Source organism: Lutjanus erythropterus, chromosome 13, assembly GCF_056507025.1.
Source record: "Lutjanus erythropterus isolate fLutEry1 chromosome 13, fLutEry1.hap2, whole genome shotgun sequence".
Lineage (NCBI taxonomy): Eukaryota > Metazoa > Chordata > Actinopteri > Lutjaniformes > Lutjanidae > Lutjanus > Lutjanus erythropterus.
In genome coordinates, this window is record NC_139329.1 from 33,986,763 (window position 1) to 34,212,898 (window position 226,136).

The 226,136-nt window shown below is 38.9% G+C and overlaps 17 protein-coding genes and 1 long non-coding RNA gene across 24 annotated transcripts; 15 read left to right on the top strand and 3 right to left on the bottom strand.

The window, feature by feature from the left end:
- Positions 1-3,385: 3,385 nt before the first annotated feature.
- Positions 3,386-6,091, bottom strand: LOC146316952 (uncharacterized). The gene is made up of 3 exons (XR_014771795.1): positions 5,979-6,091; positions 4,676-5,137; positions 3,386-3,601 (listed from the first exon to the last, which is right to left on the bottom strand). It is a non-coding gene; the product is annotated as an uncharacterized LOC146316952 (long non-coding RNA).
- Positions 6,092-9,364: 3,273 nt separating this feature from the next.
- LOC146316953 (neuroplastin-like) lies at positions 9,365-32,657 on the top strand. Of its 4 annotated transcripts, XM_084734197.1 has the most exons (9): positions 9,367-9,760; positions 18,588-18,935; positions 20,688-20,856; positions 22,983-23,077; positions 24,079-24,212; positions 25,188-25,461; positions 28,451-28,472; positions 31,393-31,469; positions 31,628-32,657. In XM_084734197.1, exons 1-8 carry the CDS (start codon positions 9,670-9,672, stop codon positions 31,451-31,453), a joined length of 1,194 nt encoding a protein of 397 aa, XP_084590323.1. In that variant the 5' UTR covers positions 9,367-9,669; the 3' UTR covers positions 31,454-31,469; positions 31,628-32,657. The 4 variants fall into 4 exon arrangements, with proteins under 4 accessions (XP_084590325.1, XP_084590324.1, XP_084590323.1 ...); XM_084734200.1 differs by lacking the exon at positions 18,588-18,935 and having other exon boundaries at positions 9,375-9,760; XM_084734199.1 differs by lacking the exons at positions 28,451-28,472; positions 31,393-31,469; positions 31,628-32,657 and adding an exon at positions 27,026-27,516 and having other exon boundaries at positions 9,365-9,760.
- A 6,577-nt stretch (positions 32,658-39,234) lies between these two features.
- On the top strand, positions 39,235-64,779 carry LOC146316954 (potassium/sodium hyperpolarization-activated cyclic nucleotide-gated channel 4-like). The gene is made up of 8 exons (XM_084734366.1): positions 39,235-40,425; positions 49,700-50,123; positions 52,067-52,228; positions 54,660-54,878; positions 56,637-56,783; positions 57,935-58,175; positions 60,359-60,523; positions 61,862-64,779. Exons 1-8 carry the CDS (start codon positions 39,770-39,772, stop codon positions 63,355-63,357), a joined length of 3,510 nt encoding a protein of 1,169 aa, XP_084590492.1. The 5' UTR covers positions 39,235-39,769; the 3' UTR covers positions 63,358-64,779.
- Positions 64,780-69,047: 4,268 nt separating this feature from the next.
- LOC146316955 (pyruvate kinase PKM-like) lies at positions 69,048-77,941 on the bottom strand. The gene is made up of 11 exons (XM_084733271.1): positions 77,790-77,941; positions 76,339-76,517; positions 76,128-76,219; positions 73,735-73,866; positions 73,444-73,630; positions 73,086-73,356; positions 72,852-73,002; positions 72,623-72,775; positions 71,507-71,673; positions 69,726-69,907; positions 69,048-69,600 (listed from the first exon to the last, which is right to left on the bottom strand). Exons 2-11 carry the CDS (start codon positions 76,487-76,489, stop codon positions 69,494-69,496), a joined length of 1,593 nt encoding a protein of 530 aa, XP_084589397.1. The 5' UTR covers positions 76,490-76,517; positions 77,790-77,941; the 3' UTR covers positions 69,048-69,493.
- A 5,614-nt stretch (positions 77,942-83,555) lies between these two features.
- On the top strand, positions 83,556-95,609 carry LOC146316956 (protein mono-ADP-ribosyltransferase PARP6-like). Its single transcript, XM_084734859.1, has 24 exons — positions 83,556-83,801; positions 84,001-84,041; positions 84,518-84,595; positions 85,716-85,810; positions 85,904-85,964; positions 86,072-86,162; positions 86,264-86,330; positions 87,042-87,191; positions 87,276-87,411; positions 87,544-87,675; positions 88,551-88,646; positions 88,755-88,847; positions 88,936-89,061; positions 89,147-89,212; positions 89,322-89,389; positions 89,505-89,553; positions 91,060-91,172; positions 91,276-91,348; positions 91,638-91,707; positions 91,799-91,878; positions 91,982-92,045; positions 92,130-92,214; positions 92,321-92,393; positions 95,553-95,609. The coding sequence occupies exons 2-24, from the start codon at positions 84,039-84,041 to the stop codon at positions 95,607-95,609; spliced, it is 1,926 nt and encodes a 641-aa protein (XP_084590985.1). The 5' UTR covers positions 83,556-83,801; positions 84,001-84,038.
- Positions 95,610-95,840: 231 nt separating this feature from the next.
- On the top strand, positions 95,841-97,959 carry LOC146316957 (ribonuclease P protein subunit p25-like protein). The gene has a single exon (XM_084734858.1). It carries the CDS (start codon positions 95,842-95,844, stop codon positions 96,499-96,501), a length of 660 nt encoding a protein of 219 aa, XP_084590984.1. The 5' UTR covers position 95,841; the 3' UTR covers positions 96,502-97,959.
- A 282-nt stretch (positions 97,960-98,241) lies between these two features.
- On the top strand, positions 98,242-103,027 carry LOC146316958 (cytochrome c oxidase subunit 5A, mitochondrial-like). The gene is made up of 5 exons (XM_084734698.1): positions 98,242-98,399; positions 99,308-99,424; positions 102,127-102,248; positions 102,380-102,497; positions 102,596-103,027. Exons 1-4 carry the CDS (start codon positions 98,327-98,329, stop codon positions 102,491-102,493), a joined length of 426 nt encoding a protein of 141 aa, XP_084590824.1. The 5' UTR covers positions 98,242-98,326; the 3' UTR covers positions 102,494-102,497; positions 102,596-103,027.
- A 2,388-nt stretch (positions 103,028-105,415) lies between these two features.
- On the top strand, positions 105,416-118,968 carry LOC146316959 (AT-rich interactive domain-containing protein 3B-like). 2 transcript variants are annotated; one of them, XM_084734055.1, is made up of 9 exons: positions 105,416-105,690; positions 106,751-107,374; positions 112,449-112,523; positions 112,624-112,696; positions 114,601-114,784; positions 115,655-115,917; positions 116,012-116,305; positions 116,392-116,481; positions 117,614-118,968. In XM_084734055.1, exons 1-9 carry the CDS (start codon positions 105,667-105,669, stop codon positions 117,754-117,756), a joined length of 1,770 nt encoding a protein of 589 aa, XP_084590181.1. In that variant the 5' UTR covers positions 105,416-105,666; the 3' UTR covers positions 117,757-118,968. The 2 variants fall into 2 exon arrangements, with proteins under 2 accessions (XP_084590181.1, XP_084590182.1); XM_084734056.1 differs by having other exon boundaries at positions 105,417-105,690; positions 115,655-115,905.
- A 2,441-nt stretch (positions 118,969-121,409) lies between these two features.
- On the top strand, positions 121,410-127,626 carry LOC146316960 (uncharacterized). Its single transcript, XM_084734057.1, has 5 exons — positions 121,410-122,122; positions 123,112-124,133; positions 125,385-125,541; positions 126,853-127,013; positions 127,158-127,626. The coding sequence occupies exons 1-5, from the start codon at positions 121,978-121,980 to the stop codon at positions 127,302-127,304; spliced, it is 1,632 nt and encodes a 543-aa protein (XP_084590183.1). The 5' UTR covers positions 121,410-121,977; the 3' UTR covers positions 127,305-127,626.
- A 608-nt stretch (positions 127,627-128,234) lies between these two features.
- On the bottom strand, positions 128,235-139,224 carry LOC146316961 (uncharacterized). 2 transcript variants are annotated; one of them, XM_084735039.1, is made up of 23 exons: positions 138,253-139,224; positions 138,095-138,159; positions 137,243-137,528; positions 136,990-137,084; positions 136,769-136,904; positions 136,544-136,669; positions 136,312-136,437; positions 135,589-135,687; positions 135,372-135,494; positions 135,058-135,287; positions 134,692-134,956; positions 134,433-134,538; positions 133,105-133,150; positions 132,925-132,997; positions 132,698-132,771; positions 131,816-131,900; positions 131,646-131,709; positions 131,465-131,547; positions 131,281-131,379; positions 130,795-130,920; positions 130,526-130,666; positions 129,527-129,587; positions 128,235-129,193 (listed from the first exon to the last, which is right to left on the bottom strand). In XM_084735039.1, exons 1-23 carry the CDS (start codon positions 138,412-138,414, stop codon positions 128,979-128,981), a joined length of 2,886 nt encoding a protein of 961 aa, XP_084591165.1. In that variant the 5' UTR covers positions 138,415-139,224; the 3' UTR covers positions 128,235-128,978. The 2 variants fall into 2 exon arrangements, with proteins under 2 accessions (XP_084591165.1, XP_084591164.1); XM_084735038.1 differs by having other exon boundaries at positions 136,990-137,087.
- An 807-nt stretch (positions 139,225-140,031) lies between these two features.
- Positions 140,032-144,417, top strand: edc3 (enhancer of mRNA decapping 3 homolog (S. cerevisiae)). The gene is made up of 7 exons (XM_084735003.1): positions 140,032-140,180; positions 140,440-140,605; positions 140,734-140,960; positions 141,045-141,383; positions 141,476-141,629; positions 143,273-143,490; positions 143,613-144,417. The coding sequence occupies exons 2-7, from the start codon at positions 140,442-140,444 to the stop codon at positions 143,945-143,947; spliced, it is 1,437 nt and encodes a 478-aa protein (XP_084591129.1). The 5' UTR covers positions 140,032-140,180; positions 140,440-140,441; the 3' UTR covers positions 143,948-144,417.
- A 3,033-nt stretch (positions 144,418-147,450) lies between these two features.
- On the top strand, positions 147,451-164,563 carry LOC146316963 (tyrosine-protein kinase CSK-like). Its single transcript, XM_084733749.1, has 13 exons — positions 147,451-147,715; positions 154,548-154,645; positions 154,769-154,882; positions 156,188-156,300; positions 159,154-159,373; positions 161,149-161,242; positions 161,346-161,411; positions 161,543-161,642; positions 161,741-161,831; positions 161,930-162,003; positions 162,141-162,336; positions 162,440-162,526; positions 163,530-164,563. The coding sequence occupies exons 2-13, from the start codon at positions 154,631-154,633 to the stop codon at positions 163,713-163,715; spliced, it is 1,356 nt and encodes a 451-aa protein (XP_084589875.1). The 5' UTR covers positions 147,451-147,715; positions 154,548-154,630; the 3' UTR covers positions 163,716-164,563.
- A 1,303-nt stretch (positions 164,564-165,866) lies between these two features.
- Positions 165,867-167,668, top strand: uqcc6 (ubiquinol-cytochrome c reductase complex assembly factor 6). Its single transcript, XM_084734280.1, has 3 exons — positions 165,867-166,012; positions 166,529-166,655; positions 167,135-167,668. The coding sequence occupies exons 2-3, from the start codon at positions 166,548-166,550 to the stop codon at positions 167,252-167,254; spliced, it is 228 nt and encodes a 75-aa protein (XP_084590406.1). The 5' UTR covers positions 165,867-166,012; positions 166,529-166,547; the 3' UTR covers positions 167,255-167,668.
- Positions 167,669-168,118: 450 nt separating this feature from the next.
- efcab10 (EF-hand calcium binding domain 10) lies at positions 168,119-169,687 on the top strand. Its single transcript, XM_084734279.1, has 4 exons — positions 168,119-168,236; positions 168,893-169,057; positions 169,314-169,404; positions 169,513-169,687. Exons 1-4 carry the CDS (start codon positions 168,134-168,136, stop codon positions 169,556-169,558), a joined length of 405 nt encoding a protein of 134 aa, XP_084590405.1. The 5' UTR covers positions 168,119-168,133; the 3' UTR covers positions 169,559-169,687.
- Positions 169,688-170,364: 677 nt separating this feature from the next.
- On the top strand, positions 170,365-184,477 carry LOC146316966 (dynein axonemal intermediate chain 4-like). The gene is made up of 15 exons (XM_084734141.1): positions 170,365-170,421; positions 171,340-171,436; positions 172,970-173,126; positions 173,340-173,476; positions 173,945-174,088; positions 174,303-174,488; positions 175,068-175,222; positions 175,492-175,578; positions 176,994-177,139; positions 177,214-177,374; positions 177,855-177,970; positions 178,191-178,289; positions 179,472-179,698; positions 179,815-179,968; positions 184,421-184,477. Exons 1-15 carry the CDS (start codon positions 170,365-170,367, stop codon positions 184,475-184,477), a joined length of 1,980 nt encoding a protein of 659 aa, XP_084590267.1.
- Positions 184,478-185,705: 1,228 nt separating this feature from the next.
- On the top strand, positions 185,706-195,903 carry snx22 (sorting nexin 22). The gene is made up of 7 exons (XM_084734296.1): positions 185,706-185,938; positions 189,401-189,484; positions 190,749-190,853; positions 192,172-192,266; positions 193,714-193,746; positions 194,318-194,385; positions 195,129-195,903. The coding sequence occupies exons 1-7, from the start codon at positions 185,852-185,854 to the stop codon at positions 195,245-195,247; spliced, it is 591 nt and encodes a 196-aa protein (XP_084590422.1). The 5' UTR covers positions 185,706-185,851; the 3' UTR covers positions 195,248-195,903.
- A 1,288-nt stretch (positions 195,904-197,191) lies between these two features.
- adpgk (ADP-dependent glucokinase) lies at positions 197,192-206,360 on the top strand. 2 transcript variants are annotated; one of them, XM_084734293.1, is made up of 8 exons: positions 197,192-197,411; positions 199,670-199,907; positions 201,484-201,709; positions 201,844-201,906; positions 204,187-204,307; positions 204,407-204,603; positions 205,363-205,461; positions 205,608-206,360. In XM_084734293.1, exons 2-8 carry the CDS (start codon positions 199,687-199,689, stop codon positions 206,169-206,171), a joined length of 1,491 nt encoding a protein of 496 aa, XP_084590419.1. In that variant the 5' UTR covers positions 197,192-197,411; positions 199,670-199,686; the 3' UTR covers positions 206,172-206,360. The 2 variants fall into 2 exon arrangements, with proteins under 2 accessions (XP_084590419.1, XP_084590421.1); XM_084734295.1 differs by having other exon boundaries at positions 197,193-197,411; positions 205,611-206,360.
- A 4,999-nt stretch (positions 206,361-211,359) lies between these two features.
- ppib (peptidylprolyl isomerase B (cyclophilin B)) lies at positions 211,360-217,153 on the top strand. The gene is made up of 5 exons (XM_084733441.1): positions 211,360-211,602; positions 213,457-213,570; positions 213,954-214,047; positions 215,545-215,729; positions 216,720-217,153. Exons 1-5 carry the CDS (start codon positions 211,468-211,470, stop codon positions 216,840-216,842), a joined length of 651 nt encoding a protein of 216 aa, XP_084589567.1. The 5' UTR covers positions 211,360-211,467; the 3' UTR covers positions 216,843-217,153.
- Positions 217,154-226,136: the final 8,983 nt, after the last annotated feature.

Sequence of the window (226,136 nt, forward strand, 5' to 3'; positions counted from 1 at the left end):
GAGAGACTTTGACTTCACTTGTGCAGAGCTCTCTCATGTTGTCCATTTCTAATATACAGTCAATAATAAACATTAGGATATTTTTTGTTGGTGGAGCTTAAGTGGAGGTAAAAAAAATCCCCACACATTAACTACTGGGACAATTATTAAGTATCTGGGACTAAATTACATCATGAAATTAACTCAAAAACATTATTGCAGCAGAAAAGAACTATTAAATGGATTTTATACACATTAATGGGCATTAAGTAAAAAGCAAGACTCATCTTAGAACTTAAGTTCCACTTTAACCCTACAGTTTCTAAATTATGAAAAATACTGTATGAACATTTTTAATACAAGTTGACAAGATTAATGCTGATAACCACAATGTATAAACAGTATTTTATTTCTAAAACACAAAAACATACAATAGTGATTGGCAGAGATTTAAAATATATTTGAAATGCAGCCTTTTTTCTACCTCTATTTAATTTAATATTTTTGGGACTTACTAAATGGGATCATCCATTCAGTATAAGTGCACATTTTTATGGTATTAGAAATAAAAAATATGCTTGAATTTAAGAAAGTAAATTAGGAATGTATGTGTTAACTAATACTGTATATGACTTATGGATGTTGATGCTGAAAACTTGATCTAAATATGTTGATTGAAATCTTTCTTGATAAGTCTACTGTTTAATTTTGATCTAAATAAAGCTAAATAATTGTCTTTTAACATGCTTTTATTTAATAATGATACAGTAGATACATACAGAAAATGGAAATACATATTGCATATTGTTATTTCACTTTATTTCAACGTTTTAAATCTTCCAAACACAAGAACCAAATTGTATAAATGTAAAAGATCCTGACATGTTGCAATAAAAAGAATTCCTTATTTCATTCTTAAGCGCGTGAAAGAACATGAAAACAAGATATTTACTTATTTAAAGGGACAGTTCACTCCCAAATTAGCAACCAGAAAGCAACAGAAAGCTTTATCTTGACCATTTTACCTGAAATTATGTAAGATTTCATCAACTAAAACAGTTTATCACAGTTAACATATGTTACAGCAAAAAAATTCATGACAGTGAAGTGCCCTATTGTTGCCCCAACAGAAAACCAAAGATCATTGTCTTGCTTTGAAAGCCATTTTTGATGAATGATGAGTGCGAAGGCAGCTTGGGTCATAAAGTGACTTTAAAAATGTATTTTGATAGTTACTAATTACCTGTTTGAAAAAGAAATCAGTAACCTAATCCAAGTATCACAATATTAAAGTAATGTAATCTGTTACTTTTGCATTACCTCAGTACCAAATATGTTCAAATTGCTTATCCTAATATGTTTTATGTTCATTTTTGAATTTATGAATTGCTTGTCCAGGTATTTTTTTTTTTTATTTTTTTTTTATCTTGGCTATATTTTAATTTAGTCAATATTATCTGAAACAGATGGTTAAACTGAAAGTAAATCAAAAATAAAATGGTGAAAGGCTGATCATGATGCCTCTGTGTAACCCACATAAGCTGTAAACTCTGTGACTGTCAAATTAAAGGAAGAAGCAACTAAAGAAAATACATTACATTTTACAAGTGAATATTTTTGTAAAAAAGCAGTTTACAAAATATATAAGATATATGATCCTGATAAATTCAAGTGAAACACAATTTCAATCTACTTATTTCACAAGAAAGTCACGTTTTATTTCCAAAAATTATATACTGAAGCTACACATCCATAAAACAGTAACAATAAAATTAGGGCTGCAACTAATGATTATATACAGTATTCAGTTAATCTGTTCATTATTTTCTCAATTGATTGGTTAGTTGTTTGGCCTATAACACGTCAGACAATCATTGATCAGCATTCAAAACCCAAGATGATGTCCTCAAATGTCTTGTTTTGTCTCAAGCCCCCAAAAATTCTGTTTACATTCATAGTAGAGTAAAAACCCCAAATTTACATTTACATTAAATTTACATTTAAGAGGCTGGAAATGGAAAAGTTTGACTTAATTTTCTGCCCAAAATTACTCAAACTGTTTAACTGATTATCAAAAATAGTTGGCCATTATTTTCATATTTGATAAATAATCAATTGATTGTTGCAGCTCTGAATAAAACATCCCTGTAGGGGTAAAAAAAAAAAGTACACAATGTAATTTCAAAGCCAGCTGTCTTCCAGTATATATTTATATAGTTGGAATAAAGTTTTACAGACATTAAGATTGTCCTGAGAACTCTTTAAGAAATGTTCTTATCGTGGGAACTGCTTTGACAAAGTGAAAAAATTGAAAAAAGTGAAAGAGAAACTTTCAAACTGAACTCTGTAATGGGAAGTACCTTTTCTTGCTTTTTTTGCTGTCGTCATAAAGTCGGTATATTGTTCTGTTTATATCATTCCAATCCATACAAAGATCTAAAGTTTAGAGGCAGCAGTGTGGCATAATTGTGGTCGGCCCTGGTGCAAATATATTTTTGCGCCACACCTTTGCCCCAAAACCAAGTGCACGCTCATAAAGACACATATGCATGAACCGCAATATCACATCTCATGCAGGACGTGGCAAAAGATAGAATGTGGGTAACACAGCCGCTTTATGTGTTCTGTTTCCCACGACTAAACCAACCACAGTGAAGATTCAAGATTTTTATAGATGACAAACATATTATAGAGGTTGATACAGGAACAGGACGATTTTCAAAGTGATAAATATGCATGCAAATCTATTTTTGAACCAAGAGCAGGTTTGTACCTCAAACAACTCATTGGTAAAACAATGCAGCACAAAAATGAAACAGATAACTAAAAGCTTTATCTCTGCAGTTTTTGCTTGACATTATGCAATATATAAATAAGACAACATCAGGTCAGACAGTTTATCACATATAATATAATCTTTGTTTAAATACAATGCATGACCATGGAAGGGGGTAAGATGAGAGAATAATAAAATATACATTCCACAATAATGAATTTAAATTAAAATGAAAAAAACATTTTCAATCCTGGTTCATATAGTGAACACAACTGATTCGGGTGATTACAAATATGAACAAAACAAACAGAACATTATGAATAATTAAACTAGACATGATTCATTAAGAAAGAAACAAAAAATTAACCTACTATATTTTTTTATTTCTTCCATTTGATGTGGACTGGGAAGATTTTTTATAGTTACAGAAGCAAGTTGTGGAAAAATGAAATATATATTCAAAAAAATAAGATGTTATATAAGATGCAAGAGAAGCAGAAAGCAAAGACACCCAGATCTACCCAGAATGTGGTGGGGAGGTGTGAAAAAGGAAGATAGCTTATTGACTGTCCACAACTCCTGTATACACTAGATACATTTCATATATGCTGTATAAAAAACAACATTTTATTACAATCTGCTTGCACATTTGAAGTATACTGAATATTCACATGAAACAGTTCATTCACTTGCCCCCTGAAGTGGAATGGATTGAGCACCAGGAGCTTCTTCTCCAGCTCGACAACCTTGTTGGGTGTTTTCTTTCTCTTGTCTGCAGCATCTTGTACACCTAATATATACAATGAGTACTATGAGTAAAAATGTGATGATGGCATTTCCGAACCCCTGAAAAGTGGACACAGATTTCATTAAGACACAGAAACAAAACGCTCATCAGCACTGTTACATAAACAGCAGGATTTCATAGGAAGCTGTGCTCCCATCATACTTTACTGTAAAAAAATCACACAGGAGTTTGGTGGAATCAGCTGGTCTTTTCTCATTGACTTAAGGTAAATATGCAAGTTTTACTTATTCAAATTAAAGGAGTGATATGTTGTAATTGCAGTCCTACTTAATATATGATCTGTGGTTGAAGCAAGTTGTTTACCCCTGCCCCCTCCTCCTCAGACTCGGGGAAGCTCGGGCTGGCTGCATGAATCGCTGCAGGAGCTTAGGGTGTGTGCAACGTCACAAAGTGACAATAGCAAGTTGTTACTGTACGTTGATCAGCTGTTTATAACTGTCAGTTGTCTTGTCGCTTGTTAATGTAAAGTTAAGCCTGTTATCCTGAAAAGGAAAGGCCACTGCTCCAAAAATACACACCCTGGACTTTACGTTTTAGTGACTGCCTCCATTCACATATTGCTTAATTTAACCGTTATAAAGATCTTCTCCTTCTGCAAGATTATTCATGATTTCTTATGACTCATAAACAGACACTGACTCATTCAACAAACATTCAGCATTAAACTGAACTCTAAATGATATGAATTGGTCAAACAAAAACAGTAATTCTGGCCAAGAATATAAATTTCAGGTGGACACTGTGGCTGCTACACTGATGTCAGAGAAGGAAGTATTTCAACTTAGCATATTATGGTAATTTTATGATTTTTTTCAGTGAATATTTTACACATTTCTCCTTTAATTAAAATAGAAATTTCAAGTAATTATTTTCTGAACACTTCAACACTTAAGAACATGAGTTGTTTTGAAATAATGAGTTGAATGAATGTGCTGTACAAAGTTCAATCAACTCATTTAATTAAGTTTCTAAAGAAAGCTTTTTGAACACATTTTCTCAAGTAGAACTGATTTAGTATCGTTTATTTGACTAGAAAAGTATTTTTGTTTTGAATTGTTACAAAACTACCTCAACTTATTATTTTTTAGTTTATATTAACAGTGTTTTCTCACCTGAGACAAAATGTAAAACCTGTGTGAACGGTCCAGTAGCTCTTCTGCAGAGTAAACTGTTGTGTTGATTGGTTCGCACCACTTCAGATATGTTTTCTGCGTAGTTACAAATGTGCCTTGCCAGTCTGTCTTTGCACAGACCATGTACTGACCATCAAGCAGCATCAGGGCCAGCCACACCACGGGAGGGAGACAGCAACACAAAAAGTTTTTATACCCTGTGTGTCCATGGATCAGCAACATCAGCAGTGAAGATGTGATGGCAGGAATCAGAAAAAATGGAAATACAAATGCGGCGTTCCATGTAGGATTACATGGACATGCAAATTCCACCTCCAGCATCTTCTCCACACCAGCCAGGAGGAAACCAAAAAACACATTTGACACAACAGGGCTTTGTCCAAACTCGTTCTTGAGTCTCCCAAACAGGCCTGTCTCTGCCGCCATCACGATGATGATAATCTACACAAAACAAAAAGATGAGAATAAAAATCTGATGAAAGTTTCAGATTCACACGTGATGTCTTATGTTGGTCATACAGTACTTGTTTGCACAAACCCATATCTCCACTCTGAGAGGTGACTGGGGAAGAAAGTGGAGACTCAGAAACAAAGGAGAGTGTAATTAGAGCAGATTCTACTGTTCCCACAAAACAAAGATGAACTGTGATAGTATGGGGCTCCACTGAGTGCTTTTAATGTGCATTCATTGGGACTGGAAGTGGTCAAAAAGTTTTCAGCTTCTATTTTTTGTGAGTTTTAATTGGAATAAGCGTAGTGGCAAAACATTATCAAAACATCATTAAGTAAAAACATCATTAAGTAAATGCATATTCAATACAATAACAGAACAGAACAACTGCTAAACTGCGCAGTTAACCCAAACAGTGAACGCAGTTGGTGCAGAAAGTTTGTGTCAAACAAGTGATTTGGATTAATTTTGAGCATCATTTCCTGTGAATATTGATGATTTTATGTTGTCATATTGTTAGGAACTTATTATACAATTCTCTGCCAGATTTTTCTTTTCTTTTTTGGTGCTTTGAGTGCAAAAAGCTGAGTGACGTTTAATCCCATTATATTGGAGAGAAGCGAGGAATCGCATTTTTCTTTTTCTTGCATTGCAGCAATATGCTGCTGGAACTCACAGAACTCGATTTAATCTTTACATATATATATATATATATATATATATATATATATACATATTTTTACTATGTTAATTGTTATGCACCAATATGCCAAAGCAAATTCCTTGTATGCAACTGTCTCCCAGTGTAAGTAAGATTAAAGTTTCACTTACCTGACGATAGCCCTGATAATTTCTATAGAAAGGTTTTCCTCTAGAAGACTCCTTTGAAGATGTGAAAGTCTTTCAGGTATTCTCTCTCTCAGCCACGCACTTTATCTCTGCCCGCCTGTTATTATAGTACAGTTTCCGTTTCATGACCTTTTGTGCATCAGTCACGTTTGCTGTCCTCATCAAGTTTTTGTGTCTTCCTGTTTACATCAAATGAGTTCTAAAACAAGCATACAAGGGTGTTAAAACTGAAAGTTTCGAACACCAGGAGCTGAAACATAGAAACAACTGGGGGATGGTATCTTGTTGATCTTTCTTTCTTTGATCTGCCCCTCAAACTTTATGGAAGTTCAATATTAAGTTTTGTGTGTAAAAACTTGAGCTTTACCAAACATTAATGCAATAGTGTGATGTTGTTAAAGTAGACCGTTAGAACCACTGACACCAACTGACCACACTGACACTGTCAGCATTTAACTGTAAAAATGTTTGGATGTAACACAACAAAAGGTTATAATGACAGTTTACCCATAGAATTGTACTTTTGTATGTTGTGTTGTGTGATAAATACTTACATTTTTAGGATCAATGCAAGTGCAGAATAAGAAGTGGGTGTAGATGTTTTGTCCTTTTGGTCTATTTGGTCTGCCATTTATGCGATGCAATAAATGACATCAGCAGCAGTGGCGTGAATGACTTTATCTACATATAAGACCTTTAATTACATAGGTGAGTGTCAAAGAGGAGAATTTGATCGCTTTGATCACAGTTATCTAGCAACGGCTGAATGAGTGTGATCACATCTGCAGGCTCTGCTTAGAGCTCTGCACGAAAAGCTAAAGTGAAAACCGTGGAGTATTGCTTATGTCATTCTCATGAAATATAAACCAGGTATGTGATCCTGGCATTATAATGCACCATTTATAACAAATAGTCCTGCTGGACTGTGTAAGGCAGTAATTGTCTGAGATGTGCAGGCTGTGTGTGGTGAGGCATTTCCTGTCATCTCTACACCAGAACAAGAGACCATTATGTGATGATGAAACACTGCAGTGCAAAACTTTCCCACTGGATGGTTACAGCATGTACTGTGTACTGAACAGTATGTGATTAGTTAATATCATGTATTGCATATAGTATATCTCACTAATGAATGGCTTATCAGTTATTTCTGAAAAAGATTAAAAAGATATGATCAGTTGGACTTATGTTAAAAAAAAGTTTTAAAATTATATATATTTTCTAATATCCAGAAGGGACTAAAGGAAAGAGCCAGAGACCTACAGTATTTCTCAGTCAAATGCTATTTTTGAACATTTTATCAGACATTTCCAAGTTGCTACTAGAGTCATAATGATCAGATCAATGGTCAAAATTCATACGCTATTTTTAAGACTTTTCATGTTTTAATTTTTTCCTATTAGTGCTATTACTTTTAGGAAATTGGGAGCAGAACCGCATCCCCAGAAGCCCCACTTGTGTCCTGGTTTGGTGCCACAGAATGGCTGCTGGCCTATTATTAAGCCAGAGGTGGATTCAGGCTGTCTGAGAGGCCGCACAAAAAAAAAAAGAAGACAAGGGCACCAGCTCATATGTGGGGCAGAAGTTGTGATGCATTTATGTTGGTGGATGGTGAAACAGGTCCAAACCCTGGTTAAGATTCTCATTGTTTCTGCATGTGATGCAGATTTAATGTATAATTAGAAGACCTACACCTCTGTAATAAAACATAAAGGGAATAATTGACTATTTAACTATTTAGAAACACAGAGAAGCAAATGAGCTTTCACATCAAGTCAAGTTGCGTTTTATTAGTATAGCCTAATATCATAAATCACAATTTTCCTCAGAGGGCTTTACACTCTGCACACTGTACAGTGTGCAACACTCTCTGACTTTCAGACTCTTCCACTTCAGGAGACGCCAGTGGAGCCAGAGCCATGCAAACACACTCTCCATCATGGACACCTAGAAGAGGACAGGCCACGCAAATTATAAGGAATGAAAGAGGGCGAGAGGGAGGGAAGAGAAACAGCTTGGAGGCATGTGGGAGCAACAAAATATATTTGAGCATGTAAGGCACCCTGGAGGGCACTGTGTCCTGTTCTCTTCACTGGAAGGACACCCTATGGGGCATCTTCCACGTCTTCTTGCACATTGGCCCATCAGCAAGGACACTTTATCATGTTTTATCTCTCAAGCGGACCGGCACAATGTTTTCCTATGTAGGCAAAGTATAGGGCACCAGAAAACAACAGGCTTGTTAAGTTTAGGTTTTCCAAGTTCAGTTTAGGAAGGAGGTTACACTGTGTTGTAGGCGTGAGGCTGCCATTAGCCTACATTAGTTCAAAGAGAATTAGGATTAAAAGTCTACTTAAAGCCCCAGGTCCTGTTGAGGTCAGGGCTTAGTCAGCCTGAGCAACTGCTCAGCCCACGGCACAATTTAAAGCCCAGTAGTTGTTTGTTAAGGCCTGGACACCTTTGGTTTACAGTTGGATAATTCTGCATCAATAGTGGCACTGGGGAAGCTACTTTCAAACTTTGCACACTGGAAGCAGTTGAACTAAAGCAAAGCCACCCTATGGAGAAATCTATTTCGCAAAAGCAGTTCCACACTACTAAAATACAAAAATAGTCACATGATAACAAAATTAAAAAAATCTTCAAAATGCAACTCACATCAGAACAATCCAGATGGATAAAAAGCAGAGGGCAGAGTCTCTGCAGATTCAGTTACAGTGTTCTAGTTGTTTTGTTTTTTTTTTACTTGAACTATTATTATCTTATTTTATTCATTCTATGTATTCTATTTTCATCTTTATCTTATTTTTACCACTATTATCAGGTGGATTTTATATTCCACTTTATTTTCCAATAATTATAACATTCCTTTCAAGTTTTTATGTTCATTCTAAGTCTTTTTGGTGCATGCAAATTCTTTGATGTGAAGCACTTTATTGGGCTGCGTTTGCACTTCTTATATGAAAGGTCCCATCAAAATAAAGTTTCTTCTTCTTCTCCTTCTTCTAATTCTTTTTATTATGAGATGTCTTGTTAATTTCACCACAGGATCAATAAAGCCTTACGTCTTCCAGCAGACTGCAGAGTATTTATCGACTTAAGTTATCGATTAAGTGTAGTGGAGTAAAAAGAACAATATTTACCTCTGGAATGGAGCAGAAGTATAAAGTAGCACAAAATGGAAATTACAAGTACAGCAAATTACTTAAGTATATGTACTCAGTTACCAACATAAATAAGGACAAGAATAGGATAAGAAAATAATAGCGACCATCTTGTTCATTGTTTTCATTATTGATTTCTGCTCCACTTTATGACGGGACGTCGTTCCTCTGCGCTCCTCCAAGATCTCGCGGGATTTAAGATGATTCGGCTGCTTTAAAAAAAAAGGTGGTTCCTTCCCCTCTGTTGCTGCACCGGGCTGACAGACAGACGGCAGAGAGCTGCTCAGGTACAAACCAAGCAGCAGCGAGGAGGCTGACGGCTCCTGTCAAAGTCTACCTAGCGATACTTCTCCTCCTCCTCTGTGCGTGACTCGATTGGAGAGCGTGGAGGTGCGAGCCCGGATCCACCCCGCACCACCACCACCACCACCACCGCCGCCGCCGCCACCATCACACCCCGCTCCTCAGGTCACCTTACCGGCATTTTCCATCTTCTCCAGGCTGCGAAGATGATACCTGGCAAACGAAGAGCTGCAGTCATGTCCTTCTCGGCGGTGATACTTGGAGCCCTGATGCTGCAGTCCGTCTCCTCGCAGAACGGTAGGAAATAAACGCTCTCCTTATGGAAAATGCACGACAATAACCTCACATCATGGCGAGAGAAAATGCGGCTTTTTAAGGGGGGTGGTTGCGGGATGTCGCCTGCGTTTCTGCATTGGGGCATTTTTAATGAATCATTAGAAGATGTGTCTGTTTTTAAGAGCGCTGTCCATCACGATTATCTCTCCAGCAGCCAAGTCTCATTAGATAATCTCTTAAAGCAACACTAAAATGCACATATTAACTGAATAAAAAGCGCAGTTTTTGGCTTTGCATTGGCGAAAGAGGGGTCAATAAATGATTAACAGGCTACAATCTGTATTGCTGAAGTGGGCCATGCGCAGGAGGCCTGTGCGATGTCCCTAAAATGTCCTTTGAAGTGTGGAGCTGCATACATGAGCCAACAAGGACAAGTTCTGCTCAGGAAAAAAAAGGTGCATTTAGGGAAATGGTGTCACACTGAAGTTCAAAATCATGCTCAACATGCTGTCACGCCCGGGTCTGCAGGAATTCAGCCTTTGGTATCTTCTAACTCTCCCGCTGGGTGATTTCTCTGCACCAGCTCCTTGTACCAGAGCAGATCATGTATGTAATTAGATGTTAGAAGAAGGGCTCCTCTGTACTGTAAATAGCATCAGTCCATTTTGCTGCATCCTTCTATTTTTAGAGCAGAGATGCTGCTGCTGCTGCTGCTGCTGCTGCACTGGGAACCATGGCTTTAATGTCCTCTTCTTGCAACAGTGGATCTGTTAACTCTTTGCTGAGGTGCACTGCACTGCATCACAGAATGGCATTGATTTCTCAGCACCTTGTTCAAATGAACCCTCGACTCATAAATCTCATCCCCGCCACCGTTACAGCGGTTCAGAGCTGTGTCTCCGACGAGCATTTGGGAGGTGTGTTTTGTTAAGTGTCCAAGTGTAGCTGGTTGTGTCCCTGTGCAGGCTTTGTGTGAGAGTGAGTGAGAATTTATTCAGCCTCGGCCCTCCCTGGAGTTGACCATGTGTAGGAATGCATTACACATCCATCTCCTCCTATACTGCACACCCACTCGTAACATCTCCTCTTCAATCAGCGCTCCAGTGGATAAAGCTCACAATGCTGCTGAAATCTGATGGATTTTTAAATCGCTAGCTACAAAGTGTGATGTTTCCTTATCTTCTTCACTTGTCTTCAAAGAGTCCAGAGAGGATGAATGGTTCATAGATCAGATATGATTAATATAGGGCTACAACTAATGATTATTTTCATTATCAGTTAATCTGTCAGTCATTTTCTCAATTAATCGATCAATTGTTTGGTCCAGAAAATGTCAGAAAACGGTGAAACATATCAGTCACTGTTTCCAAGATGACATCCTGAAATGTCTGCTTTTGTCCACAAGCCACAGATATTAAGTTTACAGTCATAGACGAGTAAAGAATGTAAAAAAAAGTGTCAAAATTCTTAATTCATTATCAAAATAGTTGGCGACTAATAGCTGATAACTAATCAATCAATTAGCTATTCCTTACAGCTCTAGATTAGTATATATATTACACCATTAGTGGGGGGACATCATGATTCCCAGAATCTAGGATTATTTAAAGGTCAGGATTCAATTAGATTTTTCATATAAACATATTTTAGCACTGATGGCTCTGCTATTAAGATCAATAGATCATTGATTATTTATATTGTCGAATTCTTCTGTAAAAATATAGAAAAGTGCAGCTGCAGGTTACTGGTGAGCTTCACAACATCGTCATTGAAGCGTTATGTTGCACTGTTGTTGTTTTTTTTCTTTGAACACATGCCATAAAAAAACAGAAAAATCAATACAGATCCTGAGTTTGATTTTCATCCATTTTCGATGAGGCTCATTTTGATTGATTGTCAATTTATCATTGAAATCATTACACCTGGTATTAGTGTGTCTTGTTTTTCTTGATTCTTCATACAACTCAGTCACATAATGGTAAAATATTACCTGCAGGGCTCCCTAAGGATTTGTATTTCATCTAAAGTAGAGAGTTTTGGGTAATTTCTCACAGAGAAAGGATTTACCAAGTGTGTTGCGAATTTTAAAGGACCAGTGTGTAGGATTTAGTAGTATCTAGCAGTGAGCTTGCAAATTGTAAAGACCCTCCTCTTCCGAGCGTGTAGAACCAAAACTTACACAAATGTGCATACAAAAGGCTGAATCTAGAGCCAGTGTTTGGTTTGTTTGTCCTTTCTGGGCCGCTGTAGAAACATGGACACACTGGACCTTTGATATTTTCTCCAGCTCAGTCTGGTAATGCAGGATATTCTATGTAAGGTTCCCCAAAGACGTGTTTCATCTAAGACAAGGAAATTTTATTTATATAGCATTATTCAGACACAAAGCAATTCAAAGTGGTTTACAGGGGGATAGAAATACATCAGAAATAAGACATAAAAAGCATTAAAAATGCATTTTAAATACAATAAAAACAAAAAGTGAGCAAGTAAAGCAGATAAATAGTAAAATAGAGAAATTGCACTCTAAAGTGAAGTGGCTTTTCACCAAGAAGGCTCTTTAATCGTGCACTGAAACCATGTCTCTCATACAGAAGCCACAAAAACAGCCGATAGTGAAGGTCTTGACTAATGAAGCGATCAGTGGAAACGGAGGATTTTCTTGCTCCATTAATAAATAGAGTGCAGTCAATGAATACGTGGGAATTATCAGTCTTGACCCAACCGGAAATGTGCAAATAGTGAAGGATTTACCTAAGTTGTGAATTTTTTTAAAGTAATTAACATAGAGCTCATCATTGAAATGATCTGTACAATTTACAGCAGGGCTACAAATATTGATTACCTTCATTATTGATTAATCCGATTGACCATAATGTCTGAAAACAGTAAAAACCAACAGCTGAGACCAGTAGATGTTTGCCATTTTTGCTTGAAAGTGACTCAAATGATTCTCATGAAAACTGGTGCTGATTGTTTTTCTCTCAACCAGAGGCCCTTCTACGCGTATGACGTGAATCTTTTTGGGTCTCCTCTTGTTTACCTGTAGTTGTTGTGCAAACGCTCGCCGCGGTTGCCTCACCCTGTGCACTTCCGCCTGTGGTTTCTGAGGTGGAGGGTTTGACAGCAGATGTCTCGATAGTAATTTAGGAGGTTAGAGGTCATGTTATTGTTGCACGAAGTATCATGGGAAGCCTTTTGTTAATATTGTGTAAATTAAATGTTTTGTGGGTTTTTTTTATAAATAGTTTTCATTTCTGTCGTATTTAACATCAGCTGTCATAACTCAGCTCTCAGCTCATTCAGAGCTGCAACGATTCATTCACTGTTAAATGAATTCTCATCAATTTTGACAACCAATCAATCGTTTTGTGTCATTTTAAGAAAAAGAGTCAAATTTTTCTGATTTCAGCTTCCTAAATGTGAATATTTTCTGGTTTCCGTAGTTCTTTGTGACAGTAAACTCAAGACATTTGAAGACATCTTTTTGGACAACATTTTACAACATTTTCTGACATTTTATGGAAATAATTGTTAGACTGTGGAGACAGACCCGTACGTCCGTGTGCTCCACATGTTTGGACCTATTTTTCAACAAGATCGTGACAAGATTGATTAATTGATTAATCAAGAAAATCATTGTCTGATTAATCAACCATGAAAATAATCATTAGTTGCATTATTTAAAAAAGTCAAAAAACAGGTAAAATTCAGTTTGTAGTAGAGATTTGTTATGTAAAGATATGAGGTCAGCTTCTGGATGGTATTAAACTACATTAATCTTAGTATTTTAGGCTAAAATCATGTTTATATCTCTTTAAACAATCACTCTTGCTGGTCAAAATAATGTCAGTCACTCAAGGAAAATTTCTCTACATCCATCATTCAACCTTTTGGCTGTCAAAATGATGAAACCATTTTCAATATTGAAGTCGCCTGTACTTTTAATTCTCCTGAGCAGCATGTGTGTATTTGCAGTATGTGCTTTCTGCTGCTGTTCTGCCCTGATCTCTTGTTGTCTCTGTCCATCATCAGGACTGTTTTCTGTTCTGATAGAATATTCATTTAGCCTCCAATTAGCTGCTCGATATGTGTTGCAACAGTTTTTTTGGTACATTAACTGGGCCAGCGGCCAGGACTGCTTCGTATTCCACTGGTTTAAGTGGATTCGTCGGAAGAGACCTGAGAAAATATCTGCAAGGAAACACTCATGACTAGTCGAGGCCATCTGTTGTCAGGTTGTGCTGTTAGGTTTGAATAATGATTCAGAAATTATTTAGCATCAGTTTAAACTCAAGTCAGACTCCAGGGATGATAAAAAAGTGGTGTGATGAGGATGATCCTGTTTTCCTCTTTTCTGGTTTAAATACCAGATTTTGACAGATTTTTATCGATCTGATTGAAGGGAAGTACGATACGGCATTATAAACTGTGAGCTTTATTTCTCACTAAATGCAGTATGCAACTCTAAAACTTTATGAAAATAAGACTACACCATAAGGTTATATTTAGAGCTGAAACAATTAGCAGATTAATTGATCAGTAGATTAACAGAAAATTGATTATAAATTATTTGGATGATTGTCAGAGTTAGTTATCAAGCTCAAACTCTGCCTCTTCTCTGGTACCTGCTTCTCAAATGTTAGGATTTATGGCTTTCGTCTGTTTCATAACTATTTTTTTTTTTTGAGTTTTGGACCGCTGGTTGATCAAAACAAAACATTTAAAGATGTCACCTCGGGTTTTTCCATCATTTTTTGGACCAACCAATCTAATGGATTTGAAGTCTGGTATAAAACCTCCTACACATAAACACACTTTTATCACCAAGAAAACAAACACGGATTCAAAGCAACACGAAACACAGAGACAAAATGAAAACGGTGAAACAAACAAGTGCTTTAGCAGATATTTAAACTTTAAAATTGGGATTGGAAACCAATAGATTTAAATAAATAAATAAATGTGTGCACAAATTTGGAGTCAACACTGATGGGAATGAAAACAACAAAGTGAAAGCGATAAACGGCACGAGGAGGCAGCAGAAAATTATAGGTTTTTGAGCCTGCTCATTAACTGAAAAAAGAACTGACTTTATCAATAATAAATAATGATCCGTTGGTTGCAGCCCTGAAATGAAATATCTTTTTTTAATATGGGCAACACAAGCAACCTTAAGGTGCTGTTGTCTTTAAAGAATTGCGATGAACATTTCTCATAATTTCCAGACAGTGTAAAGACTATCAAAAAGATAATTGATAGATTAATTAATAATCAAAATACTTAGTTGGTGGTTTGCTCCATGCATATAAAATTATTATTATGGTTTTATATTTCTTTGTAATGTAGCACAGTGTTTACAGTGCCACCGTCTGGCTCATTCCTCGAAATCAAACCACTTTATGATCCCCCAGAAATACATATTTAAATAATTAAATCAATATCATAAGCATGCAATGATTAGTCAACTGACGGCTTGAACTAATGACGACTGGTCGACTTGGAAAATCTTTTGTCGCCCCAGTTGCAGCCTGAAGGTTAAGAATACGTGAATAACTTTAGATCGATCTGAAGTGATCATGAAACAAGACTGAAAAAGTACAGGACGCAGCCTGTGTAGTTCTAATGCCACCCGCACATAACCACACGCCAAAACTGAGCGAACATCGACCTGACATGAGCGACGTCATTCACACATATACAGCACAGTGGCGTGCGGGGACAGCGCGACTGGCTCAGCACTTTTTACACATCGGAGTCTATCGGAGGTGGCAGGATCTGTCTCTCAGCAGTTCTATGTTAAGAGCTGAGGTGTTGGCTTTAGTTTGCAGTCCCAGTCATGTTATTTCCTTGTACTGACTGTGTATATGTGTATATATATATATATATATATATGTGTATATATATATATATATATATGTATGTATGTATGTATGTATACACACTCGGCTGGTGGTTTCTTAGGTCCTGTTGCTCAAACTGATGCAACAGCCCTGCAGTAAATCATAACTTCATGAAGGTTAGAATCTCCTGTTTTAGAGACATTTTTATTCAACTGTATCATCATTTTGGAGGCTTTGTGTTGCTATTATTTTGTCCACTCCATTTCTATCAGTTCTCAATTCTCAGATTCTGGCTTCTTAAACGTGAATATTTTCTGGTTTCTTTACTCCTCTATGACAGTGAACTGAATATCTTTGGGTTGTGGGCAAAACAAGACATTTGAGGTCTTCATCATCTTGTGATGTGGGAAACACTGATTGACATTTTTCACAATTTTCTGACACCTTATAGACGAAACAACTAATCGATTAATTGGGAAAATAAGCGACAGATCAATCAACACTGAAAATAATCTTAAATTGCTGCCCTGCACACTGCCCCTCTGAAAATAATCCAAACTGTCCCTTTAACATTGAACACAGCCTCCGTATTTCATTTGTTCAACCACTTCCTTGTAAAGGTCGCCATTGTGATATTTGGGAATATCCAAAAACTTGATGTCCAAGTCTGTCGTTTCTCCTTTCAATCAGAAGTGTGTGCTTTTCTTTCGTACACGCGTCTCTACCCCAGCCTTGCAAACTGGTTTGTTTACAACGCACAGAGCTTACCATAAGGCAAATCGGCAAATCCCATATCTGTTAATTGGAAAAATCTCCACTCAGGATAAGACCTAATTCTGAGTATCCGTATGCTGCTTGCATGACCTGTCTCAACTTTGGAATATTTGCAGTAATATTGGAAAAGTGCATGTAAACTGAGTAATTTTTTAGCTAGGTGTACCTAATAAACTGGCAGCAGAGTGTGCACAGGATTCTGTACGTTCCTATAGTAAATGTGCTGGTCTTGTGGGCTGTGCAGCATGGTTATGATGTCGGCTCGACAAAAACACGTGATCGTCTGTCCTGCGATCATCTGCCCGGTCTGGTTGGCTGTCTCTTCCTCTTCCTACTTTGTTGCCGTAGCGTGCTTCTATGGAAACGGAGGGGGTCTATCACCACGCGCCCACACGCTCCCCAGAGACCCAGAGCTGCCGCTTCTATAAATCTCCTCTCAATCTCATGTGCTCTCCACAGTGCCTATAGACTGTACTTATGACTACAGCCCCCCTCCTCCTCCTCTTCCTCCTCCTCCTCTTCCTCCTCTCTGTGCAGCCATGATCAATTGTTTCACTTTTATTGCAGTCAGTTCAGAGAGGAACACGTTTCAGTGCAGTGAGATTACCAGCGCTGTTTGTGTTCTTTTCTGAAGTACTTATTATACACCCGAGATGTACTGGAAATGACAAGGTCACTTGGAGGACTTTTTGGATGTTAGCTCTGCGCGAGCCAGACGCAAATTTATATGATATCATTAATTGGACAAAACCAAGTGAGAGCAGCCCTGCAAGGACGTCCCAGCAGAATTGAATTAAAGCTTCCCAGGAATAGCAGCAATAATGGCTCAGGCAGATCTGAGGTCGCCTCACTCTCCGTCTTTCCGTCTCTTACCAAAATGAGACGACAGTTGATTTCGCTGCTTTGTCTTTGACGATTTTATGTTGTGTATTAGAGCAAATTAATATGATCTAATTAGCTTTAGAGCATTTGAAACAACAAGTCTTGTGTGTCCACCTTTTCATTTCGTAATATTTGCCTGAAGTCGTCAGCCAGCATCGATTTTTCGAGAGCAGCAGATATAATGCTGCGAAGAAAAGTCATGTAGAATTCCATCATTCCATGCATATTACAATCTAATACATCTTTATCTTGGCCAGTAATGTGTTGTCTTTGGTTGGAATTTTTATTAATTAATGAGAGAGAAAAAAAACCATTGGGTTATGCTGTAGATTTCATAATCTGACTGGTATTAAAGAGAGCGCGGGGTGCAGTATGTTGGCAGCAAAAAACGACCAGATGTCGCAAACAATAGTAGTGTTTAAAAGGGAAAAAAAGAAGAAAAATGATATATTCGAACACTTGGGACTAAGATATGTAAGCCTAATGTAGGCAGGATATAAACAAATATAAAATAAAAAAACACAAATAGAACAATTAATTAACATTATTCTGTACATTATAACACAATGTGTATTTAACTCTAGTCAGTAGTGATTTTAGATCAGGTTTACCGTCATTTAGGAGGAAGGAAATGTGCTAACATGTAGAAAAAAATGCGGAAATTTACACAAATGTTTACAGGAGGATGCATGAGTTTATAGTCCAGGGCTCGAAACTAACTTTTTCACCTGCTTCCCAAAACTCTCAGGGGTAACATACGATAACATCGCTGACGAGGCTGCCTGCAGATGTGTCTGCAGACATTTTTTGTGTATCAGTCTCATATGTGCAGGCATCGGTCAGTGAAAATGACAAATTCTTAAAATTACAGACAATCAGCCCGATAATCACCTGACTGACCGGTCAGTCACTATGTCTCAGTCTTCTATGTTAGTAAATTGAATATTTTTGGGTTTTGGACTGTTGTTTGTCAAAATAAAGCAATCTGAGTACGTCAGCTCTGGCTCTGAAAAATTGTGATGGACATTTTTCATTCATATACCTGCCAGTGAATCAGTGTATCAAGAAAATTATCATCAGATTAATCAATAATGAAGATAGTTAGCTTCAGCTGCAAAATTTAATTTTCTCCTTTTTCAGTTTAAATTTTGTTTGTTGTCTTTTGTTTTATTTCATTTGTTGTTTAATTTGTCTGTCCATGTCTTTTTCATTATTCAATATGATCTTTTTTTTCTTTGTTCCCTTTTCATTGATCCTGTTATTTTCTTGTCTTTCCATCCTGCACCTGTTTTCCTTTTTTCGGCGTATTCTTCACCACGTAAACCTCTTCCTCCTCCGCCGACCGCCAGCGGGTTTTGTGAAATCTCCTCTCTCTGAGACTAAGCTCACGGGCGACACCTTTGAGCTGTACTGTGACGTGGTGGGAAACCCCACCCCAGAAATCCAGTGGTGGTACTCGGAGATCAACCGAGGCGATTCCTTCAGGCAGCTGTGGGACGGCGCCCGTAAGCGGCGGGTGGCCATCAGCACGGCCTACGGCGTCAACGCCGTCAGCGTGCTGGGCGTCTCTCGCCTCATGATGGACGATGCCGGGACCTACGAGTGCAGAGCCAGCAACGACCCGCGACGTAACGACCTGCACCAAAATCCAGCCACCACCTGGATCCGCGCTCAGGCCACTATAACGGTGCTGCAGAGTGAGTGGTCAGTTTAGAAGAAACATCCCTCCCACCCCCACATTAACAACCAAATTTAACAGCTCCTGTGTGATTCAGCCTCCTTCAAACCTCTCCAGAGGACTGCTAGCTTCCTCCGTAGGTGCCATCCTCCCCTACAGACTTGGAAAATGAAGAAAAACACCATCAGCTAGTCAAGTAGTATTTTACATTCATCCCTCGGTTCAGTGCATCCTTCAGCCTGCAGCCTGTAGAGCCAAACCTCCTCCAGACTTCAGTTTCCTCTATACTTCATGTTTCTTTCCCTTTAATCCTCATTTTCTCATTATATTCAGTTTATTTTGATTATTATTGTCAAAACTGGTTTTATTTCTGTGTTTTAATGTTTCAAATTTTGCAGACTGACTAAATTTACACACAAAGTGGTCCATCCTTTGCAGATGCGTCTTTTCCTGTGAGACTTTTTTTCCAGAATCTGAAATGCAAAGAGTCTAAATGCAAAACATGTGGATCCTGAATTTGGGTGTCGAATCTTAATAACTTTTTTGGTCCAACTATATACAAAAATGTTTCTGTAGCGCAGAAAAATACCAAAAGCTGCTACCAAACATCTGATCAAATTAGTAATCATGTTTACTTAGTCTTTGATCAGATCGTTCCAGGTTTATTTGCGAAATTTTGCAAATTTTAGATAATTTCATGCAGGCAACGTATATGCTTATATTCCTCACGCTAAGGTACCAATTCTCAGGTGCTGTTTTGGTGGTTCAAAAAATTAAAAAAATAAATACAGTTAACACTTCTGAATACTCAGATTGAGAGATTCACCATTGTTTACATGTACAAACAAGATGTAGATAATCAGGATTAAGCTGAATACAACACTCCAATTAAGGTCTTCGAGGTTTAAATGCTAATCCAAGTGAGGATTTTCTGCAGGTTTAGTTTCAACCGGATACAAATTTTGAGTCCTTAAAAGCTTTTTAATCTCATGTCTGAATTAACCGAGTTGTTGGATGGACCTTCACCTTGAATTATTAAGTTAAAATCACCGTCTCCCAGGAGAATCGATTGTTGTAATCTTAGCTGTAAGATTTCTCTCTTTAGGATGGTGGCCACTCTGAGTAAGGTGGGTGCCGTCACAGGTGGCTAGCCACTTCATTCGGCCCCCTCGGCCCCACAGTCTTCGCCCGTTTTTAGATTAGGTGTGAGTTAGGCGGAGTTTGTCACTGCCAAGACGGTGATGGCCAGAACCACCTCACTGTGAGCTGCATAACGGTTCTTCAGAAACCTGTGGGTGACGTCATGGAGGCTCCATCCAATATTTACTTTAGAGTCTGCATGTAACAAAAAAATTTAAGCTCATTGATTGGATACTGAAATGCACCTTGGGAGCTGTAGTTGACTTCTCTACTTACATTTCTATGTACGGAGGCTTGCACATTTTTGGTTTTTAAGAAACAAATAAGCTTTTTTTTTTTTTTTTTTTACTGATGATTCAACCGAAAGTGTTTCATGTCCAGCCGAACCTCAGAAGAGCTCCCACACTCCCACCTTCAGCTAACAGTACAGAAAATCACTTCTACTTAAGGAGCTCTGGATGCCCAAAATAATTCCTCCCACTTCACGGCTCTATTCCTGTGCTGTATTGTATACAGTTTGGTTGGTTGAGGTGTCCGTCTGAGTTACTTATTTACATCTCCCAACACACCGTCACCCACCAGTCCGAACACGCATCACTTCTGTCGTGGCTGATCTGTGCCTCTCTTACAGAGCCGTCAATCACCTCCTCTGAACACACCACACTTCCTGTGGAGGGCGACGCGTTCACACTGCAGTGCAACCTAACCTTCGCCCACAGCACCCACCAGGAGAGCTTCTGGATGAAGAACGGAGAGGAAATCCCAGAAACGCGCACCCAAAACAAGAACACCGAGTACAGGTTGGAGACGCGGCAAAAACCTTGTGCAGCTTGTGTGTGTGTGTGTGTGTGTGTGCGCCAGCGACAAATAAGGTTCGGCATGATGAGCATCTCAAAAAGCTTTTAAAAACTTGTTTTAACAGCATGTGTCAGGTTTGTTAAAATGCACACTTTGTATTTATGTTGGTTGTAACATAATTTGAATGACATTTGCACCATTTTTTTTTACAAAAACTAAGACTGAATGCACCTAAAAATGTCAAGTGGTGTAAGCACAAAAGAATTACTATTCTCTCCACCCACAGGGTATGTAGGTGTACTCATGAAAGTAATAACTTCATTTTAATATTTCACATGAAAATAGAATTATATGAAGCATATCTCTGAACTTAAATTGTGTGCATTTGCTTTACACATGCTGAAAAGCTGAAAACACCTCTGCTTTCCAAATAATCTTTGACAAATTAGGTTAAAAAATGTTAAAAAATCATGTTATTGCACCACAATAGAGGATTGCATTTTATCCCACATTCATTTTACTGTTTATTATCATATTTTTATGAAAGATATGGTCATGCCACTTAGAAATGGACACTGAAAATCAGTGTTGCATGGTGTGAAAGGTTACACTATTTGACATTTCAATTTAAAATCAAATTTTACAGGCATTATCATGGACACATATGCACATGCACATGACCTTGGTATGAATATTTCCAACATAATTTTTTATAGTAAATGCTCCTTCTTGTAATTAAGAGAAATTATTAAAGGAAAAGTCTGTAATATATTTGCTGTAATTTATTATAAAATGACCATGACATGCCATCGGGGATCAAGGAAAGGTGCTAAATTGACTTTCTTCTTTGGCAACAACACTAAAGGTTCAGTGTTTCTCTTTTGAAATTTCTATTCAGGCCCAGAATAACTATTTTCGTTTGCCTGTTTCATGTTAATTTGATTTTAAATTAATGCAAAATGTTCGCTGAATGAGTTCATGTCTGTTTATGAGTCATAAGAAATCATTAATAATCTTATTGAAGGTGTTAACGGTTAATTTGAGCGACGCAATCACAGAACTCAGCAGAGCAGTGGGCTTTTGTTTTTGGGATAACTTAGCTTTACAACTTTACAGACCGACAACTGACAGTTATAAGCAGCTGATCAACTTGCAGTGTAAGACTCGTTGTCGCTTCCTCGACTCCGTGGCAGAGGGGACCGGGGGAAACGACTCGCTTCAACCATAGATCATATATTAAATAGGGATTCGACCTATTTAATATACCATTTGTGGCTCCAGCTCACTGTTTGGACTACAGGAGTCACTTTTGGATGCACATTTGTTACATATTGCTCCTTTAATGTTTTCCTGTTCCGTGTAAATCAAAGCATTCCTGACCATAAAATGTCAAATTATATTTTAAAGTTTTCCTGACCTTGGCATGCAGCAGTTAGGATCCTCAGGGGTCCCTCTGTGTGAGATCATTTTCTGTCACATGGTCTGCAAGACTTTTAATAACTGATGGTTACACCACCTGACACTTTAGGAAGGCTGACATGAGTGACAGTTGACTCCCCAAAATTAAAATTACATATTTTTCCTCTGGCCTGTAGTGCTATTTATCCATCTAGATTGTTTTGGTGAGAGTCGCTGAGTTTGCCTTCTATTCAGTATAATAGAATTAGATTGCACTCGCCTTGTGGAGCTCAAAGTGGAAAAAAGAAAACAAAAAATCTTCTGTCTAGTGGAAAGAAAGTACATGAAGCTGCTCACCACAAAGTCTGTGGATTGTCTTGAGTAACCGGGTCATGATTTCTGGAAGAAGACATTTGTGTTGAGTTTTTCAAATGTGTTTTTTGGCGCTTTGAGATTATATTCAAGAGATGGTTAATCTCCAAAACTCTGCAACTCAAAGCAGCGTCTTTATGGTTACACTTCCCAAAATATTCTCTCTGAATTGATTAAAACAAAAATTTTAGATTGTATGACAGTAATTTGCACATTTATTTCAGAACTTAATTTTAATTTAAATTTAACCATGGGGACACAAAGTTATCTGGATGTTATTGACTTGTGTGTGAGAGTGTTAAACACAGAGTTTAGCAGCCTGATGTGGGTTCACGCGAGGTGTTTTTCTACCCTGCAGGCTGAACAAACCACGAGGAGACGACGCGGGAGTGTACATGTGTGTCTACACCTTCGATCTGGCTCCTCCGGCCAACGCCACCATCGAGGTTAAATGTAGGTGTTGATTTGTGAGCTGCAGGCGTCACTTTGTCCGTTTCGAGGCCACATTAGAGATGTCGCCAATAAAAAATAAAAAAAACTGGCCCGAGTGGCCTTGAGCACGAGCAGCCCTGTCATGCGAGGACCTGTGATTTCAAACAGCTCTGCTGGCTGCTCAGGGGCAGCCGGCGCCCTTGACACCTCCATCTAACCAATGCCCGGCTCAGTGGCAGCAGATGGTGTCTTGTTTGTCTGATGGCGAGGGATTATGTCTCAACGGTAAAATCTGGTCAGCCTTTTCTGCCGTCCCATGCAACACTATGGAGGCAAATTGGATTTCGGGACGGTTCGCTTTTATTTTATGGGGCAGAAAAAACGATTTACAGACAGGGAGGTTTATAATATCCAAAATACATAGAATAATGTTCACACGTTCCTGATAGATTAGATTAAATGTTAAATGAATGAAATATTCGATTTGACCTCTATTCAAATAGAGGTCAGTCTGACTTCCCTGTATTTTACTCTGATTATGGCTAAAACACCTGGAATTACAGTAACATGTCCTTGTATTTTAGGTTTTATTATTTAACATTCATTCTATTTAAAATTAAATTAATTGCCAGCTATTCTGGTAATTGATTAATCTTTTTGAGTAATTTTTTTAGGAGAAAATGTCCAAATTCTCAAAAATGTGATGATTTTATGGGCTCTTTTGTCCTCTATGACAGTAAACTGAATATATTTGACCATTTTTGATCAACATTTTTCACCTTTTTCCAACTTTTTATAAACCAAACAACATTTTTTACAGGAATTTCTCTCCTTGCTGTCTTGTGTGCTGCATTATTTACCACCGACACCTGTTTTAACACCAGTTACATTTTTTTTTAAATCTTCCTGACTCTGCAAAGTGCTTTGTGCATCTTGTTTGAAAAACACTCAATAAATAATTATTTAATAATAATTATTAATAATTTTATTTTTAACGACTGGTATTTGTTATTTTGTTTTAGCCGCTCCAGAGATCACAGGCCACAAGCGTAGTGAGAATAAGAACGAGGGCCAGCGTGCGGTTCTCTACTGTAAGTCTGTCGGATACCCTCACCCTGTGTGGACCTGGCGCAAGTTTGACAACGGCATTTACAGGGTACGTGATACGAACCAACGCTCCCCGGCCACTTTATTAGGTACACCATTACCATTTAATGCAACAGATCTGCCACAAACAGTTCCTGTTGACACTGTCAGAGAGGTGTTATCTCAGTTATATATTTATAATTCAGGTCGTGTAGTTGAACTGCTATGAACACTGTTGTCTTTATAAAGGCAGAATTTATGGCTGGGTTATTGTGTTTTATTTCATTAGATTTTACAGGTGTATCTCATAAAGTGGCCACTGATTGTACATTATACTGATATGTTTCCATAATTGTGAATGATTTGCTGCAGTTTGTTTTACTGGGATGCCGTCACAGACATCGAGGTGCATGGATGATGAGGCTTATCTTTGTGGAATACCTCAAAAGCCTAAACAAACAAACAAATATATATATATATATATATTTTATATATATATATAAATATATAAACTATTTTACTATTAATTTGGTGATTTAAATATCCTGGTTTGTATTGACAAAATTGTAAACATGTCTGAGTTAAAATAACTGGGGTAAGATGATGCTGTAATTATGAGAAACAACATTAAAAGGCCCAATAAACTCTGGCATGTTAACTGGAGTGCATTAGAAGAAGATAACTCAGTTATTAGCTACCTAAGTGGAGGAGAAACGCAGAGTTAAGAGGTTACAATCCACTTTGGCTTAAGCCAACATTTTTTCTACACCAGCGCTCTCCTCTGCTTGTCTCAAAGATTCTCTGCAGGACTACTACTACTACGACTACTACTGTTAAATGGAAAGTCGTGCATGTATTGTACATTAATTCATAACAATAATGATGACTGATAATAATGAATGACTATTTATAAAACACCTCTCAAAAAACAAAGTTACAAAGTGGGGAAAATTCGATACACCGAGCCAAACAAATAAACAGATTTGTTCTGGTGCTGGAAATCCTGGAAATCTTTGTACATTTCTTTCATTTCATTCCTCCACAGGAGATTGACAACTCGACCGGACGCTTCTTCATCAGCAGCAGAGACAACTACACCGAGCTCCACATTTCCAACCTGGACATCGGCTTAGACCCGGGCGAGTACCACTGCAACGCCACCAACATGATCGGCAGCCGCGAGGAGAAGTCCGTGCTGAGGGTCCGCAGCCACTTGGCCCCGTTGTGGCCTCTACTGGGGGTTTTGGCCGAGATCATCATCCTGGTCATCATCATCGTTGTTTATGAGAAGCGCAAGAAGCCAGAGGATTTACAAGACGGTGAGTCACCAGCCCCGGTGCTGAGGGTTGTTTTATTATTCCTCTGTTTTTAATATATCTGAGGAGAAACGGGTCTCAGTTTTGACGCAGATGAGTCTTTTTTTTTTTTTTTCTTTTTGTCCAGGTCAGTGAACTTTTGGTCACTGGATTTTTCAGAAGCAGGTACTCACAAAACAACTAAAAGTGACTTTTGTTTTAAAATACAAAAATTACAATTTAAATACAAACACCAGTGGGAGCAGCCGTACCTCCAGAGCATAACCCTCACTGCTTTATCAAGATTTATACATTATGCATTTATTAACACTTAACTATACATTTTAATGCGCCCAGATCTAAGGTTTAAGCACTGATACTTAATAAATTATTTTATTATTCACTTAAAAGCAGTAAATCATATTTCTTTTTTTTAAATTTTATATTATTTTCAGGCTTCGTTCCTTTATTGGACAGTGACAGCTGAAGAGAGTCAGGAGATGAGGGAGAGTAAGAGGAAATATAACATTAATAATAAAGGATTTATTATATTAGATTTATTACTTAATGAGTGTTGTTCACACTTTAGATCCAATAGCCTCAAAATGCATCATTAACTGTTGACTGTAAACTGTTGCATAATAAAGAATGTAGAATTTTTTATATTCTGAGACCAGATGTTGTCATTTACAAGATGAGAGCAGCAAATGTGCCAGTGTTGCTTCAGTTCAGGTTAAATGTCTCTGATATGAAGTAGACATGGTAAAAGGATAACGAAAGGATAATTCAATGACCAAGAGATACGCCGACCCTAAAAACCCCCGTCAGGGTGGCGTTGGACTGTGAAAGGTGGCGCACTTTCTTCTGGGGCGGCCGCTGAAGTCATTCCTTCACCAGAGTTCTCTGCCAGAGTCGCCTGACACTGATCTGCGCCGCCCCTGCGTTCAATAATTCAGTCTGGCGAGGTTGACCCGATAGGCGGACACTGTTGCAGGAGGTCGCACCTTGTCAGGACATTTTCATGTATTTAATATTCATGAGAAATATGATACTGCAGTGTTGCGGAGGTGGACGGTTTCAATTATTAATGGCCTCCCAGGGACCTTGCGCTGTCCCCGAGCTGCTGCAAGCTTCACCACGAGACACTCATTTAGCTACACGACCCGCATGTGTCGTCCTGGGATCGTCAAATACTACTGAGTACTTTAAGAGCATTTTTATATCATAAATTATGCATTAATGGTATTTGGGCGACCTTTTCCTCTCAAACAGAATTTTGATGTTGTCACATGCTGATTAGATGCAACGTGCAGCGAATGACTGACAGCTCAGAGCAGTGACACTGTGCAGGAATATACTGTCAGTGCTGTTGGGTTTAAGTCACGGTGAGAATCCTCACCCTCTTACAAAATGGATGTAGACTGCGTGAGTCATGCAGCAAAATCCTGGCATGAAATGTTAATAATTCTTATTTTACTTGCATTTCTTTAAATTAGGTTAGCCTCGGCTGTATTTTAACAGATTGTTGTAATATCTCCCATCCCCCCCTTTTCCCTAATTGCATAACCTAAACCGTGTTTGTGGTAAGTGTGAGACTTTGCATGCTTCATGAATTTCAATAAGCATTCAGCCTCATCTTCTTCCACTTCACAGCACAGCACACAGCTCTGTTTAGCTTCCTCATTAGTGTCAAGTGCGGTTTTAATTTTTAAAGGGACAGTTTGGATTATTGGACGTGCTGTTGTACTGTATAGGATACTTATTGATAGTCAGTGTGTTACCTACAGTAGATGGTGGTCAGAGTGCCACCAGTCAGAAGAAGCAGAGAGGAGCACCGGCACACGTACACTATATTTAGAATATTTTTTACAGCTTTACCTTACTATCAGGCAGCTTAGAAAGAGCAATATTTGCTCTCTCCTAATGCACCAAACTCCATAAGCAAAATCACTCATTCCACCTTGCAGAACACGGGAGATGCTGCTGATGCCGCTGGACTGATCTGTTAGTTTGTGTGTGTTATTGTGTGACTTTAGAGAATCTGAACTATCCTTCACAAACACAGACGTCACACAATAACACAAACAAACTAATCGGTGGGGGCAGTGATCGACCAGCAGCTCCCATGTTCTGTGAGGTAAAATGAGTGATTTTGCCTCTGGGGTTTGGTGGTTTAGGAAACCTTTTTTAAGTGGCTAAAATACCTTTTGTCGCTGACCCTGTCTACAGCAGTACGTCGTTTAGCTTCGGTGCTGGCACCTCACTCTGCTTCTGCAAGCTGGGGGCGTGCAGACCACCATCTACTGACACCGACTGATCGATAAGCATCTCATGCAACTCCAATAATCTGAACTATTTTTTTTTATGACTGTATTTTACAACCAGAAACTTCAGATCTTTGCACCAAACTTGTAATCACTGCAGCAGTGAAATGGCATGTAAGTCACTGCAGAGAGGTGAAAATAATTTGTGTGTGTGAATCATTTCTACTGTCACTGTTTCACACTGTGGCAGTGACTTCAGTCGAGTGCTGATATTGATGGAGCCGCTTCTCACTAATCTCTTTTAGAGTGAACAGCTGCTCTTTGCGAGCGCTGCCTGTCCGTGCATGACAACAGTATTATTTTTAAATGTGACTTTTGCCTGTATGTAATTGTTCTCACTTGCTCATGCGTTTAAATGTGGTGTGTTGTTTGTGAGTGACCTCATGAGGTGGTTTCCTTGCGGCATGACAGCATATTGTTCGCTATTTTGTTACTCCATCTAGTCTACGTTTTCATCCCATGTCACAGTCTGCACACACAGTATAACTGAAACATGAAAAATTCTCAGAAACCTCAGGACCAGATGCATCATTTGTCAGCCATGATGCCATTTTTTATGCTCTCTGAACAAAAAACAGCAAAAAAAACCAAAAAAAAAAACACTTGTCACTTCATCAACGTGTGCAACTTCCTTGCGATTCTTTTATTTTTTGGTCTTCATTTCTCCATATTTTCCTTTGTTGCCACAGATGATGACCCAGCTGGACCAGTGTGAGTATTTAACATTTTACTTTTCCTCTGTTTAGCCTGGTTATGAGTGTTTAGTTGTAGCTTATCTTGATGTGTCCACTCCTGACTGTCTTTAGAGCTCAGTGTGCAGTTCTCCCCAAATCTGGGTCACAAATAACTTAGAGCTTCCTATGATGCTGATTTGCTGCGTTCAAATAAATCACAGGGAATTATTTAAAGTCAAGTAAGGACATTTCATTGACAAGTTACAATCTGAGCTGTCCTGATTAGGGAGGCTCTGCCCGTGATGCTCTTAAGACTGAAAAAGGCCACACGTTAAAGGTCCAGTGTGGAAGATTTGTGGGATTTATTAGCAGAATGTGGAAGAAATGGTATAATCACCTGAAAATTTAAATCATTGTGTTTTTGTCACCTTATAATGAGCCGTTTATATCTACAGATGGTGCAGGTCCTCCTCCACGGAGGCCGCCATGTTGCAAACACTCGCTCTGTAGTTACAGCCTTTAGCGTTTTTCATGAGTTTGTTTCCACTGTGGGTTTTCTTCCACGCTTGAAAAGGGAGGCGGAGGTTAGTTGGGTTCAGTCTGCAACTTCACTGTAAGATGCAATTAAATCCTACACACTGGTCCTTTAAGTCGCCATGTAACCAGTCAAAAGCAGTATATAAACATTTAATAAATTGTTTATAACACACTATAATGCACTTGTAAACAGATATTAGTGTTTATTCAATTCAGTTAAATTCAGAAAACTGTATTCATCCCCAAGCGCAATTCAAGAGGCAGACATAGTTAAAAAAAGAACATACATACAGGACAAGACAATATAAATACATTATAATACAGTACATTATAATATAAAATATACCTATGCTTTTTGTTTTTATAGTCTTTAACATGCAACTTCTTTAATCTTTAACTGTCTATCTGCTTGTATTCACTTTATGTTTTTATTGTCTCTTAAATATATATTTTTAAGTTTTCTTAAAGTCTTATTTTTGATGTTTTTCTTCCCTGAATGGCCTTGGGTCTGAATAATGCTATGTAATTAAACTTGCCTTCAGTGGAGAATTTATAATTGTTGATAAGTACTGTATATTAATTAATTAACACTTAAAATGCCCTTATAGCTGCTTACAACTAAATTATAATGTGTTATAAATATTTAATAAATGTTCATATACTTCTTATAAATGCTACATAGGGGTCTTAAAATGTGTTACATTTTCAGACAAAATAAGCCTGTATTGATCCCCAGAGGGGAAATTCAGGCATTTCAGCAGGACAAGGACAGAATTTAAATACAGACAAATAGAGAATTTTTTTAAAAAAAAGTATATAAAATAAAACAGAAGCCATACTAGAGAAAGTTTCTATTCTTATTTTTATTTTGTAGGTTTTTTTTTTTTTAATTATAAACTATACTAAGAATTGACCATCTTCACAGCAGCCAATTTGACCAGTTTCCAATGATTCTAATTAAGGTTCAGTTCCATTTGGCTCAGAGTCGAGGTGTGGCTCTTGCTTATGTTGACTCATTGTAAGGCTCTGTTACACTAAATGTAGCGTAACCTTGATTAATTTTAATAATTAAATGTGTGTTTACCTGCTTTTTGATGTCAACATCACAGGTGTGAAAAAATATCTATTGTTTAACAACTGTTGCTGGACCAACATCTGGTTCACTGCTCCACTGTGAAGAATAGAGTTTGTGTTCATCAGATGTTCAGTGTTCACTGATGCTGAAATCAAGTATTATTTTCATTATTGATTAAAGGGGCATTTCACCAGTATTCCTCATGACATCATCAGGGCAATTTTGTCAGACTTCTGGACTCGGAACTAAATTTCAACAGTCACATAAAGACGGTTACTAAATCAGCCTGCTGTCACCTTAAAAACATAGCACGAATTAAAGGTTTCTCTGTCTAATCAAGATACAAAAAAAACTTGTTCATGCTTTCATTTTCAGCAGGCTGGCTCGGGCCTGAATACATCTCTGATTTACTTGTATGTTATGAAGCACCCAGACCCCTCAGATCACCTGGTGCAGGTTCACTCAGTGTCCCAGGATCAAAATGAAGGGAGGTGAAGCAGCCTTTAGTTTCTCTGCTCCCCACCTGTGGAACAAACCTCCTGAATGCCTGAGATCAGCTGAAACTGTTGGCTCGTTTAAATCAGAGCTTAAAACATGAAGGTTTACTGAAGCTTTCCACTGAAGTAGATACATAACATTGTTTTATGTTAATGTGTTTCTCTGCTCCTGTAAAGCATCTTGAAGTGCCTTGTGTCTGGCCTTGCCTTGCGTTGCTTTGCCTCCTATCACAGCCACATCATACACGTTATACAACTGTTTTCACTGGCTGAGCAGGACCAAAGGGGAACATTTGTGAAGCCAGCCAGAATGCATTGAGCTGCAGAACCTCGAATGCCTACTGGCCGGCTTCAAAAATGGGTCAGTCCCCACAGACCGCCATGTTAAAATGTCCAACTTTAAAGCAGAAATAAACATGTTCACAGCCTGGTGCAAAAAACGGTTTTGGTCTCTTTAGCTAATTCCCTCGTTCATGACGACAGGGGGTGAATTTTTATTTAACTCACCTGTTTAAATTATATTAAACAGTTCTACATGATTAGCCAGGAATTAGACTGAGTCAGACGCTGCGGTCGTCATGCAGATCATGTCCATGTGTTACAGTCTATGAGTAGGACTGACCGTGCATAATCTGTGAAGTGCCCCTTTAATCCACTGTTGTTTTGTTCTTTTCTAAATGAAACCAGTCAGAAATTGTGTTGACAGATGACTTCAAATTAGTTATTCTAATAATATAAATGATTTAACAGATATTTTAATTGTAATGAAATGTTTATCTGTCCCTCACGATCATTTCTTTCATTTGAGGTCTGACCTGATTGTGTTTTTTTTTTGCTTCCTGTTAAAGGAAAACTAATTCAACCAACAACCACAAAGACAAGAACCTCCGCCAGAGGAACACAAACTGAGCAGCCCGTCTGCTGAGTGAGTATTGAATTATTAAGAGGAGGCCTGATTAATAATGTGCATTACACGCTCGTGGCTACAAATTACAGGATGAGCCTCCGTGTGAAACTATCACCGAAAGCTCTCGTCAACAAAAAACACAACTAATGAGCTGAATTTTCTCTCTTTGCTCGCAGGTTTCATTTCACATGTATTGACCATATGAAGGTAAACCAGGAGGGAATCCATACCAGTTGTTAATAGGATTTATCTGCCATTAAAAGTATGGTTGTGGGGGGAGTTATAAGTGAGGCATGCCTTATGATTTTGTTGTGTGAGTGTGCGAGGTCAGGAGGTACTCGAATCATTATGGGATTGTTAACATTATAACCACTGTTGCTGCATGCAGTTGTTGACGTTTATGATTTATTCCCTCTTATCCACTAATTTTAATATTTTTACTACTTCTAAAATAATGCATGCAAGATTTTGACCTTCTGTTTGAAGGCAGAAATGTTTTCTTTCTTTTTCTTTCTTTTTTTTTCTGTCGTTCTTTTTCTCTGAGAGTGGCTTCATGTAGATAATCTGTGTATTCTAGAGGAAAAACAAGCCGGGCAGCGTAAAAGAAAATGCCACCATAATCCGGTATGACAGTTGTGTATAGTTTTATCATTCTGCTGCATACCATTTTCTAAGTTTAATCATTTTATCAGATAATATCTATTACATTTTAAGGGCTTTGCAATGTCCCTATAAATTTGATTAAGGTTTAATTTACTGTATGTATGTACTGTATGTGTTCAATCACTATAACTATGTATCAGATCAGCATTATTATAAAGACTATTCATATTATGATGCACTTAAATGTTGAGAATTATGAAAAACTGTATAAACCTACTTTAGGAGATCTGTACTAATCATTCTAACATATTGTTTTATAATTATGTGTATTGTACAGCATGGCTATTATCCTATGCAATTATTATCCATATCAATATATTGAAAAATCATTGCAGCTTTTGATTTCTCTGTGACAAAGCTTTAAACTAGTAGGATCACCGTAGAGCGTTGATGGCATACTACTGTACACAGCTGCATGAGTTCTCTACAGCTGGCGTGGGTAGGCGGCGACAGAAAAAAAAAAGCCCACGTCAGGACTGACACATGTGAAGCAAACTGCAAGATCCCGACTCATTTTTAAGAATAAATATCTTAAAAAAGAAAGCGTGTCTGTTGAGTGGGTCTCTTTGTGAAATTGTGCCAGACGTGAAGTTGTTCCATCAGGCCCCCCTCCCCCCCGTGGGACTGCAGAGAGGTAAAAGCGTGTGGGGAGCAGCACCATCTAGTGAGGATCTGAATGACTCACAGCAGAGACGTTCAGCATGATGGTGATGAACTGCACAGGAACAAGGACTAACAAACTTTGATTAAGAAAATCACAGCAGCTGGCAGATGAAAAACATCGGTTAAGACTCAAGACATCTTTTGTGATCAGTTAATAATTGATGCAATGCAAAAGCAAAATTGTAGATCAAACATGAAGGAAACTCCTTTCTGGGAGCAGCGGGATTTTTCTTTGAAAAGTTAAAATTTAGAGAGGGAGAGAAAACAAGGAAGAAATACAAAGATAAAAAATACAAAAAGGGGAAAAGACAGAGTGATAATACACAAAAAAGAGAAAAGTGGCCCAAATAAAGGAAGACGTGGATGTAAATGCAGTACACAACAAACATAAGCACAAAACAGCGTACAATACATATAATATACAACAATAAATCCTTAAAATGTTATTTTATTGTTCTTTTTGTGTCATCTTGCCTGGAATAACAGATGAAACAAAGCAAACTTGACCTCATTTACAGACTTTTCTTCTTTTGATCCATGAGCCTCGTCTCTGTCAAATAAACTCATGAAATAAAAACATGTAATACTCAGTATATCTGAGCATTTTTTTTCTTCAGTCTGCCCACACTGTCCACACTTTCTCCTTCCAGTGATTTTGATGTGTAAGATTCAGATTAGATGTGAAAAGATGGAAAATGTGACACTGCAGACACCCAAGGATGAAGCCGTGCAGTGTGTGCGCAATATTTAACAAAGTAGGGTGAGTTAGTTTGGTTAATAAACAGGCTTGGGGAGTAACAGATTACATGTAATGAGATTACAAAATCTGGATACAAAGAAAAGGTAACTATTGCGTGCAGTTACAGATAAAAAAAAAGATGTAATCAGATTACAGATACATGTGGTAAAAAAGGAGGTTATTAGTGGCATTACAATTTTAAAATCAAAAATGAAACACTGCGATGCATATTTTTTTGTCTTTAAATCAATCAATTAAACAATTTATTGCACACAGTAAAGGAAGGAACAGCTGGACAAGCTAATTAACCTAACAACAGCCATAAAACCCTTAGGGCTGCAATGTTTAATCTATTATTAATCAACTGTTAAATTAATCTGCGTTTATTTTAATAATCAATTAATCGTTTTTAGTCTATTCTTCTAAGGAAAAACTGCCAAATTCTCTGATTTCAGCTTCTTAAATGTGAATATTTTCTGGTTTCTTCACTTAAATCTGACAGTAAACTGAATATTTTTGAGTTGTGACATCACCTTGAGCTTTGATCAACATTTTTTACAGTTTTCTGACATTTCATGGACCAAACAGCTCATCAGTAAATTGAAAAAACAATCAATGATGCGCATAATCATTAGTTGCTTCCCTAAAAACACTACATTAGGCTGAGTGTAATCCAGTTACATGGCTTTAATATTATGATTCTTGGATTATATACTGACTACATTTTTTAGACAATACTGCTAATAAACAGGTGTATTTTTCTGTTGTGTTACTGTCAGACAGTAGTCGGCAGCACATCCAACATTTTATCTGAGAAACTGCAGCCATACAGCACATACAGGGGGCGCTCTCTTAGTGCTCCTGCTGGCTGGCAGCACCGGTGAACAGGTTTTATAGTTATGCTTATGGAAACATTTCCTTAAATACTACCAGCTGGAGAGTATTTGAATGAATTATAATGTGATTTATACCTTTTAAACTGGTCTCTTAATTGTCCGGACCTGGTTCCCACGAGGTAATGACGCCGTGTCCTGGATTAACATTTCACTGGGAATCAAACTGTAACAAGAACAGCCCATTCCTAGAGCAAAGAGACATCTGTGACTTTGTGAACCCTAAAAAAAAAAAGGAACACAACTTTTGACAAAAATGATTTGTAGTTCTGTCTGTGTGGGTTAATCTCTCGTTCAGGCAGTGAGATGTCAGGTGAAATTTAAATAATAATCTGATAATCTGACTGGGCTGTGTTTAATAACAAATTTAGTTTTATAGTTTTATTTTTGAATAAAGTCACACCGTAGCCTTCCTTTGAACACGTGACCGTCTCTGTTTCATGTTCTCATCGGAAACAACTATTCATGTGTCATATGTGACCAGACTGGATCTACTTAAAAAGATCCTCTCCAGACATGTTTTACAACATATAACAGTAATCTGCTTTGTATTGGTGGATGACTGATGGGTTCCTGTGAAGTAACAACTGTGTGACCCAGTATCCAACACTGCAGACTGCAGACTCACAATGTTCCCCATTTGATATTATGGGAATTATTCCCCCAAAGGGTGTTAAAGTCATTTAAGTAGAGAGTGTGCACATGGGTTTTACATGTTTTTTTGTTTCTTTTGTTTCCACCAGTGATTACATTTGATTTGGACAGAAAGTGACATTTCTACATGTTGCTGAGCAGGCATGAAATCTTCCAAGAGTCAACTGCGGCCTCATATTTAGAGGAATTTAGTTTTTTGTGACTTTGTTGTTCTGTTTGTAGAAGTCTATCCGGGAAGGGGGAGTTTTTTCTCTCACCCTTTCGAGGGTTTAAAGCAGTCATTCCCAAAGACTGGTTCGTGACCCACAGGTGGGTCGCAGGAAATTTTATTTGAAATAAAAGACTATGGAAGAAATTTTTTGAAAAGTTAAGACATATATCTGCAGTACACCTTTTATTAAACATTTAAAATGTGAATATTGTTTTACTGATAAGCGGAAGAAAACAAGAGTCTGCTAATTCTGCCTAAATGCACTTAATTTATAGAGTGGCAAAAAAAATATTTTATTTCAAAACTTTGATTCAAAACTCAAAAATGTATTACAGTAAGTTGCTGTGAAATTTTGGGTTGTCTCGATTTTTTTAAAGTTTTTTTCTTAATGAGAGGAAATAAAACCGATGAGACATTAACTCAGCCCAAATGCCAGTCAGATCAAACAGTTGCTGAAGCCGGTCTGAAGAAGAGTGAAAACATCTTTCTCGTTTCTCTCCAGTTCTGATGTAACTGATGCTACTGCAGTATCTATGCTAACCTCTTCAAGAGACGACATTGTTTGTTTGAGAGTTGCATCCATGGATGCTTTATGCTGTCATCACATCTAAAACCACGCCCGTAGCTGTAGTAGGATGCTGATTGGCCGGCAAGATGGATTCTCACATGATCTTGTGAATCCGTCTTAACCAGACCAATATGGCGACGATGTTTACATACGATCCAAAGACCAGCACATCATCCTCATAAATACATCTATGGTTCAAGTTTGCATTTAGAGATCCCCAGACGATCGGTAGGCAGAAAGAACTCTCATTGTCTGATATTGCAGAATTATTCTTTGGCATTCAATGCAAATACTAAATACAGCCTCTATTGTATAGCCAACACCTGTTGATTATCCACCATCAGTGGGATCATCGACAAATTACAAGGATTCACCTGATTTCATCACAATCAATGAACAAACATTTTTATTTATATACATTTTTTGACACCAAGTTGTGTAATTGAGACATCTGAGCATTTTTGGGAACTGCAGCAGGCACTGTGTGTCCCGTTTATGATTTGCCTTGAAAAAAATACCAAATGTGGTAAGTGCCAATAATAAAATCCTCAGAGCTCAGTATGTGTTCATTTTCTCCACTTTAAATTCAGCTAAACCTACGTATTACAGTATGTCTCTACAGGGGATACAGACACCGAGAATAGATGCTCAACCTACAAGGTTTTACTGCCTCCAAACAGACTGGAGAGTGATGACATGGAGTGAAGAGTGAACTAAAATAAGGCGCAGAGTGTGAAATCCTAATCTGGGCAGTTCATGATCAGAAGACTCCAAACTTCAAGTACTGCTGACGCCAAGACACAGATTGTTTTGGTCTCTGGATGATTACTGACGGAAAGAGACACAAATAACCAGCAGCAATAAAAGAAACAGGACATTCTAGTCGGTTCCATTTTACGACGGCTGATTGGAAAATTAAGAGAAATAAATTAGGACAAAGAAGAACAGACTGTTCCAGAGAGCAGCAGACTTTCAGTGTTGTGAGAAATCTTGAACTCTCATTGTTATCTATGAGTGCATGATGTTCTGTTACATCAGTTTATCACTGCATCATGAGGAGATATTTTGGCAGAAATAATCTTCACTTCTCCTTGTCAGATAGTGTGACTCCATATGAAATTGCCAGGGATGAAAGTAGCTAATTCCAAATGCTTAAATTACTGTAGTTAAGGAGTTTTTGGGGTGCTTGTACTTTTATGAGTATTTAAAGTCTGAAATTTGAAATGAGGATGTTAATGGTTCATGATTAATCATTAATCGATTCCACTGATCATCACTGCAAATCAGGGTTGGGAGGTTCACTTTAAAAATGTATTCTGATACAGCTACTAATTACCTGCTAAAAAATGTAGTCAGTAACATTATCCAAGTATCACAATGTTAAAGTAATGTAACTTGATTACTTTCTGTACTTTTGGATTATCTCAATATAAAATAAGATGAAACTGTTCAGCCTACTGTAATGTTTTTAGGGCTGCAACTCAATTAATCAATTAGTTGTTAGGTCCATAAAATGTTGTGAAATATTGAAAAATGTTGATCAAGGCACAAGATGATATCCAAATTTAAAAAAAAACAGAAAACATTCACATTTAAGAAGTTTTTGAATTAAAAAATCACTCAAAGAGATTAATCGATTAATTAATCCTGTCATAGTCTTGTCAGTTCATGTATGTCTATGTGCTCCACGTTTGAAGTCTTTCCTGTCACGATTATTTTCATCGTCGATTAATCTGTTGACTCTTTTCTCCATTGATCAATTTGTTGCTTGGTCCATAAAATGTCAGAAAATGCTGAAAAATGTTTATCAGTGTTTCCCAGAGTCCAAAAAAGTCTTGTTTTGTCGAAAACAAGTTCCTTCCTTTGTTTTGTGCAATTTATTTATTGATTGATTGATTTAAATACAAAAATGGACAAGATTTCCACCCAATGAGGTGTTTTTTTCTCTAGAGACCATGCTGTATCTGTAATCTGATTACGTCTTTTTTATCTGTAACTGTAATGGAATACAGTTACCTATTTTTGTATCCAGATTATGTAATCTTGTTACTCCCCAAGCCTGCTGGAAATGTCTTCTTCAGTGAATAAAAATGGAGCACACTGAGAGCATTAATGGATCTGCCATATGGTTCAAACAAATCCACCATTAACAAGGAGAAGCATCATTCACACTGGCTTCTCTCCGGTGCTCAAGCTGTAGATTCAGAGGTTGATCAGAAGATGTGGGGATGCAAAATTGAAAATGATCAATTCCTTGGTTGATTTTAGATGTTTTGGCCCCTGCATCATACTGGTGAGACTGTAAGGTAACAGGAGGGAGGCAGTCTGTCAGCTGGGAGGGGGTGACAGATCACAGGCATCACTGCAAAGATGTTGCCCTCGTTTGTTTAGTGCTCGTAGTGCTGTAAGTAATGTTATAAAGAGTACAGTCTTGAGCTGCTCTGTATGAAAAATGCCCTTCTGTTATGATTTGGTGCTACATAAATATTGCCTTTAGTCTTTTGTTTTAAAAATTATGTTGCAGCTTAAATGATTGAACTGCAGTTAGTGCAAGTATTTGTTTATATGCATTTCATAGCAAAATTTGGCACAGTCCTTGTATAAAACCCATATCTCTAATGCAGTATCCTGCATACTGTGAATGCACGGTCTTTGAGGCGTTCACTGAGCTGTCATAAGACCTTGAGGATGACAGTTTTTATACATTGTGCATAACTGAAAAAAACAGTGATGTCATAAGACTTCAGCACCTTTTTATAACAAATGTACTGTCCGATCGTTGTTGTTTTAATATAATAAAAGTGGAAAAGAACTCTTATAAGCCATTACACATGCTTTCCATCGCGAGGGTATCAATGAAGACTGCAACTGAGGATTATTTTCACCATTTTCTCCAGAAAATGTCATTTTCAAATGTTTAGTTTTGTCCACAACCCAAATGTATTCAGTTTACTGTCACAGAAGAGTAAATAAAGCAGAAAATATTCACATTTAAAAAGCTGAAATCAAAGAATTTTGGACATTTTTAGACAAATAAAAGACTCAAAACGTTTATTTGATTATCAAAATAGTTGGTGATCAATTTAATACTTGGCAACTAATCGATTAATTGACTAATCGTTGCAGTTCTTAACTGAATGTAGCCTGAGCTTCACAGAAAGAGTCATTTTAGCACAGACTGTAACATGAATTATCTGTCAGACCGTGACACAATATTTTCTGGCCTGTTGACAGATGATGCACAAAAACAAGACTCTCTGTCATCCCGTCGCTTCCTCTCAACTAGTAAACTACCAACTCCTCGGCTGGATCGCATCCTTGAATCATCCTCTCCAGTTTGTCCTGACTGGGCGGGGTGAGCGCATGTGCCATCCTCTGGCTCCTATGGCAACCCGATAGATTAGCACCATCAATATTCCCGTTATTAGAGAGCCGGACTGGAGCCGGCTGATGGATCAGTGATGTCAGCACTGTTTGGATGCAGCTGCTGCCAGCTGCGTGCATGTGTGTCATCACCTTGCACTGACAGATATTTTGGGGAGGTGGAGATGATGCTTTGTCATTGAGGAGCTCAGCAGCAGCAGCAGCAGCAGTATTATTCTCCCACTCCGGCACGTCCGACGCTCAGCATGCTGCATCCTGATGCGCTCTCGTCTGCACGCTCTGGACTCACCTGGATTTACACGCATTTCCCGTTTAGCGCCTTTACATGACCGTCGGATTGAAGCGGCCACGTATTGTTGACGCATCTCAATGTTTGGACCGGGGGGCAGAGGCACGTCCCAAGTGTCAGATAAGATACAACCTGTCCTGCGGATGCGCCGTCACTGTTTTGCCTCCAGTGGCACCCCAAGTGTCTGAGCTTCATGATTCATCCCTGTGTTTTCACGGGCTGTCCTTAGAGCGCACATCTTCTCCTGCTTCAACATGGAAAGATTCCAGTCCTCCATGCGCAAACGGCTCTACAGCCTGCCGCAAAACATTGGGCAAAAACCCTTCGTGATTGACGAAGGAGACAGCGGCGACAAGGACACAAAGAGGAAAAGTATTCGACTAAAACATTTGTCCTCTCCGTCTCCTGCGAGCAGTTGCAAGAGCATTGAGGAGGCCAGGAGCGAGGACTTGGACAGGGACGTTATTGTGAAGACCAACTTGAATGGGGACTGTCGCTTATTCAGGGGCAGCATCTCCTCCATCACCGGGCGCCATCCTCCCGGGTCAGACCCGGCGGAGCAGAGGCGCCTCATCCCCGAGGCTGATGCGGGAGTCAGCGAGAGTTTCCCCGGTGAGCCCGGCCCCGGGGCCCAGCAGCGGGCAGCGGGGGGGCTGAGTGGCGCAGCCGGGCAAGCATCTGTGTTTGACCAGTCAAGTTTCATCAAGTTGGAGGGCAGCGAGCAGATAATACCCGAGGATGACCGGCTGTACCAAGCTGGCTTCATGCACCGGCAGTTTGGAGCGATGCTCCAGCCGGGAGTCAACAAGTTCTCCCTGCGGATGTTGGGCAGTGAGAGGGCCGTGGAGCATGAGAGGGAGCGGGTAAAGTCTGCTGGATTCTGGATTATCCACCCCTACAGTGATTTTAGGTAAATTGTCTGCAGATTTTTTTTTTTTTTTTGGAACAAGCAGTGGTGTCTTGCAGGATAGATAGATACTTTATTGATCCTGAGGGAAATTTAGACATCCAATAGCTCATATGACACAAAACCCCCTGCAAAAATGAAACAGAAAATGCAGCAGTCATTTTGTCACACATTTCAGGCTTGTCTGATCATTTCAGAATGGCCTAATCTTGACATGAAAAACCATCAGGTATGATAATTAGGGTTGCAACTAACAATTATTTCCATGATTAATGGATTAGTCATTTAGCTGACAAAAGGTCAAAGGATTTGTGAAAAATTCTGCCCAGAGCCTAAAGAGAGATGTCTTGAAATTGCCTATTTTGTCCAACCAACAGTCCAAAACCCAAAGACTCTTAATTTACTGTTGTAAATCTCAAAGAAAAGCAGCAAATCTTCACATTTAAAAAGCTGGAACCAGCAAATGTTTGACATTTTTGCTTGAAATATGGCTGTGACGATTAATCGATTATCAAAATGGTTGACAGATGGTTTTCTTTTGATCGACTAGTTGATTAATTGATTAATTGCAATTTAGTCGCAAAAAGTGTCAAAGATATCACAATTTCTCAGAGCCCAAAGTGACATCTTCAAATCGCTTCTTTTGTCCAAACAACAGTATAAAAACAGAAGACTCTTAGTTTATTGTCATAAATGGGCAGCAAATCCTTACATTCAACAAGCTGGAACCGGTAAATATGGAACATGTTTGTTTGGAAAACAACAGAAACTATTTATCGCTTGTCAAAATGGTTGACAACAAAATTTCTTTTGATTGACTAATCGATTAATCATTTAGTTTACAAAATGTCAGAAAATTGTGAAAAATGCTTCCCAGAATCCAAAGTGATGTCTACAAGTTATTTTCGAATTCCAACCAACAGTCAAAACCCCAAATACTCTTCATTTGCTGTCATAAATGACAAAGAAATGCAGCAAATCCTCACATTTAAGAAGCTGGAACCAGCGATTATTTGCTTGAAAATTAACTGAAATGATTATCAAAATAGTTGCAGACTAATTTTCTTTCAATCAACTAATCAATTAATTGACTGATTGTTGCAGCTCTGATCTTAAAGCCACTATAAACTTAATATCATCTACACACACTAATCCCCTACAGTATATAAGATGAGTGTGTGTTCTTTGATCATTGTGATGATATCATGATAACAGCATGATCATCAGGACTGTGTGCAGAATATCATATCAGTAATCTATACACACCTTGAAATGATAACTGGCTTCATGTCTGAATTTTTTCTAAATTCACCCACTCACACTGTAGAGGCCTTTCTTACTGGGAAACATTTGATGCATCATAAAGGAGTTGGCTGGCACACAAAATCCTCTTATAAGGACAATGACAGCCAAATTATATCATACATGTGTAGGCTGTAAGCGCCTCTTTTGTTTGGCCTGGAGAAGTGTGTGTGGGTTTCATTCACACAAGGATAGGCTATATGATAATCTAACCTACCAATTTTCTGCACAATTTTATAAATTAAATGTGTGCACCCAAACTAAGCCAACCTGTAATTCCCTAATTTACCTGTGCCACGCATACGTGCATGCTCTACATTTCATTGCATGCTGCACACAGAACCAGCATTCTGTTCATCACCGCCATCAAAGGATTTTCATGACATTTAACCTTGAGGCTCACTGTCATCATATTTTCACCGGCCAGTTGTACGCCCGATGTGTGTCACTGCAGGTTTTTTCCACTCATCTGAATTACACTTTTTTTTTTTTTTTATCATTTAGCGAGGGCAATGGATTACAGAGAGTGCAGCAGGGGCTTGGAAATGGGGTAATCAAAATAGGGTAACATGACCATTCAAGATATTAGAAGCACACATCAGTGGAGATTATTACAGTACAATTAGTCTAATGGAGCAGAGATGGTGTGGACAGGGAGGGGACACACCACAAAACACCGAACAGACAGAGAGAGAGAGAGAGAATGAGAGAGATTGAAATGAAAATGATGTTGTGAGGAATCAGGACATCCAGATGTTAACTCTGTGTACATGTGAGCTTTGAGGTGTCATTACTTCATGCATGGTTTGGGTCGCACTCCGAGCGGGAGTGGTTACCTGCGGCACGGCGCGGGCCTCTTAAAGTGAACACTTTATCCTGCAGATCTCATTTCAAGTTACAGGTGTAAACCTTTGCACCATTAACGGGTATTTGGGTCATTTTTGGCTTACCGATGAATCCAATCCTAATCCTGCAAACAGTCAACTTCACCCTCTGATGTCTGCAACAGTTGTGTGCTGACATGCTGTGTGTGTTTCCATGACCACTGTGCATCCACGCATGGATCCTCTCCTGGTATCTCTCTGTTGTTTACACCACTGGTTTGTAACCTTTTCCAGTCACGATCCCCAAGAATATTTGTTTATTTGTTAGGATCCCCAGTGGCCATGCCCTAAATTTAAAGCAAGTCCTCTTGGGGTCCATATTAAAAAAATCTACAAACATTAACCAGTCCACACAAATCAACATGTGGAAAAACTTACATTAAAGTTGTCAAGTAAAAACTTGCACTTTTGCTTGGATATCCATCAAGAGATTTCTCTGTAGAGTGCCCAGCAAAAACTACAAATCCCATATACATAGCATCCTTCCAAAATGATTCTTCAAGACGTTTCCTTATTTGCTTTTTAAACATTAATTTCTGTGTTTAATTTAGTCAATGACAATGGCAAAGAATTCCATGTTTTCATTGCTTTGTATACAACTGTGCATTTAAGAAAATTGGTGCTTGTCTTGGGTCGAGAAAACCAGACTTCTGTTGCTTTTCTGCTGGCGAATTGTGTTTTAGTTGACTGTACTGTTAGGATGGAGTTTTGGACTTTAAAACTTTCCATGCTGAAGAATATTCAAGAATAATCAAGTTGGTTCGTGACCGCCACAGAAATTCCATATTGCAGAAAGTCAGGGTGATATTTCTGAAGCTTGGTGGGAGCTCGGTGTTCTGTTGGAAACACTGGCGCTAGAACTGCAACTATTAGTTAATTAATCAATTAGTTGTCAACTATTAAATTAATTACCAGCTGCCTTGATAATTGATTAGTCATTTGGAGTCATTTAAAAAAAAAAAAATCTAAATTCTCTGATTTCAGCTTCTCAAATGTGAATATTTTCATTTTTCTTTAGTCCTTTATGACAGTAAACTGAGTATCTGTGGGAAGTGGATGAAACAAGACATTTGAGGACGTCATCTTGGGCTTTTTGAAACACTGTTGAACATTTTTCACCATTTTGTGCTATTTTATGGACCAAACATCTATTCGATTATTCGAGGAAATGTCCAACAGATCACTGGATAATGAAAATAGTTGAACCCTAGTCGGCACCTTGTGTGTCTCTGTTGATGGAGCTGAAGCCATCGTTCCACATTAGTCTTTCCATGTGATAGCTAGCAAAATTGGCTATAGCTGCATATTTAACGATGGCACCTCACTAAATGAAAGCTTTTTGCGTGTGTAATATATGGCTCGTTTCCCATCATGAATGCTGGACTGAGTACTTTAAGTTTGCTGTTTTATGATGTGTGTGTTCAGAAAATGGTGCTTTATGTTGGTAATTGTCGTTTTCTAACTGCGATACAAGTATTATCTTTTGATACCACAGCAAAAAGGCACACAAAACACTTTTTTCTTTTTTTTTTCTTTTTTTATTAACAACTTGCACACCTTTTTTTTTTTATGTCGCAAGCGAAATTTCAGTCTGGACAATAAATACTAAACTGAAACAAGTTGTTAAATGTGCACTTGTAGATTCTTTTCTTTTCTTTTTTTATAGCTTTGGCTGCTTTAAAAATATGGTATTGAAAAAGTGCTGAAGAATCAACATTTTTGACAATTTTAGTTTATATTTCTAACTATTAGTAAGGTGGCTGTTACATTTCTTTTTTACATTTCTTATTTATACATTAGTCTTACAACCATCTGGTGACCTCCAGGAATTATCTCATGACCTCCTTGTTTGATAACCACTGGTTTATACCATAAGTAACTGCTGCTGTGAATCCAGCAGCAGACATACTGAACTGGCACGCTGAGTAAATATGGTTAATATGATTGCTGGTGGGACTGAGCCACAGTACAGGTGTGTGTTAAGCCACTGAGCTGCATGCAGGCTGTTGTGCTTCAGCTGCGCCCTGGCAGCAAGAGATAAGTATCTCTAGTACAAATGTGATCCCTTTTTCAGCTGTCCTGATTGATCTAAGCTCCTTTCACCATTTTAAGCCTTTTTGTGTTCACTTTGCTTGTAACTCCCCTCTCTTTGTGCTCTCATGCTCTTTAACGTAGCTGCACTCTGACCCAAATAGTGCAAGACTCCACCACGGGACCAGTCGAGGTCCAGAGACCCCACAACTGTCAGATGGATTTTGATGGTAACACCAGATTTACTTCAGCAAGTTGTCTGCGTGCACAGTCAGCTGATGATCATGCAGGATGGTCTGCAGGGGGACGGCAGTAATGCACTGTCCCCTGCAGACCTTCTTTTTTTTTTTTTTTTTGGTCCAGCTGTTCCAGTGTTCGTTCTGCAGCACAGTGACGTGTGCAGAGCAGTAATGCTAACTACTCAACATCTGGCTGATGGGAGCTGACTTCTGGAGATGACATGGATTCCCAGGAGATAACGGTGGATTTAGCTAGAGAGGGGAAGTGCAATTAGGACCAGTGTGTCACCGCAGAGACACCAGGCAGATGAAGAGAGGAATGCAAATGCTTTGTTTGGCAGAGAACAACAGAAAGCTGATTAGAACAAATGGCCAACCTGCCCTCGCTGGTTCCCTTTTTTTGTGATGTTCTCCCGTGGAGGTTTGCTGTAAGTAAGCTCGTAGGTTGTGTCACATCTAGGGATGTCACAGTACCAGAAATTTAGTGGTCGATACCAATACCAGTGACAATTTGAGACCTAATTTGATACCACGGTAACAAACAAAATCAATAATAAAATTCAGCCAATTTTATTTTTGTTTGCCACAACAAAAGACTGAGGGAATATTTACTAAGACTGACGCAAATCACAGCCAGGGAACCATGTTGTCCATGTCTGAAGGCAGTGGAGTGAAAAGTTATTTCTGCTGCAGAACTTTGAATTTGGGATTGGACGCCAATTGTTATTGGATGATATTATGTAAAAAAAAAAATATGAGATTAGGATTGATGCTTTCTAGATGCCGATGGTGACACAAAAAAACTTGAGCCACTTCTCAGCTGACTTGGTGTCATTGTCACATGCTAACTAACCAAAAGCAGCGCTTCACCCTCAACATGATTTGTGTACCAGTTACTCACCCTGTGTTTCCTCCATGTGAACATGTTGATGGTGCTCCTTACATTTAAAAACTCTTACACAGCTCATGCAGTATAATTCAAGTCTTACTTATCTAGTCGTATGCTCGATACTTAAAAAAAAAACATGCTAATGAAATTATTCAGACAAGCCCTGAAAGTAAGAACTGCATCAGTACACTTTTGTGCAAGCTGTGTCTTCACACAGAAGTAAAAAAGGTATGAAACCTTGTTCTTGTTTCCAGACCGCTCAGCACTTCCTGTATCTGTTTCAAATTAAAAGCCCTGCAGCATTTCAGTTAAGAGAAATTCTTCTTTTCTTAGCAAGGCTTTTACTGTGAAACATTTGCAGTAATGTGTTGTGAGAACTCACAGACTTGAAACTCCACTAATTCTCTCTTATGGGCGCTCATGTTCCACTGGAACGTCTTAATGACTCACAACACCCAGTGCTAAAATTTGGCGTTATTGGACAGGCTTAGTTTAATTTCAAAAACTGACCACCAAATACTACTATAGCAAAAAACAAAAGAATATAAGTTCAATTCAGAGTGCAAGCAGTAGTTTAAATTTACTGACATGGTGACAAAATGCTAATGTTACATTTTTTATAGTTACATTATGTTAGCTTTAAGACATTGCAGATTGTTAGCTTAACAACAATGCAGCCTTCTCAAACAAAAATAATGATAATGTGTATTTCAGGATAAGATTAAGAAGGATAACACTTTAGATATGTTGTTAAAGCCAAATTAACATGAACTGAAAGTTGGATGTTTCCTCCTTTCATCTGAATAGTTCAAAGGCACCTTTTGCATACAGTTTTTGCTAATTTATTATTAATCTCTGATGAAAAATTGTCCAGATATATTACGAGTGATATTGCATTGGTGCCGCTTGTAACTTCTCTCTCTGCAGTGGAGTAAGTTAAGTATCTAAATTAATTATTCATGACTAATTTTCTTAAGTCAGGTTGGGGACAGTTTTACACGTATCTCCCAGCAGCTCCCTGTTTTCTGTACAAAACCTCATTTTTTTGTGGATATTCTCATATAAAAGGTGCCACTTCTCAGTCTCATTAATTAGTCTCTTGCTGTCTCTCCTGAAGGGAAACAGAAACATCAAGGATGTCAGCCTTGAGTTTGACCAAAGAAAATTGGTCGGAGAATAAGCAAGCGTGTGAGACTTCTCAAAAATAGAGCCAGGGCAAGCATTCATGTTACATAACCTGTTTGCTGATGCACAGTGCAGAAAAGAACATCCTCATTTGGAAAAACAAAAACAATCTGATGTTCTCTCACTCATTTGTTTGCATTTTTCCAGTTAGGAAGTGGTGTTACTGTTTTTCTTTTCGACAAGTTGACCAGCACACTTGCTGCATCCATCGGGTGCTGGAGAATTGCACTCCTGGTACCTACAGTATGGTACTGTAGAAAAACAAATACTGTCACATTTTCAGAATTTCAACTATAGTATCGCTTTCATGTGACATCTCGGTTGGTCACCTCTTTCATGGACCCTCATCTGTCCAGTCAGCGCTTTTGTTACATTACCTCTGCTTGAATTATCCTTTCTTGAATGCAACAATCATTTGGCTCATACAGTGTGGTTACTATATGCTGCCTCACATGCCACGAGTACCCGAAAGTGGTGTAATGCATGCGCCATCGTAGACGCCCTCGACACCCCTCCTCCCTGTGCAGTTTGCACCGGCCCTGTAGGTGTGTCAGGCTCCTGTCGGATCGATCTGTGGTTAATTAGGTCTCTGAAATGGATCGGACATGCAATCACATGCATGCATGCTTTCTCATCTCATAAACACTCAAGACGGTAATTGGTGAGCGACACTCTCTATACCTCAGCTGGCCTTTGTACATGTGTAACTGTAGTCTACATGTTTCCTGTTAAAATTGCTCTGATATTCTCCTTTTTTATGCATCAATACTGCAGAATCAAGGGAATTAAGAAAACCAACAATAGTAATAGTAAACAGAGTGAAACAACGTGGTGTGGTGTCATATTACGTGATGATTTTATATTTAGTTTTGACTATAACTTGCCACATTTGTTATTGAAGCTTTGAAATTTAATCAAACAATTTTAAAGTACTTTGAAATGCAATTTGGTGACTGCACTGTAAACAACAACTAAAAGCAGCTACTTTTTTCATGCAATTATAGGAGAAATTGAACCCTCTGCCACTGATACTTGAGGATTTAGTTAGTTGTGAAAATCAATATTTCCTCATGAGTAATTCAGATGAATTCCAATAAGCCATTTTCGTCTCCGTCCCTGTGGCCAGCAGCCCAGTATTGAGCTGAATTAAAGAACCATTGTAGTTTCATCGTTCATTGTGTTGCTTTGGTTATTTCGAGCAGTTTGTTTGCCTTGTCTCTGCCCACTTGAACATAAATCTACTGGACTTTGATTTACAGTGTGCAACTGCAAGATGCAGTGAGATTAATTTCTATTTGAAGTTTCTGCACGTCCAGAAGTACTTTGAATAAGCAGCACATATTCAGTATGCACATGGACACACACACACTCAGACTCTTGCTTTGAGTCTTATCTGTAAACCAAACAGCAACCATTGATAAAACTGGTGTCTATTTATAACCTGTTTCTGTGTCTCTCAGGTTTTATTTGAGCATTTTGATGAAAGAAAACAGGCCAAGAAGTTCAAACTGTTAATCAGACCTTACTTATACTGGGGCTGCAATTAGTGATCATTTTTGTTATTGGTTAAAGCTCTAGTTTAAAAGATCTAATGCCAGAATATGGCAGAAATGGAGTGTTATACTCATATTAGATTCATCAAGATTCTGTCATGAAAGATTATGAACTGATGCAGAAAAGTCAATAATTAGAAATTTAAAACACTGCTTCCTGCATTATGATTGCGGTTAATTAATAATTTTTAATTGATTGAAGACCAGATACATTCCTTACAGCTGCCTATTTTTTCCATGTGATGCACAAAATTCTTATCAAAATCTCTCATTGTTGTCATCAACATTATACCAGTAACATGACACCTCTCAGTTTCAAACACTTTATCTGTAGAATATGCCTCATACATGAAAATATCAGGGGCAGTGCGTTTATTTTCCAGTGTCCTCTCTTTGTCTTTTCTCTTTTTCTCTCCATCACTTCCTCTCTCTCTCTTTTCCCTTCTTCGATTCTCTTTTGCAAACTTAATGCAGAAAGCTAGGGCTGGAAGGAGCGGCGCTGCAACAGAAACACTGCCTGCGTGGACACCACAGGAGTGCGAGCTGCAGCAGTTCCTACATATTTGAAAGGCCAGGGTGAAGCGTGTGATACTCAGTTGGCTGCATTCTACAACCTCACCACTAGATGCCACTAAATCCTACACACTGGTCCTTTAATCTGCAGATTATCTTGATTATTTTATTTATCGTTTGGTCTGTAAAATGTAACAGAAGGGTGAAAAATGCCCATTATAACACTCCAGATCCCAGCATAACATATTCAAGTAGATTTTTACCAAAACTCCTTGATATTCACTTTACTGTCATCTATGACAAAGAAAAGCATTAAAACCTCGTAGTGGAGAAGACTGCACTTTTGCTGTAAAAGTGGCTGAAAAGATTAATTAAAAATAGTTGCTGATGGGATGCTCTGGTCACTAATGTGCCCCTGGTTCGGGTCCAGCTGGAACTTTGTTGCATTCCCCATTATTCTCTCCTCTCCTTTTCTGTCAGCTCTGCACAGATCTCTAATAAACACATAAAAATACAAAAAAAAACCCTACTAAAAATTATTTATACACCCTGACATAAAATTTTCAGCACAGTTGTGCCTCAGGTCTGGCTGAAGTTTATGATGATTTATCTAAATGCAGTTTCTGCGCCTAAATGACTTTGTCCTGCTGTTAATTACAGCGTGAGTTATGTGTGTTTCAGGTTCTACTGGGATCTGACCATGCTGCTGCTGATGGTGGGAAACCTCATCATCATCCCTGTGGGCATCACCTTCTTCAAGGACGAGCACACCCCGCCCTGGATCGTCTTCAACGTGGTCTCGGACACCTTCTTCCTCATGGACCTGGTCCTCAACTTCCGCACGGGCATCGTCAAGGAGGACAACACGGAGATCATCCTGGACCCGCAGCAGATCAAGATCAAGTACCTGAAGAGCTGGTTCGTGGTGGATTTCATCTCCTCCATCCCCGTGGACTACATCTTTCTCATCGTAGAGACACGCATCGACTCAGACTTTTACAAGACGGCACGAGCCCTGAGGATCGTCCGCTTCACCAAGATCCTCAGCCTGCTGCGGCTGCTGCGCCTCTCCAGACTCATTCGCTACATCCACCAGTGGGAAGAGGTAGATTCTGCAGGGAGAGGTTTCATATAAGACTCCACACAAACTAATAGAGTGCTGTGGCAATGACGTATTTTTATAGGCCAGCATCCCTCTGGTTCCCTCCTAGTGATGCGTGGACCATAGTTATACCCTTTAGCACTGTGGATTGGGTGGGCTAGATCATAAAACTTTCTGATTAATAGTGGATGGACTGTAGGTGGAGACTAGGGTGAAGCATCTCCCTTGAGAGTATGTGCATTTACACACAAGGCACAGCAGCACAGCTTCTTTGGTTATTGAATCTGTTCCCTCTGTCCTGTCAAGATTAGAACTACAGGTTTTGGTTTCCTGTTTATTTGCTGCAGTGACACTACTGCACGCATGGAAATGACACTAAAAGCAGCCTCTTTAATTATTAATGTAAATTGTTAAAGAAAACACTCACACATCAAGTAAAACTCACAATACAGAAATCACCTGGAAAGCTCAACTAAAAAGGTAATATGGCCTACAGGGCGCACTAGAGGTCGGGGTGGGTCTCCTCAATAAGAGAGACGCTGCCTGGGCATTCACACACAAGGCACAGCAGTGCAACTTAAATGTTGCACAGTACATTTCTGCACGCATGGAGTCGTTTAAAATGACTGAAAGCAGCCTCTATAATCATTAACGTAAATCACTGAAGAAAACACTCATACATTAGATAATTTAGAAATCACCTGGAATGCTTTCGCTGCTCAACATGATGTAAAGGTTAATGTAGCCTGGAGGGACCAGTAGAGGTGCGGGTCTCTACATATGGGGGCGGATAAATGATCTGTGTACATGCCGATTTTGATTAAATCCAGGCCTCACTATCTTTCCATTGGATTTCGAATTTGTGCAGTTTATCAGCAATGTGGCGAGTTTATGATTTTTGAAGCATAAATGCTAACATTGGCTATAAAAGACCTGCACCACGGTCACATGACCTCACTGTCACCACCACTAAGTGACTAGGGTTTGGCTTGGATTTTTCCACTTGTTAGCAACTTTTTAAAGACATGTAAAAGCCTCAAAGTTCTCAAGTGGAGTACTTACTGACATATATTGTAGAACAAAATTTGAAAACCTCTTAAGCTTGTGTTACGCACATAGTAACCAAAAACCCAGTGACTTAAAGACAAGGGAACCAGATTTGGGTTATCATTCCTGCAGCACTCTATAGAGCTGTAACAGTCAATTACTCTTCAGTTACTTAGAAAATTATTCTGCAGCAATTTTGAGAATTTAGTTATTTTTTTAGTTCCAAAAGTTCCCAACTTTTTAAATGTGAATATTTTATTTTAAATCTTTGCATTTTGCTCCGACAGATGTATAAAACACGTCATGTAAAGATACTGCCTTGCTTTGAGATCATGTGATGGACATTTCTCACAGCATTCTGGCAGATTAATCAATTATGAAATTGTTAGTTGCAGCCCTGCTCTCAAATGTTCATCTGACTAAAGTGCTGAACGTTGTGAGATTTGCTTTGCATTAGCAGATTTCTCCTAACATGTAACGTTGTCTGGATTTTTTTTATACTATAAGTATACTATACTGCTCATTGTGAAAAAGCCGTGGAGTTAATTTGTCGGTTCCTCTCCAACGCTCACACACAATCAACTCACTTAACAACAGATTTTTTCCTGCATTATCTTATTTCTATAATACCAACTGAGGCTGCACTCCCCGTAGGCCATTAATGTTGCTTGCAGATGGTTATGCAACCCTGAAACAGCCTCTGGCGTTCTATAGAAGATTAAGAACAATGTGGTCTGGTATAGGTCCCCAGTGTCCATCGGCCCACACAGGACCTGCTGTACGTTTCAAATCCTCTGATTGCATGAGAGAGAATTGAAATTGTATAGATTTATTTACGAAGAGATGTGTGTTTGTTTATTTCACTTCCACTTCACTAAAGCTGATAATCTGTGCCACAGGTTTTCCATATGACCTATGACCTGGCCAGTGCCATGGTGCGCATCATGAACCTGATTGGTATGATGCTGCTGCTGTGTCACTGGGATGGCTGTCTGCAGTTCCTGGTTCCCATGCTGCAGGACTTCCCCCCTGACTGCTGGGTCACCAGAAACAAGATGGTGGTAAGTGGAGGATTTATGATTCAGACAGCAGCCAAACGTGTTTTTTTTTTCACGTCTGACTACAAGTGATGTGGTCTTGCATGAATTCGTTGGGCAACATGTTAAAGCTTTCTAACCAGCCACTGTCAGCCCATCAACCAGCAACTGCCGATATATTCATCCCCTCTCATGCATCCTCCCGTCCTCCCGAGTCTCAGCTGGGAGATGAGTGCAAGCAGGGAGTTTGCTATGTTTCGTATGTTACATACGTTTGCTACGTCCAGTAAACAAAGCAAACACACAAACTGCCAATAAATGAAACACGCTCACTCCTGTTTTCCTCCTTAAACAGAAAAATACAACCGTAGGCCATCTGAATCCAAGTTTCTTTCATTTACTGAACTAAGATGAGTGTAACTGCCTCATTAACTCATCGTAAAACCCTCTTCTTTTAAGCTGGACATGAAAATAAGGTAAAACTTGCTAAAACTGCCTTCGTTAGATTTTCCACTGTTCCAGCTATCACCAACTGAGGGTTTATTAAAATAAAACCTTAATTCGCTGTTAAATTAGTGAAACAAAATGACAAAACTGCCCAGAAACCCTCAGCCCGTTAGCTGTAGCCGATGTATTTGTCCAGTCGCCCAACGCTGGCAGGAACACAACATTTTCAGCCAAAGTTGGTGACAGTAGCCGATCCATACCTCCGGCCTGATCAGTGCTGCACGTGTGTAAATCTCAACAGAGGCGAGACGGGAGCGAGGTGGCTCACTCGTTCTTCAGAAAAAACAATGTGTTCCCAAACTGTGGCCAGGTGTGCCGTGGGTTTTTGTGACTACCTTATATTATTATTGCAGTATACAACTATACAAAAAGTTATGATTGAATGTTTTTTTAATCAGTAGTTTGTATGCACTTATTTCCCGATGCAGAAGCAAATTCTGTACCCTAAAAGAAAAAATTCCCAGTTTTTGCTATTTGAGCAGTTTCTGGATGGTGGGAATTATTATACTGTGACACCTCAAAAGCACTGATTTTTTCATTTCATCATGAAAACTCACTATTTATCAGTATTTTGTCGTATTGTTAAGAATATTGTCATTGCAGATTATCCTAAAACATCATGATATTATTTCAAGCTACCATTTACTCTACATTAAATGGAGCTTCACTACACTGAAGCTGTCCACCAGAGAAATGCAAGCAAGCTAAGCTACCGCAGCATGGCAAAAGTAGTTCGCTCAGTTTTTTTAAACCATATATATTTTAATCACATTTTTTAATGATGGATTAGCTGACGACTGAGCTTTCTCGCTTCCTTCTCATCTCTACTGAGAGTTGCGCAGATCAGGTACTGACAGTTAAAACAGTTTTTGTTGCCTCACATCAGAGATTTTTCTGTATTTTATGTTTTGTCTGTCCTGTTTTCACTGGTTTGAAAAAGGTGATGTCACATGCTTGTGTGCACCAATCAGGATTTAGCAACATTTGACCCAAAATCTGATGACAGCTGTGAGGTTGTTTGGTTGCAGTCAGTCAAATCAGATCCAAAAAAAAAAACCACCCACTCTGTCCCGATGAAGCAGACCAGCTGAGTTTATAAATGTTGAACTCTCAACAAATAATACTTACTTTTTTGACTTTGACTGACTTATTTAGTACTGCAGTTTTCAAATCGTTGTAAGTACCATATTCGGTAAAATCGAAATGTGTGTCAAAATATAATTTCTAAATTAAATATTATTGTGCTGCAGAGATGTCCTGGCCTACATTACACTCTATAGACTTAAGAAAAGTTTTATTTTGTGGTACAGATCCTCACAAAATTCACATCATAATTCATGAAAATGAGAATAATGATGATGAATGATCGCAAATCATGTCACAATCGCAAAATCAGTCAAAATAATTGCAATTAATATATTCTTTTTAAATCACTCAGCCTTAATGCTGCCACAGACACCCAGTTTGTAATAGTGCAAATATATAAAATTTGCATTACTTTTATCAGTGGGCCCCGGGCCACTGATGATAGTGAACTAAATATCTCTGTATTCTGGACTATTGGTCAAATAAAAGCTTTTTGACTTTTTATCAACCAAAGATTTTCATGGATCAGTGAGAAAATTGCATATTAAATGATAATGGAAATAATTGTTAGTCACATCCCTAATCATGGTTAAGTATTTATAGATAAGCGTTATTAATTATCAGTCTGAGTGCAGAGTATATTAGTCTTACACCACAGTAATGCAGAGGTCAGAGGTCAGCGTGTGGATGTTTTATGACAGTCTGAGCCTCTCGGTCAGGTGCTTCAAAGCCAACAAACTGAGTAAATAAAGGCGTCATCACCTGTGGTCTTGATCAATAACCCTGAATGGGCTCATACAGATGTGCTCCACCACTGTGGATATTGATAAACTTTCTCTTTTCTCCTCTCCGTGCCTTTCAGAACGACACTTGGGGTCAGCAGTACTCCTACGCCCTGTTCAAGGCCATGAGTCACATGCTGTGCATCGGGTACGGCCTGTACCCCCCCATCGGCATGGCTGACGTGTGGCTCACCATCCTCAGCATGATCGTGGGCGCTACCTGCTTCGCCATGTTTGTGGGTCATGCGACTGCACTCATTCAGTCTCTGGACTCCTCCAGGAGGCAGTACCAAGAAAAGGTGGGTGTTTGTTCTCTGCTTGGCTGAAAATCAACTTTCTTTACACCCGAGAGAGTTGAACGCAGTGGTGGGATGTAAATAAGTACAATTTTGAGGTGCTTGCACTTTTCTGGAGTATTTCCATTTTATGCTACTTTATATTTCTGTGCTACTACATTTATTTAACAGCTTTAGCCACTTTTCAGATTACAATTTTAAATTAAAACATACAATCAGTTTACAAAGTACAATGTGCTGTTAGAGATTAAACTTCTCAACAGTAGAGCTGCAGGGAGCAGTCGATTAAGAAAATTAATCACCAGTTATTTTTATAATTGTTTCAGTCAGTTTTCAAGTTAAAATGTCAAACACTTGCAGGTTTCAGCTTCTTAAATGTGAAGATCTGCTGCTTTTCTATGTCATTTATGACAGTAAATAAAGGATGTTTAGGTTTTGGACTGTTGAGTGGATGAAAAAGTAATCTTAAGTTACTTTTGGCTCTGCGGAATCGTGATGAGCATTTTTCAAAATTCTTTGACATTTTATAGACTGAACGATCAATCAACTAATCGATTAATTGTGAAAATAATCGGCAGATTAATCAATGAAAATGACTGTTAGTTGCAGCCCTATCCAACAGTATAAACTACATTGTAACAGTGCAATGCTATTTACATTAATGCATCAGTAGTGATAATCCAGTAATATAATACATAATAATAAAAGACTCATAGGGGCCATTTCTGCATAATGAGTACTTTTAATACTTTAAGTACAATTATAGTCTAACAATGGCTTAGTGCACAGTGATGAAGAAAATGTCTGAATCAAAAATCGAAAATTGAATAGAATCACAACCTTAACATCGCAAGTCAAATCGAATAACCCCTAATAATCGCAATATGTAACGTAAAGAACAAAATAATCCAGAGAAAAATAACCTCCTGCTTCTATTTAACTAGCGAGCTGTACTTCGCCTGTGAAAATGTAAATGTGGGCCCTTCCGGTCCACATGCCGACCCACTTACAGGCATCAAGCATAAATAAAATAGCCTCCTTCTTGCTGTTTTTCTTGTTTGCTTATGTAGGTCAGATAGATGCATTAGTGTTAGATTGATAATCAGTTACAAAGTCCTTGTTGTAAGTTAAGGTAAAGAATTTGAATAACGTTCCACGACTGATTGAAATGCAGGTCAAATGTTGATGATGATAAAGTGAGAAAATATTTCACCCAAGACTGATGCGAGGACTTTCACCTGCCTGCCATAAATCTGTATGCAACTGAGTGAGAAAATGCGCCACAGAGGAAAACCATGACTAGATGAGAAGGGTTAGAGCTGTTTGAGTTACTGTTATAGATTTTTAACAGAAAAAAAAAGAGAGGGACATTATCGAGGGGTGACTTACAGCAGGACATAACATACATAGAGATCGGGTTCATATGTGCTCTGCTGGTAGAGAACACGGCTGAAGGACACGCCAGTTAATGTTATTAGCCGCCGCCTGCAGAGCACAACTGTATCTGTCAGATGGGACAGAGGCGCAGGTTTCACAGATGGCCTGACAGTTGACTGTTAACATAATGAGACACATTATAGTCCACCTCTGAGCCAACACATCAATCACTTTAATATATTCATTTTGACATGACTTTGCATTTTGTCTTGGACAAAAATGTGCTTATATTACAGTTACAGACAAAATACTTTTATTGAATTTATCATTACGATAACTGGAGATGTGTTTACGTCGTTGTTGTTGTTGTTGTTGTTGTTACAGTATAAACAGGTGGAGCAGTACATGTCCTTCCACAAGCTTCCTGCAGACATGCGCCAGAGGATCCACGACTACTACGAGCACCGTTACCAGGGCAAGATGTTTGACGAGGAGAGCATTCTGGAGGAGCTGAATGAGCCGCTGCGAGAGGTCGGACGTCATCCGCCTTGTTGTTGTTGTTGTCTTGATGATAATACTGCTGAGTCATCATAAAGTTGGCCTCAGCGTCTGTCACAGCTGAAAGAAACACACTAACTCCACCTTTTTAGCATTTACAAGAAATAAAAAGCAATATAAGCCTCAACAGGCCATCGAGTTAAATGCCCTCGTCATTTTAGGCAAATTTAAAAAATTTTAAAATGAACTTTAGGTCTGTGAATGCTTCAAAGAGCAATACCATGGCATCTTTCAATTTGAATTATTGATGTTTTGTGTTTTTGCATTTGTTTGTGACTTTAAAACACTGTGTAGGACATGCAGACCTTAAAAAAAGATATGTGTAGAAAAAAACATATTAACTAAACAAATTAAATATTCAACAGACTTTCAATAAGCAACATAAATTACACATTCATTCATTCATGATGCAACATGCTTGTCTAGTCCTACCCCTGCTTTATACAAATCCATCAGTAATCAATCAATCACATAATTGATTAACCAATCAATCAATCAATATGGCTATTGATGGTTGATATACGATATGCGATTTGCTTAAAACTACATAATTGTGTGTTATAACTCATTTATTTATGTTTATATACTACTTTTCTATGCTAAATTGTGGGGTTAAACTAAACTAGTAGTAGTATTTTTGTTCAGTCATTACTCATAAAAAAAATAAATATGCATTTCATGCAATATGCAATACAATAAATAAATATGTATTAACAGCAGGGACAGTAGAAAGGTATAGTATAATAGGTATATGTATTAAGAAGTAAAGTGTTCATGTATTCCTGTCCTACATAAACAGAAATGTTTTAAATGTATGTTTTCTCAGCATCAAATATGTGAATTAATGAAGTGAGCATCCTCGTCCTAAATGGTTTACAGTTAATTATTTGTGTAATCTAATACAGCTCTCTTACTCTGCACGATAATGTTAATAGTGGTGTAATCTGATTAGTAATGACTGGAGACTGTATGAGGACAGAGAGCCTCATTAACAGAGCACTAAGCCACCGCTAACCGCCCTGCTTTTATAATGATTGAAATGTACACATATAAGTGACACACTGACATCTCTGTTGCGTCAGCTGAAATCTAAAACACAGTTTTTTTTGGTGTGTCTTCTGCAGGAGATCATCAACTTTAACTGTCGTAAACTGGTGGCATCCATGCCTCTGTTTGCCAACGCTGATCCAAACTTTGTCACCTCCATGTTGACCAAACTGCGCTTTGAGGTCTTCCAGCCGGGTGACTACATCATCAGGGAGGGGACCATCGGCAAGAAGATGTACTTCATCCAACATGGCGTCGTCAGCGTCCTGACCAAGAGCAGCAAAGACACCAAGCTGTCTGACGGCTCTTATTTTGGAGGTAGCGTCTGCACGCAGCCTGCTGTGTGCTGCATGATAATGTATTCTGTGGCTGGCAGCGAGTCACTTTCAATGTATGTGAAGGAGTGGTGATAGTATGATTTGTTTTGATTTATTTTGCTCCGGCACTCAGCAGATTAACTTCCCCGACTATTACAGCTGGGAGAAATTGTCCACATCATCTCCTTAAAAGGGCTCGGGGGCTAAGAGGAGCAAAGCTTTGTGATCTTTGATTCCATCTGTGGGGTTTTCCCTTTTGTTAACGCCATATTTAAAGCTGAAAGCCAGAACTTTTCCATTTGTCGCCGCCATTGTTACGGCGTCTCAACCCTGTCGGTGTCCAGCTGTGCAGCAAAATGAAATGTCATCATCAAATGTCAATCAGGAAACACTGATATGTTAATTTACTTCACTTGCATTTTCAGCTGAAAGCAGACTTTTTTAAAAAAAAAACAAAGAATGGTGATTATTTATGAGCATATTTGAGCAAAATGTTTTTTATACTGCACATTTGAATTATACACAGCTGCTTTGTCAGAAAGCCTGACTAACACTGTATTTTTGGGGGAAGAATATAGAATATATGCCTAAACATTTTTTTCAATGACCCTTCAGAAGTGGTTAACACTTAAGACAAAGAGGATATTTCACAATTTAGCAATAAACTTTATTGTCCAAAATGATGTCAGGGCACTGACACAGTAAACTTTCACCTGTATTGTAAATGATGACATAAAATGTTATTATTATTACATAAAATGCTGCCTATAAAGCCAACAAATAAAAACAATCTGCATTATATTCTGTTGGACAATATAGACCACTACAGCTAAGATTAGGCCGATATCAGGTCGATAATATTGGTCGGCCGATATATCAGTATCAGTCAAATTCACACCGAAGTCAGTACATCACCTTGTCAGCACAAAATAATAAATTACAGGAGCCTATTGGTTTAAAAACAAGTCTGTCTTAGAAGGAGGTTAGTTATCTTTTTCCTTTAAGTACACCTTCTTTAACACGTCTTACCTTTGATGTAAGGTGGGCATCTTTCATACAACAAATACCCAAAGCGCCTTACAGCAAAGAAGTGACATTCATTACGTGCTTTACATAAGAAAGTCACAGAACGAACACATAAAAATGGGGTTGAACGTAATAATTAATGTAAAACAAGATGAAAAATAAAACCCACAAGTAAAAATAAGATTCAAAAACAAGAAGAGAAAACATAGAATGCCCCTTTACATGGATGAAACCCACTTGATAAAACTGCCATAAAAAACAAGGATGAAATAAGATGAACCCACTGCATAATAATAATAAAATTAAAGGTAAAGAAGAAGTAAGCATTTCTTTTATCTGTAGCTCCATCAGGGATTGTTCCTATAATATAAAACAACAGATCTAATGTAAAATCAAAATGGCAAATATCTCTGTATGAATCTCTTCCCAATATCACTTAAATGTGTGTGTGCACAAATTTGTTCTACTTCTGTCATATTTTCAGACAGTGGAAGGAGTCATAAAATACCTCCATCTGATATTTTAATCACAAAACATTCTATATATTTTTGCATAAAGCCTCTCAGCACACATTAAATGAGGACAGAAAGTGTTTGTTTAAAACCAACACATGGTGAAATAAATATGTCAGAAATCCCATGTCGTCATGTGTAATAATAGATTAAATTGATAAGCAGGACAGGGTAGAGGGAGACAGAGCGTGTGAGTCTGTGTTTGTGTGTTTGTATATCCTCAATATGTCTGCCCTGAAAAATATGTCTACTCTTTTTTTTTTTTTTTAAATGGCGCATTATTTTATTTTTCTGATCTGGCACGACAGATGAGGTCAGGACAAACTGTAAGCTGCAGAAATTGCATTAAGTGCTCCATCTGTGGGGTTCAGAGGCACTGGTCTTTTCATGTTTTATCGTCTCGCACTAATAAAACTATTTTTGCCTTTGCTTTAATGAATGGATCTAAAAAAGACAGAAATGTATTTATAATGTAACACACAACTTGTATGCATGAGAAAAATGGACAGTCATCATTAAACATTTCATGTTAATTACCCTTTTTTTTAATCCCGGTTGTTAATCTCTGACTTTCACTCAGCAGGACATGTTTTAGAGAAGTAGTACAAATTATTTTCCTTTTTTTTTCTCCTGCTCCTACCTGCAGAGATCTGCCTGCTGACTCGAGGCAGGAGGACAGCCAGCGTGCGAGCAGATAACTACTGTCGTCTCTACTCTCTGTCTGTGGACAACTTCAACGAGGTGCTGGAGGAGTATCCCATGATGAGGAGGGCCTTTGAGACGGTGGCTCTCGACCGCCTGGACCGCATCGGTGAGTCCAACAGATAAAAGGAGGCAGAGTTTACATTTTAAACATGTACATATTTATTTTCCATTTTGTTTGCTTCTGTTATTCATACATTCGTTTAATGCTGGTCTTGTATGAATAATGGAAATTATATTTTTTTGCGTGTGTTACTGGTATTGCACTGCAGTGATGCTGGTGGCACTGGTTGACAGAACAATTGAACGATCAATTGTCATGTTTTAAGAAAAAAATCTCTGGTTTCAGCCTCTCGAATGTGAATATTTTCTGGTGTCTTTAGTCCTCTCTGACAGTAAACTGAATATCTTTGGGTTGTGGACAAAAGAGACATTTGAGGACGTCGCCTTGGGCTTTGTCAAACGCTGATCAACATTTTTCACCATTTTCAGACATTCTATGGACGGAGCAGCAATCGAAAAAAATGATTAACACCACCAGATTAAACGATAATGAATATAATCATTAGCTGCTGCTCTATTTCCGTGGAGTGAGAGTCTGTGTAGGGAGGTCAGTGTGGTGTTTTAAAGTAAAACAAGAAATGGAGGCCTAATACGTGCACGCTGTTTGAAACTGAGTGCTTTGGTCCTTCGCTCAACTTTCTCCTCTTCCTGTAAAAGCAACGGTCACATCTTAATGGTGTGTTTCATTTACCTTGGAGGTTGGAAGTTGGAGCTGGAAATGACGTCACACCCAAGTTTACCGTTTTCCAGTACGACAAGTCGGAAAAATACTTTCTGTGCATGGTAGTTTATACATGCAACCACCATAGCACACATGAACTAGGACAGTATTGTGTGAATGACAGACAGAAGTGCTAATAAACCACTTTCACTACTGTTGGTGCAGAGCAGCGGTTGTTGAGATTGCTCTGACTTTCTAAGTTAGAAATCACACTTCAGGGGCATTCCAGTTGAAATTTCCCACTTTGGTCTCAAAAACATTTTGGTTCAAAGTTAACTAAAGTTAGCGAAATGCAAGTCAACCAGCTAGCTAATGATCGATGTAGATTAGATAGCTAGTGGCTAGCGTTTTGCTAAGAATAGCTAAGGCTTTTATAGGACCCTTAGCAATGTGTTTCAACAGTCTTCAACTGATTTGGTTTTCTTTTAAACATAGATGAGCCTAACATAAAATATAAGTACAAAAAACGGGAAAGGAGAAAGTTGACTGAGGTACCAAGATTGTCCAACTGTCATTTGAGCACAGACCAGAAATGGGTGGGAAGGAAGGTCAGTTGACTGTTTGTAGCACAATCTGAATGGTGATCTAAAAGCATTTTTTAATTTCATCTCAACTTTAATGACAACAAAAGAAAGCATGGCCTTACTTGTACTTTCTCAACAGGGAAGAGGAGCTCTGTTCTTCAGAATAAAGTCCAGCATCACCAAAGTTCTGGTACTCTAAACTTCCAAGAGACTGAGATCATCCAAAGAATAGTGCAACATGACCGTGACATGGCCCAGTGCACGCAGCTAATCCAGACCAGCCTAAACCCTCCTGTTGCTCCCCCATCACCCACCCCGGTCATCTGGGCCCCGCTGGTTCAGGCCCCACTCCAGGCTGCTGCTGCCACCACCCCTCTGGCTTTGGCCTTGGCCCACCAATCTCAGCTGCCTCCTATCCTCTTCCACCACCCCTTGGGCCCAGGCGCCCTGAAGGACCCCGTCAGCCATCCAAAGAGAGTCCATGTCGGGGCGAACGCGTCCAGCAGTGGTGGTTCGGGGTCCGCTTCTCCTGCCAGCTCCGCCAAATTCAGACCTGGGCTTGAGACTCCCACACTGGCGTCGCTCAGGACACAACACCTCTCCACTGGGCCCGTCTCCCCCACGCTGATGTCCCAGCCCATCTTCACCAGCAGCCTGCAGCCTCTGGGCCCTCTGCCGCCTCACCAGCCTCCGCTCCACCCTCCACACTCCGGCATGGCCTCCGTCTTCCCCATCAGCCAGGCCACCGTCTCCTACACCTGCTCTGCACAGCTCCACTCTCAGCCCTTCCACGGTGCTATGACCACCCCACCACACCCACCGATAGGTTTACTCCAGCAGGGGGTGCCAGGGAGGTTAGTTGGGAGATTCCCAGCCCCCTCTGCCTCCGCCATAAGCCCTCTGATCACCAGCTCAGTCGGGCCCTTACTAAGCCAGCTGCAGCAGACCTCTCATGCAACCACGCAGCAGATGGGGTACAGTCATGACAGAGCAGGCAGGACATCCAGCGGTCTGAGCCTCCCACATTTTCCCTTCATCACCAGCAGCACCCAGTCCTCCAGTGGATTAATTCAGCCGGGGCCTGCAGCAGTTGGAGGGGCCGCAGCCTCCCTGGCACAGCACAGCTTCGCAGGTCTCCAGTCTGTTTTCCTCCCCCAGGTCCTCCCCGAGCACTCCGCCCTCGCCTCCCTGGCACAGTACGGCTCCGCCGAGGCCTCGCCCTGCTACACGCCTCCAGTCCACAGTCCCAGCATACAGAGCCCTGTGAGGGGAAGGACAGTTTCTCACAGCCCTCTAAACCCCCAGACCTCATGCCCTGCCCGGGTGGCCTGCGAGTCCTCGGTGGATCTCTTTACCCAGGAAATAAAGACTATCTCAGGCTCTCACAGCTCTATACACCAGGAAAGGCCTTTGGGGGAGGGGTTGGCGGGGGCATCATCGAGCCTCTTCTCCTCCCCCATGGCTGTCAGTAAACCCTACAGCCCGATCCCGGGCCAAGCCACTCCTGTCAGTCGGACACATTCAGGGCCCGAACCTCAGAACCAATCGCTTGGCGTTCACTCCCCCCGCGCTAGATCTCCCGCTAAGATGTTAGAGACCGAACACAAACAGTCCAAACTCCCATCCAACTTGTGAGGTTCAGACACACCCTCCTCTAATGCCTGAACAAAAGGGAGATCATCTCCACCTTGGCATTGTTTTAACCACTATTTTGTCAAATTTCAAAGTGGGAGGGTGTGTTACTCTAATCAGATCGGAAATGAGTGGTTTCATTTTTAATCAGAGTGAATGGATCGTGGATAATAACGGACAATGATGGATATTTTTTTCTACAGGATATTGCATCTTTGAATATAGTAATAAAATCCAAAACCTATTGATGGGTATATATAGCACCTCATGAAAATATCAATTGTTCTGTGTATTGTATTATAACCACACTCTGTGATTTGTTCTAAGTATTTGTTTAAACCCCATCGTCCAGGCGATTTTGTGTCACCTTTTAGCTACACCCATTTAGTTGGAACTTTGTCCACACTTACTGTATCCAGTTATGATTGAAACCAAAAATTATCGTCCTTTTTTAAAACCCTTTCCCACCACTTGAGTGTGTCGTGTGAATGCAAGGTTACCCCTTAAGAGATTAGAGGAGAGGACAGACTGTGCACTTTGCTCGTTTCAGAGATCACCTAATGGTTTGATGACGGCATGTCTTCCAAGATAGCGTTTCAGCAATATTGCACACCCAAAATGGGTCACACAAATCAGATCACATTATAAAAAAAAACTGAAGTAATGAATGTAATGTAATGTTTGTCTGTCTTGAGTGGAAGAAGTGGGATTAATTTTTGAATGTGCTGAACTTGAGGGCGATAATGGTTTTCTGTAGAGTACTGGAGAGTGTAACCAGTTTCAGAGACAACGCACATACTTCCCTCCACAACTGCTCTGGTGCATGGCAAGGCGAGGCGCACAACCTGATGCCAATTCATTTCAGTCCGACAATAACTCTGGTAACAGAACATACACCTGAGCCAAGGTTTGTGTGCCATCAGCATAGTATGCAATAATCTGTGTGTTGTTGTTTTTTTTTATGGGTATACAAAGGTACTGTGAATCGAAGCACTTCAGTGATATTCTGTTTTTAGTTAGAACCATTGACTCTAAGTGAAGATGGATGCCGGGTCTCCTCTTCGTCCTACAGTACAAAAATGAAGCCAAAATATCCTGGATATGAGCGCTGTCATCTTGCGCTAGTGACGTCATTTGGAGCCACAGTATCGTGGTCCGGCTCTTACACCGAGCCGTCTCAATCACGAGCAGGGCTCAGCTGATAATCATGACATAAAACCCCCTTTTTTATAGCATCAACAACTAATTAAAGGTGCTGTATACAACATTTATTTCCCCTTGAGGCTGCTGGGTGTTGTTGTCCGATCAAATTGTTAAACTAGGCAGTGCTGATCAAATGTGGATCAAGATCATGTTTCTACATTGCCTATTTCTTGCTTAAAATGTGTTCAGAAACATATTTTAATGCACTGTTTAGCTGTAATACGAGATTGTGACCAGATGGCTGCCATTTTGGCTCTGGTTTCCAACAGAGACTCCAAAAACTCAAATGAAGCTGTGAAACTAGGCAGTGTTGATTAAATATGATATAATTCAGATGAGATAAAAACATATTTTACTGTACTGTTTAGTTGTAATATGAGATATATTGTCAGTGCATTAAAATCGAGTTACGTTTACTGTGTTTACGCCCTGTCATGCTGTGTTCACGACATTGTAAAGTTTTCTGTTAGCTCTGAGTTCACTACGTATTATTCATGACTTCTGTCATAATTACGAGTTCACAAGTTTCACTTAAACGCAGCAGGTGACCAGGCAGCCGCCATTTTGGCTCTGGTGTCTGACAGAGACTCCTGAAACTCAGATTAAACCATCATCATAGGCAGTGTTGATCAAAGAGGGTTCCAGATTATGATACTGTGTCGTCAGTTTTCAGTAGTTTTCAGAGACCTATTTTAGAGCGGTGTTTACCTGTAATATGAGAACGCTCCTCACCTGGCAGCCATGTTGAAAACAGATACAGGGAAGACAGAGAGTGACTTTCATTAATGCACAAACATGCCCGGATAAACAGAGCAGCTTGGATAACAATATGCACACAGGGAGCTTAACTTCATTCTAGCAAATAGTTGTTTGCTGACATCTTGTGAGGTTGACTGTTGTATATTGCACCTTTAAAACCAAATGGATGAGAAAAATTAACATTTGAATGTACATCAGTGTGATGATAACTACCTAAAATGAGAGAAAACATCTGTCGGAAACATTTATTTGACTTGTCTTTTGGACCCAGTCCGATCTCCAAAACATGGAGAGGGTGGGGCTTATGACCTGTACCACAGCCAGCCACCAGGTGGCGAGCCTGATGTTCTGGCTCCACTTTTCTGGAGAGAGGCAATGTCGTCCATCTTTATGGATGCCAATGGTTAGAACAGATTAAAACAAGGGAATTTAAATGGAATAACAAAAAGCAACTGTGGATAATCAAACATCCTGAAACCAGCAATGCACTAAGACTGATCTGAATGTTTCTTGCACCAGTCAAAGGGCTAAAAGCAGTTACTTGGACACACGGTTAACAAGAAACCCTGATGGGTCATATTGCTGCATATTTACCTCTTTCATTTTACATCATTTGATTGTAAAATTTGACATCTGTTGTTGAACAATTGCTGCTTTGTGATGCTATGCTGAATCAATAAGACGTGTATCACTGACTGCTTTTTTTTAAAAACCAGACTCTTGAATCCTTCTACTTGTTAATAAGTTCACGTGTTTAGATGATACTTCTCTTTCTCTCTGTGGACCTGTGGCCCGGCGAGGAACTGTGAGCTGCGAGCCGGTCAGCAGGTCAAACCATCGGCGGATCCTGTCCAGTGGCTTTAACTGCCTGGTTACTGAACCCGAGGTTTGCTGTGACTCTGAACCCCCATCCTCCTCCTCCTCCTCCTCCTCCATCGAGGGAAGGGAGATACAATCAGTCACTAGCCAGTCACTGCCAATGGGCTCGATCAATCGCTCATTACTATTCTCCTCCAACCCCGCACCACCACACCACCTGCCAGAGGCGTCAGCTCGGATTGAGAGTGAGGTTACTTTGAGTTAAGGTGTGTGCAGGAGAGGAGGTGTCAGTCATTCATGTATTTATATATTTATATTTCATTTTGCTGCCTTTTAACCGACAAATCTGAGGATTATTCCATCACCTATGTATGTTAGGCATATTTTATTTTAGCTACTGAATTCAATGCAATAAAATAACATATGGTCAACGATGCTCGTCCTAGCTGTTGATTTCTTTTTCGAGAGCAGAGCGCGGAGGAGGAGAATCTGATAAAACGCTGGTGAAGTTTCAGGCTTTAATCCGGATTATAAATTGAGAACTGCATGGTGTTGTTTGATGCCAGCATTCAAAATAGCCAGGATTATAATCTGCCAAATATTCAACTCATCAGTACAAAAGAAAATTATCTGCCATGTTCATGCAGTGATGACTGTTGGATTATAGGTATTTAATTCAATGCTACAGCCAGATCTGATTAAAATAAGCTTTTTTTTTTTACTTTGGGATGAAGCTGCCAAGTCGATACAGAGCAGACAAAACTAGATGAGCTAGATTTACGAAGATTGCATCATTATAAAATAGTCTTTCATTGAGTTTTTACTGCTTTTACCTAAAATTCTAGATATTTCTCCAACAGTTTACAGTACATACACATGATCAAAGACAATAAACTGGGACATTCTGGAGGTCTGATTTTTATGGAGACCCAATAATCATGACTAAATACAGAAAAAACATAAATCATTTTACAATAAAAGACTACAGGTTATTAATCAGGTTGTAAACACGTTATAAATATTAATAAACAAATATAACCAAGTTATAACAGTTTTTATATATTGATGTGGGATCAATATTTGTCAAGACCAAATTACTGCTCACTACTAATTAATCTCAATAAAGAGTTACTACCATTTAGATAATTTGATATGCCAACTAAATGTTTAAGGTATTAAAATATGGTGACAGCGGCTAAATGCTAGCAACAGGTTACTCTTTTTCAGGGGTGGAAGTAACTAATTACAAATACACAAATTACTGTAGTTTTAAGTAGTAGTAGTAGATTTTCAAGTCTGTACTTATACTCGTACTTAAGAGTGCATTCCAAGCTATAATATACTTCGTTACTTTTAAAATCATAGTTGAGTACAATTTGATTTAATATCCAAACCTTTCATCTGCATTTCAGCAGCCAATCAGGTGATCTGATTCGATCTGATTAAAATTTTGTTCATGGATATTTAATCAATAGATGTGGCAGCAATTTGGACCGAGCCATTTACTGAATACAGACAATTAAACTTTGACTTAAAACAAGAAAAAATACAATGTGTCTAATGTATCTAATAAATTATCAATGACTTATCAATTATTAGCGTTTTCAGTTATTGAAGGAAAACACAAAATTTGCATAAAACTTTGCACGCAAATTTGGCATCAGCAGGTAACAAATACTCTGAGTAGTTTTTGCAATGAATACTTTGTATTTTTATTTTAGTACATTTCTGACAGCAGTACTTTTACTTGTAATTGAGTTATATTTTAGCAATGTAAAGTACTTGTACTTGAGTGCAGATTTTCAGTACTCTTTCCACCACTGCTCTTTTTATCCAGTGTGTCCTAACAGCTTATTAATGATTTCTAAGGTGTTGACGACCTAATTAATAACTATTCCAAACCATTTATAAAGGCAGTCTCATTGTAGCATGTTATCAAAATATCTATTATTACATCCAATGTAAAATAATCCTCTAAAAGTCATTATTGTGAAATATTATTTTTATTTTACCTTTTTTTGTTGCTTATATTCAGATTCACTACTGCAGTTTATTCAATATTTATTTGCAGCCTTTTCTATTCCAAAATATATTTTTTTCCAGAACGTACAGAGCAGAACCAGTTATGTGATCGGCTGTCCGTTCATTTTCTCTCCGCGTCCGTTTGTCTTGATTAATAGACGACTGATGGAAAGCAGCTTTATTAAATATTGGGAGAAATTAGGATATTTTGAATGAAATAAAAATATCTTTTGATAAATTTAATGTGAAAACAAACATAGTGATGAATTAAGTTTTTAAAATGAGCTGTGCAATTTTGTCTGTATTTACTCACTGGCTTGTTTATTGCCCAGTGTCCTATGTATTTATTGTATATACTTATTTACTGAATTTACTGTTGGAGCTTTTAGCTTCTTACTCAAAGCATTGTGTATTGATTGTCCTTGGATTTGAGCGGGCTTGTCTTGACTGAGTGTAGTGGACTCCAGCAGTAATCTTATTAAGAATTAATCTAAACCAGCAACTTCAGGAACTTTTTCTTTGCAAATTCATCTTGTCCAAGGTTGTAATAACTTTTCATTGTCTCCTTTCCCACATTAGATAATATAGTGGTTTTAATAACTGATCCTTTTTGAAACACTGATTCAACTGAATAGACACATCACCATTCAAACTAATGATTTTTTACTTTTATAATATGGACTAAAACAAATTCTTTAACATGTACTGTGTCCTGTATATTGTACTACACACATACATTTAGTCAGAGATGCATGTGTTTGGGCGCCCTCTGGAGACACAGCTGACCATGAATTCTTCCTTGTATCTCCCTAAAATACTTGGAAAGTACAGATTAAAAAATGACTCTTGTCTCAGTTTATAGTGTGAAAACCAGAAGAAGACAAACACAGTTGACCCCAGAATTCCTTTTAATGGATGGAAACATAGTCATGCCAGATTACTTCACAACCAACTGGTGAAGACAACAGCAGTACATATTTATGTTTATCCAAAAACCAAGGAAAAGACATAACGTGTACTTGCAGAGGAACACTGGTTTCCGCTCTGTTCACCATGCAAACGCAGTCGGCACACACATGACAGGAGAGTTTCCACTAAAAGGTTTTGAGTTCAGTCTCTGACAGCAGGATTTAGACAATAAATTACACATATGAATGAGAGGAATTGGGAGTTACTGTCTGTGAACGACACTATCAAAAGTCCTTTGAAGGAGCGGCCTGTTTTTTTTGAGTTTCTGTTGGTTGTGAAGGAAAAAGTCCGACACCGGGGGGGGAGGGAGGGGGGCAGGTTACAACAGAGGGGAGGAGAGGTGGTTACTAATGTCCTTTGAAGAAGTTCAAGGCACCAGCACAACTCTCATGGTGTTGGTGTAACCGGCACCGGGGCGCCAGCCAGTGACGACGATGGCCACATCACCGGACTTGAAGAATTTGCGGTGCTTGCCTACGGATAGAGAAAAGAGAGGTGTTAGCGATTCAATTCATTACTACACCTCTTGGCTTTTCATTCCCTCCTGATACTTTACTGTTTGAAGTCGGCTTTGTGACGTAGTTTAACACAACTCTCACCGTATTCCAGGGCAAAGTTCACGCGCAGATCAACGTCCTCGGCCCAGACATCGTTGGCGGGTTTGGTGTAGAGCACGGGGTAGATGCCGCGGTACAGGTGGGCCTGGCGGGCAGTCTGGCCACAGCGGGTCACAGCAATGATGGGGGCACGGGGCCTGTATCTTGACAGCATGTGAGCAGACCTGCAGGAAACAGGGACAAATTATTAGACTATGAGAGAAAATATTTCACTTTAAAATATAAATTGTGCCAAACCGTAGACCTCCGATAACAAGTCATAAAACACAACACTGAAATATATATGAAAGCAAACAGTTGGCTTTCTGCACATCTAGCAGTTACTGAGCAACATTATCATTCATTTGAAGTTGTGTTTGTGAAAACCTGGGGGATCTAAGTCCAGATCCACTCTCTTTTAGCTCTGTTTTTGGTCTCTACCAAATCCTGAGGGAAACATCTTGCTTTATAGTTGCTAAATGCTCCACTATATTCACCAGCTAGTCGATAACTGTGTCTGTCTGTTGTTTGGCCCTTGAGTAATCAGTGCACAGTGGGTTTTTAGAGCTTTTTCACTGCTCAGAACAGAACATTTGCACATTTACTAAACAATGACAAATAAAGCTTAAAGTGGGGCTTGTGGGCGAAAGTTGGCCTGCAATAAGGTTCGATTTGACCTGCCAGACGTGTTTTGCAAAAAAAGAAAATTAATAATTTGAAAAGATCCTAACATAAATGTTTATGTGGTTTTATTTGTATGAGGTGAACAACTTTACATATGTAGGATCCCTAATCATTAATTATAATCTGAGCAAAGTGGGCAGAGTGACATTTTGATTTGGAGGGCAGTGTCATGGTTTGGTGTTTTGTTTTGTTAGTTATTTCCTGTTTTATTTTGTAGTCCTTCTCTTCCCTCTTGTTTCTGTGACTTTGTCCCCCCCCCCCCCCCCTTTTTGATAATCATTTGTTTCACCTGTGCCTGATTAGTTCCTTGAGTATTTAGTCCTGGAGTTTGTATCTGTGTCAGTTTGACAATGCCCTTCTGTTCCCTAGAGTCCCTGTTTTACTCCTGGTTTCCTTTTGGACTATTCTCTCTCATTTTGATTGATCTTTACTGGATCTGATTTAACCTGAACTTCTCAGCTGCCCTTTTGTGTTTTGTTTCTATCATGTTTTTGTCCCTTCAGTCCGGTGACTTTGATAGTCAGTTAGTTAAGAACCCTTGAAATCTTATTATCCTTTTTCTTCTGTACAAAAGAATATAAACCAACAAGTGTTTCTGTCTTGACTATCCACGGAAAACCTTTGCCCCCTCACCCCCCGCTCCATTGAGTAGATTCCGGAGATAATACTCCATGAAACTCCTTTCACGCACAAGTAGTCATGTGATCCATTGTTAACATAGAAATATCATATAGCTGCTTTAATTATGTAATTATCATGAGGAAATCTGTCCAGCTGTCAGTAGTATGTCCTCTATCTCATGTGCTGTGAGGATGAACACCCAAACGGGGAGGAATGAACAGGGAGTTAAAATTAACTCGTAAAATGTCAGGGTTCAGATCTCAAAAGGTCACAAGTGGAGCACAGATTGTGAGCACCGTGAAAGTTGGCACACTTCATCTGAGCCAAGGGCTTCTGTCAGGGAGGGAGTGGAGGCGGAGGGATAGAGAGACATTATAATGCACCAGTTTCTTTGCTCGCTGTGGGAGCTGTGCAGGATATTATGACTCAGAGCACTGCAGAGGAGATTTACTGGATGGAACTTCTTCTAGGAGCCTCACCTGCCAGTTTTGGTGAGCACGATGATGGCGCTGGCGCAGCACTTGAAGGAAGCCTCGACGGCACCGATGGCGACGGACTCTGTGGGGTCACGGGTCAGATGAGAGGTGCGACGCAGCTCCTCAAACATCTGCCTGTGGAACATGGCTGCCTCGGCCTCACGGGCGATCTGCACATGTCAAAAAGGCAATAAAAATAAAAAACAGATTGAAGAAGTGTCAGGCTGCAGTCACACAGCCAGATTTAACTGCAGGAGTTAGTTTGTATTTTAAAGGACAAAACAAAGGGTCAGTGCAGAGGTCTTCATACCTGAAAGCACACTGAGACATGAAGCTAAACAACAGCGGCGGTCATGATGTCCTGGGACTGTTGCTGTGCACTGCAGATCCTTAGACACATGCTATCTGAGTGATATGATCACACAGTTAAAGCACAATGCAAGAAGACAACAAGGCATGTTTGGTAGCAGATGGACGGAGGGAAGGGCGGGTGCAACAGGGATACACAGAGCAAGTCAAACAAATACAGAACAAGCTGTTAGTAAAAACCCACGCTGATACCAGCGATGTGCTCTGAACGTCAAAGCTGCTTTTCCCTTTATTCTAAATGATTTATATAACTTACACCACAAAGCGTTACCAATGTTTTCTTGATGCTGCCACGAGTAGCATATTTTAAAGTTAATTTTAGCAATGTGTTGGTTACTAGTTCATTATTCATGACCTTGACTGTCACTGAACCGGGTATGTACCGTCATGGGACTGATCAGATGTCGAAACAGAGTTTAAATTTTTTTGCAATTAAATTTAATCTTGGTTTAGAGTAAAAGACTAAACTGGGGTTTAATTTATTCCCTTCCTTCTTTATTTTAAACTAGTTTTAAAGTTTGGGGCAAGATCATTTGAAATTAAACCATGATTTAATCAGGTTTAAAAATTTATCCTAGACAAAGAGTACAAAATCACCAGAACCACTGTGTTGCATCATCATGTATATCTGTTAGCTTTTGTCATTAAAAACCAGTGGCACAGCTGTCACATCAAATTTTAGAAACATGACCAAAACATGCACAAACACTGGTCTGGTCTTGGGATGGGACCAGTCAGGTCCACTCTTACCCTGTGCTGTGTGCGCACGGCCTCCAGGGGGTAGTCTCCCTTGGCAGTCTCACCACTCAGCATGATGCAGTCGTTGCCATCCAGAACGGCGTTGGCGACATCGCTGGCCTCAGCGCGAGTTGGGCGAGGCTTCTTGGTCATGCTCTCCAGCATCTGAGGAGAAACAACAAGACTGTCTGCTACATTTTTCTTTTTAAAAAGTTTTCCACATCCTGCTGATGTCACAGACCTGTGTGGCACAGATGATGGGCTTGCCGATCCTGTTGCACCTGCCAGTCATCATCTTCTGGGCGATGAAGACCTTCTCTGTTGGGATTTCAATGCCCAGGTCACCACGGGCAACCATGATGCCGTCACTGGCCTCCAGGATCTCATCGAATCTATCAGTCAAAAAGGGAAGACAATCAATTGAACAATTCTCCGAAGGTTCAGATCTGTGCAGATTCAGCGCTCATCCACCCACCTGCGCACACCCTCGTGGTTCTCCAGCTTGCTGATGATCTTGATGTCCTTGCCCTTCTCGCCAAGCACCTTCCTGACAGCGTGAACGTCAGCGGCTTTACGGATGAAGGAGGCGAACACCATGTCGACTCCCTGCTCCACGCCAAACTGCAGGTCCTTAATGTCCTTCTCAGACACAGCGGGCAGGTCGACAGCAGCTCCAGGCAGGTTGACACCCTTCTTGCTGCCCAGCATACCGCCATTTTCAATGTCACACATCAGGTAGTCGTTGCCTTAAGACACAAGAATAAAGAGAAACTTTATTTACACCAGTCAGCAGAAATTTGAGAGCTGCATGAAAGACAGACAAGCCGGCTTACCAATTTCTTTAACCTTGAGGGAAATCAGACCATCATCAACGTAGATGTGGCTGCCGTTCTGCACAACCTTGGTGATGTTCTTGTAGTCGAGCCACAGAATTTTCTCGTCACACTTTTCCATGTACTGGTCATCCAGGGTGAGCTTGATGGTTTCACCCTTCTTCAGCTCAACCTCAGCGGTGCCACTCTACACAACACCAGGGAGAGAAGATGAACATTTCTGCAGGAAACCTTCATATAACTATTTGTGCAGTAAATCAAGAAATGCCTGGTAATTTGGCAGAAACTCACGCCCTTGATGAGTCCGGTCCTGATTTCTGGTCCCTTGGTGTCCAGAGCGATGGCCACTGGTCTGTATTCAAAAGTTCCAGGGCCAAAGCTCTCAGTTGCATCACGGACGTTCTTGATGGTCTCGGCATGATACTGTATGACATGAAAGAGTGAAAGAATTTTGAGTTTTGTTTTAAAGAACCAAGGTGATACATGCGAACTAGACACAAAACCAACACTTTAAAAAGAATAAATTACAAAATTTATTTAAATAACAAATATTAGAAAATATAAGCAACAACAGGAAGAACCCATCTCTGAAATAACAACCGAATCTACATGTATATACACATATAAACACACACATTATCAACCAATAATGATTCTGCCCTTGGAGTAAAATGCCATGTTGTTCAAGTAAATCTGGCAGCTCACTATTTACTAATCACTAAACTATTGATAATTGATTACTTGTTGGTAGTTTTCCAAGCAAAATGGCAGAAAATGCTGTTTTCATCCTAGTTTCCTGGTTTCTAGTCATATTAAACTCTTTTGGATTTTAGCCTGACAAAATGAGACATTTAAAGTGATCACCTTTGACTTTGAGAAAACTGGGATGGATATTTTTCACTATTTTTTAAATTTATTATAGATATATAGATTCTGCAGCCAACACGACAATTTGCTTTAGTCTGTGAGATTTCTGACCCATGAGCCCAACTGAGCAAGTGAAAAAAACATTAATGAGGAACCCTGACATGGATAAGCCATTTTGACAAATTTTCATCAAAGATAGTAATGTGAGTTCTTAGTTTAAATGTGATTCTCTCATTGTACATATATTGTAAACTACGTTGATCTACTCTTTTATGGTTAGTATGTCTTTCACATGTAAGTTCTTCTAGATAGCCGAGGAACATGATTTTAAAATTTCAAATCATCTTTCAGCTTAAAAACTTTAAGCCGAAATCATTTAATTTAAATTTATTAAAGATTATCTCTAATTCTTAAAAAGTAAAATGAAGTTGGTACAACAAGAGGTGGAAAACTTTTACACAGTCACGCAGTCACAAGGACGTCACAGCACTGGTTGTATAAGTATATGTGGTACATCCTGTATGACAGCTGCAACACATTTTAGCACATGACATTGTTCACTCTGACTGCACAAAAACAGCTGCTTACAGACCATCACGTCTTATGTGAACAGTTTCCAAAATGTTTGACCTACAGGCTTTAAAGCAAAGAGTTTGACAAATTAAATTAAAAATAAAATACTTAATACAAAAACCAGAATAGTTTGTAAGTCCGATCTGTACACTGTCTACTGTCCTCAGTCAAATTATGAGCGTTGGTTTCACTGCGTGACTTCTCCTCATACTGTTGCTGCCAGGCGGACTCTCAGAAAAGTCCTATTTATAGCTGTACTGGCAACTGACACACCAACGAGACAGAGGTCAGATCTATTCTGCCCTTCTCATAACAAATCATATATCCACTTTGTTGTTATTTGCTCGAGTCATCATGACCAGTTTTATTACTTTTTGTGGTTAAAATCCTGGTTACAGTGCAGACTTTACTTTGATTTCACAGTGCTGAGTGATCACACCCTCCACACCGACGGCACAAAAGTCACTCTGAGAGTTGAGTTACATTGAAAAAAAAGCACTGCTGTTAACCTTTAAAGATCCAAATATCAGCTGTGTGTGGTCACACTACAGCGATGATATATCTGATGGCTCATCCACTCAGGTGACAGTGAAAAAGGTAAAAAGGCATGACTTTTAAAGGCGAAGGGTCAGTAGTATAAGGTGGGCCAAAGAGTTGGCTGTGATGCAGCTTGCTCGCCAAATCACAAGCTACAACACAGACCCAGCGGAGGGGCAAGTATGAGCTCGTAGATCACGTTACAGCCGCAGACGGTTCCCGGGCCACAAGAGTAATGTCACACTGATGGCTGCAGCTGCAGGGTAAATCCACACAGCCGCTCGCAGAGGGTAAAGAAACGACTGCTGTGCTGCTCCGTCTGGGTTCAAACGTGCTCCACTTCTGCACACACTTAGATCGGTGAGGTCACAGCAGGTGTTTTGGCTTCGACAACCACTGAATCACCTGTTGTGTCATCACCATTTGGGATTGTGTAATGCAAAAGGCTGTAAATGTTAAAGTTAAAGGCATAATATGCAGCATTTTCCTAAAAAATGTATAAACTCTTACGAACATAAGGCCTTTCAGCCATCACTTATGACCCACTAGAAGTGTGTGGTGGTGCCCTCTGCCTGTACTTCCCCGTTTTCTGATTATTTTGCTGTGCTTGGGACGCTTTACCAACCCAAAACGTCAGCATTTGAGACTGGGAATGAGACTCAACGATCAGTTATCGTTCTGGTGCATTTATGAACAGCTTGGCTCACCTCATGTGTGCCATGAGAGAAGTTCATTCTTGCAACGTTCATCCCAGACTTGATCATTTCCTTGGCCATGTCCACAGATCGGGAAGCAGGTCCTGCATGGAGACAGGTGAATGATGAGCCACTGAGATATATATAGAGACTGTATAGATGTTTTAAACAAATACACAAGAGAATAATCTTTGGATGAAGTGTGTATCGACATGAGTCTGACCGATTGTGCAGACGATGCCAGTGTTGCGAGACACGGCAGGCTCAGAGTCGATGTCCAGCAGGCACATGTGCTCGATGAAGGTGTCTGCCATGGCAGCGTGCAGCTGCTGGGTGTGAATGATGGAAGAACCCATATCCTTTGTCTTCGACATGGCTGTATCCGTGTCTGCAGGAAATGTCCTGTGGAAACAGCGAAGGAAACAAGAACCATGATTGATTAGCACCTGACAACCGATGTATTATGGGTTATATTGGAGATTCATGGGCCACGGTTGCAGCCTAAATGGTTACAACCAAGAACTTGTAATAGAAGCTACAATAAAATAAAAAACTTATCACATAAACGTGAGTGCATACAATTGCAAAGAATGTGGAAAGTAAATCCGAAACTAAAGAAAATCTCTATCAATGGAGAAGTGCACATTTATAGAAAGGAGTGACCTCTCAGTGGATTCATTTTTAGTCTCCAGCAGTGGTGAGTGACTGTGCAGGCTGACCGAACAGCCTGTGCATAAAGCAACAACGACAGTGTGTGCCTGCCTGACTGCACTCTCCCACATTCCAGCGGGAGTTTACATGCAGCTGAAGAAGAAGAGCTGCTGGTCACTTCTGACAGAGGCTGAAGATTTTTCGAATAACTCCAGCTCTCCAGGAGGACGCTGACATTATTTATGTTGCATGAAGTGCAGAATACAAACAAACAATGTACGTTAAAATGACAAATCTATTGAAGCTATTAAAAGTTATCAGGATTCAGTTTACAGTCGAATCCTAGAGGTGCGCAACATGCATGACAGATGTGTGTCGTCAGCATGGAAACATGGCATGTATGCTGGGACACCATTCCTGCACACCCAAAATACCACTGAGAGTATTTATGGACGGCAGAAACATATGAGAAAAACCATTGTGTTTGCATGATAAAATGTCTGTTAGTGAAATATTCCTAGTCTACAAAAGCTCATTTTAATTAATGCACCAGATAATTACTAAAATGAAAAAATCTGTAATTATAGAGTAACAAGGCATACATTAGGCTGTTATTTAGTTTTCTTTATGCTTATTTTATTATTCACTGTCCACCAAATTATCAGCTTCTGAGGACATCTAGATTGTCAATACTCAGATAGGAAAAAAAATAAAATAAAACTTTAGATGTGTAGTATGAGAACAGGGTACAGATAAATAGATAAAATACAGACAACTAATAAATAAATCAAAGTTAGAGAGCTACATGAAACCTGCTGCTCCTGATAGTTTGGATCAAAGTGATATTATGCACAATCATTATTATAAAACTGAAAATATTATATTCATAAATTATATTTTTCAAATTGTTTGTTAAGTTAAATAACTTTGTAAAAAAAAACATGAGAATTTCATTTAAACTAGGAGACTGTCCTCTTCACTCTCTATGTCACACAGGAGGCAAATCTACTCGCTGTTACTCACCTACTGGGAAAACTTTGCAGGGACGAAGGCGCCACTGGTTCTGCTGGTGCGACAGTTTTTATTCCCCTCACTAACCGGAACTACTTTCCTGGGTGAAGAGCACCCGGTGACACCCCGTGACACAGGATATAGGGCGCGGCAGTCAGGGACGAAATTCACCTTTTTGACAACGAGTTGAACGTAGATTTTTCACAGGGAATATATTTAATGTTTTATTTAGGTGAATATCAAATATAATTTCATGTTTTTTTCTGTCAAAAAAGCACAGAAGTTGGGCAATATTGTGGGAGGATACAGCGCAGGTGCGATGTTGTTCGCCTGACCAATCACAGAGCTCTCCGCTGATGCTTCGTCACCAACTTGGACCTGAGCCTTAAATTACAAGACAGAGGAGACGACCTCTGACGGCTTTACTGCACTTTCTGCTGTATTTTATGTTTTTTATGACTGTTACTGATATTTAAAGTACAAACCTTAAAGGGGAAGAAACATACTGCGTTATATATTATTATTATTATTATTATTATTATTATTATTATTATTATTATTATTATTATCATGCAGTGGCTCAAATTGCTGTGAGCTGAAATGAGCTAGAAACATGAAACAGGGTCTGGGAAATTTTGTGCAGATGCTTCACAAGAAACATGAGGAGCCAAATCAGTCCGATGATGGCGACGAAATTAAAGACCAAAAATGCAATTTTGGAAAGGGCACGCCCCTCGCACTGACTTGACATTGGAGCATGGACGTACTTGAGGAAAGGTCCATCTGCAGACTCACAGACCGGCTACACTACACGACACACCCGTTTCAATTTAGCGCAAGACATGTCCCTCCAATATCTTTTCCGAGCCCTTCCCAAGTCGGTTTGGTCATAGATACTATAGTGAAATAGATACACCGTGCAAAGATGGCGTCCGTTCAGTCCAGTGTGAATTGCTCACCTAGGTGCAGTAGTGTTTTCCGCCTTGCCCCCACCCACGATTTCCCGCCTGCATTTGTGATGATGTCACTGATTCTTAAATAGTTTTTCTTGGCCTGAGCAAAGTTTTAAAAACATAAAATATCAATGGATCAACATTGTGTGCACTCCGAGGTTTCCTGTCAACAGTTTTGTCTTTTATAATGGTGACTTATCGGGGAAAATACTTTTTGGGCTGCCGGGGAAATTTATTTGCTGCAATACCGCAAGTGGCCACTGGGAAAAATTGAAGGCAGGGCTGAGCAGCAATACCCTATCTAGATCTCTATAACACATGTATGGGTTTGATGCCTAAATTACCCATTTTTAAAAGTGTTAAATGTAGAAGGTGTATCTTGTAGCTACTGTGTGTCTGCAGATTACTCAGTCTTGGTTCCCAGTTGCCACTTGCAGCACTGCAACAAAAAAACATTTCCCCCGTGCCTCAGTCACTGGCTGACTCTCTGGCTCATCAGCTAGTGTTTTGTTAAAATAAGCTAACTTGAGATGTGAATATATGTCGTTTTTTACTCATCCCCAGCAATGTCTTTTAAATATCTTCCAAAGTTTGGTTTTATTTTTAATATAGGACAGCCTAGCGTAGCATATAAGACCAGGAATCAGAAAAGGAGAACTTAGGATGGATCAAATACTGAAAGGTGGCAGACGTTGTGATGATGATACGAGAGTGTGATTGGTCTCACTCCTTCAAAGCAGAATTAAACCAGCTGGAATGACATTGCTCAGCTTTGTGAAGCCTGGTATTGGCTCGTTGCTGCTCATGGCTTTAATTTTGGCAGAATGAGATGCTTCCTTTTGTTGAGCACCAAAAAGTTTGAATCAGGGCTCTATTACCTGTTTTTTTTTCTCTTTTTCTCTTTATCTCAAGGACCAAGCAGTTGGATGTGTTATGGCTATCTTCACTTATACCATGATGACCCTCTTCTTTCTGAAAATGACAAGAAAAACAAACCTCTGACCCTAAACATGATTTGCCCCATGCTCAAACACAATTCTCACACCACCCTATTGTCCTAATTTGTGCTTGAACTCACAAACTATAAATCTGTTAAAGTTCTTTAAATGAGTGTATTGGAAAATGTAACCCACTGAGTCTGAAAGCTCTCACTTCTCTGTTTTGTGAGGAGATTTGTACAGAAATACAAAAACTCATTCTTTTCATTTGGTCTCCTTACTTTCCTTTCCAGAATACATTATTATCCACATCTAATCTAATAAGAAATTCATTTGTTGATCCCACGTCGCTTCAGGTGCACACGTTTTCTCTTCCTGCTTGCACTATGATCTCTCATTTCGAAGCTGATTTACACATGAGGCTTCATGTCATACCGTCAGACAGACGGTGGTGCATAATTTTATCTTGTTTTATGAGCGCAACAGGGGTGGAACTGTCTCTGCATTCTTGCAGCATGATATGACGATCCAAATGCACTTATGCGGAGCTTGATGTACAGTAATGGACTTTCAAAATGAGAAGAAAGGTGCAGCCAAGCTGAAAATTACACGCACTTGAGGATATGACAGCTGAGGAATCAGATTCAGAAACAGGTTTATTGCCATGTAGTTTTTCAAACAAAAGGAATTTGCTTTGATACTTGATGCATAACACAATAAACATAGAAAGAGAAAATAAAGAAGCAAGTACTGCAAAAGTCAAGAAACAAAAATAGAAATCAGAAACACTGATATTAAAAATGTCTGCAATTTATATAAAAATATGCACAAAATCCATGCACAATATATTTCACAGTATGAAGTATAAAGAATATGTGAAATATGTGGGGATCATTTTCCCAAAGATGTGCATTAACGTCTGAAGCAACAGTAAACCTGCTAACATATACAAATGCATGCATTCAGGTAGTAACATATGACACACTTTTACCAAAAATAGGTGTGAAACCCCACCATATATCTGGTTGTCATTCTCTTATGGTATATGTATATATAGTAGAGCTATGTTGAACCATGTTTGGCTCCATGCATGAGGATCATATTGGGAACATGCTGTACCACACCATAAAATTAGATCCACCCAGTGCCATGTTCAACATATGTGCACACTCCTCAATGTTATTCAATACAAACTACAGTAAATAGATCGGATGGGAGAGCTTGGGTTTGCTCATCTCTGTAGCTGCTGAAAACAAAGCTGGAGTCTTCATTTGCTGATCAGGCTGCTAATTAATACGACCTCATAAATGCTTTAATGAAGGTAGCCTTATAGAACAATTGGAAATATGTAGTGAGCCTGATTAGCTATTATGAGCTTATTGTAAATGTTTTTGCCTTACAAAACCGTACCAGAAAAAAAATCAATAACTTATACAGTATTTCATCTGGATGTATATGACATTTATGGCACGTGTGGATGCTGTCACTCATCAACAGACAGAAATCTGATTCCAAACTGACGTTCACCCAGCTCGAGTCCATTTAAGGATAAATGTACTACCTAAAGTGTGAAAGCTGGATGGAAGCCAGTGGTGCATCAGGCTGCAGATAAATGTCTGTCAAACTGACTTCCAGTTTAAGATTGGTTAAACAATAAATCATTTCATTGCATGCATTCAAAACATCAAACAGAAGTAATCAAAATTTATGGACTGTCTGATCTTACACATTCTAAAACAGTGCAACAGGTCACACAGGTAAAAGAAATCCCTCTTATTTCATATCATTTTCAGAAAAATATTTGTAGCATTTATCTAAGTTTGCACTTTGTCAGTACTTTGCCATGTTAGTAATTATACACCCTTGCTGTGTGCAAAATCCATACTAGCCTACATACTAATAAGGTTTTGAGTCTGCAGTGTTTTCACAAAGCATGCATACTAAATCTGCTTCATTTTTGAGTGTGCTAACGATGGACACTGTCCCACGACAAAGCAGAAGACGTAGGAAGGCATACTTTATTAAGCCCTCAAGGGGAAATTGAGTTTTCGCACTATGTTGCAGTTTTACTCACACACACGCCTGAAATACACACATATGGTCAAACAGGATCCGTACACATGCATCAGAGTGTGGAGAGATGTCAGAGGGAGGTGGCTGACACATACCGGGAGTCAGGCACCCAGAGCAGTTAGGGGTTCGGTTCCTTGCTCAAGGGCACATTGCCAGTGGCACCTCTCCCATGATGCACTGCACAAAGGAAAAGGCACCGTTACTCCCTGCTGCAGCAAAACATTAAAGCAAATTGTAGCTTTGTATCAAATCTATGGGAAAATGATATGATATCTGGTTGTTTATTAAGTTAAATTTAACTTGTTAAATTAAATTCTCCAGCAACTGGTACATCGTGTGAACTGGGACACACTGTCCATCTGTGGGTCTCTCTCTCTCTGTCTCTCTCTCTCTCTCTCTCTCTCTCTCTCTCTCTCTCTCTGTCTCAACAACAGCGCTCTCTTGTGGATGACAGGTTGAAGTGTCTTGAGCTGCTGGGTGAGACTGTCAACCTGCAAAACGACTAAAATGTGATGAAATGTGGAATTATTATAGTGATCCATGTTCAGTGCAGATGTTTATATGCAGACGATTCGCTGTCTTACTCAATCTGAGCTTCAGTGCTGAAAAATAAAATGAGAATGTCACAAAAGCAAAAACAACTTAAGCTGCACCACATGTTCAAACTGGTTTTAAGTTCAATGGGGTTTTTTTTACACGCTTTCTCTTCTAGAGATGCAAAACTAATTTGGATGATGCATATGACTGTTGGCGTCATGTTTGTCTATTTGACTTTAAGCAGCGTATGTAAATCCTGATAGTTAAGATTCAAATATCAAATGTCCCTTTGTTGTTTTTTATAAACCGTCTTTCTCTCTTCTAATTTCCTGTCTTTATCTGTATTAAAAAGAGAGCAATCTTGATTTCCATTAGACTGACGGTTTAAAACTTGTATTCATCAGTTTCCCTCCTGATCATTCTCAGTATCGACTGTTTGGTGTCTACGACGGAGGCAGCAGATATTCTATAAATCTGATCCACTGTGAACCTGTTGCTCATTTATCTTGTGGGTGTGACAGACACATAGTTATGACATAACAGTAGGTGTATAAAATGAGGAGGCGGGCACAAAAACTGCTATAAATCAATATCCTGCAACAAATACTGGCTTTGTGACACTCATCATGTTGCTCACTGTGACTGAGACATGTTGACTCACCTCAGCAGAAACTCCAGTTGCTTTTGTGTTCTTACAGTTCATGCAGGGCATTGAAAATGGCAGTATAAAGCACAGGGGTTTGTGATATTGTGCCCACCCACTATAAATAAACACCACAGCCACATTACAAACACCCACTCATGTCTAAGTGGATTACTGTGAAGAAAGCACTTGTTGAGAGAGGACTTGCACAGATGTATGCAGTCCTAGAAGTGCCTAATCTGGCCAGACTGCAGAGCAGCAGGCGACGGCTAACAAGGGTAACTGCCGATTAAGGTCAGTCTGCAGCACAGCGAGGCACAGAGGAAGACTAATAAACGCCAAACATCACCCAGATCACCATCCTTCAACTGTGCCACCAGGGAACTCTGTTGTCGTCACAGTCTTAAAGCTGATTCATGAAGCTGACTGCTCAGAAGACAGTGATGCATGAGTTTGTTTAGTTTTTCTCCTGTTTCACTGAGGAGTGCAGTGGAAAGGATGGCACTCATATCACACAAACAGGATTTTTTTAAAAAGTAGAGAGTTTAAAGCCCTGGAGCTGCAGGTCTCATCCTCAGCCTCTTCTCATCTGTCTGGACCAGGTTCAGCTGATCAGACTGTTAGTATCTGCAGCCAGTCACGTGACTCCGAGGTCCAAGACTGAACATGTGGGACTTCCTGCTGTTCACAACCAGAGGGGGAAGAGGACAGCCGAGCACACAACAGCCAGCCAAGCCAACAAACAGGAATATTCACTTACGTTTTTGTTGTTTCGGGGTCACGTGTGGACATGAGATTCTCCTGTTTGTTGTTGTTTTTGCATCATTACATTGTTTGTTCAACGGGAAAAATGTGGAAAAGTTTTTCTCAGGAAGGAAAGGTAAGGATTTTTATCGCTTTGTGACACTGACATCATAAACACATCATCACTACACATGTTCCTGTGTTTTAAATAACTTTATTAGCATTTTCAACATCACAGAAGACACTGAGCTAAAGGGAGAGAAATACAAGTAACATTGTAATGGGATTACTGCCAGTAATATGTTTATTTATAATATGTTTAATGTTTAACACAGACTGCTGACTGTTGAAGAAGTGCCAAACAACTGAACACATGGTGAGTTTATAAATCCAGATTTCCTTCACCCGTTCATATTTCATTTATAATTTTTTCTTAATATCTGATAGTCTGGATGTGATTTTAGGGCAGGGAGTTGCTTGTATTGACAGGTAATGAGCCTCTCTTTTTTAAGAAATAAAATCAAAATTGAGTTCAGAATTTATCTGCAACAATTTTGATAATGGATCAAGTCCTTTTTTAAAAAAGAAATACCAGAAATTCACTCGTTCAAGCTTCAATTTGGGTTCTGAATGTGAATATTTGCTGTTTTTTGCTGTCTATGATAATAAATTCTTTGGGTTTTAACAAAGCAAGACATTTAACATTTTATAGAACAAATAATTTGATTAATCAAGAACTGTTACCACTGATGCAGCATCTAAGTAGTTGACTTGTTTGGTGACAGAAGGAACAAATTAGCTGCGTAAATAAGAGGATCTTTTGATTGACAAATCTCCCCTTGAACCTCACAGGAGACGGACAGTCAGGAGTGGACAGAGAGCCAAACTGATGAGGACAGTGACACAGAGGACTTCCTGTGTGAATTCCATGTAAGAAATCCCTATTATCATCACACACATACAGACATTGTTGCACGTGAAGTTTTGATCAGAGCACAAGTTACCGGATGTTGGAATAGCAGTGCCGTACAGTAAAGTTTTGCTTTAATATAAAAAAATGAATAAATGTTAAATAACACTATAAGCTGTAAGCCAACCTAAGGACATAACAAAAAAAAATAAAAGTTTCTTTAATGTATTTAATATAGTTGCTCCTCTGAAGCCTCCATAACACATGCATGAAGAGGAAGTAAATGATTGATTAGACAAGATGTATTATATATGATTACACACATGATTACCACGTGTGCAGATCATACACAAGCAGGTTTAAAAATTTTTATAAATGTGTTCCAAATTCATGAAGACACACTGAGTTTTAAGTTCGTTCTCAACCCCAGAAACAGTTTGACAAAAATTTCTTAGCTCGAGGTCCATTTAGATTTCTTCAGCAACTTCTCATGGCCTTCATCAGCAAACACGTTTTTTGAGAGAAGACATAATGCATAATTTGTTAATATAATGAACATAATTATATAAACCGCTCTGTAAACTCTTTACATTAAGGTCCCTGTAATAAGTTTTAATTAATGGGTAATAAGGCCCTTATAACTTCTTTTAAGAGCTTAGTAAATGTTTAACAACAACATAAAAGTCAAGTTATTAAAACTGCATTACTCATAAGACTTATATTAATGTTCTTAAGCAGTCTGCAAACTGTTTTAATAAGTGTTAATAAATGTATTATAATCTAATAATGAGCATGCTTCTGATGTGATTAGTCACAATAGTCTTATTAACACATAAGTACACATAATTATGTTAATAAACATCTTATATGAACTCACAAGGGCTTGATTAACTCCTTTTATCTGCTTACAACTAACTTAAGCTGAGTTATAGTAAGTTATAAATCATTTAGTTGTTGTTGAGGTCAATAAGATAAAATGTTATGCACATTCATATCTTGAAAAACTTTGTTGTCACAAAGGGAATAACAGCCTCCTTCTCAGTCATTGTAGTAAAAAGCTGAGTGGTTTAATCTCTCGGCCCCCTGTGGTGCTGAGCTGTTTGGACCATAAGGTGAGTGTGTCGGTGTTTGTCTCTGCAGGAGAGCTGTGCCACTGACCTGTATCACCATCCTCAGCTGGACACGGACATAGACGCAGTCAGGACTTTGTATTCAGACTCTGCCATCTCTGTCAGGTCAGAGCATATTTTCTTATTCGTGGACTTGAAATTAAAGCATTGTTGCTGCTTTTATACACCAGACTTCTCCTTTCTTCTCCTCTGAAATAGTGAATATGGGTCAATCGATTATGTGGATGTTGACTTAAACATAAATCCAAACTTTTTGGACGTAAGTAAAAATTACAGTACAGTCAATACAGGTCCAATATATCAACATGTTTGCTTTTGTGGCACCTGTGTGTGTTTTAAGATGATTACACTGTTTGGTGTCAACAGGCGGACGTCGCCAAGGCCTGGAGGATTAATCCATCAGAGCCCATCATTATCCGTCTGCACTTCTCTCTGTCTCAGTATCTGAACGGACCTGGTGAGCATCAGCAACACCGCTGTTAATCAAATTCATGAATTTGAACTTAAATTTACTATAAGTCAACATGACGCCTGATCGGATGATGTTTCTCACCACAGCTCCTTCAGTTGAAGTCTTTCAACCATCCAACAGAGATCATTTCAGCCTGGGGAAACAACTTCAGAAGTGAGTGCTCATGCTATAATTTTTATGGAAGGGATAATTAGATTTCTTAAAGGTCCAGTGTGTAAGATTTAGGTGGATCTGTCGGCAGGATATGTTGGAAATGGAATATAATAGTAGGGTGCAAGTTATCCGCTTGAGACCCATCAGCAAAATGAGGTTCTTCCAGCAGAGCAGTCGTTTTTTATTCCTCTGTCAGTCACTGTGGATTATAATAACAGGATAAATCAGATAGAAGTTTGCAAGAATGCACAGAGATCACATTTCAAAAGGAATTATAAATAAGACGAAAAATATATTTTACCCTGAGAGAGGATGAAAGAGCTGCTTGGTAAGTTTCTCCTCTTGTTTTTTTTAGCTGATTCACTGTACAGTGCAACAACATGACAGACTGTAACCTTTACAAACCAAGTATCAAAATCAACACAAATGAAAAAACTAATTGTGATGGAAGAGGGGAAGAGTGATAGAAACAGAGCCTCTTCTTGCAGGGCAGGTGACGCCTGCTTGTTTGCTTGTGCATGTTTTTGCCACTGACAGGCTCAGATTGTTATGGTTTTTGTCTGATAGTAAGCAGGTAAGTAAGAAAAAGCTGTTTTATTGCTCTTGCCAAACTAACCAGACTCCCTTTGAAAATTTTAAACATCATCATTAGCTTCGTTCAAACTCAATGGAAACAAAATGTACTGACAAACTGTTGGTTCTGTTCCTCAGTATTCTCACAGTCTTCTCATCTCGGGAGTGGAAACACCTGACCAATGAGGGCATCAGGGTTCGACAGAAGAGCAGACAAAGCTGGTTCAGACCGAGTGGAACCATCAAGAAAGTTCGCGCAAGACTTAGCATCTGGCTTCCGCTGTCAAAGTAAGTTTCGATCCAACGGTTTTATCACCGATTCGGTCCGTTCTCGAGCCTTTGTTCACTGCTCCCCTCGCTCACTGTGAACAGGTCCGATGAGGAACCTGCTGTGAAACAAAGGATCATTTTACCTGCAATGAAACTGAACCGTTTCACCAATCACACAACTTCCTACACCATCAAGAATCCTGCAGGAGAGCTCTTCGCCTACACACCCAGCGGAAAGGTGAAGCACAAATAATTCAGAATACGCTTCTATGATGTTCACTTAAGTATTTCACGGTTGCTGCCGTCTATTTCCAAGTTTTTGTCTCCCCTGTAACTTACAAAGTAAATAAAAGTGTTTGTTCTTCCACAGAGGGTGGTGGTGTCAGCGGTCAAGTCATCAGCACAGCTCAGCACCAAACAGCTGATAGAGCTGCTTTTCTCCTCCCAGGCCATCGGTCACTGTAAGACCACCCCAACTCTGCAGCACGGCTTCTTGGTGCAGGTAAAGCATATTAAGTCAAGAAATATTTCTGTCAGAAAGTGAATTTCAAGAGTAACTGTACCCGGTCTCATAATCCAGTGACAACCAGTGGTAACCACGTCCTTTTTACACATCCTGTACAGCAGTGATTTAGAGTGGTGCCCTCGTGCAAAGGTTTTTCATAGTTTAAAAAGAGGCAAACACAATCTCACTGGGATGACAACAATTCACTCAAACATTTTTACATATCCACCTTGCGTAACCATGGAAATTACCAAAAATAACTGAAATACAGACAAAACAATCTCACCACAAGCTCTACTCAACAACTGTTCTTTTCCTTAGACTTAACTTTGAGCACTTTTTGTGCACTTGTGAGTGCCAAGTTGTCTTAAAAGTTTACATTTACATTTATTTATTTGGAAGATGCATTTGTAGATTAGTGACTAATGGGAGATGAGAGAGAGAGAGGTGGTTGCAGAGAAAAAGTGTAAGATCCTTTTTGTTTTACTGAAAACAGCTGTTCAACTCTGGTTTGGTTGAAATAGATCCCTAATTCATAGAGTCAGATATGAAAATATTCTGGCTATAGATGCTCTTTCTCCCCCAGTATTTTAAGGGTGATAATGTTGACTGATATTATCACAATGGGTTACACAAAATGACATGATTACACTACTGAAACCCTCACAACCTTCAGAAATGTAGATTTCTTAGATAAAGTCACAACAAAGAAGCCACCAATTTTAAAATAATTTGACTGGAATTTATATTGAAATTGATAGTAAAATGTTCTAAAATGGCTTAAAAATGCAAACACTATTTTAATTTTAGTTTTGGCTCATCTGGAGCAGACAGTAGGACAGAAAGCAACATGTTTTCCATTGTGTCCACAGATAATGAGGTACGCTGAGCAGAGAATCCCCACGCTGAATGAATACTGTGTTGTCTGTGATGAGCGTCATGTGTTTCAGAACGGCCCCATGCTAAAGGTACACTCCTACAGATAAATTTACTGGTGGTTTAGCGGATGATCTACTGAAGCAAAACTAGGAATTCAGGCATAGATACTCACTATTGTGCTTTGTGTGTGATTGTAGCCTGCAGTTTGCACCAGGGAGCTCTGTGTGTTTTCCTTTTATACGCTGGGTGTGATGTCTGGAGCTACTGAAGAGGTTGCCACTGGTGCAGAGGTTGGTAACACACACATTCATATTCTTATAGGCACTCTGGATGGTCTTAATATAAGATTATTGTGTTGAAGTTGTGTCTGTTCTACAGGTAGTTGACCTGCTGGTGGCCATGTGCAGAGCTGCCCTCCAGTCTTCACGCAAGAGCATCATATTTGAGCCGTACCCTTCCGTTATTGATCCATGCAACCCCAAAACCCTGGCCTTTAGTCCGAAGGTATCCTACTGCAATTTATGATGTAATGGGGAAATCATTTCTCAGTTCTTTTCTTCTGCATTCATATATTCTTTTGGTTTGGCAGAGAAAGAGCTACGACAGGCTGCAAAAAGCTCTGGACAGTGTTTTATTAATCAGGAGGATGGCACAGGTAATCTTAAAATAAATCCCTCGTCTGAGAATAATCTGAAATCTGGTGAACGTTTCCTTGACAGCTGCATTAATGTCAGATGGATTAAATTGTCTTTTATCATATCCAGGGTCCATATTCTGAAATAAAGAAGCAGATGGACAAGATAGACCCTCTCGCTCATCCTTTACTACAATGGTGAGTGACACAATCTAAACGAGCCTTTCACTCAGATTTTTATTCTGTTTTATGAACTCGATGCGTCATTAAATTTCTCAGATTCACATCCAGGTGTGTGTCTGTATGTTTGTAGGATTTTAGCGAGCAACAGATCGCACATTGTCAAGCTTCCGCTGAACAGGGTATGATAGAGTAGTTCATAGATATAATCTGATGTCTTAAAGGGACATGTCACCCCAAAATCAAATGTACTTATTTTTCCCCTAATCAGTAGTGCTATTTATGCCTCTAGATTGTTTTGGAGATGTCTGCTTTCACTCAAATACAAAAACTCAACATCAGTGTCTCTTTCCAGACATCATGACTTGATTGCTCAAGATAATCGACAGACCTTGTTGTGAGCAGTTTCATGTCGGAAGTGTTTGCTTTCTACCGAACTACAACCCAGGATGTTCTAATTACCAACTTGTCAAATGCAGATGTTTTGTCGTCAGCGCTTGGCAACTCATACAGATGCATATGGTATCCATTACTGGCAGAAAGACGCGCCAGACTTTCAAATGACTTGAATGCAAACCTATCAGAGACATATTGAGCTTCTAGCGTAGTGTAAAGAGGGAGAGAGTCTGCATTTGGACAGGTGAGGTGGACGCCCGGCTCAAACAAACACAGGAATTTCATCCATATGAAACCAATGTAATTGTTTTATGTGCCCCATGTGACATAACTTACTTATTGTAACCCCATCCTAAACCTACCAAAGTAGTTTTGTAGCCTAAGCCCACCCAAACTGATGCAGTTCACAAAATTAACAATGGGTTAAAAAGTCTTGCTGGCAGCGTGTCATACAGCTGTGAAAGGGTACTTTCTGCATCAGTATGAAACGCTGAGGTACGGTGACAAATCATGGGTATGTAGTGAGTTCGGATGAGAATGCATTGGCCAACGCTATCACCAAGCAGAATGAAGCGTGCATCTACTCATGGACGAGAGACTTGTGCGCACGACGACACTGGATGTAAATAAAAGGTCACATATTATGCAAAATATAGTTTTTCATGATTTTTCAACACACATATGAGTCTCTGTTGTGTCTAAAGGGGACATTCCTCTCTCTTTATAGTTTGCGCCACCTTTCAGAAAATGTGCTCCAAAACACCAGTCAGATTTGCCTCCTCTTATGATGTCATACCACCTCCAGCTGGGTGACTGTCTTGCTCATTTTCAGTCTAAAAAAAGTGTGCACTGTTTTGCGTTTTTTGGATATGCAGAGGAAAGATGGATTATGATCACAGGTGTGCAGAGTGACGGACGAGTGGAGACCAGTGAAAGATTTGTTTGAGTGTGGCGACGCCGTGGAGGAAAGAAAGAAGATATTTAGGTTTTTGAAATCTGCAGGATTAATTATAAGATGGTAATGGAGGAGGAAACGTGTACGGTTAAAGCCAGAAGGAGGCAGTAATGCAACATAACTGAAGCCAACTGCTGTAAGAGTGTAGAAAATAATTCCTACATGAAACTTCTCACAACAGAATAATTTTGATTTTGGGGTGAACTGTTCACTTAACACAATAGTTGCAAGTTTTACAGCAGTAGTAGTTAATAGTTGGCCTTTATTGAATTGTAAACTTTTTTTTTCTTATTGTTTGCATCATCTGTTTTCTTTTTTCTCACTTTGCGCACAAAAGCAACTGAAGTTCATGCACACGCCCCATCAGTTCCTGTTGATCAGCAGCCCTCCATCCAAAGAGGCTCGTTTTCAAACTGCCAGGAAGCTTTATGGCAGCACCTTCGCTTTCCAGTGAGTAAAATCAAAGCTGTGCCACTGATAGAAAACCTGCATATCAACACTCACAGAAAATGATTCCTGCTTCACACACTTTCTCTATTTTCTCTTCTTTCAGTGGTTCCCACATAGAAAACTGGCACTCTATTTTGAGAAATGGGCTGGTTAATGCCTCTTATACAAAATTACAGGTATGAAAATACAAGTATGACAAAAAAGTTTTGTATTATTTGAGCTAAATTAACACAATCCCTTAAATCAGGGATGCACAACATTGATTTTTGTCAATACTCAATATTTTCCAACTAATTTTGTCTGATCAGAGATTCTGATATATATACAGACTTTTTTTCGTATAATTGCTGAGAACATCAAGTCTCTCCTGTAGTATAATGAACTCCTTCCTTGTGGATATTTCAACAGACTTTTGAGTTTTCTTTTTTCTTTTTTCGCTACAATCTCTCTCTTTTCCTTTTTAAGCTTCATGGAGCTGCATATGGGAAAGGCATCTATCTGAGTCCCATCTCCAGCATATCATTTGGATATTCTGGTATGAATAAATGCACATTTTTGATGATAAAAAATTACCAATTTACACAAAAATGAATTCTAATATTTTTTAATCCTTCTGCCGTGTTCAGAGATGGGTAAAGGGCGACACCAAATACCAACCAAAGAAGAACTCATAAAGAAATACAACCAAATAAATAAAATCAGTCAGGTAGAGAATCATTCAAGTTGTCCAAAATTTGCAGATGCAAACAGTGCAAGAGCATCTTCTCTTGTTCTTTGTATCTCACTCTGTATCCTCTCCTTGTTTTTAGGAACAGCCGGGGCAAGCCAGATTTCTGCAAAACAGGAACCTAAACTGCATCGCTCTGTGTGAAGGTAAATTGAGATAATATGTGCGTGTTACAAGCAGCCTTGATTTTGTGGCATTGTTTCATACAAGCTGTTTGTGTGTCTTGACAGTGATAACTTCAAAGGATCTTCAGAAACATGGGAACATTTGGGTGTGTCCGATATCTGACCACGTGTGCACACGTTTCCTCTTCGTGTGAGTACAGCATGGAGCAGCAGCAGCCTTTCCACCACTCGGTGTAATTAGAAATTTCAAGGCCGTATTTCGGATCTCTACAACGCTCTGCTTTTCTTTCTCTCAGGTACGAGAACGGCCAGGTGGGAGACGTCCACATCAACACTCAGGAAGCCAGGATCCACAGGGAAATTTTACAAGTAATTGCTTCAAGGGCGTGCTGAGGCTTTGAAGCAAGAAAAAACACTGACTGAGAATATGTCTTGGTTTCTTTGTGTTTAAATTCATTATGTGTGGCTTTTATCAGTTTGACAAGTGAATATAAAACAACGAGCTGCTTGATATTACATTTTTCAGCTTTTGTTTGAGGAAAGAACTCAAAGGAAGAAAAAATACCACAACAAAACTGAAGATAATCTCTTCTTTATGCTATCAATTGCACTAATATTAGATGGATGAAACTCAGTAGTTTGTTGTTATCGCACACCTGTAAAAGCTTTGTTTGCCTTATTTTTTAATTTGTCATAACTGTATACTATAAACATGGATGGATCACTGAATGGGCTCAGACCCGGGGGCCTAAATGGTCAGGGGGTCACTGGGCCAGTGACCAGGGGTAACATTTCTTGCTGGAAAGTCAATCAGACAACCACAAAGCTATGCAAAGCAAAGAGACACAAAATGACTATAAAGAGACACAAAATGACTACAAAGAGACTGAAATTGACCACAAAAGGCCACAAGATGGCCACAAAGAAATGCAAATTGACTTCAACTGAAAACTTTTTATCTGGATCTCTTGCTCTTGCTCCCGGTGGAGAGCAGGAGGCTTTATATCTCTGTGTCCAGGAGCCCATTGTCTCATACTGTAAACAAATATTTTATACATTTTTATAACAATGCTTTTCTAAATAAAGGCTTACAATGTTTGCTAATTTTGTTAAATAATTTTGGTCTTTTCCCTTTACTTGTTAATGCAGATTGCCCATAGCTCAGAGGTTCTGTTTTTTGTGTAATACATGTTTTGTACCACTAGGTGGAAGTGTAACCAATGGCAACCACAGGGCCAATAACACCCCATAACTGCCATGCTGTAATTCTAAATGCATGTAAGTGGAGACTGCTGGGGATTAGATCACACAGTGAGCACATTTAAATTTTGGGTGTTGACATGAGCCTGTGTTTTTTACAGCTCTCTTTATCATGCTTTTTTTTTCAGAGTGAACAATGACTGAGTATAAATATAGAGAAAATTACCTAAGAATATACAAACAGTCAGACATGAAAACAGAGGAAAACACAGATCCTGTAGAATTTGTCCTCATACTCTTCCAGTGAGAATTCAGCTTTTTAGATGCAGATGCTGCAGTACATCTGCATGAGGGCAGAGTGAGTTGGAGCCTGTGGTTACATCCAGTTTAATAATATCAGTCTGCATACTGGAAGTAGATACAAGTGTTATCATGTTATATTGAAACCTGGTATGGTATCAGATCCTCTTACTCTGAAGACTATTCAAATTACTATAGATAAGTCATTTATTTGAGTAATTGTACTTTTGAGTATTTTTAAGGCTGTAATTTTACTTGTACTTAAGAATAGATTACACTATGCAATTTACTTAGTTACTTTCAACATCATAATTGAGCACTGTTTAGGTCCACAATTTAAATTTTAATATCCAAACCTTTCAACTGTATTTTATAGCTAATAAGACTATCCAGTTGCAAATAGGCCAATGCAAGTCATTAATAATAACAACAAAAAACAACCAGCAGCTGGGAGTAATTTAGGCTGAGGATTTAGAGAAACAGAAACTCCTTTTGACTTTTCTTTTTAACAGAATATTAACACCAGTAGTTTTGCACGTAGTTGAGAAATATTTCAGTACCAGTAGCTCTCCTTGAGTACAGATTTTCAGCGCTCTTTCCACCACTGGTTATATTCTACAACACTGGTCAACTGCGCATAACACACCAGATGTGTCATATGAGTCACACACAAAATATTCATGTGCTTATACTGAAAAAAAGGTCATACAAAGAAGAAACTGAGAGATTTTTTGGCACATGCAGCAACGCACCACAGTCATTATCCAGATGTTTAACCATGATGGCAATATATTCACTGATGGATTCTCCTGGGAATCAGTTGTGATTTGCTCTGAGCTACATATCTTGACAGCACCAAGAACCACATATTTGTGCTTGGGTCAAACAAGTAATCAAAATTAATTGAAAATATAATGTGACCTACTGCCACACAGGAAGCGCAATATTTGTTAAAGGCAAAATGTGTGTCAAAATACCACTTTTAATTTAAATATTGTTGTCCTGGCCTACGCTATATTCTACAGACTTAACAAAAAATCTTTATTTGATGTATATCCCTCCAAAAATCACACCATAACCATGTTAATGATAATGTTTTTCAATAAGAATTATAATAATGACGTAAACTTTGTCACAATCAGATTTGTTTTCAAAATCGTTCAACTGTAATTTGTGCTGATTGTTCAAGTCAGTGAATATCATGGAGTGCATACCATCCTGTGAGGCAGAAATGCACCATTATAACAGTATACTGGTTCCATATGAGCCACACAGCTGCCCCCCCCTCCCCCCCCCCCGACCTCCTCACTTGGCTCAGCTCCTTTAAAGAAAAAAAAAAATATAGGAAAACACCTGTGTTTGCATCTGGATGCAGATATTTTCCTGTAAGTTCTGTTTTTTTGTTTTTTTTTTATGGTTCCATGCAAGTTTGCCAGCAGCTCCAAGGTATGATTGTCCTCAAATGTCATTGATTCAAAGGAGGCAAAAATGATGTAGCAGGCATTTTCTGGGTCAGCCCAGCAGGCTGCAGGACTGAGGGGAGGAGAACTGCGAAGTAGCTGTAATAGCCCAAAGGAAGACACTTCTCGAAGACCATATGGCTCTCTGATGATAGTGCAGAGGGGAAGTTGTCTTGAAAAACGTGATATCTTGTATGTCGTTGCCATAATTATTATATTGTTTCTAATCTTTTATCTTTACCCCGGTGAGATTGTAGTTTGGTGTGATATCTGCAAAAAGGTGCATCAAGAATGTCAACAATCAAAACCAGTTCAGCTGAAACAAAAGATTGTTTCGACTGCATGCCTTGTTAAATCTCATTAACTCTCGTTTATTCATCCATATAATTCAAGCAACCACATGGACAAATAACAACTCCGAGCCCTCAAGGGTTTAACAAAAGCTCCCCTCCAAAACCCACAAACTAGAATGTGACAGACATTATTAAATGTTGCATGTGCCTTTAAGAGCACTATGTCCCACTCTACATGTCTCTCTCTGAGCCTCATATGTGTTTGTTGGCATCAGCTGTCCTCAGTGCTGAATAGAGCAAGGACATCTTTTCCTTCACGTCAATGGGATTAGAGGAAGAAATACCCTCTTCACACTGCTGGCTGTCATCTCAGTGCTCTGAAGACAAAAAGGAAATGCAGTATGGATAGAGAGGACAGAGGGAAGATCACGATAAGTCACAAGTTTGGATTACAAAGATGATCAGTTTTTAGTTTCTTATACTAAATGGACAAGAAATGTGATTGTCAAGGGAGATATGTGCAAATAATCCGGCTGCAGCATCCTGAACTGTAATTTCAAAACCATGACTGAACCCAGGGGTCAGATGAAGAGTTCAAATGGTGCAAGCAGCACTGTGATGGAGCAGCAGTCTGATGTCCTGTCTTCGTCTTTGTCTCCAAAACTTGGCAACTTCAGGAGAGTCAGCCGCACAGAGGACACCGGTCCCTATCCGATCCCCGGCCTGGCAGCAGACATCCTGCACATGAGAGTCAAAGAGGGAAGCAAGATCCGCAATCTGCTGCGGTTTGCAACAGCCCGCATGCAAGGGGAGAGCAGCGGGACATCCCTGAGACAGGTGGTCTTCACCGGCTCAGGTAGAGGAGTCACCAAGACCATCACCTGTGTGGAGATCCTGAAACGTAAAGTGGGAGGGCTCCACCAGGTGTCCAAGCTATACTACAAGACAGTGAATGAGGTGTGGGAGAGTCCACAGCAGGGAGCGGCGGGTGTAACCGTGCAGAGGACAGTCCCTGCTATCTGTATCCTGCTCTCTAAAGACCCTCTGGATCCCCAGGAGCCGGGATACCAACCTCCCCAAACCCTGATTGTCCCCACAGAGGACGCAGAGAGACGCAGACCAGCTCTGCACAGGCCGGCATATAGTCCCTCCTCACAGCACACAGCCAAGAGAGTTCGCCTGGATGACTGGAGTGTTTGTTCTCCACCAGCGTCCAAAGTCTGAAGGCATCATGTGAAATAAGAGACAATTAACTGCTATATAAGCTTGGTCAGAGGGTTGTTTTATCATGTCTTTTTAGCTGCATTAAGTTTGTCTAAAATATGAAATACCTCTGAATTTTAACTTTTGTATTTTTCGTCACTAAAGTGAACAGTTGCCTCTGCCTCCAATGGCCAAACTAAAGACCTCTCAAATCCTGAGCTACAATTTTGCATAAGTATACAGCTTCACTGAGAATTAATAAAAGTGACAATACTCTGAATGATTTGTAGCAATGCTAGTGCATGTTGAAGTTTAAAACTGTCTTTTGCAACACTTGTAAGCACACTTGTAGTAATGTATGGCAGTAACATAAATAGTCACATTAATATTATTCTGATGCAAAAGGTTAACAAAGCACTGCAAAAGTCAAGTCAGTCACAGTCACTGTAAATACAAAACATCAAAGTTTGCATCAATAATCTTCAATCTGTTTTTTACTTTTGGAGGAAATTCGTGTAAATTATCAAGATCTTAGGAACAGAACATTTTGATTAGGGGTTGATTTTCATAATGACGCTGTCCTTTTTTTTTTTTATTTTTATGTAACCTCAACAGAATAAATAAATAAATGAGTTGCATCTCAATTTTAAAGTTTTAGGCTGTGTTGGAGAGTTTATGTGCAACTTTTATGTGCACAAAAGTAAAAACTTAGAAAAGAATAATAGAAGCAGACTAAACCTTTAAACCTGGGATTTTACAGAGAGAAAATATATTTTGATCAAAGTTAGTTAGTGTTTGTACTCAAAACATGTCATCTGGCATGTCATTTTGTGTTATAGAGAAATACAACCCTTATCTAAAATCTTGTGGTATTTATAAGTGAGTCATAACTGAGAAAAGGAAGTATCTACAACAGTGAAACTCAACTTGTGGCCTGTTGTCCAAGTCTATTTGTTAGACTCACAATGAAAAAATGGATTCACACTGTGTATGGATTCACACAGGAAGGATGGATTGATATACCAGTTTTGTATGATGGGATGAATTAGGCTGTCAGTAACAGATAAGACTGATCTTTGTGCGATGGCCTTTCAGGCTGTGCAAAGTGCAGTGGGTTCGGACAGTGAGCAATGCAGGGGAAGACAACCATTGACTGATAAGGAGCAAAAGTAACACAGAAATTAGGATAATTCTGATCTGAGCAATTTATGTTTATGACTTACGAAACATTCCAACATTTCAATGATAGATAAAGTTCCAGCTATGTTTAATGTTATATAAAGTCTTTCAAAAGTTACTTAAACATTTACAAATAAAAGGCAGTTATTAAATGCATATGAATATCTGATTAATCTGTCAGTCCTTGCACCAAGTTCATGAAGTTAATAAGTAAAGTTAATAAGTCAGTTAATTTGAAAACAAAGAATTTTAAAGAAAGATGAGTTATCTTCCTTTTAATGTTAATTTATTTGATCTAATACATAGTGGAGTTTATTTTTAAATTGCATTTTACTGAAAATAAATCCCATCATTATTGAGCATTTATATGAGAATGATAATAATGATGATAATGAAGATGTTGGTCTGTTTTACATGGGAAACTATTGCTCAAAATAAAGACAATAAAAATCATGAAAATGTTGGGTACTTTACAGTATTATTTCTAGGTCAAAGTTAGATCCAGTAGGTCAACAACAGAAAAAAAAACATCAATGAGCTGCATTTGCGCATGCGCAGGAGAGGATCACGACGCGTACGTGACTAGAGAAGCCAGTTATTAGCGCTAGCTTAGCTTCCGTCTGAGAAGAGAAATCTCACCGGTTCGTGTAGCTGGCTGTCCCGCATCATGTTCAGAGCCGCCGTCCGACTCTCGGTCTCCGGTGTCCGGAGTTTAACCCGTACGCAACCACGGTGCCAAGGTATTTATTCTTTCGGCTATCGCCTCTGAGTGTTAATTTGTCTTTCGGTGTCTTATGAACCTGTAAGAGCGAAGTTCTCATGGAAATCATGCGTTGCTGTCTCCACATTGACGGCTATGCTAGCGCGCTGATTTTAGCTTAGCTAGTGTAACTCGGTTATAATACATGCCGCACTGTTGATGTTAACGTGTCAGTGAAATTATGTTAACTCTCGTTCAGTACTCCTATTGCCTGCATAATTTGGGTGTGTACTGGTCTAAAAATGTCCCGGCGCTTAGCTCCGTGGTGTCTGTGTCCTTGCCGTGACCCACTTGGGAGGCTGAGTGTGGGGCCTGTAGCTGTGCTGCTGATGCTAGTTGCTGACATGCTAACTAGTTAGGTTAGTTGAGGTTAGGGTTAGCTAGCTTGTGTTCAACCAGCTAGATTTGGGTGCTCTTGACAGGAAGTTATGGTTTGGTACAGATAATAACAACAAGAAGACACATTGTCCTGATTTTTTTCAGTGGTGTTACCCTAAATCTTTGCTACATTAACTTTATTTACAAGGAAAGCTAAATTGGACAAATGTAGATGAATGATAAGTGTATTTGACGTTAACTAAATGCACATTGTCAGATTCTCACATCATCTTAAACACATCAAAAAATCATAACGCATGTATAAATAGAAATTTTCTGTTTGTCAGTATGTATCCAGCCGTGTAGGTGCAGTAGATAGGTCATGTCAGGCCGTTGGATATGATCCAGCAGCATTGCATTACTAGACAGCGTTTGCCCTCTTTCCATTTCACTCAATGTAGACAGCCTTTACTGTGTTTGCCCTTGTACATGACTTGAGTCTAATCTAGATGCCACTGTTGGTGCCTTATTTTACCAGTGCCCAGTTAATGAAATACTTTCATTGTGCAGCTGTTTTGGCCTCAAGGTGTTACTCACATGGGAAGCAAGAGACAGATGAGGAGTTTGATGCCCGCTGGGTCACCTATTTCAACAAGCCAGACATTGACGCATGGGAGCTGAGAAAAGGTACAGTTACAGATGATGTAATGGATATTGCTTTTATCCTATTTTACTGTTGTTATCACGTTGTTTTTATTTTCCATCTTATTTAACATTGATTATGGAGATTTGTTTAATGATCATTCTATGTCTGTTTTCATGTGAAACACTTGGTGCATATCATTTTTTTCTTGTTCGGCACATTAAGCTGTATTTCTTGTATGCCAGGTGCTATACAAGCAAAGTTATTATTATATTGTCTTACAGTTATTGCAGGGTCTATCATGAGGAAGTTGTTTTCACTAGTTTAGTAAGTCGAAGCTAAGATTTGGCGATAATGCATTATGAGTCAACACATGCCAGAAGAACATTTGTATCTGTATTATTTAGTGCAAATAACAAATCAACACAAGGGCCAGGTGGCATTACAAAGTTTTCAGTGTAGAGTTTTAGAACAAATATCACAACAATACTTTTTCAATACTTAGTTTGAAGAGTGTACACTTGTTTTTGTACAAACCCCCTGTTTTCATTAAACAATAGAATCCCAACTCAAATGTTAACTGATAGACAAATAGCAGTACAAGAACTTTTCCTAATTAAATCACATTCAGATCAGCAGAATCAGGATTCAAATGCTGTGCTGTTAATTTTTTTTAAGAGAAGACATTGTGTTGGCTGTGCCGAACAAGAGGCAAAAGACTGACAAGTAGAAGGAAAATTAGCTTTTCAGTGGTGTTTAAACCCACGCACATAAAAACCAGGCAAGTGCATTTGATACAACCATACAGAATAATATCCGCAAGTGGAAAAGCATCCACAAAAGGGAGCATTTCTGTTTCCTGTGCACAAATGCAGTGTTATGACCACTGGCCTGTGATGAACATGAGCTTGACTCCCTCTTTGTGCTCTCAACTGCTCATTGCTCAGTCATCAGCTTGACTTTTGAGACTTTGGAGGTGGGAATGTAATAGCCAGTGGCTGATGTCTCCACAAGTTTGTGATAAAGTATAGCCTGTTGTCCCACCACTGAAGCCTCAAAGCCCCAGAAATAGTATTTAGAACGGCCCTTGTCGGTACCTTAAGTTATTGAGAATTTGTAGCCAACCATAGTTGATGCAACTCTCTCAGTTAAGACAGAGGCCCCTGGCAAAAAAACAAAACATGCTGCTCAACTTTGCTGCATCATCCACCAAGATGCTGCATTGGCTGCTTAAATATGTGTAACACGGGCACTGTACTTTTGCTGTTGACCTCACTGTTGTAAAGACAAATAATAAAATGATAGTCATTGTGATCATTGTCCAAGGTAATGAAATCCTTTATCAAACTGTTTCAAATGGCAGTGTAGTGTTTGGGTGTCGGATTAGCCAACACACACATAAATCACTCAGACTGGATTTCCTGGATCATATTTCATCAATACTTGCAGCATTACGCATTCTTTTAATGCGTTCTTTCTGTTTTCGGTTGAAGTTCCCAGAAAAAGAAAAAAGGGCAACAGATGGCAGTCCTAATGGTTGATCATTACACTGAAACGTTAGCAGGAAGTGGTGTTGCAAATGTGGTTGATAAGAAAAAATGTCTGCTCATCTAGTATATTGATACAGTATTTAAGGATGGGGTAGGGAATATTTAATATTTTTTAATGTCCCCAAATACCAAAAAAACAACGAAACTGGCAACTTGTTAGTCTCTTGCAGTATCTCAACATTCCTATCATTCACACTCAGCTGCACGCCCATTGGCTTCTTCTGAAGTTGTAAACCTTTGAAAAAAAAAAAGGGTCAAAAATATCAAGTTACATTGTTAAAAAAAAACAGGCTCAGCAATTTCCTAGAACAGCTGGACTAGCTTTTACCAAACATTGCTCAAGTAAATAGTTCAGTTATTAGAGACTACTTTCAGCCTTGGATTAATACACATTTTCACACACACACTAGTGAGTATTTTTGGCTCCAGGGTGTGTGTGTGTGTGTGTGTGTGTGTGTGTGTGTGTGTGTGTGTGTGTGTGTGTGTGTGTGTGTGTGTGTGTGTGTGTGTGTGTGTGTGTGTGTGTGTGTGTGTGTGTGTGTGTGTGTGTGTGATAAACCCAAAATAAACTGCTGCAGTCTCCATGTTTTATTCCAGTGAAGGAATGAAGCTGTCAAGAGGTCAAATACAGATGGTACTTTTTGTAGTTTGGTCTTTTTGTGGGATTTATTCACAGAGGGGAAAAAAAGTTGCCTCCTTTATCCTTTTAAAGGGACAGCTCATCCCATAAACAAAAATACATTTTTTTTTGGCCTCTGGCCTGTAATGCTGTTCATCCATTAGGGTTGTCATGACTCTGCAAATCCATGATTCAATTTGATATTTTAAGGTTACAATATTTTGATTTAAACATTTCTGAGTGCTGAGACTAGACTGTCAATCTATTTTGTCATTTACTTTTTTTAATTGTATTTCAGTTATTGAAATTGTGACACTCCTGTTATCCATCTACATTGTTTTGGTGTGAGTTGACTGAAATGTTTGGCTCTATAATATATTGGAAGTAGATGGCACTCTGTGATGCAGAAAAATTAGCTCGCAGCAAAACCGTCTAGATGGATAAACGGCAGTACAAGCCAGAGATAAAATATGTAAATTTATCTCTGTTTCTGGGGTGAACTGTCCCTTGAAAGCAACACATGAAATGAAAGAAATGTCGCTGATAGTAGTTTTGTATCTGTACTTCCTTCTTCCAGGGATGAACACACTGATTGGTTACGATCTCGTACCCGAGCCAAAGATTCTTGAGGCAGCACTGAGAGCCTGTCGGAGGTTAAATGACATAGCCAGTGCTATCCGAATTTTGGAAGCTGTGAAGGTGAGAGGGGGGGAAAAAACACAGTGTCTGAGTTTGGTTATAATTCAGGGAATATCGCCAAGCAGCATCTTTACAGTTGGTTGTCAGAAGTTAATGATTAATTGAGGTTTTGCCGTTTATTGTTTCCTCAGGACAAAGCCGGCCCTCATAAAGACATCTACCCGTATGTGATCCAAGAGCTGAGGCCTACATTAGACGAGCTCGGCATCTCTACACCTGAAGAGCTCGGCATTGACAAAGTGTAGACGAGTAGGTATCAAAATTCTCACTGGGTCATGTGTGCTTTGACCCCAACCGACTTTTGTCATAAGATGGCAGTCTAACAGAAATTTGTTTGTCTGTTTCAGATCTAACAACGGTGGATATCCCCCGGACACAGAAACCTTGTACTTAAATGTTTGCCTCATATAATACGTGTGATATTTAATTTGGCCTTTATTAAGTTCTTTTGCTTGTAAAATATTGATGAACCTAATAAAGGAAAGTGTGTCTTTATTGAGTGTCACAAGTATGTTTGGGAAATATTAAATAGTTTGAGTAGTTATTGAAGCAATACATTCAATACAAGTTACTTTAATGAGAGAGCCGAGCGTCACTTTACGGTGCATGTTGTCTGAGTGTGTCTGGACATTTATTTTTGTGAGTCACATTTTGCCACCAGGGAGCAGCGTTTTCATATGAATGTAAAAATCATTCTACTGTATTCAGTCTATATTACATCTGTTTTCATTTCAGGAAAAATTTACATGCTGGTAAAATAAACTTGTTCAAATGGCAAATTGTGCAGTTTTATTATCAATACATCACTGGAATATTGGAATAAGGTACACTAAATATGACAGGTTCAATTATTTTTTACATTTTTTTTAAAGAGTAGGACAGTAAACAGTCCTTGGATTTAACTATAAATGTTTTTATGTGGACTGTATTATGGATAGTATTGGATTAGTTAGATGTTTGCATATTATGCTTATAATGACCATGAACACCCACATGGTTGGGGTGAGCAGAAAAGGTGTATTGGTAAAAATGTGAAGTCAGTGGGCCTGTGTTGTTCAACTAATTTGTAGTCAAACCATTCTGAAATAAGTGTTCTCATTAAACTCTCGTTATTTTGAGGTGAGACATTACAGGGAAAACTCAATCTTCAGACTAGTGGATTGAAAACATCCACAGTACATGTTCAGGGGTTTATTCTGCTATATTTTATGTCTGTATGTTTCTCCTAAATTCACCAAAGGTTAGTGTCAAACAACCCCTCCTCTGCATATTAAAACAAAATTTCAGGAAACTTATAAAACAACAGATAATTGTCTAAATGTATGCAATCAACTGAAAGTGTCATGGTGATATTTTTTTTTGTCCTACTCACCTGTAGTGTCTTGCAAAATGTATAGAAATTTCACAATGCACATCTTTTAAGGTTGTTTTCTCAAAGTGTGTTTTTTTTTCTTATAGTCTGATCCAGAAATCTCCACTTCAGTAGCACTTACATTCACCAAACCTTTAAAGTTTTATTCTTATCTATTTGAATTGAATTTGAATTTGTATACACACACACACACACACACACACACACACACACACACACACAGTATATAACATTTTATTCCTAAAAACATGGTGAAAGTGTTTGTTTTTTCAGTTACTGTTGACAGTATTGTATGATTAGTGCAGTGATAAATGGAGAGATCCAAATTTCCCTTAGTTGATCCAGTGTTCATATTTCTAGTCTGGAAATATATGCAAATTAACACATTTTTCACTTGAAGTGTCACTGTAAGGAAGTAAATCACTGGTTTACAAGGTACTGACTTTATATGAGAGGAACAGATATGAGAGAAGTTTAAGATATGTAAGAGTAATGACTGAATTTAAGTCTTGTATAGCTCCAGTTGCTCTTTTCAAGTCCATGAATGCACCATTTCATTGCTAAATTCTGTAAATCAATGATGTGATTTCAGCTTAAGTAATGTTTCTGCCCGATGCTCTCTCAGAAAAAGACATCCTGAACCTAAAGGTCCATCTGTGTAAGATTTACAAGGATGCACTGGAAGACTATGGCAGAATATAAAATTTATTAGTATGTTTTCATGTGTGTATACTCACCTAAAAGTAAAAATCATTGTGCTTCTGTGACCTTAGAATGAGCTGTTATATCTACTGCCGGCTGGGAATCACTATAACCACCGATTCCCATGAAGGCGAGAGTTATTGTCACATATGTTTAAATGTTCAAAATAAATAAATCAAATCAAATATGTTTTTTATTGGGCTTTTCAAAATAGAAACGCATTAGATGTTCAACAAGATGTTGAACAGTTAAAGGGACAGTTCATCCCCAAATCAAAAATACATACTTTTCCACAGGCCTGCAGTGCTATTTATCCATCTAGATTTTTCTGATGCGAACTGCTGAGTTTTGAATCGATGGATGTAATACGCTAGAAAGAAAATACTTCCTAAATGAAGGCCTATGGTTTATCCTGAGTAACTGGCTCATGATTTCTGGAAAGAGACATGGCCGTTGAGTGTTTTAAATGTTTTTTGTTGTTGTTGCTTTGAGTTCCATTATATTTAAGAGAAGACAGACATCTCTGCACCAAAACTGTCTATATGGATAGATAACGCTACAGGTGAGAGAAAAAATATGTATTCTTGATTCCTGAGTGAAGTATCCCTTTAAAATTATCTTTGTTTTGCAACCAACCAGCTGTAGAAAGAGCCCTCTTTCTTCTGTTTGGGCTCAAATTAGTTAATCAGACAACAAAACGCACATTTGTTTCTTTATGGCACTACAAATATAAGAATTAAAAGATGGAGAACAGATGACCTCCTGTGACATTTTCCTTGAACACTTTAACACACTTTTCTGATGAGTATTCTCAATCCTGTGCAAAGGAAACTAGAGGGAAAATGACTAATGAATTACGTTAGAATCATAATGAATGTCCACGCATATTTCTGCTATGAGTGTAGTGTCCTGTGGGTGAAGGGGCCACACTAAAATATCTTTAGTTATGTTTTTAGTGGAGGTCGTGTAGCCTTAAATGTGCACGGGATAATAGCGGTGGGTGGGATTTCCTTGTGAAGTGGGTGGATGCAGGAAAGAAAAACCCACTTTACGAGCTTTACGCACGGGGCGGGCCTTTCATTCATCCAAGTTGGGGGGTGTAGGCCACTCAGTCAAAGACAATCAAAGATGTTTGAGTTTCCATGCGCAGTGACCAGGGAGGTAAAGCGCAGAGCATTATTACCCCTCCTCCAGCCTCCGCACTACAGGGGCTTTTAAAACACGTCTGATCAGAAGAATCTTCTTTGCTTAAAAAAGAAAGAAAAAAAAAAAAACTGGTCATGCGATGCGATTTGTTTCTGCCGGAGGAAAGAAGGGAAAACTAGATACGACCTGTTGGCGGTGATGGATTACTCAAAGGCGCAAATGGTGAGTGTCGACGACCGTTTGGTTTGTAACGCTCCCACTCCGCTCGTGTTTGTTACAGTAACAAAGCAAATGCTGTTTCATGCAAACATTTTCTGCAACACTTCCTGTTTTTTTAAACAAGTTTTCGTTTTAGTTATCAATAAGGTTGCGTGTTTTTTTTTTTCGTAATTATTAACTTAGGCCCTTTATTAGCGTTCATCTGCGCCGGGAAATAAAGTTAATTTTCCATCGCAAAAACTGATGAAACATGAGAAAAGTTCTGATGTTTAAGTGGCTTTTAGTACAGCGGGGGCGCAGAAAAGCTTCGTGGAAATCATTTGCACCCTGATACTAATTATTCGTGACTGAATTAATGTAGTTTCTGTTAATAATTGTCTCAAGCCATCAAGCTTTGTTTCAGTTTAATCCACCAATGTGCTCTCTGAGGGGCCTCTTTGAAAATGTTTCACTTTAACCAGGACATTTGTTTGCATCCAAACACTGTGATTTCGTTCAAACATCACACTTAGTATTTAAACACCAGTTGGGTCAAAGTTAGTTTGTTTTCTTTTTTGTTTCCCTTTTATAACTACTTGTTGAATGCAGTTTGCATTATTTATAGGGATGGTTATATCTCAAAAAAATTCAACAACTGTTCAGATCCCTTGGCTTTGATACTGGTGCCTGAGAGATACTTTTTTGATACCAAATCCATTTTAACAAAAGGACTATTACATCACACATTACAGTACAATTACTCACTTTAAAGGAAGAAGCTGTGAAATGACCTGGGAGCAGCTGGAGAGACTGTCTTTACTCCAGGATAACTGTAAAACTTAAATGAAGGAACATGTAATATTTTCCCAGTATTTGACTATATAGAAAAATAAATATCTGTCAGGTATTAAGAGTTAAATGAAAGTCTGGTTGTGCCAGTATCAGAGTTTGGTACCCGGCTCAAATTATAACTTTGAATAGTTTGCTGCGGCGTATAAAAGCAAAACACCCAATCAAACTGTACAGTGAAATAAGATATGAAATTTCCTCAGTGGAGTCAATGATTTGTATTTTTTGTCAATAGTCAAGCTTATCCGAGGAGAGCAGTTCAGCCGGGGGTCCACAGTTCAATCCCGCTGGGGTGAAGTTGGAGGCGGTGATGGAGCATCTGCAGAGACAACAAGAAGCCAAACTGGACATGAACCTGCAGGAGAAACATCTTCTTCAAGCCCAGCTCCTGTTCGCTCAACATGCCGCTGCAGCGGCGGCAGCCAGAGCCTCAGGCTCCAGACTGGACTCTGCACTGTTTGGCAAAGCAGATGGACAGACTTATCAAGCGGCTCAGCAGGCTTTGAACAGCCATCTCAGCAGAATAGATCCAGATGAGGAGGATGAAGACTCGGACGAGGAGGAGCAGGAAATGGTTGAGCCTGAGGAGAATGATGAGATGGAGGAGAACAAGGCGGAGGAGGAAGAGGAGGAGGAGGATCAGCGGGTGAAGAAGCCTCGACTCCAGCAGGTTGAGGGTTTCCCCTTCGCTCCTTATTCCACATCTCATTCATCTGCTGTGAAGCAAATGTCCGCATCTCCACCTTCAGCAATAAAACAGGAGCATGAGGAGAAGGAGCTGCTGTCTCCTGCAGGCCAACAAGCCTTCACATCACCCAACGGCTTCGCTGACTGGGGCTACGATGAGCCATTCAAACAAGTAAGTTATCCTTGATTTGACTTGTTTATCATCTTTTTACAGTGAGATTTGGAGCTTTGTCTCTCATAAATTACAGATGCATCACATACATTGTCAACTCTGTCCTCTCTTGGATGTATTGCAGTGATTATAGCTCCATTTTAAAGTATAAAGAGTCTCATCTTCACAGAGAGGATTTTAACATCTTTACGTCCCCCTTTTTAGCTGGTGTTTAATTGTTGACTTCTTCCTGCTGGGAGTCGGGCTCACGGCGGCCTGCTCTGCCTCCTGTTCTCTCACATGTGGAGGGAACAAGCGTGTCCCTTTTGGCAAGATGCCCCAACTTGATAGTGTTTAATGACTGACCAGGCCAGAGATCTTCTGTTATACTTCACCCCGTGTCCGACACTTTTGAGAGCACATTCTGACCACCAGCTGAGCTAATTGGTTTTGGCTGAGGTCCAGTCGCAACAGTTTACAGCGGCCGGATCGGGCCTGACAGAGATGGAGTTAAAATGAGAGCAGAGGATTAATGAAATAGCCTTAAGCTTGTTTTTATAAACACGGGTGGCTTTAATGGTTAACTAATGTAAGGGATTGTTGGGTAGGGGGTGGACTTTCTCCTTTGAACATGAAAAAATATGGAAATATGGTACTAAATATGAAATCCAAAGGTACTATTTATTAACTATGAATTTCAACAGATATGTTTGACTAGACATAGGAAACAGAAGTTTCCCTCATACAGTTTTTTCTTCTTTACAGAGTCCAATCTGATTGGCTCTTCTGTGTGTAGCTTCCCTTGAAAAGGCCCCACTTCAATACAATACATTATGATTAATGAGGCCTGTAGGCAGAGGGACAGCTGGGTTACAGCATACCAGCAAGCAACTACCCATAAAGTTTACTTACAGTAGTTTCGGTGGAGCAGAATGGGCTTTTTATTTTTGTTATCAGAGGTTTTACATGTTTCCTGTACACTGTTTAGAGATATTTAACATTTTCTCATGCTTTTTCTTCCCTCTTTTTTGCAGTGTGTAGGTAAACGTTACATGTTTGCTAAAAGTTACTACCAATAAAGTTTACTTACAGGAGTTTTGGTGGAGCAGAATGGGCTTTGGGTATTTGTTATCAGAGGTTTTACATGCCTCTTGTTCATTATTTAGAGATATTTAATATTTTCTTATGCTTTTCGTCCCTCTTTGTTGCATGCCTCATGTTCATCATTTAAAAGAGACTTAATAATTTCCTGTGCTTATCTTCCCCCTCAGTTGCTGCATTTTGGTGAATGTTAGACCTACATGTGAACTGAGAAATGACTGGCTCACTTTATGAGCCCCTTTTAAACCTGGACACGCTCAGTCAGAAAACTCGGTGCTGACGTAGCTGTAGCTCAGTGGATAGCTTTGCATAATTTAGCTGTCGCTTGGCAACACTAAATGGCAGCTTAATTCAGCTGCAAGTAATCAATACATTATATGGCAACTGCAGTGAGAATGCATCTGCTTTTCTCAGGCCAGCACACAACAGCCAGAGCCATGAAGAACATTTCTTTTGTTTCGGTTAAAGCAAAATATTGAGCTGTGAGAGACTTGACTTAATTGTGTGCATTTGAAATGTTTTGGATTTTGTTTTTCCATTCCTTAAAGCACAAGAAACATCTCTGAGAACATTAGAACAAATGTTAGTGAGACATTTGCTTTTGTGTCAAAATTTGTAAAAAAATCTTTGTATGTGGTCAGATTAACTTTGGATGATGTTTAAATAACTTACAACTTAGATGATTACATCATGTTTAGCAGCTTTCTTATGGCTGACTGTTTTAACTGAGCATTCCTTGAGCTTAGCAAACTACAGTAAAATGGTATGCAGCCTATAATCAAACAGAGAGTAGAAGATGGCTTTATCCACTATTACTGATTAACTGAAATTCAAAACTCCCTTTCAGTAGTTTGCAATGAAGCTGTCTTTAACTGACATGCATGCAAATAAGTTTGAAATGTTGTCTTTTGCGAGTTAATTGGTCGCTGCTTGAAATGAGTCACTCTCTTTACCCTAAAATCTTATCCGAGTCGACCGCTTCTTTAGCCTTTTCTTTGATTCATTTCATTATTCAGGCATCTTTGAAGGCCACGACAAAGCTGTACAGGCCTCACCATGCTGGGCAGCCATTGTTCGCCACTTGTGTGCAGTCTCACTGTACGGCCTTAAATGAAGCATGGGGCAGGGATTAAAAAAAAAAAAAAAACACCCCGTCGCTCCCAGCCTCCACTCACAGCGCAGCAAGGGGCCAGATAAATGATTTTGACTTGTTCGGGTGACTAAATGCCCAATAATTTGATCTGGATTAAAAATTTGTTCCCCCCTGCAGTTGCATTGAAATTTGGAGAGGGATACACTTTCACTGTTGCTCTGTCGGAGCAGCTGAATCATTTTAATGAAGCTGATTATAAGCGGTAGTTACGATTAGTGTCGATGTTTAATGGTTTTAATGAGACATTGTGCCTTTTTTTTTAAATATCTTGACAAGTTGGGCATATTTTATTTTGAATATAGTACTATGCATTACCCTGATGATTTGTAATTTAAATATATAAATGAAACTAGCCAACAAAAGGAACCTTTTCCTGACCTAGATACTGAACTACTATCAGCTTTCCCAGGGCTGGATGTGTGAAAACTCTGTGAGCAATTAACTGAAAGCTCTTTGTTAATGGATCCACAGTAGGTCTCACTCAGTCATCAATAAGGGGGGAAGGGTTTTATTTCCATTTGATGGTGAAAAGACTGGGATGTTTATCTACCTTCACATCAATAAGCCTTCTGGTGGGGGGAGTAGAAGTCCTTTATTAGAAATTCTAAGCTGTGAAGCCATTAGACGTCAACGGCTCTGCCACCACAGGGGCTGAGTTTTATGTGTAAAGTGGATACATACAGTTAAAACTGTTTAACCACTTTAACTAGAAAAAAGGGAGGAATAGAAAATAATTTTCAGGAGAAGTTGGTGTTTACAGGGGTCCATCTCAGCAGTGATTCCAACCCAGGTACTCCAGGGGTTAACTTACTTCTGCACTTAAGATAAAGATCCTGGAGTTAAGTAAATAAAAAAAAAAAAAAAAGAAAATTACAGCTTGATTTAAACATATATCCTCTTTGAGTCAGTTGAATCGCCTGTGTTGCAATTCCAAGTGTGTGGAAAATTTCAGGTGAGCAGAGAGTTTAAACACATCAGCTTAAAGTCGGACAGACCTAATGCTTGTAATAGTTATCTAAAATCAGTGGATAAATTGTTGAAATAGTCAGCTAAAAGTAAAGGATAAACCCTTAAAATAATTAGTTTAAAGCAATGGATTAATAGTTGAGAGTTCCCTAAAGTAATGGATAAGAAGTTCAAATAGTTAGCGAAATGTAGGATAAATAATTCAGAAAGTAATGGATGAATAGTTGAAATAGTCAGCTAAAAGTAAAGGATAAACCCTTAAAATAATTAGTTTAAAGTGATGGATTAATAGTTGAGAGTTCCCTAAAGTAATGGATAAGAAGTTCAAATAGTTAGCGAAATGTAGGATAAATAATTCAGAAAGTAATGGATGAATAGTTGAAATAGTTAGCTAAAGGTAATGGCTAAACATTTGATAAAGTTTGCTGAAAGTAATGGAACTTGAAATTATAGGTTGAAAAGGATAATGTTAGATAAAAGTAATGGATGAATAGTTGGAACGGCTAAAAGTAATGGAAATATGCTTGAAAATGTAAAAAGTTGAAATAGATAGCTAAAAGTAATGGGTACACATTTGAAGCTTCTGTTTCTTAAGAGTTAAAGTGTATAAAAGATTTCTGTCACAATATCCACTTTTCTGCAGTTATTAGTGTCAACATCCAGTTTAAAGTCACTGAATAAAATGAACTCTGGTAGGGCTGTGGGGATACATCTGACAGCGAGGGTTGGGAACCACTGCCTCGCAGTATAATGCAGCCGTTTGTGTGTCAGCATTTGCAGTTTGAATGGTGTTTTTACTGTAAACACGAGGAAAGACAGAATATTGGTTCTCATGTGTTTTATAGCTCAGGGTGAAATGTTATGGTCATCAACCCCAGCTGGGATCAGACTCCCACACCAAACATTTAGTGAACGGGATAATGTGTTTAAAGCCTAAAATGACACATTTAAATTCAAGTATCAAGTAAAATCATTATCCGGGAAGACAAGGAAAACCGAAAACAGTCCTTAATTCTGATAAACCACAAGCTTTTGATCCTATCAAATACAAAAAGCTTGAAGTGAATGGCATGTGAGCAAAGCCTGGCATAAGTCTATGTAAAGCAAACCAATAACAGAAACCAGTGTGACATTTCATGTGCTGCAGCTAAATCTACAATAATCCTCAAATAAATTAATGGTAATGACAGCTTTGAATAAAGATAGGAGGTATAATACAGAAAAAAAAATCACCCAGCCTACTTTATGTAATTGTAATGACATACCGCTCTTATGACGGGCATCATAAAGCAGCTCTGTGTGCATGTTCGCAGGACAATAACCTCTCAGCAGGCTTTTCCACACAGTTGCACACACACTGCCCTCAGCTCACATTTTTAACCTTTAACTGTCATGTTAAGGGGGGAGGTGAAGGAGGAATAACGTGTCATATCAAACTACCTAACGAGCATGGGGCCTTTTCATTAATCTCCCTTTTGCCGTGCCCAGCTTTGAGCGGACACTCCCGGCGAAAAAATATGCATTAATGTATACACAGAGGAGCGGTAGGGGCAGCCAGATGTTTACAGTGACCAGCTGTGTACTGTCTGGACTGTCCCACAGTGAATGAGCCCTTGAGGAAAAGTGGCAAATGAATAGAAGCTTTAAATAGGAAGAGGATATTGCATGTCTGGTGGTCGGTATATAAAGAAACACATTCCATAACATTTTGTGGATCATTTTTTAGTCTGGAATAAACAATTGGAAATGAACTTCTACTCGTTCTGGTGTTTTTTCAAGTGCTTTCCTCATTAATTTCAGCATACAAAGAGGACGAACTGTTCACTGATTTTTTTTTTGTTTTTTGTTTTTTTTCTATGTTGGGTGTTTTTACAGAGAGGAAATGCCATCTGGGCTGAGGAGAATGACGGAGGAAAAATAAGAGGAGAACCATCCAGGGACTTTGCCAAGGTCAGTAGATCTGTTGATGCATGTAAACAAGAAATGCCAGAAATGATCGGAGTAACAGTTGACTTTCTTGTTGCTAATGTTTTTTCCCTCCAACTTACAGCTTTATGAACTGGATAACGATCCACAGCGGAAGGAGTTTCTTGATGAACTCTTTGTATTCATGCAAAAACGAGGTAAGATTCGGAGTTGGAGCCTTTGTGTGTTTTTGTGTGCAGCTAAAGGGGCTTTCTTACTTCATCAGCTCAAATCTTTATGGACTCTTTTGAGCATCAAATAAAGAACCACAAAAAGTGCTTATGCATTTCAGCTCATAACCTTTTTACACATTGCAGCTGTTCACCCTGAAGTTTTTCCTTCCACATGTTTCTGCATTTACTTTTCTCAGACCCTAGAGGTGTGTAATATAGCCATACCTTTGAATGTTTTGGTAGCAAACCCAAACACATTGCCATTCTTTTTTAGATCTGGTGACAAAAATGATGAATTGCAGATATTATTTGACAGGAGAGGTTTCGATTCTACTTGGTACTGGGTTATTTCAGTCGATTGATTAGCGATACCCAGCTCTAGTCATAAACTTATGGTCAAAGTTGAGGATCTTTGGATTCAATTCACTATTTTGATAGATTTGCAGGTGAAATAAAGGCTGATGATTTTAAACACCCCAAAAGTTAAAAAAAAAAATCTGAGAAACAAGTCGAAGTAGAATCAAAGGTATAATATGCAACAAGAAAAAATACCAAATGCTCACGGTTGCAAAGTAGTAACCTCCAGGTACAAGGCAATTTTAAAGTCAAACTGGTTAACTATGGAAAAAGGAAAGCGCCTGTACTTTATGTACTTAAAATCTCTTTATTAAGTAGGGAATATTGGAGGGAAAAAATCACAAAAGGAGGACATGGATCTTCCTCAGGCCGTGGCTGCAAAGAGCAGTCAAACTTTGCCTTATAAAGATCTGGATACACCAAAGCATTAAATTTAACAATCCAAGTGAAGTAATTTATTTAGACAATCACCTCTGATAGACTCACACAAACTCAGTGTCTTCCACTATCAAAAGGCTGTTGTTGCCATCGGCTTCCTGGCCGCTAACTCTGGTTGACTCCTCTGTCCAGCCAGAAGACCCAGTGAAGGTTGAAATCAGTTGGCGTCCTCCTTCTGTGATCTTGTATATGGCCTAACTAATAAAGGCGTTTTAAGTATATTCTTGGGTCGGTGCAAGTGTGCCTGAAGTAAATCCAAGAGTTCTCCTTTTTATAAAATGTGGCCTAAAATGCATAAAACAACTAGATCTATCTTACGTTTTTGTAGTTGTGTAGTTAGATTATCTTCAAAAATCTTCAATGTTCATTTTGTTGCCTGTCAGTGGCATCATATTCCCTTTAAACCTGTGATACTTCAGAGAGCGAGGAAGGAGGTTGGTGAACAAATGTTTTGCAGCATACTTTTGTTTAAACCTTCAACACTATCGCCGTCTAGCACGGTAAAGTCCTGTATGTTAAAGACGGTTCTGTGGATTAATTTGGACCAATTGGAACAAATCCAGGTCCCACCAAAAATAGATGCAGCGGGACACTATCACAGCCTTTACTCCACAAGTGAAAAGGTCATGGCGGTGGCAAATGTGCATGTGTGTCCCAGAGGCATTTGTTCATTCTAAGCGCAAAGTAATCTTATTTCTACGACTGCTTCTCGGCCTCCTTCATTAATTGGCTTTGGTCCAAATCAGGATTGGAAGGGTTGGCGGTCAACCCTGTGATTGGCAGGCACTGCTGCCTCTAAAATCACCCCTCCCCCCCGCCCTCAAATCAATGCAGCAAGAGAGCTGCTGTTGTGGAATTATCCCCACCCCCATCCATCTGAAATAAGCTTCATTAGAGAAGTCTGTCCACACAGATTATACATGTTAAGCCATATTACCTAACATTAACCTCAGGACCTCTGGTGTTGAAGTTAGAATATATGTTCTCCTCCTCCCTGTACCCGCCCTTCATGGTATTCTCTTGTTTTAGGCCGACTATTCAGGAGTAGATTTGAAAGAAAACATTTCATTGTGTTTCTCCTCCCATTAACTCAGGAACTCCTGTGAACCGCATTCCCATCATGGCGAAGCAGGTGCTGGACCTGTACAGGCTTTATAAGCTTGTGACAGAGAAGGGAGGCCTGGTGGAGGTAATTAACAAGAAGATCTGGAGGGAGATCACCAAAGGTCTCAACCTCCCCACATCCATCACCAGCGCAGCCTTCACCCTCCGCACCCAGTAGGTGTCATTTGTCTCATTTGCAACAGAAAAACATGCACAAAATATTCCTGTTTTTGCCTCTTATTCCAAAAAAGGCAATATTCCTACTAAGCTGTTTGAAAATGGATATTCCTGTTTATATGCAGCTGTGCATACTCCGATTAACATAATGTTGCACGTCCTACTCATATTCTCTATCATATCTGAAGCGTAACCAAAAACCTGTTGATATCCAAGTCTTTCATAATGTTTAAAAGTAGGTGTGTTTCTCCATCTGACCAGAAATGTTGGCTTTTCTTTTGTGCATGCACCTCTGCTCCAGCCTTGAAATCAGTTGGCTCACTGGTTTGTTTGCCACACAGAGGCCTGACTGTAAACAGACAAGAGGACAAGTGTCACAAACCCACAAGTCATGATCAGAAAATGATACAGTGAGAATATTGTCATATTCTGAATAATAGTGGAAACATTTTGGGTGTAAAATTGACAGGCAATTTCTTAAGGAACAATCTGAGGAAGTGCTGCAAGAATAAATCCACCAGCAGTCATCACTTACTTTCAAAATGATTTATTGGTTTCATGCTGTTTGTAAATCCAATTAAAGAAGGTGAAAGGCTTAACCTCTTGATTAGCTTAATCATGCATGTTTCAGTAATACTTAGCACAAATCCCTCAGTATTATCATCTGTAGGTGACATTTAAAGCCAGACTTTTAAGTAAAACACATTTTTAACACTGAAATGTTAAAATAAAGTGTGACAGACATTGACTTAAACAGGAACCCATTTAATGAATGCATTATTTGATATATTGCACCCAGATAATCTGTATTTTAAAATTTAGTTTTCATTTGCACCACACTGTGACTCATGAAGCTTCTCCTTGCAGGTATATGAAGTATCTGTACCCGTTTGAGTGTGAGAAGAAGGGTCTGAGCTCTCCAGGTGAGCTGCAGGCTGCCATCGACAGTAATCGCAGGGAAGGTCGGCGTCCCAGCTACACCAACAGCCTCTACCGCTACTCCCCCTCCCCGAGCTCTGCTCCGCACGCCCTCCTCTCCTCGCCCACGATGCAAACTCCCCCAACAGGACACAATGGCCTCAGTGCATCCGCCAGCCCAAATCTTAAGAGAAAGACAGGTATAGCAGAATGTACGCTGCGTTTTATTTGTAATACTTCCTTTTTTCATTGACACACTGATTTCATGACATGTTTAAAATATATCTTTCATTTTTTTCCAATCAGATGAAATGTCAACCCCTGTAATACCCAGCCGGCTGCCCATGGCTCTGGCACTGGGGCAGCAGCAGCAGCAGCAGCTGGCACAAGCCGCCACATTCGAGCATTTGAGAGAGCGGCTGGAGCGAGGAGCAGCAGCAGCAGCAGCAGGAGGAGGAGCTGCAGCCGACGGCCCAGAGAAAAAGATGATGCAGCTGGCGGAGGAGCAGCAGCGCCTCATGCAGCAGGCCCTCCAACAAAACCTCCTGGCCATTGCCTCTCACTTCAACCCCATGAACCTCAAACTTAACAATGGACACGGTGAGTTACCTGCCGTTAGGATACAAACAGCATATTATTATTTAACATAAGTCAATTAATTGCAATCTTTTCTTTTTCCCCCACAGAAAAGAAACAGGATTTGTCTGTGAATATCTCCACAAATGGAGCAGCCAGTATCAGTGTATCTGTGGAGGTCAATGGCACAATTTACTCAGGTGAGTACTGAGGTTTTATATGACAGCACAGTTTTAGCCTTTCGATCAGCATTTTATTATTTTAATCCTTGAAACAGAAAAGAAGCAGTAGAGTTGTATTAAATTTAAATTTAAACTTGTTAAAATTGTTATATTGTTTGCATTTGTTTTTCTATTAGCCTTTTAGTCAGCTGTATTGTATATTGTTAAAATGATATGCTGATGCAATATCTTACACTGAATATGAGACTGCACATTAATGTACATTGCACTTTATATAATAAGCACAACTCCATTTACTCAGTTACACTACTTACGAGAATAGTTGAATATTTTTATATTTGGAAATATACATAATTGCTTTCTTATCAAGATTTAGATTAGAAAATAGGTATCCATCTCATATCAGTATGTTAAGCGTGCAGCTAGAACCACCAGGCGTTAGCTTGATTTAGCATAAATATTGGAAACAGCTAGCCTGGCCCCATCTGGAAGTTAAAAATCCAGATGCCTTATATCACCTTTAAAGTTCAGTAGTGAACATGTTTTATTTCAACAGTTGTTTTACACAGTATTACAGCTTGTCAGTGTTACGCCTCAGTTTTATACAGATTAAATGCGCAATATGTAAGTTCTGCCAGTAGGGGTCTCTCGCACATTAAAACAATAACAAAAGACATACTTTCATGGGAGTTGGTTTTTTTCATTGCCAAACAACTACCATTGCAGATGCAAATCTATCTGATGAGGCATTGTATGAAAGTTTTGTTCACGTCGCGCCGAGACGCCTTTGCCGTCTTCCTTCCTCACTCTCTGACGTATCCCGTGTTTTCCTGGAAGTTATAGCAACTAGCGGCTAGCAGGAAACGCACCATTACCTTGAATAAATCAGATTTCTCTGGGGTGGACATTGTTGGAAACATTTGGGACAATGAAAGTACACAACTCAACAAAATATATAACACATGTCAAGGGTTTTTAGACATTTTAGTGCAGAAATGTTCCTTTTTAAAGGATTTAATTCCTATACAAAGTACTTAATGACACTAAATTCTCCCATGAAGTTGATCTTGAAATTTGTAACTTCTGCAATACGTGTTTTGTATGTGTATTATTTTTAGTTTTAATCTTCTGTCTGATCTCTGTATTGCAGGAATGCTTTTTGCCCAGAAGTCAGCTGCCTCTGTGGCATCGCAGGCCGTAACAATGGCAGGAACAAGTGGGTTCAGTGCCCTGTCCTCCTCCTCACACAGTCCCTCCTCTGCATCTTCCACCTCCTCAAAGGGACCAAATTAAGGCTTCTCTGGCTCACTGTCAAATCTCTTCTGGGAAAAATTATTACACAATATACCTCTCTTGTCAGACAAGAACTGTGTGGACTCGAGGGGAAATCAGCCGCAACATATGAAGCGATTCATTTTTTTTGTCCTAGAATTGTTTTTGTTCCATTACTTTGACAGTGTAACGTGCTTTAAATTAGTCTTGTCGAGAGGACATCGTTGTTTGACCTCAGAAGCTTCCAAACGGACTAGATTCAGGTCAGTTTACCTTAGTGCCTGTTAGAAGCAATGTAAATATAGTGGGATTCACGTCTAAAGGGCTTTACGAGGTTTGTTCAGAAGTGTCTTTAGAGCAGAGACGTGCATGGCGAGAACAAATGCCGAGCCTCTTTATGTGTCGCTAATTATCAAACAGTTCTGTAGCTGCCTTTTTTCCAAGAGTAGAACAGTGATGTGCTGCTGATAAAGACCAAAAAGCCTTAGCTCAGTGTCGTAGCTCCCGTCTGTAACCGTTTTGCTGAAGCTTATAGTTTATACTTTAAACAGCAGCTTTCAGGGATTATTTACATCATCATTTTCCACAAAAGAATCAAATGGAATATAAAAGAAATTGGTGGCATGTTGGTTGGATTTTTTTATGTTTTACTTTGTGTTTTATTTTAATTTTTTTATTTTTTATTTAATCATTTGATTCAGCGCCAAAATTAAAAAAAACAAACAAAAAAAACATTTATTTCAGCCAGCTGTGAATCAAAGGCAAAATGTGAGAGCAAAGGTTTATGCAGGATGGAAGTGAAACAAGTTTACCTCAACTGACTACCCTTGTTGGTAAGTTTCTCTGGAATTTTTTTTTTTCTGGACTCAGGAACGTCCTCTGGACTCGTCGCTGTTATCTCATGAAATATAGCTGTGTTGTATTTGTGCAAACGCAGAGAATGTATCGCTAATGACTTCAAGCTTTTGACAAGTGAACACTGAAACGGTGCTACCTCACTATTTTAGGAGAAATATGCAATACTTCGTGCAGCATGCGTTGATTTGGCCATCTGCTGAAATCTTCTGCATGTGGACAATCAAGTGGACATATCATTGCAGACAAATGTCACTGTGAAGTTGACAGCTGTAAACGAATCAAGCTTCATGTTTAACTCCAAGTTTTTGGTCTTTGATTACATATTCCTTGGACGTGTGGCCGTGAGGAATAAAACAATCTTGTGTGCTGTAGAAAGACTGTTGTTGTTGTTGTTTTTGTTGTTTTACACAGAGCCAGTGTTTCGTCAGTGCTTCTGCCTTTCTGGAGATCATTCAAAAAGGCATAATGTTTCTCAAAATGTTAGCTATTCTAATATTTCATGCTGTGCTATTTTAGTTCAAGAAATAGTGTTGTGTAGAATTTTTATAGTTGGTTTGGTTTGTACAAATCTTAAATTAAAGGTCTGGTGTGTAAGGTGCATGGGCAGTTATAAGCAGAATATGATAAATATAGAATATAATTTAAAAAAAAGTGTTTTCATTAGCGTATAATCACCTAAAAATACCTGGAATAATTGTGCTTCTTTAAACTTAGAATGGCCTGTTTGTATCTACAGAGTAGGGCTGAAACTAATGATTATTTTCGTTGTCAGTTAATCTGTCAGTTATTTTATCAATTAACTGATTAGTTTTTTGTTCTATAAAATGTCTGAAAGTGGTGAAAAATGTCAATCAGTGTTTCCCAGAACCCGAGATGACGTCCTCAAATGTCTTGCTTTGCCCACAACCCACAGATATTCAGCTCACTGTCATGGAGGACCAGGAAATACTCACATGTTAGAAGCTGGAATCGGATATTTTTTTCTCTAAAAAATGAGAAAAAAAAAAAACCTTTATCGATTATCAAAATAGTTGGTCATCAATTCATTAGCTGATATTTAATCGATAAATGGTTGCAGCTCTCCTGCAGAGGGTGTGGTTCCTCTTCCCTGGAGGCCAGCATGTTTCACTGCCATCTTCCTACCAGAACAAACAAATCAGTCACTGTCTCCAGATGTGGCCTCACAACCATCATAGATTCTCCTACTCATTTGGAAGGGGAGAGCGAGGCATGATGTTTGCAATCTGTTGCCCTTACCACTAGATGCTACTAGATCCTATGCACTGGTCCTTTGACTTTACACACGTCACACTGTATTTGACATTTTACTAGTTTCTGAAAGGACTAAGATTTGACATAGAAACACATGATCAGTTCATTAATATGATTCATTAATAGAAGAAAAAGAAGATTAATTAGTTTTGAAAGCTTTTTTGATGTACATTTAGCTAATGATCCCTACACACTTCTTTTATTAACATTTGCAGGACTAATATTTGTAAGTATTTTTATATTGTAGTATTAAGTGGTGGAAAGAGAACTGAAAATCTGCACTTAAATACAAGTACTGTTACATTACTAGTACTCAATTACAAAGTAAAGTACTGCTGTTAGAAATACACTCTAAGTAAAAGTACAAAGTATTCATCTCAAAAAATACTCAGAGTATTAGTTACTTTTAACCACTGATGTCACTGTCACTTCTCCAGACTAGGGATGCAAATTTTGTGTATTTTCCTGAATCAATAGTTCAAAATGCTAACAAACCATTAATTATTAGTAATTTATAAACTACAAAACATGTTTATTTCCACATTTTCTCCTGTTTTTCACCATTTAAGTCTTAAGTCATAGTTTCCTTATTCAAATGGCTCCACCTGACAAAACAAAGTCAAATGCCAAAACTATTGATTAAATATCCATCAATTAATCATTTTTAATTGAATAAAGTCCTGACAGCAATTAATCAATCAATGATTAATCATAAATGTCCTTACTGCAAATTTGTGCTGTTTTGTTTTCTTTTTTCATTCGTATGTCATTGTTTTCATTTGTGATCAGATCACCTGATTGGCTACTTAAATGTAGATTAAAGGTTTGGATATTAATTCAAATGGCATTGATTTTAAAAGTAATTAAGTAGATTACAGTCTGTAATGAATTCTTAAGTATGAGTAAAAGTGCAGACTTGAAAATCTACTCATAAAAGTACAAATACCCCCACAAAAAACAAACTAGTTAATTACAGTAATTTGAGTATTTGTAATTAGTTGCTTCCACCTGTGGCAGCATTACTACTTTTACTTAACTAAGTAAAGGATCTGAATTTTTCCTCTGCGTCATAGCAAAAAGAGTAAAATACATAAGTGTGTGGCCAGATGGGGGTAGTATATCCTCCTCTGTACAACACACGCACGCACGCACACACACACACACACACACACACACACACACACACACACACACACACACACCATGTCAAGTTCAGCTGTATCATGCATTGATTGACACACACATTTGTCAGTATTTCTACTTAATCATCATCATTTTCAGTTTTGCAGTTTTGCTAAATGCTGCCTTGGTGACAAAAAATGTGTGCATTTGTTTTCACAACATGTATTTCACATCATATTATGTTCATGAAGTAAAAATCTACACATAGAGTATATGGAAGAGTACATACAGAGAGAGCCTGTATGTAATTCCTGAACCCTGCAGCAGACCAATGACAGAGGTTATACTAATGGAGATAAGAGCTCGTGGGTCAGAGGGTGAGGGTGGGGGTGGTGGGGGGGTGGGCTGCAGGATTTACTGCTGGGAGAGTTATTCTATAGTGACACTGCTGGACTGGCATCTGGAGCACTGTGGAAGAAACATACCACAGGCACAATTCAGGGGTATTATGAGATGGATATCCCCGCCCACGGCCCCCGCCCGCCAGGCAGGAATAATAACGGTCAAGTCACTCTGCTGATGAGGAGATCAGTGTCCTGGGATGAAGACTGGAATATACTGAATGAAGCGAGTCAGGACGGCAGCTGGATTTTCCAACTTTGACGAGGGGAGAGACACCTGAAGCTGCAGTTGAGTATAACATCTGAAAGGTGGTCGGTCCTCCACCTGTCCATCCTTTTTATGAAATATGGGGACACCATGTGAGGTGTAGGTCGTTGTCACTCTTCCCAAGATGTTTTTGTGCCTTTGTGACAATGGCTTTGATTGATCCTCTGGAGCAGATTTACATGGGGAGATATCTCCAGGACTGAACGCCAGAATGTGTTTTCATGAGTCAAGCAAATCATCATCTTCACTGGGACGTCTGGACTTCTTCTTGTGAATGTTTTGAAGTAGTTTCTGACAGACCTTCAGCACTCTGTTGGCACCATGCCTTACCATGATGAGGAGTACCCCGGTCAGCCTCTGTGGCAGTCTGTGCTGCTCTTCTGCTGTAAGGGCATGATTGAGGGCATCATGGTCATACTCTTCTTCTGGCTCCTGGTGCAGGTCCTTTTCACCAAACAACTAGAAGGTATGCAAGGAGTTCAAGACTAAAACAATACTCACATGCTCATATTTAGTTATTGGTCGTTGCAGTTCATCCTGGTCGTGCGGGGGTCTCCCCCTAATGTGATTCCAGTGTATATGATGAGGGACAAAATGTACAGTTCTTATGGATCTGTGCAAAAATGCATGAAGCCAAAGTTAATATGAGGCATAATCGGCCTGATTTAATCAAATCAGGTGGGTATCTTCAAAGTTACAGTGTTTTTTAGTACAGTATTCCTTCTTTCTGTTACTATCCCTCCTCCAGCTCAACAAAGAAACTGTCTAAAAAAGAAGCAATTTTGTAATAAAAAGCTGTAATTTTGGAAGATAATGTCTTGTAATGACAAATTCAGACTGCTGAAGTCTCACTATAATGCATTTTTGGAGTTTGAGTCTCTTCTATTGGAATCACACCAGGAAGAGACAGGATTTCAATATACATATCAAAGTAAAAATCAACTTTTTCGTCAATTCTGCCATATATACAGGACATGTAGAGGACTGAAATTAAATTTCTCTCAGACTGGTGTGAGACAGTAATAATAAGTAAAAAAGAAAAAAATACTGAAAAAAGTAAGAAAGAAAAAATAAAAATAAATATTAACAAGTTAAGCAAGGAGGTCAGGGGATGATAACAAGGCACAGATTAAAAAAAATACACAAAAACTGTAAATGTAATGAGGCACAGATAAAGAATGAGAACTGTAATGATAGTATAATCTGCAGTAAATAATTATAGTGCAAAAAGAATAAATAGTGTAGAGCATTATTGTATGTAGGCATGTGAATATTGTTTCAGATAGACTTGACAAAATGTGAACTAATACTTAAACACTTCTTTTATATAAAGCATGGGGTCTGTGCTATAATAGTCTGGTGTCATTTAATCCAGGGGTTGCATAAGGGTGAATGAAAATAGTTTCTAAGCTGCTGCCTTCTGATTAATCTTATTATTCTCTCTTCTGTCTACAGTTCACCTCCAGATTCTTTTGTTAGTTGGACTGATCGTCTTTTGTCTGTGTTTGTTCCTGGGATGTATTCTGTGCTGGAGGAACAGTCAGATTTGTCCAGGGAAAGACAAAGATCCAGTGACGTCAGCACCGGCCCCCGCTGAACCTGTGACCTTTGCCCAGGCTCCGCCTCCCTCGGCTGCGACGACGGCATCCAGGCAGCAGTACGAGGAGCTGGACGGAGATATGCTCGATGAGTACCCCTCCGCTTTCACCAGCCCTGCTCCTTCGGAGGGAGAATTCACCTCTCTGCCATTATCTAACCGAGCTACGGCTGCCTCTGAGCGGAGGGAGCAGCCAAAGTCTTATTTCTCCTTGCGGCGCCTCAGCACGCCACCACTAACGTCACCCCTTTATAAACCCATAGATCCCAGTCACGCTTCCCTGCCAACATTTCCCAAACTGGGACTGTTGGCCAAAACATGTAAGGCTCTGCAGAGGCGCGGCACGGTGACTGGAGGGACTATATCTTACAATGAACACAGCAGGCTCACCAGCCCCAGTGCTGCGTGTCCTTTAATGCCTGAAGAACCAATCCCGCTGGCTCCACTGAGCTATGGCTCCAGTGCCAGCTGCCAACAGCCAATATCACCAAAACCATGCCTCCATTTCACTATGGCCTTCTCCCCAGAGCAGCAGACCCTGGCAGTCACGGTCCTCGGCCTCACGGGGACGCCCCACAGACTGGAGGATGTGTCTGTGCTGGGCAGCCTGCCGCCTCTGTACCCCTGTCCCGTACAGGCCTCTGGCCAAAGCAGCCTGAGCCCTGAGACCCACAGGCTGGTGCTGCTTCTGAAGGTGAGCTCTGTGAAGGAGCTCCAAAGGTGTGTGCTGAGAATAACTGTATACACACGGGAACCTCCCAGCCTGAGAGGCACCGTACTGGGAGAACTGGAGGCTGAATGTGGAGGAAGAGACTGGAGAGCAGAGCATCCTTTTCACTTCACGAAAGAGCTCAGCCCAAACAAGTTGAAGCCAAAAAAGGTATTATCTGTGAGCAGGTGTTGACTTATTTTGAAGCCAGGTATAATCCGAAGTCCCAGGGCAATAATCTTCTTAAATTAAGATAGGAAATAGAAAAAGACTTTGAGTCTTTTTTCCCCATTTTGGTATTACAGATGCAAATCCTAACTAACTTTAGGAATCCTATCATCCTGTCTCATTTCAGGTTAGGAAATCTTAAATATTCAGTCAAACGTTGCTCATTAAATTTGCGTTGCATTTGAACTGACAAGTCAGAACTTCCGAGTTACCACCTGGAAACTGAAACACCACCTGAAGCTGGCTGTCTGACTCGGAATCTCAAAATCCAATATGGCTGCTCCGCGTAGCAACAGTAGAGAAAGCTGTTTCTTAACACTTGTGTCTCATTGAATCAGTCGTACATACTGTTGGTGGACATGTTGCTATGGTGTATGCACTTATCACAGAAGAATGTGTTGCACATTCTGACTTGTGCTGAAACATCATGGTGTGACATCATTCCAAACTTCGACCTCTGACCTCAGGGGCAAATGGAACGCACCATAACTTTTAAGTCCATTACCTTGGAACCACCACTACTTTTGTCATTTTGCTAAGCTAAACAACACCAACAGTATCTCTTGCGCAAAAGCAATAAACACAGCTCCCATTAGCTAGTTAATAATTTAGCAACTCCTACAGGTGGGCAAGTTAGGATGTTTGTGTAATACACTTTTTGTATCTTAAGTTTGGGAAGGAACATTGACATAGGAACTTTTTATTGATAATGGTAAGGTTGTAAGTAATAATATAGTAAATAAAGGGTCTGTAAGTTAGGTAGTTTCTGTAATACGGCCCCAGGATCTTTCTGAGCATTTTTAGGATGACAGACTGTGGTTTCCAAGGTCAAGAATGAACATTCAAGCACTGCCTTCAAACTATGTTATATTGACGTGCAGTGAACCTGGGAGTTTTGGGGCCCTTGTGGGTCTGGGGGCCCATCGCAGATTGTTGCCTGCAGTGCCTGGCTGGTAATGCAGCCTTGCATTGGGAATACCAGTTGAAATTATCTGCTGAAAAAAGCTAAAAGGGGAGCCAAAAATCTGCATATTGTGTTGTCTGATGTTTTGTGTTGCATATATAGATGTAATCTCTGTGGCTGGAACAATTCTATGTGATTTGTGTTTACTACAAATCAAAAGCCTCATGTTGTATTTCCTTCTGATTGAGGTTTCCCTCTCTGCTCGGTGAACTTTTGCCCTTTGACTGCAGATGTCACAGGATGCAGCGAAGTGTAAGGGGCTTAGCTGCCCTCCACAGATCTTCATTTTGCTTCAGTATCAGACTCTGGCTCACCGCATCAAAGCCACAGTCCTCAGAGCCGATAACCTGGACCACCTCATTCACACGTTGGCGGCGGCAGCAGCAGGTAAAACCAGCTTTTAATGTCACTTGAATTTGACAAAATGTGTATTTGACTTAGAGATCCCATAAGGACATCATGCATAGACACATTATGTAAGCATGCGTGGACAGAGGTAACTTGTGCCTGACAGGGGCAGAGGTAAAATAATTCCCTATGTTTGCTTTTAATGTTTAGGGGATTAATGAGGTCTTACAGGAGTCGAATGCAGCAGGAGATCATCCCTTTTTTTAATGACATTGTGCTTTAATCCTTCACTATTCACAATCCTCAGAAAAAAATGTTTCAATCTCCTCTGGATCTCTGATCTGACAGATGTAATCTTTGTTTGCATTAGCCTGTCAAGGCATTTTTTTTTATTGCACATGAGCACATCCTGTATTCAGGGCCATTAGACTTTATGATATCTGTTTCATGCACAGTATGTCACGTAAATCTGACCATGATAATCTGTTTTTGATGCCTGAAAATATTTGTTCATGAATGTTTAGACAGCAGAGAGTAGACAGGACTGCACTACTATGGATAAAGACGAGGGAACATATATTTATGTTATGAATTTTAGCTCCATGTTTTATTTGACCAAACGTTATACTGTAAATAGTGTTTGGTTTTATTGTGTTTTTAAGTCTTTTATCCAGTTTTTGTTCCTGGACAGTGCACATAAATGTTCTTCAGTGATTTTTCAAACTTGGCAACTTTTGATAAGAGTTTTAGATTTGACACTGGTGGATTAGAAAACGTGTTTCTCTGCAACTGTGGGGTTGGTGTGTGTGGTGGATCACGGAAAAAGTGCTATTGTAAGTTTTCCTACATGCTTAGAAGGGGAGGGTGAGACAAGGTGCAAGTGCAGTATGCAAGCTCAGCACTAAATGCCACAAAATTATACACTGGTTCTTTAATTTATTTTTGTAAATCCCTTTTCCCTCCGATTCCTCTTTTTATTGCCCATCAAATTATTAATTATTGTTAATATTACAGATTAATAAATTACTTTGTTTATTAATGTTGTTTTTTATGTTTCATATTTCCATGACACTTGGATAGGAAGGAAACTGCTAATAAAGTATGAAAAGAAAGATTTCATACATATTTTTGGCTTTGTATGCCATCTCAAGTCAGGACTACGTTTGAATTTGATGCCTGTCTTATGATTATACAGTGTAGTGTTGTCTTACTATTTAGAAATTTAGTTACTTGTAAACAGCAGGAAAGAAAGTCAAGTCTTCCCTTCCATTTAAATCTCAGTTTTCATGTTTGATGCTTATTCTATTGACTGTTTTTTACATTTTATAATATTTTTGCACGTGTGCGCAGAATACCAGGTGGTGATCAATCTGCATCATGAGGGAGCTGTGATCAGCAGCAGAGAAACTAAAGGAGGCTCCTGCACTGTGTGGAACACTTCTTTCCTGTTTGACCTGCCTCCAGGAGACATCGGTCAGCTGCCCCTCATGCTTGAGTTCATAATCATGCAGGTAAACTCACTATTTTTGCTTCTATCCACATAACAACACAGAAACAGATAATTCTGTTGGTTGAACAGATGCAGATACAAATAATGATGTCTCATGTGCACCTCGACTGTCATTCTGCACCCCTGCTTCTTTCCCATGTGACAGAGTCAGGTCCTTTCAGAAGGTAAAGTTCTCGGCCGAGTCCGAATCGGTGCAGAAGCCGCAGATGCGGGACGTGCTCACTGGAGGGACGTGTGCAGCCTGCAGGTGGAGCAGGCACGCTGGCACACTGTACAACCAGAGCCTCTGTAGAGCTCTGTGGACCTGACAGACTCCATGAACCCAAACAACATCCAAAATAAGCCTTTGTCATGAGAGTGCACACAGCTAATGTTTAACTTTGTACGTCAAACGATGTGTTCACTGACACTGCTGTTCTAACGGATGGATATATGGGCACTCAACAGTACAATCTTTACAATGGCCTTATTTCAGTATATCAACTTGTTAATAATCCCGTGAGAAAGTATTGTAAGAGCACAAAATGACACACCAGACCGGGTTAAAAATTGAACAAGTGTGGAGTTAATATATCACTGACACAGTACTGGGTTAACTTGACCCAGTACCAATGGGACGCAGTGTTAGTGTAATTTTTACAGAACAGTTGGATTAAACCCAGTACATTTTAGTGTGACCTTTTGGAACAGCACAGGTCTGTTGGCTTATAGCAGAACTATTTATTTGTGAAACATTACTTAGAACAGATACTGTACTGTACTGTTTGGAGAACCTGTCAGTGATCTCCTCCACCCATTCAGCCTCTTTCCCAGCAAACAGAGCTAAAACATGAAGGCAATTGAACTGAGCAATGTGGTTGTTATCTAGAAATATTGACTACTGTTATCTAGTATTCACTTCCTGTGACTAAAATACACGTTGTCATTCATTTGATGTATGTAACACACATGTACCTTCTATATATGCACATATACACCTGTAATTTATCAGTTCTTTTGAAATAAGTTTGATCTTGTTGGCTGTGGGATCTTCTGAATGTAAATATGATGTGAGGAACATGTCATGTCATATAAATAAAACACACTTTTGCCTGCAGGTAGCTCGGTGACTTTTATTAACACTATTGTCTGAGGTATAAATATTCATATTTCAATTGTTTCAATTGTTTTTCTGTTGGATTTACATACAAAAATATCACAAGGCCTTTTGTTTCCTGCAAGTATCACCTTTGCAGAATCTTGTTTTTAAAATTTTGACGTGAGTATGTCTTCACATCTCATGCAAGTAAAAAACATACAGCATGAGCTACAAGGCACAATGCTGGTGGGTGCAGCACCCTGTAATGACTGGTCTATGTATAGATCTGTACTGTAAAAAAAGAAAAGTTGAGAAAGCTTATTAAAGTTAAGCAACCAGCTGAAAAACCTTTTTGAGTTTACTCATACCAGGGCCTATTTGGCGTGTCGACTTAGGTTAAGAAGTTCACTCAAAGTCCTATCTTAAGTTTGCCAAACTTAACATTACTATTCAGATCTGCTCAAGTTGAGAAAAGTTAAATTATTACATTTAATGAACTGGAAACTGTGTGTTATAATTTGACTTATACTGTATACTACAATATAAGTCAATGTATGTCTCACAGCAGTGTCCAGGGCTTTTTAAGATTTTTTTAATGCAGTCCAGTTGATGTATGTCTTCAAATTATAAGAACACATAATTTCCAGTTAATCAAATGTAATAATATGAATTTTCTTAACCTATGCATATGAGTAAATCTGAATAGTAATGTTCGATAGTGCTTTGAGTGAACTACTCAACCTAAGTTCACACAGCAAGTTACCCCTTAGCTGAGTAAACTCAAAAAGGCTTTGCAGCTGGCTGCTTTACTTTTTAAATTAAGTTAACTTTTTTTTTGCAGTGTGTATATAGAAAGTTTTTCCCAGCACAGGAGTTTTAACCAAACACCTAACTGTCCTCTTCATCTTCATCAGGGCTGCAGATATGTACAAGCTCAGCCAGGAATATTCCATCAGGGCAGAGGGAGGGTGGCCTCTTCTGCTGCAGGTCAATCTCATCTGAACAGCGAGACAGCTTTGGCACTTCAATATCAGAGGACTTGTCTGTCATTTTTTTTGCAGTAATAGGACGGTCCTGGTTCGGCTGCCTGAACCTTAGCGTGGCTGAATAAAGAAAAAAGATGGACACAAAGATTAACAATTCAAAATGTTACAAATTAATTGCGTTCTCTCACACATGCAGATGATAAAAGCCGAGGGAAAGGAGAAGGGAAAATGTACTGAGATCAGGGACTTATCCACCAACAGCAATGACAAAAGTAGCTTGTTATCTTATTAAATTTTGTGCTCCATGTTATTTAGTCCAGATATGCATTTGTGGATAGGTCCCTGTCTGAGACAAAAGATATCCCAAGGATGCAAACTACAGTATAAACAGCACAGAACACAGCACACTCTACACTAATGATCACTACACTAATTCATACACAACTTCACCTTGCAGCAGATTCTCATTTTTTGCCTTCAAATCGCTGATTTCTGCACTCACAGTTGATTTCTGGCAGAGGAGAAAATGGTTTAAAATCTTATCTTTGGGAGCTACAGGCCTTCTTTTTCTACATGATTTTAAATTAAATTTTAAAGAACATTTTTTTGCCCATTTTAAAGGGGTAGGTCAGATTTAACCAACCATTTTAACAACCATTCACTCTCACATTCACACCTTATGGACAATTTACAGTAAACAATTAACCTATTATGTTGCATGTCTTTGGAGTCTGGGAGGAAGCCGGAGTACCCAGAGAGAACCCACGTGGACACGAGGAGAACATGCAAACATGCATGCAAATTCTGCACAGAAAGGCCCTGAACCAGCTACAAACTCCCCAGCCCCCCAGCCGGCTGTCAGTTCAAGTTCATGCGATTCAAAATTAGAGGCTGTATTTATCAGTGATCGACACCACCAAGTCTGTTTTAATGACACCGTTTATCATATAGTCTGGATGGATGTCACTTCTAGGTTGTGATACAGTCACAGACCTTCATTATAAGACAGTGATGTGCTGTATCTCTTTCCTATCCTCTTATGGTCGAGTCAGATGTGTCCAGCCGAACGGTTCACTCCTCAGCTTCAAATCCGATTATTTACCGAGTAGAAAGAGTCATATGTGAGATTATAGCTGAAATACGTTGAGTGGTTATGCAGCCAGGCCGACACCCCTCCCTGTGTGCTGTATGCTCTTTGATTAAAGCAGAAGCCGGGATTAGTGCCGTCTGCACATATGTGTGTGTATATGTAATGAATGAAGATGCGGGTAGCTCTGTTAATTTTATGATATAATCTGTGCGCCACTATTTATGCCATTAATGATATTAATTTGCATCTGTTGCAGATGTTGATACATCTTTTATGGAACATCCTAGCATGCAAACAGGGAAATATACAGTAGCTGGTCTTTTCAGTGGAGTAATATGTGTACTTTAAGCCTTTACAACCTGTTGGTTTTGGTCGTGGATATTTTCCACCTCTGCTGGTTTTCCCTCCTCCTCTCCCGGCCCGTCACTGCCCTCCTCGTCCTCTTCAAACACAGGCATCAAACCCGAGATCTGCGGCCAGCTCCTCCTGTCCACTGCACTCTGAAGGAAAATTTAAAAAAAACATGACATGTTCTTTCTGCGTACATGCTTGCTCGAGGAATTAATTTAATCACCATTAGCGCTTGCTGGTCATATTTTTTTCAGTTTTATTTGCTGAGGTTTCTTACCCTCATAACTTTAGCTGCGGGAGTCCAGTCTTGATGTGAGGACACTCCAGTGAGAGCTGCTGCTGATGATTTGTTCTCAGCGTTTCTCCCCTCCTTTCCCTCTCGCTCCTTAAACAGACTCTTTAACTACAATTATGAGAAGAATACAGTATATTCCTTTAATCTTTAATCAGGCTTGCCAATAAATCTGCCTAAATCTTACACACTGGATCTCAATTTATCAAATAAATGTTTAAAAGTACAACATCTGCCTTTGAAGTTTGATGTAGAGAAGTAAAATAAGTTTTTCAGAATTGTACTCAAGTACAGTAATTGAGTAAATGTAGTTCTGCTGCTTATTAAACGTATAGCTCAGGCTGATGGGAATTATTATATATCATTATTTGCAGGTATCTGAGGATGACCTAACTCATTATAATTCATCCAGTGAGGAAAATGAATGTCTTTCAAATCTGATGGTCAAACCAGCCAGTAGTTGTTGTGTACCTGCTCGGTGACCATCCTCCTCTGCAGCTCTGTGTCGGGATTAACCGGACAGACAGTTTTATCCTTCCCAACTTCAACAGATGGTTTTTCATCTTTAACCTGTAGACAAGGTGTCTGTCATTTATTACGCTCATCACCACCGCGGGAGGCCATCTTTAAACACTGTTGTTTTTATGAACTTTACCGGGTAAAGCTGCCTCAACGTTTGAAGCTTCTGGACTGCCAGTGTTTTCTCCTGCTGCAGCTGCTCCACCCTCCTCCTGCTCTCTGGAAACAGATGGTGGGGCAAAAGGTTTGGAGCTGAGCCACTGATAAAAATCAACAAACTATCCTCAGTAGAGTTTCCAGAAGAAGACTCATCGTACCTTCTAGCTGGGCCCTCAGTGAGTCTGTGGTTGACGCTCCATCGTCTTGACCCTCTTTAGAGCCCTTTTTCATGAGAAACAGAAATGATAAAGAAAGGAGAGATGTGTCGGTTAATTCTTCATTCAATACACCTGCTGGTAAACACAGATGTAGGCTGTAGCGACTGCACCTTGAGCTCCAGAGCAGAAATCTTGAATTGAAGTTCATTTACTTCCACCTCTCTCAGCCTTTCTAGACTCCTCAAAGCTTCTTCCCTATCACAGTAAGGATGAAAGCCTGTGACATACTCTCTTCCCAGTCATAAAGGGATAGTTTGGATTATCTGACATGGGGTTTTATGAGGAACGTATTGATAGTCAGTGCATTAGCTACAGTAGATGGTGGTCAGCATGACTCCAGTTTGGAGAGACAAAGAGTAAATCCAGTATGGAAACTTTTTCAACAAGAAACTGTCATTGTATAAGTCCAACATTGCTCTCTTCAAAACAACCAAACTCCATAGGCAAAATCAGTAATTTTACCTCACAGAACACAGGGGCTGCTAGACCACCGCTGCCTTGGTCTGTTAGTTTGTTTTGGGTTATTGTTTGACATTCAGTGAATCCAAACTCTCTTTTTAAAACAACAAATCCGCACGATCAACAGATCGAGGCAGTGGTAGTTCAGCAACTCCCGTGTCCTGCAAGGTAAAAGTACTGATTTTTCCTTTGGAGTTTGGTTGTTTTGAAAAGAGCGCTATTTGGCTTATACGACAGCAGTTTCATGTTGGAAAATAATTGTCTCATGGCAAAATAAAGCAGTGAAAATATTCTAAATATAGTGCACACTTAAACTGATATTATTATTATTATTATTATTTTAATTTGGCTTAAACTGCAGTGCAATTCATTGCTTAGTTTCTGTGCTGGTGCTCCTCCCTACTTCTCCAGTCGACCAGTATTTATAGGCAATACAGTATAGATAAGTACATCATACAACCCCACATCAAATAATCTGAGCTATCCCTTTAAAAGCAATTAGTCATTCATCAGTCTTTCAAAGAAAAGCTTACTTTTCCCTCAGTTCCGCTTCTTTTTCAGCCAGTTTTAGCTTCAGCATTTGAACCTCGCTGCTTTGCACACACACCTATTAGTCATAAAAGTCAAGTGTCAATAATCTATAACAAAATAATGGTCCTAAATGCATGTTTACATAAGAATACATCATTGTACAACATATATTATTGCATTTTCTGTGTTATTGAAAATTCCTTTCAGTGAGGGAGGAACATCTTGTTACCTGAGGGGTTTTGTTTTGGCTGCTGTGGGAGTCTGATGTCGGCTCCCATAACAAAGAGGATTGTGATGATAAGCTGATAAACAGACAGAGAGTACATGATAAAGAGAAAGTTCTCAGAATTTCATTTCGATTTGTGGATGGAGCGTTTTGAAAATGAAAATCTTGTCAAAATCCACTCACTCTGTCAATGTCTGTTTGTCCTGAGTCTGAACTGAGGATTCACCACCTGCAAATACAAAGTCAAGCGCCCCCTTGTGTTTACAAAAATAAAATAACATTTATTCTCTGGGGCTGGACTGCTGCTATACTTGAAGCAGTAATCTTGTTGAGAATCATTCAGGAATTTAGTAGAATCATCTAATATTTTCTCATTAACTTAATGTAAATATAAGTTTTATTTATTTAAGTTCACTAAACTTAGACTTTCTACTGAGACTTACCAGCATGCATTGTTTGAGAAAACTCTCCTGAAACCTGTTTTATATTTATTTTTTGAAGAAAACATGTATGATAGAAACTTGCTGCATGTCTCCTGTACAGTTCAGGATACATTATGCTTGATTGTTTTCTCAATAATAAAATTAAATTAAATGTTCGTCACTGTGGTTCAGGAGTTTTGGGTTCAACTTAATATCTTAAGCTTACTGAACATGTTTTCTCAAGTGCAACTGAATTAATATCAAGTTTATTTGACTAGAAACATTTACTTGTTTTGAATCATTTAAAAAATTACATAAACTTGTCTTTTCTAATTCAGTCAACTTTTTTTTTTTTTTAACAAATATATACTTTTTTTTAACAGTGCCGGTGGTTTAGATTTATATTAACCTGTACCCAGTGGTGGAAGAAGTACTTTTACTTGAGTAAAGTAGCAAATCCACAGTGTAATAATACTCTATTCATCCATTCAAAATCTCAGATAAGTAAAAATACAGTAAGTATTGGCATCAAAACTAGTAAAAGCATTAGTGCAACATGGCCCATTTCAGAATAATGATACTGGATTATAATTACTGATGCAATAAAATGTGTTATGCAAAAATGTACCTGGTGTGGGTCAGTGTAGCACCAAGTCAGTACTGGGTTAACTTGACCGAGTGTTGGTGTTATTTTTATTTTAGATCAAAACAACCTTTCTGTTAATTGAGTTTCTAACTTTTGATAATGTGTAAAATTCACCCACTATGGTGGCTGGTGCAATATTGACCCCAAACTGGGTACATTTTAACCCAGTGTTTTTAGCATGTAGCTAATCCATTTTAATACTGAGTAATTTATTAAATTTGTTGATTTATATTTTGTATTAATAATCTGTATTCTGCATTATAAATATATATAAAGTATATAAAGAACAATATTGGCTTCCAAAATGTAGAGAAGCTGTAAGAAGCACAAAATGGACATACTCATATGCCTTATGTGCCTTAAAATTGTACAGTATTATACAGTATTATATGTGCATTTTATAGTTTATATATAGTTTAGTCACTTTGCAACACTGCCTTTACCTTTATGTTTAAATCTGTGAAGCAGCGTCTGACTTCGGCTCCTCTCCAGATCCAGCTCTTGTTTGCATGCGTCAAGCTCAACCTTCAGCAGTGAGTCAGACTCCTTCTGTTAAAAAGCAGATAGTTAAATAATCACTTGTCTGTCCCTCTTTCTTTTGTTTCAGTTATCTTACTTTCTATACACACAGCTTCAGATTAGATATTTGAAAGTTGTGGAATAAAGGGTTTTTTAAGGGAGTGGTAAAGTGGATAGTTGTACTTCATTTCTCTTGTTGTTCTTTTTGAGTTCATCGAGCTCCTCCTGTGTGGCCTGCAGGGTCAAAGCCGCCTTTTGCCATTTCTCTGTCCAGTGTCTGGCCATGGCTTTTAGCTCCTCTGTGCTCTGGACTCTCGCTGCATCTTGTTTCCGATTCTCTTCCTCCTGCAGGTGAAGCTTCTCGTCCTTCTCAAGGACCTCAGCCTCCAAACACAGGCACTGATCTTGCAGTTTCATTTTTTCTAATTCCAAAAATTCCACAGTTTCCCTGGAAAAAAAAACAGTAGTTTGATGGTTTCAGTAAAGTCAGTGGGATTAAAGTACTTTGATAGCAAAAAGTTGCAGAATAGTGTTTGATCATGATCTCACCTGAGCTGGCAGCATTTTTCTCTCATCTCCGTCAGCTCCTCGTGTCGAGCTTCATTCGTTTTACTCAGCAGTTCCTCTTTTTCTCTGGTCAGCTGAGAGCATTCTGCCTCCAGATGTGTGATCTGTTTGGAGCTGACGGTCCTCTCTGCTGTTATCTCCTGTACCTGAGACTGCAATGTGTTCAGTTTCTGCTTCATCATTTCAAGCTCACGGGCCAGCTTCTCATTCTCCTGTATAGTGTAAAGACACAACAAGGGTCATTTAATAAAGAATTCGGGAAAAACAAAACTTAACAAAAAGATAAAGTTTCCAACCTGTCTGAGAGCCTTTGCTTGTTCTTTCATCAGAGCAGTTTCCTGATCCTGTTTGTTTTTGTGTGATTCTTCTGCGCCTTGTTGCTCCCTCTTCGGCTGCTTCTGGTGCAGACCTGCGTTCTCCTATACGAGACACAAACACCTCATCATATTTCAGAAACATAAGATTTTGATCTCAGATGCTTCAGATATTGCAGTTAAATATCATATATGACACCTGGATCAGGTGATTTTTGTCAAGCCCTGGCAGTTTGGCCTTCAGTTCTTTTATTTCATCCTCCAGTTTTAGCACTTGGGTCGACAAGATGGCTTTTTCCTGTAAGAATAAAAAACAATTTTCTGCTATTATAGAATTTAGGATGAGGTCATTTTAACGGTCCAGTGTGTAAGATTTATGGGAATTTATCGGTAGAATATGGCAGAAATGGAGCATAATATTCATCAGCGTGTTTTCATTAGTGTTAAATCACCTGAAAATAAGAATCTAGAGCTGCACTGATTAATTGATTAAAAGAAAATTCAGTATAATGATGATTTTTCAAGCAAAAATGACAAACGTGCTGGTTACAACTTCTTAAATGTGCTTTACTTTGCCAAATTTCATCATAAATGAAGGGTCTTTGGGTTTTAGACTGTTGGTTGGACAAAAAGCGATTTGAAGACGTCACTTTGGGCTCCATGAAACTGATTAATCGAGCAGACAATCAGAAGATTAATCGATAATAAAAAATAATCGTTACAGCCCTAGAAGTCACTGTGCTTTCTTTATCCAAGAATATCTACAGAGAGCGTGGGTCCTCTTGTACGGAGGCCGCCATAGTGCATGTTTCCGTGTGCACTGGCTGTAGATGTGTGAGTGAGACGAGGTGTTAACAATCTGCAACCTCATGGCTAGATGCCCACAAATCCTACACACTGGTCCTTTAAATCAGACACTGACCAGGTATGCTTGGCTGATCTTGTTGTTGGCTTCGCTCAGCTGTTCCTGCACTTCAGAGTGATTCTGTCTTGCATGGCTAAACCTCTGGTTCACCTCCTCTATTTGATTCAACAGCGCCCTCTGTGTCTAAGTACATAAAGACAAAATACACATGGCAACTTTGTAATTTTATGCAAAAGGGATCAACAGCAAATTTTGATGTGTCTTTTATATATATATATTTTAAACTGACCTCTGTAGAAGTCTGGAGTTTCTGCAGAGCCTTGGTTCGTTCTTCTTCTTGTGTTTTTGCTCTCGCCTCAGTCTCTCTCAGAGCCTCTTTCAGCTTGCACAGCTCTGTGTCAACCCTCTGCTTTTCCTGAATTAAAGCCAGATGAAAAAGGAAAGTTTGGCAAACAGAAATACAGAATAATATCAAACAAAATCTATTCTTAGAATCCATAAAGATTTTTTACACCTGTTTGTTAAAGTCTTCTTGACTCAGTGGTAATGTTCTGCCAAGCGAGCCAGGGGTTCTCTCAGTTTTTTGATCATTGCTTCCTCTGTCCAAAGCAGACCTCATTTGCTGCACGTCCTTCTCCAGCTGTAGGACCCTTGTGAGTGAATTGCACATGAGGAATTTCAATCTTTTCTTAAGTCACTGAAACTTTCTTTTCCATCTCCTTGTGCTGCACTTACTTGTCATGAAGCTCTGCACGTTGCCGGCTCTTTTCACATTGAGATAATTCAGCTGCCTCCTTCTCCTGCTCAAGAGCGCTCACCGCTTCTGACAGCTGCTGTGAAACACATCGAGATGACAGGATACTGTGTGCAACTGAAACACACACTACATACGTATCTGAACCACACCCGTCACCCAAAACATCGAGTGATAAGAGGGGATAAAAATGCAAAAAAGGTAGATAGGCTAATCGAATTTGTTTCCATGTACCTTGTGTTTCATGTCGAGCAGTTGTGTGGTAGTTTTGTTGTAGCTCAGCTGTGAATTCCTGGTCGTCAGTTGGTCCAGCTGAGCGTCCAGATGCTCATGAGCGTCCTGCAGCCATTGTCCCATGTCAGCTTGTCTAAAGCTACCTGCGCCTCGGGCAGCCATCAATTCGGCCCCTGGAGATGGAGGAAAGGATCGTGCGGGACCCTCAGGAGCCAGATGGGACAATGACTGCCACTTCCTTAGACCCGGATCATTCTGTCTGAAGCCACCGACGCTCCCAGATGTGCTGGAATACAGACAGTATGTCAGTCACAGCCACAACCACGCTGAAGTGAAAATTAACATTACCTGACAAAAACTTCTTTGTCCCAAGTGCTATCAGGGTAATAGATGGAATTAGGATTAGTATAGACTTGTGTACTATGAGTTGTATTTTTGTATTTATGGATGCTAAGACGATGTACTGTCATATGTAGAGCTGCAACAATTAATTGATTGATACATTATACAAATCATCTATTAAATGAATCATCAACTATGTCGACTAATCATGTGAATCATTCTTTTATATAAAATGTCCAAATTCTGTGATTTCAGCTTCTAAAATGTGAATATTTTCTGGTTTCTTTACTCCTCTATGACAGTAAACCTGGATATCTTTGGGTTGTGGACAAAACAAGACATCTGAGGACATCATCTTGGACAACATTTTTAGTTGTTAGTTGTTAGTTACAGCCCTAGTCGTATGTATCGTAGGCAAATGTTCACATTTGGACAATGAAGTCTTCTTGTTTGTATCTGTATTTGTATTTGTATCTGTATCTGTAAAAAACTGTATAAATGTTCTCTCACCTTGTACTAACTTTGGAGAGAAACCCTGTTCCAGAGACAGCTGCCATACCACACCATGCTGAGGTCTAAGAAAGAAAAACACACATTTTTAAAACAGCTACACTTTGATCGACCAGTTCTACCATAAAAAAAATAAATAAAGTAAATCTGAGTCTTACCTGGGCTGTAAAGCGAGATTTGGTGTCCCACATGTCGAGGTCCGTGAGAGAAAATGGACTTGAACTCCTGCATGAGGGTCTAAACATGTTGGAGTGTCTTCCCAGATCCAAACTATGACTGTCCTTTGTAAGGGAGAGGCTGCAGGCTTCATCACCCCACATGTCCAGTGACAGGGATAGATTTTCACACAAAGGTGGCGGCTCGAGGTGTGTGACTATTCCTGGATCATGTGTCTTGATTTTTCCACTGCTTGTTTTGATGATCAACAACTAGTTTTAACACTGCATGACTATTACAGCATGTTTGTGGTCCACAGAATTATTTAATCCCATTATGAATTTGTTGATGACACAACTTTTTCCCATATCTAAACACGTCTATGTATGATCAAATGTAGAAAAGAAACACAACATAGTCTGCACAAAATGGCACTTCCTCATACGGTACCTTGCTGCAGAGACCCTCTCCTGTCCACTGACAATGCACATTAATCTGCTTATAGCCCCCCAACACAGCTTTGATTGCAATCTGTTCTCTTCTGTAGACGTTGAACTGGGTATCCATGGTGACCTGTGTACACAGGACGCAGTGGGGTGGGTGTGTCATGTGCTAACACTTCTGGGATAGTCTCCACATGATCTCACTCAGTCTGCTAACTGGCTGTTTGTTGACACGAGTTGTTGAGAATGTACCAACAGTGATCTTCATAGCATAGCTTACTTCTGATTAATTATTTATGACAGGGAATGTTGCAGCTTTGATTTCGATCATCTTCAAGCACACAAAGAGAAAAAAAAGGCTTTTGATCTTCTTAGGTGTTTTGATTTTAGCTCCAGGGATGAGCAACCATGTGAGGACTTGTCAGAGAGTATCATGGCTATTAATACTCAACAGCTCAGTGTGAAATTTTGCATGGCACTGACTAAACCCAATGTTATTTCTTTGAATATTCCAGTCAGACATTATTCAGCTCTATCTTTCAAAAATATTGTACATCCGGAATTAATGCACAAATTGTCATAAGCCAACAATTGTTGCTGAAAGATTAATTTTGAGGGAATTTAAATCACAAACCTTGCCTTTTTTGTTTTTTTACCTGTCCTTTATTTTCTGCACATCTGAGCTCACCTTTTGTCTGTTTTTGTTGATTCTTCTCGTTGCTTATAAAAGCCTCAGAATAAAATGTGTATTATTAAAAAATGCCATAAGCCATGTATCCTTTTTTTTGTTTTGCTCTTCTATGTTTTTTTTTAAATTGACATGAACATACAGGGACTTGTAGAGGACACAGACATAATACACATGAAATGTTATCAAAATAGATGGAGGAAAATGGGGTATGGGGGAACTTATATGAAAAATATATAGAAATAAATACATATATTTTTAAAACAGTCATTTTTCATCACTTGGTGTTGACAAGAAACTAAAAAAGAGCAAATACTTCAAAACAAGTAACATCAATCAAGGCAAAAAGAAACAAGAAATATCCCCACAAATATTTAATTACTATTTTTACTGAAGTACATATTTTGTCTGAAATCATTTAGAAACAAAATAAAGGAGAGGTTATTGTCCATTTGCTGTCAGAAAGAGTTTAAATCATCTATACAAAAAGTATGAGAAATGTCAAATAGGGACTAACATGCGATAAACAAACCCAAAATATACAAATATATATACAAACTTTTAATATCACATTTAGACCTACGTAGAAATACTTCCGGTTAAGCTCTTATTTTGAAAAATGCCTTAGAAAACAAGCCGGATGTCGTCATACAGAAGCTAGCAGCAGCAGCGGCTTTTGACCATTCAAGAAGCTAAAAGCTAACTGTTTAAGATAGCAATAATTTTCCTCTCAGCACTTAACTTGACACTTTATTCATTTGTGTCCTTAAGGAGTGTGTTTTGCATTAATTCCGGAAAGGTACTTCACTTTAACCCAACGTCTTTAATCAAACACAGCGTTTGCGTCTTGAAATTAACGCTAGACAGTAATTTAGCTAACGGCACGATAACAGGCCGACCGACGCTAACGCTAGTCAGCTAGCATAACTGTTCGTCAAGCAGTTAATATTTCATTATCCTACTGTCAGAAATATTTTCATTTAACATAAAGATTTTACTGGTTGTTTTTTTTATCAAGTAAGGTTAAATTCTAACTTATGTTCTTTATCATTGTACAGTCATGGCTGCGGATTGGTTGGGTAGTTTGGTGTCAATTAACTGTGGGCCAACACTGGGAGTCTATCAAGGAGAAGTGGTATCTGTGGACCAGTCCAGCCAAACCATCTCTTTAAGACAACCTTTCCATAATGGAGTCAAGTGCCCAGTTCCCGAGGTCACATTCAGGTACAGCTAGACCACGAATTGTTTGGCCATTGTTTTTTTTTTTTTTTGTTTGTTTGTTTTTCCCACATATTTAATGGTGTGTGTATGTCTCCTTGTCTTAATGTAGTATTTTATTCGTTTTTCTGTAGTGCCATTGACATAAAGGAACTAAAGATTTTAGATATCAGGAATGGAAATGCTAGGAACAACTCTACTACTAATACAAAGGTAAGCAGTGCACCAGTAGCAGTCCCAAAGGGTGACCCAAGGTCCGTGGAGAAACTAAACTCTCCTCAGCACTGCTCTAAAAGCTACGGAGATCGTCATCTGGATGTACCCGGTCAGCCAAAAGGATTCAGACGAAGACACAACTCCTGTAAGTGTAATATAGTACAGCATAGTCAGAAAAGACTTTGCTGATTGTTACGTTGAGACTTACTATATATTTTTTTCCCATCAGGGTCATCCAGTAGTCGAGGGGCAAACCAAGTGACGCCAAAAAAGAATGGAGTGAAGAATGGCCAGATGAAGCACAGAGATGATGAGTGTTTTGGTGATGGCATGGATGACGGGCTGGATACAGACTTTGATTTTGAAGGAAACTTGGCTCTTTTTGACAAAGCAGCAGTTTTCTCAGAAATTGACATATCAGAGCGCCGTAATGGTGCAAGGTCTCGTGGGACACCTCAAGATCAGACACCCTCACGGTACCGTCATGATGAAAACATCCTGGAGGCCAAACCTATTGTGTATAGACAGATTACTGTACCGCAGCCAGGGGCCAAAGAGTACTGCACTGGTAAGTGTTTCACATTGTAATGAAACAAATGGAAGTTGGATTAAATGATCTGAAGTAAACTGTTACATACTGGTGTCCTTTTTTCCATACAGATTCTGGGCTTGTTGTGCCCAGTATATCCTATGAACTACACAAGCGTCTGTTGTCGGTTGCTGAGCGTCATGGTCTCTCACTGGAGCGAAGACTTGAGATGACTGGAGTGTGTGCCAGTCAGATGGCACTTACTTTGCTGGGTGGACCCAACAGGTACGCATAGTGTGATGGTTTCTAAGCACACATGAAAACACCCTTAGTTTATTGACAGTTAAGTCCTACTCAGTTTATTTTATTGCCTGCTGACCTAGTAGCCTACAAAAAAGATCTGCCAATAATAACTTCCCCTGACCAGTTTAGTGTTCATTTATCATGGAAATTAGTTATTTATCTGTTTACAGTGGCTATAACTTAAGATAAGATAAAGCTTTTTGTTATGTGTTGTTAACAAGGTACATTTTAACTGCAACAGCATTCAAAATCATGTGTGATGCAAGTCTTATTTTTATTTAAAACCCTATTTGTTAGATATTTATGAGGCATTAATAAATAATCAGAAAAGAAGTGGAGGGAAATACTGAGCAGAGCTTCAAAAGTATATTGGATTATTCCACAATTACTGTGTTTATGTATCACTGTCATTTATCTGTTAATGTATTTGTCCTTTTTTTTAAATGTTGGACTCTTTAGGTCTGCATACTAATAGAGTTCTTATGTACTTTCTTTATAGAGTCATGGTTCGGTACATTTTCAGTACAGCACAGAAAGGTGAAAAATGTGGACAATAACATTTTCGGGTTTTATTTTGAAAAAAATAAATAGGGCTTATTGGCTGTAACTTGTACTAGTAAGCATAAACATAAAATAATGCAAATGTCAGAATGGCTGTACTTTTTTCCCCTCAGTTCAGCACTATACTTAAGTCCTATATCAGTCCACATGTGTGTGTTTTGCCATTACGACTCCCCTTTTACTGCCGTTTTTGTTATCCATGACGTGAAAACATCAAATTTCAACACAGAGAAAGTAAAAGTGAGTCCTCCTGCGCACAAATTCCAGCACACTCCACTTCCATCACAGTTAGTTTTGTGGTTTGTGGGGATTTTGAGACTTGGGTTGTAAAGGTCTCCGACTGATGATTAGAATCTTTGACTTTCAGGGGCAGCCTTAAATGTCACTAATGTTCCATCATATGACTCACCTGTTGACAATTCCTTAACTGCAGCTTCCACTCATTTAAAAAGGGCGGGCACAATGGACTGACTAAAATGCACAAGTGACTTGCCTTCCAGTCTCTCTTGTGTTGTTCCACTGAGTGGGATGTTTGTCTGATCTTTGTCCATTTTCACTGTTATTAACTGGGAAACTAATGCTCCCATACAGCGGATCTAAATGTTGTTAGGATCCTTCAGCTGTGGTCCCATATTTGTATTTGTCATTCAGATGGGAGTGTTGCGTGGTCTAGAGTAATTAAATAAACTTGAAACTTGAATGTTGATCTCAACTAACCTGGACAACCAGGCCAACCTGGCTACAATGCTCATAGACTGATGCACTGCCAAAATGTTCCTAGTTAAATTTGTGCACTAGAATTTCTGTTGTGTACATGTGAGTAGTAAATAGAAGTAGGCTACTTTGACAGTAATTGTTTGGGTCACAGGGCCAAAACCAAACCAAACTGAGGAAGCTGTATACTGTTACAAGCGTCCTGTACCTCCTGTACACGTGCTGTCACACCCCTACATACGAGTGAACCTTATTGTTTTATATGGCAAATATGAATTTACTGGCAGGAAGTGCTTGGTTAGCACAAAATTTGGGAAATAAACTTGGTTCCATTTTCATGTCCTTTCCAGATTCACTCCGAAAAATTTACACCAGCGTCCCACAGTGGCTCTGCTGTGTGGCCCCCACGTTCAGGGAGCTCAGGGCATCAGCTGTGGTCGTCACCTGGCCAATCATGAAGTCGAGGTTATCCTGTTTCTGCCCAATTTTGTCAAGATGCTCGACTCAGTCACCAGCGAGCTCACACTCTTCAATAAGACTGGTGGCAAACAGGTGTCAAGTATCAAAGGTGGGTATATTTTTCTGCCACTATTTTTTTTGTATTATTTTTCCCCCCACAATTTGTATTCTGTTTGGTCAGGTCCAGCAATGTGCTTGGAGATTTTTCAATTTTTCTCTCGCATTCCACAGACCTTCCAGACACCCCGGTGGATCTAATCATTAACTGCCTGGACTGCCACGAGAACACATTCCTGATGGATCAGCCTTGGTACCGAGCAGCCGCAGACTGGGCCAACCAGAACCGAGCGCCAGTGCTCAGTTTAGACCCTCCTGGTAGTGGAAAGGGGCAGGCGGTCGAGGCCAAGTGGTCCCTTTCTCTTTGCCTCCCGCTCTCCCTCGCTGAAGGGGCTGGCAGGGTTTACCTGTGTGACATAGGCATCCCTCGCCAGGTGTTTCAGGAAGTAGGAATCAAGTACCACTCTCCTTTCGGCTGCAAATTTGTCATCCCCTTGCACTCTGCATAACGGGACTAATGGTCAACATGACAGATTGAATCTTTCACCCTCCATGACCGTTTGGGTTTTGGCGCCTTACTGTATAATTCCAGAGCTTCAGCTGCTTTTCACTTCATCCAATAAGTTTCTAACCCATCAACATGTGAACAGGACTTTGTCCTCATTCTGAAGGACCACTGCTTGGTACATCTTCAGAGATTAAGTGCTCATAGGTAGCATAGAAAAAGCTTTATTGAAAAAGTGAATGTGTTGACCATTAGAGGCTTCACAATTATGTAGATACCATTGTATTTACATAATATTATAAGGTATTTGGAAGATGGGTATAGCTGAAGTGTCAAAACAAGAATAATACGACATAGTGTTCAGTTTTGAATTGAATAGGACAATCTCTGACTTAAAATGGAATATTTCTCAATGTCACTGTCATCTAACCTCATTCCAAAGCCATCCGGTGAATAAACGGTCCACCATAATAACTCATGGAAGTGCAACATTATTACATTAATCTGAATGAGACAACAGAAATCCATCTTGCTGTATATTGGTGTTACTATTGTTAATGGCTTTGCTTTTGGCCTGCCACACTCTGCAGCAGCACTAAGTTACTGTTGTCTGATGTTTTATTAGGGTAGAAATTACATCTAAGCAAATGTGGAACATTTGTCATTTCTGTGAATTATGCTGAATTTTCAAACTAAAGCAGTGTTGAATAGGGCAGCTTCTGGAGAGACTCCAGGTATTAGCAGTTTTGATTGTTATATGTGATAAAAATTAGGCTGTGATTAGTCTCGCTAGACAATCGGAGATCTTGCTGCTTGCTGATTGTCTGGAGATTTCCAATTGCAAAGTAGTTGCAGCGAAAACAGCCGCTAACAAACCTACACCTCTTACATGTTTTTTCAAGGACATGCCTTACTGGAAGCAATGCTCTCTTTAATATGAAGGGCCGTCCTAAAGACTTTGTTTTGGTTCAGTAATGGAGGTGTGTTTTAAACTCTAATTGTTTCCATCCAGTTTTAGTAACAAAAACTGGGAGATTGTCTTCAGTGTCTGTTTAGCGAAGCGTGTAGAGACTGTCTTGTGAGTCTAGGCTGTGATGAATGAGAGTTTTGATGAGATAACACAGCCTGCAAAACCTTTAGCAGTCTTGCTTTTTAGAGGAAAAAAAAGGTTTGCTAACAAAAAATTTGGTACAGTAGAGAGCTGAAGTTGTGAAGTTGCATCCTGGCTAGCCTCTGTTCCATTAGCTTCTTTAATACAATGCTGTCTGTCAGTGCTACCATGAAAAACTACAATCGTGGCAGCGTAGCTACTGGAGTTTCATCCATATCTAGAAAAGGTATAGGGCTTATGGGAATTCATGCTCATTAAAGGGTGGTAAAAATATAAATATTTTCCTTGTTGAAACCCATGAAGTGAAGTGTTGAGGAAGGCTCAGTTTCAATGTGGGTTTTTATGTTAACTTTTCATACCGTTTCATCTCTAGTTACAGATATCAGTGAGATTTTTGAGGTTTCTTACTTCTGGAGCAGAACCTGGATTTTCTGATTTCACTTCAGCTCTCTATTGTATCAGTTAACGGACCATACCAGAGTGACAGCAAGTTTAACTTCCTTAACTTACAAATTATGTATATTTAACATTTGTGCCAATATGTTTTAAATGCAGACTACAGGTTTACGTTTTTAGTTATTTTTCTGTTAGCTTCTAGTATTTGCTGTACAGTATAAAAATCAATTGGCAGACACTTTCATAATCTGTCACAGCGAACATCAAGTCTATGGCAGTTTTGATCAGTTTCACACTATTGTTGTGTGGTAGTGTTGTTAAATTGCAGATTTCAAAAGTCTGTGCTGCTTTACACTGACAAAAACAAAGGTATACTTGAGATTGTCTGTGATGGACTTGAGTTACAAGAGTGTCCTAGTAGATTTTTGTATTGTTTGGAAGTTAATGTGATTTATAATAATTAAGCTAAATAATACGGGTATGGTCCTTTAAGTTTCAAACCATGTGACAGCTTTTTTTAATCAAAGTCACAATGATCAAAATGCAGTATCCTGCACTGGAACACGGTAACCTCTTTGAGCCAGTTAGATTGGATCTTTGTGACGAGGAATTGTTGATGGGTCGACCGGCATGGTCACATCCTTGACTGTTAGTGGTATTTACCGTGAAACCTAAAGCTTAGACTGTGAAACATAAATCAAGGTGAGCTTTGTCACATGTTTTTGAGGCCTTGACACAGGGGCTGAAGACATCTCCTGACAGATAGGTTTGAATAAGCTTAACAAATTTGAAATGCGTCCAGATTTCACCAGATCTTCACTGGACACGCATATTGTCCTTAAATCTTGTCATCAAGGGCAGCACTGAAGCAGTTCACAGTTGCAGAGGTTATAAATCACCTGGGACATGGATTAATGCAGCTGAAAGTGTTTATAGTCTCAGGAGGGTTAAAGACACTTGCATATTTGCTTTGTTTTTTATCTGTGCACATTATCCTGCGCAGGGTTCATAAACTGATCCAGTGAAAATTACTTTCACGCACAAAAGGTTTTGTCCTTTCTCCAAGTACATTCCTCCGGCCTGATGTGTTATGTCTCATCTGTTGAGACAAGTCTGGCTTGGAAATAACCAGCCAGCGTTACTGAATGTGAACTTAATTTGTGTTTCTCTTTGGCCGCCAGGGGGCCATGAGCCCACACACTTCTGGTGGCTCCTCTCTTCCTTGTTCTGCTGTAATGGCAGCGTTATGAACCGAATACTATTTCCTCAAAGATTAGTATTCCTCTTACATATTTCTAATGTGAACAGTCAAGAAACCAGGTGGTGATTTTTTTTTTTTTTTTTGTTTTTTGAAAGCAAAATTGTTCAAACAGGTTTCTTGAGAATCACTTGTTAAAGAGTCTCAGATCTGCACTGGGTGTTTTAGTCCACGCGAGATCAGTTTGCAGTTCATAAAAATCGCATTAAATATGCAGTGGGAGGTTTTGTCTAGACATGACAACTGTTTCCTTTTTAGGAGGGACTGAAGTTCACTGTCAAGATTCTGGTGCAAAAATCCTGTGCAGTCCTACTTGTGTCATGTCTGCAGATTGAATCTAATAAAACAGTTCACCATCACTTTTTTTTTTTTTCTTTTGTGGGCTTCTTCTTGTGAACACTGATCAAATTCCTTCACCAGCTTGACTTAGATAGACCCGGTGATCCATTTTTAGACCGACTGGTTTACCATTAACGCGCATGTGCGATGCAAAAAAATAAAGGTGGGGCAAAAAAACTTAAAACGTTTCTGACGGGGAAAAGGAGCTGGGCAGCCTGAAGTTGACTCGAATTTAGACTGAATCGCGTTTATTACGTCGCTGCTTTTTAATCCAGTTGCGTTGTTGCGTTTTCTGACTCATTGAACGTTTTTCCTCTGAACGCGGGTCGAAACCGCAGCGATTACCTCACAGAAAACTTTTTTTTTTTTTTTTTTTCCTCACAGAAGGGTGATTTTTTTTTTTTTTTTTCTCCCAGATGATTTTGACAGGAGACACACCAGCAACGGTCTCAGCTGATTTTACCGAGGTACTTTTGGACTGCTGAAGTTTCGAGTCACCTGAGACACATTTCACTTCCTCATCAGGACTTTTGCGCTTCGACAACATCTGTCGGTTGTTTATGTCGTGAATGGGAGTTTGTCTGCTGTCCCTCGGATGAAAACAGACGTCGGGCAGTAGCAGAATCACCTGTTATCGTCTCAAACCTCTGGAATTTGCCAGCGAACAGGTAAGACTTTTGTTTTGACATGGCGCACATATTCTATAAAGCGGTTACGTCGTGTTATGCCTTTTAAAAATATCTAACACTTTCATCCATTAATGTGCAGTGACTGACAGCTCTGATGAATGCACTTTGGTTTGGAGGTTATGACAAGTGGCACGCACGTTATAAGCGCTCATCTTCACTTCCTTTCGTGATAGATGCAGCTCAAAAAACAGAATAAATGTGAGATGCGTTGCATGACAGCCGTGCCTATTTAACATCCTCCTACTTCAAATTTCTGCCACTTCCTCTGACTTTTTCTGGGGTGCAGCAGTTGCATCATGCAGCTTTCCACATTGTCACAACTTGGTAGATAAAGGTGTATAGATACTGATCATGGTCTTCTGATGACTGGAGATATTGCTCGTAATCGTCACAGGGCCCCGCGATCTGAGCAGAGCCGGTTGCACTTGCAGATGTATGACTTGCAGACCTCTCAGTTTGACATCGCCTTTTCTCATTTAGTCTGTCATCGTCAGGAAACAATCAACAATTTTGGGGGGGGAAGAACCAATGCAACTGTCACAGAGGCTGTGATCATTCACTAGTTTTATGAAGCCATTAGTGACTCTGCAGAGCTGGCAGCTCTTGCAGAAATGTGACTTGCATAGATTTATTTGCCTCCCAGTTTGATATTGCCTTTTCTCATTTGGTCTGTCATTGTCAGGAAACACTTAATGAAAAATCTGGAAAAAGCTACTAATGCATTTAAAAGCAAGTGCCAAACAGAAAACAAAAGTTCACTGAAAGCGGCATTTGTCAGACGGAGGAACTGAGGACCTTCTCGGGGTGATGCCGCCCCGGCTGAAACAGGAATTCCCTCAAAGGTCAGCAACTCTCTGGAAAAAAAAAAAAGACTGAAGCCAGTCTGGTGCTGGCACAGCCTCAGGGTCTGTTCCATAGAGGATTCTTCTTTTAGAGTGTGACAAAACTGTAAAGAAGGATTAAACTGGTGAAACAAGATGAAGAGAGCTCATGAAACCACAGCAAAGCATAGCTGCTACCCTGTAATGTGTCATGCATGGCTGCATCAGCAGAGCAGCATTGCACTGCATGGTGTGTGCATAGCACGGAAGTCCACCTCTCAGACATGGTGTTTTTCCATGAGTACAATTAATCAAATCATCTGTTAATCAGAGTGTCATGAGTGTGAAGACCTTCATTGTGTTGTTTGAACTTTGGACGGGAGTAAAATGCAAACTTCACTATTATATCTGGATGTCAAATTAAGGGGGATTACCCCTGACTAGCAATCATTGATTTTCTCTTCCCGTTACTCTGAAAGAACCTTGTTTTTCAGCATTAAAGTTTCTATTTATTTATGATAAACAGGACATTTAGGTTTAGGTGTATACTCTGTCATTTGCCTTGTTACTGAGCCTCACAGGCAAAACTGCCTGTCGTTAAAGTGATACAATGACGGCTTGTACTGCAGGGCCTGCCACTGGACTCGTGCTTCCGCCCCTTACATCCTACAGACAGTCGTTTCAGTGAGCCGTGCTGCTGCAGCAGAGTCCAGCTGTTGTCCCGCAGGCAGAGGTGATTTCCTCCTCCGAGGCTCCTCAAGAACATCTGCAGGCTGTCAGACCCAGCTGGGTCATCTGTTGGCATGCACTCTCTCTCTCCTTCTTGTACATTTCTCACCGCTCGGTGTGTTTGCTTGTATTTCTGCCAGATAAAAGCTCAGCGGATATGGACAGAAATCATTGTTCCCCTCCTTCTGTCTGCTCTTGGCCCTGCTTCCCTGCTGCTGTAATGGTGATGATAACAGGACAGCAGCATCAAAGCAGTCGCGGAGCATCCTGGAGGCTGGAGGGTCAGGATGAGGGGCAGTTTACCCAGGCCCCCTGCTGCACATAGAAGAGGGATGCTCACAGCTAATGACTCAGACAGTATGGTCATTGAGACATACTACAGCATATCCAGTGGTGGAAGAATGACCATTTGCGCAAGTAAAAGTATCAGTGCATTAATGTAGGACTACTTAATTACGACTAAAAGTTCTGTGTTCAAAGTCCTACTCACAAAAATGCACATAAGTATTATCAGCAAAATACACTTTAAGGAGTTTTTAAATGGTTATGATGATCTTAATTTAATACTCATGCCTCTATATGACCTACATGTGCAAATGAAACCATCTGCGAAAAAGAATGGCTGTTTATAGTTATTCTTAATGGCTGCCACCGGGTTGAATTCTCCGTGAAATCGGATGAAAATAAGCCTGTGTTTACATTTTCTCAGCCAAAGCTATAGTGAGTAGTGTCTTAACCAGTTAAAAAGAAGTAGGAGTAGATTTTTATTTAGAGAATTTTATTTTTGATGTTAGATTTTGTGAATATTAAGGTGAAAAAAACTACTACTTTTGTCCACAGGGACCTCAGAAATCAACAAATTATGAAAGCTCTTTGTAGTAGCTTTTATTGCAAGTAAAGGTTCTGCATTTAAAATAATACTCACGCAAAAAGCTCAAGTGAAAATATACACTTAAAAGTATAAAAAGAAGTATTTGTGACATAGATGGCACAAGTAGGATAAAAAGGAAAAAAATGCATATTTTTCTGTTGTCGCAGAGGAGCTACTTTCATCTACTTTAGGTCCTATTAGGTACTTTCATCCAGTGGTTCCAAATCTAGGGCTCAGGCCATTTTAAGAGGTCACAAGATAAGGGGTTCTGATAACCATTTAAATTAATGTTTTGGCCTTTTCTCTCATCCTTGTGAGGGAAATGACTCTGTGATGAAACTGACAACTCGTAAACATATCAAATATGACAACAGGCCCCAAGTAGACAGTAGACATGTTTCAAAAAATGTATTATTATGCACATTTTTAATGTTGCATTGGAAAACCTTGATGGAAATAAATAAAAAATGGAAATAAAACTAAATGTGTAAATAGGGGGTAAATATATAAATTCAGACGATCTGATGTAGCCTTCCTCACATTAAAACAAAAAAAAATGTCATATTGCTCTTGTGTTTCCTACATTGTTTTTCACATTTGAGGTTTCAACAGGCGCTCTTTGAATTACGTCATCTTATTGCGCGGTCTTCTTTAGACAATTTACTCTAAATTTGGTTAAAATTGTGCAATACATTTGGATTGAAAACCTGGCTACTACTTGTTTGTAAGGAGTCACAAGCCAAAATGCTGGCTGGAAACGAAACCCTTGGACCCACGGTGCCCCAAAAAAAGTACAATATTAAGTAGCATAAAATGACAATACTCAAGAAAAGTTCAGGTACCTAAAAACTGCACTCAAGTACAGCACTTGAGTAAATGTGCTTACTTTCCACCACTGACAATATGAAGGCTAAAGGTGGCCTAGTTGTTCTTTAAAATAACCTTTCAAAGACTCATCCATTTGAGTGAGATTTTTTTTTTAAAGCTGTCCACAAGGCTTTCAGCCCTCCACACTTTACTTGTTTTACAGCAGCTTTTGCAACACCTAGCACATTCAGCGTTTTCACCTCAGGTTTTGTCTGCAGATAGACGAGGGAGTGGCAGATTTAAACAAGACCAAAGAAGATATTTCTACATTCCTGTCCTGTCTTGCTTCGTGCAGCCTGGCTACCACTGATTTGAACAGTTTAGACTCAGACTGACTTGCATAAGACAAGAGTCAAATGTTGATCAGCCGGTTTGGTTTGAACAATAGGATTGATATGGATGCTAAGAATATGCAAAATCGGACTGTATGGACTTTGAAGAGGTATAACACCTCTATTTTTTTAACTACTTGTTAAGGATTGTGTAAGTTTGAGCTTTTTCCTGGTTTCATTCAGGTTCAGTCTGTCACTGAGTTTGCTGGCTTCCTGTTGCTTTCAGTAGCTTATGTCATGCATCATTTCTCCTGTAGCAGACAACATTTCTCAGTCGGATGTGCGGAATAATTCACTTCTTCAATCACTCTGTCATGACGTTGTTCGGTGTTTGTGAGGTGATTTTTTGTTCTATTTTTAAAGTAGAATTCATATGAGCATTAGACACAAATTGATTGTACTTGCAGAATAGAAAATCCTATCATCAGATGATGATGATTAGCCCTCTATTGCTGCCTTTAAAGCACTTCACTGGACAGACTGATGATGATGGACTTCTCAATGGGACAGGGGTCAGTAGAAACTCGACCGACTCACAACGACAGCTTTGTCCACGTCTTGAAATGAGCAAGCTGTGTTTCCATGTAGAGCTCTCTGGAAATGGCAATGTGACACCATGACAGTCTGAGTTCTGTCCCTTTCAATCAGCTGCTGGTGGCCTGCTGCTGAGACGCGTTCACTGTCCCAAAAGAGACAAATTAAAAAGTGCTGTTGTTGTGTGTCAGCGTTGGCCCCGTTGATCCATTCTCACTCGGTGAGATCACTTTGCTCCTTCATCGAGGACTTTGCCCAGACAGAGTCTGTTGCAATCAACAAATTCTGATAGCTTTCTTGTTTTCAGGGAATCATTCACATGGTTTACTTCTTCAGATTATAACTCATACTAAGAGTTTAGTTAGAAGATTAGATTTCTTACCTGCATTAGGTGAAGGTATTAGCCACACTAGCATTATGGTTCTAGGGATGGCAATGTCAGCTGGCCGCGCACTTTGGTCCAGACTGAAACTGTTGACTTTTATTATCTATTAATCATTTTGAGTCATTTTTAAAGAAAAAAAAGTCCAAATTCTCTGATTTCAGCTTCTCAAACACGATTATTTTCTGGTTTCTTTACTCTTGTGTGACAGGAGGAGGACGACAAAACAAGAAATTTAAGGTCTTCGCCCTGGGCTTTGGGTGATCAATATTTTTTACTATTTTCTGTCATTTTGCAAACACATGACTGACTTACTCTTTCTGCTGTCAAACCCTGTCCCTTGAAAGTCTCTTCTTTGCTTCTTTGAAATATTCTTTGCTCCAAATGCTGAGATTGTTTCATCCAATTGGTTCATTTTTAAATGCACAATATGTAATGCATGAACTCATATGAGGACAATCCCTTTCAATCACCACTTATGACCCACTAGAAGTCTGCAGTGGTGACTGTATCTGCAGAGACCCCGTCCTCTGCCTGTATGTCCTTATTTCTCCTCATTATTTTACAGTGCTTGGGATGTTTCGCCGAGCCAAAACGCTGCTCCCTGACATCCTGGGACGTCATAATTACTGAACGCCTACCCACATGAAACACTTTGAGATCCGCATTTTGAATGGCTTTGACATAGCCAACATTTATAAACTCTTGCATTTGCATTTCAACATCATACACGTGATCAACAGTGAGAGAATTGCAGGAGTCAGACTCACAGTTACCTCAGCCTGAGTGCATGAACACGTTTTCAGGTCCAGGTTCTTGAGAAGAGAGACAGGCAGTGGGCAAAAAGCCCCACACAGAGCATCTGAGCTGAACAGCCTGGCAAAAACGATTGCTGTTTTTTTTTTGTATCTTGATTAGCAAAATAAAGTCAAACATCACAACATTGTTATGCATTTTACTTTACAAAGTGGCAACCCAATAAAAACGGGTCCCTAACTTTGCAAGAAGCTGCTATAGACTCTTAATCTTCTTTTCCTGTTATGGTCTTCCGCACAGTTTGAAAAATTGGGGTGTCCTTCCTGGGTTGTTGGGCGTGGGAAATGTGTCCAGATAGTTTTGTCCCTTGATGCAGAAAGACAGCTGCAGCACTCCACTGGGGACGACATCCACCACATCCTCATCATACGGCGTGATGACAGTCCTCTCTGGGACGCATGAGAGTTTTTAGTCTCACATGTGTTATCTGTGAAGAGGATGGTCATTTATTTAAAAGTGTGACATGGGGGACGTGTCAGATTATGTTTTCAGTGGGAGCGACACGCTTTAAAAACGGGGATATCAGCAATCTCTTGTATCATTCAAGTTTCTATGAATTCCACCCTGATGTCAGAGTATTGCAAATCTGGCCTCTCATACAGGAAGTCGATGTCATAGAAATGGACATGTCGGAGGATGTGACCTAATGTAAAGTGACAGATGTATCAAAGCCAGGATTTTCCCTGAGCGCTGCTACTTCTTCATGGGAACCGATACAGGAAGAGAGGAGAGGGGGGAGGATAGCGATGGGGGACATTGAACTGAGTGACTTTCTCCACAGGTCATCATTTCACTGGAACACCTCTGCTCTAATTTGTTGTGCATGTATCATGGAAACGCTGCCCCGGGTGAATCAGGCCAATGGTTACTCTTGCAGTGGCTGCTTTATTGACGTAAAGAGGCGCTGGGCTGGATGACTCCCTCAGGCCTGGTCAGATCTCACCACAAGTTTGCATTCCAGCGTTGAAGAGAGCTATCTTGATTCCTACAAGGCCCACTCATTCAGGCTTAGCTGGAGACCCGGTGTGTGTCCATTTTTGGTCAGAATGAACAGGATTACCATATGAAATACAAAATAAAAAGCAGATCAACCCTAATGCTTTTTGTTTTTAGTCAGTTTGAGTTCTTAATTTGTGTTATTGGTCCATAAGTACTTTGAAAGTTCATTTACATACTATTAGTCTACGTCATGGAAACATTCTGCCCCAGTTGTGAAAGTGTGATTAAAAAAAAGAAGACTTGTCAGTTCTGCTTTCTGTATCAGCAGGTTATTTTTACTGACACTGTCTGAGCTGGTCTTTACTCTAGACCGTTCTGATAATAGCTGACTCTTGTTCACTTCAAAATAACCTACAAAACCTCAAATTCGCCATCTTCCTGAGCTTGTGTTTGTGGTGAAGTGAATATCTCTGAAGCAGGGGGGGCGTCAGCACTGACTAAATTCTGTTTCTTGTCATAGGTACTGTAGGAGCGTGCGTGTTTACCAGCTCTAATGATAGCAGCCAGAAAACATCTCCTGTGAGAGGACTGAAACGCCTCACCATGACAGAGGTCCAGGTAAGACACAGTAGGCCTCTGGAGCACAAACACGCCAAAAGTCAGATGCACAACAAGTACCGTCTGATGAGTAATTTGTCGAGGGTGCGGTTACTAATTAGTGATCTGTTCATGTTCCCGTAGACTCCGTGGCCGCAGGGCACAGAGTGTGTGGCGAGGTACAACTTCAAGGGCACATCAGAGCAGGACCTGCCCTTTAACAAAGGAGACGTGTTGACTATTATTGTTGTCACAAAGGTAATGTTTTCATGTGCTGCATTTCTTATTTTCCTTGCAAATGGGAGAAGTTAGCCATCAAGACCTTCTGGCAGAAAGGCTTTAAGTAGGTGAAATAGTATCAGGTTGGTGGATGAATGGGTTAAAGCTATAACGTATAATAATTCTGTATTAAAAAACCTAAAAACGCTAGACATATGTATTTTGTTGAGTTGTCTACTTGCATTACACCAAATGTTTCCAACAATGGTCAAACCCATTTTTTTATGGTAACGGTGCATTTCCTTGTAGCAGCTGGTCACTATACTTTGTGGGAAAACACAGGATATGTTGGATACGTCAGAGGGTGAGAGAGGAAGTTGGAAAACTTGACCAAACATGAATAAAACTTGATATATTACCTCGTCCATGAACATGTTTTCTCCCTGAGTCATGTGCTGATTTTCATCAGCGGTGGCAGTTGTCTATACTCAGTAGATTTATCGTCTTCACTTTCTTTTTTTGAAATTTTATTTTCAATTTTCTGTTGCAGTAGGTTAAAACACCAGAATTACTAAGTAAAATATTAATAGTTTGGGTTAAAACAGACAGTTAACCAGGAGTTACAAAAGTTTTCTGACAGAAAGATTTCACTTTAACTTATTTTAGACTTGACATATAATCCTCATTTAATCGTCTAATTATATTTTTTTTTTACATTTCTTTCACAGTGTGGATAAGTTTAGGCACTGAAATTAGTTGGTATAAGGTCCAGGAAAAGATTGTTGTTTGTCTTCAAATAGACCCCAAACCATGCTTTAGAAAGGCTTTCTGGCAGAAAGATTTGTTGTTGACTTATTTTTTGACTTAGTTGATTAATTATCTTCATTTTCTACATTGTTATTATTTTCAGCTTTCTTCTTTTCTTGTTTTTTTTTAATTGTGATATATTATTTTCTGTTGCAGTTTGACTTTGTTCAGGCAACAAAATTACTTGGTCAAGTTTAGGAAAAGATCATGGGTTGGTTTAAAAGAGACTGTTAACCACACGTTAGAAAGGCTTTCTGTTAGAAATTGTTCTTACAACTTATTTTAGTCTTATTTGGTTTACTATCTTCAGTTTTTTATTATTATTTTAAGTTTTCTGTTGGTTTGGTTTAGGCACCAAAATTACTTGGGTATGTTTAGGGGAAAAAAATCATGGTTTGGCTTAAATAGACAATTAACCACATGTTAGGCAGGCTTTCTGCCAGAAAGTCCCAAATAAATGCTGCTCCTGCTGCTGCTGCTGCTGCTGCTGTGTGAATATAACAATGATATGAGAATGTCTGACATTTTGTGTTTCAGGATCCAAACTGGTACAAAGCTAAAAATGCTGCAGGTTGCGAGGGAACAATTCCAGCCAACTATGTTCAGAAAAGGGAAGGTGTGAAATCTGGAGGCAAGCTGAGTCTAATGCCGTGAGTACACATATTATCATGCTTGATTCAGTTCTATCCAGTACTTATATCCAGCGTAATCTTTCACTGTCTAAGTAAACCAGATTAGGTTTATGTATCTGCTGCCTATATCTCCGAGGGCGCCACCACACCAGCTTTGTGCCTTGTCTGCAGTGATGGTTAAAATAGCTCTGCCCTCTTCCTATGGCCATGTGGTTGCTGTAGGCAGATGGCCTATTTGTCAAGAAGGCAGTGCTGCTGCAGTTATGTGAATGGAGACCACAGTTGGGTCGGGCTGTGTTATAATTGCAGTGCACTTGTGTCTGTTTCCAGCTCTGCACAGTTTCCTGTTGTTTCTTTTCTATCTCAAACTGAAGTCACCTCAAAAATCGTTTGTCCACAGGACAGACAGGTTTCCATGTGCATGCATGTGCACGTGTGTGAAAGACACAATGTTTATTTATAGAGCCCTTGATCACAGAGTTATGTCATGAATGACTTCATTAAGATACACCTAGACCAACAACCAGTCACAAAAACACCCACAGAAAGGTGATGTGAAACATAAATACCAAATAAAGTATATCCATTACAAACCAGAATTAGTTTTATTGCCAAGTGAGTTTTCACACACAAGGAATTTGCCTTGATATATTGGTGCATAGCAATAAAGACCGAAAATGTAGATGTAATATAAGAGAAAATGTAAAAAAGATTAAAACAATACTGCAAGTCAAACAAGAATAAGTATAAAACTGGCATATGAAAAACAAAAATATATATTATAAAAGCAATAAAAAAAGAAATAACAGCCCTTAAAGAAGACAAACGGTGTAACACCAATTGATTTTGTCCTCTATGCAGTTCCTGTTTTAAATATCACAAGTCATTGATGTGAGAGCTGAAAGGTAAAGAAGTCCTGAGTACAGCTGCTTCTGTCTCTGTTTGTCTCAGCTTTCCAACAAGCTTTTTTCTGTGCGTGTGATATTTAAATGTAATTTTCTCATGGAGCCAGATGCAAATGAAGTTGCTGTACAGTCTGTGACCCTCTCAGTAATAACACCGGTTACAGCAGATATGCAAATCGCTGTAATCTGTACGTCCCGATCTCCAGAACAGTATTTGTTTATTTCCATTAACGGCCCATTTAAGGTCAATAATAACATTATGAAATATGTTTAACAGGAAAAGAGGAAAATCTCTCAAAATCTCATGGAACGGAATCAACAACGAAGGCCCAAAATGGATCCTTGCAGCGTTTCTGTAGTAACCGTTGGGAATTTAGATTTGGGCTTCCCTGTTTTTACCCACTGTCAGTTTATGGCTCCCAGAACAGTTAGAGGCATCCTTTCAAACGCTAACAGAAGATGTGCTTTGTAAAAATAAGGGAAGACCAACTGTATCAAAGGCTTTAGATAAATCTGAGATGTTGAGAATGGAAATTAATGTCTTCAGGTGATTGTTTGACCAGTGACAGGCAGGGCAAAAAAAAATTAAAAAATCAGCTCCAGCATGTCGTCAACACTTGTGATGAATTTATTCAATAGCTACGTTTCAGTCGAGCAACAGTCATCGGGCATTTCATGTCACGAATGACAATAAACTTGTGTGTATGTATGTAGAGACGAACAGAGGAATCAGCTCACATTAGGAACCATGTAATCAACAAACCCTGTAAACAAACACGATAAAATTTAACTTTACTCAATGAAATTTAAAAGTAACTGGAACGGCACAGACCTCCGCCAAGGACAAATGCTCTGTCTGTCAATGTTACTGTATTTTCAAGAAGTTTCATGAAAATCGGCCCGGTATTTTTTTTTTCGTAATCCTGCTGATAGACAAACCAACAAACAAATGATGCTGAAAAAAAAGCCTGGTGAAGGCAATAATTCCAGCACTTATAACAACTTTCAAGAACGGAAACATTTGCAAGCAATGACAATAGAAATATAGAAAAGGCAAGACCACGTTAAAGGGATAGTTTGGATTTTTTTTAAAGTGTGTTGATGCAGGTGAACAGGCCTCCAGTTTGAAGAAGCAGCAGGAGCACTGGTGTAGGAAGCTAAGCCACATACTGCTGTGGACAGAAAAACTAATTTTAATCTAAATATCAATATCAGTTTGAGTGTACACTATATTTAGAATGTTTTCAGCTTTATCTTTCCATCAGACAGATTTTTCTGATGGCAAGGCACCATTACAGAAACCAAATCGCTCTTTCCAAAGCAACCAGACTCCTTTGGCAAAAACAGTCATTTTACCTCTGCCTCGATATGTCAGTTTGTCTGTGTTCAGGTGTGACTTTGGTGTTTTAAACAGTTCATTTTGATTCACCATAAGATTCATACACAAGCATTTAAAAAAAAAAAAGCTACAAAGTGCATTACAACATGAAAACAAAAAATCAGACATGAAACAAAAAGATTAAAATTAGGATAATAACTCAGTTGCCAGTTTATTAGGTCCATCTGGCTAAAATGAATTCAGTTTAATACTATAAATTGCTATAAATTCTAAGTTAATCCAACTGAAAGGACATTTTGGAGGCTGCAGTTTGCAGTGCTGCTGAACTGTTTTGCCTTATATGGAGTGGTGTTACTATAGATTTAGTCTGGTGTCATTGATGTAAATGGGATGGAAGACATGCAAGAAATACTCCTCAGTATAATGTAATATAATTAAACAGCACTATGTCAAAATGATCACAACACTTCTTTAAAACAGATTCAATAAAAACCGAACGGTACAGATTTCGTGAAGGTAGGATTTATTGCAGGATTATTGCAGTGCAAACGCTTTTAATTCACGTTAGTGTTTTGGGACAGTCAGAGCTGTGATGTGCTGTTAACCCTCTGGTCCTCCTGCTTTCAGATGGTTTCACGGGAAGATAACGCGGGACCAGGCAGAGCGGTTGCTTCACCCTCCTGAAACCGGCCTGTTCTTGGTGCGAGAGAGCACCAATTTCCCCGGCGACTACACCCTGTGTGTGAGCTGCGATGGCAAGGTGGAGCACTACCGCATCATCTACCACAACGGCAAGCTCACGATCGATGACGAGATGTACTTTGAAAACCTCATGCAGCTGGTTGAGGTAAGGCTTAAAATTAGTGTTTGATTTATAAATAAAGCAAGGTATTTCTAGTGTTTTCTCCGCTGCTATATAGAGCCGTCCTCTACTGTATGCATGTTGTATTTTCCTGTTTGAGAGTCCCCGAGTCTCTCTGCCACCACATCGACCACATACAGTTCCTGGAACAAATAATGAACAGGAAGTGTCAAAGAGGAAGAGTGAACAGTGTGCTTAGGTTCAGAGTCCTCACTTCAAAAACACACCAGGCCTTTTACTCTCAAAGCTGCTCCTTTTCCTGTGTGACATGCTTATGTTGAACAGAAACATGTATGTATCTTACAGTAGTAAAACAGAGGAGTATGAGTTAGTTTAGAACGATCTTTTTAAGGGAAAACCTTGTCAGTTGTCTTTTATATCTCTTGCTGTTTGACTATACAGCCCTCTGTTGGTCATTCTGAAGCACTGCTCACTGAGTTTCATTGCTTCTAAACTGTAATGCTGTGGGGTTTTTTTTTGTCATATCTGTTTTACTGAAGCGATGTTCACATGTCAGACTTTTGGTGCAGTTGTATGATTAATTAATTAACAAACAAAAGACGGAATAACATGGTGAAGAGCGTACAAGCTGACAAACAACAGGAAATAACTGCCACTCTAGTAGGACTGTACCAACTGGTGCTTCATTCGTAATGTTGACATTTGAATTCTGCACAGCAACTTTTACTTTTGCATTTCTCTTAGTTCTGTTTAAACGTGGTATTTCTGCACAGTTGCAGATAAAGATAAACACCATACCAGGGGTGTGAAGCGTACGACTTGCGGTCTAGAACTGAATGGCTTTGCAAAGTGCAAAATACCAGACCAGAATGCATTTCTCTCAAAAAACAACAAATTCTTATTATAGTCATAATTAAGGACATTATTGAAATTGCATTTTTTCTGAAGACATCACAGGCTTTTTATCATCTGTTTTGCAAAGGAACAGTTCATTGATTGTGAACGTTTTCAAAGTGTACCTGTACTTCTTTACATTAAAAAGAAAGGGGACATATTTGAGGTGTTTCAGAGGTTATTATACAGTGACTTTGTTGGTCCGGCCCACTTGAGATTAAATTTTGCTGCATGTGGCCCATGAACTAAAATGAGGGCTACACTAATGTTACTAGTCTTAAACTATTGGTAGAATTAGATTCCAATAACTCCATGGTTTTGTAAACTGCAAGTGTCAAAGTTTATTGAAAAAAACAACAGATGGAATCATTTCCAAAATTCACACATTTTTATCCAACAAAATATTATGCATCAGTCGATACTTGCTGGCGTTTAGCCTTTCGAAATCAACATTTTCGCTGTGGTGTAAAAACTATTTCTGCTGGTTTGCCGCACACAAAGCGAGGCGCGCGCCTGAGCGGTGCAATATAGTTGATTTAGTTAAAAAAAACAGACTAATTTAATCTGATGAATTGCTTTATTCAAACTGAGGATTTTGTCAAGGATTTTTTTGAGTGATGACGACAATCATTCAAAGCTTAAAAAAAAACCCTCAATAGATACTTCAAATATATACATATATATATAGATATTCAGTAGAACCTACACTACAACCTACAAACCTGATTCTGTCCAGGTGGAGGATACCTGATGTCCTGAAGGCAGTTCTGGTGTTTTCCTTTGCTCTAGTGAAATTTTCTTGGCTTTAATTGGACTATTAACCTTTGGGATCTGCTAAAGCAGACGTGTCTCCCTTTCATTTTCTTTTTACATTTGGTTATTTCTCTGTTTTGCTTCATTTGTAGCACTACACCAAAGATGCAGACGGCCTGTGCACCAAATTAATAAAGCCAAAGCTGGAGGAGGGGACGGTGGCCGCCAAGGATGAGTTTTCCAGGAGTAAGTCTCGGTTTATCACTCCTTTACAATTTAGTTCATCACTGTAGGATTTTTGTTTGTGTACCGGCCTGTTATGTTTCAGCTGCGTGTTGATTCCTCGCAGGTGGCTGGGCGATGAGCAGAAAGGACCTGAAGCTGCAGCAGGTTATTGGAAAAGGAGAGTTTGGAGGTAAGTGGCTTCAAAAACATTCATGTGTTATTCTGTCTAAATTTCCGTTCATTCTTGGTCAGCCCAGGATCATACACGTAAATTTCACAGATGAACAGTTCATCGTTATTGTTTGTCATTTATCATTCCAGATGTCATGGTGGGAGACTACCGAGGGACTAAAGTAGCTGTGAAGTGCATAAAAAACGATGCCACGGCACAGGCCTTTATTGCAGAGGCTTCTGTCATGACGTAAGCAAAATTACACATTTTGTCACTTATTTTTTTGTTCGGGTTTTTTTTTCCCACAAAATGACTAAACATGTCTGCGCGCTCCTCTCCCTCCTCAGGCAACTACGGCACGATAACCTGGTGCAGCTGCTTGGCGTGATCGTGGAGGAGAACGGGAGTCTGTATATAGTTACTGAGTACATGGCCAAGGTGGGTGGCGAAAAACTCTGCCCGATCGTTTGACAACATCCAGACGTCTGTTAGAAAGACATCGCATTTATGTGTGTTTGTTTGTTTGTTTCTTTCAGGGATGTTTGGTTGACTACTTGCGTTCCAGAGGCCGGACAGTACTTGGTGGAGATGCCCTCCTTAGTTTTGCACTGTGCGTGTGCCTGCAGTTGTCTATTGTTATCCTTTATACTGTTCACTTGACCACTAGTGGCACTGTGGTGCAATGTTTTTGAGTTTAAAGATAAACGCCCTTCAGATTTTGAACTTTCTTCCCTTGTACTTTTACAGAAACGTCTGTGAAGCCATGGCGTACCTGGAGACCAATAACTTTGTCCACCGTGACTTAGCCGCCCGCAATGTCCTCGTGTCAGAAGACAACATGGCCAAAGTCAGCGACTTCGGTCTGACCAAGGAGGCCTCCTCCACTCAGGACACTGCGAAGCTGCCTGTGAAGTGGACATCACCAGAGGCCCTCAGAGAAAAGGTACACTGTGGTTTAAGAAGACTGTTATCATGGCGAGTAGTTTACTTAACCTGCCACTGATTGAAATAAACTCTAACATGTATGTTTTTCTTTTAATCCGTAGAAATTTTCCACCAAATCAGATGTCTGGAGCTACGGTATTTTGCTTTGGGAGATTTACTCTTTTGGTCGAGTGCCTTACCCGAGAATTGTAAGTATCAAAACCTTTTTGGAAAGAGGCGTACAGAAAATACTAAAGAGGAATTAGATCTTTGACTGCAGAGAGAGATTAATCAGTGATGCATTCACAGTCTAGACTTTTTCCTTTTGCTGTAATGCCAGACATCTTATTTAGTTTATCGTGCTAAAAGGTAGAATTTTTGTAAAATATTGTGACGTTTATTGCTGTAAAAGTGATGTAGATCATAATAATGTACAGTGTGAACACCACACTGCTTGTATGTTCTTTTAGGTAAGATACAGACCTGAAATTAATTCAGAGGTCAAAAAAACAAAAAAGAACAACTTGAAACTTTATGCCTCTTTACAGAAAATTTGAAAAGCAGAAATTAAGTTTTAATCAGTTCACTGCAAAAAGAAACTATTTGGTTCAACTTAAAAAAAAGAAAAGTATCCAGGGTACCTTAAAAAGTTAAGTTGACTGAATTTGAAAGGACAAGTTTAGGTAATTTTGTAATGATTCAAAACAAATAAACATTTCTATTTGACTAGAAATGTTTATTTGACTAGAAATAAACATTTCTAGTCAAATAGGCTCGATACTAATTCAGTTGTGCCTGTGAAAACATGTTCAGTAAGCATAAGATATTAAGTTGAACCAACTATTCAGTCACACTGATGTACATTGCAAACAAAAATGATTTCCTTTTCCATTTTCTCTGTTTGAAAAGTCGGTTCTTCATTTAATTTCAGGTGTAGTAGAAACACAGCAAGTTTTAGTCTTATGGTTTCTTTAAACTATAAAAAAGAATGGTCTCTGGAGTTTTAACTCTCAAACAATGCATTCTGGGAAGTCAGCTAATATGCTAATATGCTAAAAAGAAATGTTATGTTTAATTAACTTGAATTCAATTAAATGTTCACATTTTATTGCCTCATGTCATCCTTCATGTGACACAGAATAGAGCGACAAAATAAGCTGTTTTCCATCAACACTCTTTTTCCCAACAACTTTTCTCTGTTCCTTTCTGTAGCCTTTAAAAGACGTTGTGCCGCGGGTGGAGAAGGGATACAAGATGGACTGTCCCGACGGCTGTCCCGAGGTGGTGTACAACATCATGAAACAGTGCTGGAACCTGGATCCTGCTGCTCGACCGAGCTTTCAGATGTTGAAGGAGTGGCTACAACACATCAGCCAAGGGATGGGAAAAAAACAATGAGACATCTGACAGAACGGGCGCAAAAAGTGACTTTACTTTCGTTTTGACCACTTGGACCATAACCTGGGATGGAAAAAAAAAAAAAAAAAGATTGCCGACTGTGTATGTTTATGTTTCTGAGTGTCATCCTTCACCTCAAACTGCAGTAACTCTTAATTACTGGCTCAGTTGCTCTAGTTAAGTTTGTCTGTGCGCTCGGTTATCAAGAGTGAATGATTAACTGTCATATCGATGAGTCTTTCTGTAGAACACAGTGCTGCCTCAGAGCCACAGTGCCTTGACCTGTTTTTTTATATATATTTTATGTCCTTTACGTTGATATCTTGTCATACTGATGACATCATTTCATTTTATGAATGTGTAAACAGTAACATCATTTGACTTTGTTGACTGAATCCTTTGTGTCCGTTTAAAGAGGAAAGACTCTTCAAAAGTAGGAATACAATTTTGATATTACTCGCTGTATTATTTTTGTCCGTTTCCAGGTACATTGTTTTGCATGAATGTTGAATTATTTTGTTAAAAGGACTAAGTTAAAAAAAAATATATGCAGCTTTATTTTTTCATTGTTATGTAATTTTAAATATGTCATGCCTACTTTTAGATCCCCGTAAGTCAAATAAGGAAGCACAAGTTTGGAGTTTTACTACTGATACAGTAAAATCATTCTGCTCAGTCATGCAGACATCATTCCCTTGTACACAATTTTCCATCTAACAACAATAAATGTTTTATTTTGGGAATAATTTAACCAAATTATCTGGATTTTGTATGTAATGAGAAATAGAAATAAAGTTAATAAAGTTACTGTGTTGCCATTTTCAACAATAAAAAATAATAAGTTTTGATTTTTTTTTTTTGCAGCAATTATTTTTAACACCCTTTTTGTTATCAAAGTGTTGTAAGTTAAAGTATTTATTTAATATTGAACTAGTAAATAGAAGTTTAAACTCCATCAGCATATAAAATATAAAATTGCTCAAATACGGCACTCACAATTGGTAGTTATTTTGGTGATAAAGATTTTACAAACAAAATAAATAATCTTTTAAACTATTATGCTTTATTAGAAATTAAAAACTACCCAGCAGCATATGGGTCGGTCCGTGTATCTTTTGGTGACCCGGGACCGTCACTACACGAACCTATTATATTTTATTCTATATTTATTGCCTCGTTTATTCATATCAGGATTCATTATTTATTTCATAGTCTTATTCATTTATTTATTTATCTATTTATTTAATATTGACCAAAAAACATACACTTGTCTTGGAGATGTCCTTGTAATGTTATTATTTGGAAAGAATTTGCTCATTAGATTCGTTTTAACATTTCTGTTTCATCGTTTTCATCACTATACAAAGATGTGCTGTTTGTTTTCTGTGTCAGCAGATCAGAATAAAATCAGCATTACATTTTAAATCTGATTTATTACCTTAGCAAAATTTTACATTCACATAAGTAAACGTTATAACAAAAAACGACTATATTTTTTAATAACTGAAATGCAACAATAGCTACATACAATCTATTCAGCAATCTACAAATTCCAAAGCCTTTAATATTATTAATATGTGAAACAGGTAATTTATTAATTTAAACATAAAATACATTCAGGATTACAGTTAGTTCATTTATGGTACAAACACTGTATGAATTCGCACAAGCTACCGCTAGATGGCGACAGATCTCATATGTATGAAAACACTAACATGAATTAATACCGCAGAAGAGCGTAGCAACCAAAGGTGGTGTTTTTAATGAAGAGCTTCACTCCGTAGATTAAAAAAACAGTACCCCTTAAAATACACATATATGGCGAAATGCCAAAATCGAAACCTTTCAGATCATCCTGAGTATTTTTTTCACAACTCCTCCGATGTTCTGTATTAGATTGGTACAAAAATGACGTAGAGAAGACGTATTATGAAAACTCGTGTGTGGCTAGCGAGTTTAACTGCTAGCTAGCGTTACAAATAGCCCAAACAACCTAAAAATAGTCCCTGAAAGCTAGTAGTTTACTTCACTTCAGTTTAAAAGGCTGTTATAATCCATCTCAACCAATGTCTTCACAAAAGGGGAGCCCACAAATGCACAAACAGGCGACGGGAAACAGGGTATTTGTTGTATCCGTAAATAGAGTCAGAGTAAGCGCTCATGCTCTTTTAATTGATCTCTGTGTTAGCTAAACAGCATGACCTGCTTGTGTGTCAATGACAGGCAGTTAGGTTTAAAATGGTGAAAATCAGCTTCACGTAGCGGCCATTTGTTCAAGCGACAGTGAATTAAACAAGGTAAGACCTTACTAGCGTCACTTACGTCTGTCGTTCTGTCACCATTTTCCGTATTTCAAACTTTTAGCCCTGCTAACTGTTACATCAGGGCTAACAACACTGACAGTAGCCTGGATTTCCTGTGCAGGTGGTTAGCAATCACATACAGTACGTGTGTGATATGTGTATATGCAAACAGAAGATATTAAAATGGTGAACTTTACTTTGCCAGAAAATCCTAATGATAACACATACTCATAATACCTGCATGAAGTACTTTATGCTGTCCAATTATATGATCCATGGCCCTGATCATGAGACACAAAGTTACAATTTATTATTAACAACTAATATATCTATTACACTTATTATGCATAATTTATTTTAAATAACTTCATATTGCAAGAAAATGCAATATGAAGTTAAAATGTTTGATTAAAAAGGTGAGCACACAAAAACATATGCTTCTTTCAGACATATAGTTTTCCATTTTATTTACTGATTTTTTTTTTTTTATTCTTCCTCTCTATCTGTCAGGTTCAGAAAGTCTGTGAAGATGCCAGCCGGTGTGTCTTGGCCTCGATACCTGAGGATGTTCGGTGCCAGCGTGCTGGCCATGTTTGCAGGAGCACAAGTCGTCCACCAGTACTACCTACCTGATCTGGTGAGGGACAAATTTAACCCTCCCCCCCAGTGGCAAAAAAGTGAGATGCACTGGGATGATCATCTACAAGTTTTCAAAAAGTTTGGAAAACACAAAAAATCTTGTACTGCCACTGTGTAGTGCCACTGTTGTGTATTGTTAAATAGTCAAAATCAGCTGTAGGTGTAAAACAGCACATATTATATTATATTTGTTAGTGTTTTCCTGCATTACCATAATGCATTTTTCGTAGGTGGTATGTTTTTTAAGTCTGTAGTCTGTTGATTTGAAACCTCAAGTGACACTAAAGCACAAATTCTTTTGTTGATGTTTTAGATCAGCAGTAAAAGATCAGTACGGCAGCTGGTAATATGTTCATGTGATGCTCTGTTGACCATTTATGCATGGTAATAGAAAAAAGAATTAAAACATGACTCAAGCAAACAGGCCCAGTCTTTCAGTATGTGTGTAACAGTGTTCATTGATGTTTTATTTTCTAGAGTATACCAGAGGTCCCACCAAAGCCTGGAGAGCTTCAGACAGAACTCAGGGGCTACAAAGCCAGAGAGGAAGCTGTCGCTGCATTGCAGCAGCTTAAAGCAGAACAAAAAGTGGACTGATGGACACTTCATCTGAGTGATGGAGGAAAGGACAGAGGCTGCCATGTGCCTGGGAGTGAAGTCATTTCTGGGACAATCTGCAAATGGATATTTTCTTTGTTTGGTGTTTTCTTCCAATGGAACAACGTGAAGTGGAATAAAATGCTGCACGGTTGGCATCTGGCTGCTCAAGATAAGGATCATATCTGGAACAAAGTCATTTGGTGTTTTCAACCATTTGCATCTGTTTGGTGTTGATTCGTCTCAGTATCATTTTTGAATGTGTTTGAACTTTTACTCCAAGTGAAATGTTTAAGAGAGTGAAAGAGGGAACGGTTCATGAACACATGTTACCTGCTCTAATCTGTTCAAAAGGACATCATTTGATTTTCCCTGAGCAGACAAAATGTAATTGAAATAAAAATATCAAACTAAGCTTTTGTCATTACTTTCTAGTAAATGTTTGTGCTCTATATGGAAATATTTACAAGCTTGCAAAATTAATCATCAGTTTTGATAATAAACAGTTTTCACAGCAGGAGTCTGTTTGACCATTCAAGGCAAAGAGTCAGAGTTCTGCTGTTGTGCATATTGAGTCACTAGAAAGGCTCTGATACACTAAATGGAACAGGAGCTTAATTAGTATCATTGGAAACACCTGTGTTAACTGTTTCATAGCAATGTGGTCGCCATGAAAAAGGGCTATTGATTAATATAAATTGTTTAAAGTCATTTATCAAGCAAAAATGCAAAACGTTCTTCATTTCCTTTTACTTTTCGTTAAATCTAACATGTATACGGTAATATATAAACAACAACAAACGGTGCCTGTGTGTGCGCGCGCATGTCGGATGTTGCCGTATCTTAGCAACAACTTCGAACAAAAGTGAAGTGGGAAAGATGGCGACACAGAGAGAAGATAACGCCGCTGACTACGTCAAGAAACACAAAATTCTGGAGCTCATGAACAACCTGACCGGCATTCTCGTCTTTTACAGACCTGGTTAGAAATTATTTACTCTCTGTGATGAAAAACGTTATGTTTTTTATCGTAGCTAGCAAGCTAGCTCGAATCACAACATGCTACAGTCCATGAAAGGACCACAACAAGTTTCTGGTTGGGCTTTTCATTCACAAATTGTACTTCATTTAACTACTGAGTTAGTATTGCTTCTTTCTGATATGCCTTTCTGATAGCTGTAACTTGTTTATTAATTTTTTATATTGATTTTAAGACTACAGATGAAAACTAGCCTTTGGCTGGTTCTGGCATAATATTTACAATATTGTTTATTAATAGGCACTGTCCCTGATAGATAAGAAATTAAAAATAAAATTATCTTTAACATCTACAGCAGTAAAGTGCAATATACACATTAGTGTAGCATTGTATTTTTAATAATTCAAAAACATCACATATGATAACTACTGTCAGGGACAAATTTTCTGTTGTACTTTACTTACTTTTGTACTTACTTTCTACTAGTTAGTTAATGTCCATATTCATTTTTATTCTGTTGATATTGTTGTTCTGTATTCTAGTATTTCGGCTGCTGCATTTTTTTTTTCCTTAAGTGTTCAATAATCATTATTTATTACAAGAAACACATACGTGCACCTTAGTTGTAGTGATTTATTGTGATTAATTCTGTCATTCAGAGAATCCCAGAGAGTTTCTTGTTGAGCAACTGGAACAGCTAAAGATTTCTCAGCAGAGTCGTGTGAAGGGGCCAGATCTGTTCAACAACACCAACCTGGATGCAGTCTTCAGGATATTGGACCCTACTAATCAAAAATACATCAATTTTGCTCAATACAAGCATGGTGAGCACAGGACATGGACACTGTTAATACACAGTTGTTATTTACACAGAAATATACTTGTAAGATCACTTGGAAAAAAGATTTTCATGCCTTTATTTATCAGGTATTTATGCATTATTTCTGTTTACAACTAATAATTACACTCATAATTTCTCATATGTTGTAGCCTGTTCATTCATCATTCATTTGCTACCTGTTGGTTCTTTTAATATTACTTCATACAGTAAAATTTAATAGTGACCTTTTTTTTCTACAGCTCTGACCACACTGGGGATAGAAGACATTAATGAATGTCCCGAAGGTGTAAATGAAGACAGAATATCGCATGAGACCTTCAAAACAGAAGCGTAAGAGCATCATGTAAAACCTAAACAGCATGACTAAAACAATATTCACCAGAGTTCTAAAATTCATCACATTATGAAGGTAATTTTTGTCTCATTTTGTTGTTACAGGATTCAAGGCCTGCAGAGATGCTCAGCAACATATAAACAGCTGTGAAGCTGGATGTTGATTTATCTGTGATATGTTGATATACATTTGGATGTTTTCAGTAGGACTGGTGGAGCTGTGTTTTGTAAAATTGGCAAATTTTATATAATTATTGTTATTAAACTGCTATTGTTAATATGTATTGTGATGCAGCCAGTTTCCCAGCCTTTTTACGCAAAAGTCAACAGTTACTGTGCCTGAAGAAATATCACCATGTCAGGGTGCAGGATGTGACGTGTTTTCTTTACTTTATTTAATTTTACTTGTTTTGTATTTTTTGGATTAGTTTTTGTTTTTGTTTCGTTTTTGTTTTCAGCAAACAACAAATATATATCTACGTTTTGTCAGTATTTGTGTTGGCAGTTCTTGTCAGAGTGACAGGGCGCGAGGGTCGTCAGGTTGCCATGGAAACCCGGAGGATTTAAAAAAAAAAAAAAAAAAAAAGAACCGTTGAACCGTTAAGAGACTGACTGACTGTCATTAAAAAAATCAATATATTAGCTAAATACAACTACTTTACTTATTTACTTTGCTGTCTGGAGGGCATAATACAGAACACAAAAATGTGTACCCCTAAGGTAAAAAAGAAAACAATGGAGCTTAACACGTAAGTAAAGTTCACGTTTTTTCAACACGTTAGCCAACAGTTTTAGCTAACTCGAGAGAACACACACAGTTAATTAGCTTTTCTAAACTGTTTGTTTATATGTTATTATCCCAGATCTTGTCGGGCAATGAATCACTCAGTATTAGGAGATCATCAAGTCAGTCCAAGTTCAAGACGCTTCACAGGTTCACAAACCCCGAGAGGCTCCATGTTGGTCGGTGGCAGCAACAGGAGAGCCGGTCGAGCTGCCAAAAGATCATTTCAGGTACAGTATCTGTAATCTACATGGGCTGAATGCAGCGATGGACTAAGTTACAAAACTTAAAGGGATAGTTTTCAGAAAAATGAAAATTCAGTCATTATTTGCTCACCCTTAGGCTAATTTAAGGTCTTTTTTTGTTTTTGTTTTTTGTTTTTTTTACAGGAAAACAGCGTGCAAAATTTCCCAAACAATTGAGGCGAATGGTGACCAGTTTTCAAATATATTTTAAAAAAAATCAACAACCAAAAAACCCATAAAATGCCTCTTTACCAGACCTCCGGTGTAATCCAAAGCCCCAACATGCCAAACTGACTTGAAAGACATCATTTACGCCATGTTTTTATCCTAAATCTTAACTTTAGATCCTTAGCTTGGACCCACATTCACATGTGCTTGCACAGTCTGAACTGGATGTGTGTGTGTGGTGTGATGGTGAGCGTGTGCAAACAGCATGTCAGGGCTTTAGGAGACTTGGATTACACCAGATGAGAAGTGGAAAGCAGCAGCACCACAGTGCAGACATACTCATTTACAAGTGAAAGTCCTGCATTAAAATCTTACTCGAGAGAAAGTACAGCATATACAGTCTATATGTATATATACATATAATATATATTATATAGTCCTTTTGCTCAAGTAAAAATTTGTGTGTATGTATATACGTATATAATCTATGTATGAGTTAAATTCTGCAAAAAGCCATCTCTGTTGGAAGACAGAATATTTTCTTTGTGTGTGTGAAATTTACAAATTAAGAATTTAAGACTAACAACAAATCACAAAGACTTAATTTTTGAATTACCACAACTGTAACAGAATTCCCAGTTTTATTGACAGTAGCTTTCTGCATGATTGTCCAAAACACACGATAAGGTGCAATAAGTGCTTAACTCATTCTGGCTGATGTTTTCATCTTTGCAGGTGTTGGACAGTAACAACAGATATGTCACTCCTCTGACCCTGCATCATGCAGAGTCAGAAGTTATGCAGCCCAAACCAGACAGTTTTTTTCTGGATGGTCTGTATTCCAGCTCAGGATCAGAGGCCTCGAAATCCACATCAAGTTTCAGGTACCAGGCAGTATCATTCACATACAGTACACCTGCTGATTTGATGATCAAACTAGGCTTGCAAATAACCATTATTTTCATCATTGATTAATGTGTTGATTATTTTCTTGATTAACTGATTAGTTGTTTGGTTTTTAAAATGGTGAAACATATTTATCACTGTTTCCCAAAGCACAAGATGTTAGTCCTCAAATGTCTTGTTTTATCCACAACCCATAGATGTTCAGTTTCCTGTCAGAGAGGAGTAAAGAAACTGGAAAACATTCACATTTAATAAGCTGAAATCAGAGAAATCTTCTCTTAAAAAAACTTCTCAAACAAATTAATCACTTATCAAAATAGTTGGCGATTAGTTTAATACTCGATTACTCTATTAATCATTGCATTTGTTGATCAAATGGCAGGTCTGACATTGATTTAAGAAGGAATCGCCAGCTCTGTTAAATCAGAACCACCAAATTCACTATCCAGTAGCCTTGTGAACAGACTTATTTATAAAGGGTTTAGTGATTTAGAGTTATAAAAATATGTATAACCTTCATCTGTGACCACAAAAATGTACTAATGACATTATTTTGCAGCTCTGTAGTGAGTAGCAGGCAACCATCCAGCCTGTCAATGTCTAAGGAGTCTGAGGATAGTATTTCCTCTCCAAGGGGTTGGTACACTTTTAGTATATATAGATATATATATATAGATATAGATATACTGTATATATATATTCCTTTTGGTGTTTATCATATCACCCATTGTTTAAAACGAGTCTTTAATTAACACAGTCCATCAGTCAAATGCTGGTAAAATATGCAAGTGACTGGAAGATTTCTTTCACTCATCAGCCATGAAAACATTTTTCCAATCTTTTGAGTTGTTAAAATTTGAACAGTGGATAAAAAAATATTTTATTTATTTATTATTTAATTTCTACCTGCATACAAAAGATAACATGAAATCCTGTATTTTAAGGTATAATTGAGTTTCCTTTAAAAGTAAAGTGTCATTTACATCATAGAAAGGATGGTAGAAAAAATAATAAGTGACAGAATTTCTGCAGTTTTATTAATAACATAAAAGTGTTGTTAGTGATAAACAAAAAATCCAACATGGCCTTTGGTACTTATACTACATTAAAAAAAACATCAGGTATAGTTTCTGGCATGCTGCGTGTAAGCATTTGTAAATCCATAAATCTGGTAATGGATAAGCTTGTATAATGAAGAGAATTTAAACATTTTAGAAACATGTTAATTGACGGTATATTCTGTGAAAACAATATATGTTGTGTTTATGTTCTACTCTACAGCAGACAGATGTGCTAATTGTGTTTAGAGTTTTGAAAATGGGACCACAGATTGAACAAAAGTATGTTAGTGATTGTAAAAACTAAATCTACAGCAATCTGTTATGATTACATCTTTTGTGGTATTTTATACATGTATATTCAGTGTTTATATATTTTGTTTTCTTTTGTTTGCTGCCAGAGGTGCCATGGAAAAAAGACAAGGTAATCCAACATGTGACAGAAGAGATGTTGGATGACACAGTAGAAATCGTTCTCACTGAGACAGATACCTTTACACTGCTGGACATACCCGGCATCATTGTGTCAGAGGATGATGCTGATGCAGGAGCTATTCAGTGAGTTAAATTCTCTGCTTGTTGGTTTCTCTCTAATATTAGCCATGATCTGAAATGCACTAAAGTTATTTAGACAATAGGAAACACCACTTTATATCTGGTCACAGTGAGAATACATGTCACTTTATGTTTTGTGCAAACATGCAAGCCAGTAACATGTAGTACTTTTCTTTTTTGTAACAAACTCTTCTCATTGTCACGCTGGTTTTACAGGGAGAGAAACATTCAGTATGCTGAGCTTTGCAAGAGCAGACTGGGCAATGATAAATATGTGGCACGGTCATCGCAGACACTATATAGAGAAAACCCCAAATCGATTCAGACCGACAAGATTACCATGGTGGATGAAGGTTAGGTTTAATTATCCTCTTTGTGCACAATAACACAGACAAACTGACCAGTCAAGTCAGTGGTGGTCCAACAACTCCAGTGTTCTGTGAGGTAAAGTTGCTATTTTAACAATAGGAGTCTGTATGCTTTGGTGAGAAACTAACAGTTTCTTGTCAGAGAGACCTGTTGCATGGCAAGGTAAAGCTGTGGAAATATTCCCAATGTTTTGTATGCGTACACATCAACTGATATCATATTTCAAAAAATGACAAACTGAAGTCTCTAAAGACAGCAGCTAAGTTTACTGACAACACTTTCTAGCTGATATCAAATGGTAATGCTTTAGTGAAAAGAAACTTAAATGTGAGTAGTTGGCCTTCCAACTTCAGATGATTGCAGAACTGTCCATCAAGGTATTGCTACAGTATCTACATAGTTCAGTTCAGCTTAAAGGTGGACAGTTAGTTGAAATTCCCTTGTGTCCACAGGCACAGTTGCTACTGGCTGGGACATCTATGACTCCTTCTGTGAGCAAACCCCTAAAAGCGGGAATGCTGACTGTCCAGGGAGTTCTGTGAACACCAGCAAAGGTCAAGAGAGGAGAGGAAAGAAGAACAGCAGCAGCGGCACAGGTAAAAGGACTTAGAAGAACACCGACTATGCTCATGTATAGTTCTTTGTCCAGCAAGTGCTTGGGACTGGAGAGGTATAAGAATTAACAAACATGTCCATTCTCAAGCTATTCATAGTATTATATTGTACAACATATTTAACAATTTGTGCTTTTTCTAAGGCTAGTTTTGCACTAACAGGCATGTGTTATTTTCTCAAATTTCATTTCATCAGGCAGTACCATTAGCTCACTGTCAGGAATGGATATGTATGGGAACAGTTCAAATACTGAGCCCGACCTAAGGTTGATCATGTTGTCAAAGTCGTTTCAACGCAGTCTGTTAGTAATGGAGAGGACCATTGTGAGAAACATGTTTCAACCCAAGCTGGCTGCTTATAGACAGCTGCCCATACTAGAAGGTAAATTCACTGCTTTCTCAATCAAATCAAATAAAAAAAACATATTTTCCCTCTTACCTTTACCTCTTACCAGTGCTATTTATCCATCTATATAGTCTTGGTGTGAGTTACAGAGCTTTGGTGATATTGGCCGTAGAGATGTCTGTGTTCTCTCCAATAATGGAACTAGATGGCACTCAGCTTGTTGTGCTTCAAATAGATTTGTAAAAACTAAACAGCAATGTCTCTTTCCAGAAGTCATGACTTGGTTACTCAAGATAATTCACACATCTTGTTGTGAGCGGTTTCATGTTCCAGTAGATGCTATTGCAGAAAGAAAGTATGTAGTTCCTATATGAAACTGCACACAACAAAGTGTGTGAATTATCTCGAGTAGGTGGGTCATGATTTCTGTAAAGAGACACTGGCGTTGAATTTTTCAAATGTATTTTCTGGCTCTTTGAGCACCACAAGCCCAGAAGAAGACAGATATTTCTACAGGCGATATCTCCAAAACTCACACCAAAAAAATCTGGATCTGGATAAAAAGCACTACAGGTAAGAGGAAACATTATGCAGATTGTGATTGTGTGCTGTAAGACCCTAATAGTGCTATGAAGCCTCAGACCGGGAAACAGGATGAGGAGGATGAGGAGACCTCTTCATCTCCAAGTCTGGAACGTCTCTGGGCTTTCAGTTGCGAGCTCACCAGAGGACACACCGTTACCAGCATGGCCTGGAACAAAGAGAACACGGTAACTAAAGACACACTTCTGACTGTTAAAGAAATTCCTTGGATTTTCCTAAATGAGAAAAAAAAATCACATAACAAAAAAGAGAAAATTTATTAATATAATATAATTTAATTAATAATTATCAAAATAGCAGGAGTTGCCCTTGATTCAGCGTTATAATGGACACACATTTACTTTTTTGCTTCTACCATTACTAGTCTTTGTTGAGTCTTTGATGAGTGAATGCTTCTTGTACTGTACAAATCAAATGTGTCAAATGTCTCTTTAAGGATATCCTGGCAGTGGGCTACAGTGACGGACACCCCGGCAAACAAAAGCCAGGTCTGGTCTGCAGCTGGACCATCAAAAACGTCATGGTATATTTAAACATTTTTTGTCCTTTATTTCCTTTAAGCCATTGTCCATATTTTGACACAATAGTACAACAAAAATTAAGTGGTAATAGGAAATATCTGCAGTGCTTTTTTGTGTTTTCTGAGAAAATCTTTTAATTTATGGGGCAATTGTGGTTTAAGAGGTAAAACAGGTGGTCAACTGATCACAGGGTTGGAGGTTTGATCCGTGTGTCCTCCTATCCATGTCAAAATGTCCTTTGGCAAGACAATGATCTTCAAATTCTTCTTAAAGGGATAGTTCGGATTATTTGAAGTAGGGTTGTGTGAGGTACTTAGCTTTCTATAGTTATCCAGATACATATTGGTAATAATTAAACAAGAATAGTGGTCAATTTATTGTTTTAGTTTATCAAATCTTAAAGGAATAATTAGGATTTTTAAATTTTGGTTGTATGAGGTAGGCAGCGTATTACCTATAGACAAATTCGGCGAAGTACCACAAGTTAACAAGCAGCCATTGCTGCAGTGGCATCTCCCTACAGTATGAGCACAAATTAATGTGAACCATCATAATAAGTTTACAGTTTTCTACTTTTACACTTATTACTGTCACAACATCTAACTACTATGTAAAATCTGAAGAAAACATTAATATCGCCATTCTAAAAGGAACGTTCATCAGTTACTCATGGCCACTGTTTAACGTTGTCAACCCAGTCATCCATTGTCAACAGACAAGAGCAGACACTGCGTCTAGAAGGGAGCCGGAGACCTGCAAGATCTTGAGTGAACATTTTGACCGAAACCATGATCCAAAAAACAAAACTTTGGCAAAAACAGTAATTTTAGCCCACAGAACACAGGAGTTGCTGGTCTACGGCTGCCTTTATCTGTTAGTTTGTGTTATTGTGTGTCTTCATTTAATCTGAACTAACCTTTTAAAACACAATAACACAAACAAACTAATAGATCCAGGCAGCTGCAGCCACGCAACTCTTGTGTACTGTGAGGTAAAATTACTTATTTTGCCAGTGGAGTTTGGCTGGCTTGGAGAGAGCGATATTTGGCTCATATAACTGTAGTTTCCCATCAGAAAAGGTTGTCAGATGGCAAGATAAAAGAGTAAAAATATTCTGAACATACTGTACACATTGCTTAGCTTCCTACATTGGGACTCCTTCTGTTTTCCCAAACTGGGGCTGTGTCGACCACCATCTCCTGTGGGTAAAACACTGACTTTGGATACGCATCTCATACGATCCTGTTTAAAAATCATTTGAACTATCCCTTTAATGGTCAGTCCAGTGTCAGCCATCAGTGTGTGTGTTTATGTGTGTGTGTGGTTAAATGAGAGGAAAACTGTGTATTAATGTAGTCCATTTACCAATGTAGTCTTTTTGAGATTGGCAGTGACTCTAAGTGTGTCCCCTGTGCAGTGGCCAGAGTATGTCATCCACTGTCATAGTAGTGTAACATCCCTGGATTTCTCAGCCAACAACCCCACCCAGCTGGCTGTGGGGATGTACGATGGTACTGTAGCCATCTACAATGTCCCGACTCAAACATGTATCGCCGACAGCAGGTGAGGAGTATGAAAACAAACTCATAGATCACAACTCTTTTTTTGTTAGCTTTCTTAATATCTTTGTTTTTTAGTGATTGTCTCAACAAACACCTGCAACCAGTGTGGCAGGTCACCTGGAGCCAACAGGAAGTGAAATTATCAGGGGATTGCAGAGCAGAGGTTCTCATCTCCGTGTCGGCAGAAGGCAGGGTTACCAAGTGGGTTCTCGGCAGCAGTGGTCTTACCAGCCTAGGTACTCTAGTCTGGCTGTTTTGTCAACAGCGTGATTACAATTTAACACATACTCTATGATGATAAAAGCTCTTTAAAGGAGAAATCTGAAAAATATTTACTGTAATTTATCATAAGTTGACAATGATGCCATCAGAGATTAAATAAACATGCTAAATTGAAATATTTGCTTCCGTGACAACAAAGCTAGAAATTTTAAATTTTTATTCTGGGCTTCAATAACTGTTTTAGCTTGCCTGTTTCATGTTTATCACAATTAAAAATGAATGCAGGATGTTTACAGAACTACAGAGTTTACAGAGTCCTAAGAAAAAATGTTAAAGGCAAGACAAAATACCATGAAATGTAGTTGTGTTTTTAACAGGTGATATACATAAGATTTCCTTTGATGCTCTCGTGTAAATTACTTACACTTTAACCCTGTATAGCTGTGCTCTAACACATAATCATGTCTATGTTTTCTGGCATCATGTCGTCTTAGACCTGATGATGCTGAAGAGGAGTAAAGAAAAAACGAAGCTCAAAGGAGACAAGAAGAAGGCAGGATGTTTTCTATCAGAACGGACTCCTGGTTATTGTGTTGACTTCCATCCAACAGTAGGTTGACAACAGAAATCAGATAGATCCTTGGCTGCTTTTAACTGAGACTAGTCCTCAGGCTAAACAGGTTATTGATGTGGAAAAAACAAATGTCTCCTCTGGACACAAAGCTAATTAACAGACAATTTAACATTTTAAGATGAACTTACTGGGTGTGTGTTTGACTCTGACTTGAAAATACATCATATATTTCTTCTGGATTGCTTTCACTCTGCAGGATTTCAGTACTTATCTGGCTTGCACAGGGGACGGCCTCATCCACAAGTGCTCCATCTACGAAACTAAGCACTTTCTGGACACTTACAAAAATCACATTGTAAGTCCTTCTGGATAAAACCTTTGGTTCAATGAAAATGTGTGAATGCACACACAGTATATTCCAATACCTCTCTACGATAAGCATGGTTTTCAGCTGCAAGTCGCCTTTTTTGTCTTTTACAGTGCCTGGTTTCAGGTCGTGCTGCAGTTCAATCAGGACTCGCTCCTAATGTCCATGCCCTTTTTTATTCCATTTGTCTTCCCCCAAACACGTATTGCAGCTGGTAGAAAAAAAGCTTTGGTCCTCATTTGACGCTCCAAAATCGAAACAAGTTCGGAGTGGGAGTGTCAAGGCAGTTTGTCATGTGTCAAGTCACTTTCAGTGCGTGTGCTGCCATTTAAAACAATGGATGTACTTCAAAATGTGAGCGTCAGATGCTTTTAGTGCATTTTGGCCTGTTGAATGATCTGAGCTTGTCAGTGGCAAAAACAAGTACTTTTGGTTGAGGTACTTTTATGCTGCACAGTTGCTCATAAGGATTATACTGTAGTTTAGTTTTACATTAAGGTTAAAGAAGAAGTCTTTAAGAAATCTCTGCATGTAAATGCAGGGCATGTCATACTGGGAAAACCTCAAAAGGGTCTCATTCAAGATGAAAATTATTTATTCAGAATCCTCAGAATCACAGCACTGAGGCAAATAACAAAAGGGTAGAAAAAATACACCTCCCTTTAATAAATGGAAAATACAATTCAAGTAATACAACTCATGGAGAAAGTGACTCAAAGTAATATAGAAGATGTGTTTGAGAAAAAGTTTAGATCACTGGAAGTTAAAACAAATGATCAAAATGACACTGACTAACCCCCGTGTAATTGATGTGTATGCCCAGAAACATACAGTATATTTCTTTATTAATATGTATATGTGTGGATAAATGTATAGATACATAAATGTGAATGTATTTAATGTACATGTGGGCAGTATCCAACCTGTCTGTCACCCCCCCCTTCTTTCTTTCGTCTCTTTTGTTGTTGCTGTTCTTTGTGTTTGCTTGTTTAATTCATAGCCTTGATTTAAAAAAAAAACATTACAAAGTGTAAAGGAATTAATTACATTTAGCAACAACAAACATGCAATTCTTTGTGTTGACTTGGTGAGCTTGCTATCTGTTTACAACAATTTGATCTATTACTATAATGTACATTACATTGACTCCATATCACTTCTCTGTCTCAGTGCTCTGTGAACCACGTTGAATGGTCTCCGTTCAGTTCTGATGTGTTCCTGAGCTGCTCTTCTGACTGGACCATCCAACTCTGGAAGCAGAACCAGTTGAAACCCGTGTTTATCTTCACATCCACCCAGGAGGCCGTGCGTGCCGTCAGGTGGTCCCCAAACTGGCCCACAATATTTGTAGCCATCAAGGAACATCAGGTGGAGATCTGGGACCTGAATTCAATTAAGTGAGTCAGATGAACCACTGTACGTCTTGAGCTCTGTCTCATTTACTTTTGTTTGCTGTTTCTGAGTGTGTTTCTAAATAATCCTGTGTCCACCAAATGCAAACCTTGCCTTTTAGCATGCAGCCAATCATCGTGCACCATACTGCACCTGATGTGAAGATGACGTCCCTGCTGTTTGCCAGAGGGACAGACTGTGTCTTGGTTGGGGACACTGACGGGCAAGTGACTGTCTACAAGCTCTGTAACCTCAGTGCTAGAGAAGGCAAGGAGGTAAGACTGAGGTGGCTTGCGATAATCTACACAGCATATGCCCTTATTCATTAATTTATTTGTTTTATTTATTGTTCTTGTATTTGGATTGCTGGGCACACAAGGTGTTTTTCAGCGAAGCAAAGTAGTCACAGGCAGGATATTGGACAGTTATGGAGAACGTTCTTGATTTCAGTTTTAGGTGGCTTTGCAGAACACTAAAGTAAAAGCATACTTGAAACCTCAGCTCAGGTTCAGGGTTTCTAAATCATCAGCCAGTCACTGGAGCAGAGATCCAGAGAAACACAGATTTATATTGATTTGATTTACTTCTTTTGAACACTAAAAGTATATACATGTTCATATATATAACTTTTTTGTTGTTTTTTCTTTTTGAGGAAAATGTTGCATATTATACCTTTAAGATATTTTTCCACCAAATTTGAGAACATTTATGAGTAAGAAGAGGAATACAAGAAAATAAATCATGATAGTCATTGTAAGGTAAACATTTAGCACACAAGTTAAACCTCTTGGCGCCTCTCTTGTGTTTTCTTCCGGGGCAACAGTTTGGATGACATCATTCAGGTGTGAAATAGGACTGCATGATATGAGGTTTTCACTACAGCGTAGTCAAAAGAATTCTCAATAACAATATTATCACAATATCCTGAGAAAATGTGAAAAAAGAATGTGTCATATTTGTCTCAGAAACTGCTTGAAATTGTAATTGCATTACTTTCACAAAAGCCAAAATCAGAGAATTTGGATTTCTTTTTTTTTTTCTTAAAAAATTACTCAAAACACTGACTCGATTAATTAATCCTGTCACAAGCTTGTCAGTAGAAAAATGGTCCAGACTTTCCTGGAACAATTATTTGCAGAAAAGACAAAGGAGTCCTGTTGACAGTTTTGAGAGTTTTACAGCTGAACTATGTGTTTGGCACGTTAGTGAGATAAGAAGGCAGGGGAAGTATTAAGAGAGGTAGTGATGTACACTAGAAAGACATAATCCTAAGTATGAGAGCATTTCCTCATTAAGCCAAGGAAAGATGTTATAAAAGTTAATTTAATGAATGTCACTCTCCATTCACACCACATTGTGACTCATATGAAATGTCACACAAATGTCAACCATGATGTTTAAAAACATGCACCCACAGTGGCACTCAGGCTGAAGTACACTAAAAAGGTACAATAATGTTTCAGATGCATTAATGGGCTGCAGTAACTTCATTAAACCACCAGATGTCACTGTGTTTAAAGCCCCAAAGCTCAAAGTCTTAGTAAGCAGAAACACAAAGAAAGACCCAAAGCTTCATAAGGCTTAATCTCCTCATTACAAGTGAAAAGGCCACCAGATGAGGTGATAAACAAAAGGAAATTAAAAGAATTTTAGTACATGCAGTATGTGCAAGAGGACCTGGATTATTTGCACAATATTATATGTTTACTATTAACATGATATCAGTATTTAATTTTTAAAATGTCACAGTTATCGTCAGAACAGGTATATCGCGACAACCCTAGTGTGAAATAAATATTTAATTTTATGTCTCGTGCAGCTAGACATGAAAAACTGCAATGCAAATGTTAAATTTCTTTTGTCATCTTCAAGATATAAAACAGTATAATTGTACTATTTCTACTTTTTTGTTTGAGAGCCACTTTAGGTTTGTGTTACCGTGGTTAATTCTCTTGAGTTAATGTAAGTATTGCCAGCTATTGAAAAGTTTGGAAAATGAAGAAAATTCTGGGCAAAAAGTATTAACAATGATATGAAATAGACCTCAGAGAGAAAAGGCAACTAAATCCACAAAGCAGACTAAGCCAGCTTGTTAAAAAAAAAAACAAAAAAAACACAAGGTGGCTCATTCAGAAAGAATTCAGAACAGCAGTCTCCATCCTTGAGTCAAAAATCAATCTGATTATGTTCACGTGGTTAATTCCATTATGTTTGTTTAATAATCAGTAGTTATTGAAAATTTTGAAAACGTATATAGAATTGTAGGAAATAGATATTTCATTCAGTGTGTTGTGCAGTGAAGCTCATATATTTATTCATAAAACAACACAACAGATAAAACAGGTGGACAAATGCGAGAGATAAAAACTATGACAACAGAACGTTTCTTAGGTTCCTGCATCGGTACTCCTGCTGCTTCTCCAAACTGGGGGCGTGTCGGCTACCATCTACTGTAGGCAATACGCTAACTATGAATAAGTACCTCTGAACAATCCTTTTAAGCACTGATTTTATTCTAAAGTTGTTCTGCTGGACATGAATGCATCATTTTTCTGTGATGTGTAATGCTGTCTTATTTTGTTGGTCTGTGTGAGGAGTTGAGTGGCAGTAAACATCACAGTCGAGCTGAGTGCAGAACTCAAGAATGCATCAGCTAGCACAGTTATTCTGTATGACAGTGCTTTCTTTCATTCACACACTGGCTCCAACAAATTGCATCACGCTCCCCAGACTGGCTGGTATGTCTATAAATGACAAACTCTTCAGGGCTGAAGTTGTGGCGACTTGCCTTTACGTTTCCCGGAAAAGAGTTTCAGGAGAGGGAATTCAAATGCCAAAATATATGTGTAAAAGTGAAACCCTTGTCTTTCTGGTGTAACAACCTCATGATTTAAGATTTCAAATTGTCAGACTTCCACACTGATGCAACTCGTTCACAAGATTAAATTACAACTTTAGTTAATTTTCAACCAGCCACTCCAAAATGGATAAATATATGCCCAAGGCTCACAGTACTGAACATATGATAGTGAAATAAGCTTCTCTGCCCCGTCTTTCAGCCAAGAAATTCACCGACTCGTCACAATAAGAAGCTCATAACGTAGATTAGAAGAGTGAAAGAAGAAATGAAATTAGATTTAAAAAGTCCTTCATGGTTTATAAAATTCTTTCACTCAACAAGGTTTAAAAGTCTTACTGAATCCACTGAAATAGACTGTAAGATATGCTCTTCAAAATAAAGGTAAAAAAGGGGTTCTTCCTGAAGGTCTGAGGTTCTACCTACAACCATTTCTTTATGAAGAACTGTTCTTTTAGGAAAGGGCTTGTCAAGGGCTCTTTGTAAGACTAGGGGTTCCATTAAAAGCTCTTTTCATCCAAAGAACCCTTTTTGGAAGAAAGAGTTCTTCAAGTATTAGGATTGTTTCATCAAGGGTTTGTCAAGGGTTCTTTTAGCCATCATCCAGAACCCCCTAGGTGGATTGTCAATAAAACCCTTGGAATATAAATAGGTTCTTGGTAGAACCTTCTGAGTGTGTTCTAGACAAAACCCTTAGAATATAAAAAGGTTATCAGTAGACCCCTGTAAGTCGGTTCTAGATAAAACCCACTGAATGGTTTCTAGATAAAACCCTTTGAATATGAAAAGGTTCTTGGTAGAATCCCCTGAGTGTGTTCTAGATAAAACCCTTAAAATATAAAATGGTTCTCAGTAGCACCTCCAGGTCTGTTCAAGATAAACCCCCCAGGTGGGTTCTAGAAAAACCTCCTGGGATATGAAAAGTTTCTCAGTAGAACCTTGTTAGTGTGTTCTAAATTAAACCTGTAGCGAGTGGATGCTTGTTTCCAACCAGAAGGTGTAAAGGTTCTGAACAGAACCCCTAGAGAGGGTTCTGGGAGGAACCATTACACCATAGAAGGGTTCTCTGTCTAACCTCTCATCGGGGGTTCTGGGTGACACCTTTCACAGATGGTTCTAGATATAACCCTTTATGTTGCGCTCTAGGTAGAACTTTCTGAAAGTATTCCGAGTGGAACCCTTTATGGTTCTAGTTAGCACCTTTATTTCTAAGAGTGTATACAAAACAAAGAGCAAGAATATTTTTTGATAAGGCCGTCTTTAAGACCAATCCAACATGAATTTTTTTTATTGTTAAAAACTTTTCAAAAACAATGAAAGTAGAACCTAATGAGACTGAAGTTGTTTAATCAGACGTATTTATTTTTTGTTAATGTGTACGACCAGTATCTGCTGACAGCGAGACTTCAGGATTCACATGAGCCGTAGTAAAAACACGGTGATGAGGCAACGCGCAGACAAGCAGAACCTCTGTTATATTTTTACCCTGCTGTGATCTTTGGCTCTATAAGGTCACATATCCTCATACAGAGCTGCTTAAGTCAGCTCTTCTGCCTGCTTAAATTAAAACACAGTGAGCAACAATGGGAAGATAGGAAGATATAAATCCCATGATGACGGGTCACAGGCAGAGCATGTGATTCTGGCTGAGGTCAAACGTGGAAAATGAGCTGCACAAACAGGAAAAATAGCTGAGGATTGTTATTTTGTGAGGCTTATTGTGCAAAAAAATTGTTCCTCACTAAACAAAGTTTGGTTTTAATTTTGAGCAGTGGGCCTGAGAGGATGTGAGTACAGTTTTGTGTGATGTGGTCCGGGTTTACATCCCTTTTTATATCCATTGAACTCTTTGTTTTACTTTGTGTTTCAGGCAGGGCTGGAAGTGAACCTGGATTTGAAAGTGGCATGTGGCACTGTTTCTCTTTGAGACTTGTTCATTATAAACCAAGTGGCCATTCAGATGTCAGATTTTATTGGTTTGAAATTGTATTTTCGACTGTGTCCTTTTGATTCTGTCCTTATGAATAAATATTGTTTCCTGACCTGAAATGAGATGTTTCCTCTTTTAATGCTCCCCATAAGCTCTGACGCTGTCCAAAACAGAGCATAACAGAGCTACATCGTCATTCCTGTAACAGTTATTTTCATCATGTCAATCTGTCAATCATTTCCTCCACTCATCAATTAAATGTTTGGTCCATAAAATATCAGGAAATGTCTGTCTGAGATGACGTCCTCAGATGTCTTATTTTGTCCACAACCTGAAGATATTCACTTTACTGTCAGTGAGGAGTAAAGAAACCAGAAATTATTCACTTTTAAGAAACTGGAATCAGAATTTTTTTATTTTACTTTTTTTTTTAAATTACTCAGACGGATCAATCAGTTATTAAAATAGTTGGTGATTAATGTAATAATTATATTATGTTAAATCATAATGGAGTTTAATCAATTTGGAGATGCTTGCCTACCAATTTAAAATAAATAAATTAATAAATAATTGTGATGTTGGGACCTCGTAGGTATAAAAGAGTGGCTGCTCTGTTTACTTTAAGAAAACATTACATTGTTTACAAACAAGCTAACAAAAAAGTTAACAAAAAGTTCCATTCTTTATAAGGTAACTAAATGCTAACTAAAAATTTTTTTTTTAATTCTATTGTGAGCTAAAAAGTTGGTTAGCCTACTCATAATGGCTCAACAGATATATATATATATTTTTTTGATCAGTCCATGTCACAAAGGCAGCCATGTTAAAAGTTTAACCTCCTCAAGTTTAAGTTTAAAGTTAAGACCAGACTGCAGTTTAAAGTAAACTGAGGCTTAAGTGGGGATTTAAATTGAACATTTCCTCATTTTAAGCTCGTTGTGGTTGCAACTTAATTCCAAGTTAAACGATGATGTGTTGTGTTTAAAAATTAACCCTTGTAGTCACAGAGTTGTTAAAACATGACAGTCCTTCAGAGACACAGTCATATTTAACTCTCAGACACTGACTGAGTGCCAACATGATCTCCGCCCACTAAACTGAACTCCAGCAGCTTTGTGTCGTTGTGAAACTTTTACTCATAAATGTTGGACTGCACCTTTAATGTGCCTGGATGCGCCTGACTGTTGGGTTCGTCCAATTAGTGTGTAGGTGGAGCTCAGGAGGAAACCGACCGCAGCCAGGCTGTATACACACACAGACACACACAGACACACACACACGGTCAGTTAGTCTGTTTTCAGTTCCTGGACGCAGAGAAGTTTCCTCTCAGTTTGCAGTAGAAAGTTGATCTCAGACTGTTGATAAGGTCCGATGGTTTTGGAGGAAGATTTCCCGATGATTGAAGTGTCGATACCTTCGATGGAGCGGGAAGTGGATGTGTCGGGAAAGACCAAGAAGGTGAGGAGGACGCTGTTTAATCTGACATTTTACACTTTCCTCAGCACTTTAACTCATCATTCCTCCGTAATCCCCCTCTGCTGTGTTAGTACTAAACCGCGTGTTTATAGTTTGCTCGCAAAGGTGAGCTGTGACGTCAGTTGAGCCGACAGGTAACCTCAGGCAGGAGGAGTGAAAGTGAATTCAGCTCAGGCTTCATGTGATCTCGATCCAGAGGTGCAAAAACCCTGCTCTGATCCTTTAAAACCGTCAGATGTTTTATCAAGTACAAGTAACAATACCATACTAAATAAATACTACATTACCTGTACAATACCTGCAGTTCTACTTTAAAGCAAAAGTTCAGAAGAACTGGCCACAAAATCTACTTCATATATCAAAAGTAAAAGTACTCTTGGATCTCTGCCTGGATTTATCACGTGAGCACAAAATATACATAAAAATTTTTAATCCAAAAGTAACCACTAAATTTAGCTGTCAAAAAAGTATGGAGTTTCTTCTGAAATGTATCGCAGTACAAATACTTCAAACTTAAGAACAATACTTTATACCACCAGGGATGGAATGTAATGTGAGTACATTTACTAAGGAATAATACTTAATTACAGGTTTGTGATACTTTATAGCATACTGTACTTGAGTTTTCCTGTTTATACTCAGTACTTCCACTCCACTACACCTCAGGGTCAATTTGTACTTTCTACTCTTTTGCATTTGTCTGACAGCTTTAGTTACTAGTTACTTTTCAGATTATAATTTTTCATGCCCTTCCTGTGAAAACCAGAGTATGTAGCCAGTACATTTATATATCTATTACCAGATTTTTTTTATTTTTTTTTAAAATATCAGATATGTTAATACTTTTACTATTTCCTTTTAACTACAAGTAAGGATAATAATAATGACAATATATATATAAAAAACTGAAAAAAGGAAAGATTGAGAAAAAACAATTAATTAAATTAAGTATTAATAAAAAATAATTATAATGAAATAAAAGATAAAAAAAAAAAATTGGACAGGAACAATATTATCCCAGTGTTAGAGGTCCTTTAAAGCAGCCCACAGATCATCATTTATTAAAAAATACACATCTTTGCCACATGGGGAAAATAAAAAGTCAGTGATCATGTCCCCTATAACCGTTAACCAGATTCCCAGTGTTAGCACTTTTTTAAGCATATCCAACACGCTAACATTCCCCCAGTAGTTGGGTTAAAGGGCCCCAGATTCCTTCAGCAGTTTTACCTTTTCAGGATACAAGTCCTCTTCTCCATAGCATAACAGTTACTGATCAATCGATCAGCTGTTTGGTCCATAAAATGTCAGGAAACGATGGGAAAAGTCCAAGACGATGTCCTCAAATGTTTTGTTTTGTCGCCAATTCAAAGTTTACTGTCAGTGAGGAGAAAAGAAACCAGAAAATATTCAGATTTAAGAAGCTGAAATCAGAGAATTTAGATTTCTTATTTGTTAACAAATGACTCAAAATGATTAATAGATTATAAAAATAGATGCAGATTAATTTAATAGTCAAAAGGCTTATTAAGGCAAGAAAAAGGGTAGGATGAACCCATGTGGAGTCTCAGTTTAATAACTGTTCATGTGTTACTAAAGTTTTCAGTAATGCTCGTTCAGACTCAGCTCACCGCGGGCAGCTGAACTGAAACTAGACACCTGGTTGTGAATTTGTGACAAATCGTATTCACACCTCCATTTTGAAGTAGTAAAAACTGACACTGGCCTGGGGAATTTTCTCCAGCTGATCCCTGATGTGCTGAACTGACCTCTGTTTGGTGTTTTATCATCTCATGCTGAGGCTGCAGGGCTCCATAAGATCGTAGACTCGTGTTACCTTTTATTTACGTTACTGATAAACTGTTGTAAGCTCTAACTGTATGAGGACGACACCCTGCAGTTTGTTCTGCACAAACCATCAAGCATATGGTTTCTCTGCTCTGTCCATTAGTTTTCATTTAAAAATATTTTTCCATCCAATTCATTCTCTGTAGACGTCTGAAGTGGTTTAGAGCAGCTAGAAAATAAGTAAATAAAATTGAATAATCATTATGTGACTAATTTATAATATTGAAATATTATTTGCCGTGTTTATTTTTCTGCCGTAAAGCTGCTCTACTCCTTAAATTTAGTGCTAACTTACAAAAAATGGACACACATTTGTCACTCATGTTAGTTAATGTTTTGAATGCAGGACTTTTTACTGTATTGGAGTATTTTACAGCGTGGAATCTGTACTTTTATTCAACTAAAGGATCTGAACGCTTCTTCCAAAACTTTATCATAAATGTTTTTAACTCAGTTAGGTCAAAATCCCAGCTGTTACTGTAAAAATGTAAAAAGGAAAAAAAACAAAAACAAAAAAACAGGGAAACCATGTTGCACCAGAGAAATCAGAATGATCATACAAAACCCACAGTCATCACAAACACTAAAACCATGTATTCAGTTGGATAAGATATGTAATTAAGTTTGACAGTAACATAAATGTGATTTTATTATTCATGTGTGCAGCTTTAATAAGCAGACCTCACTCATCTATTTCCATTTACTGTTTCCTGAGAGTGAACTCTGAAGCTCTGTGTCTCCCCCTGGTGGAGAAATGACAACCTCTGAAGAAAAACCTAAACGGATCCCAAAATATGACTTTACAAATCTCAAAACATGTTTTTTTCCTTTGCTTTAAGTTCATTTAAGTCTTTGTTCCTAAATGTAAATGGACTTTATCTTTGTTTCTTCAAAAAGAAATTTACACAGCAGAAGAGCTTTAATTTTATTAGTTGAAGTTGTTAGTTGAGCACAAAAATGTGTTGCGTTCATGGTCAGCTATACCTGATATATTTGATTTCTGCCAAATATCTGTCTTCACTTAATGGGATTTTGTTCTTTTAAATGTGGTGCATAATAATAATAACGATAATAATAATAATAATAATAATAATAATAATAATAATAATAATAATAATAATGATAATAATAAAGAAGTAGTAGTAAATTACAAAGCACTTTACACACAATTATAAAAAGGGGCAATAGGAGTAGTTAATAAGATATAATGAAACATAATAAAGCACAGGGAAATCAATAAAAACAAACAGTAAAATCAATAACAAGTAAATCTAAAATAGAGAGTTTTTAAAAGATAAAGATGGTTAATCAATATTACTGTTCAAATACACACTAGAAACAATTTTCAGCCTTGTTAGTCTCTGTCGTTATAATTCAAGTAAGATTTGACCAAATTTCAGAACCATATTTGTTTAAAACAGAATGAAAATGACAAGGAAGCAAAAATATATTTGGTGTATTTTCTTCATTATTTTGAAAAGCACCACAAACTTTAAATGTCCTAACTGACAGGTCTTTAATTTACTAAATGACATTGTGATTGTGAATAAATCCTCTGCGTGTCTTCTTCTTCTTCTTCTGTTGTTTTGTTTGCAGCTTTTCAGAGTTGAAGTCCTGTTTAACGGGAGGAAACATTTTGTGCTCAGAAGAAGCAGCGAATTCCAGACTCTCCACAGAAAAGTATGTATAACCTGCTTTATAGCCACTGTGTTCTGTATGCAGCTCTGCATGTGAGGCTGATAGGTGAATAATTTCTTCGTAACAGAAAATAAGACCCTTTACATCAATTTAAGATCACAAGGCAGCTTCACTCTGATGGATTTTACAAGAAGTGAGATATTTTGGCAAATAGAAACGGGTATTTGGGAGTGAACGCCCAAAAAAACTGCACCACTGCCCTGTTACTTCAACAATTTCATATCATATTTAAACATTGTAGTTATTTTTATTGGTGCAATTGTTGATGGATGGATGTTAAAAGATAAAAAAGTTATTTCAGCACAGTTTTAATAATGTAAAATGCAGAGTGTGTGTCCTTCAGCTTTTACAAACCTGTTGTTGCATTTCCTTCCTCATAAGACGGTTCAAGGTTCAGTTTTATTGTCATCATACTGCACAGTACAAGATTTTACAATGAGGCCGCTCCATGTTACACACAGAAAATGTTTTAATATATTCAAATACTTAGAATAAAACACTAGAAAAAGGCCATAAATGACAACAGAGTGTGTAAAACTAGCACTAAAGAGAAGTGAAAAGGAAAACCAGATATTTACAAGGAAGATTTAGAGGATAAGTTTATACATTTATGCATAATATATGAACATCTGACCGGCCAGTTCCAGTTTTCTTTCTAAGAACTATAATTGACTTTCATGGAAAATTAAATTGTATGTTCATAGTAAAACACTGACTTTTAAATAACTTTTCTTCTTAAGTGCTCCGGGTTTCTGTCAGACATTGTCCTCTTGTCCTGTTTTTTCTCCCTTTCCCCTCCTTCTCTCCTCCTGTCTTCTCTCGTTTTCTTGCCCTCTCCACTCATGTCCTCCCCTCTATTTCTCCCTGCCTCCCTGGAGTCTGTCGCTACTCGTGACACTGAAGACACGGCTGTGCCCCTTTCTCTCTGTGAAGTGAAGAAAATAAAATATTTTTAATGTGCTTTTTTAGGACCACTACTTACATTCACTGGCCGATTGATCGGTGCATCTTTCCACATCAGAAATGTATGATTTTTGCTGTGTTTCTAATATTTTGCATCCATGTCTGCTGGCTCAGTCGTTCTTCTTTTTCTTCCCTCCCATTCATGAAAACTTTGCTTGTGCATCACTGCTACCAACTTACAGTCAGTGGAATAATGTGAACCAACGACAAGATGTGAGCTGTGGTCACAGATGTGTTTGCAAACCAGGGAACATGTTATCTTTGTATCATTTGGTGCCTGCAGCTCAGGAAGATCATTCAGACTCCAGACTTCCCGAGCAAAAGGAACCCCCACCTGAGGACCAAACCTCTGGAGCAGAGGAGGCAGGAGCTGGAGGACTACATCCAGGTAACACGTCCAGGTCTTCACACAGTGAGGAGAAACTTCTGCAGGCACTTTGCCCTCTGCCTTCAACCTCCATTAACAGCAAGCCCCTTTTCTATCCTAAAACTTGAAGATTATCATATTGATATCAAAATCAAAGCAATATTTTTAATGTTCCGCATGATTATCTGATCATATTGCTGTTTGTAGAACTCTGCCTATGTAAAGAGGAGCATGAGTATGTTTTACCAGCAAGAGTTGGGTTGAACACTTTTCTCCGTCATCTGTGATGTGAGACAACGGATTTTCACAAAGTTGGAGAAAGTTAAAGTGTGAATCCTCCTAAAGTTCAGTTGTAAAATTGCAGCAGAGCTGCAGAGCGTCTCTCCACAGGCTGCACCGGCTGTCCTGCGTCACCTGCCGTGCACGATCCGCGATCCTTCACGCTGTGGATTTATTTTGACTAAACAAGAGTTGCTTATTGCTGGAACAGTGGAAAGACAGACCAAGATGTTTTTAGTGAGTTTGATTTTCTTTCTGTCAACTTTAAATGAAGCTGACGATGACTACGTTTTCCAGAAGGAGTCTGGTGAGTTTGGCAATAAATCAGCTGTTTCTGGTTACAAAACAAAATATTAATATATTAACTGTTTATCAAAAAGGTCTCACTGCAGCGATTCTTTACATAATGTTATCTGACACTTAGAATCATAATCTGAGCCTGTCCGTGGCAAAAACAAGCTCAAGCAAACACACTCGTCGCGCTCCACTGTGCGCTCTGGTGAAGTGGCTGAAGCGCGTCACCTGCACTCTGTTTTCTGACTCTCCTCTCCGCTTCCAAAACACTTAGTTTTGTGTTTTTCTGGGGATTTAGAGACTCGGTTTGTGAAGTTAACAGCCTGTCATTCTGCTGCATTGCTCTTAAAAAACACTTGTTTCACCTTTGCTCACCTGTTAACTGACAGCGTATGATGTCACATGCATATATTTTTAAATAAATGCACCAGATAATTGCATTTTTGCAAGCTTCTGTCTGTTTTATTGTGCAAGTGTACTGCACATTGACTGACAAAGGGAAAAAAATGACTGCTTGACTGAAAAAATCATAGTTGACTGATGATTTGAATCTTCATCTATCAGGGTGCAGCCCTACAAAGAGTGTAACTGTACATAACAACCATTTCAGTATTCCTTTTACTTTAATCTTAAACATACGATGTAAATGGATGTGCAGTTTATTAAAAATGTGTTTTGTGTTGTTCCACCTGATAAACTATTAATTTCTAAACCTTATTCAACTAAAAATAAAATTTTACCAGTTGTATTTTTGTCTCTTGTCCAGGCGATCATCAATCAGAACGAAGACGTGCCGCAGGTGCTGCTGGACTTCCTCCACGTGAAACACTTTCACACAGGGATCAAGATCAGCAGCATGGAGTAAGTCCTTCAGTCCGAGCTGCTCTGACTGCACCCAGAGATGTTGGACATGTTGCTATATTTAGCATCTCTATTTTTGGATTTGGGGGCAATGCGACAACATGATAAAACTTTGAGCATATTTGATTCAGTGGTGTGGAGCTGCAGCAGCACCGGCTCAGACCCACAGTACAGCTGATGACAGAGGAGGGAGAAATGTACAGATCAGATCCGTACAGGCTGTCTATGTTTTTGTTGCCACTGTACTCAGACATAACAACTTATTATATTACTAAATGTGGCTGAGTTGGATTATCTTTGTTATAAAAAAAATTAATTGCATAAACAAAAGAAAGTTAATCTCTGTATCATATATGATTTTTACATTAAAATTAGTGTGTATGTTGTGTGGCGAACCCACTAAAAGTAGGTGACTGACTTCAATGAGTAGACTTTCTCTTTTTTTTCTTCTTTTTTTTTTTCTGATGTGTCACGTTTGTGACCCAAAAGCCGAGACTCAACTCATGTCTGCGCAGGTGACCAGAGAAGACATTTTAAAAACTCTGTGTACATTTCTGGGTACTTTTGTAGTTTCTCTCCTGCGTCCCTGTTTGTACTTTGAGTCGCCTGCTTTATGTTATGTTTAATATCCGGTTTCAGTTGTATAGGAGGTTGAAGGGTATCTTAGGTATTTTTGGATCTGGTCCTGGTCCCTGTTTTCCCCATGTTTTTGTGTCTAAGTAACTAATGAGGACAACAGCTTTTGAAATTGGTCCAGTATCGAGGGAGAGAGCTGCAGCCGGCCAACTGCTCACCATCACATGTCCACTAAAAGTGCTTAGCTTTACCACAGACAGGCTCAGGTTGTTATTCTGAATGTCTGGCAACATTATGGAAAGCATCCTTACAGATATAGACCTATTTTATTTAGCCAGAAACAGATGTGTTTTTGCTCTTGTAAACTCACTAGACTCCTTTTGCAAAACTGTAATTTTAACATCTATTCAAAGAATAATAAGTGTTTTTGTTTGCCCATTACACATTAATTAGACTTAACATTAATGCCGAATGAGCGAGTGTCTGTTTATGAGTTGTAAGAAATCATTAATAATGTTAATAACGGTTAAATTGAGTTAAATGTTAATGGAGTCTGGCAGGCAGTGAGACACTGAACTCAAACTTTATATGTGTATATTTTCAGAGCAGTGAAATTTTGTCTTGTCTTGCACTCCTGCAGTGTTCCTGCAGCCTGAGGAGGAGGGGGCAGGGTGGGAAACAACCCCTTCAACCATAGATCGTATATCGGATAGGATTTCAGTTTATTTAATATACCGTCTGTGGCTCCAACTCACTTTTTGAACTGCTGTACTCATTTTTGCACACACAGTTGCTACATATTGCTCCTTTAATCTTTATTTTGACAGTGTCCTTGCAGGAAATGTGTAATAGTTATGTGCTCTAATTACAGATCACTTGATGAATTGGACAGTCAGGATTACAGGTAAGATTTTTACTTGTTCCACCATTATTTCAGTGATGACAGATATAACGACAATAGTATGAAACCTGCTGTATTTCACCTTTGAGAATGTTTTATTTCTTTGCAATCCTGCAGGTTTCATACAAACTCTGATTGAAACTCCAAGAAGCGTGAAATGAAATGATAAAATCACTGTAAACAGCAACATTTGTTAAAACTCCTGCATGTCTTGTTTTTTTTATGTAAGCTGACACTTAGGTTTTAACTTCTTCTGTCTGTACATCTTGTTCTGTGAGTGTTAGAGGCATTCATTTCCATGCATGACATGATATGACACTGCACAAAATGTTCAGGGTCCTGGGTTTAGTCTGTTCTCCCCCTCAAGGACGGGCTTGGTCCTGTTTTTGTCATAAAAAACATCTGTGTCAGCACCCAACCTCCTCGTCATGCTTCTGGCAACAAAACCAGAATGTGCACATACCTGAATGACATCTTGCACCAGCGCAGATATACTAGACAAATGTATTTCGTGTACATATTATTTTTTTTACTGTTACATAAGACTAATCACATTTTACCTCTGTTTCCTCAGTTATCAGTTACCACATCAGCGAGTGCTGGGGTTTTTCCAGGATCCTTATCTCTCAGACTGCACATCAGGTAGGAGAGAGCAGACAGCTTCTGTGTTGGAGTCAAAACTACTCTGAAACATTTTAGTTTTGTTCAGACTGCAGGCAAATCAGATTTGCTTCTCAAATCAGTTCTTTAAGACTTCCGCACTGATATTTGCAAGTGATCAAAGCTGCTTTTAATCTTTTATTAGTCCCACATCAGGGAAATGTGCAGTGTTACAGCAGCAAAGAGGCTCGCACAATAGAAAGAGGATCAATAAAAACAAATACTGAATCAGTGAGCAAGCATTATAAACAGGAAGACATATAAAAATAGGAACAACATAAGTAAGAGGAAATATATTAAAAATTGAGCAATATAAAGAAGAGGAAACATTAAAAATAAGAAGAAGCAGTATATGCACATGGATATAATGACTAAGTGGGTAAAAAGGCAAATAAAAGAACAGCCTGATAAGGTCAGAAATTTGCATGACTTTGCTGTAATGCAGCCTTTAAAACCAGGAAAAGACAAGACTTACACCATATCATGACATAACAATAACGGTCGGTTCACTCTACATGCTTATACATGTGTGTGACGGCTACCTCGCTGAACTGCTGCAGCTCGCACACTTGTGTCTCACACTTCCTTATTTTCAGGTGATTATACATTAATGAAAACAAACTTATGAATGTTTTATTCCATTTCTTCACAGTCTTACACACTTGACCTTCAAGAAGCTCAACAAACTTGTTGATCTGGTATAAAGCCTGAGTTCTGTCTTGCAGGTCTCCCAGATGTTGTTGTGGACGGCGTTCTTCAGGGTTTTTACCCTCGGGACGTCCGGGTCAGCTTCACCGCCCCTCTTCTCACAGAGCCCGACCCCGCTGCTTCTGTGGATGCCTGAAAATGAGAGTTTTTAAGATTTAATGCCTTAAAGTAGAATATGCAGCACAGTCGAATGCACAAAGACAGCAAGGAAGATGAATAAAAGAGGACAAAAAGAAAAACAGCCTGAAGTAGGTCACGTTGAGGAGGCTTTTGTCCAAAATCAGAGGCCACGGTGGGATTTAAACCTGAAACTGAGGCTTTGTTGTCTGATACTCGTCCTGTTGTGTGTTCAGCCTCATTACGGCCATCTGAGAATCTCATATTGAGGCCAAACACCAAAACTGAAACTTGTTTTGATCTGTTTGTTGAGGTTGTCACTCAGCATGTGTCTGTGTTTTTAGTCATGAAGATGGTTGTCAGCTTAAAAAGCATACAAACTGTTTTTAACACAAATGCAAACATGTCTTTTATCATTATTATTATTGTTATTGTTATTATTTTATTTGTTTTAGCAGTACTGAAGTTTAATTTTAAAATACAGAGCCACATGGGAGTCAGTAGTTTTTTAAAGATAGTCTTGTTTGTACTTTGGCCTCGATAGAAGTGGGACAAAACAATACAGAATTAATAGTTTCTTATGTACATTTATAATAATTTAGTACATTTTTTTAAGTTGGCATACAGGATATGTACTTTTGTATTGAAATTATCATTAAAAAATATCAAACATGACTCCTCCTCCTGCATTGTTCATTATTTTTTCATATGAAATAATGATTTCAGTCCCAGACTCTTCCCATGTATCTCTACATTCAGTGTGCAGAGGTAGAAGGTGTCAGTTTTCCCGTCGGCCTCAAGCCAAATACTTTACAAGCTGCAACAAGCAGAACATCCAAGCTTATTTGCCTGAGGGAGAAAAGGCAGGAACCACAAAGTCTTTAATTATGTCATTTGGCTGTGGTTCAGTAGTGATGTAAATCACCTCCTGTTTTGGTTCATTTTAAACACCTGATTGGACCTGTTCACTGAAAATTTAGCCAGAAAAGTAGATTTTCTGGATCCTGTGTGAAGAAGGAAGTGCACTTATTTCAGAATGAAGTTAGAACTGTTTATTACTGATCAAAGTACTCACTTGTAAAATGCATTAATAATATGGCTGGTGCTGATTTTAAGTAAGATGTTAAACATAAATGCAGCATTAAATTTTTTTTTTTTTTTCAATGTTGTATTGGGTAATGTTTCACTATATTCTGCATCACCACGTCCCTCATTATGAGTACAATTCTTAATTTTAAAAGAAAAGTTGGGAGACTTGGGAGGGACAAATTACAAAAAAGAATGGTCAAAATCAACACAGCAGAGGCAGAGATATCCTCACTTTTAGTCCCTTGTATGAGTTATGCTCTAAAATCACTGGCTCCTACATTTCCCATAATGCAACTCAATAGCATCTGTCACAATCCACAGCTCCAGTTATGGAACATATGCTTTCTGTTAACAAATATGTAGTCACGAGGGTTGGGTAGTAACAGACTACAGTTTTGCAATCAAGCTACAAAAACATACGCAACTATGATCAGCTGAGATTACAGGGTTAAGATTTATTTTCAGAATTTTATTTTTGACATTATATTTTGTAGTTTTTTATGGTAGAAACACCATTATATTAAGGTATGAAAAGTGTAATCTGAAAAATAACAAGTAACTAAAGCTGTCAGACCAATGTAGTAGAGTAAAAGTGTGATATTTGTATCCGAGATGCAGTGGAGAGGAAGTATAAAATAGCATAAAAATGAAATAAAGGTACCATAAAGTTGTGTTTAAATGCAGTACTTGAGTAAATGTACTTAATTACATTCTTCCTCTGTTTGCGTACACTTTCAGATAAGTAAAGAGTCTGAATACTTCTGTTGAAACGCATGTGTTTAGCCTGCAGCGCTGTTCCTCACAGTCTGTACTGTACGCAGATGTATTACTGTACCCTGAATGTATCATGAGTGTTCCCTGGAGTTGCGCATGCGCAGAGCGGCAGACGGAAGCCGCCGCCGCTGCTATGTGCTGGCGGTTTGGAGCCGCTGCCTTTCCCGATCATCGCTCCTTCAATGACTCGTACAGACTCTGACTTGTTCGCTTACTTCTCCCTCCTCCACCAGCAGCAGACAGCTTCATGCTCTTTATGTGATTCACCAGGAAACAGGATCGTCTTCCTGAATTGCAAACTTGAAGCCTGCACATTATCGGTACGTGCCGCTAACTAACTCTGGATCTTTGGCTACTTCTATTTCTAACCAAAGCTGTTAGTAAGATGCACACACACATACACACACATACACACACACACACTGTTTTTGGCTGCTCTCTTAATTAGATTGCTTGCTAATCCGAGCTAGAAGCTACTTGCTACTGTCAGATTAGCTTTCATAAACTGCAGCCAAACATGCAGCCTGTGTGCTGGTGTTAGCATGTTAGCTAACAAATAATGTGTGTCCACGTTAGCAGTAACTTAATCCCTGTATACTGTCCCATAAAGTACATAGCATAGCTGCACCTTAAAGGGCAATGCCACATATATTCTGGGTCGTGTACAGACGCCGGGGTCCCAGTCTTTATGTCGTGTGACCCTTTAAAACGAAAGTTGTGCGTAGTTGTGATTTTTCTCTCCAAGATTGTTTCATGTGAAGACTTTTTAGTGATCAGAACAGACACATTTATTCAGTAATTAATAAGGCAAAGGACAGATAAAATTCTGGGGATTTTTTTTTTCATTTAGCTATTGAAATATGATTCGTGATTATTAGGAATGATCGATTTCTGCTTCAAAATAGAGCTGCAAAAATAATTAGACAGTTAATTAGTTAACTCGTAAATGAATCACCAAATGATTAATCATCAATCAATTACTAGCTGTTTAGAATTCAACTAATGAAAAATGTGTTAATAAATACATGGCGGAAGCACGTGAAAGTAAGGAAACTGAAACTTGAAATGAGAAAGTGCCTTTTGAATCTTATTAATTATTAATGAGCAATAGATTGTATTTTTTACCATCAGTGAAGGAGAACGCACAACACTTGCAACCCTATCAACAACTGTTTTGATAATAGATTATGTTTTTAGTCATTTTAAATTTTAAATCCAAATTCTTTGATTTTAACTTCTCAAGTTAATATTTTCTTTTGAGAAAATAAGTTACAAATCAAAAACTAAAATAATCATTAGCTGCAGTCCTAAGATAAACCTAATTTTCTTTAATAGACATGTTTTTTTTCCGCTTAATTATTCATTTCATCATGAAAATAAATCAGCATTAGTTGCAGCACAGTCGTAAAGTTGATTAATCAATAAGTCCTTCTAAAGAAAGATGTCAAAGGTTTGACGTTTCCAGCTTCTTTTGCTGCTCTTCTTGGTCTGACGTCATAGTAAATTTAATATTTTTAGGTTTTGGACTGGAAGCCGGATGTCACTTTGTACCTAAAGATATTATGATTTGCAGTTTTTACCGTTTTTTTGAAAGTGATTATCGATAAAATAATCAGTAGATTGATTTGATGAGGTGCATAAGGACCTGCATGGCTTTACTCTGTTTAACACTTTCATGTTATTCAAACTAGGACAGCAACTAATTATTATTTTCATTATCAATTAATCTGTCAACTGTTTTCTCCATTAGCCCAATCTGTCAATAAAACATCAGAACACCCTTGAAATTGCCCGTCATATTAAACTTGGGCACAAAGTGACATCATTAGATGCCTTTTTTACTGCAGAATAGTAAAAAAAAATTTTTTTCTATTGATATGACAGTTTACTATGTTGCATGACAGACAAAAGTAACAAATTGTCACATTTTAGAACCTGGAGCCACTAAATATTTGGCGTTTATATGTTAAAGATACTTAATCGATTATCAAAATAGTTGCTGATTAATTTCTTTCAATCACTGTTTAAACCCCTGTAATCTCATCATTAGTATTGTTTCTCAGTTTTCAACCAAATCTTATGATAATTACGTTATTATTAGAGCTGCAAGAATGAATTGATTATGACGCATCTGCTAAATTAATCGGCAATTATTTCAATAATTGATCAGCTTAAGTAATTTTTTTCTTAAATGTGAATATTTACTGGTTTCTATGCTCCACTGTGACCTTAAACTGGATCTCTTGGACGAAACAAGACATTTAAGGAAGTCTTTTTGTGCTTTGGGAAACATTGCGAGACATTTTTCACCATTTTCTGACCTTATATAAACCAAACAACTAATGGATTAATTGAGGGATTAATCAGTAATGAAAATATTTGTTAGCTGCAGCCCTAGTCATTATGTTATCCTTCTACACGTTAATTATTCCAAGTGAGCTGTAATTAAAGAGCCAACAAAAATAGCTGAAGATTTTGTACACAGCTCTTTAATGCCTTTTATTCTCTTTTAATTAATCACTTCTGATTGCTAATGGATGATATTTTAGAGAGAACTGACTGGTTTCCTTCTTTGCAGGAGTGTGTGGGAGCATCATGTGGAGGAAGGCTTCCGCAGCGGCCCTGCTGGCGTTAGCTGTTGGCTATTTCTACTATGGCAGCCCGGAGCTGCCAGATCAGATTCTACAGTACGTCAGCCTGCCAAACCTCCAGTCTTCATCTCAGAACAGCCAGAAGAGCCTGGAGCAGGTGATCTCCGCTGCCTGGCAGACTCTGATCACTCTGCCCAGCCGCCAGTGGGGAAGAGTGGCAGTGGGGTGAGTTCGTTGGTGCCGTTACTGTGTCTGTCTGTCAGTTGATCGTCTGTGCTCCTACTGTCGCTCCGCTGTACACTCACACTTTCAGAGGTAGGATCGTGTTATCATGAGTCAGACGGTGGTGCCACAACGAATTAAGTTAGTGTCTATACGTAGCCTTTAGCCTTTAGGCCACTTGAGGATAAACAGCAGGCTGGATCAGTGTTTTAAGATGTGGAGGGCGATGATTGGCTCGACCTGGAGGACAGCCTATCAGAGGGAAGGACAGAGTGTTTCTACCAAAGAGAGAAGTGAAGGAAAGGAGGGCTTGGACTTAAAATGCAAAGTCACAGTGAAATGGCAGTTATGATAATTATATAATATGTGGATGTGGCACTTTTTAAGAGGGATGTGGAGCTATAGAGGACTGTCTCCACACACTCCTCTCTCATTTTACATACATGTCACTGGATTCAAGAGATAACTGAACAATTAATGCACAGGATAAGAACATGGGAAAATTGCATGGAAATAAACATTTTTTTCTTCTTTCCTCCTTGAGCTATTTGGCTTTTCTCCAAAGCAAGAAAACAACACTTCAAAGATGACATGCTTCATAACATATAGAACGGTTTTTCCCAGACTTTTTTCTGGGGAACCACTTTTTTAAAACATGACAAACCATCATGACCCAAAGCACAACAATCCTTATCAATAAATAATAAATGTGTTCAGATTGAGTTCACAGGGCGTCTAATTGTTTCCTCTCATTGGGAAAACAGCATAGGAAATTTTATCCTACTTCATAAATGAGACAAAATAAGTGAATGCAGGCAGAATTAGCAGGTTCTTGTTTTGTCCTCTTGTCAGTAAAACAATATACACATTTTAAATGCTCTGTAAAAGGTTTGCTGCAGATATAAATATTAAATTTGCAGAATTTCTCCTACCGTATGTTATGACTCAAATAAAATCTCCTGTGAAGAAGAGTTTGAAAATGTAAATCACAGTTGTCAGGGTATAAAATTCATGATCTGTTGGTCTTTACAAATCCAGACTCAGTAGTCTAACAGTGGCAGAGCCATCATTTGGATTATTACCAAGAAGAAGGATAGGTGTTTTTGATTTTGGGGTGAACAGTCCTTTTGAAGAGCGAGATCCTTTTTGTTTAACCAGAAACAGCTGTTTTATAGTTCTCACCAAACCCAGACTCCTTTCACAGAAACAATAATTTTATCATCATAAAACACGCTTCGTTCAAACCTGAGCGAAAAAGACCTTCCACTGTTCCAACAATCACCAACTCGACTCTGGCGAGTGAAGGATTAATCCTCACCAGAGTTGGCGATTGTGGCAATTTTTTTGTTTCTGTTGAGTTTGATTGAAGATGAGGATTTTTAAAATGACTGTTGCCTTTTAGCTGATTTTTATTCTAACACTTGACTATCTTGATTCTAGGCCGCCCAGATCTCCTTTAGTCTGATGAGATTACCAGCAGACGTTTTAAGAAGTATATATATACCTTGAGGATTATTTGCTGCTGAATTCTGAATTAACAGAAGTCTGTAAACCTGTCTCTGTCTCCCGTCTTGCTCAGGGTGAACGCCTGTGTCGATGTGGTCGTCTCAGGAGTGGGCCTGCTGCAGGCCCTAGCTGTGGATCCTGGCAGCGGCCTGGATCACGAAGTGTTGCACTCCAAAGAGGACTTGAGGGAAGCCTTCATCCATTACATGGGGCGTGGAGCAGCTGCCGAGCGCTTCTTCAGCGACAAGGAGGCCTTTCAGAGGATCGCACGTGCAGCGGCAGAGTACCCCGGTGCAAAGGCAAGGCCACCTTACTCTTCCACTCCTCCAAACCTTCTCAGAAGACGACTTGCTTGTTGTTTTATTAAGTCAGTTTTTAATTGACCTTCCTCCTGGTAAAGTTTAAAAAGTTTACTGTTTCTTTTTTCTTCCAGTTGTATGTGGGAGGGAATGCTGCCCTCATTGGCCAGAAGCTCGCCACCTATCCTGATCTGATGGTACAGTAACATGTTTATACTTCTCTTACAAACTCTTACACCTACCTTAAATTAATGAGCTCTTAAAGATTTGTCTGGCCCATTTAATCTCTCCCAGTCCTCCCCCTCCTCCCTTATACATCATCTGAAAGCTGAGAACCTGAAGATTAATTTAAGATGCTGCTCACTGTATCCAAGTATTGATGACCAAGTTATTCTGGTTATAAATCTGTAATAAACATGTGTTTTCTTAAGCTGCTGGAAGGTTTAGAGCAGGAATGTCAAACTCAATTTCATCTCGGGCCACATCTGTATAATGGTTGCCTTCAAAGGGCCGATTGTAAATCTACAACTGCTAGACTATGTAATGTGTTTACTTGTCATCAGTGGCTGACGCGGGGGGCAGCTGTCCGAGTGGTAGGGGCAAAACAAATACAGACACCAGCTGTATGCACTACTTTGTCCACTTTATTACAGTCTATCTACAAAGGGGCAACTAAGATGGCACTTTTGCATTTTTCTGTCTGAAATATGTGCCACCAGGAGGGGTAGCCCCATGTTTGAAACTGTGAAACTGGGCAGCTCTGTTTAACCCCATTATATTCTTTGCCAGCTCTTGCGGGCCACCAAAAATCCCGTGCCGGCCTGCAGGCCTTGAGCTTGACACTTGTGGTTTAGAGTGTGTATAATATTATGACTGAAGTATATGATGGTGTAGCCATCTTGCCACCACTGTGAGTTCCCTCCAGCACAGACACACAGATTTCAGCCCTCAGATCATATTCACACTATACAATACTTTTATTGTGACCCTACTGCCCAGAACACAACAACAGAGTCATCAATACAGAACGTGTGCCTGCAGCTGCCCGGCTCCTCCAGCGCACGTCTTCCAGTCCGTTCAGTTTAAACTGAAAACCCAGATGGAGTACCTCTCCTTTGTCTGGGCAGCAGTCCTCTGAGGGCCAGCGCACTGCTGCATGAAAAGAGGGGGGAGATGCAATCAGGAAAAACCAGCAGCAGCTATGCCAGTCAACTCACCTGACACTTCCTCCCACACCTCTCTCTCCTGCAGCTCACTGCTAACCTCGCCCGCCTCCACAGATGGTCATTCTCATAGTCTACCATGTCTCATGTGTTGTTGCAGCGGTTTTGGGGTTGACACCATTTATTAAACAGATTTGCTGCTAATTTTAACAATTTTTGTGTCATGAGGCTCTGACTGTACTAGAGGTCACTCTTTGGTACCCCTCGAACCAATTTTTATTCAGAGCAGTCAATGGCCATGCCAGCTAGCTAGCTAGCTAGCATGACAAGGTTGACTCCAATGGATTCTAGTAGTCTTCTAGTTTCATATGAAACCAGTATCTTCAATAGTTTTACAACTGAGCCCACTACAGCCTCTGAAAAGGATTCTACTAAGCTGTTTACACGACTAATGAAAATGAATATTCCACTAACTTTTTAAAAAAGTTTTCCTCCAGTGGCAGATTTGTTCGACTGTGTGAACTCAGCCTCCCTCTTTCATTCATTTAATCATTTAAGCAGTATTTGCATGAATCCAAATACTTGTTGATATTTAAGTCTTTCATGATATTTAAAAGTAGATGTATTTTTTTTTTTTTTACCTCTGATCCAAACGTGGGCTTTTTTTTCCTGTGTATACATCTTTAACCCCGGCTTGCAAACTGTTGGCTAGCTGGTTTGTTTATAGCACAGAACTGACTATAAACAGACATGAGGCTGTGAGTCACAAACTGCAGTAAAAACCCTAATGGAGATTCATCTTCTGTATATACATATGTCCACAGAATGCTCCTAAAAACCTGAATAATACCGGCATATCCCTCATGTCTTAAATAGAATATGGTCCATTCAGAATAAGGTTTAATTCAGAATATCCAAAGCTGTTTACGTGACCTGTCGCAAATTCAGAATACTGCCATATTTTTAATAATAGTGGACAATTAGTGTGCATGTAAGCATAGTGATTGAAGATACGAGCTGGTCAGTAAATCTATTTTAGGTAGTTCAGTAATGTTGAGTCATGGTTTGGGTGCCTCACTTTGCAGAAATGATCAATATGGGCACCGCAGTCTTGTAGTGTAATTCAGAATCCTTGGCATTCAAATATGATTCTGGTATTTTTAAAAATTTGGATATCAGATAAAGTGCAGTTCCTGTCACAAATCCAGCACAAAAAGTCCCAAAAGTGTAATCATTCTACCACACGACAGCCAATTTTGAAGAATTTGTTCAGGATGTAGTGCTTATGGTTGACTGTTATTTTTTATGCCACAGGTTTTGTTATGTGGGCCAGTTGGTCCCAAACTTCACGAGATGCTGGATGAGCAGATAGTTGTCCCCCCTGAATCTCTCCAAGAGACGGATGAATTTCACCTCATCCTGGAGTATAAAGCAGGTGAAGAGAACAGCGGGATCTGTTGCACCTAACGAGGTCTCCTCTCTCCGTTAACGTGTAATACAGCGGGTGTGTTTTTGTCGTCTTCTCTGCCTCCAGGTGAACAGTGGGGTTCAACTCAGGCACCTCAAGCCAACCGCTTCATCTTCTCCCACGATGTGTCTAATGGCGAGATGAGCTCGCTGGAGACGTTCGTGGCGAGCCTGGACGAGTTTCAGCCGGACCTGGTCGTCCTGTCGGGGCTCCACATGATGGAGGGTCAGGGCAGAGCATTGTGGGAGGAGCGACTGAAGGAGGTCAGTGGATGAAGGCTCTTCTTCAGAGTTTCGGCCCTTTTACTGCTGCTACTTTATATGTTATTTCCTTCTGATTTAACACAGTGTATAAAACTTTAAAGGGGCATTTCACCCCAAAATCCTGCCTTCCTATAATATAATGTAACCTCTCGTCCACGAGTTGATGCACACTTCCTTCTGTGCGGTGATACGGTTGGTGGGTGTAGCTCAGAAGAATGAAAGTAGTTTCTAGGTCTGTGGATTGTCTTGAGTAACTGGTTCATGATTTCTGGAAAGAGACACTGAGGTTTTCAAATGTACTTTTCATGCTTTGAGCACTACAAGCTGAGTGCCATCTAGTTCCATTATAAAAGAAGTCTGACATCTCTACAGCCAATATCTCCAAAACGGTCTAGGTGGATAAATACCACTCCAGACCAGAGGAAAAAAAAAGATTTTGGGGTAAACTGGCCCTTAAACTTTTATACTTGTGATGTGGACTGCGATTTTATGCCTGAACTAAAAGCGGGAGAACGGACACTTTTACTTTTCTCTGACTGTGACAAAGAAAGGCCTCAAAACGTGAGTCTTACTGGTAAAACAACATTTAGGCTGATGTTTAGGGTTTAGTGTGGTGTTGAACTGAAAGAAACAACCAAATATGATTCAAAAATCCAAATTTTGAATCAGGTGCAGCCCTAATGTATACTTTATGCATGGTGACATGGCAACTACCTCAAAATGCACATAGTGTTTCTAATATTTTGTTCCTTTCTGCAGGCCGTGTCAGCCATATCTGACATTCGTAAAGATATTCCCATCCACCTGGAGTTGGCAAGCATGACCGACAAAGACTACATGAACAGCATCATGCAGGAGGTACATGTGGAAAATGGTTAAGAGAGTCTTTTATGTAGTGAACTTCTCAAAGTCCTTCACAGAGAAAAGAGCAGTGTGCTCAAAATCTACAAATCCCTGAAGGTTTCTCGATATTTAATTAAAGTTTCTCGTCTGTTTCCTGTTAGCAGGTTATGCCCATCGTCAGCTCCATCGGGCTGAACGAGCAGGAGCTGCTCTTCCTCTCTCAGGCTGGCGAGGGGCCTCATGCAGACCTGGCTGCATGGAAGGGCATTCCAGATGTGGGTCAGGTCAGCGACATCCTCCTCTGGATCCTGGAGCAGCACGGCCGCAGCGACCCCTCGTCAGAAGCCGACCTGACTCGTATTCACTTCCACACTCTGGCCTACCACGTCCTGGCTACGGTGGATGGATACTGGGGGAACCAGGCGGCGGCGGTGATGGCGGGAGCGCGGGTGGCGAGCAGTCAGGCCTGTGGCCTCCAGTCTGTTGACGTTAGCAAAGTGGAGCTCAAAGCCCCGCAAGAGTTTCACAGCTCGCACGCTGAGCCGCGAGAGAAGCTGTCCCTGAACCCAACAGAGCCTGTTGCTGTGTGGCGCCGAGGAAACGTCACCTTCCACATGACGCCGGTGCTGGTCTGCAAACAGCCACTTCGGACGGTAGGGCTCGGGGACGCCATCTCCGCAGAGGGACTAATTTATTCAGAATTAAAGAGCCAGCAGCCTTTCTGAGGTTTGCTTGAATCTGACACTCCGTTTGTCTGATGGGAAGTGGTGAAAAGACCCTGTGAAGTTCCACCTGGAGTCGTGTTCCTAAACGTGTCCAGAACTCCGTGTCCTGATCCAGGCTCTGTGTCTTCCTTCCCGAAGCTCCACTGAGTTTAAGAATGTGATCGATGGCGATAGTAGTTTTAAAATCCTGCCTGATGTCTCCTCCAGCCAGCTCCGACCTCTCTGCACTCCCTCCTCTGATCCTGCAGAAGACACAGAAACCGAGGCAGAACGTTCCAGAAGTGGATCTGAGCGGCTGTGAGGTGGCCTGACTCTATGCACTGGGCGCAGCTTGAAGCCATCTTCACAAACTCCAAAGAGTTCTGTTGGCTCTCCTAATTTACTTTGACCTGCGTACCTTGAGTATGCTGTGCCTTGAGAAAATAGAGGTTATCATTAAATATTTTAGTCATGATTCAGAGCCAAACAAACCTAAACTTAAGCATCACACCAGTTACCCTTCTCAGATACATGTACACACCTGTGTTTAACTGGAAACCGATGAGCGTCTCACTATATCGTAGAATCTAAGTGGTATTCTTGATGTTATTTGTTTCTTCAACTTTTGGTGCATTCACGTCAAATAGTTAACTAGATCACTTGAAAGCTCATTCTGACACCTGTGGGTGTCTGACTTCTTAACGTGTAATAACTGTTATCTAGATATACTTGACATTTTTGTTATTCGTCCTGTGAGGATAAAAATACTAGAGAGTGTGACAAAGTTCGTGTTTTCTCAGTTTTTGGCCTGAACACTCCCAATATGAAGATGTTTAAGTTTGGAAACTCAGCATTGTGCAAACAATGGTTTTTATTCTTACAGTGGTTCCCAAACTGGGCGGTGGGACTCGAATGACCAGGGGATACATTAAGAGTGAAACAAAGTTAAATGAATATGATTTATGTAGGGAAAATAAACAAAAAAGAGTTGACTGATGCTGTCATGCTGACCTTTATTTTGCTAAAATTTGAATTTTCTGTTGCTTCCCCAATTATTGTTAATGATTGCTAATAATTGTGGGGTGGGGCATGAACTTTTTTGGCTTCTGAAGGAGGGGGCATCCCAGAAAAGGTTTGGGAACCACTGGGTCATTAATAATCTTTATTGTTTGCTCTACATCGTAGATTCCCTGAGGAGCGTCTTTATGGATATTTGATCAAATAATGAAATGGTACATTTGTACATTTATGCAGTAAAGCTCAGTTTACAATCAAATGCCAGCTAATTAACTGAAAGGTTTGGTTGGAAATTAAGGGGATAGTCTGGATTATTTGAAGTGGGGTTGTATGAGGTGCTTATCCGTATTCAGTGTATCACCTGCAGTAGATGACAGTTGAGACGCCTCCAGTTTGGAGAAGCAGAGGAGTACCAGCACAGAAGAAATTACATCTGTGGACAGGATCAGCAGCAAAATGTGTTTTAGCCACCTAAATAAAGAAAAATCAATATAATTTTAAGTGTATGCAATATTTATAATAGCTTCACCACTTTAGCTTACTGTCAGACTGTCCAACAAGACACTGCCACCATATAACCCAGATATCACTCTCTCTTGCTCAACCAGACTCCTTTGGTAAAAACAGTAACTTTACTTCACAGAACAAAGGACATGCTGTTCCACTGCTGCCTCAGTCTGTCAGCTTGTTTGTGTTATTGTGTGACTTCGGTGAATCAGAGCTAACATTTTAAAACACAGAAGTCACACAGTAACACAAGCAAACCAACAGATTGAGGCAGAGGTGGACAAGCAGCTCCTGTTTTATTAAGATGTAAAATTGCTGATTTTGCCAGTGGAGTTTGGTTGGTATGGAGAGTGATTTTTGGTCCATATAACGGTGGTTTCTGGTCAGAAAAGACCATGTTACGGCAAAGTAAAGCAGAGAAAATATTCTCTTTTTTTTTCTTCACCATCCTAGGTTAGAAAAATCGCTTTTAATGGTGCCATTCCGGGATTAATAAATTACATGGTACCTGATAAATGCATAGACTTGTATAGTCACAGGTACCAATATCAACATTTTAGGCAGTATCAGAGACATGTTGGTATCATATCGGAGCATCCCTATTTTTTTTTTTTTTACATGGCTCATGTTTTTTTAGGTGGCTAAAATACCTCGTGCACAGCAGTAAATTTCCTTCATATAACGCCACTTCAGATAGTCTGAACTATGCCTTTAAAGGTAAAATAAAATTTCAAAATGAGGTGTGGGTCATATATTATCAGGGTTACTGTACTTGTTTGTTTATTGTTTTGTTTGTACATCTTTTCAGTTACTGCTTTCCGTCACTTATAAAATGTGATTATGTAACATGATTGGCTGGAAAACCTTTAAGCTGGCCTGCAAGAAAAGCTTCCTGATTCAGATTCTAGTATATGGATAAATTATGCTTTTTCATGGGTTGTTTGTTGTTTTTTTCCTGAGCTTACTGGGGAACACCTGCATCATGTTAAGATGTACAGTATGTGACTGTCAGAACAGTGTATTTGTATACCTCACATGGCCACTGACGGCATGCAATAATGGAGTCTTAATGCAAACATACAACAAAAAGATGTATGGCGTTTTGTTTAGCAGAATTAATTCTTTGCACTAGTACAAAGTGGCAGGTGTGCCCGCAAAGGTGAATGTAACCTTAACTCCGAACCCCCCTTTATTTTTTAGCAAGTACAATCTATTCAACTTTACTCATTTCATAGTTTGTGTCTCATGATTTTAACAATGTAACTGTCAACAAAGTTTCATTTACTTGTAGTTTGTCATTAAAATATGTATGGAGAGTACTTGACTGGGGTGCTGCAGATTATTGCTCAGATTTGTTGATGTTAAAAGAACTTGAAATTAGTGCTCATCTTCTCCATTTTCACCATTTTATGTAATTGCAAATTGAGCTAAGTTAAGTTTGATTTTTTATTTTGTGCTCTGAGTAACAGCGATGTTTTTTTTATTATTATTTTCTGACAATTGATCACCTAAACAATAAATCAGTAACCATTAACCATCATCAGCCATTAACAATGAGAAAATAGTAAGTGTAATTGAATTTAAACTATTCTGAACAATGTGCATTTGTTTGATGTTGAACAGGTTTTTAAGATGTTCATGTGTTCCAGCAAAAACAGCTCAGTGCATCAAAAATACAGTATATGATTTAATATACAAAATCTGTGCCATCAAATAGTTTGCCACCAACATTTCTTGGCCTGAAAGGTTTATTAGTATTGTGTGGGCTAAAGATAATAAAGATTAAGTGTGTTTCTTTACTTGGATACAGAGTATTGTGTGTGTAATAGCCTGGTTAGCCCTTGGGAACAAGCCAAGCCTAGATTACCAACTTGGCAAGCGGGCAGCTGCCTCAGGGGCCCCAAAACACCCAGACTCAATGTGTGTTTGTAGTAAATTGACTTATTACATAAATAAATTGAAATGACAACATCCTTTACTGAGCCTCACATTAATTGTGAGGCCCTGGGGAAAAAACAGCTGCTTGCACACAGATTGCAAATTACTGTTGTTCACTGATTGCAGCTACATTGGACCCTGCAGGGATCTTGCATGCTCATGCATGGCTCACAAGTAAAACTTCTGTCTTGAAATCAATGTAAGATCAAATTTCCTAATGTTGCAAATTGCAGCTTCCTTGTCCATGTTGTAAAAGATAAGATATGTCAAAGATATTTTGTGCTGACACTGTGCGTATTGCTTTGGGGAGTAAAGGATTACATGTAACAGGATTATGTAATCTGGATACAAAAAAGTAACTGTATTCCATTACAGCAACATTTTTATCTCAAAAATCTGTCAATCAATAAATAAATAAATTGTGTACAATAAAGGAAGGAACAGCTGGACAAACTAAACATTTAAAGCTGCGACAATTAATCTGTTATTAAACGACTAATACATAAATCTGCATCTATTTTGATTTCTATTTCTGGTTTACTCCTCTCTGACAGTAAACTGAATATCTTTGATGTGTGGACAGAAAAAAGACATTTGAAGACGTCATCTTGGTCTTTGGGAAACACTGATCAACACTTTCCTACATTTTATGGACCAAACAAGTATTTGATCAATTGAGAAAATAATCAACCAATTAATCGATGATGACGTTTACTTGACTGATGATGACTACTGTAGAAACACGGCAGCCTTAAGGATGATTATTGTGGATAAAATAATTCACAGTGATGATATTGTCGTGATATCTATTTTTTTTAGAAAATCTTGCTGTCAGACAAACTCATCTTTAATTTTGTTGACTGTGTATTTTGTCTTTTTTTTAGCAGATGAATTACACTAGAAATGTGTAGAGAGGTGGTGAGTCTTTAACCATAATTGTAACTGATTTAAGAGCCACTGGATTATTTACATAATATTATATTATGTGTATGTTTGACATGATATCAATATTTAATTTTTTATGTATTACAGTTATTGTCAATACTAGTATATCTTGGCAGTCTCCATGGAAGAGGATCCATGCCCTTTGTATATAAAAACGTTCTAAGGTAATCAAAGCACAACAGTTCTTATTATGATTATACATAAAAAATTATGCATTAATGAAAACGTACTTATTAATATTATATTCTATTTCTGCCAGTAGATTACGAGTATTGTATTACAAGTACTCAAAATGGCATTTCTGATACATTTTTTTGTTTGTAATGTTTTAATCAAACATCTGTAACTGTGTGTGTTTTGGATATGAACATGGGAGAACATACTGTATGATCTTTCTTGCGGCTTCTTTTTAGGATGTGCACAGATGGGAAACCCAAACCCGCGAAAGACCTCGCGAGAGTGATCATTTTAACCAAATATATGGGTTTTCCCTAAAAATAATCTAGTGTTTTCTCCCTTTAAACTTACGCAGATCTTAAGTGCATCGTTTTTACTTTGTAGAGTATAAATACTTTTAGCAATTTGCACAATTAAGAAACAACTCCTACAAATCTCGCGAGTTTCACATATCTAGGGTTCCCGTCTGGGCACGATTGTTTTATCAGATGCAGAACGGTGTTACGCGTCTGCCTCTGATTGGGTAGAATGCTCCGGTACGTGAACCAATCAGAGCCCCGTGCGTCTGTGCGCTGCGTTTAAGCCCCGCCCCTGTGTCGTGGAGGCAGCGCAGCCCTGGAGCCCGGAGCGGCCGCCGCTGCAGTCTCCACCCCGGATACCGCACTCCGACCCACGTCTCATATAAAGGTAGCACGTCTAACAGGCCGTCCCGGGCTGCACATCTTTCTTGTTGATGGTTAGACTCTGCGAGAGAAGGATGAAGTTCCTTGTAGCCGTCACGATCATCGTGGGATCAGTGATTTTTCTCGCTTTTCCCAACGGCTCCTCTGCTGACGAGAAGAAAAAAGGCCCCAAAGTGACTGCGAAGGTAGGCGGTAGCTCATTGGCTAACTGGCTAACGGATTGTGAATCAAATCAGAGCTCTTCCTCAATGTTAGCCGCTAGCTGCAGATTGTAAAGCCACGTCACACGCAAGTTAGCTCCTGACGGGTTGTCCCTTGCTAAAACCCAATGGTTTGGCTCGTTAGCTGGGAAGCTAACGTGAGCTAGCAGTGGGCTAATGTGAGGCGTCGGTGTGCGTGCAGTATTTGAGGGCGTTCATTATGTTATGAATTAGTGCATATTAAAGGGTTAACCACTGTTGCGAGACGAGGACAGCAGACTACATTAACTGGTCTTTGCTCCTTGCTAATCTCAGTTGAGCTAGCAGAGCTAATAGCCAGTACTTTGGCCTTAACCTCAGCTGTCGGTATTTTAAAATGTACCAATCATGAACTGACCTACATCCATTTAAAGCTTAAATTATTTGGGTATCCTCCTTTAGATAACACTTGGCTGTAGCCCAGTGAAGCTCAGCAGATGTTATTATGTCTGTCTGTGTTGTGTCTGCAGGTTTGTCCACGTCTACAGTTACAAGGCAGCTTAGAGTCTGTGGGTCAGTCACTGACCACTTCATTGTTTCAGATTTTCCTCACTGTAAAACTACAAGTTATTCGTCTTGACTTGCAGCATATATCGTTGAGCAAGACTGACAAGCCCAGACCAAACCTCTTTTTATAAATGCAAGAAACTGTTTCCTCAAAAGTTTTGTCCTGCAAATGGGGTGTGAGAGAGCCACTTAGAAGAATGATCAACTGTTGTATGAAGTGGAAAAAAAATCATCTGAATGATTAATGTAGATAATTTATGTCAGCTTTAATTTTTATCAGACTGGCAAATGAGCACCTAAGAGAATTATAAAAAAGTAGACTCTGATGTGATTATATGACATTTTAACCAGGCTAACTCCTGGATACACTTCAAATTAATGTTTCTTTAAAATGCTTTTCGGTTTTATCAAGAAAGCCATCGACTATAAAAGCCTACAGTCAGTGTCCTCAAAACAGGAAGACTGGATTGCTGGGATGAATGAAACTGTATGGTCTCTCTAACCTGTACATTATTGAATTGGACTGAGTACTGTACTCGATACCTTAAGGTATCAACTGAAATAACCCAGTACCAAGTAGCATCTCCAGTCAAACGATTCCTGCATTTGATCCTTTTCGTTCTCAGATCTGCACTACAAGAACAGCTAGGACTCTTCAAATGTTCATTTACATTAAATGTAATGTTCATCAAATAATACATACATGAAAAATAAATTCGAGAAAAAAAAAATTGCCCAAGAATCTAAAATTATCACTATGTCAAATCAAAATTAATAAATATTTGTTAGTTAGCTGGATAGGCTGATAATTTATTGGCCCCAATATTTGTCATGCATAAAATGCAGGTGGTTTATTTCAGGAATGCTTCCTTTCTATCAAATGAAGTAGGAAAAAAGGTATCACAGTCTTAAACAGTCTATTGGTATTGGTCATATAAACATTACTGGTCTTGGTATGGAAAGAATGCACTATACATGCCTATAAGCTGTTACCCACTGAAAGATCCTGTACAGTTATGTCAACCCATCAATTTTTATGTAAAATATCAGCAAAACTGGAGGCACCCCAATAGCCCCCACATTTTCTGAGGTTATTAGTCGTCTGCAGCCCTTTGCCTCATGTCATCCCCCCACTATGTCACTGCTTTCCAGTTAAGTCTTCAGCTGTCAAAATGGCCAAAAGTAATTTCAATATATAGAGAGTATATCAGCCAGAATAAAGACAGGAAAAATTTTCTTGCCTCATCATGGGAGGTATCCGAGTCTAAAATCACTTCTTAATTTCTTTTACAGGTGTATTTTGACATTAAGATTGGAGATGAAGATGCTGGAAGAGTCGTAATCGGAGTGTTTGGGAAAACTGTTCAAAAAACAGTCGACAACTTCGTAGCTCTGGCGACAGGAGAGGTGAGAGCATCGCAGTTCATGCTTTGTACCCAAACTGCAACAGTCTGATTTTGTTTGGCCCGGATAATCTCCAGATTCAACACTGACTGCAAGTTAGATTGCAAACCTAACCAAAATTGATGCACATTAAAAGAATCATTCCTTTGTTTTTACTCGGTGATGGAGCATAGAAAAGGTGCTCAGTGGGTGTTGAAGATGATATGAGCCGTCTTGTATTCTTTTAACTTGAGGTCAACATCCTCATTCACACAACTGCCATATCCTGGAAACACATTTTGAATATGTAATCCGACTCTCATCTACGTAGTAAAATACTGGCAGCTGACATCTCTTCCATCATTTCAAGTGGTGTTTATATTGTGTTGTTTGTTCTAATTAAACAGAAAGGATTTGGTTACAAGGGCAGCAAATTCCACAGAGTCATCAAGGATTTCATGATCCAGGGTGGAGACTTCACCAGAGGAGACGGCACTGGAGGTAAGATGGCCACCGGCACCTGCAGGATGGCATTTATGTCAGGATACAGATTGTACAGATCTGTCTCTGCAAGAATAAACTTGCTCATGATCTCCTGCGTCAGTGCTGTCCTCGGGGTTGCTACACAGTATAGAAAAGTATGGAATCTGATTTAAATGGTTTCCAAGTCTGTGAAAAAAGAAGAGTATGGATAAATGTTATTGTTTTCAGACGGTGATCCTATTCTGTTTCCTTAAATATAAAATTCAGAATTTCTAAAAAATAACCTGATCACACAAGCAGAGTCTTTTTCATGGCGATGTCGTCGAAGTAAGAGGCCTGAAAATGAAACTCTGCTTCAGCCTCACACTGTGATTTTACAGTTTAAAATGTTCAAACAAAAATGTTCTGTGCGTTTCTTTGCCTTTGACCTATTATGCAAACTAATGTCATTACAAAAGGTTTCATTGTAGTTTTAAATATTAAATTATTTCCAGACTGTGTGAAGGCAGGAAGCCTATTTCCACTTTACAATAGTTCACTAGAACTTTGAGCAAACTCATTAAAATATGCAATAATTAAATTGGTTAATATGATGGAAAACTGGCATTAATAAGTGTCGCAGACTACCAAATCTTTAACAAAAATTTTCTGAGGGTGAACAAAAGAAGTTAGACTAACTTTGCTCATAGTAAGGTTGTGAAAAGTGGTGATGCCCCACGGCTGGCTGCTCCATATCCCTTTGGAAAGCTCTATTCATGAGTTATGCAGTGATGATGTCATCACAGAAGTAAACAGACTATCTTCTCTGCGTAAGGAAACATACCTTTTATGGCTGCATTCATAGGTTTCTGTAGACACCATGAATGAAAGCCTACAGATGCCTTAAAAATGACATTTTTAATCTCATTTTTCAGTTTATGTTCATAAAATGGTCTATAAATATTGGGAAACGATAATATTATTTCTACAAGATGTTAAGAGAAATGAGTATGAGCATAGATTGCACCAGTTTACTTCTTTGGTCAGAGGTGTTTGTGACACATTTTCTAGCTTTCTGTGCAGGTTTGCTTGACAACCCCAAATGTAAGGCCCCAATGACTTAAAGGTTGTTTCAGCCTCGCTCTCTTTTGGGTTTTACAGCAGTTCTGCTGTGCAAACTGTCAGGTTTTCATGTACTTGCTTTCCTTGTTTCCATATAATTCAGATGTATAACAATCTCCTGAGGGTTTGCTGCTTTTATAAACTGATGATTCATTATTTTGTTTAAAATGTATGACCTGAGGCACTGAAAGTTATCTGAAACTGTGCCAAGCGTTGTTTAGCATGGGTTACTCAACCATTTGGCAGAGCTCTCACAGTGCAGTGCAGCATTCATGAATAAGAAAATCATTAATGCACATAAGAAGCAACAGTCACTACTGCGAGGGAATGTTTGGGGAATTAACAACATGACCCCAAACATCAGCTAACTGTCTGGTGCAGATTTAAATGATATATTTTTTTATTTAAATGAAGGCAAGAGCATCTATGGAGACCGTTTCCCCGATGAGAACTTCAAGCTGAAGCACTACGGCGCTGGCTGGCTCAGCATGGCCAACGCCGGCAAAGACACCAACGGCTCCCAGTTCTTCATCACCACCGTTATGACTCCATGGCTGGACGGCAAACACGTCGTTTTTGGAAAAGTTCTGGAGGGGATGGTGAGTGTCCGGATCTTACACACACACACACACACACACACACACACACACACACACACACAGGTCACTGTGTCAGTCACATCTGGGGAAATTAAACAGCTGCATGTGGGTGACTTAAAACCCAAATCTAAGATGTGCTACCACACATTATCCAAATGCTGATCTATTATGTCTAATTTGTAACAAACTGAGCTGCACAGTTTCTATTGAAAGGCAAAAAATAGCAGTTGAGTTTCAGCCTAAAATAGACACCAGTTTCCTGCTCTGCACCGTCCTGAGATGCACCACAAACGCATCAAAGATATGACTCGCTCGATTCATAATATGGTTGTCAAAAGTGTTGCTACCTCAGTATTTTTTAAATATCACACATTTAAAACAGTAATATCCATTAGTTATAGAGTTGAAGCTATAAAAAAATGATCTAAGTACTCATTCAAGACTTCAGTTCAGGTCAGTCTGTATCATCCTGCCTGAAACTTGGCTTGCAGCGACACCAGACACTGTTCAGTCACAGTTATTCAGTTATTTTGTGCCTCATCGATAGAGGTGTAGAGGTGTATCGTTTGTTCTTTTTCATACTACTACTGTGTCAATTCTGGTATCCTGAGGATTCCACTTCATAAAGCAGACTCATGCTGGTACTGAAGCTTTAATTAACTTTAATAATTTTGGCACTTTTTTAAGGTGAGGTTGGTGAACATGTTAAGATTTAGTTTTAGTTTTTGCCCTCACACACAAACATGGCAAAGATAAGTAATATACAGTGCAGGCAGACACAAAAAAAAACCCCAGAGGGAGTATTTGAAGAAAGATATCAAGTTATTAAGAACACAAAATGCAGAATAGTACAGAAAATAATACAAGTGATGGCAAAGTAATTATTGGAATATGAATAAGTATCAACACCAATAATAACCATTTAAAGGCAAACTATTTAAATGAGATTTTGAAAGTTCTGACACCTTCCTTTTTTTTGAAATCTTCCAGGATGTGGTGAAGAAGATCGAGGCAACAAAGACAGATGTCCGTGATCGGCCTCTTAAAGACGTCATCATCCACGACTGTGGCAAAATCGAGGTGGAGAAGCCATTCGCAGTGGCCAAGGAGTAGAGCGCTGCTGGAAAAACAGGACTGTTAAGAGGGGGGTGTTTGGTTGAGGGAGGGGGGGGTGATCGATCGTGCAGGCCACCTTGTTTTATCACTAACCACCCTGTGGTCCTGGAGAAGGGGCTTTGGGTCATTCTGTGTCGGTGGCTGCTGTCTTAAAGCACCAGAAGAGCGTAAATCAACATCAAGCAATCATGACGACACTCTGGGTCCATTTACCAACGAGCATTCCAAGGTGCACTTAAACTGTTGGTTGTTTTTTTTTTTTTTTGTAAAAAATGAAATCTGAAATAAAGGTTTCAATTTTTGTTACATTTCTGAGTCTTTTTTTCAGTTTTGGAGCTTTATGTATAACCTGTTTTGGCTTAAACTCTTATTAGACAGAACATGTGGTATTATTATTATTATTATTATTATTATTATTATTTTCATAGTTGATTTATCTGTCGATTATATGTTATCATGTTGATCGGTGTTTCCCAAATCGGATGACGACGTCTTCAAATGTCTTGTTTTACTCACAACTCAAAGATACTCAGTTTATTGTCATAGTTGTAAAGAAACCAGAAAATATTCACCTTTTAAGAAACACACCGATTAATGAATATCAAAACAAAACAGCTGGTGATTAATTTAATAATCGATTACTTGTCGCAGCTCTAAGTGAGTATAAAAACTGGTTATATGCTCTGAGAACCTTCACAGGGTTTGTACAAAGTCTTGACACCTTTGAAAGTGCTTAATTTAACCTTTAATATGCTCGACTTCGAAGAAATTCTTACTCTTTCAACATGATCTTGTGTTTTCATCTACATGTAAACCAAAAATCATTTTAGCCTCCGATAAAAAGCAATCCTGTCATCATATCTGTTGTCTGCTGGTACCAAAATTCAAAACGTACAATTAAAATTAATTTGAACAGCTGTTAAAGGCATATTGTGCAACATTATCTTTGACAAAAAGTATAGACTCAAACATAATCCCTTTCAGTCATCACTTATGACCCCTGTATTTCCTTATTTTCTTATTATTGCTCTGTTTGGGAGACTCAGGGCTCAACCAAACCAATACGTCAGTACGTTCTGGGAATGAGACTCAACAATCAAGTGTTTATGAACAGCTCAGACAAATCTTTCTGATTCTACCCTAATATACTTCAATCTGAACGTACTCTATGAAAAATGATGCATTTTTCAACATAACCTGGTCTTTCATCTACAAAATCACTCGTGCAAACCCCAAAATTAAACCTGAAAATTAAAAACGTGCAATTAAAATTGATCTGAACATCAGGTAAAACAAAATGACAATATAGAGAACATTGATAGCCGTGGATGTAGAGGTATTCTGTAAACTTTATTTGTCTAATTGCATTTATGGTGTGGTGATGATAAAGGTTTGGACATTTTGGTTTAGGTACCTTGAATTTTACTCTCAAAAAGCTGGATGAAATTGGGTATCTTGTGTACTTCCAGACACATAATTTATTCCTCCCTGTGACCACTAGGGGCACCATTTACTCACGTTGTTATCTGACTACACCAGTGGAACTTTAGTAAGGTTAAATCAGTCTCACCGACACTCACAGAGGCACCAAAAGGCCAAGACAGTAGATGGAGCTGACAGATTTCCAGAAGTAAACTGTACTCTCATTGGCTAACATGACTATTTGGGATGTTCTCATCATGATCTGATTGGATATCTGCCCGAGGAGAAGTGAAATGACAGTCATCTGATCAGTGTTTACACACAAAGAGTCTAAAAACTGCTCTCAAGATGGCTGGCCCTTATTTATAATGATGTGAGTAAAAATAATAAAAGATATCCCAACCCCAACTCCAAAGATTTGGGACGTTGTGTAAAATGTAAATTCAAACAGAATGCTATGACTTGCAAGATATTTAATGCTCAAACTGATTAACTTCATTGTTTTTGGTAAACCTACACTCATACTGAATTTGAAGCTTGCAACGTGTTCAAATAAAAGTTTGGACAGGAGCATGTTTACCACTGTGATACGTCACATTTTCTTTTTACAACAGTCAGTAAGTGTTTGGGAACTGAGGACACTACTTGTTTGTGTTTTTAAAATGAAAATATCCCTTTCAGGTGCTCAACAGTCCGGTGTCTTTGCGGTTGTATTTTGCGCTTCATAATGCACTGCACATCTTCAATGGGAGACAGTTCTGTCTTCTGTCTTCTGTCACCTGTTACTAATTAACCTTTTAATTACCTGTGGAACGCTCCAGGTGTTTTTTGAGCACTTCACAACTTTCCCAGTCTTGTGTTGCTCCCGTCCCGACTTTTTCAAAACATGCTACAGACACCATATGCAGAATGAGTGAATATTTACAAAAAAACAATAAAGTTGATCAGTTTCAATGTTAAATATCTTGTTCGACTGTATTCAACTGAATACAAGTTAAAAAATTATGTGCAAATTGTTTCATTCTGTTTTAATTTTCATTTTACACAGCGTCCCAACTGTTTTGCAATTGGGGTTGTACATGGTAAAAGAGAACATGTAATTAAAACAAGTATATAAATGCATTCCTTAAAAATGCAATATATAGCATACAAGTTCAAATAAAACATGTACAGAGTATTGAGGTTTAGAGTGTTTTGAGGTCACATGTAAACTGAAAACAGATCTTTCCAGCTGAGAACAAACTGGAGGGTTTTAAATCCAGTCATTAGACCATGTCTGATATGGGCCACACTACCAGCCTAGTAAAAAAAAGTAGATATAAGATGGCCACCTCCCAATAAAAGCCTTGTAAATAAACATTTATAGGTCACATGGAGGCGTGAGCAAACTGCAGAGGGCTCCCTCACACCAGAGATCTGAGCTGCAGGGCAGAACACAGGCTGCCCATGCTTGTGGTTTCACATGTGATTTAGTGCAATAAAATAAGGAATTGTGCATTTCTGTGGTACTCTGTCTATTCATGATAGTTGAAGGCATAAAAAAAAGCTCCTCTGGCTTTCCACTTGTTTGTTCCATTTCTGTCACACATTATCTCTGCAGGGAAAATAAGTTGTTTACAGAAGAATCAAGTATTAGCTTTTGTCCTCCTCTCAAACAATGAATGCTGTATTCTTTTGCACCAGTTCAGGACACTGCAGCTATTGCTGTCAAAAGCAGAAAAGAAAATGGACGTTAGACGCACCTTCCTGTGATTGTCTGATCTTCCTGATGAGGCAAAACCACTCCCACCATGAACTTAGCAGATAGCTTCAGGCCAGACATGCTGTCTTGTCTGTACAGTATGTTCTGCTTGACTGGGTGTTGTTGTAAGTTATGATTAGCGACAGATTGTTTAATTATTCACCTACTTTGTATGTAGAAAACCGGATTAAACAATGGTTGGCATTTTTTTTATTTCCTATTGAATCATCATGAGGGTAAATCAAAATACTGACACAATGAAGTGCATCAATATTTTAAACACCAATTCACTCACTCAGCTTGTAAATTTATTACAAACAGCTTGTACACATACCTTTACAGCTACTACAAGGACTTTATAACTGGTTATGAGTCTCAGTTTATTACTGATGGCTCTATATGACTGTCACATGAACATAAAAATACTGAGGATGCATTTTACTTTCTTTTACTTCAACTATCAAAATATACCCTAAGTGTACAATGTACCTGTTGTTCACTGGTCTTAAACTAATTGACCCGTCCTAAGTTCCACCCCTTTTCACACTGTGCTCCAATAACAGTTGAGCAAGCTTCGTACCTCGTTCAACTTTCTATTTTCCCATTTCCTGTAGCCTACTTATGCTAAGTGCTAGGCTCATCTATGTTGAAAAGAAAAACAAATTTTGTGGACAGTTAAAATACGCTGCAGGGGAAAATGAGCACAGCAGTCTAAATAGTGAGTTGGAGCCATAAACAGTACATTAAATAGGTTGAAATCCTGGTAAATATGTGATCTATGGTTGAAGTGTGTTGTTTCCCCCCGCCTCCTCCTCCCCAGACTTGGGGAAGCTCAGGCAGGCAGCAGGAACGCTGCAGGAGTGCGAGATGAGTGCAGTATTGTAACACTAAAAAATGATGACATGTCCAACTATTTGTCTGTCAATGTAAAGCTAAGTCTGTTATCCTGAAAATACACACTGGAGCTTCAATTCAGTGGCTGCCTGTCTCACTTCCTGCCAGACTCCATTAACATTTTGCTTAATTTAACCGTTACAAACATTTATGCCATCTACAAAATCATAAATGATTTCTTATGACTCATAAACAGATATTTATTCATTTGGTGAACATTCTGCATTAATTTGAACTCTAATTAATGTAAAATGGCCCGGCCTTTAATAGAAATTTCAAAGGAGGACACCGTGGCTGTAGCAACTAAACAGAAGCGCCATATGGGACTACATTCTAAAAATATTGTCTATTTCTGTATAATTTGGGGCTTAATAAGAGCTAAAAACTATAGTATTTAAAATATGTGACAGCTACCCTCCCCAGCTTTGGCCTTACCCAAACAATACCCCTGATAATAACTGATGTAATTGTAATATAGTGTAATTTATTCCCATGTAGCCATTTTTAGAAGCGGTGCCTGGAAACATGTAGAGGCCATGGGAACAGTGCTGGGTGAAGGAATGGTATTCCTAAACATAACTGACCTCATCTGCTTTTGTCAACGTGTCTGCAGACTGAAGAAGGTAATCTGAAATGTTCCCAAGCAGGAAAAGTTCATCATCCATCTGTTTGTTTGAGGGCCTGTTTGTTTCTCTGCATTCTTTGTTGGAGATGTATGTAAATAACCTGAAACGGGCGAGTGTCTGCTTTTGATCCTGGGGCTCTAGATTCAAACATATAATTACCTCATTAATATATAAAGTCATTTTTACTGGACTCTATCTTCCATTTTGGTTTATTATACTTAAGTAGAAACTTTTTTTTTCCCTGTTCCAATTATTATTCCATCATAGTTCAGTGATAAAAGACTTGTTAAAGTGAACATCTGTCCATATGAGGGTTAATGGGGTTAAATGTTAATATTGTCATTCAGACATTTCTTATGACTTATGTTTGAATAAAAAAAAAATCTCAGGCTACTTTTATGGTGATGGCACAGGTTTTTAGCTCTGATTGGGCTACTTTTTGTCAGTACAATCTGGCAACACTTGTCGTTATTTGACTTGGACTCGAGACTTGCTTTTACAAGACTAGACTAGAAATCCACTTATTTGCTTTCTTGCTTAGAGTTAGAGATACAATGTTTATGACTGTACCGTCACAGTAAGCAACCAGTTAAGCTTAGCTTAGCATAAAGACAAAGGGGGAAACAACTAGCCTGTCCAAAAGTAAATGGATTCTGCCTGCCAACATCTCTAAAGCTCACTAATTAACAGTCATTGTTTTGAAAGTCTCGAGTCTTTACACTCAACTCCTAAACTTTAAGTTTCAAGTCCTAAACAAGTCACAATAACAGTGTCTTAATTGATGTACAAAGTTACTTAGCTTTTAAGCTAACATTAGCTAAGCAGTAACTTTCCAACCATGTTAATATTAGCTTTAAATTATCATTCCAATTTGTTGAAGTTAAAATGTCAAACAAAGTTGGAAATTGTGGCTATAATTTTCAACCTGCACATTTTGTATTTGTTGACTGCAGCATAGTTTGTTTTATGCAAACGAAATATCTTTGATATCATTTTTTCCCAACTGGTGCTCAGGAATGTAACATTAGTTCTTCATCATTCTCTGTTGTCTGATTGGTTCAAACAAAGTGGATCTGGTTGTTGACTTCCTGATAATGAGTAGCATTAATGTTAGACAGCTCAGGAAATACAAATGAACGGATTCCTGAATCAGACATTTTAAATAACAGGTATCAAGTAATTTCATGTCAAAAGGCTCAAGTCCAAGTAAGTCTTTTTTTTCATTTTGCAGAGACCAAGTCATGTGACTCGAGTTCACACGTCTGGAACATCGATATCATTCTTGTGTCTGTGCGGTAAATATGAAGCAACCAGTTAGTTTAGCTTAGCATAAAGAATGTAAACGGGTGGAAACAGCTAGCCTGGCTCTGTCCAAAAGGTAAAGGTGCCAGCCAGAGCTTTTTTCATTTTCATAACAACACAGAGTACGATAGACTGATGTACACCTCCACAAAATTATATCCACAATTCTCCACATACGCTTGCGTACAACATAGCAGTAACAGCATCATTAAAAAGTTCTTCAGTCCTTGTTATTTTAAATGTCACAGTGCCGTCATTCTTCACATGGACTTACCAAATAAAACAAAATGGGTCCACAATAGAACAGATAACAACTAGAAACATTATAGGAACACAGCCACGGCCTTTAATTATTCAATAATGTAATTAAACTCCAAAGTCTCTGTAAGCTCTCCTTTAAACACCAACAACAAAAGGCTGTTTAGTCTCTAAAGTATTCTTGCAATAGCTGCAGGCGCTGCATTGTTTACTAAACTGCTCAATTCCCATGATGCTCGCTGGGGTCACAGCTACTTGCACACGTGTCGTCTTTCATTAATTTGATTGGTAGGCAGGCTGAGCGTGACGGACAGTGGACGATGAACAAAATGTTTTAGTAAAGCCATGACGAAACATTGGGTCATTGGGTTTTTTGGGTGTGCCAGCTGCCTCATTGGGTGGCACTCTCTATGCCATAGGTACAAAATGTTAAAATGTCATGTTAGGTAACCAGCTGCTGGGTGTAGCTGCATATTTAGTGGAGTAGGAGTTTCTGGCACAACTTCACTTACTTCCAACATGCATGGAGAAGTGAAACTCCAGCAACAGTAGTATTATATAGAACTATTTTATTGTTAGACAAAGTGTTTCGAGAAACGACCTTTATATTGGGGAGGTATGAAACAAAAAGAAAATAGAAGTATTATTGTCAAGAAAATCAACAGATGTATCTACTAAAAAATTAAATTATAAATTAAATATAAAACTATTCCTTTAAACAGCTGGCAGGCAGTTGGATTTTCTGTTCAGATACAACCACCATCGATCAGTCATTACGCTCCAGCTGCAGCCATGAGACACAAAAAACGAGTTCATAAATGTACACAAACATCTAACTCAGACTTCAAATATGATTTATATGTTTCCACGTTATGATCCTGTAACACTGCAGGTACACACCCTGACTGGAAACGCTTCCCACCACAGGGAAAATCCATCTTTATTTTCAGACGTGGTTTAGCATGAAGTTGCATAATTACAGAGGAGCGTGTGAGGGCTATGATCGGAGTATCATTTGGAAAGATTATCCCACTATAATATGAAATTATGTGAGCCACATTTGCTTTGATGAGCTGTGAATTTAGTTTGAAGTTGTAAAGATAAACATTAAGCCTCAAAAGTTAAAGTCCTCAATATTATTATTTGTAATGCATGATTTTTAATAAATGATTGAGGGGAAACATGCCTCAGTGTTACTAACCGGCAGATTCAGCCAAGAAAAACAATTTTTGATGAGCCACAGAGGGGATCTGCACCCCACAGTCCTTGTTTTGCCCAGATTCACTCAGGCATCCAGTGACTCACCAGAAGGAAAGTATGGGAAGAATTCCCCGGAGTCGGCACAACCGTGGTCTTGGTTAAACCCTCTGTTGTTCGGTTTGGCCTTGTTTGTGGCGATTGGGGATTGTCCAGTGAAACAGTGTTATTCTTCACTAACTGGCTTTACTGGCACAGCCGTGACGGGCCGGACATATCTGGCATAGCTTCCTGCAAGAGGCTTTGTCAACGAGATTAAAAGAACACTGGGGAGAATCACAACACGAAGCGTGGAGGTTTTCTGTCACACTGGAGGATCGAACGTCCACATCCTGCCCTCCTGACAGGGACCAGTGGAGCATATTTTTATATTTGTCTTCTAACTCTGGAAGTTTGAATGTAGCGGATAGAGAAGAGGTGCATCTGCTGTGAATTAAGGAGTGTAATCATCTAAACCAGGGTTTTTTTTATTGCAAAACTCATGATACAATACAACCTCAAACTGTCCAGTACTTACATGTAATTGCAATGTTTTTTTTATATACACCCTGGTGATACAAATGTAAGCACAAGCATCTTCATCCAAATCCATAAACATCCTTCATCCATACACAAACAAACATATAAGCACCTCTGAACACACACAGGTATGAACACAAATATCTGTATGTACATATATGTAGTCAAGTTTGCATGATTGATTCAAAAGTTTGAAAATCTTCATGCAAAAAGGTAAACTGAGTAATTTCATAAATGTCTTCATTATTGGCCTCATAACTCATCTGCTTAAACCAGCGTCTTTTGTCCTCTGTTTGTTCATTCCTTACTCTATAGGTTCTTCTCTTCATTTCTGAAATTTCCTGTGTCGTTACTTTCCATTTTTCTGACTGATGGAGTTATCCTCTTAAAGTGCACCAGACTGATGCATTTAAATGTTAAATGCATGCCCTTGGATCACCTTATAGGGTGTGGAATCCCCCCATCTATAGTTTCACAAAATAGGGGCTTCCAAACAGCATTGTGCGTGAGGCCCCAAAAAGCTAGAAACGGCCCTGCTCCCTCACCCCATCATCTTTTTGTGGCTGTCTTTGGTGAGGAGTCTGAAAGTGGGTCAACCATCGATACGACTTTGTCAGAAACTCCTGGAAGCTCTCCTCATTTGTTTTGCCTTGTGGGCAAAAGTCAGACACCAACACACTCTATTGCGCATCTCATTCCTACAATAGTTTCAGTCAGTTGTTGCAAGGACTTGTTCAGGCAGTCCAGCTCTTCACTCACTTCTCCAGGGCTCTTCTTGCTCAGTTACTGTGTTTGGCTGGATGTCAAGTTATCGAGTTTTGGCGGTTTCATGTTCCTGATGCTCGTGGAGGCCTTTTCAGAGCTTCAATCAATGCCTGATTATAAAGCTCAGCTTTGTGAGGACATTTGATTGGAGCTCGTGGGCTGGTTTGAATTTCATTTCTAGTTAGCTGAATTTGCCCAAACGGTAACCTCTGAGGCTGAAAATATCACAGATATGAGCCACGTTGCACTGGTGACATCATTTGGAGAGCTGCCAGCAGGACTCAGCCGTCAATCATGACCTAAAACCCAATTCTAATAAGGTCAAATAACTAATTAAAGTAAATTAGCATTGTTTATATAGTTATAAATATATGGTGTTTAGTTTTTTAATCTCTGCTCGATACGTCGCTGTCCAACAGTGTGATTCATTCATGTGTTTTTAATAGTTGGACAGAACTGAAGCTCTGCACAAGACAAAACTTGGATGAACTGATTGCTGTTTTTTGG

Coding starts and splice junctions, on each gene's coding strand:
- LOC146316953 (XM_084734197.1), top strand. CDS start 9,670: ATGATACCTGGCAAACGAAGAGCTGCAGTCATGTCCTTCTCGGCGGTG. Junction 18,936..20,687: donor CACTATAACGGTGCTGCAGA/GTGAGTGGTCAG, acceptor CCTCTCTTACAG/AGCCGTCAATCACCTCCTCT. Junction 20,857..22,982: donor AACAAGAACACCGAGTACAG/GTTGGAGACGCG, acceptor TCTACCCTGCAG/GCTGAACAAACCACGAGGAG.
- LOC146316954 (XM_084734366.1), top strand. CDS start 39,770: ATGGAAAGATTCCAGTCCTCCATGCGCAAACGGCTCTACAGCCTGCCG. Junction 40,426..49,699: donor CACCCCTACAGTGATTTTAG/GTAAATTGTCTG, acceptor TGTGTGTTTCAG/GTTCTACTGGGATCTGACCA. Junction 60,524..61,861: donor CGACCGCCTGGACCGCATCG/GTGAGTCCAACA, acceptor CTTTCTCAACAG/GGAAGAGGAGCTCTGTTCTT.
- LOC146316955 (XM_084733271.1), bottom strand. CDS start 76,489: ATGTCGAAGACAAAGGATATGGGTTCTTCCATCATTCACACCCAGCAG. Junction 73,003..73,085: donor AACCACGAGGGTGTGCGCAG/GTGGGTGGATGA, acceptor TTTGACTGATAG/ATTCGATGAGATCCTGGAGG. Junction 69,601..69,725: donor GAACTTTGCCCTGGAATACG/GTGAGAGTTGTG, acceptor CTCTATCCGTAG/GCAAGCACCGCAAATTCTTC.
- LOC146316956 (XM_084734859.1), top strand. Junction 88,848..88,935: donor AGGTTGCCACTGGTGCAGAG/GTTGGTAACACA, acceptor TCTGTTCTACAG/GTAGTTGACCTGCTGGTGGC. Junction 91,708..91,798: donor CATATCATTTGGATATTCTG/GTATGAATAAAT, acceptor TGCCGTGTTCAG/AGATGGGTAAAGGGCGACAC.
- LOC146316957 (XM_084734858.1), top strand. CDS start 95,842: ATGACTGAACCCAGGGGTCAGATGAAGAGTTCAAATGGTGCAAGCAGC.
- LOC146316958 (XM_084734698.1), top strand. CDS start 98,327: ATGTTCAGAGCCGCCGTCCGACTCTCGGTCTCCGGTGTCCGGAGTTTA. Junction 98,400..99,307: donor TACGCAACCACGGTGCCAAG/GTATTTATTCTT, acceptor TTCATTGTGCAG/CTGTTTTGGCCTCAAGGTGT. Junction 102,249..102,379: donor GAATTTTGGAAGCTGTGAAG/GTGAGAGGGGGG, acceptor TTGTTTCCTCAG/GACAAAGCCGGCCCTCATAA.
- LOC146316959 (XM_084734055.1), top strand. CDS start 105,667: ATGGATTACTCAAAGGCGCAAATG. Junction 105,691..106,750: donor ATTACTCAAAGGCGCAAATG/GTGAGTGTCGAC, acceptor TTTTGTCAATAG/TCAAGCTTATCCGAGGAGAG. Junction 114,785..115,654: donor GCCTTCACCCTCCGCACCCA/GTAGGTGTCATT, acceptor TTCTCCTTGCAG/GTATATGAAGTATCTGTACC.
- LOC146316960 (XM_084734057.1), top strand. CDS start 121,978: ATGCCTTACCATGATGAGGAGTACCCCGGTCAGCCTCTGTGGCAGTCT. Junction 122,123..123,111: donor TTTCACCAAACAACTAGAAG/GTATGCAAGGAG, acceptor TTCTGTCTACAG/TTCACCTCCAGATTCTTTTG. Junction 125,542..126,852: donor GTTGGCGGCGGCAGCAGCAG/GTAAAACCAGCT, acceptor ACGTGTGCGCAG/AATACCAGGTGGTGATCAAT.
- LOC146316961 (XM_084735038.1), bottom strand. CDS start 138,414: ATGTGGGGTGATGAAGCCTGCAGCCTCTCCCTTACAAAGGACAGTCAT. Junction 138,160..138,252: donor AATCTCGCTTTACAGCCCAG/GTAAGACTCAGA, acceptor TTTCTTTCTTAG/ACCTCAGCATGGTGTGGTAT. Junction 129,588..130,525: donor TCCACGACCAAAACCAACAG/GTTGTAAAGGCT, acceptor CTCCTCTGCCAG/AAATCAACTGTGAGTGCAGA.
- edc3 (XM_084735003.1), top strand. CDS start 140,442: ATGGCTGCGGATTGGTTGGGTAGTTTGGTGTCAATTAACTGTGGGCCA. Junction 141,630..143,272: donor TTGCTGGGTGGACCCAACAG/GTACGCATAGTG, acceptor TGTCCTTTCCAG/ATTCACTCCGAAAAATTTAC. Junction 143,491..143,612: donor ACAGGTGTCAAGTATCAAAG/GTGGGTATATTT, acceptor CGCATTCCACAG/ACCTTCCAGACACCCCGGTG.
- LOC146316963 (XM_084733749.1), top strand. Junction 154,883..156,187: donor CTATTATTGTTGTCACAAAG/GTAATGTTTTCA, acceptor TTTGTGTTTCAG/GATCCAAACTGGTACAAAGC. Junction 161,832..161,929: donor TTACTGAGTACATGGCCAAG/GTGGGTGGCGAA, acceptor TGTTTCTTTCAG/GGATGTTTGGTTGACTACTT.
- uqcc6 (XM_084734280.1), top strand. CDS start 166,548: ATGCCAGCCGGTGTGTCTTGGCCTCGATACCTGAGGATGTTCGGTGCC. Junction 166,656..167,134: donor AGTACTACCTACCTGATCTG/GTGAGGGACAAA, acceptor TTTATTTTCTAG/AGTATACCAGAGGTCCCACC.
- efcab10 (XM_084734279.1), top strand. CDS start 168,134: ATGGCGACACAGAGAGAAGATAACGCCGCTGACTACGTCAAGAAACAC. Junction 168,237..168,892: donor TCTCGTCTTTTACAGACCTG/GTTAGAAATTAT, acceptor TCTGTCATTCAG/AGAATCCCAGAGAGTTTCTT. Junction 169,405..169,512: donor GAGACCTTCAAAACAGAAGC/GTAAGAGCATCA, acceptor TTGTTGTTACAG/GATTCAAGGCCTGCAGAGAT.
- LOC146316966 (XM_084734141.1), top strand. CDS start 170,365: ATGTTGGTCGGTGGCAGCAACAGGAGAGCCGGTCGAGCTGCCAAAAGA. Junction 170,422..171,339: donor CTGCCAAAAGATCATTTCAG/GTACAGTATCTG, acceptor TCATCTTTGCAG/GTGTTGGACAGTAACAACAG. Junction 174,489..175,067: donor ACAGCTGCCCATACTAGAAG/GTAAATTCACTG, acceptor GTGTGCTGTAAG/ACCCTAATAGTGCTATGAAG.
- snx22 (XM_084734296.1), top strand. CDS start 185,852: ATGGTTTTGGAGGAAGATTTCCCGATGATTGAAGTGTCGATACCTTCG. Junction 185,939..189,400: donor TGTCGGGAAAGACCAAGAAG/GTGAGGAGGACG, acceptor TTTTGTTTGCAG/CTTTTCAGAGTTGAAGTCCT. Junction 189,485..190,748: donor TCCAGACTCTCCACAGAAAA/GTATGTATAACC, acceptor TGGTGCCTGCAG/CTCAGGAAGATCATTCAGAC.
- adpgk (XM_084734293.1), top strand. CDS start 199,687: ATGTGGAGGAAGGCTTCCGCAGCGGCCCTGCTGGCGTTAGCTGTTGGC. Junction 204,604..205,362: donor GGGAGGAGCGACTGAAGGAG/GTCAGTGGATGA, acceptor TCCTTTCTGCAG/GCCGTGTCAGCCATATCTGA. Junction 205,462..205,607: donor TGAACAGCATCATGCAGGAG/GTACATGTGGAA, acceptor GTTTCCTGTTAG/CAGGTTATGCCCATCGTCAG.
- ppib (XM_084733441.1), top strand. CDS start 211,468: ATGGTTAGACTCTGCGAGAGAAGGATGAAGTTCCTTGTAGCCGTCACG. Junction 211,603..213,456: donor GCCCCAAAGTGACTGCGAAG/GTAGGCGGTAGC, acceptor TTTCTTTTACAG/GTGTATTTTGACATTAAGAT. Junction 215,730..216,719: donor GAAAAGTTCTGGAGGGGATG/GTGAGTGTCCGG, acceptor GAAATCTTCCAG/GATGTGGTGAAGAAGATCGA.